Source organism: Ranitomeya variabilis, chromosome 1 (assembly GCF_051348905.1).
Source record: "Ranitomeya variabilis isolate aRanVar5 chromosome 1, aRanVar5.hap1, whole genome shotgun sequence".
NCBI classification, from domain to species: domain Eukaryota; kingdom Metazoa; phylum Chordata; class Amphibia; order Anura; family Dendrobatidae; genus Ranitomeya; species Ranitomeya variabilis.
This window is the reverse complement of record NC_135232.1, coordinates 856,881,243-857,169,600: the sequence shown is the minus strand read 5'-3', so window position 1 is coordinate 857,169,600 and position 288,358 is coordinate 856,881,243. Positions and strand designations below refer to the sequence as shown.

General features: G+C 44.9%; 1 protein-coding gene across 1 annotated transcript; it reads right to left on the bottom strand.

The window, feature by feature from the left end:
* Nucleotides 1-117,052: 117,052 nt before the first annotated feature.
* On the bottom strand, nt 117,053-286,128 carry MMRN1 (multimerin 1). Its single transcript, XM_077277211.1, has 8 exons — nt 285,579-286,128; nt 221,074-221,190; nt 163,219-163,325; nt 143,413-143,514; nt 142,801-142,977; nt 136,594-138,558; nt 134,861-135,007; nt 117,053-118,725 (listed from the first exon to the last, which is right to left on the bottom strand). The coding sequence occupies exons 1-8, from the start codon at nt 286,076-286,078 to the stop codon at nt 118,304-118,306; spliced, it is 3,537 nt and encodes a 1,178-aa protein (XP_077133326.1). The 5' UTR covers nt 286,079-286,128; the 3' UTR covers nt 117,053-118,303.
* Nucleotides 286,129-288,358: the final 2,230 nt, after the last annotated feature.

The window sequence follows — 288,358 nt, the reverse complement described above, 5'->3', positions numbered from 1 at the left end:
TGCACAAAAAGGTAATAAAAAATGTTCAGAGTCCTGACATTACTCCCTCCTTAGAAGCGGCCTCAGGACGATCCTGGACCTGGTTTCTCAGGGAATCTCTGATGAAAACGAGAAATCTTTTGTTGGGCATTGATGTTTTCCACAGGTTCCCAAGAGTCTTCCTCAGGGGGATATCCCTGCCATCTTATCAGATATTGGAGCCGATTCCTGCGAATCCTGGAATCAACAATTTCCTCCACCACAAATTGTTCTTGCCCATCAATCACCACAGGCTGCGGAGGTGGCACAACACGTCCCTGGAAGGTATTAGGAGATACAGGCTTTAGTAAAGAAACATGAAAAACTGGGCGTACCTTCATAGTTCTAGGCAGATTCAGCCAGCAGGCCACAGAGCTCACAATACCGTTGATCTTGAAAGGGCCAATGAATTTCTGTCCAAGTTTTTGTGAAGGAACGTTTAACTTCAGATTCTTAGTTGCTAACCACACGGAATCTCCTACCTTGAACATGGGTGCAGGTTTACGGAATCTATTAGCCGATCTCTTATAAAGTTCTTGAGCTGTGGTCAGGGATTCCTTCAAAACCTCCAGATTTTGCCTCATCGCAGTCAGCCTTTCCTCCACTGCCGGAACCGGAGAATTAATTGGAGACCTAGGTAAGATCTACGGATGATAACCCAGATTGGCAAAGAAAGGTGTAAATTTAGTGGAGGCGCTCTGAGAATTGTTATAGGAAAATTCGGCTAACGGCATCAAGTCCAACCAATCATCCTGGAGATGGCTGACATAGCATCTTAGATATTGTTACAGAGTCTGGTTGGTACGCTCAGTCTGACCATTTGTCTGGGGATGATAAGCGGAAGAGAGAGAGACATTAATATTGAGTGCAGAGCAAAACCCCTTCCAGAATCTTGAAGTGAACTGCACTCCACGGTCAGAGATGATCTCATCCGGAACCCCATGCAACCGAATGACATTCTGTATAACCAAGTTCACTGTATCCTTAGCTGAGGGGAGGCCGGTGCACGGAACAAAATGAGCAACTTTAGTCAGGCGATCAACTACCACCATGATTGTATTCATGCCCCCGATGTAGGCAGCTCCACAATAAAGTCCATTGATATAGACCCCCAAGGGCGGGATGGAACAGGTAATGGTTGTAGAAGACCCGTAGGTGCCACATGAGGAGTCTTGTAAGGGGCACATACCTCACAAGAGAGAACATTGTCCTTGGTATCCTTCAGGCAAGTTGGCCACCAGAAGAATCGGCTCAGGAACTCTTGTGTCTTCTGTACCCCCCTATGACCAGCCAACTTGGAGTCATGTACCAACTTGAGACTTTGCAGACGGGCGACCTCAGGGACATAGATACGTCGATCTCTGAACCACATGCCACCCTTATAGACAAGATTAATATCCACAGGTGGGTTGGCCAGAAATACATCACCGTCATAGGCCTCCCTGCACTCCTTCCACAAGTCCTGATCGTGGATAACTCCAATGAAATTGGCATCAGATAGAATGGTCTTGGACGGGGCTCCAGGTACGGAGTCCGTAGCATGGATTCGGGATAAAGCATCAGCCTTCCCATTACGAGAACCTGGACGGTACGAGATAACAAAGTTAAATTAATTTAAAAATAAGTTCCAATGAGCCTGACGAGGAGAAAGACATCTAGCGGATCTAAAGAACTCTAAATTGTGATGGTCAGTTAGCACTATGATCTGTTGTGCAGCTCCTTGCAGATGATGCCTCCATTCTTTGAAAGCAGCAATAATAGCCAGCAATTCCTTGTCTCCCACGTCGCAATTCTTCTCTGCTGACGTTAGTCTATGGGAAAAGAAAGCACAAGGATGTAGCAGACCCTTCTCTCCAGTTCTTTGGGAGAGAATAGCCCCCAAAGCATTATCAGAAGCATCCACCTACACAATGAAAGAAAGTGTTGGATCTGGGTGTATCAACAGTGGTGCTGATGTGAAACAGATCTTAAGCTGATCAAAAGCTTCTTGAGCCTGTGATGACCACTTAAGGGGCTTTTCCTTCTTTGTCAAGGAAGTAATGGAACGGACAATATCAGAAAAATTTCGAATGAAGCATCTGTAGAAATTTGCAAAACCAATAAAACGTTGGACCTCCTTAACGTTCTTGGGTACCGGCCAGTCAAGGATAGCCTGAATCTTACCAGATTCCATGTTCAGCCCCTAGGGAGTGATGATATCACCTAAGAACTGTATCTCAGAATGATGGAACTCGCATTTCTCTCGCTTAATATACAGATAGTTCTCTTTCAGACGTCTTAAAACAGTTTTGACATGTTCTTCATGTTCCTGTAGAGAGTCAGAAAAGATTAGTATATCGTCCAAATAGATCACTACAAACTGGTCCAACAAATCTCTGAAAATGTCATTAGCAAGGTGTTGAAATGTTGCAGGGGCGTTACAAAGCCCGAAGGGCATCACAAGAGATTCAAAGTGTCCATACCGGCATCTGAATGCTGTCTTCCACTCATCCCCTGGACGAATACGCACCAAATTATAAGCCCCACGAAGATCCAGTTTAGAGAACACCTTAGCATGGTGGATTCTTTCCAGTAATTCGGGAATCAGAGGCAAAGGGTAACGGTTTTGTACGGTTACCTTATTGAGTTCCCGATAGTCAACACAGGGTCTCAGCGTCCCATCCTTCTTCTTTCCAAAAAGATAGGTGCCTCCGCTGGTGAGGAAGAAGGACGTATGAAGCCTTTGGCCAGATTTTCATCAATATACTCCTTTAAGGCTTTGAAGCTCAGGTGCCACCAAAGGGTATACGTTACCAAAAGGAATAGCTGCCCCAGGAAGCAACTCAATGGGACAGTCATAATTAGGGTTGAGCGAAACGGGTCGTTCATTTTCATAAGTCGCCGACTTTTGGTAAAGTCGGCGTCTCATGAAACCCGACCCGATCCCTGTGTGGGGTCGGCCATGCGGTACGCGATCTTGGCGCCAAAGTCGCGTTTCGTATGACGCGTTTAGCGCCATTTTTTCGGCCAATGAAGGAGCGTGGGCAGAGTGATGACATAGGAGTTAGGGCGTGTACGCCCATCATCATTTTATCGCTTGTGCGCAGTAGCGATTTGGAATGTGTAAAACGAAATTTTCAGTGCTGGGACGGAGGGGAGAGAGAGAGAGAGAGAGAGAGAGAGAGAGAGAGAGAGAGAGAGAGAGAGAGAGAGAGAGAGAGAGAGAAAAAAATAAAAATATCCCCACTAAAGTGCATAGGGTTTCGTGTTCTGGCCGATCCTCGACTTTGCGCAGTAATCGGCCGATTTCGCCCGACTCGACTTTTACAACAGTCGGGTTTCGCAAAACATGACTCAACCCTAAAAGAGTCAAGGTCGCTCAACCCTAGTCATAATGCCTGTGTGGAGGAAGCTGATCTGCATTCTTCTTGTCACAGATGTCAGAGAACTCTTTATATGCTGGAGGTAAAGAAAATACCTGTACATGTGGTTCCGTAGCTGTGGACTCAGGGAGAGCTTCTGTTAACGCTGAGTTGCTCCTTGTTGGAAAGATAATCTCCTTGGTCTCCCAGTTGATAATTGTGTTCTGAGAACGCAACCAAGGAATGCCTAAAATCACAGGAAAATGAGGAGAAGAAATTAGCAAGAAAGAAAGTTGCTCCTGATGATTAGGCTCCAACAAAATTTCAAGGGGTACGGTCTCCTGATCCACAGGCCCAGAGATTAAAGGTGACCCATCCACTGTTTCCATGGTAATTGGAGAGGCTCTTTGCTGAATTTCAATACCATGTTCCTTGGCAAATGCGATATCCATGAAATTGCCACCTGCACCAGAGTCAATCATAGCTGCACTGGAAATCCACTGTCCTGAACACAGGATCTTAATAGGGAGAGAACAGTGAGAGTTCTTTTCCTGAAGCTTCTTGGGGTTGAAGTCATAGAAAGTGAATGGAATACAGCGTTTAAAGGCAGGCTACATTCAGAGATGTCAGATTCATCATCACAGTTGTCATACTTCCCTATTGCTGCTAGCACCTTGTTAGGCCATCTTGGACACTTAGGACAATTGATCAAGAAGTGGTCAGACTGGCCGCAGTAGAAACATAGACTTTCACGAAGGTGATGCTCCCGGCACTCATTGATCTCGCGCCTCTGAACGGAATCAATTTGCATGGGCACCTCCTCCACCTCCCGAGATGTTTTAACTGCAGGCTCTTTGGAAGGAAGGGAAAAGTTAGAAATACAGTTATATGCAGCAAAGTTCTCCTGCCTACGCTCAGTAAGGCGAATGTCAATGCGCACACAATGCTGTATAAATGTCTCTAGCTCTTGTGGTGACTCAGAGCGAGCTAGTTCATCTTTTACAATACTAGACAGACCCCATTTAAAAATAGGCAATTGTGCATAACTGTCCCAATTGTTATCTACCGCTTATCTCCTGAGTTCAGTAGCATACTCAATAACAGAACGTTTTGCCTGGCGTAAAGATAATAAAGCAGATTCAGTGGTTGCACGGCGATTAGGATCATCAAACATTAATGCCATAGCGGCCAAGAAATCATCCAAGTTATTTAACCGTGGGTCACGAGACTCAATCTTCGGATTCGCCCAGGCGAGCGCTCCTGCGGTCAGCAGCATTACTACACACAATACTTTGGATCAGAGGCGTAGCTAGGGTTTTGGTCCAGGGGGGGCGAAGCTTCTGAGTGGGCCCCTAACCAGGTAACCTTCATTACAATTCGGTGATGCGCCCTAATAGTGGAGGAGAACCTCAGCAGATGACCGCGCTGTTACTGAAAATAATCTCCATATAAAGACCAACACTGATATTACCGCCATATGGTCAGTGGTAGATACCAGTCCTACAGAACATATAACAGATCACTGCACAGTTACAGATAATGACTTACCTCTGACGTTCTTTCTGATAGAATTGTTCATTTTTCCCGTCTTTTCCATCTGGCCCAGACCGACATGACAACATCTTCCAGCTACAACTCATCTGCAGAGAATACAACAAAGACACATTTCACTTCTCATATTCCAGCCCCATCACATCACCATCTATTCCCAACCTGCACAAACTCCTCATTCTGCTGATACCCCAATACAGAGCCGCTGCTACCGTATGTGTCCCTATTACTGCCCGATACCCCAATACTGAGCCGCTGCTGCCGTATGTGTTCCTATTACTGCCCCTGATACCCCAATACTGAGCCGCTGCTGCCGTATGTGTCCCTACTACTGCACCTGATACCCCAATACTGAGCCGCTGCTGCTGTATGTGTCCCTATTACTGCCCCTGATACCCCAATACTGAGCCGCTGCTGCCGTATGTGTCCCTATTACTGCCCCGATACCCCAATACAGAGCCGCTGCTGCCGTATGTGTCCCTATTACTGCCCCGATACCCCAATACAGAGCCGCTGCTGCCATATATGTCCCTATTACTGCCCGATACCCCAATACTGAGCCGCTGCTGCCGTATGTGTCCCTATTAATGCCCCTGATACCCCAATACTGAGCCGCTGCTGCCATATGTGTCCCTATTACCCCAATACTGAGCCGCTGCTGCCATATGTGTCCCTATTACTGCCCCGATACCCCAATACAGAGCCGCTGCTGCCGTATGTGTCCCTATTACTGCCCCTGATACCCCAATACTGAACCGCTGCTGGCGTATGTGTCCCTACTACTGCACCTGATACCCCAATACTGAGCCGCTGCTGCCGTATGTGTTCCTATTACTGCCCCTGATACCCCAATACAGAGCCGCTGCTGCCGTATGTGTCCCTATTACTGCCCCTGATACCCCAATACTGAGCCGCTGCTGCCATATGTGTCCCTATTACTGCCCCTGATACCCCAATACTGAGCCGCTGCTGCCGTATGTGTCCCTATTACTGCCCCGATACCCCAATACAGAGCCGCTGCTGCCGTATGTGTCCCTATTAATGCCCCTGATACCCCAATACTGAGCCGCTGCTGCCGTATGTGTCCCTATTACTGCACCTGCTGTGTGGTTCTCTGTGCCCTCTAAATTCTAAAGCACCCCTCTATAATATAGTAATGCCAGGTGCAAGTGCCCTAGAAAACAGTGCCCACATTTTGTCCCCTAGAAAGTAATAATGCCCTCTGTGTGTGACCCTTTGATAGTCACAGTAACCTGAGTTCCCCTGTAAGAATAAGTGCCCACTTTACATTTAATAAAGTCCCGAGTCTCCCCCACTGTACAGCTCCCCTATACACAGTATGATGCCCCCTCACTGTATATACTGACCCGTTAATATCCCCCAAACTGGCTCCAACACTGTATGATGGCCCCGTCGCTGTAATCTCCACACTGAATGATGGCCTTTTAGATAGCCTCCATATAGCATAATACACCAGATAGTCCTCAATAAGGTATAATACATTCCCCATAGGCCTCCATATAGTATCATGCACTCCCCATAGGCAGACTCTATAGTATAATGCCCTTCACATAGGAAGACTATATAGTATTATGCAGCTCCCATAGGTAGCCTCTATAAGGAAGGCTGTAAATGTGTCCCCAATCCCCTCCGCAAGGCATAAAAATGACCTCTCATTATACTCACCAATGGCTCTCACCAAGGCATCGCTGGTCTTGACTTAAGATCGCCATCCTCCATTACTGCTTCATCTGTATGACACATTCTACATCATCCACACCGTGTCACCCATCGCGCTCCTGTGCAGGCACACTTCTGTCTGCGCTGCTGAAAGCAGAGCCAAGTACTGTAGTGCGTATGTGCTGGGAAAGGCCAAAGGGCGCTGATAACCTGGAAATAAAGCTGGCGCATGCGCACTACAATACTGTGCTCTGACTTCAGCAGGGCAAAGAGAAGTCCACCTGCATGGGAGTGCGATAGAGGACACTGAATGCATGATGTAGGACGCATCTTCCACACGAAGAGGGACAGCGATCACAGGAAGAGGGTCGGCGCCGGATCAAGACTGTGACGCCCGGACTGCGCCATCCGTGATTATAATAAAAGCTCTTTTTTGTGCCTTGCATAGAGGATTGGGGACATAGAGAGCATTCTAGAACACTATGTGAGGGCGTACAGATGCTGGCCGGACCTTATATGATGACAGGCTCCCACATGTAAAAGCCGTCCTGCAACATTCCAGCCACTCGCAAACTTAAGAAAATAATCATTCTCCTTCTCATAAGCTAATCAGCAGTAAATACATTATGTGCAAGACACTTATCGATCACATGTCTGTGTTCAGTGTCTGTCCAGATTGCAGGATAAACAAGACGTACAAGTTTAAAGGGAACCCGTCACCCCGTTTTTTAAAGATGAGATAAAAATAGCGTTAAATAGGGGCAGAGCTGTGCTTTACATTAGTGTCTTTTTTGTGCCTTTATTCCCCAGCTATGCTGCTGAAATACCTTTGTAAAATCGCCATTTTGGGCTGTCACTCATGCTGGTCTGGACAAATGGGCGTGGTGACATTGCTGTTTCTTCCCCCAGATCTTGCTTATCTGTCCGTTGGTGGCGTAGTGGTGTGCGCATGTCCAGCTGCCGAATCCACTGCGCAGGTGAAGGAAAAGAGCGCGATCTGCACTATTCCCCTGGTGATCGGTGGGGGCGGCCATCTTCCTGAGGCCGCGCGTGCGCAGATGGAGTGCGCGGCTTCCCGGGGCTTCAGGAAAATGGCCGCCGTGATCTCCATCTGCGCACGCGCGGCATCCCGCGGCCATTTTCCTGAAGCCCCGTGCAGCAAAGCACTCCATCTGCGCACGTGCGGCCTCAGGAAGATGGCCGCCCCCACCGATCACCAGGGTAACAGCGCAGATCGCGCTCTTTTCCTTCACCTGCGCAGTGGATTCGGCAGCTGGACATGTGCAAACCACTACACCACCAACGGACAGATAAGCAAGATCTGGGGGAGAAACAGCGCTGTCACCACACCCATTTGACCAGGCCAGCGTGAGTGACAGCCCAAAATGGTGACTTTACAAAGGTATTTCGGCAGCATAGCTGGGGAATAAAGGCACAAAAAAGACACTAATGTAAAGCCCAGCTCTGCCCCTATTTAACGCTATTTTTATCTCATCTTTAAAAAACGGGGTGACAGGTTCCCTTTAAGAACCTTCATTGCTTTATATACTGTGCCTGTATGTATGTATTCAAGGCAACAGATCAGACATATCAAATAGCAAATGACATGTGCCAAGATACTCATCATGCTGTGTGGAGAGTGTCCTCTGGTCCTGGGGGCTGCTCCTCAGGCTCCTCCCAGTCAGATGCTGCAGACATCATGTGTAGGCAGTGAGCTCAGGTCAGTCAGAGGCAGAGAGTCCCCCTGCGTCCCCGGCTGCTGCTGCTGGAGCTGATCACTTCTCTGCAGCACAGGAGCTTTGAGCAGAGCGCGCTCAGCCGGGATTGGGTGAGTGGTGAGTGGCCTCCCTTCCCCCTCTCCTCCACAGACTGCAGAAGAGCGATCACATGACTCACTCCCTGCACTCTGATTGGAGGCCTTCTCTTCTCTCTGCTGACTCCCTGTGAGTGTTTGTACCGTGCATGTTACTTTAGCTACATACACAGTACAAACGCAGGGGAAATGAAAGATAATCATTGACCGGAGGCAGGGGCCCCTAACGCCGGCCCTGACAGTAGCGTAGCTCCGGGTGGGCCCCCTCAGAGCACAGGGCCCGGGGCGACCGCCCCCTCTGCCCCCCTGGTAGCTACGCTACTGCTTTGGATCTATCATTAGGAAAATGGTCAGCATGCACATCAAAATATAGCATACATTGATTCACAAAGCCACAAAATTTGTCGCGATCACCATTAAATCTGAATGGGGGCAACTTAGGTGGGCTAGCTGGTGGCGGTTGCCCAGAGGGAAAAGTCGCTTGTGCAGCTATTTGCGTGCTTATGTCCTGAAAAGCCCGTCCATACTGGGACTCTATGCCAGCAAGTTTGTTTTCCTGGGGCTGCCATGCGGGTGCTTAAGTCCTGCAAAGTCTGTCCAAACACTTGTTGATTGTGTTCAAAGCTTCCAAACTTCTTTTGCAGACCTTCCACATTTTTCTGCAGTGATCTAATTATGGAAAACACCTGCTCTAGTCTGCTTTCTGCAGTCATTGTTCCAGCAGACTCCTTTTTTTAGGCTAGAGTATCCTGTAATAATCATAGGGGATAACTCAGGAGACTCTTTGCATGGAACAAGACAACTACAGGACACAGTTTTATAAGTGGTAAAGTCTATATTATCACACGGTGATTCAAACAGGTGCAGAGAGAAACTCAAGTCCACAACACTTGGTGCAAATATCAAATGCAGCTCAGCAGTCTATAGGAAAATTCAGAGGAAAATGCAATCACGCAGAAAGTCTATGAAGCACAATTATTCTTGAGGATACTTGACACGAATAAGTCCTTGCTTAGTCCAAAACACAGATAGATATGCTTATAAGGCAGTTCAAATAATATCTTAGCTCAACCAGGGAGGTCTGGGTAATAGTCTCAGGTTCTTGCACAGCAGAAACAGCTTACATGTCCAGCAAATGCAGATGGAAGCAAACACGAGCAGAAGATGAAGGAGGATTACTGGAACTGGTGTATGCAGCAGGAACTCAGAGCAGAGTTGCAGGATAACCCCACAGGTTCAAAGGAGCAGGTATATAGCCAGGGAGTCACCAGAGGTCAGGAGCTGGATGCAAGGCAGAATACTCTAGCACAGACTGAAGGCTGGGGTGGAGTTTTATAGCAGGAAGACACAGTGCACATGAGACCAAAGACGCCATCTTGGAAAAGGGCAGTAATGCACAAAAAGGTAATAAAAAATGTTCAGAGTCCTGACAGTGGGACAACTCCGATTAAACCAGGGCCCGCAATCTTTGTTGTGGGTAGTATGTGTTCTGTCCTAGGGTTTAACTTAGTCCCGGCTACCACAATGTTCACACAGTGTGCTGTCAGGGAAATGTAGCATCATTGGCCACAGACACTTGTCCAGATGTCTTTGGGGCGACTGCTGCCATAAGGTTGTGTCCTAACTCTAAACAGCAAAAGCACAAAAAGAGGATTCAAAGATCCTCCAAAAATAGAAAATACAGCAAAACAAGGCAGAGATGCTTACCTGCCTAGGCCACCAAACAAATGCACTCTCAGGATGCAGTGGACCCATGTGGTAGAAGAAACACAAGTGCAGCATAACCGATGAAGCAGCCACTCACAACCTACCAAATTAATGGAGGGGGTGGCTGCTTGGCACATTGCCGCACATAAAAGACTTGTATGCGGCGCTGTTCACACAATGGAGATGCACAGCATCCAGGCAGGCCTAGTAGTGACACCCTTCTATTAGATCAGGCGGGCCTGCCCAGCGCTATCCAAATGCACCCCATGTGAACAGACACCACAGTTTACAAGACAAAATTGGGCCCAACTGCACCCTGGAAAAAAAGTGCAAAAAACACATAAAAAAAAAAATTCTATGTGAGGTATTGGTTAATATTTTGGCCAAAATACGGAAGCTCATGACCCGCGTCAAGGGTCCCCACGCTCATGAGTCCTAACTCTAAACAGCAAAAGCACAAAAAGAGGATTCAAAGATCCTCTAAAAATTGAAAATACAGCAAAACAAGGCAGAGATGCTTACCTGCCTAGGCCACCAAACAAATGCACTCTCAGGATGCAGTGGACCCATGTGGTAGAAGAAACACAAGTGCAGCATAACCGATGAAGCAGCCACTCACAACCTACCAAATTAATGGAGGGGGTGGCTGCTTGGCACATTGCCGCACATAAAAGACTTGTATGCGGCGCTGTTCACACAATGGAGATGCACAGCATCCAGGCAGGCCTAGTAGTGACACCCTTCTATTAGATCAGGCGGGCCTGCCCAAAACTTGTCTTGTAAACTGTGGTGTCTGTTCACATGGGGTGCATTTGGATAGCGCTGGGCAGGCCCGCCTGATCTAATAGAAGGGTGTCACTACTAGGCCTGCCTGGATGCTGTGCATCTCCATTGTGTGAACAGCGCCGCATACAAGTCTTTTATGTGCGGCAATGTGCCAAGCAGCCACCCCCTCCATTAATTTGGTAGGTTGTGAGTGGCTGCTTCATCGGTTATGCTGCACTTGTGTTTCTTCTACCACATGGGTCCACTGCATCCTGAGAGTGCATTTGTTTGGTGGCCTAGGCAGGTAAGCATCTCTGCCTTGTTTTGCTGTATTTTCTATTTTTGGAGGATCTTTGAATCCTCTTTTTGTGCTTTTGCTGTTTAGAGTTAGGACTCATGAGCGTGGGGACCCTTGACGCGGGTCATGAGCTTCCGTATTTTGGCCAAAATATTAACCAATACCTCACATAGAATTTTTTTTTTTATGTGTTTTTTGCACTTTTTTTCCAGGGTGCAGTTGGGCCCATTTTTGTCTTGTAAACTGTGGTGTCTGTTCACATGGGGTGCATTTGGATAGCGCTGGGCAGGCCCGCCTGATCTAATAGAAGGGTGTCACTACTAGGCCTGCCTAGATGCTGTGCATCTCCATTGTGTGAACAGCGCCGCATACAAGTCTTTTATGTGCGGCAATGTGCCAAGCAGCCACCCCCTCCATTAATTTGGTAGGTTGTGAGTGGCTGCTTCATCGGTTATGCTGCACTTGTGTTTCTTCTACCACATGGGTCCACTGCATCCTGAGAGTGCATTTGTTTGGTGGCCTAGGCAGGTAAGCATCTCTGCCTTGTTTTGCTGTATTTTCCATAAGGTTGTGTAAAGCATCCTTCTCTAGAAAACTAAATGACAACGTTTCCTAGGTAAGAAGTTTGGAAATGTGGAAATTTCATATTGTGACCCGTGGGTGGCTGCGTATTTACACTTGCGTTCCAAGGACTTGGGTAGAGACAACTGAATGCTTTGCTGGAACATGGATGTGGATGTGGTTGCTGACAGTGGTTGCAAGTATGCAACTACAGGTACAGGTTGGGAATCATCTTTGCTTACATCATAGACAGGGATAGACACGCATGTAGAACAGGGGAAGAGGCAGAGGTGCTTGAGACACAACTGGAGCCTGATAATTGTCATAGAAATTATCTGCTGAAAAAAATTGCAGTATTACAATTGTAGGAAAATTGGCCTACCTCAGACGGACTTCTTACACTGCAGTATCAATATAGCAATGCTATTTCTAACCAACCAATTTTTTTTTGTTTTGAAGCCAGTAGTGGGCCGCTGCGCGCCGACTCATCCCCCCCACCAGCGCCGCCACTGCATTCAACTATACTGGCATCTATGACGCCGATACAGTTGAATGCAATGATGGAGGAGAGAGCGTCTGCTGACGCTCCCTCTCTCATCATTCCCGCCTCTGCCTCTGACACTGCACGCGCACTTATGGTGTCACAGGCAGTGCAGCGGCAGCTGCCGAGACAGGAGCAGGGAGCATCATGGGCACGAGGAGAAGTGAGGAGTGTGTTTTTTTAACTGGACTGTGGGGCCACTCTCGGGGGGAGAGAGATGCGGGCTGTGCTGTATACCACTATGTGGGTTGTGCTGTGCTATATACTACTGTGTGGGCAGTGCTATATACTACTATGTGGGCTGTGCTGTATACTACTATGTGGGCTGTGCTATATACTACTATGTGGGCTGTGCTGTATACTACTATGTAGGCTGTGCTATATACTACTGTGTGGGCTGTGCTGTATACCACTGTGTGGACTGTGCTGTATACTACTACGTGGGTTATGCTGTATACTACAACGTGGGCTGTGCTGTATACTACTACGTGGGCTGTGCTGTATACTGCTACGTGGACTGTGCTGTATACTTCTACATGGGCTGTGCTGTATACTACTATGTGGGATGTGCTGCATACTACTGTGTGGGCTGTGCTGTATACTACTATGTGGGTTGTGCTGTATACTGCTATGTGGGCTGTGCTGTATGCTTCTACATGGGCTGTGCTGTATACTACTATGTGGGCTGTGCTGTATACTACTGTGTGGGCTGTGCTGTATACTACTGTGTGGGCTTTGCTGTATAATACTATGTGGGCTGTGTTATCTGCTATGTGGTTGTGCTATATACTATGCGGGTTGTGCTATATACTATGCGGATTGTGCTATATACTATTCAGTTTGTGCTACATACTATGCAGGTTGTGCTATATACTATGCGGGCTGTGCAATATACTACTGTGTGGGCTGTGCTGTATACCACTGTGTTGACTGTGCTGTATACTACTACGCGGGTTATGCTGTATACTACAATGTGGGCTGTGCTGTATACTACTACGTGGGCTGTGCTGTATACTGCTACGTGGACTGTGCTGTATACTTCTACATGGGCTGTGCTGTATACTACTATGTGGGATGTGCTGTATGCTACTGCGTGGGTTGTGCTGTATACTACTATGTGGGTTGTGCTGTATACTGCTATGTGGGCTGTGCTGTATGCTTCTACATGGGCTGTGCTGTATACTACTATGTGGGCTGTGCTGTATACTACTGTGTGGGCTGTGCTGTATACTACTGTGTGGGCTGTGCTGTATAATACTATGTGGGCTGTGTTATCTGCTATGTGGTTGTGCTATATACTATGCGGGTTGTGCTATATACTATGCGGGTTGTGCTATATACTATTCAGTTTGTGCTACATACTATGCAGGTTGTGCTATATACTATGCGGGCTGTGCTATATAATATGCAGGCTTTGCTATATACTATGCAGGTTGTGCTATATACTATGTGGGCTTTGCTATATACTATGCGGGTTGTGCTATATACTATGTGGGCTTTGCTATATACTATGGGGGTTTATTATATTCTATGGGGGAGGCCATGTTATATACTATGTGGCTGTGTTATATAGTATTGTGGGGGTATATTATATTCTATGGGGAGGCTGTGTTATATACTATGGAGGGCTGCATTATATTCTATGGGGGCTACATTATATATTATGGGGAGGTGGGTTGTATTATATTCTAAGGGGGGCTGTATTAGATTTTATGAGGGATGATTGCATCATACTCTTTGATGGGGCTGCATTAAACTATGAGGGGGCTGCATTATATTCTATGGGGTGGCTGCATTATACTCTGGGGTGGCTGCATTATATTCTGTAGGGTGGCAGCTGCATTATACTATATGTGGGCTGCATTATACTGTATTGAGGACTATGGGGAATATGTTATACTATATGAAGGACTATGGGGTGCATTATACTATGGGAAGTGAATTGTATTACATGGGTGACTATGGCGGTGCATTATACTATATGGAGCACTATGAGGAGTGTATCATCCTATATGGAGAACTGAGCAGTGTATTTTAATATATGGAGGACTATAGGGAGTGTATTATACTATATGGAGGACTGTGGTGCACATTATAATATATGTAGGATTATGGGGTGTATTTTACTAAACAAGTAAAATGCTGCATATTCAGATTGTTTTTGCTGGAACAAAAATCATTGTTCTCAGCAGCACATCGCCGGTCTACAAAGATGTACAAAGATATTATACAGTCACCATGTGACAAGTGGGCCTGTGTAACTTCAAATGCCAGGGCTGAATTTTAGTCCAAGTCCGGCCCTGCATTTCCTGCATGATCCCTTTAGCACAATCTCTAAGTGCAGTTTAACTATTGGTGGGCTATATACTACTGTGTGGGCTGTGCTGTATACTACTATGTGGGCTGTGCTATATACTACTATGTAGGCTGTGCTATATACTACTGTGTGCCCTGTGCGTATACTACTGTGTGGACTGTGCTGTATACTACTACGTGGGTTATGCTGTATACTACAACGTGGGCTGTGCTGTATACTACTACATGGGCTGTGCTGTATACTGCTACATGGACTGTGCTGTATACTTCTACATGGGCTGTGCTGTATACTACTATGTGGGATGTGCTGTATACTACTGCGTGGGCTGTGCTGTATACTACTATGTGGGTTGTGCTGTATACTGCTATGTGGGCTGTGCTGTATGCTTCTACATGGGATGTGCTGTATACTACTATGTGGGATGTGCTGTATACTACTGTGTGGGCTGTGCTGTATACTACTGTGTGGGCTGTGCTGTATAATACTACGTGGGCTGTGTTATCTGCTATGTGGTTGTGCTATATACTATGCGGGTTGTGCTATATACCATGCGGGTTGTGCTATATACTATTCAGTTTGTGCTATATACTATGCAGGTTGTGCTATATACTATGCGGGCTGTGCTATATACTATGCGGGCTGTGCTATATACTATGCAGGCTTTGCTATATACTATGCAGGTTGTGCTATATACTATGTGGGCTTTGCTATATACTATGCAGGTTGTGCTATATACTATGCGGGCTTTGCTATGTACTATGGGGGTTTATTATATTCTATGGGGGAGGCCATGTTATATACTATGTGGCTGTGTTATATAGTATTGTGGGGGTATATTATATTCTATGGGGGAGGCTGTGTTATATACTATGGGGTATGTTATATTCTATGGGGAGGCTGTGTTATATACTATGGGGGGCTGCATTATATTCTATGGGGGCTACATTATATATTATGGGGAGGTGGGCTGTATTATATTCTAAGGGGGGCTGCATTAGATTTTATGAGGGATGATTGCATCATACTCTTTGATGGGGCTGCATTAAACTATGAGGGGGCTGCATTATATTCTATGGGGTGGCTGCATTATACTCTGGGGTGGCTGCATTATATTCTGTAGGGTGGCAGCTGCATTATACTATATGTGGGCTGCATTATACTGTATTGAGGACTATGGGGAATATGTTATACTATATGAAGGACTATGGGGTGCATTATACTATGGGAAGTGAATTGTATTACATGGGTGACTATGGCGGTGCATTATACTATATGGAGCACTATGAGGAGTGTATCATCCTATATGGAGAACTGAGCAGTGTATTTTAATATATGGAGGACTATAGGGAGTGTATTATACTATATGGAGGACTGTGGTGCACATTATAATATATGTAGGATTATGGGGTGTATTTTACTAAACAAGTAAAATGCTGCATATTCAGATTGTTTTTGCTGGAACAAAAATCATTGTTCTCAGCAGCACATCGCCGGTCTACAAAGATGTACAAAGAAATTATACAGTCACCATGTGACAAGTGGGCCTGTGTAACTTCAAATGCCAGGGCTGAATTTTAGTCCAAGTCCGGCCCTGCCTGTCCTGCATGATCCCTTTAGCACAATCTCTAAGTGCAGTTTAACTATTGGTGGGCTATATACTACTGTGTGGGCTGTGCTGTATACTACTATGTGGGCTGTGCTATATACTACTATGTGGGCTGTGCTGTATACTACTCTGTAGGCTGTGCTATATACTACTGTGTGGGCTGTGCGTATACTACTGTGTGGACTGTGCTGTATACTACTACGTGGGTTATGCTGTATACTACAACGTGGGCTGTGCTGTATACTACTACATGGGCTGTGCTGTATACTGCTACATGGACTGTGCTGTATACTTCTACATGGGCTGTGCTGTATACTACTATGTGGGATGTGCTGTATACTACTGCGTGGGCTGTGCTGTATACTACTATGTGGGTTGTGCTGTATACTGCTATGTGGGCTGTGCTGTATGCTTCTACATGGGATGTGCTGTATACTACTATGTGGGCTGTGCTGTATACTACTGTGTGGGCTGTGCTGTATACTACTGTGTGGGCTGTGCTGTATAATACTACGTGGGCTGTGTTATCTGCTATGTGGTTGTGCTATATACTATGCGGGTTGTGCTATATACCATGCGGGTTGTGCTATATACTATGCAGGTTGTGCTATATACTATGCGGGCTGTGCTATATACTATGCGGGCTGTGCTATATACTATGCAGGCTTTGCTATATACTATGCAGGTTGTGCTATATACTATGTGGGCTTTGCTATATACTATGCAGGTTGTGCTATATACTATGCGGGCTTTGCTATGTACTATGGGGGTTTATTATATTCTATAGGGGAGGCCATGTTATATACTATGTGGCTGTGTTATATAGTATTGTGGGGGTATATTATATTCTATGGGGGAGGCTGTGTTATATACTATGGGGTATGTTATATTCTATGGGGAGGCTGTGTTATATACTATGGGGGGCTGCATTATATTCTATGGGGGCTACATTATATATTATGGGGAGGTGGGCTGTATTATATTCTAAGGGGGGCTGCATTAGATTTTATGAGGGATGATTGCATCATACTCTTTGATGGGGCTGCATTAAACTATGAGGGGGCTGCATTATATTCTATGGGGTGGCTGCATTATACTCTGGGGTGGCTGCATTATATTCTGTAGGGTGGCAGCTGCATTATACTATATGTGGGCTGCATTATACTGTATTGAGGACTATGGGGAATATGTTATACTATATGAAGGACTATGGGGTGCATTATACTATGGGAAGTGAATTGTATTACATGGGTGACTATGGCGGTGCATTATACTATATGGAGCACTATGAGGAGTGTATCATCCTATATGGAGAACTGAGCAGTGTATTTTAATATATGGAGGACTATAGGGAGTGTATTATACTATATGGAGGACTGTGGTGCACATTATAATATATGTAGGATTATGGGGTGTATTTTACTAAACAAGTAAAATGCTGCATATTCAGATTGTTTTTGCTGGAACAAAAATCATTGTTCTCAGCAGCACATCGCCGGTCTACAAAGATGTACAAAGATATTATACAGTCACCATGTGACAAGTGGGCCTGTGTAACTTCAAATTCCTGGGCTGAATTTTAGTCCAAGTCCGGCCCTGCCTGTCCTGCACGATCCCTTTAGCACAATCTCTAAGTGCAGTTTAACTATTGGTTATAATTAGCCCTAAAAAGAACTGCAGTTGAACTTGAAAGATAAGTAAATGTGGTTGTACCCCTGGGTAATACGCAGCCGCAATTCTGTCCCTCTTTAAGCAGCACCTCTGCCTGCTCTTCATGTTTCTAGAGTACAGTGTGACGAGCATAGCATCACGGGTAGGGTTGAGCGAAACGGATCGGACATTTTCAAAAGTCGCCCACTTTCAGCAAAGTCGGGTTTCATGAAACCCGACCCGATCCCACTGTGGGATCGGCCATGCGGTCGACGATCTTCACGCCAAAGTCACATTTCATATGACGCTTTCCCCGCCATTTTTTCAGCCAATGAAGGAGTGTGGGCAGCGTGATGACATAGGTTCCGGCTTGCTTTGTGCGGCATCACAGGGGGTAAAACCGCCATCTTAACGTTTGGGATATAGCGATTTGCACAGTGAAACACAAACTTCGCAGGGATGGAGGAGAGAGAGAGAGAGAGAGAGAGAGAGAAATAAAATAAATAATAATATCACCATTGACCTGCATTGGGTTTTGTGTTTCGGTTGGCCCCCGACTTTTCACAATAATCGGCCGATTTCACACGATCCGACTTTCGAGACAGTCGGGTTTCACGAGACCCGACTCGATCCTAAAAAAACAAAAGTCGCTCAACCCTAATCACGGGTCTTATATAGACCTGATGATGCTATGCGGCCAGCCAATCATAGTACTGCCACAACCAAGATAGTTATGGCATTACAGTGACTGACATACAATACAACGTGTTTATTGGCTGTCTAAAAAGCGCCAAACATGCAGAGTGGGGACTAGAGCTCCTGCTCAAGCATTCCAAAAATACTAGCCAATAAATTAACATCTCGAGCACACTGATGCTTGAGCGAGTAACGAGTAGTGAAGAGTAGGGTTGAGCGAAACGGGTCGGCAATTTTCAGAAGTCGCCGACTTTTGGCAAAGTCGGGTTTCATGAAACCCGACCCGACCCCTGTGTGGGGTCGGCCATGAAGTCGGCGATCTTCTGAATCTGGAATCGGAATTCCGATACCGATTCCCGATATGTTTAAGATATCGGGAATTGGTATCGGAATTCAGATTTAAGTGTAAAATAAAGAATTAAAATAAAAAATATCGCTATACTTACCCTCTGATGCGCCCTGGTACTAAGCGGGAACCTTCCTTCCTTAGAATCAGCCTTCCAGGACCTTGCGGTGACGTCTTGGTGACGTCGCGGCTTGTGACCGCTCGTGCGGCCGCCCATGTGACCGCTCGCGCGACCAATGACAAGCCGCGACGTCACCGTGACGTCACCGAAGGTCCTGGAAGGGCTGATTCTTAGGAAGGAAGGCTGCCGGAAAGAAGCAGGGCACGTCCGAGGGTGAGTATATACCTAATAGGAATATACTCACCCTCGGCTTCTTTCCGGCAGCCTTCCTTCCTAAGAATCAGCCCTTCCAGGACCTTCGGTGATGTCACGGTGACGTCGCGGCTTGTGATTGGTCACGCGAGCGGTCACATGGGCGGCCGCGCGACCAATCACAAGCCGCAACGTCACCGCGATGTCACCGCAAGGTCCTGGAAGGCTGATTCTAAGGAAGGAAGGTTCCCGCTTAGTACTAGGGCGCATCAGAGGGTAAGTATAGCGATATTTTTTATTTTAATTTTTTATTTTACACTTAAATATGGATCTCAGGGCCTGAAGGAGAGTTTCCGCTCCTTCAGACCCTGGGAACCATTGGAAACCCAATGCACTGCATTGGGTTTCGAGTTTCGGCCGACCCCGACCCTGACTTTTTTATAGGTTCAGCCGATTTCACTCGACCCGACTTTTGAAAAAGTCGCGCTTCGTGAAACCCGACCCGATCCTATAAATGTAAAGGTCGCTCAACCCTAGTGAAGAGCACACTCAATCATCATTAGTAGGTACACTTAACTGTGAGAGACAGAAACTTAAACAAAATAAAGAAAATCACATTGTATGATTTTTACATAACTATTTTGCATTTTATTGCATGCAATAAATATTTGATACAATAGAAAAGCAGAACTTAATATTTGTTATAGAATCCTTTGTTTGCAATTACAGAGGTCAGACTTTTCCTGTAGTACTTGGCCAAGTTTGCCCACAGTGCTGCAGGGATTTTGGCCCACTCCTTTATATAGATCTTCTCCAGATCTTCCACGTTTCGGGGCTATTGTTGGTCAACATTAAGTTTCAGCTCTTTTTAAAGATTCCTTTTGGGTTCAAATCTGGAGACTGGCTAGGCCGATCCTAGAAATTGAAATGCTTCTTACGGAGCCACTCTTTAGTTGCCTTGGATGTGTGTTTTGGATCAATGTCATACTGCAAGCCCATCCATGACCCATCTTCAATGCTCTTACTGAGAAAGAACCAAATAAACCACTTAACATGGATTGCAAAAAGATAGTGGGTAATGGAACACCAGTGGTAATATAAAATGTCTTTATTGAAAAAATGAATAGCAAAGTTGGCCCTGTGTGCAAGAGTGCCCGCACAATTAAGTAATAAAATAATAAAAGACAATTAAAAAAGACAGCTATGTACATTACAATATACAATTAATGCAAACGAATAGGGAAGAAAGATTTTATAAGCCAGTAGTAAAATACATGCTAGATTACAGTGCAGAGTAACTCTATTCTCATGGCGGGTAGCCTCATCTATAAAAAACTGATGAACAAGGATGTATAAGCTGAACCCAAAATGTAATACTGAATCTTTCACCTGAGCTATGTAAAAATATTGGAAAATGATCATGGGAAGAGACACATGGGACACATATAATAAAGACTATCAATGAAGAATGACAGACATCTTGTGTTTCTTCCATTTTCTAATAATTGTGCCAACAGTTGTTGCCTTCTCACCAAGCTGCTTGCCTATTATCCTGTAGACCATTCCATCCTTGTGCAGGTCTACAATATTGTCCCTGGTGTCCTATACAGGTAAGTTCAGACAGGTGCAATTAATACAGGTAATGAGTAGGGTTGAGTGACTTTCATTTTTTTAAGATCGAGTCGGGTTTTGCGAAACTCGACTTTGGCCAAAGTCGAGTCGAGTGAAGTCGGCCGATTATCGCGAAAAGTCGGGAATCGACCGAAACATGAAACCCAATGCAAGTCAATGGGGAAGCATAGTCGGCAGTGAGTGGAGGCCAGGAAAACACCTACAGTGCCCATTTTAATGCCAAAAACATCCATTCTTATTTCTGAAGCTTGTCAATCTTAATTAACTTTATAATAATAGTTGGGCATTGGAAATTGGGGGTCATTTGGCAAAAGTTGTGGGGAGTAGGGCTGGTTCAAGGTTTTAGTGGGCCCAGGAGACGTGGTGTACGTCATGGCGGTGGAGCAGTGAGAGGTAAGTATTTCAACTTTGCAAGTGCTGTGATCCTGAGCAAGCAGGGAGGCCCACTCATTCGCATTGGCACTGGCACAGAGCCCCTCAAAGTACGGTGGTGTGATTGCACGGCGGGGGCGCCTCCCACCGGCAGCAACACTTTTGCGTACTCTGAGGGGCCCTGTGCCTGTGACGTCGCCAACAAGTATGCCCCCCTACCTGTTGAAGAAACCTGCACTTTCATCTGCACCTTCCTGTTTGTCCCTGTGTAAGGTGGTATAGTATGCGGGAAGGGGAACCTGACTTTCAGCAGGGTCAGATTGTGGCTGTGTAGCGTGCAAGGGGAATGTAGTGGTCTGGGTCAAAGTACCACAAGACTCATCTAGCACCGGCTGGGCAATGGGCAGGATGAGGCGGAAACACTGATATAGGCCCAAATAATAAAGTGGGTAAAATGCAGGTCAAAATTGGTAACAGGACTAACCAGGTGGCATTGCTTAGTTCAGTGGAGTAGAAAACCCAGGAGCGGCAGACAGACACCATTAGTAGGGCCGAACCACACTAGTAGGCCCTATGCAGTTTAATATTACAAATGAAGACCGAAAGCCTGAAGATTAAAGGTCATGAAAATAACACAGGACAACACCAAGGTGCGGCACACACCGTTACTAGGCCCAACCAAAGTAGTAGGCCAACTGCAGTTTAATTATTTAAAATGTAAGCCGAAAGCCTGAACATTGAAGGTCGGGACAACAAAACAGGAGAAAACCCAGTAGCGTCAGACACCGTTTTAAGGGCCCAACCACACATTTTAAAAACAACTACTTAACGAGAGCTTTAAGATTGAAGCTCAGCTTCATACAGTGGAGGACAACACCATGGAGCGGCACACACCGTTAGTAGGCACCAACCACCAATTTTTAAAAACAACTACTTAATGAGAGCCTGAAGGTTAAAGCTCAGCTTTATACAGTGGAGGACAACACCAGGGAGCGGCACACACCGTTAGTAGGGCCCAACCAAAGTTGAAGGCCAAATGCAGTTTAATATCTGCTACTATAGGCCGAAAGCCAAAAGGTTGAAGCTCAGCTTTATACAGTGGAGGACAACACCAGGGAGCGGCAGACACCATTAGTAGGCCCCAACCACCAATTTTTAAAAACAACTACTTAATGAGAGCCTGAAGGTTGAAGCTCAGATTTATACAGTGGAGGACAACACCAGGGAGCGGCACACACCGTTAGTTGGCCCCAACCACCAATTTTTACCAACAAATACTTAATGAGAGCCAGAAGGTTGAAGCTCAGCTTTATACAGTGGAGGACAACACCAGGGAGCGGCACACATCGTTAGTAGGCTCCAACCACCAATTTTTACCAACAAATACTTAATGAGAGCCAGAAGGTTGAAGCTCAGCTTTATACAGTGGAGGACAACACCAGGGAGCGGCACACGCCGTTAGTAGGGCCCAACCAAAGTTGAAGGCCAAATGCAGTTTAATATCTGCTACTATAGGCCGAAAGCCAAAAGGTTGAAGCTCAGCTTTATACAGTGGAGGACAACACCAGGCAGCGGCAGACACCGTTAGTAGGCCCCAACCACCAATTTTTAAAAACAACTACTTAATGAGAGCCAGAAGGTTGAAGCTCAGCTTTATACAGTGGAGGACAACACCAGGGAGCGGCACACACCGTTAGTAGGGCCCCAACCACCAATTTTTAAAAACAACTACTTAATGAGAGCCTGAAGGTTGAAGCTCAGCTTTATACAGTGGAGGACAACACCAGGGAGCGGCACACACCGTTAGTAGGGCCCAACCAAAGTTGAAGGCTAAATGCAGTTTAATATCTGCTACTATAGGCCGAAAGCCAAAAGGTTGAAGCTCAGCTTTATACAGTGGAGGACAACACCAGGGAGCGGCAGACAGCGTTAGTAGGCCCCAACCACCAATTTTTAAAAACAACTACTTAATGAGAGCCTAAAGGTTGAAGCTCAGACAAGGAAACCTGGAGGAGAATACCAAGGAGGAGGAGAACACCAAGGAGGAGGAGAACACCGTTACTAGGCCCCAACCCAAGTAGTATGGCAACTGTAGTGTTACATTTAAAAATACTTTATGAGAGCCTGAAGGTTGAAGCTCAGACAAGGAAACCTGGAGGAGAACACCAAGGAGGAGGAGAACACCAAGGAGGAGGAGAACACCGTTACTAGGCCCCAACCCAAGTAGTATGGCAACTGTAGTGTTACATTTAAAAATACTTAATGAAAGCCTGAAGGTTGAAGCTCAGACAAGGAAACCTGGAGGAGAACACCAAGGAGGAGGAGAACACCCAGGAGGAGGAGATCACTCAGGAGCGGCAGACATCACTAGTAGGCCCCAACCAAACTAGTAGCCGAAATGCAGTTTCCTATTTTTTAAAAAAAACCAAAAACCTGAATTGAGGACAATTTTAATTAGGGACTGCAGACAGACTTAGTAGGCTGTCCCCTGTGGACCATGTATCCACCACATTAACCCATTGCGCCGTAATGGACACGTAACCTTCCGTGGCCATGCCTACAGGTCCATGCGTCTGTTGTCAGGTGCACCTTTGTACTCACAGATTGCCAGAGTGCATGGACAATGCGGTCTTTTACATGCTGGTGGAGGGTTGGGATGGCTTTTCTCGCAAAAGAAGTGTCGACTGATTAGCTTGTAGCGTGGTACAGCATAGTCCATCATGGCTTTATTAATATTAAATAAAATATATAAATAGGCTCTATGAACTTTTAAATAGGTTCCAGGGGTACACGGGCAGCATTGGTGTGGTCAGCGGAGGACTATTGGAAGGAGGGACCGCAGACAGACTTACTAGGCCTAAAATAATAAAATAGGCTCAATCCGGTTTTAAATAGGTTACATGGGTACACAGGCAGCATTGGTGTGGTCAGTGGAGGACGATTGCAAGGAGGGACCGCAGACAGACTTACTAGGCCTAAAATAATAAAATAGGCTCAATTCAGTTTTAAATAGGTTACATGGGTACACAGGCAGCATTGGTGTGGTCAGTGGAGGACGATTGCAAGGAGGGACCGCAGACAGACTTACTAGGCCTAAAATAATAAAATAGGCTCAATCCAGTTTTAAATAGGTTACATGGGTACACAGGCAGCATTGGTGTGGTCAGTGGAGGACGATTGCAAGGAGGGACCGCAGACAGACTTACTAGGCCTAAAATAATAAAATAGGCTCAATGCAGTTTTAAATAGGTTACATGGGTACACAGGCAGCATTGGTGTGGTCAGCGGAGGACGACTGCAAGGAGTGTCTGACACAGTTAATACTCCCAAAAAATAAATACATGTTAATGTCTCGCAAAACAACAAAACAAAAAAACTAAAGTGTGGCATACTTAGGTACCGGGGTGGGTTCCTCTGCTGAGTTTCAGACATAGTAATTTGGCACTAAGTATTTACTGATTTGGATGCCCAGTAATAAAATGGGAATGACGGTTGAGGGAGAACATCGATAAGGGATGAAAAATAGTTAGTAACCATACTGGACAAATGTTGTCTCCTGTCACTTTGAATACATGCTGCAGTACCTGTCCTGTCTGCGGTCATTGCGAAATCACTCCACAACCTGGTCAGAAAACCCCTCTGTCCAACGCAACTTCTGATTTGTGCACCTCTAACACCTCTGCCCTGTAGCCCCCTGCAGCTCGTGTGAGAACCATCGACGGCGCTGTGTGCTGGGAATGCCTGAATCAAACGGTCTACAAGAGTTGCTTGTTTGGTTGCTAATATTTGTTTGAGGTTCTCATGTGGCATAATATTTTGCAGTTTGCCTTTATAGCGAGGATCAAGGAGGCAGGCCGACCAGTAATCATCATCGGTCATCATTTTTATAATGCGTGGGTCCCTTTTGAGGATACGTAAGGCATAAGCCGCCATGTGGGCCAAAGTTCCAATTGTCAAATCTGTGGTTGTGCTGGTTTGAGGGGCAGTTACAGGCAAATCTACGTCACTTGTCTCCCTCAAAAAACCTGTACCCGGCCTTGCCACGCCACCAATTTCCATTGGCCCCAGAGAAGCTTCCTCATTTAAAAAATACTCATCCCCATCATCCTCCTCGTCCTCCTCCTCTTCGCCCGCTACCTCGTCCTGTAGACTGACCTGAACAGACAATGGCTGACTGTCATCAAGGCTTTCCTCTTCCTCGGCTGCAGACGCCTGCTCCTTTATGTGCCTCAAACTTTGCATCAGCAGGCGCATTAGGGGTATGCTCATGCTTATTACGGCGTTGTCTGCACTAACCAGTCGTGTGCATTCCTCAAAACACTGAAGGACTTGACACAGGTCTTGTACCTTCGACCACTGCACACCTGACAACTCCATGTCTGCCGTCCAACTGCCTGCCCGTGTATGTGTATCCTCCCACAAATACATAACAGCACGCCTCTGTTCGCACAGTCTCTGAAGCATGGGCAGTGTTGAGTTCCACCTTGTTGCAACATCGATGATTAAGCGATGCTGGGGAAGGATCAAAGACCGCTGATAGTTCTGCATACGGCTGGAGTGTACGGGCGAACGGCGGATATGCGAGCAAAGTCTGCGCACTTTGAGGAGCAGGTCGGGTAACCCCGGATAACTTTTCAGGAAGCACTGCACCACCAGGTTTAATGTGTGAGCCAGGCAAGGAATGTGTTTCAGTTGGGAAAGGGCTATGGCAACCATGAAATTCCTTCCGTTATCACTCACTACCTTGCCTGCCTCAAGATGTACAGTGCCCAGCCATGACTGAGTTTCTGTCTGCAAGAACTCGGAAAGAACTTCCGCGGTGTGTCTGTTGTCGCCCAAACACTTCATTGCCAATACAGCCTGTTGACGCTTGCCACTAGCTGTCCAATAATGGGACACCTGGTGTGCAACAGTGGCAGCTGTGGATGGACTGGTTGTGCGACTGCAGTCTGTGGACGAGCTCTCGCTTCTGCAGGAGGATGAGGAGGAGGAGGAGGGGGGGCGAACGCCTACAGCCAACTGTTTCCTAGACCGTGGGCTAGGCAGAACTGTCCCAATATTGCTGTCCCCTGTGGACCCTGCATCCACCACATTCACCCAGTGTGCCGTGATGGACACGTAACGTCCCTGTCCATGCCTACTGGTCCATGCATCTGTTGTCAGGTGCACCTTTGTAGTCACAGATTGCCTGAGTGCATGGACGATGCGCTCTTTAACATGGTGTTGGAGGGCTGGGATGGCTTTTCTGGAAAAGAAGTGTCAACTGGGTAGCTCGTAGCGTGGTACAGCGTAGTCCATCAGGGCTTTGAAAGCTTCACTTTCAACTAACCGGTAGGGCATCATCTCTAACGAGATTAGTCTAGCAATGTGGGCGTTCAAACCCTGTGTACGCGGATGCGAGGATGAGTACTTCCTTTTTCTAACGAGAGTCTCATGTAGGGTGAGCTGGACTGGAGAGCTGGAGATCGTGGAACTAGCGGGGGTGCCGGTGGACATGGCAGACAGAGAGGGTTGGAAACGGTATTCTTGCCGGTGCCCTACATGCAGTGTTTCCTACTACGAACCTGGTGATTCCCTGACTGCTTTGGCCTAGCGACGAAACCTGCACAGATACTGCAGGTGGTGCGGGAAATGATGGGCTTACAGTGTCGGAAGGGATGTAGCGTTGCTGACTAGCTTCATTCGCCGAGGGTGCTACAACCTTAAGGGACGTTTGGTAGTTAGTCCAGGCTTGCAAATGCATGGTGGTTAAATGTCTATGCATGCAACTTGTATTTAGACTTTTTAGATTATGACCTCTGCTTAAGCTAGTTGAACATTTTATACAGATTACTTTGCGCTGATCATTTGGATGTTGTTTAAAAAAATTCCAGACTGCACTCTTTCTACTATGGGATACCTTTTCAGGCATTGCAGACTGAGCTTCTTTAACCGGATGGCCACGCTGTCCTACAACTGGTTTTGCCTTTGCCACACGTTTTTGGCCAGATACGGGCACGGCAGATGGAACCTGTTGCTTTGTTGATGCCTGCTGCGTCTCCTCCTCCTCCGCTTCAGAACTACTGCCACCTGCACCCTGTTCCCCCAATGGCTGCCAATCGGGGTCAACAACTGGGTCATCAATGACCTCCTCTTCTATCTCGTGTGCAACTTCGTCTGTGTCACCGTATAAGCAGGTGGGATAGCGTTCGTGACGGGGCACCATAGTCTCAGCTGGGTTTGATTCTGGCTCAGTACACTGCGAGGGCAATGTTCTGGTCTGAGTCAAAGGAACAGCATAGTAATCTGGCTGTGGCTGTGCATCTGTGCACTCCATGTCCGATGCAACTTCTAATGGGCATGGCCTGTTAACTGTTTCACTTTGTAACCCAGGAACGGTATGTGTAAAGAGCTCCATGGAGTAACACGTTGTGTTGCCAGACGCATCCTTCTCTGTTGTTCTTGCTGAAGAAGACAAGGAAGCGGCTTCTCCCTGACCGTGAACATCCACTAAGGACGCGCTGCTTTTACATTTACCAGTTCCAGAAGAGGAGGCAAAAGAGCTAGAGGCTGAGTCAGCAAGGAAAGCCAAAACTTTTTCTTGCTGCTTCGGCTTTAAAAGCGGTTTTCCTACTCCCAGAAAAGGGAGCGTTCGAGGCCTTGTGTAGCCAGACGATGAACCTGGCTCAACAACTCGAGACTTAGGTGCTGTATTGCTTTTACCACGACCACCTGATGCTCCACCACCACTACCACCATTACCAACTGACAATGACCGCCCATGGCCACGACCTCTTCCACCAGACTTCCTCATTGTTTGCAAAATGTAACCAAAGTAACGGTATTTGTTACTGTAAAACAACTTATAAGGTGAACTCAAACTTCTGTAGGATTTATATATACCTTTAGGTGGCTGAAACTGAAAGGAAAATCAGGCCCAATGTTACACACTCGGTTTTCTGGGCCCCAATAATTTGAGACAGATGGCACACACAGTACCGGCACTCAAGCAGAAATGCCAATCTTAATCTCCCACTATTTTTTTTTTCCAGGGAGAATTTGAAAAAAAAAAATTCCCAGTATGACACACTAGGTTTTCTGTGCCCCAATAATTTGAGACAGATGGCACACACAGTACCGGCACTCAAGCAGAAGTGCCAATCTTAATCTCCCACTACTTTTTTTTTCCAGGGAGAATTTGAAAAAAAAAAAAATTCCCAGTATGACACACTAGGTTTTCTGTGCCCCAATAATTTGAGACAGATGGCACACACAGGACCGGCACTCAAGCTGAAATGCCAATCTTAATCTCCCACTATTTTTTTTTTTTCCAGGGAGAATTTGAAAAAAAAAAAAAAAATTCCCAGTATGACACACTAGGTTTTCTGTGCCCCAATAATTTGAGACAGATGGCACACACAGGACCGGCACTCAAGCTGAAATGCCAATCTTAATCTCCCACTATTTTTTTTTCCAGGGAGAATTTGAAAAAAAAAAAATTCCCAGTATGACACACTAGGTTTTCTGTGCCCCAATAATTTGAGACAGATGGCACACACAGTACCGGCACTCAAGCAGAAATGCCAATCTTAATCTCCCACTATTTTTTTTTTCCAGGGAGAATTTGAAAAAAAAAAAATAATTCCCAGTATGACACACTAGGTTTTCTGTGCCCCAATAATTTGAGACAGATGGCACACACAGGACCGGCACTCAAGCTGAAATGCCAATCTTAATCTCCCACTATTTTTTTTTCCAGGGAGAATTTGAAAAAAAAAAAAAATTCCCAGTATGACACACTAGGTTTTCTGTGCCCCAATAATTTGAGACAGATGGCACACACAGTACCGGCACTCAAGCAGAAATGCCAATCTTAATCTCCCACTATTTTTTTTTTCCAGGGAGAATTTGAAAAAAAAAAAAAAAATTCCCAGTATGACACACTAGGTTTTCTGTGCCCCAATAATTTGAGACAGATGGCACACACAGGACCGGCACTCAAGCTGAAATGCCAATCTTAATCTCCCACTATTTTTTTTTTCCAGGGAGAATTTGAAAAAAAAAAAAATTCCCAGTATGACACACTAGGTTTTCTGTGCCCCAATAATTTGAGACAGATGGCACACACAGGACCGGCACTCAAGCTGAAATGCCAATCTTAATCTCCCACTATTTTTTTTTTTTCCAGGGAGAATTTGAAAAAAAAAAAAAAAATTCCCAGTATGACACACTAGGTTTTCTGTGCCCCAATAATTTGAGACAGATGGCACACACAGGACCGGCACTCAAGCTGAAATGCCAATCTTAATCTCCCACTATTTTTTTTTCCAGGGAGAATTTGAAAAAAAAAAAATTCCCAGTATGACACACTAGGTTTTCTGTGCCCCAATAATTTGAGACAGATGGCACACACAGTACCGGCACTCAAGCAGAAATGCCAATCTTAATCTCCCACTATTTTTTTTTTCCAGGGAGAATTTGAAAAAAAAAAAAAAATTCCCAGTATGACACACTAGGTTTTCTGTGCCCCAATAATTTGAGACAGATGGCACACACAGGACCGGCACTCAAGCTGAAATGCCAATCTTAATCTCCCACTATTTTTTTTTCCAGGGAGAATTTGAAAAAAAAAAAAAATTCCCAGTATGACACACTAGGTTTTCTGTGCCCCAATAATTTGAGACAGATGGCACACACAGTACCGGCACTCAAGCAGAAATGCCAATCTTAATCTCCCACTATTTTTTTTTTCCAGGGAGAATTTGAAAAAAAAAAAAAAAATTCCCAGTATGACACACTAGGTTTTCTGTGCCCCAATAATTTGAGACAGATGACAGATGGCACACACAGTACCGGCACTCAAGCTGAAATGCCAATCTTAATCTCCCACTATTTTTTTTTTCCAGGTAGAATTTGAAAAAAAAATAAAAATCCCAGTATGACACACTAGGTTTTCTGTGGCCCAATAATTTGAGACAGATGGCACACACAGTACCGGCACTCAAGCTGAAATGCCAAACAAAATCTCCCACTATTTTTTTTATTTTTTTTTCAGGGAGAATTAAAAAAAAAAAAAAAAAAAAAAAGGGACTGTCCTACAATTACTATCTCCCTGCAGTAATCTCAGCAAGGTATGGCAGGCAGCAATAACAAGGAGTGGACAGCTGCACAAAAAAAAAAAAAAAGTGTGGACAAACAAACAAGATAGCTGTGCAGAAAGGAAGGAACAACAGGATTTGTGCTTTGAAAAAAGCAGTTGGATTACACAGCGGCGTACACACAGCAATACAGCTATCAGGGAGCCTTCTAGGGCAGCCCAATGAGCTACAGCGCTGAGGAAAAAAAAATGTAGCTTCCACTGTCCCTGCAAACAAAAGGTGGTGTTGGACAGTGGGAATCGCTACAGCACAAGCGGTTTGGGGTTCATTTACCCTGCCTAACGCTCTCCCTGCTTCTGAAGAAGCGGCAGCAACCTCTCCCTATGCTCAGATCAGCAGCAGTAAGATGGCGGTAGGCGGGAACGCCCCTTTATAGCCCCTGTGACGCCGCAGAAAGCAAGCCAATCACTGCAATGCCCTTCTCTAAGATGGTGGGGACCAGGACCTATGTCATCACGCTGCCCACACTCTGCGTGCACTTTCATTGGCTGAAAAATGGCGCTTTTAGCGTCATTGAAACGCGACTTTGGCGCAAAATTCGCGTACCGCATGGCCGACCGCACACAGGGATCGGGTCGGGTTTCATGAGACGCCGACTTTGCTAAAAGTCGGCGATTTATGAAAATGACCGATCCGTTTCGCTCAACCCTAGCAATGAGTGCAGCGTAGAAGGTAGGAGGGCTTCTGAAAGTAAAACTAACAGGTCTGTGAGAGCCAGAATTCTTGCTGGTTGGTAGGTGATCAAATACTTATTTCATGCAACAAAATGCAATTTAATTAGGTAAAAATCATACAGTGTGATTTTCTGGTTTTTAATTATAGATTCTGTCTCTCCCAGTTAAAGTGCACCTACGATAAATATTACAGATGTATTTTGTAGGTGGGAAAACGTGCAAAATCGGCTTGTAAATTTAAGATGAGTTATTAATATAACTAAAAAAAATACCTCTTTCAGTTGGGGTACCTTCCCACAGTAACAGAAGATTGTCTTAGACCAAAACATTGAATTTGGGGTGAAAATGGTTAGTGTCATTATAGGAGTTTAATTCTTCCTATCTAGTCATGATAATATTAGCAAGAGATAGAGAGTTCCCATACTAACTCCCTGTTCCCAGAAAGAAAAAAACCTACGAACGTCTGATTGCTCATGCTAAATACAGCATCACCACAGTATTGCTACAGTATTACTATACATAGCAAAAATCATGGTCTCCTATAAAGATTACCCAGGAGATGGCAGTCACAGGAGTATCGTCATGACAGTCACAGAGGTCTTCAGCAGAATTCCGAAAGCCATGTCAACCCATTAGTGCCCCGCAATCGTGTTATATGGGTGCTGATGGGTGCCTAGAATGATGTGCCCCCAGATTGACAGTGGCATTTAACAGGTTAACAGCCATGAGCAGAGTTCTGCTCAATGCATTGCTGTTAGAAACAGATTATGGTTGAATATCAGAGCCATCATCTGTCAACAAATGCCATCAACAAAGTCATGGAACCGGCATATCATGTAACTCTCTGCATATGTCGGTAAGGGGTTAAAGACCATGTTGGATGTTTTTACTTAAAAAACTAAAACTGTGTTTTAACCCTAAGTGACTTTGCAACCTTTCCTTAAAGAACACCTTACCAGGACAAATCACCAATTTGTGTCTCAAAGGTATTCAGTCACGGACCGAGGACAGAGTTGCTGATATGGCATATCCAGTGGTGGAGGTGTTGAGACAGGGCTAATAATTTCAGGTTGGTGCAGTGGCCAATCGCCCATTATAATTTTACTTTAAAAAATATATTTGGTAAATGTAAAAAATTAAGTGTTTGAACAAAAATATTTATATTTGCAATTCAACCAATACAGCCTTTCAGTCTTTTTGACCTGTAATTCTTACACACAGTAACTAGATATTTAAATTCTCTAATCTTAACGGCTTTCTTAAAGAAATGCTTATACGATGCATGTTCTGTGATGAACTCACTAACCATGGTTAGCTCAAGCTATGGAATGAGAGTTTTTTTAATGAATATGTCGCTAGTTATTCAATGCATTACTATTTGCAAAATTGCACTCAGAATGTTTGCGCATTAAAAGACATTGACTCCAATAATTGCCTAATTAAGTAGAAGGAAACCAACAAAATTCTACGCAGCGGGAGAGTCTGGATCAAATCAGGTAAAAAGAAGAGATTGCATTTTAAGGGCTTTATTGCTGCAGGAACTACTGAGCAGTAATTATATTGTAATTAGATGTACATCATATAACAAATTAAACAGATATACTGTACACAACTAAACACTTAAACAAGAAATTCACGGTTGGATCTTTTCTACTTTATCTTATAGAAGCAAAGGAAGAAATTTTTACATTTAGTGTCTTGCTGTATTATAGCAGTCTCCTTCACAGACATCTCAATACAAACAGCATACATTAATAAATAGATCTCTTAGACTTCATCTTAATGCTATGTTTAATTTGAAAATGTATGTTGGAATAGCTAAAAATTCATTTATAAAAGTTTAATCAAATCTCCTCCCTACCGCCCAGTTGTCAGCTCCTCAATTTTTCCCCTCTCTTCTGCTGCTGAGATCTCACACTGCTTAGTACAAGCTCTCAGTCATGTTAGGAAAGTGGGCAAAGATTGAATGCAATGTGCATAATATTAATATCATTATAACGTAGATCCTCAAAATAAATGCACCAGTTTCATCAGCTCTGGAAGATCTTGTATTATGAAATCTGATGAAAAATCTGCTTTAAAGAGGGGTTTTTTTTTACAATTATTGACTTTATAAATTGTGCATTCCTGCATAAAGTAGCAGGAATGTAGACAAAAACACTTTATTTTTATTTTGCTTAGTGATGAGAGAACCCGAACAGTAAAGTTTGGGGTTCACACCGTACATCTAGTATGTGGTATTGGACTTCTTATTTCCATTACTGAACCCTAAACAATCTTTTTGCTGTACATCAATGTTACTGTTCAGGTATGGCAGCCTAACAAAGTTTGTTGAAAGGCTGCAGCACAGCCAATCAGCAAGCATTAAAGGGAACTTGTCACCCCCAAAATGGAAGTTGAGCTAAGCCCACCTGCATCAGGGGCTTATCAACAGCATTCTGTAATGCTGTAGATAAGCCCCCAATGTATCCTGAAAGATGAGAAAAAGAGGTTAGACTATACTCACACAGGGGCGGTCCCGCTGCGGTCCGGTCCGATGGGTGTCGCGGTCCGGTCCGGGGCCTCCCATCTTCTTACGATGACGTCCTCTTCTTGTCTTCACGCTGCAGCTACGGCGTAGGTGTACTTTGTCTGCTCTGTTGAGCAAAGTACTGCAGTGTGCAGGCACCGGGCCTCTCTGACCTTTCCCGGCACCCACATGTCTACTTTACAACAGCACAATTTTGGAACCAACATTTTTTTTTCCAGGGAGTTATAAGGGTTTAAATTGACCAGCGATTTCTCATTTTTACAACACCATTTTTCTTTAGGGACCATATCACATTTGAAGTCACTTTGAGGGGTCTATATGATAGAAAATATCCAAAAGTGACTCCATTCTAAAAACTGTACCCCTCAAGGTGCTCAAAACCACAAGAAGTTTATTAACCCTTCAGGTGCTTCACAGGAATTTTTAGAATGTTTTAAAAAAATGAACATTTTAACTTATTTTCACAAAAATTTACTTCAGCTCCAATTTGTTTTATTTTACCAAGGGTAACAGGAGAAATTGGACCCCAATAGTTGTTGTACAATTTGTCCTGAGAACGCTGATACCCCATATGTGGGGGTAAACCACTGTTTGTGCGCATTGCAGAGCTCGGAAGGGAAGGAGCACCGTTAGACTTTTCAACGCAGAAGTGGCTGGAATTAAGATCAGATGCCATGTCGCTTTTGGAGAGGCATTGCTGTGCCTAAACAGTAGAAATCCCCCACAAATGACCCCAGTTAGGAAACTAGACCACACAAGGAACTTATCAAGATGTGTGGTGAGAACTTTGAAACCCCAAATGTTTCACTAAAGTTTATAATGCAGAGCCGTGAAAATAAAAAATCTTTTTTTTTTCACAAAAATGATTTTTTTTGCCCCCAATTTTGTATTTTCCCAAGGGTAACATGAGAAATTGGACCACAAAAGTTTTTCTCAAATTTGTCCTGAGTACGCTGATACCCCATATATGGGTGGTAAAGCACTGTTTGGGCGCACGGCTGAGTTCGGAAGGGAGGAGCAACGTTTTACTTTTCAATGCATAATTGGCTGGAATTGAGATAGGATGCCATGTCGCATTTGGAGAGCCCCTGAAGTTCCTAAACAGTTGAAACCCCCCAATTCTAACTCCCACCCTAACCCCAACATGCCCCTAACCCTAACAATAACCCTAACCACACAACTAACCTGAACACACCCCTAACCCTAATCCCAACCTTAACCACACCCCTAACTCCAACACATCCCTAACCCCAACACACCCCTAACCCTAACTACACCCCTAACCCTTACACACCCCTAGCCCTAATCCCAACCCTAACCATAATCCCAACCGTAAGCATAATCCAAACCCTAACCCCAACTCTAGCCCCAATTCTAACCCTAACTTTAGTACAAGCCCTAACGCTAACTTTAGCCCTAACCCAAATGGGAAAATGGAAATAAATTTAAATAAATCATTTTATTACTTTTCTCTGACTAAGGGGATGATAAAGGGGGGGGTTTGTTTACTATTTATAGCGGTTTTTATAGTACGTTTTTTATGTTTGGCAGCTGTCACATACTAAAAGACGCTTTTTATTGCAAAAAATAGTTTTTGCATCACCACATTTTGAGAGCTATAATTTTTCCATATTTTGGTCCACAGAGTCATGTGAGGTCTTGTTTTTTGCGGGACGAGTTGACTTTTTAATTGGTTCCATATTTGGGCACATGACATTTTTTGATCGCTTTTTATTCTGATTTTTTGTGAGGCAGAATGAACAAAAACCAGCAATTCATGAATTTCTCTTGGGGGGGGGGTGTTTATACTGTTCCGTGTGTGGTAAAATTGATAAAGCAGTTTTATTCTTCGGGTCAGTATGATTACAGGGATACCTCATTTATTTGTATTATGTTTTGGTGCCTTTATACAATAAAAACTATTTTATATAAAAAATAATTATTTTTGCATCACTTTATTCTGAGAGCTTTTAAATTTTTCTGGTGATGGATCTATATGGCAGCTTGTTTTTTGTGGGACAAGGTGTTGTTTTCAGCTGTATCATGTTTATTTATATCTGTCGTTTTGATCGCGTGTTATTCCACTTTATGTTCGGTAGTATAATGATAAAGCATTGGTTTTTTGCCTTTTTTATTTTAATGGTGTTGACTAAAGGGGTTAACTAGTGGGACAGTTTTATAGGTTGGGTAGTTACGGACATGGCAATATCAAATATGTGTACTTTTATTATTTAGATTTTTTTAAATTCAAATATTTATTTATTTTTGGAATAAATATTGATTTTTTTTTATTTATTTTTTTACATATTTTTCCAATTATTAAAAAAAAAAATTAAATTCATTCTATCTTTTAGGGTTGAGTGACTTTTGCTTTTTTAGGATCGAGTTGGGTTTTGTGAAACCCGACCTTCTCGAAAGTCGAATCGCGTGAAATCGGCCGATTCTACTGTAAAGTCGGGTTCCGGGCCGGAACACGAAACCCAATGCAAGTCAATGTGGATTATTTTTTATATTTACTCAATCTCTCTCTCTCTCTCTCTCCCCCTCTCTCTCCCCCTCTCCGTGCAAAGCATATGTTGTGTTTGACTGCGGAAATCACTGCAGCCCAAACGGTAATATGGCTCTATGACGCCGCAGAAACCAGGCCGGAATCTATGTCATCACGCTGCCCACACTCCTTAATTGGCTGAAAAAATGGCGGGGAAGGCGTCATACAAAACGCGACTTTGGCGCCAATATCGCCGACCACGTGGCCGATCCCACGCTGGAGTCGGGTCGGGTTCCACGAAACCCGACTTTGCCAAAAGTCGGCGACTTTTGAAAATGAACGATCCGTTTCGCTCAACCCTACTATCTTTTACACTGTGTCCCACTAAGGGACACTCATTTTGTGTAGGCTGATCGCTTATATAGCATTCAGATCTGCATGCTATAGAAGCTGTCAGTGCTGCAGCTTCTGTACACTGACCTTAGAGACTTCCTGACAGGCACTGCACATGACAACATCGGGTTACCATGGAAGCGATCGGAACCCCACGTCATGTCGAGCAGTGTCCGATCCAAAGGCAGAGGGGCTGTTTGATCGCAGTGTTCCGGGGGTTAAAGTGTCGGGAGCAGTCCATGACTGCTCCTGGCACTTAGTGTTGGGTGTCAGCTGTGAGAATCAGCTGACACATGGCCGCGATCAGCCGAGAGAGCGGCTGATTGCTTTGGACGTACTATTCCATCCATGGGAATTAGGTCCCAGGTCATATGGATGGAATAGTACGCCCAGTGCCAGAAAGGGGTTAAAAATAAGGGGGACCCAATGTTTTTTTTTCATTTATTTATTAACAAGTACAGTAAAATATACATGCAAGGCACTGCTCCACTCCTCTATTTGGCCCCCACCTCCTGGCTCAAGATTTTTATTTTTTATTTTAATTATATGTTATTTTAAATCATTTTGCTATCCACATTTGTTTTCAGGGCAGTTGTCATGCTCTTACCCCCATTTTGCTTCTTTTTGCAGCCCCTTAGCCCTTACCACGACCATTTTGCAGCCATTTTACAGCACCAAAGTTCGGGTACCCATTGACTTATATGCGGCTCTGGTCGAGGGTCAAGTTCGGGTCAGGTTCCAGTATCTGAAATTCCATGAGCCTGCTCATCCCTAGTTTTGTTTAGTTTTGCTTTTTTTCAGCTTTTGTTTTCTCTGCTCCTTTGTGAAGATATAGGGTGCCAAAATGATGGGTGCCTAATACGTTACATTTTTTATCCTTCACCTGGGCATTTAATTTTTTCAGCTCTGTGGGCATGTACTTTCAAACAGCTATGATTCTATAGTGGAAAAAATAAATTAAAACAAGTTTCCTTATCTACATTTCTGCTGCTATGTGCAAGAATGTACAGCTTATAAGGTCAAAAAATGTGAAAGGCTCTCTTTAAGTAGCCATTTAGATTTACAAAACACAATCGGGTTTTTAATCCAGTTGTTGCAGATAAAATAAAAAATAGATTCCACATGAGAACATGTGCCATTGTTTCCTGCCCCTAAGGATAGGAAAGAATAACCACAAAACAAACAAAAAATGCTGCAAAGTAAGAATGTCTTAAATAATAGAAGTGATAACAGTCTATTCTAATCAATTGATAAGAAGTAAAGAACAAAAGAGCAATTTTAATCCAATGTCAGATAATACTCCCTCTGACATTAGACCTCATGTGCTGCATAATCCCCAAACCTTTGAAAAAGGTGGCGCTTGTGGGAATAGATTTATATATGAGTTTTCTTTTCTAGATACATTGTGTATATTCAATACTTATACTGTGCTATTGTGCTATGTGGGCTTGCACTTACCTTCCTGAGGGTGGCCATCCATAAGGGATGTGGAAAGACATTAGAGAAACTGAATAAGTCCCCTTGAGGACATGCGAAAACAAAAATTGTCTAGAGTGGCATAATTTATTTCAAGGCATAGCTAAGGAAGTTAAGGGCATGGGACTTATCTTCCACCCTTGAGTATTCTGCAGAGATATTTGTTAGACACACTGTGATCCACAGTGGTAGACTTATTGACAAGCCATATGACATATAGTGGGAATATGGCACATCTTCTAGAAGAATATCCTTTGTGGTCCATATCTCTCTAACTTACAGTTAGCTCAATTTGTGGTTGTGGATAACTGATATTGATAACTGAAAAATGAGTTAAAGTATTAACCCCTTCATGACCCAGCCTATTTTGGCCTTAATGACCTTGCCGTTTTTTGCAATTCTGACCAGTGTCCCTTTATGAGGTAATAACTCAGGAACGCTTCAATGGATCCTGGTGATTCTGAGTTTGTTTTTTCGTGACATATTGGGATTCATGTTAGTGGTAAATTTAGGTCGATAATTTCTGAGTTTATTTGTGAAAAAAATGGAAATTTGGCAAAAATTTTGAAAATTTCGCAATTTTCACATTTTGAATTTTTATTCTGTTAAACCAGAGAGTTATGTGACACAAAATAGTTAATAAATAACGTTTCCCACATGTCTACTTTACAACAGCACAATTTTGGAAACAATTTTTTTTTTTGCTAGGAAGTTATAAGGGTTAAAATTTGACCAGTGATTTCTCATTTTTACAACAAAATTTACAAAACCATTTTTTTTAGGGACCACCTCACATTTGAAGTCATTTTGAGGGTTCTATATGGCTGAAAATACCCAAAAGTGACACCATTCTAAAAACTGCACCCCTCAAGGTGCTCAAAACCACATTCAAGAAGTTTATTAACCCTTCAGGTGTTTCACAGCAGCAGAAGCAACATGGAAGTAAAAAATGAACATTTAACTTTTTAGTCACAAAAATGATCTTTTAGCAACAATTTTTTTATTTTCCCAAGGGTAAAAGGAGAAACTGGACCATGGACGTTGTTGTCCAATTTGTCCTGAGTACGCTGATACCTCATACGTGGGGGTAAACCACTGATTGGGCGCACGGCAGGGCTCAGAAGGGAAGGAGCGCCATTTGACTTTTTGAATGAAAAATTGGCTCCAATCTTTAGCGGACACCATGTCGCGTTTGGAGAGCCCCCGTGTGCCTAAACATTGGAGCTCCCCCACAAGTGACCACATTTTGGAAACTAGACCCCCCAAAGAACTTATCTAGAAGCATAGTGAGCACTTTAAACCCTCAGGTGCTTCACAAATTGATCCGTAAAAATGAAAAAGTACTTTTTTTTCACAAAAAAATTATTTTAGCCTCAATTTTTTCATTTTCACATGGGCAACAGGATAAAATGGATCCTAAATTTTGTTGGGCAATTTCTCCTGAGTACACCAATACCTCACATGTGGGGGTAGACCACTGTTTGGGCACATGGTAAGGCTCGGAAGGGAAGGAGCGCCATTTGACTTTTTGAATGAAAAATTATCTCCATCGTTAGCGGACACCATGTCGCGTTTGGAAAGCCCCTGTGTGCCTAAACATTGGAGCTCCCCTACAAGTGACCCCATTTTGGAAACTAGACCCCCCAAGGAACTTATCTAGATGCATAGTGAGCACTTATAACCCCCAGGTGCTTCACAGAAGTTTATAACGCAGAGCCGTGAAAATAAAAAAATAATTTTTCTTTCCTCAAAAATGATTTTTAGCCCAGAATTTTTTATTTTCCCAAGGGTAATAGGAGAAATTGGACCCCAAAAGTTGTTGTCCAGTTTCTCCTGAGTACGCTGATACCCCATATGTGGGGGTAAACCACTGTTTTGGCACACGTCGGGGTTCGGAAGGGAAGTAGTGACGTTTTGAAATGCAGACTTTGATGGAATGCTCTGCGGGCGTCAGGTTGCGTTTGCAGAGCCCCTGATGTGCCTAAACAGTAGGAACTCCCCACAATTGACTCTATTTTGGAAACTAGACCCCCAAGGGAACTTATCTAGATGTGTAGTGAGCACTTTGAACGACCAAGTGCTTCACAGAAGTTTATAACGCAGAGCCGTGAAAATAAAAAATGTGTTTCCTTTCCTCAAAAATATTTTTTTGGCCCAGAATTTTAGTAACAGGAGAAATTGGACCCCAAAAGTTGTTGTCCAGTTTCTCCTGAGTACGCTGATACCCCATATGTGGGGGTAAACCACTGTGTGGGCACATGCCGGGGCTCGGAAGGGAAGTAGTGACGTTTTGGAATGCAGACTTTGATGGAATGGTCTGCGGGCATCATGTTACGTTTGCAGAGCCCCTGATATGCCTAAACAGTAGAAACCCCCCACAAGTGACCCCATTTTGGAAACTAGACCCCCCACGGAACTTATCTAGATGTGTGGTGAGCACGTTCAACCCCCAAGTGCTTCACAGAAGTTTACAACGCAGAGCCGTGAAAATAAAAAATAATTTTTCTTTCCTCAAAAAAGATGTTTTAGCAAGCAATTTTTTATTTTCACAAGGGTAACAGGAGAATTTGGACCCCAACATTTGTTGCCCAGTTTGTTGTGAGTACGCTGATACCCCATATGTGGGGGTAAACCACTGTTTGGGCACACGTCAGGGCTCGGAAGGGAAGTAGTGACATTTGAAATGCAGACTTTGATGGAATGGTCTGCGGGCGTCACATTGCATTTGCAGAGCCCCTGATGTGCCTAAGCAGTAAAAACACCCCACAAGTGACCCCATTTTGGAAACTAGACCCCCGAAGGAACTTACCTAGATGTGTGGTGAGCACTTTCAACCCCCAAGTGCTTCACAGAAGTTTATAACGCAGAGCCGTGAAAATAAAAAATAATTGTTCTTTCCTCAAAAATTATGTTTTAGCAAGTAATTTTTTATTTTTGCAAGGGTAACAGGAGAAATTGGACCCCAACTCTTGTTGCCCAGTTTGTTCTGAGTACGCTGGTACCCCAAATGTGGGGGTAAACCACTGTTTGGGCGCACGTCGGGGCTTGGAAGGGCGGGAGCACATTTGACTTTTTGAACGCAAGATTGGCTGGAATCAATGGTGGCGCCATGTTGCGTTTGGAGACCCCTGATGTGCCTAAACAGTGGAAACCCCTCAATTCTAACTTCAACACTAACCCCAACACACCCCTAATCCTAATCCCAACTGTAGCCATAACCCTAATCACAACCCTAACCCCAACACACCCCTAACCACAACCCTAACCGCAACACACCCGTAACCCTAATTCCAACCCTAACCCTAATCCTAACCCTAATCCCAACCGTAACCCTAATCCCAACCCTAACCACAACTGTAACCCCAACACACCCCTAACCCTATCCGTAACCCTAACCACAAGCCTAATCTTAACCCTATTTCAAACCCTAGCCCTAATTCCAACCCTAACTCTAATTCCAACCCTAACCCTAAGGCTATGTGCCCACGTTGCGGATTCGTGTGAGATTTTTCCGCATGATTTTTGAAAAATCTGCAGGTAAAAGGCACTGCGTTTTACCTGCGGATTTACAGCAGATTTCCAGTGTTTTTTTGTGCGGATTTCACCTGCGGATTCCTATTGAGGAACAGGTGTAAAACGCTGCGGAATCCGCACAAAGAATTGACATGCTGCAGAAAATACAACGCAGCGTTTCTGCACGGAATTTTCCGCACCGTGGGCACAGCGGATTTGGTTTTCCTTAGGTGTACATGGTACTGTAAACCTGATGGAAAACTGCTTCGAATTCGCAGCGGCCAATCTGCTGCGGATCCGCGGCCGATCCGCTGCGGATCCGCGGCCGATCCGCTGCGGATCCGCGGCCGATCCGCTGCAGATCCGCGGCCGATCCGCTCTGTGTGCACATGCCATAACCCTACCCCTAACCCTAACCCTACCCGTAACCCTAACCCTACCCCTAACCCTAGTTCTAACCCTGGTTCTAACCCTAACCCTAGTGGAAAAAGAAAAAAAAATATTTTCTTTATTTTATTATTGTCCCTACCTATGGGGGTGATAAAGGGGGGGGGTTTATTTATTATTTTTTTATTTTGATCGCTGCGATAGAACCTACCACAGCGATCAAAATGTACTTGTAATGAATCTGCCGGCTGGCAGATTCGGCGGGCGCACTGCGCATGCGCCCGCCATTTTCCAAGATGGCGGTGCCCATGGAGAAGACGGCCGGACACCGGGAGGGACATCGAAGCTAGGTAAGTATGGGGGGGTGGGATCGGAACACGGGGGGGATCGGAGGACCGGGGGAGCGGACAAGAGGACCGGGGGAGCGGACAGGAGGGAGGAGGGGAGCGGACAGGAGATCGGGGCAGAAAGGACGACTGGGGGGGCGATCGGTGGGGTGGGGGGGGCAGATCGGGGTCTCCAGCCATGGCAGATGCTATTGCAGCATCGGCCATGGCTGGATTGTAATATTTCACCATTTTCATAGGTGAAATATAACAAATCGCTCTGATTGGCTGTTTCACTTTCAACAGCCAATCAGAGCGATCATAGCCACGGGGGGGTGAAGCCACCCCCCCTGGGCTGAAGTACCACTCCCCCTGTCTCTGCAGATCGGGTGAAAATGGAGTTAACCCTTTCACCCGATCTGCAGGGATGCGATCTTTCCATGACGCCACATAGGCGTCATGGGTCGGATTGGCACGGGTTTTCATGACGCCTACGTGGCGTCAAAGGTCGGGAAGGGGTTAATTTAGCATTCAGTATTAGAATTTTGGAGTGGTGTCTACTACTTGTGAGGTACCTTTCAGATATTTCTACCCAAAATTACTCAATGTAAGTGGATTATTTTAGATTTATTTTAATTAATTATTTTATTGCTTTTTATATTTTTAAAACCTACTTTTTTGTGACATACCTGTTTTTGAATCTGGAAGTTCACATTCCATTGAGTGTTTCCTGTGAAACATGCTCTGATTCTCCCTAGATAGTTTTTCAATGCTTTAGGTTGTGTGTGTCGGTTTTCTTCCCCTTCCTATTTATAAATTCCTGCTGTTATGTTCGGTCAAAAACGACCATTTTTAAACTTTGATATTTAAAAAAAAATTCATTATGCGGTTCTGAAACTTGTGGTTACTTCTATTTTCATAATTTGAGGGGTTCTTTCTAAGGGTACTTTTTTTTTTTTTGTTTAGTTTTTGCGCCACATTTTTTTTTACACTTGTACTGTTCCCGGTCAAAAATGACCGAATAGCATTTTATGCTAATTTCAGCCATTTTTTGAGTAAAACAAATGAGTTATAATTTCATTTGAGACTGCTTATTGCATCTACTATTGTTTATGAAGTAAGCAGTTGCTTTAGTTGCAGATATACACATGCTTTCAGTACAAACCATACGCATTGGCTTTCAGTACAGTTCTGTGCAATTTTTTTTCTCTGTATGTTATTTAACCTGCCTTTTCCTCTAAAAATATATAAATTCAGTTGTCAAGATTGCATATTGAGAGATTTCATGAAATTTCTCATGTACTACGGTTTGATGATAAAACTGATAGAATTGAAAGAAGAGCTAGGGATAAACTAGCCCCTATCAGAAAGGTTTGGGATACATGGGTAGATATTCTACCAAAATTGTATAATGTTGGTACAAATATAACGGTTGATGAACAACTGGTTGCATTCAGAGGAAGGTGCCCATGAGTATGATGTAATTTCTGTGCAGAATTCAATAAGCTCTTGTAACCTTTATAAACACAAAATAAAAATTTTTTTTTAGTTTTTTACATATTTTTTTTTAATAATGACCAACCATGTTCACATACAATATAATAATGCAACAGGTATTCAAAATTTTTTTTTAAGTAGCTAAAACAGCATTTTAATAGGTCCGGTCAAAAATGACCGGAGCAGTAAAAGTGTATAGTGGAAACGAACAGAACAGCAGGGTTCATGGCTCCATTAGGTATCACTTGCATCTCACAACCACAGGAGCTTTTATGACATTCAAATAAAAAACTATATCCATTAATATGTAGTTGGTTCTTCATTTGCAGCTTCCAATTTTCTGAGAAGGCTTTCTGCAAAATTTTGGTGAAATTTTTGTCCATTTACTCAGAAGAACATTTGTGAGGTTAGATACTGATATTGCATGAGAAGACCTGGCTTGAAAACTCCATTCCAGTTAACCCCTTCCCGACCTGTGACTCAGCGTATGCGTCATGAAAGTCGGTGCCAATCCGGCCTGTGACGCATATGCTGTGTCACAGAATGATCGCGTCCCTGCAGATCGGGTGAAAGGGTTACCTCCAATTTCACCCGATCTGCAGGGACAGGGGGAGTGGTACTTTAGCCCAGGGGAAAGTTCTTTGCCCCCACGTGGCTACTATCGCTCTGATTGGCTGTTGAAAGTGCAACAGCCAATCAGAGCAATTTGTAATATTTCACCTATGAAAAGTGGTGAAATATTACAATCCAGCCATGGCCGATGCTGCAGTCACATCACAGTGATCAAAATAAAAAAAATAGTAAATGAACCACCCCCTTTATCACCCCCATAGGTAGGGACAACAGTAAAATAAAGAAAATATTTTTTTAAAAAAAATTTTTCAACTAGGGTTAGGGTTAGGGTTACGGTTAGGGATAGGGTTAGGGTTAGGGTATGGCTATGCACACGTATTCTGGTCCTCTGCGAATTTTTCCGCAGTGGATTTGATAAATCCGCAGTGCAAAACCACTGCGGACTTATCGCGGATTCAACGTGGTTTTTCTGCGGATTTCATTGCGGTTGTACAATTGCGGTTTTCTATTGGAGCAGTTGTAAAACCGCTGCGGAATCCGCAGAAAGAAGTGACTTGCTGCGGAATGTAAACCGCTGCGTTTCCGCGCAGTTTTTTCCGCAGCATGTGCACAGCGTTTTTTGTTTCCCGTAGGTTTACATTGAACTATAAACTCATAGGAAACTGCTGCGGACCTGCAGCTGCGGAAACGCTGCAGATCCGCAGCGTTTCCCGCAGCGTGTGCACATAGCCTTAGAATTAGGCTATGTGCACACGGTGCGGATTTGGCTGCGGATGATTGGCTGCTGCGGATTCGTAGCAGATTTTCAACAGGTTTACAGTTCCATGTAAACCTATGGAAAACCAAATCTGCTGTGCCCATGGTGCGGAAAATACAGCGTGGAAACACTGTTTTGTATTTTCCGCAGCATGTCAATTCTTTGTGCGGATTCTGCAGCGTTTTACACCTGTTCCTCAATAGGAATCCGCATGTGAAATCCGCACAAAAAACACTGGAAATCCATGGTAAATCCGCAGGTAAAACGCAGTGCCTTTTACCTGCGGATTTTTCAAAAATAGTGCGGAAAAATCTCACACGAATCCACAACGTGGGCACATAGCCTGAGGGTTAGGGTTGGAATTAGAGTTAGGGTTGGAATTAGGGCTAGGGTTGGAAATAGGGTTAAGATTAGGCTTGTGGTTAGGGTTATGGTTAGGGGTGTGTTGGGGTTAGGGTTGTGGTTAGGGTTATGGCTAAAGTTGGGATTAGGGTTAGGGGTGTGTTGGGGTTAGTGTTGGAGTTAGAATTGAGGGGTTTCCACTGTTTAGGCACATCAGGGGTCTCCAAACGCAACATGGCGCCACCATTGATTCCAGCCAATCTTGCGTTCAAAAAGTCAAATGTGCTCTCTCCCTTCCGAGCCCCGTCATGAGCCGAAACAGTGGTTTACCCCCACATATGAGGTACCAGCCTACTCGGCACAAACTGGGCAACAACTATTGTGGTCCAATTTCATCTGTTACCCTTGTGAAAATAAAAAATTGCTTGATAAAACATCATTTTTGAGGAAAGAAAAATGATTTTTTATTTTTACGGCTCTGCGTTGTAAACTTCTGTGAAGCACTTGGGGGCTCAAAGTGCTCACCACATATCTAGATAAGTTCCTTTGGGGGTCTAGTTTCCAAAACAAGGTCACTTGTGGGAGGTTTCCACTGTTTAGGCACATCAGAGGCTCTGCAAATGCAACGTGACGCCCGCAGACCATTCCATCAAAGTCTGCATTTCAAAACATCACTAATTCCCTTCCGAGCCCCAGCGTGTGCTCAAACAGTGGTTTACCCCCACATATGGGGTACCAGCATACTCGGGACAAACTGGGCAACAACTATTGGGGTCCAATTTCTCCTTTTACCCTTGTGAAAATAAAAAATTGCTTGCTAAAACATCATTTTTGAGGAAAGAAAAATGATTTTATGATTTTTTATTTTCACAGCTCTGCGTTGTAAACTTCTGTGAAGCACTTGGGGGTTCAAAGTGCTCACCACATATCTAGATAAGTTCTTTTGTGGATCTAGTTTCCAAAATGGGGTCACTTGTGGGGGTTTCTACTGTTTAGGCACATCAGGGGCTCTGCAAATGCAACGTGACGCCCGCAGACCATTCCATCAAAGTCTGCATTTCAAAACGTCACTACTTTCTTTCCGAGCCCCGACGTGTGCCCAAACAGTGGTTTACCCCCACATATGGGGTACCAGCTTACTCGGGACAAACTGGGCAACAACTATTGGGGTCCAATTTCTCCTTTTACCCTTGTGAAAATAAAAAATTGCTTGCTAAAGCATCATTTTTGAGGAAAGAAAAATGAATTTTTATTCTCACGGCTCTGCGTTATAAACTTCTGTGAAGCACTTGGGGGTTTAAAGTGGTTGCCGCACATCTAGATTAGTTCCATGGGAGGTCTAGTTTCCAAAATGGGGTCACATGTGGGGGAGCACCAATGTTTAGGCACACAGGGGCTCTCCAAACACGACATGGTGTCCGCTAACAATTGGAGCTAATTTTTCATTCAAAAAGTCAAATGGCGCTCCATCCCTTCCAAGCCCTGCCGTGTGCCCAAACAGTGGTTTACCCCCACATGTGAGGTATCAGTGTACTCAGGAGAAATTGCCCAATACATTCTAGGATCCATTTTATCCTGTTGCCCATGTGGAAATGAACAAATTGAGGCTAAAAGAAATTGTTTGTGAAAAAAAAGTACTTTTTAATTTTTACGGATAACTTTGTGAAGCACCTGGGGGTTCAAAGTGCTCACTATGCATCTAGCTAAGTTCCTTTGGGGGTCTAGTTTCCAAAATGGGGTCACATGTGGGGGAGCTCCAATGTTTAGGCACACAGGGGCTCTCCAAATGGCGCTCCTTCCCTTCCGAGCCTTGCCGTGTGCACAAACAGTGGTTTGTGACCACATATGAGGTATCAGTGTACTCAGGAGAAATTACCCAACACATTTTAGGATCCATTTAATCCAGTTGCCCATGTGGAAATGAACAAATTGAGGCTAAAATAAATTTTTTGTGAAAAAAAGTACTTTTTCATTTTTACGGATCAATTTGTGAAGCACTTGGGGGTTCAAAGTGCTCACTATGCATCTAGATAAGTTCCTTGGGGGGTCTAGTTTCCAAAATGTGGTCACTTGTGGGGGAGCTCCAATGTTTAGGCACACAGGGGCTCTCCAAACGCGACATGGTGTCCACTAAAGATTGGAGCCAATTTTTAATTGAAAAAGTCAAATGGCGCACTTTCCCTTCCGAGCCCTGTCGTGCACCAAAACAGTGGTTTCCCCCCATATATGGAGTATCGGCATACTCAGGACAAATTATACAATAACTTTTGGGGTCCAGTTTCTCTTTTTACCCTTGGGAAAATAAAAAAAATGTTGCTAAAAGATCATTTTTGTGACTAAAAAGTAAAATATTCATTTTTTCCTTCCATGTTGCTTCTGCTGCTATGAAGCATCTGAAGGGTTAATGAACTTCTTGAATGTGGTTTTGAGCACCTTGAGGGGTGCAGTTTTTAGAATGGTGTCACTTTTGGGTATTTTCAGCCATATAGACCCCTGAAACTGACTTGAAATGTGAGGTGGTCCCTAAAAAAAATGGTTTTGTAAATTTTGCTGTAAAAATGAAAAATCGCTGGTCAAATTTTAACCCTTATAACTTCCTAGCAAAAAAAAATTTGGTTTCAAAAATTATGCTGATGTAAAGTAGATATGTGGGTAATGTTATTTATTGACTATTTTGTGTCACATAACTCTCTTGTTTAACAGAATAATAATTCAAAATTTGCAATTTTCAAAATTTTAGCCAAATTTCCATTTTTTTCACAAATAAATGCAAAAATTATCGACCTAAGTTTACCACTATCGTGAAGCCCAATATGTCACGAAAAAATAATCTCAGAACCGCTAGGATCCGTTGAAGCGTTCCTGAGTTATTACCTCATAAAGGGACACTGGTCAGAATTGCAAAAAACGGCCAGGTCATTAAGGTCAAAATAGGCTGGGTCATGAAGGAGTTAATCCCAAATCTGTTCAATGGAATTCAAATCTGGTCTCTGTGTGGGCTAGTCAAGTTATCTTACACTACATTATTGGAAACATATATGTAATGTGCTGCTGCAGTGCAGTATAGTGTAACCTCCACCAGGGGGGTGCTGGTGAGGGAAAAGAGGTTGTACACACAGTGCAGCAACACTGAACAACAACACAGATGCCACAGTTAATGAAAGAGAAGTCAGATAAGCCAAGGTCATGCACAGAGAAGTCAGCACAGTACACAGCCGAGGAATAGTCGGGGACAAACAAGATGTCAGAGCCTACCGGGAACATGGTAACCAAAATGTGAGACGTAAGAAGAAGTTGGGATACAGGCCAGAGTCTAAACCAGTCGGGAAGCGTGGTATCAAAGATGGAAAACAAGGGGCAAAGTCTAGAAATCAGATCGAGTCATACATGGGTGCAGGCAGTCAGAGGAACAAGGATCACTAATAGGAATACAGGTCAGGGGCTGCAGCTGGGAAGCTTGAACTATAGTTGACACTGGCCCACAGGCTGCAGTGGACTGAAAAAGCCCAGCCAGCTCCTTAGCGAGGCAGAGGTGATTAACTCCCGCATGACCAGTCCAGAGACAAGACAGCTGAAAACAAACTCAGGACTGGACCATGACAATATAATTGTCTACAATGTCTTCTATGCTGAAGTATTGAGATTTGCCTTTCCTGAAATAAAGAGACCTAGGACAAATTCTGAAACACAACTCTACAACCTTATCTCTCCTCCACCAGACTTTAGAGTTGGCAGGTAATGTTCTCTTGGCATTCATCAAATACAGAGTCTTCCACCAAACTGCCAGATAGAGAAGCAGGATTCATCAGTAGACAGAATAGATTTCTACTGCTCCAGAATTAAGTGGTGGCTTGCTCTAACTGCAACATCTAAGGCTTGGCATTGTGCTTGGTGATAAAGAATTACATGCAGCTGCTTAGCCATGAAAATCCATGAAATGAAGCCCCTAGTGCACCGTTTTTGCACAGATAGTAATGTCACAGGAGGTTTGGAAACTCTACAGTTATTCAGTCAGCAGAACAATGATGAATTTTAAGCATTATGCCTTAAAATTGGAATCAGTGTTCTGTAACTAAATATGGTTTGCATAATTTGTGGCTGGTATGCTGTAGTTCACAAAATCTTCCACTTTTCAAAAATCCAACTCACAGCTGTTCATGAATAAGTAAGGCTATTTTCACACATCAGGTTTTTTCATTCTGGCTGATTACGGCTCTTTTGTGAAAAACTGGAACTTGCGAAAATAAAAACCGGAACCTGTTTTTCCCCATTGACTTGCATTAGCGCCGGATTGCACCGCATGGCCCAGCATTCCTTCCGTTTTTGTTCTGGATCCAGTGAAAATTTTGATTCTGGCATCTGGAAAAAACGTCTACAGTAACGTTTTTTGTCTGCGGCGCTGCTTTCCGCTAAAATGCATGTCTATGGATGCCGAAATGCGCCGGATCCGGAAAAAAGCGGATCTGGCAGCCTGATCCGTTTTTTTAATCTGAGCATGCTCAGAACCTATTGGCCTGCCCCCAGTACACATATATAAAAAAATGCCATTGAGGCCCTCATTCATTTCCAGCCATACTGCAAGAGAGCCAATACCCTGCCACACCCTGCCTTCCAGCAAAAGCCTAGCCTGCCTGCCAGCAAGAGCCTAGCCTGCCTTCCGGAAAGAGCCTGCCTGCAAGAGCCTGTCAGCTAGAGCCTGCCTGCCTGCCAGCAAGAGCCTAGCCTGCCTTCCTGCAAGAGCCTGCCTGTCAGCTAGAGCCTGCCTGCCTGCAAGAGCCTGCCTGCAAGAGCCTGCCTGTCTGCCATTAGCCAAGTTTTCTTCTGGGAGCCCTCCCTCTCGACGGCAGTGCACTGAGGTAAATATATATGTTTTTTATATAATTTTTCTCTCTCTCTCGCTCTCTCTCTCGCTCTTGCTCTCTGTGTCTAGCGCTCTCTCTGTCTAGCTCTCTCTGTCTAGCTCTCTCTCTGGCTGTATATATTAATGTATTTCACCATCTTTCATTTTTGTAGGAAGCTGCTGCTGCAGCAGAAGTGGTGCTTCCAGAAGAAGACCGAAGTCATGGAGAAAGACCTGGAGCGGGATCACAATTGGTATGTTTCTTTCATGCATCCCAGAACCACAAACCACACACTTCACCCAACACATAAAAACAAAAGATCCTAAAAGAAAGAACAATGCACACAACACATAGAAACAGATCATTGGACACATCACAAAACATAAACAGAATGATCATTATAGATATCAAAATGTACACAACACATAAAAAGGCTAACTACAAGCACATCATTTTTATGTTATTTTTCTTCTAGAGTTCGGATTCTGGTGCTCGATGCAGAGGTCCTCCGAGTGGCTCCCAGGGTCGTCGGCATGAGAGTCGTGGCGGCCGTCATCGTGTAGGCAGCATTTTTTTTTTTTTTTTGGAATTTTCTTTATGTTTTGAATCTAATCTTATTTTTTTGTCCTTTTTATAACAGGCTTCAGAGCATGCTCCTGATTCGGACTGAGGAGGTCAGCCTCAATATTGACCTCCTCATCGATCTAATCCAAGACAGGGAGCCACTGTGGAACATGGGTGACTGCCGCCATGCTGATGTCATAGTTACCCGTCGACTCTGGGAGCAAGTATGCCAACAGCTAGTAGAGAACTGGGAGGACCTCGATGTTCGGGCCCAGAATCGAGAACGTAAGTATACACAGTTCAGTTATGTTGATGCATTCTAAGTATTGTATCTTAACCAATTTGTGTTTCTCCTTTTTTACAGGTAAGAGGATTGTGAAGCGCTGGTGGTCTATCAGGGATCACTTTAAGAAGGAGTTCAACAAAGAGATGCGGGCCCCGAGTGGTTCTGGAGGACGCAGGAGCAGATACAAATATGCCCAAGCCCTGTCGTTCCTCAGGACAACGATGGTGACCCAAAGGTAAATATTACCCACCACATTTAATAACCAATGTTTTACATGTCTCACCCTCTTTTGCTGTTTCACCCAGGGCCATGCAATATCAGTATATTAATTATATTTTTTTCTCTTTGTTCCACAGCACTGTCGGGAGCACTCGGGAGCCTGCAGCTGAGTTGAACCCTTCTGGGGTGATCCCTCAGGAGTCCGCTACGAAGGGACACTATGAATGTCCCGGCCTCTCTGCACCTTCCCACTCTGCACCTTCCCAGCCTTCCCACCCATCTGATCCCTTGGTCCAAACCACCAGCGCTGGAGCATCCTGGCCGGTTCCATTGCGTGAATCTGCTGGTGAGGATATAGCTTTTCCTGTACCCCACCCCTCCGCTGCTGCCACCTCTAGTACACCTGTGGCTTCGGGGCACCAGCAGCAGAGGGGTCAGGTACAGAGCTATGCGCCCGAGTTCTTGCACCGGAACGCATCCTTCCAGAACTGTCTCAAAGTTTTGTCCGAGCAAATGGCTGCAGGTTTCAATTTAATAAATAAAAGCATACTCGAGTTGCATACACTTCTGCTAACGATGCGTTCAGAGGCAAGTCAGTCACGGAACCACACTTATTTCCGGTATGTACTCGAGCAAATGGAGAAGCTATCTACTGATCAGCAGATGCAAGTAATGGAGGCCTGCCAGTCTACTCTAGCGCTCATTGCCTCCAAAGCCACCACAATTGCCACTCCTCCTGCACCTGCCCCCCTTCAGCCACTGTCCCTCACTACAGCCACTACCATCCTCCTGACCTGTACCAGCAACCTGCCTGTGCCCTGTCCCAGCAACCTCACCATTACCCACATCGTGCCCGTGCCCCATCCCACCATCCAGACCACTACCAGCATCCTGCCCGTGCCCCGTCCCACCATCCAGACAACTACCAGCGTCCCACCCGTGCCCCTTCCCACCGTCCAGACCAGTATGAACATCCATCCCCATACCAGTTCCCAACATCATCTTCCACACCTCCTCTCCCTGCCCACTACCACCAGCCTCCTTCACCCATCATGTCCCAACCCTCTTCTCCACCCATCACCGCTTCAGCCTCCCAATCCTCCCAAACCATCAGCTACACCCCTCCATCATACCAAATTCCTACCCCAACTACCAGTTTCCTGTCCACCCGTTCACTTGCTTTCTCCACCCCTTGACCACTACCTACTGATCCTTCACCACCATCACCACATTCCTCTCTCCACACTCCCACTGTTGAAGTGTCCCTATCTGACAGCCCATCCAGCTCTATTTCCACCCCGACTTATTCAAACCTCTAAGTTTTTGGCACAGCCAAATAAAGTTTATTTTTGTGTTGCCAAAGAGAAGGTTTTTTTTGTTTTGTTAAAAATTATTTGTAATAAAACTGTGTTTTTAAAGCAAATTTCTATTTCCTTTATAAGGTATAGCTAACACTTGGGTTAAACAAGGTTTATTGGTTGGAGGTAAAATACTATGGGTAGAACCCAAACAGGTACACAAGTTGGGTAAAAGAAGGTAATATACTTTGGGTAGAACCCAAACAGTTACACAACTTGGGTAATTAAAGGTTTAATACTTTGGTGTGAACACAAACAGGTACACCACTTGGGTAAAAGAAGGTAATATACTTTGGGTAGAACCCAAACAGGAACACAACTTGGGTACAATATGGTAAAATACGGTTACAAGATGAAAGACAAATTGTTCAAACTCTCTCATCCTGCCAGTCTATTCTTCCTTCCAGTGAAATAAAGTATTCTGCGAATTGGTCCCTAATTCAGGAAACTGCCACAGAACTTCTATACGTAATGTTGTTATTATCAGCCAAGGTGGTTTCTTCAGAGGGGTCCTCAATGGAAATATGTTCCTTGGATATCACATAATTGTGCAGGGCAACACACGCTTTCACCACCTCATCAACAGTGTCTGTCTTCAAGTTTATAGATGTCAGTAGAACTCTCCATTCCCATCACAAACAAAAGGCATCGGTGGCCAGAGGTTTGAGGCAGTGGCCTTGGGGGGGGAATTGAAAGGTGTTTCCATACAAATGACGCCCCATTGCAGACAGTTTGAAAACTTGGGAATCATTTGAGCAGCCATACGCCCCAATATTCACCGCTACAAATTTGTAATCCGCATCAGCGATGGCTATCAGCACAATGGAAAAGTGCTTTTTATAGTTAAAATATTCTGATCCAGAACCAGCCGGTTTCACGATACGGATATGTTTCCCATCCACCGCGCACAAGCAAGTGGGAAACTGAAACCCTTGCTGGAATTTCTCAGCTACTTCCAACCAACTCTCCATTGTGGGATGTGGTATAAAATCATCATGCAAAGAGTCCCACAGTGCACTGCAAGTGTGCTTTACAATTCCGGAGATGGTGGAAATTCCCAGTCTGAACTGGAAATGTAGTGACGAAAGGGATTCTCCAGTAGCAAGGAATCTGTGAACAAAAGCATGGCAGAAATTACTTCAAAATCAAATTACAATCAATGAAACTGTGCTACAGGAGTACATACAATAAAAATGGCTTACCGAAGAGTGACCATCAGACACTCGGCCGGTGAAATAGAGAACCGGCAATGTGCATCACACCGTCGGATGAGATGTTCAATTCGGTCCACCAATAGATCAAAGTTCTCCGCTTTCATCCACACATATGAGAACAATTTCTCTGGGTCTCCTCATAGCTCCATGTACAGTATAGAAAACACCTCATGTGTCATTCTCTGTGCGGTGATGGGGTGGATCCACAAACGGCGTCAGCACAGATGCATGATGCGTTGTCTCTCTTGCTCCTTCTCCAGAACAAATGCTTTCAAGCGATTCACCTCCTCAATGAAATCCACGTTCTGCAGAATATTCGCAATAACGACATCCATCTTTCTCTCCAAACACTTGCTCCTCTCCAACCTGTCACTGATGGGCTGTAGGAAGACCGTATATATAGTTTTCAGGGGGCCAATCACATTTTGGAGCCTCCCACGGGCGTTCCTAAAAACCGGATCCGTCAAAAACCGGATGGAAAAACTGACTAAATGGATGCCAACCAGATGGGACGGATCCGGTTTACCAGACATCGGATCCGGCAGAAAACCAGATCCGTCCCATCCGGGTTTCACAAATTACGCCAGATCTGGCACTGGCACGAAAAACCTGATGTGTGAAAGTAGCCTTAGAGAGATGAAATTTCACAAACTGACTTGTTACAAGGGTGGTATCTAACTTCATTACAATGGTAAAATTCAATGAGCTCTTTAAAATGACCCACATCTATATATATAATCGTCTAAGGGGCACTTCCATTTGTTTGTCTGTCTGTCTGTTTGCCTGTCTGTCACGGAAATCCCGTCGCTGATTGGTCGTGGCCAGCCGGCCGCAACTAATCAGCGACGGGTACTGTCCAGCCGCAAAATGACCGCTCCCTACTCCCCTGCAGTCAGTGCCCCTCCATAATATATGATATTGGCGAGGTATTTAAACATTGCATCGGTCATTGGTCGTGCCTGGCCGGCCACGACCAATCAGCGATATTGGCGCGGGATTTAAACACCGCTTCAGTGATTGGTAGCTCACGGCCGGCCACGACCAATCAGCGATATTGGCGCAGTATTTAAACACAGCTTCGGTCATTGGTTGTGCCCAGCCGGCCGCAACCAATCAGCGACAGGCGCAGTCCGGCCACGAATTGGTGCCAGATTTGAACCACGCTTCGCTGATCGGCCAGCCGGGCGTGACCAATCAGCAATATTGGCGCGGAATTTAACCCCCACTCACAGCACGACGTACATACATACATACATATTCTAGAATACCTGATGTGTTAGAATCGAGCCACCATCTAGTACTTGTATAAATGTCTGTAGAGAATGACTGAACAATTAGGTTTTGGATTTTATGTACTATTGTCTTAAAATTTCATTAAGAAAATGTGCTTCTACATTTGTTGGTCCATATAATGTAATTAATATCATTAGTCCTTTGACGGTCAAGTTCCAATTCCCAGTTGAGTGCAGGAATAATTCATTAATTTCTCTCTTCTTAAAAAGTTTTAGGGAACACCGGGCCCTCAGGACATCACTGAATTTGACCTGGAGGAAACAAGGAGTATGAGGTGGAGCGAGTTTTGGGTTCTAGACGTGTCAGATGTCAATGTCAATATCTCGTTAAACAGAAGAATTTTGGTCAAGAGGATAATTCCTGGGTTGTTGTGAAACATTTGCATGTGACTAGCCTAATTAGAGACATCTATTAGTGGCGTCAGTGGTTGGAGATCTCAGTGGGTCCAGTGTTCCTTCGTAGAAGGGGGGTACTATCATGCATCTGAGTTTGAACCCTGTGCTTTGTGGTAGGCTTTTCTGTCCACTTAGCCACAGCAGATACACCTTTTTGGTGGGTGTTTATTTTGCTATCCTTGCTTCAGTCTTTTTAGGGTAACAGATGTTTTCATTTACTCATTTATTTGCCCTATCACCTTTCTGCTGCGGCTTTGTATACTTTCCCCCTGCTGGTATTTCCTGCTGGTGATAGTCCCATTTGGATTTCCTGCCATACCCATGAAGTTTAAGCCAGTTAGTGAAAGAACAGCTAGAGTTTATCTCTCTACTGTTTATATTACTTTCCTGCACCTATCTTCTATTTCTTTTTAGGAATTAGGTGGCATGTTCTCTAACAGTACATACTTAATCCTTTATTTTTTATTTTGTGGTTTTTATTCACTTGGGGTTTTCTTTATATTTCAGCACACTTTTCCTTCTGTAGGTAATTTGCACTCTGCTCTGCCCTCTGGTTCTTTAGAAGGAATGTGAAGCAACATCTATCTAAGTTGTAACCTTCTAGTCTGTGGTTAGGGCTATCTCAGTTCACACAGGAACCGCTAAGGGACTACAGTGTCAGGATCTCTAGTCTGTACACAAAATGGTAAGGACAGCTGCATTTTTTAGTGTGTTAACTATTTTCCTGAATAAGTTACTACACTATCATAACAGTGACAATCAGACCAGTTTTGCAATTTTCACGCCGTTATATACTGTATGTAATGCCTTTTTATTTTTTTCTACCAAAATGTTTTTTGAAAATGTCTTAATTGCATGAAACACTTACGTGTGTATGATAGTTTTCTTATACTGTTGGAAGCATGCCCAGAATTTCAGTCACACTTTATTTCTCCTTTATAAATTCAAATTGTTGTCCTATGTGTGTAATGTAGGATGACTTTCATGACAAGTCAAAGACAGAGAAAAAAGCTGTAATCGCTTAGGAGGAAACAGAAGAAACTTTTTGTTAACTATTCAGAATATTCGTTGTCCTTTCAGATATTAAGTAAAAAGATCAGCAGATTTAACATTTCATCTACAAAACCTCTTTTTCCAATAAAATTCTGCTTACACTTAGATTTGGCGGTAAAGTGGTTCATATTGGTATTATTTGTTCGATAATACTGGATAGAGGGACCTTATCAACAGTTTTCTTATGAGAACAAGAAACCAAGAGTGATATGCATAATTAATACACATACTGTAGATCATATATTATTTCCAGGGTCCATGATTAGTAATGGTGGAGAAAAATCTAGGAGAAAGACTAGGCATAAGATCAACAAAAGACAGTAGGATGAGATCAGAAAATTATCATGGTACAAATTATGCTATATAAAGAGTGCTGAAACATTACATAAATATCACCATCCCTTTACTGCAATAGTGAATTTAAAACAAAATTACCTATAATTTTAAATTTTGATCAAACAACACCTTTCAGGCGCCCCAGTGTCCTGGTCATCGAAGTGATGTCATTATCCTTTCAAGGGAGAAGTGATGTCATGTCTGAAGGCAATGAAAGACAACCACATTCACGTATCACACACATGCAACATGTTCACACTCCAGACCAGAAGGGGGAGCTCTAAGCCTGTTTAGGGTGAGCTCCCCTAATTACATCCTGATTTGGAGGGAAAGGGGTTCAGTTCCTGTCAGGCAGAGAGAAGGAGAGGAGCTCTGCTGGCATGACGTGCTTCAACTCTTGGGAAAAGACACTAAAAGGTGGACGTACAGCGGAGAGTGTGCAGGAAAGCAGAGCAAAGGAGAGGAGTATCAGAGGGAGATCAGCCAGGAACAAGCTGCTCCTTCCTGAGGTGCAGAAGCCGGTAGCCAGAAAAACTGAGAGAGTAATAGACTCTACGCTTTACTTCAGAGACCGGCAGGACAGTCAATTCCAAGTTGGCTGTCTGACCTTAATACCTAAGAAGACTCAGTGGCAACTGTGGGGGCCAGAGCATCTCTAGGGTCCCTACAAAAAGCCTCAGGCCATCAGTCATACGGGTTTGTCCTATACACACCATCTGGGGGACAGAGAGAGGAAGACATACCACTTATAACATCTACAAGAGTTGTGAGGACCTTACCGGGAAGCTCAGCAGGGAGGTACTACAACACCCAGGCGCTAGTAGGAAGGCTACTGATTTCCACCTGGATAGGGGGACACTGGAAATGCCTTCAGACCGACTGGACTCTGCCTGCCCTGTCATCTGGCGCTCCGGGCTGAGGATACCATCTGAAGTCTTCAGTAAACAAGGTAAAAGACTGCAAACCTGTCTCCTCGTTCTTTACTGCACCCTGCCCATACATAAACTCTTTTACTGGACGGCCCTGAGGGCCACGAACCGGGTCAGCCACCGTGATACCCCCCGAATCGCAGGACTCGGTACCGAGTACCCCATTGCCCTACACTGGGGGCGATCCATATATATATATATATATATATATATATATATATATATATATATATATATATATATACACTGCTCAAAAAAAATAAAGGGAATACTTAACTAACAGAATATTTCTCCAAGTAAATCAAACTTCTGTGAAGTCAAACTGTCCACTTAGGAAGAAACACTGCTTGACAATCAATTTCACATGCTGTTGTGGAAATGGAATCGACCACAGATGGAAATTATGGGCAATTATTAAGACAAACTCAATAAAGGAGTGTTTCTGCAGGTGGGGACCACAGACGACATCTCAGTACCAATGCTTTCTGGCTGATGTTTTGGTCACTTTTGAATGTTGGTTGTGCTTTCACACTCATTCACACTTCATGGTAGCATGAAACAGACTCTACAACCAACACAAGTGGCTCAAGTAGTGCAGCTCCTCCAGGATGGCACATCAATGTGAGCTGTAGCAAGAATGTTTGCTGTGTCTGTCACCATAGTGTCCAGAGGCCAGAGGCACTACCAGGAGACAGGTCAGTACACCAGGAGATGTGGAGAGACCATAAAAGGGCAACAACTCAGCAGCAGGACCGCTACCTCAGCCTTTGTGCAAGGAGGAACAGGAGGAGCACTGACAGAGTCCTGCAAAATGACCTCCAGCAGGCCACAAATGTGCATGTGTCTGCACAAACGGTTAGAAACCGACTCCATGAGGATGCTCTGAGTGCCCGACATCCACAGATGGGGGTTGTGCTCACAGCTCAACACCGTGCAGGATGCTTGGCATTTGCCACAGAACACCAGGATTGGCAAATTCGCCACTGGCGCCCTGTGCTCTTCACAGATGAAAGCAGGTTCTGTTGTGAATTCTGCTCTTGGGCTCCCTCCCGTGGTTATAAGTGGTAGCGCTGCTGTCTTTGGATCGCAGCATTCATCAGGTGTGTCCACTTATTGCCATTCTGACTGGGCTATTTAGTCTTGCTTGACCCTTTAGTTAGTGCCAGTTGTCCATTGTTTCCAGGAGGATTCACTTCCCTGCCTGGTCTCTCTTGCTTGCTGTTCATTTCAACAAAGATAAGTTCTGGCTTTGTTTTTTGCAGTACACATTCTGTGGGCCTGATCGTTCAAGTTATTTTCCATGTTTTGTTTTGTCCAGCTTGGGCTGTGTAAGGATTTGTTCAGCCAAGCTGGTATCTCTGGAGATGCAGATATACCCTCCATGCCTTTAGTTAGATGTGGAGTTTTTGTATTTTCTGTGGTGGATATTTTCTAGTGTTTTAATACTGACCTCATAGTACTCTGTCCTATCCTTTCTATTTAGCTAGAAGTGGCCTCCTTTGCTAAATACTGATTTCAGTCTGCGTATGTTATTTCCCTCTCCTCTCACAGTCAATATTTGTGGGGGGCTGTCTATCCTTTGGGGATTTTTTCTGAGGCAAGATAGTTTTCCCTTTTCTATCTCTAGGGGTAATTAGTCCTCCGGCTGTGTCGAGATGTCCAGGGAGTGTTAGGTACATTCCACGGCTACTTCTAGTTGCGGTGTTAAGTTCAGGGTCTGCGGTCAGTACAGGTACCACCTTCTCCAGAGTACGTCTCATGCTGCTCCTAGGCCACCAGATCATAACAGTACAACTGGCCAACAATGAGTTAATTGCATCTCAGAAGAAGGAAAGGAAAGTGCTGAGCCATTTTTTTTCTGTAGTCTGTTGTGCCTTTTCTTTCCTCTTTACCTCTGGGTGGTTCAGGAGTTTGGCGCTGGTATGGATGTTCAGGGATTGGCTTCTCGTGTGGACCAGCTTGCTGCTAGAGTACAGGGTATTTCCGATTATATCGTTCAGACTCTGGTTTTAGAGCCTAGAATTCCAACTCCTGATTTGTTTTTTGGGGACAGGTCCAAATATTGGAGCTTTAAAAATAACTGTAAACTGTTTTTAGCTCTGAAACCCCGTTCCTCTGGTGATCCCATCCAGCAGGTTAAAATAGTCATCTCTCTGCTGCGCGGTGACCCTCAGGATTGGGCGTTCTCCCTGGAAGCTGGAAATCCTGCTTTGCTTAATGTAGACACCTTTTTTCAAGCGCTAGGGTTATTGTATGATGAACCTAATTCAGTGGATCATGCTGAAAAGACCTTGTTGGCCCTGTCTCAGGGTCAAGAAGCGGCAGAATTATATTGCCAGAAATTTAGAAAATGGTCTGTGCTGACTAGATGGAATGAGGATGCCTTGGCTGCAATTTTCAGAAAGGGTCTTTCGGAATCTGTTAAAGATGTTATGGTGGGGTTTCCCACGCCTGCTGGTCTGAGTGATTTTATGTCTCTGGCCATTCAGATTGATCGGCGCTTGCGCGAGCGCAGAGTTGTGCGCGCTGTGGCGTTGTCTTCCGAGCGGAGTCCTGAGCCTATGCAGTGTGATAGGATTGTGTCTAGAGCTGAACGACAAGGTTTCAGACGTCAGAATAGGTTGTGTTTTTACTGCGGCGATTCTGCTCATGTTATTTCTGATTGCCCTAAGCGTACTAAGAGAATCGCTAGTTCTGTTACCATCAGTACGGTACAACCTAAATTTCTGTTATCTGTGACCCTGATCTGCTCATTATCGTCATTTTCTGTCATGGCATTTGTGGATTCGGGCGCCGCTTTAAACTTAATGGACTTAGAATTTGCCAGACGTTGTGAGTTCCCTTTGCAGCCTTTGCAGAGTCCTATTCCTTTGAGGGGCATTGATGCTACACCGCTGGCTAAAAATAAACCTCAGTTTTGGACACAGCTGACCATGTGTATGGCGCCAGCTCATCAGGAAGATTGTCGTTTTCTGGTGTTGCATAATTTGCATGATGCTATCGTGCTGGGTTTCCCATGGTTACAGGTGCATAATCCGGTATTAGATTGGAAATCTATGTCTGTGACTAGATGAGGTTGTCAGGGGGTTCATGGTGACGTTCCTTTGATGTCAATTACCTCCTCCCCCTCTTCTGAAATTCCTGAGTTTTTGTCAGATTTCCAGGATGTATTTGATGAGCCCAAGTCCAGTTCCCTTCCACCGCATAGGGACTGTGATTGTGCTATCGACTTGATTCCAGGTTGTAAGTTCCCTAAGGGCCGACTTTTTAACCTGTCTATGCCAGAACATGCTACCATGCGGAGTTATGTTAAGGAATCTTTGGAGAAGGGGCATATTCGGCCATCTTCTTCACCACTGGGAGCAGGTTTTTTTTTTGTTGCCAAGAAGGATGGCTCCTTGAGACCCTGTATTGATTATCGCCTCTTGAATAAGATCATGGTCAAATTCCATTACCCTTTGCCTTTGCTTTCTGATTTGTTTGTTAGGATTAAGGGGGCTAGTTGGTTTACTAAGATTGACCTTTGAGGGGCATATAATCTTGTTCGTATTAAGCAGGGTGACGAATGGAAAACTGCGTTTAATACGCCCGAAGGCCATTTTGAATACCTTGTGATGCCATTCGGGCTCTCTAATGCCCCATCTGTGTTTCAGTCCTTCATGCATGATATATTTCGGAATTATCTTGATAAATTCATGATTGTGTATTTGGATGATATTTTGATTTTTTCAGATGATTGGGAGTCTCATGTGAAACAAGTCAGGATGGTATTTCAGATCCTTCGTGATAATGCTTTGTTCGTGAAGGGGTCTAAGTGCCTCTTTGGAGTACAGAAGGTTTCTTTTTTGGGCTTCATTTTTTCTCCCTCATCTATAGAAATGTATCCGGTTAAGGTTCAGGCCATTCATGATTGGATCCAGCCCACTTCTGTGAAGAGCCTTCAGAAATTTTTGGGCTTTGCTAATTTTTATCGCCATTTCATTGCCAACTTCTCCAGTGTGGTTAAACCCCTGACCGATTTGACGAAGAAGGGCGCTGATGTGGCGAATTGGTCCTCTGCGGCTGTTTCTGCCTTTCAGGAGCTTAAACGCCGATTTACTTCTGCCCCTGTGTTGCTTCAGCCGGATGTCTCCCTTCCATTTCAGGTTGAGGTTGACGCTTCTGAGATTGGGGCAGGGGCTGTTTTGTCTCAGAGGAATTCTGATGGTTCCTTGTTGAAACCGCGTGCCTTCTTTTCTCGAAAGTTTTCGCCTGCGGAACGCAATTATGATGTCGGCAATCGTGAGTTGTTGGCTATGAAGTGGGCATTTGAGGAGTGGCGTCATTGGCTTGAGGGGGCCAAGCACCGTATTGTGGTCTTGACTGATCATATGAATCTGATTTACCTCGAGTCTGCCAAATGGCTGAATCCAAGACAGGCCCGATGGTCCCTGTTTTTCTCGCGTTTTGATTATGTGGTCTCGTACCTTCCGGGTTCTAAGAATGTTAAGGCGGATGCCCTCTCTAGGAGCTTTTTGCCTGATTCTCCTGTAGTCCTTGAGCCAGGCGGCATTCTGAAGGAAGGGGTGATTCATTCTGCCATCTCCCCTGATTTACGACGGGCTCTTCAGGAATTTCAGGCTGATAAACCTGATCGCTGTCCAGTGGGGAAACTGTTCCTGACAGATGGACTAGTAAAGTGATTTATGAGGTTCATTGTTCTGTGTTTGCTGGCCATCCTGGGATTTTTGGTGCCAGAGATTTGGTTGGTAGGTCCTTTTGGTGGCCTTCTTTGTCACGGGATGTGCGTTCTTTTGTGCAGTCCTGTGGGACTTGTGCGCGGGCCAAGCCTTGCTGTTCCCGCGCTAGTGGGTTGATTTTGCCTTTGCCGGTCCCTGAGAGGCCTTGGAAGCATATTTCTATGGATTTTATTTTGGATCTTCCGGTTTCCCAGAGGATGTCGGTTATCTGGGTGGTTTGTGACCGGTTTTCTAAGATGGTTCATTTGGTACCTTTGCCTAAATTGCCTTCCTCTTCTGATTTGGTTCCGTTGTTTTTTCAGCATGTGGTACGTTTGCATGGCATTCTGGAGAATATTGTGTCCGACAGAGGTTCTCAGTTTGTTTCTAGGTTTTGGCGAGCCTTTTGTGCTAGGCTGGGCATTGATTTGTCTTTTTCTTCCGCGTTTCATCCTCAGACAAATGGCCAAACCGAGCAAACTAATCAGACTTTGGAAACTTATTTGAGATGCTTTGTGTCTGCTGATCAGGACGATTGGGTGGTTTTCTTGCCATTGGCCGAGTTTGCCCTTAATAATCGGGCTAGTTCTGCTACCTTGGTTTCACCCTTCTTTTGTAATTCTGGTTTTCATCCTCGTTTTTCTTCAGGGCAGGTTGAGCCTTCTGATGGTCCTGGGGTGGACTCTGTGGTTGACAGGTTGCAGCAGATTTGGGCTCATGTTGTGGACAATTTGGTGTTGTCTCAGGAGGAGGCTCAGTGTTTTGCTAACCGTCGTCGGTGTGTTGGTTCCCAGCTTCGGGTTGGGGATTTGGTCTGGTTGTCTTCCCGTCATGTTCCTATGAAGGTTTCTTCCCCTAAGTTCAAGCCTCGGTTTATTGGTCCTTATAGGATTTCTGAGATTGTCAATCCGGTGTCTTTTCGTTTGGCCCTTCCGGCCTCTTTTTCCATCCATAATGTTTTTCATAGATCTTTGTTGCGGAAATATGTGGTGCCTGTTGTTCCCTCTGTTGATCCTCCTGCCCCGGTGTTGGTTGATGGGGAGTTGGAGTATGTGGTTGAGAAGATTTTGGATTCTCGTTTTTCGAGGCGGAGGCTTCGGTATCTTGTCAAATGGAAGGGTTATGGCCAGGAGGATAATTCTTGGGTTGTTGCGTCCGATGTTCATGCTGACGATTTGGTTCGTGCCTTTCATTTTGCTCGTCCTGATCGGCATGTGTGCTCTGGTGAGGGTTCGGTGACCCCTCCTCAAGGGGGGGGTACTGTTGTGAATTCTGATCTTGGGCTCCCTCCCGTGGTTATAAGTGGTAGCGCTGCTGTCTTTGGATCGCAGCATTCATCAGGTGTGTCCACTTATTGCAATTCTGACTGGGCTATTTAGTCTTGCTTGACCCTTTAGTTAGTGCCAGTTGTCCATTGTTTCCTGGAGGATTCACTTCCCTGCCTGGTCTCTCTTGCTTGCTGTTCATTTCAACAAAGATAAGTTCTGGCTTTGTTTTTTGCAGTCCACATTCTGTGGGCCTGATCGTTCAAGTTATTTTCCATGTTTTGTTTTGTCCAGCTTGGTCTGTATAAGGATTTTTTCAGCCAAGCTGGTATCTCTGGAGATGCAGATATACCCTCCATGCCTTTAGTTAGATGTGGAGTTTTTGTATTTTCTGTGGTGGATATTTTCTAGTGTTTTAATACTGACCTCATAGTACTCTGTCCTATCCTTTCTATTTAGCTAGAAGTGGCCTCCTTTGCTAAATTCTGATTTCAGTCTGCATATGTTATTTCCCTCTCCTCTCACAGTCAATCTTTGTGGGGGGCTGTCTATCCTTTGGGGATTTTCTCTGAGGCAAGATATTTTTCCCTTTTCTATCTCTAGGGGTAATTAGTCCTCCGGCTGTGTCGAGATGTCCAGGGAGTGTTAAGTACATTCCACGGCTACTTCTAGTTGCGGTGTTAAGTTCAGGGTCTGCGGTCAGTACAGGTACCACCTTCTCCAGAGTACGTCTCATGCTGCTCCTAGGCCACCAGATCATAACAAGGTTCACACTGAGCACATGTGATAGATGTGACAGAGTCTGGAGATGCTGTGGAGAACGATCTGCTTGCAACATCCTTCAGCATGAACGGTTTGGCAGTGGGTCCATAATGACGTGGGGTGGCATTTCTTTGGAGGGCCGCACAGCCCGCCAGAGGTAGCCTGACTGCCATTAGATACCGAGACCATATGCTGGTTCGGTTGGCCCTGGGTTCCTCCAAATGCAGGACAATTCCAGACCTCATGTGGCTGGTGTGTCCGCAGTTCCTGCAAGATGAAGGCATTGAAGCTATGAACTGGCCTGACCATTCTCCAGACCTGAATCCCATTGAACACATCTGGGACATCATGTCTCTCACCATCCACCAACGTCACGTTGCACCACAGACTGTCCAGGAGTTTGCGCAAGCTTTAGTCCAGGTCTGGGAGGAGATCCCTCAGAAGACCATCCGCTACCTCATCAGGAGCATGTTCAGGCATTGTAGGGAGATCATACAGGCACGTTGAGGCCACACACGCTACTGAGCATTATTTCCTTGTCTTGAGGCATTGTAACTGTAACTTCATTTTCCACTTTGATTTTGAGCATCATTCCAACTCCAGACCTCCATGGGATATTAGTTGTGATTTATATTGGTCATTTTTAGGTTTTATTGTTCTCAACACATTCCACTATATATACGTAAAGTATTAATGCCCCTTTATATTTTTCACTCTTTGTTTCATTGCAGCCGTTTGATAAATTCAAAAAAGTTCATTTTTCTCTAATGTATACTCTGCATCCCATCTTGACTCAAAAAAACAGAAATGTATTAATTTCTGCAAATTTATTAGAAAAGAAAAACTGAAGTATCACATGGTCACAAGTATTCAGACCCTTTGCTCAGTATTGAGTAGACGCACCCTTTGAGCTAGTACAGCCTTGAGTCTTCTTGGGAATGATGCAACAAGTTTTTCACACCTGGATTTGGGGATCCTCTGCCATTCTTCCTTGCAGTTCCTCTCCAGTTCCGTCAGGTTGGATGGTGAATGTTGCTGGACAGCCATTTTCAGGTCTCTATAGAGATGCTCAATTGGGTTTAGATCAGGGCTCTTGCTGAGCCAGTCAAGAATGGTCACACAGTTGTTCTGAACCCACTCCTTTGTTATTTTAGCTGTGTGCTTAGGGTCATTGTCTTGTTGGAAGGTGAACCTTTGGCCAAGTCTGAGGATCAGTGCACTCTGGAAGAGGTTTTCATCTAGGATATCTCTGTTCTTGGCTGCATTCATTTTTCCTTCAATGACAACCAGTCGTCCTGTCGCTGCAGCTTAAAAACACTCCCATAGCATGATGCTGCCACCACCATGTTTTCACTGCTTGGATTGTATTGGGCAGGTGATGACCAGTGCCTGGTTTTCTGCACACATACTGCTTAGAATTATCACCAAAAAGGTCTATCTTCATCTCATCAGACCAGAGAATCTTATTTCTCATAGTCTTGGAGTCCTTCATGTGTTTTTAGCAAACTCTCTGCGGGCTTTCATATGTTTTGCACAGAGGAGAGGCTTCCATCAGCTGACTCTGCCATAAAGGCCCGAGTGGTGGAGGGCTGCAGTGATAGTTGACTTTGTGGAATTTTCTCCCATCTCCCTACTGCATCTCTGGACCTCAGCCTCAGTGATCTTGGGGTTCTTCTTTACCTCTCTCACCAAGGCTGTTTCTCCCACGATTAGACGGCCTGGTCTAAGAAAACTTGGCCAGATCTGTGCCTTTCCACAATTCTGTCTCTGAGCTCCTTGGCCAGTTCCTTTGACCTAATGATTCTCATTTGGTCTGACATGCACTGTGAGCTGTGAGGTCTTATGTAGACAGGTGTGTGCCTTCCCAAAGCAAGTCCTATCAGTGTAATTAAACACAGTAGGACTCCAATGAAGGAGTAGAACTATCTCAAGGAGGATCACAAGGAAATGGACAGCATGTGATTTGATTATGAGTGTCTGAGCAAGGGTCTGAATTTTTTTGACCATGTGATATTTCAGTTGTTCTTTTTTAATAAATTTGCAAAAAATTCTACATTTCTGTTTTTTTCAGTCAAGATCGGGTGCAGAGTGTACATTAATGTGAAAAAATGAACTTTTTTGAATTTAACAAATGGCTGCAATGAAACATAGAGTGGGAAATTCAAAGGGGTATGAAAACTTTCCATACCCACCTTATATATATATATATATATATATATATATATATATATATATATATATATATATACTGTGCTATATACTACGTGACTGGGCAATATACTACATGGACTGGGCAATATACTACATGGGCTGTGCTATATACTACGTGACTGAGCAATATACTACATGGGCTGTGCTATATACTGCGTGACTGGGCAATATACCACATGGGCTGGGCAATATACTACATGGGCTCTGCTATATACTACATGACTGGGCAATATACTACGTGGCTGGGCAATATACTACGTCGCTGGGCAATATACTACGTGGCTGGGCAATATACTACATCACTGGGCAATATACTACGTTACTGGGCAATATACTACGTGGCTGGGCAATATACTACATGTCTGGGCAATATACTACGTGGACATGCATATTCTAGAATACCCAATGTGTTAGAATCGGGCCACCATTTGGTATATATATATTTATATATATATATATATATATATATATATATATATAAATATATATATATATGTATATATATATATACTCGAGTATAAGCAGAGAATTTCAGCCCATTTATTTAGGCTGAAATTGCCCATCTCGGCTTATACTCGAGTCATTCCCAGGGGTCAGCAGAGGAGGGGGAGCGGTAGCTGTCTAATCATACTCACCTGCTCCTGGCACGGTCCGTGCACATCCCTGGTTCTCCAGACGCTGACAGCTTCTTCCTGTACTGAGTTGTCATATGGTACTGCTCATTACAGTAATGAATATGGACCCCACTCCACTCCCATAGGGGTGGAGCCGCATATTCATGACTGTAATGAGCGGTACAGGTGACCGCTCAATACAGGAAGAAGCTGCCGACGCCGGAGAACCAGGGACATCCAGGGACCGCACCGGGAGCAGGTGAGTATGGCTGGGGCAGTGCACTATTTTCACCTGTTCCTCGTTCCACCGTCAGCGCCGCTGTGTCTTCTCCGTCCTCTGCACTGACGCTCAAGTCAGAGGGCACGATGAGGCAATTAGTGTGCCTGAACGTCAGTCCAGAGGACTCGGAAGACACAGCGATGCCGGTGGTGGAACAGAGGACAGGTGAACATAGCAGGTGCCGGGGGCCTGAGCGACGAGAGGTGCGTATGTGATTTTTTTTTTCAAATCACAGCAACAGCATATGGAGCAAATATCTCTATGGAGCATCTTATGGGGCCATGTGCAGCATTATATGGGGCAAATATCTCTATGGAGCATCTTATGGGGCCATGTGCAGCATTATATGGGGCAAATATCTCTATGGAGCATCTTATGGGGCCATGTGCAGCATTATATGGGGAAAATATCTCTATGGAGCATCTTATAGGGCCATGTGCAGAGTTATATGGGGCAAATATTTCTATGGAGCTTCTTATGGGGCCATAATCAGCATTTGTTCAGCATTATATGGGGCAAATATCTCTATGGAGCATCTTATGGGGCCATGTGCAGTGTTATATGGGGCAAATATTTCTATGGAGCACCTTATGGGGCTATGTGCAGTATTATATGGGGGCAAATATATCTATGGAGCATCTTATGGGGCCATAATCAGCATTTGTGCAGCATTTTATGGGGCAAATGTGTCCATGGAGCATCTTATGGGGCTATAATTAGCATTTGTGTAGCATTATATGGGGCAAATGTCTCTATGGAGCATCTTATGGGGTCATGGTCAACATTTGTGCAGCATTATATGGGGCATATTTTAATATGGAGCATCTTATGGGGCCCATCATAAACTGTATGGAGCATTATATGGGGCGTATTTTGTATGGAACATTATATGGAACCCATCATGAACTGTATGGAGAATTATATGGGGCTCCTGATTCAATATGGATATTCAAAACATTTAACCTACTGATGTCTCAATTAATTTTACTTTTATTGGTATCTATTTTTATTTTTTTTTACATTTACCGGTAGCTGCTGCATTTTCCACCATAGGCTTATACTCGAGTCATTAAGTTTTCCCAGATTTTTTGTGGCAAAATTAGGGGTCTAGGCTTATACTCGATTCAGCTTATACTCGGGTATATACGGTATATATATATATATATATTGTAAGGCAGTGACCGGTGTCATATGTGAGGGTTGCTATGTATCTCCCAGGATGTGCTTAGAAGCATATTAGATCCGCTGGAGTGCCCTGTGCTCCCAGCAGGTTTGCCTGTGAGGCACAGGGAAGAATAAAAGTGAGTGTGAACTGGATCAAGTTATTTGACCCAGAAATTATTCAGGAAAACCCGGTATGGGCTTTTATTTTTGAAACGGACTGCAGGAAGGTAGTGGGGCCGGTCCGTTTCCTCCAGCCCAGATCTTATAGTGGCCCATGGCCATAGAATCTGGAGGAAAGAAAAAAAAAACCCTGCAAGAGAGTTTGGGTGTGTCAGTATTGGTCTGGGAGTCAGACCTAGCAGGAGGCTTATGAGGAGCTCTTTCCATGTGGAGAAACACGAGCCAGGCAGAGCCTAAAAAGCCTGACACCCCAGCGTACACGGTGGTGTATTACGTTCACGGCAATGGATTGTGGACTGTTGTTATTTTTCCGGGCTGCATACTGAAGGACTTGTTTGCTTATTTTTCCGGTTTGTGAGTATGCTGTGAAATAAACAAGACTTTATTTGAACTTTATATGGGTCACTGCCTATTCACTGCACAGCAAGGACATCGCTACATCACATATGGTGGAGAATGCGGGCAGTGTGAATTAAGGCATACCCCAACACCATTTGCATGTCTGTTATTAAGCCTGCTACATTACAATTCAGGTCTACAGACAAAATGGAGGAGATCCTGAGGCAGCTGGTCCTCACACAGCAACAACAGCAACAAACTAATAACCTGTTGCTGCAGCAAATTACAGCCCTGTGTGAGGCACCTCCAGCACCGACCCCGGAACGTCGCGATGCCCGAGACAAGGTCCGCTCCGCTTTGAGGAAGTTGAGTCCGGAAGATGACGTGGAAGCTTTCCTCACGTCTATGAGCGCACAGCAGAGCGGGAGAATCTGCCAGCAGCACAGTGGGCTGAAGTTGTGGCTCCGTTCTTGAGGGGTGATGCACTAAAGGCCTACTTTGACCTCAGTCGGGAGGATGCCCAGGACTATTCCAAGTTAAAAGGTGAGATCCTTGCCCGACTGGGGGTTAGTACTTATGTGAGAGCTCAACGGGTGTTTTCTTGGACTTTTGTGGAAGCCCAGCCTGCCCGGTCTCAGATTTTTTACTTACTGCAGCTTGTGAAATGGTGGCTCCAACCTGAGACTTTAACCACAAGTCAGATAGTGGAGAGGGTGGTGGTTGACCGACTGGTGAGGGCTCTGCCAGCAGCCATACAGCGTTGTGTGGGTCAAGTGGACCCGGGTAACCTAGACCATGTTGTAGGACTGGTAGAGCGATATAAGGCCACCCAGGACTTTATATGGGACACTGCTCCGCTTCGGCTGTCACATAAGGCTCTGCCAGCTCAGGAGTCTGAGAAAAGTCCACGACCCTCCACTGGGACAAAACCGGACCGAGTCCGTGCTGAGGGGTTGTCTCGGAAAGAGAGTGACCACAGACCTGTGTCCCCTAAACTGGCTCCAAGGTTACCTCGTGCCACGGTCATTACATGTTGGCGGTGCCAAGAACCTGGACATGTGGTTGCTAATTGCCCCCTAACAACAGAACCCATGGACTGTGGGAATACCTGCCGGGTGTCTATGCATGCCCAGCCAGTCTGCATTGCCACTACAGACCTTGCCGGTAACGAACCTCAGCTGTGCAGAGTACTCGTTAACGGGTACCAGACGGATGCGCTCTTGGACTCGGGGAGCTTGGTGACCCTTGTACACGGGTCCCTGGTTGCTGGGGACAGTCCTAATGAACGAAAGGTGGGGGTAGTGTGCATACATGGGGACCTCCGAGAGTACCCGACTGCGGAGGTCACGTTCTCCACCCCATGTGGAGAGATAAAGCATGTGGTGGGAGTGGTAAAGACTCTTCCATATGGGACTGTGATGGGTAGAGACTTGCCCTTGTTCTGGTCCCTCTGGGAGACCAGAGTTAACCCTCTCAGGGTAAAAAGCATTCCGGGTGCAGAACCCGAAGATCCCGAGTCAGGGACTCCTGCCATAGGGGTCGCCACGATAGGGACAGTGTGTAATCCCGATAGGTTTCCCCTAGAGGTGTTGGCAGGAGAAGTGGAAGAGAATCCACCAATTCCTGAGCTGGAGGTGTCACCTGGTAAGTTTGGGACTGCCCAGCTCCAGGATCCCACTCTGACCCAGGCAAGGGAAAGAGTAATCGAGGTGAATGGGGTGGCACAACAACCTGGTGCAGAAAAGGAGTTTCCCCGGATGATGATCAACCAGGAGTTACTGTACAGGGTTGATAAAATTCGGGATGAGGTGGTGGAACAACTGGTAGTATCCCAACCCTATCGTCGGGCGGTGCTCGACATGGCTCACACTCACATGTTGGGGGGCACTTTGAGGGCCAAAAAGACATTAGAGAGCATATTACAGAGGTTTTTTTGGCCTGGTGTCTACGCTGAGGTTACAAAATATTGAGACACATGTCCAGAGTTTCAACTAACCTCACCCACCACGAACTACCGGAGTCCATTAGTGCCTCTGCCCATCATAGAAGTACCTTTTGAGTGGATAGCGATGGATCTGGTAGGACCAATAGTAAAATCTGCCCGGGGCCAAGAGTGTTGTGAATTCTGTTGTGGGTTCTGCTCTTGGGCTCCCTCTGGTGGTTATAAGTAGTAGTGCTGCTGTTTGTCCTTCACAGCAGTCATCAGGTGCGTCCACTTTGGACGGGGCTATTTAGTCTGGCTTCACCCTTTAGTGAGTGCCAGTTGTTCATTGTTTCTGGAGGATTCACATCCCTTCCTGGTCGCTCCTGCTTGCAGTTTATTTCTACAAGATAAGTTCTGCTTGTTTTTCTGCCCACATGTTGTGGGCCTCATTGTTCAGTGCTTTGCATGTTTTTTCTTGTCCAGCTTTATCTGTGTAAGGATTTATGCAGCCAAGCTGGAAACTCTGGAGAGGCAGATTTACCCTCCATATCTTTAGTTAGATGTGGAGGTTTTTTTTGTATTATCTGTGGTGGACATTTCATAGTATTTTAATACTGACCGCATAGTTCTCTGTCCTATCTTTTCTATCTAGCTAGATTGGCCTCCTTTGCTAAATTCTGTTTTCAGCCTGAGTATGTTTTTTCCTCTCCTCTCACAGTCAATAATTGTGGGGGGCTGCCTATCCTTTGGGAATTTTCTCTGAGGCAAGATAGGGTTCTATCTATAGGGTTAATTAGTCCTCCGGCTGTGTCGAGGTGTCTAGGATTGGTAGGTACATCCCACGGCTACTTCTAGTTGCGGTGTTAAGTCCAGGGTCTGCGGTCAGTACAGTTACCACATTCTCCAGAGTACGTCTCATGCCGCTACTAGGCCACCAGATCATAACAGTACAACTGGCCAACAATGAGTTAACCGCATCTCAAAAGAAGGGAAAGAAAGTGCTGAGCCATTTTTTTTTCTGTACTCTGTTGTGTTTTTTTTCCCTCTTCACCTCTGGGTGGCTCAGGAGTTAGGCGCTGACATGGATGTTCAGGGACTTGCTTCTCGTGTGGATCAACTTGCTGCTAGAGTACAGGGTATTTCTGATTATATCGTGCAGACTCCTGTTTTAGAGCCTAGAATTCCTACCCCCGATCTGTTTTTTGGGGACAGGTCCAAATTTTTGAGCTTTAAAAATAACTGTAAACTGTTTTTTGCTCTGAAGCCCCGTTCCTCTGGTGATCCCATCCAGCAGGTAAAAATTGTCATATCTCTGTTGCGTGGCGACCCTCAGGATTGGGCATTTTCCCTGGAATCTGGGAATCCGGCCTTGCTTAATGTAGACACCTTTTTTCAGGCGCTTGGGTTATTGTATGATGAACCTAATTCTGTGGATCATGCTGAGAAAACTTTGTTGGGCCTGTGTCAGGGTCAAGAAGCGGCAGAATCATATTGCCAGAAATTTAGAAAATGGTCTGTGCTTACTAAGTGGAATGAGGATGCTTTGGCGGCAATTTTCAGAAAGGGTCTTTCTGAATCTGTTAAAGATGTCATGGTGGGGTTCCCCACGCCTGCAGGTCTGAGTGATTGTATGTCTCTGGCCATTCAAATTGATCGGCGCTTGCGTGAGCGCAGAGTTGTGCACACTATGGAGTTGTCTTCCGAGTGGAGTCCTGAGCCTATGCAGTGTGATAGGATTGTGTCTAGAGCTGAACGCCAAGGATTCAGACGTCAGAATAGGTTGTGCTTTTACTGCGGCGATTCTGCTCATGTTATTTCTGATTGCCCTAAGACTGCCAAGAGAATCGCTAATTCCGTTACCATCAGTACTGTACAACCTAAATTTCTGTTATCTGTGACCCCGATCTGCTCATTATCGTCATTTTCTGTCATGGCATTTGTGGATTCAGGCGCCACTTTGAATTTGGTGGACTTAGAATTTGCCAGACGTTGTGGTTTTCCCTTACAGCCTTTGCGGAGTCCTATCCCTTTGACTGGTACTGATGCTACACCATTGGCTAAAAATAAACCTCAGTTTTGGACACAGTTAACCATGTGCATGGCGCCAGCCCATCAGGAAGATTGTCGTTTCCTGGTGTTGCATAATTTGCATGATGCTATTGTGCTGGGGTTTCCATGGTTACAGGTACATAATCCAGTGTTGGATTGGAAATCTATGTCTGTGACTAGTTGGGGTTGTCAGGGGGTTCATGATGACGTTCCTCTGATGTCAATTTCCTCCTCCCCCTCTTCTGAAATTCCTGAGTTTCTGTCAGATTTCCAGGATGTTTTCGATGAGCCCAAGTCCAGTTGCCTTCCACCGCATAGGGACTGTGATTGTGCTATTGACATGATTCCAGGCTGTAAGTTCCCTAAGGGCCGACTTTTCAACCTGTCTGTGCCTGAACATGCCGCCATGCGGAGTTATGTTAAGGAATCTTTGGAGAAGGGGCAAATTCGGCCATCTTCTTCTCCATTGGGAGCAGGTTTTTTTTTTGTTGCCAAGAAGGATGGCTCCTTGAGACCCTGTATTGATTATCGCCTCTTGAATAAGATCACGGTCAAATTCCAATACCCTTTGCCTTTGCTTTCTGATTTGTTTGCCAGGATTAAGGGGGCTAGTAGGTTTACTAAGATTGACCTTCGAGGGGCATATAATCTTGTTCATATTAAGCAGGGTGACGAATGGAAAACTGCATTTAATACGCCCGAGGGCCATTTTGAATATCTTGTGATGCCATTCGGACTCTCTAATGCCCCATCTGTGTTTCAGTCCTTCATGCATGATATTTTTCGGAATTATCTTGATAAATTCATGATTGTATATTTGGATGATATTTTGATTTTTTCAGATGATTGGGAGTCTCATGTGAAACAAGTCAGGATGGTATTTCAGGTCCTTCGTGATAATGCCTTGTTTGTGAAGGGGTCTAAGTGCCTCTTTGGAGTACAGAAGGTTTCTTTTTTGGGCTTCATTTTTTCTCCCTCATCTATAGAAATGTATCCGGTTAAGGTTCAGGCCATTCATGATTGGATCCAGCCCACATCCGTGAAGAGCCTTCAGAAATTTTTGGGCTTTGCTAATTTTTATCGCCGTTTCATTGCCAACTTCTCCAGTGTGGTTAAACCCCTGACCGATTTGACGAGGAAGGGCGCTGATGTAACGAATTGGTCCTCTGAGGCTGTTTCTGCCTTTCAGGAGCTTATGCGCCGATTTACTTCTGCCCCTGTGTTGCGTCAGCCGGATGTTTCTCTTCCTTTTCAGGTTGAGGTTGACGCTTCTGAGATTGGGGCAGGGGCCATTTTGTCTCAGATGAATTCTGATGGTTCCTTGATGAAACCGTGTGCCTTCTTTTCTCGAAAGTTTTCGCCTGCGGAACGCAATTATGATGTCGGCAATCGTGAGTTGTTGGCTATGAAGTGGGCATTTGAGGAGTGGCGACATTGGCTTGAGGGGGCCAAGCACCGTATTGTGGTCTTGACCGATCATAAGAATCTGATTTACCTCGAGTCTGTCAAACGGCTGAATCCTAGACAGGCCCGATGGTCCCTGTTTTTCTCCCGTTTTGATTTTGTTGTCTCGTATCTTCCGGGTTCTAAGAATGTTAAGGCTGATGCCCTCTCTAGGAGTTTTTTGCCTGATTCCCCTGGGATTCTTGAGCCGGTTGGTATTCTGAAGGAGGGGGTGATTCTTTCTGCCATCTCCCCTGATTTGCGACGGGTTCTTCAGGAGTTTCAGGCTGATAAACCTGATTGCTGTCCAGCGGGGAAACTGTTTGTTCCTGACAGATGGACTAGTAAAGTGATTTCTGAGGTTCACTGTTCTGTGTTGGCTGGTCATTCTGGGATTTTTGGTACCAGAGATTTGGTTAGTAGGTCCTTTTGGTGGCCTTCTTTGTCACGGGATGTTCGTTGTTTTGTGCAGTCCTGTGGGACTTGTGCGCGGGCCAAACCTTGCTGCTCCCGCGCCAGTGGGTTGATTTTGCCTTTGCCGGTCCCTGAGAGGCCTTGGACGCATATTTCTATGGATTTTATTTCGGATCTTCCTGTTTCCCAGAGGATGTCTGTTATCTGAGTGGTCTGTGACCGGTTTTCTAAGATGGTTCATTTGGTACCTTTGCCTAAATTGCCTTCCTCTTCTGAGTTGGTTCCGTTGTTTTTTCAGCATGTGGTTCATTTGCATGGCATTCCGGAGAACATTGTGTCCGATAGAGGTTCCCAGTTTGTTTCTAGGTTTTGGCGGTCCTTTTGTGCTAAGCTGGGCATTGATTTGTCTTTTTCTTCCGCACTTCATCCTTAGACAAACGGCCAAACCGAGCGAACTAACCAGACTTTGGAATCTTATTTGAGATGCTTTATGTCTGCCGATCAGGATGATTGGGTGGCTTTCTTGCCATTGGCCTAGTTTGCCCTTAATAATCGGGCTAGTTCTGCTACCTTGGTTTCACCATTCTTTTGTAATTCTGGGTTTCATCCTCGTTTTTCTTCAGGGCAGGTTGAGTCTTCTGATTGTCCTGGGGTGGACTCTGTGGTTGACAGGTTGCAGCAGATTTGGGCTCATGTTGTGGACAATTTGGTGTTGTCTCAGGAGGAGGCTCAGCGTTTTGCCAACCGTCGTCGGCGTGTGGGTTCCCGGCTTCGGGTTGGGGATTTGGTCTGGTTGTCTTCTCGTCATGTTCCTATGAAGGTTTCTTCCCCGAAGTTCAAGCCTCAGTTTATTGGTCCTTATAGGATTTCTGAGATTATCAATCCAGTGTCTTTTCGTTTGGCCCTTCCAGCCTCTTTTTCCATCCATAATGTTTTTCATAGATCTTTGTTGCGGAAATATGTGGTGCCCGTGGTTCCCTCTGTTGATCCTCCTGCCCCGGTGTTGATTGATGGGGAGTTGGAGTATGTTGTGGAGAAGATCTTGGATTCTCGTTTTTCAAGACGGAGGCTTCAGTATCTTGTCAAGTGGAAGGGTTATGGCCAGGAGGATAATTCTTGGGTTGTTGCCCCTGATTTTCATGCTGAGGATTTGGTTCGTGCCTTCCATTTGGTTCGTCCGGATCGGCCTGGGGGCTCTGGTGAGGGTTCGGTGACCCCTCCTCAAGGGGGGGTACTGTTGTGAATTCTGTTGTGGGTTCTGCTCTTGGGCTCCCTCTGGTGGTTATAAGTGGTAGTGCTGCTGTTTGTCCTTCACAGCAGTCATCAGTTGCGTCCACTTCGGATGGGGCTATTTAGTCTGGCTTCACCCTTTAGTGAGTGCCAGTTGTTCATTATTTCTGGAGGATTCACATCCCTTCCTGGTCGCTCCTGCTTGCAGTTTATTTCTACAAGATAAGTTCTGCTTGTTTTTCTGCCCACATGTTGTGGGCCTCATTGTTCAGTGCTTTGCATGTTTTTTCTTGTCCAGCTTTATCTGTGTAAGGATTTATGCAGCCAAGCTGGAAACTCTGGAGAGGCAGATTTACCCTCCATATCTTTAGTTAGATGTGGAGTTTTTTTTGTATTATCTGTGGTGGACATTTCATAGTATTTTAATACTGACCGCATAGTTCTCTGTCCTATCTTTTCTATCTAGCTAGATTGGCCTCCTTTGCTAAATTCTGTTCTCAGCCTGAGTATGTTTTTTCCTCTCCTCTCACAGTCAATAATTGTGGGGGGCTGCCTATCCTTTGGGAATTTTCTCTGAGGCAAGATAGTTTTCCCTTTTCTATCTATAGGGTTAATTAGTCCTCCGGCTGTGTCGAGGTGTCTAGGATTGGTAGGTACATCCCACGGCTACTTCTAGTTGTGGTGTTAAGTCCAGGGTCTGCGGTCAGTACAGTTACCACATTCTCCAGAGTACGTCTCATGCCGCTCCTAGGCCACCAGATCATAACACACCAGCACATATTAGTAGTTGTAGACTACGCCACCCGGTATCCAGAGGCGATACCGCTCCGACACACTTCGGCTAAACTAATAGCCCGAGAACTGTTTGCCATGTTTTGTCGCCTTGGGCTTCCCAAGGAGATCCTTACCGATCAGGGAACCCCTTTTATGTCTAAAGTGACTAGGGAGCTATGTAAATTGCTCCAAATTAAACAGTTACGTACGTCAGTGTACCATCCACAAACCGATGGGTTGGTCGAGAGGTTTAATAAGACCCTCAAGGCCATGCTCAAAAAGGTTAAATAGAAGAAATAATCACGGCACTCAATGCTCTTTGGAGGTGCACAAGTCAGGTTTCCAACCCGTCAGTCAATAGTAATAAATCACTTGGCACTCAAAGTTTCTTGCAAGGTGAGAATTGAATATTTTGTTTATTTTGTGCATCCAGTTCAAAGATTTTAAACGTTTTCGGTCACAAGATCTTCATCAGAAACAGCTTTGATATACTGAAATACATATATAAAATCAACATAAGAATTTTTAGCAAAAAAATAATAACATGATGCACACTATATCCATACACAAAAGGACATGACATAATTTTATCAAGATCAAAAAATACATCACATGTTGTGTGAAAGACGACAGTTGTGGCGGTCTGAACGGATCCGGACTGGTGCTCCGCGAGTCGTGAACCTCAAAAAATGGACACTATAAGCTGTGAACGTGAATAAGGAAAATATTGAATACACTGCAAGGTATTAATAATAAGTCCTATAGAAGGACTGCTGGCAGAGAGTGCAGCCTGACTACCCCGAAGGATACTGAGTACACGGTAATTTTGCAAGACGTGGAATCACAGTAAAAGCAGAAGTGCAAGGTGAATACCTAAAATAGAAATGGGACAGTATGAATATAGCATAGCTGCTGTTAACCCCACAGTTGATAATAAAGACACGTGTATAGGCATAAAAACCTCTGTGTTTTACTTAAAGGACCACCATATGCTTAACCACCTGGCTGTAGGTTGTTATATAGCAAAGTTGTGCCTTTGAAAATTATGTGCCAATTATGGTACTATATACGGTACCTGGAAGCCAAACAACAGGATAAGCGGGCCCAGTGAGCCAGCGCAAGATAGTACCCGGGATGTAGTACCTGGGAAATATGGAGAGGGGAGCCTGATATGTAGCACCATATGCTGGAAAAACTGAAGCAGTCAGTAGATAAAAATATATAATGTACCCTTATTACCTTAATGGTCCTGGAGGAGAGGGATATAAACACCGTGGCAACAAACAGTCGCAAGGGTAATGGCGCTGGAAAAATAAGGGTGCAGGGGATAAGTATCCATATATAAATATAGAATATAGCTGTAGAAGGATTGCAGGCTACCATGTGGAAATCGCTGTACCTGAAGTCTCCAAGTGTGTAGCGCTGGGCTGCAGGGGCTGCCGTTAATCCCGGGACCGCTGTGGCACAGCGGTACTTCCGGGTATAAGTGCGCGCTGGATACGGGTCACCTGACCCGACGCATCATAGGACTCACGTGGTTTGCGGCCGACGAAGCCGCGCATGCGCAGATCAGGCTGAATAGGAGAAGGGCAAAGAAAAGACCTGCGACATGTAAACGCTGTAGTGCCTGCGCAGTGGCTGTGTTGGGTACAGGGGTCGCGTCTGCGTGGCTAGGGGAGGGCTGAGAGGATCCTGCCTGCAATACGTGCAGTCTGGGAATAGATCAAAAGTCTGTGAGAGCTGTAATGCGAGCTGACTGGACGTCCAGTTTTTAGAATGGTGTCACTTTTGGGTATTTTCAGCCATATAGACCCCTCAAACTGACTTCAAATGTGAGGTGGTCCCTAAAAAAAATGGTTTTGTAAATTTCGTTGTAAAAATGAGAAATCGCTGGTCAAATTTTAACCCTTATAACTTCCTAGCAAAAAAATATTTTGTTTCCAAAATTGTGCTGATATAAAGTAGACATGTGGGAAATGTTATTTATTAACTATTTTGTGTCACATAACTCTCTGGTTTAACAGAATAAAAATAAAAAATGTGAAAATTGCGAAATTTTCAAAATTTTCGCAAAATTTCCATTTTTTTCACAAATAAATGCAGAAATGATCGACCTAAATTTACCACTTACATGAAGCCCTATATGTCACGAAAAAACAATCTCAGAATCGCTAGGATCCGTTGAAGCGTTCCTGAGTTATTACCTCATAAAGGGACACTGGTCAGAATTGCAAAAAATGGCCAGGTCATTAAGGTCAAAATAGGCTGGGTCATGAAGGGGTTATTATGCTGTTCCATTGACTCAGATCACTACATTGCCCTCGCAGTGTATTGAGCCAGAATCTGACCCTGATGAGACTATGGTGCCCCATCCCAAACGCTATAGCACCTTACACGGTGACACAGAGGAAGGTACACATGACATTGAAGAGGAGGTGATAGATGACCCAGTTGTTGACCCAGATTGGCAGCCATTGGGGGAAGGGGGTGCCGCTGCCAGTAGCTCAGAAGCGGAGGAGAATGATCCGCAGCAGCCATCTACATCGCGACAGCTGTCATCTGGCAGGCCTGTATCAGGCCAAAAACGTTTGTCAAAAACAAAAACAGTTTTAGGACAGCGTGGCCATCTGGTGAAAGTAGCACAGCGTGCAATGCCTGAAAAAGGTATTCCATAGTAGGAAGAGTGTAGTGTGGCAATTTTTTTAACCAAGATCCGAATGATCAGTGCAAAGTTATCTGTAAGAAATGCTCAAAGACCTTTAGCAGAGGTAAGAATCTTCAAAATTTAAATACAACGTGCATGCTGAGACATTTAACCAGAATTCACTTGCAAGCCTGGACTAACTACCAAACGTCCCGTACCGTTGGTGCACCTGCTCAGAATGAAGGTAGTCAGCAACGCTACATTGCTTCCCTCACTGTAAGCCCACCATTTAGGACACCACCTGCAGCAAATGTGGAAGTATCGTCGCAAGGTCAAAGCAGTCAGGGAATCACAAGGTTTTTGGTAGGAAACACTGTATGTAGGTCAACATCAAGAATGCCATCACCAACCCTCTCTCCATCTGCCATGTCAACCACCACCACCACCGCAGCTTGTTCCACCATATGCAGCTCTCCAGTCCAGCTCACCCTACAAGAGACTCTCGTTAGGAAAAGGAAGTACTCATCCTCACATCCGCGTACACAGGGTTTGAATGCCCACATTGCTAGACTAATCTCGTTAGAGATGATGCCCTACCGGTTGGTTGAAAGCGAAGCTTTCAAAGCCCTGATGGCCTATGCAGTACCACGCTATGACCTATCCAGTCGACACTTCTTTGCGACAAAAGCCATCCCAGCCCTCCACCAGCATGTGAAAGACCGCATTGTCCATGCACTGAGGCGATCAGTCAGTGGAAAGGTGCACCTCACAACAGATGAATGGACCAGTAGGCATGGCCAGGGACATTACGTGTCCATCACGGCGCACTGGGTTAATGTGGTGGATGCAGGGTCCACAGGGGACAGCCATAGTGGGACAGTTCTGCCTAGCCCATGGTCTAGAAAACAGTTGGCTGTAGGCGTTCGCAACCCCTCCTCCTCCTCCTCCTCCTCCTACAGAAGCGAAAGCTCATCCACAGAGTGCAGTAGCACAACCACTCCATCCGCACCTGAATCTTCCCCAGCACCGCCTAATATTCGATGTTGCAACAAGGTGGAACTCCACAATACACATGGTTCAGAGGCTGTGCGAACAGAGGCGTGCTGTAATTAATTTGTGGGAGGATACACATATACGGGCAGGCACTTGGATGGCAGACATGGAGTTGTCTGGTGTGCAGTGGTCGAAGCTACAAGGCCTCCGTCAAGTCCTTCACTGTTTTGAGGAATGCACACGGCTGGTAAGTGCAGACGCCATCATAAGCATGAGCATCCCACTAATGCATCTGCTGATGCAAAGTTTGACGCACATTAAGGAGCAGGTGTCTGCAGCCAAGGAGGAGGGAAGCCTTGATGACAGTCAGCCATTGTCTGCTCAGGGAACTCTCCTGGATGAGGTGGCGGATAAAGAGGAGGAGGAGGATGATGATGGGGATGAATATTTATGGGAGGAGGATGCTTCTCAGGGGGCAATAGAAACTGGTGGCGTTGCAAGGTCAGGTACAGGGTTTTTGGAGACACAAGTGATGTTGATTTGCAAGAAAGTGCTCCTCAACCCAGCACAAGCAGTGAATTGACACCTGGAACATTGGCCCACATGGCTGAGTATGCCTTGCGTATCCTAAAAAGGGACCCCCGCATTATCAAAATGATAACAGATGACGATTACTGGTTGGCCTGCCTCCTGGATCCATGATATAAAGGAAGAATTACAAAATATCATGCCACATGAGAACCTTGAGCAAATATTGGCTACCAAACAAGCAACTCTTGTAGACCGTTTGGTTCAGGCATTCCCAGCACACGGCAGTGATGGTTCTCACATGAGCCATAGGGGACAACATGGCAGAGGTGTTAGAGGTGCAAAAATCCTAAGTGGCATTGGACAGAGGGGTTTTATGACTAGGTTGTGGAGTGATTTCGCAATGACCGCTGACACGACAGGTACTGCTACATCGATTCAAAGAGACAGGAAACAGCATCTGTCCAGAATGGTTATGAACTACTTTTCCTCCCTTATCGATGTTCTGCCTCACAGGTCCCTCACAGGTCATTCCCCTTTGATTACTGGGCATCTAAAATAGACACCTGGCCTGAATTGGCAGAATATGCATTACAGGAGCTCGCTTGCCCTGCTGCTAGTGTGCTATCAGAAAGAGTCTTCAGTGCTGCTGGTTCAATACTGACCAAAAAAAGGACACGTCTGGCTACTAGTGTTGAGCGATACCGTCCGATACTTGAAAGTATCGGTATCGGAAAGTATCGGCCGATACCGGCAAAGTATCGGATCCAATCCGATACCGATACCCGATACCAATACAAGTCAATGGGACTCAAGTATCGGACGGTATTCCTGATGGTTCTCAGGGTCTGAAGGAGAGGAAACTCTCCTTCAGGCCCTGGGATCCATATTAATGTGTAAAAGAAAGAATTAAAATAAAAAATATTGCTATACTCACCTCTCCGACGCAGCCTGCACCTTACCGAGGGAAGCGGCAGCGTTCTTTGTTTAAAATTCGCGCTTTTCTTTCCTTACGTGAAGTCCCGGCTTGTGATTGGTCGCATGCCGCCCATGTGGCGGCGACGCAACCAATCACAGCAAGCCGTGACGTAATTTCAGGTCATTCAGTATTTTAAAATTACGCTCCGGCTTTGTGATTGGTTGCGTCGCAGTCACATGGGCGACGCAACCAATCACAGCAAGCCGTGACGTAATTTCAGGTCCTTAAGGATTTTAAAATTACGTCCCGGCTTTGTGATTGGTTGCGTCGCAGTCACATGGGCGCCGCAACCAATCACAAGCCGTGACGTCACGGGAGGCTGGACACGCGTGCATTTTAAAATGGGCGCGTGTCCAGCCTCCCGTGACGTCCCGGCTTGTGATTGGTTGCGGCGCGGTCAACCAATCACAAGCCGAGAGGCTGGACACGCGCGCATTTTAAAATGGCTTCCCGGCTTGTGATTGGTTGACCGCGCCGCAACCAATCACAAGCCGGGACGTCACGGGAGGCTGGACACGCGCCCATTTTAAAATGCGCGCGTGTCCAGCCTCCCGGCTTGTGATTGGTTGACCGCGCCGCAACCAATCACAAGCCGGGACGTCACGGGAGGCTGGACACGCGCCCATTTTAAAATGCGCGCGTGTCCAGCCTCCCGTGACGTCACGGCTTGTGATTGGTTGCGGCGCGGTCAACCAATCACAAGCCGGGAAGCCATTTTAAAATGCGCGCGTGTCCAGCCTCCCGGCTTGTGATTGGTTGACCGCGCCGCAACCAATCACAAGCCGGGACGTCACAGGAGGCTGGACACGCGCCCATTTTAAAATGCGCGCGTGTCCAGCCTCCCGGCTTGTGATTGGTTGACCGCGCCGCAACCAATCACAAGCCGGGACGTCACGGGAGGCTGGACACGCGCCCATTTTAAAATGCGCGCGTGTCCAGCCTCCCGTGACGTCACGGCTTGTGATTGGTTGCGGCGCGGTCAACCAATCACAAGCCGGGAAGCCATTTTAAAATGCGCGCGTGTCCAGCCTCCCGGCTTGTGATTGGTTGACCGCGCCGCAACCAATCACAAGCCGGGACGTCACAGGAGGCTGGACACGCGCCCATTTTAAAATGCGCGCGTGTCCAACCTCCCGGCTTGTGATTGGTTGACCGCCCCGCAACCAATCACAAGCCGGGACGTCACGGGAGGCTGGACACGCGCCCATTTTAAAATGCGCGCGTGTCCAGCCTCCCGTGACGTCACGGCTTGTGATTGGTTGCGGCGCCCATGTGACTGCGACGCAACCAATCACAAAGCCGGGACGTAATTTTAAAATCCTTAAGGACCTGAAATTACGTCACGGCTTGCTGTGATTGGTTGCGTCGCCCATGTGACTGCGACGCAACCAATCACAAAGCCGGAGCATAATTTTAAAATACTGAATGACCTGAAATTACGTCACGGCTTGCTGTGATTGGTTGCGTCGCCGCCACATGGGCGGCATGCGACCAATCACAAGCCGGGACTTCACGTAAGGAAAGAAAAGCGCGAATTTTAAACAAAGAACGCTGCCGCTTCCCTCGGTAAGGTGCAGGCTGCGTCGGAGAGGTGAGTATAGCAATATTTTTTATTTTAATTCTCTCTTTTACACATTTTTACATTAATGTTGTTTCGATACCGATACCCGATACCACAAAAGTATCGGATCTCGGTATCGGAATTCCGATACCCGCAAGTATCGGCCGATACCCGATACTTGCGGTATCGGAATGCTCAACACTACTGGCTACCCGAAATGTTGATGATCTCACCTTCATTAAAATGAACCAATCATGGATATCAATTTATTTTGCCCCACCTTCCCCTGCTGACACGTAGCTTGCCTGAAAAATGTCTTGCTTTTGGCCTCCTCTTACTGACTTCTCCAATTCCTCCATTTGCAGCTGCTGAATGTTCACCATAGGCCATTTTTATACCTCCCTAAATGGGCTGACTCCCCCCACAGGGCCGTGGTCACCACCTGGCCCAAGCACCCGTGCAAGTGCCATTTGCCTGGACAGGTGGGTGCTCTCACTCTTGGGCGACGGCACTGGCACAGGGTCCCTCATAGTACAATGATGTGTCTCTGACGGTGGTGGTGCACAACCAACGTCAGACACACCATCGTAATATGAGGGGCCCTGTGCTAGTACCGCCGCCCACGAGAGAGTGTTTCCCCCAGCTCTAACAGTGCTCTACCACTTGCAATACTTACCTCTCCCTGCTCCACCACTGTGTAGTCTGTGTTGTTAAATCCTTCAATGGCACTGCCAATACAAATTTGTTGAAATGATAGATGATAGTTAAAATATACAGGGGCCGTGGCTTCCATTTATACCAGTTAATATTTTGCGCCTACTACCACTGTCTGCTACTCAGCAGAGAAGCCCACCCCTGTACCTAGCTATGCCACCTGTTTATTTATGAACATTTTTTTGGCATTTAGCCCACTTTATTATTTGGGCCTACTAACTTAGTCTGCTACTCATTACAATTTTCCGACACTGAGCAAAGCAATGTCGCCTGTTTATTTATGAACAATTTTTTGACAGACATTTAGCCCACTTTATTATTTGGGCCTACTAACTGTGTCTGCCACTCATTACAGTTTTCCTCCACTGAACAAAGCAATGCCGCCTGTTTAGTCCTGTTACTAATTTTGAACTGCATTTAGCCCACTTCATTATTTGGGTCTACTAACTGTGTCTGCCACTCCTTACAGTTGTCCTCCGCTGAACAAAGCAATGCCGCCTGTTTAGTCCTGTTACCAATTTTGCACTGCATTTAGCCCACTTCATTATTTGGGCCTACTAACTGTGTCTGCCACTCCTTACAGATGTCCTCCACTGAACAAAGCAATGCCGCCTGTTTAGTCCTGTTACCAATTTTGAACTGCATTTAGCCCACTTTATTATTTGGGCCTATATCTGTGTTTCCTCCTCATCCTGCCCATTGCCCAGCCACTGCTAGATGCGTCTGCTGGTACATTGACCCAGACCACTAGATTCCCCTTGCACTCTACACAACCAGAATCTGACCCTGCTGAAAGTCAGGTTCCCCTTCCCGCATTCTATACTACCTTACACGGGGACAAAGAGGAAGGTGCAGATGAAAGTGCAGGTTACTTCATCAGGTGGGGAGGGCATACTCGTTGGCGATGTCACTGACACAGGGCCCCTCATAGTGTGCAAAAGTGTCTCTGCCGGTGGGAGGCGCCACCCGCTGTCAAACACACTGCCGTAATATGAGGGGCCCTGTGCCAGTGCCAATGCCAACGAATGCCCCCCCCGGTTGCTCAGGATCACAGCACTTGCAAAGTTGAAATACTTACCTCTCCCTGCTCCACCGCCGTGACGTATTCCGCGTTTCCTGGGCCCATGAAAATCTTGAGCCAGCCCTACCCCCCCACAACTTTAGCCAAATGACCCCCAGTTTTCAATGCCTAACTATTATTATAAAATAAATTAAGATTGACAACCTTCAGTAATAAGAATTGATGTTTTTGGCATTAAAATGAGCACTGTAGGTGTTTTCTTGTCCTCCACTCACTTCCGACTTTGATTCCCCATTGACTTGCATTGGGTTTTGTGTTTCATTCGGCCCCTGACTTTTCGCAATAATCAGCCGATTTCACCGGACCCGACTTTTGACAAAGTCGGGTTTCGCGAAACCCGACTCGATCCCAAAAAAGTAAAAGTCGCTCAACTCTATGTAGGAGTATCACAACTACACATTCTTAAAATTTGAATCAGTCACTACATTTGGTGCCTTCAATAGTGTATAGATGACCCTGCTTGTAATTTTTGGCATGCTTTGCACTGTGTGCCGACCTTTCTTGAGTGTAGGATTACTATATCTACACTTTGTTCACAATACTTGAATGATGCACTACAGTTGGTTCCTTGAAGGGTGTTTGGATGGCCCTGCTTGTAATCTTTAGCAGTCTTTGCACTGTGTGCAGACCTTTTAAGAATGTGGGAGTACTACATCTACACTTTATTCACAATATTTGAATGAGATTCTACAGTTGGTGCTTCCAAGGGTGTATGGATGACCCTGCTTATAATTTTTAGCAGGTGTTGCAGTGTGTGCAGAGCTTTTATGAATGAGAGAGTAGCAAAACAAACTTTGTTCACAATATGTGAATGAGATACTACATTTGGTGCCTTTAAGGGTGTTTGGAAGACACTGCTTGTAATTTTTGGTAAGCTTTGCACAGTATGCAGAGCTTTTATGAGTGTATGAGTACCACAATTCCAACTTATTCACAAGATTTGAATGAGGTACTACAGTTGATGCTTTGGAGGATGTATGGATGACCCTCCTTGTAGTTTTTGGTAGGCTTTGCACTGTGTGCAGAGCTTGTATGAGTGTAGGAGTACCGCCGCTACACTTTGTTCATATTATTTGAATGAGGCACTACAGTTGGTGCCTTCAAGGGTGTATGGATGACCTTGTAATTTTTTGGCAGCCTTTGCTCTTATTGCATAGCTTTTAGCAGTAAAAGAGTAAGCACTACATGATATTTTCAACAGAATGTATATGAGACCCTCATTTTTGTTTAATACAGGAAGTATCTAAGTCCCTTTTTCATTAAATTAATAGCAGTTCTTGCTTCCTTCATAAATTACACTGAAATTTCCAATTTTTTTAATAAAAATTTCAATTTTAATTTCCATAACCCCTTTCTGACCTCGGACGGGATAGTAACGAGCGATCAAAAGAACGTATCTGCACCAAAATGGTATCATTAAAAACGCCAGCTCGGCATACAAGAAATAAGCCCTCACCCAGCCCCCGATTACAAAAAATGGAGACACTATGGGTATCGGAAAATGGCACAATTTTTTATTTTTTTTTAGCAAAGTTTGGAATTTTTTTTTTCACCACTTAGATAAAAAATAACCTATACATGATTGGTGTTTATGAACTCGTAATGACCTGTAGGTCAGTTTTAGCATTTAGTGAACCTAGCAAAAAAGCAAAACAAAAAACAAATGTGAGATTTCACTTTTTTTGCAATTTCACCGCACTTGGAATTTTTTTCCCTTTTTCTCGTACATGATATGCTAAAACCAATGATGCCATTCAAAGATTACAGCTTGTCCCGCAAAAAATAAGCCCTCACATGGCCATATTGATGGAAAAATAAAAAAGTCTGGGAAGGAGGGGAGCGAAAAACGAAAACAAAAAATGAAAGTACCCTGGGTCATGAAGGGGCTAAATTTTTAATAAAAAAAAAATCCTTTTTAAATGTTGCCTTATATACAAGACATTATACAGGAAAGAATGTTTCTTAACTTTTTTTTAAGTGGAGTAAAAGTGTGACACCATTGTTCTCAGCAGCGATTTGGGAGTTAGGGTATGTGCACACGTTGCGGATTCTCTGCGGATCCGCAGCATTTTTTGCAGTGCAGAAACACTGCAGATCTGCAATTGATTTACAGTACAATGTAAATCAATGAGAAAAAAAAATGCTGTGCACACTTTGCGGAAAATCCGCTGCGGAAACCCTGCAGTTTATAAGAAGTAGCATGTCACTTCTTTTTTGTGAATCTGCAGTGTTTTTGTACCCACTCCATTATAGAAAACCGCAGTGGTAAAAAACGCAGCAAATCCGCAAGAAAACCGCAGCAAAAACGCACAAAAAAACGCTGCGGAACCGCACAAAAAACCGCAGGTGCGTTTTCTGCCAGGAGAGACAGAATCCGCACCAGAAATTCCTAAGCCTAATCCGCAACGTGTGCACATACCCTTAGAGATGCTTCCATGCTGTTTTCCTTCCATTCAGCACTTTTTTTCATACATTTCAACATTTCTACAGCCCCCCTAGACCTCCTTGTAGGGTCTGTCGGAAAAATGCTTGAATTTCCCACTGACTCCCATTATACTCGTAATTCGAAAAGAGCATACGAGTTTTAGGAATTGCTCTGTTCGAGTAACGAGCAATCAAGCATTTTAGTGCTCGCTCATTCTTAATAATGACTCAAATATAGAAATTTCAGGTTCTGTTACATCTGGCGTAAAGAGAACAAATATATTTTACGAGAAAATCATGATACATCCCAATTTTGGATAATTTGAAAGAGTGATACAAACTGGAATTTTTATCCAGTAATTTGTTTGCAGCCAAATGGAAATATTTTTCCTGGTGAAGCGAATTAGGGTTCTCATACCATATTCTACTCCTTTATTGACCCCTAAAGCACCCTATACACACATTATAAATCAGCCACAGTGCTCCGATAGAGTATGGCACCACTAAAGTTCCCCATACACTATAATGCCACCACAGTGCCACCCATCCAGTGCAATGCTTCCCTACACACTTTAAGGCCACAACACTGCCCACTACATACAATATCATGTCCTCACCATACATTCCTCCCACAGACCCCTAAACAGAGCCCTACACACAGTATGATGCCCCCTCACACACACAGCTATGCTACACCAACACACAGCTCTACTACATCAACAAGCACAGATCTCTGATACATCAATACCCACAAACAACTCTGCTACATCAACACACACACAACTCTGCTACATCCACACACACAACTCTGCTACATAAATACACACAACTCTGCTACATAAACACACACCTGCTACATCCACACACACAACTCTGCTATATCAGCACACCCACAGCTCTGCAGCATCTTCAAACATTTATCTCTGCAATAGCAAAACACACTTAACTCTGTTAAGTCAAAACTAGTGTTGAGCATTCCGATACCGCAAGTATCGGGTATCGGCCGATATTTGCGGTATCGGAATTCCTTTACCGAGTTCCGATATTTTTGTGATATCGGAAATCGGAATCGGAAGTTCCCAGTGTATGGTTCCCAGGGTCTGGAGGAGAGGAAACTCTCCTTCAGGCCCTGGGATCCATATTCATGTGTAAAATAAAGAATAAAAATAAAAAATAGGGATATACTCACCCTCTGACGCGCCCTGGTTGTAACCGCTGCAACCGGCAGCCTCCGTTCCTAAGAATGAGCGAGTGAAGGACCTGCAATTACATCGCGGCTTGTGATTGGTCGCGTGAGCGGTCACATGAGCGGTCATGTGACCAATCACAAGCCGCGACGTCATCGAAGGTCCTTAACTCGGCATTCTTAGGAACGGAGGCACCGCTAAGAGCAGGGGCCGCCAGAGGGGTGAGTATATCAATATTTTTTATTTTTATTCTTTATTTTATACATGAATATGGATCCCAGGGCCTGAAGGAGAGTTTCCTCTCCTTCAGACCCTGGGAACCATTCCGATATTTTGTGTCCCATAGATATGCATTGGTATCGGGTATCGGTATCGGTGAGATCTGATATTTTGCCAGTGTTGGCCGATCCAATCCGATACCGATACCTTTGCATATCGGAAGGTATCGCTCAACACTAGTCAAAACACAAACATAAGTATCTGACTAACATACACATTTTGCCTGTGTCCTGCTCCTCTTCTCCACTGTCTTGAGAATGTCGCAAGACCCAAAGGTCCAGGCAGAACCTTCTGTCTTTTCATAGACTGAACTGGGGAGGAAAGATCTGTCTGCTCCCTGCTCCACCATTATATTCAGCTGTATCTTTGTCCTGAGTACATTAATGCAGCTGACGTCGATATACAGCTCTGGCAAAAATTAAGAGACCACTGCAAAATGTTCAGTTTGTCTGACTTTTCTCTTTATAGGTATATTTTTGAGTAAAATGTAAATTTTTCATTTGTTCTATAAACTTCTGACAACATGTCTCTGAATTTCCAAGCAATAAATTTAGTATTTTTGTTGAGGTTTCTCCTCCATCTTTGCTAATGAGACAGACCTTTGTATTGTCAAAGTCGGATGGCAGGATGGTATATGGTTCCGCTTCCCATTGGTCGTCAAGTTTGTGTAGTCTCCTCTTCCGTTTGAGTAGTTGTTCACCTGGCGACAAGGGAATTGCAGGAGCATGCTGGTTGTAGTCCCTTTCTTGTTTTTGTCTGGCTTGGGCTAGACTTCGTTCCACGCATTCCTGTACTTTGCGGTACCTTTGCTGTCTTTCTGTATCCCAATCTGCATCTGGCGAGGTATCTTCTGGGGTTAGGACTCCCATGTCTAGATCAACAGGTAACTTACTGGATCTTCCTCACATCAGGTATGCTGGAGTGCAGTTGGTGGAATTCACTGGGATGTGGTTGTACACGTCTACCAAGTCAGGCAACTTTGCTGGCCATAAGTTCCGTTCCTCCACAGGCAAGGTCTTCAGTAAGTCAATTACCACTTGGATCATCTTTTCACACATCCCGTTGGTTTGTGGGTGATACGGTGTCGTTCTGATCTTCTTACACCCGTATAAATTGCAGAATTGCTGGAACACTTCTGCTTCAAATGCTGGTCCTTGATCAGTCAGTACCTTCTCTGGGTACCCGTGTGGTCTACAGAAGTGCTGCTGGAAGGTTTTGGCTGCTGTCCTGGCCATCAGATCTTTGACAGGCACAACTACCAGAAATCTAGAGTAGTGGTCCATGATGCTTAGAGCGTAGACATAGCCTGACCGGCTGGGTGTTAGCTTTACATGATCTAGCGTGACCAGTTCAAGCGGCCGTTTGGTGATGATAGGCTGCAGGGGAGCCCTTTGGCTCTCACTGTCCTTCCTGCATAGGCTACATGGGCCACACTCTCGACACCACTTTTTGATGGCTTTCTTCATGCCAATCCAGTAGAACCTTCCACGGAGTAGACTCACCAACTTCCTCCATCCGAAGTGTCCTGCTCCATCGTGGTACGCTTCCAGAACCATTGGCGCATCTTGTCTTGGGACTACTATCTGCCATACCAACTCATGAGTGCGTGGGTTGATGCTTCTTCGGCACAGCTTACCATCATAAATAAACAGTTTGCCTCTCCCCTTCCACAGTTGTTGCGTCTCTTGTGGATCATCCGGGCCAGGGTGTGAACCTGCCTGCGTCAGGAGCTCTTTCACCCGACGGACCGCGGGGTCACTGTCCTGGGTCTCTGCCCATCCGTGGTGGGGCAGGAGATTCAGCGTGACATCCTGCTTGTTCTTGCGCCTGTTCCCCACATGATGAGAATACTGAGTGGCCTTGGGGCGAAGGAAAGCTGGCAACTCTATTTCTTCGAGTGCCTCCGAGTCTTCTCCCTTTTCTGGCAAGTTGGGCATCCTGGACAATGCATCGGCATTCGCATTCTTGTGCCCTGCCCGGTACTTGATGGTGAAATCGTAATTGGACAACCGGGCCATCCACCGCTGCTCTAAGGCACCAAGTTTTGCTGTGTCCAAGTGTGTCAGTGGATTGTTGTCCGTGAAGACGGTGAATTTTGCTGAGGCAAGGTAGTGCTTGAACCTCTCCGTCACTGCCCAAACGATGGCAAGGAACTCCAGCTTAAAGGAACTGTAGTTGTCAGGGTTCCTTTCGGTGGGACGAAGTTTCCTGCTGGCGTAAGCAATTACCCTCTCTTTGCCTTTCTGGACCTGGGACAACACGGCTCCCAGTCCCATGTTGCTGGCATCCGTATACAGCACAAACGGTTGGTCATATTCAGGGTAGGCCAGTACCTCTTCTCCCATCAGCGCCAACTTCAAACAAGTGAAGGATCCCTCCAGTCCGTCGTTCCAGTCAAATGGGGTATTCTTACCCTTGGTTTTCTTGGATTGGCCCACCAACAGGTCTTTCAATGGCGCGGCTTTCTGGTGAAGTCTTTGATAAACCTCCTGTAGTAGCCTACCAACCTGAGGAACTGCCGGACTTCATGGAGGTTGCTGGGCTTCGGCCAGTCTCTGGTCACAGTGACCTTGTCAGGGTCTGGGGCCACCCCTTCGGAACTCACTACATGGCCCAGGTACTGCACTTTGGGCTTTAACAGATGGCATTTGGACAGTTTTACCTTCAGGCCAAAGTTGGACAGGGCTTCGAACACCTCGGCCAGGTGCTTCAGATGGTCCTCATAAGTCTTGGAGAAAACAATGACATCGTCCAGATATAGCAATACGGTTTCAAAGTTCTTGTGTCCAAGACAGCACTCCATCATCCTCTGGAATGTTCCTGGGGTGTTGCACAGTCTGAATGGCATGTAGTTGAATTCACAGAGACCCATCAGTGTGGTGAAGGCCGTCTTTTCCTTATCCGCCTCTGCTACGGGAACCTGCCAGTACCCACTGGTGAGATCCAAGGTAGAGAAGTAGTTAGCAGATTTTAAAGCAGCTAAGGACTCTTCTATTCTGGGCAGTGGGTATGCATCCTTATGTGTAATTTATCTGCCTATAATCAACACACATCCTCATTTTGCCATCCTTCTTTCTGACAAGGACTAATGGAGCTGCCCAGGGGCTACAACTGTCTCTAACTACCCCAGCCTCCTTCATCTCTCGCAACATGTCTTTGGCACACTGATAATGAGCTGGGGTACAGGACGGTATCTCTCTTTAATGGGTGGATGATCTCCCGTGGGGATATGATGTTGGATCCCTTTTATCTGCCCGAAATCTAAGGGGTGCTTGCTGAATACCCACTCATACTTATGAACCACCCTGTAAGCCCCTTGTTTTGGTGAGATGGGGTAGAGTCAGTGCCCACGTGTAATTTCTGATACCAATCTTCCATTTGTCCTGCAGAGCCACTGTCCTCCGCCTGGTTGGACGGGACCAAGGGTTCTGTTGCCTGTATCACATTATTATCAACAGCAAACAAGTTGGCAAGTGTGGCATATTTGGTTAGGTGGACCTCTTCCTCTCCACAGTTAAGGACACGAACCGGCACCCTCCCCTTGCGGACTTCAACCACCCCTCTGGCTGTCAGGCGGGTGGGCCTACTATCTGAATACACAGGTTCTACCAGGGCCTGGTAGTCTTTACCTCTGAGGCATATTGCTGCCCAACACCATATTAACATTTCACTCCTGGGGGGTATTGCAATATGAATTGAATTACTCACTGTGACACGGCCAATTTCTCCACCAGTCAGTTCTACCTGCTGTCTCTGCATCAGAGCTCTGATTTCTTTCTGCAGGGCACGTTGTTCACTGTAACCAGCTGTTTCTGCCACCTGCTGTAACAAGACAATAACCTCTGCAAGACAATTTTCTATGACATTAGTACCAATGGTCATCATGGGGCAGGGCCGGACTGGGACTAAAATTCAGCCCTGGCATTTGAAGTCACACAGGCCCACTTGTCACATGGTGACTGTATAATATCTTTGTACACTTGTAGGCTACAAGAAGTGAGGGGAGTGTAACACGACTATATAACATATAATTACAGCTGTATCCAGCATTACAGCTCAGCCCCCATAGAATGTAATACAGCACAGCCCCCATAGAATGTAATACAGCCAGCCCCCATAGACTATAATACAGCACAGCCCCATAGAATGTAATACAGCACAGCCCCCATAGAATGTAATACAGCCAGCCCCCATAGACTATAATACAGCCAGCCCCCATAGAATGTAATGCTGCACAGCCCCCATAGAATGTAATGCAGCACAGCCCCCATAGAATGTAATGCAGCACAGCCCCATAGAATGTAATACAGCACAGCCCCATAGAATGTAATGCAGCACAGCCCCCATAGAATGTAATGCAGCACAGCACCCATAGAATGTAATACAGCCAGCCCCCATAGAATGTAATGCAGCACAGCCCCCATAGAATGTAATGCAGCACAGCCCCCATAGAATGTAATGCAGCACAGCCCCCATAGAATGTAATGCAGCACAGCCCCCATAGAATGTAATGCAGCACAGCCCCCATAGAATGTAATGTAGCACAGCCCAATAGAATGTAATGCAGCACAGCCCCATAGAATGTAATGCAGCACAGCCCCCATACAATATAATGCAGCACAGGCCCATAGAATGGAATGCAGCACAGCCCCATAGAATATAATGCAGCACAGGCCCATAGAATATAATGCAGCACAGGCCCATAGAATATAATGCAGCAGAGGCCCATAGAATGGAATGCAGCCAGCCCCATAGAATATAATGCAGCAGAGGCCCATAGAATGGAATGCAGCCAGCCCCATAGAATATAATGCAGCAGAGGCCCATAGAATGGAATGCAGCACAGCCCCATAGAATATAATGCAGCAGAGGCCCATAGAATGGAATGCAGCCAGCCCCATAGAATATAATGCAGCAGAGGCCCATAGAATGGAATGCAGCCAGCCCCATAGAATATAATGCAGCAGAGGCCCATAGAATGGAATGCAGCCAGCCCCATAGAATATAATGCAGCAGAGGCCCATAGAATGGAATGCAGCCAGCCCCATAGAATATAATGCAGCAGAGGCCCATAGAATGGAATGCAGCACAGCCCCCCCCCTTCATAGCTCCACAATCCAGTCATCACTCATTGATAAAAAAAAACAAAAAAACACTCTACTCACCTTTCCTCCTGCCCCGCGCTGCTCTGGCTCTGGTCTCAGCAGTCGCAGTCTGCCCGCCCGGTCACACAGCAGGTGCGCGATGATATTCCGTCATCGCGCACCCACAGTGTCAGCGGCAGGCAGAGCGGGGAATGATGGGAGAGGAAGCGTCAGCATACGCTCTCTCCTCCATTATTGCATTCAACTGTACCGGCGTCTATGACGCCGGTATAGTTGAATGCGGGGCCGGGAGTGCGCCGACAGCGGGGAGAGTGTGCCGACAGCGGCACACTCGAGCGGCCCACTACTGCCACCGGCCCTTCTGGCATTTGCCAGAACTGCCCGATGGCCAGTCCGGCCCTGTCATGGGGTTACATTCACGTCGGTCAATATGAACAATTACAATTCCTTGGGCCCTCAATTCTACCCGCCCCAATTTAATGGTGACCTCTTTGTACCCCACTTGTGGCAATGGCTGACCATTACTGGCTATTATGGTGAAATCATCATCAGGTCCACGAGTAATGTTGGTGTCCTCCCAATAACATTTATAAAGGATGTAAGGCATAGTTGTCACCTGAGAACCGGTGTCCAACAGAGCGTTCATGGGAATACCATTGATCACAATGGGGAGAACAGGTCGTCCTCCAATGTACTTGGCTCTCCAGTTTTGCGGGCCTGGTCGTCCTCCTCCTGGGGGTTGGCCCTCTGCCCCAGGGGTTGCTCGTTTAAATAACAGTACCTTGCAAGGTGGCCCACCTGGTTGCAGCAGGAGCAGATGGGTCTTCCTTCCTGATGAAAGCGATCGTCGTCTCTGCCTCTGGTCGGCGGGATCCTCCTCTGTCATCGCCAGGGAACATCCTCCGGTCTGGAAGCCAGCTTGATCTTTTCCTTGGGGGCCTCCTGTAGGGACTGCATGGTCCAAGCTAAGGAAGCAACACTCTTGGTCAGCTCCTGCATCTGGAAGCATAGTCCTGCAGGGGAATCGTCTTCCAGGATCTGGGCATCGGCCTCGGCAGAAACTTGAGCATCTGGCGCCACCTCCTGGTGGTACGTGAGGGCTTGATGCCTGGAAAGTACTGCACGGCTGGGCTGTTGCTCCTGTAGCACTTGGATGGCCTTGTCCTTAAATTGCGCAAAGGTCAGGATTCTGCATGGCCAGGAGGTGCAGTTGGGCCCTTTGGTGACTGCACAGGAGCCCCTCGATGAACCGCTCCTTTAAGAGTTTATCCTCATCTTGCATGCTGTTTGGATCATCCTGCTTGATTGCCCGCAGTGCCTCCTGGAGATTAAGGGCATAGTCCTGTAAGCTATCCTGCGGCCTCTTCTTGCACCCATAGAACGTCAATTTAATTTCTGTAGCGGTGCGGGTGTCAAAGGTGGTTTTAAGCTTTGCAAAGACCTGCTGCGCAGTTCTCTTATCCGCAGCGGGCCAGGACTTCACTTCTCTCAGAGCCGCTCCAAACAGTTGGCCCGTTACCATGTGAACTTTCTGAGGCTCTGTCAAGGGATAAAACTCAAGCAGGCTGCAGATCCCTTCCTTAAAGTCAGTTAATGTATGCGATTCTCCAGAGTATCATGGGAGCCAGGCTGCTCCAGGTATGTATGGCATGGAGAAGGGCATTATGGCCGCTGTAGCCGTGGCGGTGTCCGGCTGGCTGATGGAAGCGGCAAGCTCTGCGGAATCCGATGGTGGTACAAGGCCTGTGGCTGCGCCTATTGTGGGGCCTGGAGGCGCTCCCAGGTCTGCGGCTGCGACCACCTCTGTTGTGAATTTGGATTCTGGGCTCCCCCGGTGGCCGCTTGTGGAATTGGACTTGTCATCCTCTTTCCTGTTTCACCTGATTCCATCAGTAGTGGGTGTCGCTATTTAAGCTCATTTCTCTGGTGGTTTCTTGCCGGTCACAATGTTATCTGATGCCTCTCAGTGCTTGTTCCTGCTTCTAGACAACTACTAGATAAGTTGGACTTTTGTCCATGTTTTGTTTTGCCTATTTGTTCCAGTTCACAGCTGAAGTTTTGTTACTGTGTCTGGAAAGCTCTCGGAAGATGGAACTATACTGACCATGAACTAAGCCTGCCGCGCAACTAGAAATAGCCAGGTAGCATTTCCTATTTATCGCTAGATGCCCAGCTCTGGCCTAAGACCTAAATAGCTAGCAGAGGGAAATATAAGACCTGGCTCACCTCTAGAGAAATATTCCAAAGAAGACAGTAGCCCCCCACATATAATGACGGTGAGTTCAGATGAAACAACAAACGCAGCAGGAAAATAGTCTTAGCAAATTTGAGGTCCGCTTACTAGATAGCAGAAGACAGATAGTATACTTTCATGGTCAGCAGAAAAACACTAACAAAACACCATCCAGAGATTACCTTAAACTCTGGCATTAACTCATAACGCCAGAGTAGCAATCCCTGATCAACGAGAGCTTTCCAGAAACAGTAACAAAACTTCAGCTGTGAACTGGAACAAATAGGCAAAACAAAACATGGACAAAAGTCCAACTTATCTAGTAGTTGTCTAGAAGCAGGAACAAGCACTGAGAGGCATCAGATAACATTGTGACCGGCAAGAAACCACCAGAGAAATGAGCTTAAATAGCGACACCCACTACTGATGGAATCAGGTGAAACAGGAAAGAGGATGACAAGTCCAATTCCACAAGCGGCCACCGGGGGAGCCCAGAATCCAAATTCACAACACACCTCTACTTCCCTTCCCGGATCGGACATGGCCGTTCCTCCCCTCTGCTAACCTGGTGGAAGTCGGGGCTCCTCTCTGGAATCAGGACTTTGCAGCGTCTCTTCTGGTGGCTCTGCTGCACGGCATCTCCACTTCTGGCTTTCCCAGGCAGCAGCACGGCACCGGTCTTCTTGCTTCACGCTTTTTTTGGCTGGCTCAGCCCACGAAGCTATGGCTCCTCCCCTCGCGCTCCACACGGCATGGCAATGGCGGATTTTGGCGGCAATTTGCAACACACAGTCTTTAAGCAAATCGCAGTTCACATACAGTTCTGGCACAGTTCTTAGGCGCACATGACCAGATTTTTCCAGGCTTAAGTAGATCCTGTCTGTGACACCAAAATGGATCACCATCAGTGTAGGGCAATGGGGTTCTCGGTTTCCCTTGTCCTGCGGTTCGGGGGATGTCACGGTGGCTGACCCGGTCCGTGGCCCTCAGGGGTGTCCAGTAAAAGAGTTTATATATGGGCAAGGTGCAATAAAGAACGAGGAGACAGGTTTGCAGTCTTTTACCTTGTTTACTGAAGACTTCAGATGGTATCCTTAGCCTGGAGCGCCAGATGACAGGGCAGGCAGAGTCTGGTCGGTCTGAAGGCAATTCCAGAGTCCCCTTGTCCAGGTGGAAATCAGTAGCCTTCCTATTAGTGCCTGTGTGTTGTAGTACCTCCCTGCTGAGCTTCTCGGTAAGGTCCTCACAACTCTTGTAGATGTTCTAGATGTTGTTATTTCTTCCTCTCTGTCCCCCAGATGGTATGGATAGGACAACCCGTATGACTGGGATAGCCTGGGGCTTGTTTGTAGGGACCCTAGAGACGCCCCGACCCCCACAATTTGCCACCGTGTTTTCTTAGGTATTAAGGTCAGGCAGCCAACTTGGAATTGACTGTCCTGCCGGTCTCTGGAGCAAGGCTTAGAGACAGTTGCTCCCTCGGTGTTCCTGGCTACCGGCTTCTGCGCCTCAGAAAGGAGCAGCTTGTTCCTGGCTGATCTCCCTCTGATATTCCTCTCCTGTGCTCTGGTTTCCTGCACACTCTCTGCAGTATGTTCACCTTTTTGTGTCTTTTTCCAGGAGTTGCAGCACTTCAGGCCAGCAGAGCTCCACTTCTTCTGTCTGCCTGACAGGAACTGAACTCCTTTCCCTCCAGATCAGGATGTAAATAGGGGAGCTCACCCTAAACAGGCTTAGAGCTCCCCCTTTTGATCTGGAGTGTGAACATGTTGCATGCGTGTAATACCTGAATGTGGTTGTCTTTCATTGCCTTCAGACATGACATCACTTCTCCCCTGAAAGGATAATGACATCGCTGCGACGACCAGGACACTGGGGCACCGCACACACACACAGCAATGTGCATGTGATGCACACAAGCAAGGGCGTGTGTCATTGGCTGTGTATGTCACATGCCCTTGCCCTATAAGAACCAGCCATTTGCCCCGTCGCCACCATTTCCTCACTGTTGCAGCTTAGTGTTAGACGGCACCGCTGCTGCTGTGGGCGCTATACAGACTAAGAGTTTTTTTGGGAGCGAATTATCAGAGAGATAGGTTTAGGGAGTCGGGAGGAGTTGGGACTAGTTGTAACATCAGCCCTTTTCAGGGTAGGTTACAGCAGTTCATAGCACTGTTTGCCAGGCAGGGCTGATCCAGTGCTGTGCAAGTGTTAGTCACAGCATTTGGTGTAATCTAGCTCAGCCAATCCTTTTGGACTAGTAGCATTGTCTGATAGTCATCTGAGTAGCCCGCCTGTGAAGCTAGCTACACCATCTGTGTATCTCAATTTTTACTGCATCTAACCCAGTAAATCGTTTTGGGGTTTTGGGCTTAGTAGCAATGTCTGCACATCAGCAGAGTAGCCCGCCTGTGAAGCTAGCTACACCGCCTGTGTATCTCAATTTTTACTGCATCTAACCCAGTAAATCGTTTTGGGGTTTTGGGCTTAGTAGCAGTGTCTGCACATCAGCAGAGTAGCCCGCCTGGAAACTAACTACACCACCTGTATATCTCTATTTTCACTGCATCTAATCCAGTTAACAGTTTTGGGCCTAGGAGCAGTGTTTGCACGTCAGCAGAGTAGCCCGCCTATGAAACTAACTACACCGCCTGTGTATCTCTATTTTCACTGCATCTAATCCAGTTAATAGTTTTGGACCTAGGAGCAGTGTCTGCACGTCAGCAGAGTAGCCCGCCTGTGAAACAAACTATACCGCCTGTGTATCTCAATTTTCACTGCATCTAATCCAGTTAATAGTTTTGAGCCTAGGAGCAGTGTCTGCACGTCAGCAGAGTAGCCCGCCTGTGAAAATAACTACACCGCCTGTGTATCTCTATTTTCACTGCATCTAATCCAGTTAATAGGTTTGGGCCTAGGAGCAGTGTGTGCACATCAGCAGAGTAGCCCGCCTGTGAAACAAACTATACCGCCTGTGTATCTTAATTTTCACTGCATCTAATCCAGTTAATAGTTTTTGGCCTAGTACCACAGTTTGGCCACTCAATTCTGCTCGGTTTTCATCCATCGGTTGTTGTGCCAACAACTACAGATACAGAGTTGCCAATTAGTTAAGCACTTAAAAGAGTGGCAAAAGGCCTGCTGCTGGTGGAATGGGGAATAGGCGTGTTGGAAAGGGAAAAAAAGGTTGTGTCCGTGGGTTAGGAGGTAAAGCTGCAGAAAAAAGACCATCTTCCAGCCAAAGTAAGATGTCTACTTCTTTTCGTGGACAATCTGATATGATCCCTTTCCTACGACCATCGCTACAAGCATCGCCAAAAATTCCAGATGAAGCACAAAAACAGCAGGTGCTTGAATGGATATCAAGTGCTCATTCAAGTGGGCTCTCCTCCATGTCAACTTTAACATCACAACTACTCCAGTCCTCAGAGTTGTCACCCCAATCGCACTTGGTTCCTCACAGCTCCCAAGTCTCCAGCTGCCCGTCTGAGCATGGGGTAACACACATGGTTGAGTCTGTAGAGCTGTTTACGCGTACTATAGCCTGGGAATCAAAGGTCTGCTCCAGAGCTTCTGTGAATCCAGACGAGGAAATGATCTGCACTGATGCCTAGAATCTTTGTGAGTCGGATCCAGGCCCAGATGAAGAAGGTTCTGAGCATAATGTAGACCCTCGTTCCCAAACTGTAACTCCTGTTGGTGGAGACAATGAGGAAGATGATGATGAGACTGAGATACCTGATTGGAACGAAAACTTGACTTTTCGTTCCGGGCAGGAAGAGGTTGGCTCTGAGGATGACGGGTGTGAGAACACACAGGATGATGATGACGAGGTTGAAGACCCCACTTACTGTCAACCCCCAGTCCGCCAGTCCATGAGGTCAGCAGAGGAGGTGGAGGAGGGTGCTAGTGACGAGTCTGACGACGAGGTAACGGTGCGCCTTCCTGGACAGAGACGGAGTACTGGAAGCACGTCAACAACTGCATCCTCAACCCCAACTGTGCCTCAGACCAGAAATCGTGGTGGCTCTTCAGGTCGCACGGGCTCTAAGCCTTGCATAGCCTGGGCATTTTTTGACATCGCAAAGGATGACCCAACTCATGTTGTCTGTAAGATTTTTCAACAAAATCTCAGTAGAGGCCAAAAAATCACTAGCTTGAGTACTTCATGCATGAACCGTCACATGGATATGAGGCATAAGTTGCAGTGGGAAGCTCAATGTGCTACAATGCGGCCTAGTGGGCCGGGTCAACCACTGTCTGCCCCACCAAGTGCATCCTCGTCCTCTTCATCCTCTGTGACTGTGGGGACAGCAGTCGCACTTGGTTTTGGATGCAGACCTTCCACCTCTTTACCCGCAACAGCCAGTGTGATTGGCAGGTCGTCAGGACATTTGCAAGTGGAAACACCTGCTGGTGTTGAGCATTCTCTGACATCGACACCACATTTTGATCAAGGCAACATAACATCTCCGCCTGCACCTTTGCCGGGGACACCCTACTCAACTCCATCTAAGCACGGCAGCCAGCCCTCAGTCCCTCAGATATGGACAAGTAAAAGACAATTTCCTCCTAGCCATGACAAAGCTAAGAGGTTGAATTTCTCCATCTGCAAGCTGTTGGCTACAGAAATGCCGCCTTTCCGCCTGGTGGACACAGAGTATTTTCGAGACCTTATGTCCATCGCAGTGCCCCAGTACCAGATGCCCAGTCGCCACTACTTCTCAAAGAAAGCTGTGCCTGCGCTACACCAGCATGTCACACACAACATCACCGCTTCCTTGAGAAACTCTGTGTGTGACAGGGTGCATTTCACCACAGACACTTGGACGAGTAGACATGGACAGGGGCGTTACATGTCAGTGACTGGGCACTGGGTAACTATGGTGACATCAGGAGAAGGGGCTGCTTTCCAAGTCTTGCTGTCCCCACGAGTTGATCGTCGATCCTCTGCATCTAGAAGTTCCTCCACTGCTTCTGCCTCCTCAATCTCCTCTCGGTCCTCCACCTGCACCCAAAGCCTGTCTGGTAATGCCACCCGCATTGTAACTGTGCAGAAGGAATCCTGCACACCTCCTCAGCGCCAAGGTGGCTGGCATTAGAGGCTGGGGGAGAGGGATTACCGAGGGAGCATGGTAGCAGCCAAACTGTTGAGGAAGGTGCAGGAGGCGAGGAAGAAGTGGAGGACGAACTGGCGCTGGGCATGGAAGACTCATCAGATGAGGGAGACCTTGATCAAATTTCTGTTGTGCGAGGTTGGGGGGAGAGGGCAGATGAAGGAAGCATGATTCTCACCTCGCCACCACCAAGACAACAAGGACTTGGTCCTGCTGGATGTGCAAGACACATGAGTGCCTTCTTGCTGCACTACCTGCAACATGACCTTCAGATTGTCAGAATCCGAAGTAATGCCGACTACTGGGTTGCCACACTCTTAGATCCCTGGTACAAAAGCAAATTTGGCTAAATAATTCCTGCCATAGAAAGGGATTCACGCATGCAGGATTATCAGCAGAGACTGTTACAGAATCTAACATCTGCTTTTCCACAAAACACCAGTGGTGCACGTAGTCAATCTCTGAGTTCTAACTTGCCAACCGTGGGACTATCGAGTCATCACTCTAACCGTAACAGTAACATCGTATCTGGTGGTAACAGCAATTTTTTCCAATCGTTTCAAGATTTTTTTAGACCATCCTTTGCAAGGCCACAGGAGACAAGAAGTCTGATGCACAGCCAACGCCTAGAGAGGATGGTACAAGAGTATCTCCAAATTAACATCGATTCCATGACTGTGGAACTGGACCCTTGCTCATTTTGGGCTTCCAATCTTGAAAAATGGCCTGAGCTTGCCACTTATGCCTTGGAGATCTTGTCGTGCCCCACAGCCAGTGTTCTCTCTGAACGTGTGTTCAGCGCTGCTGGTGGTGTGCTGACAGATAAGCGCATGCAGCTGTCCAGTGACAGTGCAGACAGACTAACGTTCATCAAGATGAACAAATCCTGGATCCGCAAGGACTTTTCTACCCCTGTGTCATCTTGGGGAGACTAAAAGCTTGATGATTTTTGAAAATCACCTCACCAACCATTTAAAAAAACTCTGGCGAAATTGATGCCACTTAAGTGGTGTCTGTGGCCGAATTTTTTGAAAAAATGGAGACTCTTTTATTTAGTCCCCTTGCTGAGTTTTACATGACGTTGCCATCGTCAATTCCAGGTGGGTGGGGTCGTCTGCAGAGTTGTTTACTCATACTATGGCCTGGGATTCAGAGGTCTGCTCCAAAGCTTCAGTGTCTGCTAGTCAGCAGAGTAGCCCAGCCACCCACCGCCTGTTTACCTAAGTACTTTTTTTAATGGCATCTGGCCCAGGAAATCCTTTTGGGCCTAGTAGAATTTAGTGCTACTCAGCAGCGTACCCCACCCATGAAGCAAGCTACACCGCCTGTTTACCTAACTACTATTTTGTAATGGCATCTAGTCCGGGAAATCCTTTTGGGCCTTGTAGAATTTAGTGCTATACAGCAGCATACCCCACCCATGAAGCAAGCTACACCGCCTGTTGATCTCATTACTAATTTTTAACTGCATCTAGCCCAGGAAATCGTTTTGTACCTAACAGCATTTTGTGCTAATCAGCACAGTACCCCACCCATGAAGCAAGCTACACCGCCTGTTTACCTATCTACTATATTTTAACGGCATCTGGCCCAGGAAATCCTTTTCGGCCTAGTAGAATTTGGTGCTACTCAGCAGCGTACCCCACCCATGAAGCAAGCTACACCGCCTGTTTACCTAACTACTATTTTGTAACGGCATCTAGCCCAGGAAATCCTTTTGGGCCTTGTAGAATTTAGTGCTACTCAGCAGCGTACCCCACCCATGAAGCAAGCTACACCACCTGTTTACCTAGCTACTATTTTGTAACGGCATCTAGCCCAGGAAATCCTTTTGGGCCTTGTAGAATTTAGTGCTACTCAGCAGCATACCCCACCCATGAAGTAAGCTACACCGCCTGTTGATCTCATTACTAATTTTTAACTGCATCTAGCCCAAGAAATCGTTTTGTACCTAACAGCATTTTGTGCTAATCAGCACAGTACCCCACCTATGAAGCAAGCTACACCGCCTGTTTACCTAACTACTATTTTTTAACGGCATCTGGCCCAGGAAATCCTTTTGGGCCTAGTAGAATTTGGTGCTACTCAGCAGCGTACCCCACCCATGAAGCAAGCTACACCGCCTGTTTACCTAACTACTATTTTGTAACGGCATCTAGCCCAGGAAATCCTTTTGGGCCTAGTAGAATTTAGTGCTGCTCAGCAGCGTACCCCACCCATGAAGCAAGCTACACCGCCTGTTTACCTAACTACTATTTTGTAATGGCATCTAGCCCAGGAAATCCTTTTGGGCCTAGTAGAATTTAGTTCTACTCAGCAGCATACCCCACCCATGAAGCAAGCTACACTGCCTGTTTACCTATCTACTATTTTTTAACAGCATCTAGCCCGGGAAATCCTTTTGGGCCTAGTAGAGATTAGTGCTACTCAGCAGCGTACCCCACCCATGAAGCAAGCTACACTGCCTGTTTACCTAACTACTATTTTGTAACAGCATCTGGCCCCGGAAATCCTTTTGGGCCTAGTAGAATTTGGTGCTACTCAGCAGCGTACCCCACCCATGAATCAAGGTACACCGCCTGTTTACCTATCTACTATTTTGTAATTGCATCTAGTCTGGGAAATCTTTTTGGGCCTAGTAGAATTTAGTGCAATTTAGCAGCGTACCCCACCCATGAAGCAAGCTATACCACCTGTTTGGCTAAGTACTATTTTTTAATGGCATCTGGCCCAGGAAATCCTTTTGGGCCTAGTAGAATTTGGTGCTACTCAGCAGCGTACCCCACCCATGAAGCAAGCTACACTGCCTTTTTACCTAAGTACTATTTTTTAATGGCATCTAGCCCAGGAAATCCTTTTGGGCCTAGTAGAATTTAGTGCTACTCAGCAGCGTACCCCACCCATGAAGCAAGCTACACCGCCTGTTTACCTAACTACTATTTTTTAATGGCATCTAGCCCAGGAAATCCTTTTGGGCCTAGTAGAATTTAGTGCTACTCAGCAGCGTACCCCACCCATGAAGCAAGGTACACCGCCTGTTTACCTATCTACTATTTTGTAACGGCATCCGGCCCAGGAAATCCTTTTGGGCCTAGTAGCAATTTACCGCCTTCTTTCTTTCTCAATCTAACCCCTCGGCTCTGGGGTGTCCACTCTCCCTCCAGCTCTCTCCTTCTCACAGGTGGATTACCGCGTGTTGTTACGCCACTTCCTTATACTTACCTGTCCGGCCGGCGCGCTCCCGATGCTTCCTCCTGCTCTCCGTCTTCCAGCTTCTCCGGCGCTAGTCCATTTGGTGGTCCGCGTATGCGCAGATGCGCTCCTCTCGTCGCTGGGGCTTCTGGGAGGTCGTGATCCGGCGGCTCCGCCTCCAATATGGTGGCGCCCGTCAGGTACTTCTTCCCAGCACCTGCCCTGCTCAGATGCCTTTGCGTCTATTGCGTTCTCTGGCTTTATGCCAGCGTCACCTTAGGTTCCTAGGCTCTCTTCCTTGCATCCTAACCTGTGACTCTGACTGTCTCTGTTTGCAGTCCCTGCCAGTCCTGTGTTCCTGCCATGTCCTGCTAGTCCTGTGTTCCTGCCAGTCCTTTGTTCCTGCCAGCCCTGTGTTCCTGCCGTGTCCTGCTAGTCCTGTGTTCCTGCCAGTCCTTTGTTCCTGCCAGTCCTGTGTTCCTGTCGTGTCCTGCCAGTCCTGGGTTCCTGCCGTCCCAGGCAGTCCTGTGTTTCTGCCGTACCTTGCCAGCCCTGTGTTCCTGCCGTGTCCTGCTAGTCCTGTGTTCCTGCCAGTCCTGTGTTCCTCCCATGTCCTGGCAGTCCTGTGTTCCTGCCGAGCCCTGCCAGTCCTGTGTTCCTGCCGTGTACTGCCAGTCTTGAGTACCAGCCATGCCTTCCAGTCCGGTGTTCCTGCTGTATCCTACCGGTCCTGTGTTCCTGCTGTACCTCAAAGTCCTGCGTGCCTGCCATTCCTGCCAGTCTATAGTCTCCTTGTTTCCATCTTACATGTGCTTCCATTATACCGGTCAGTACTTTGTCTTTGCTGCATCCATCTGTCCAGTACCTCCGCCATTCTAGTCTCTTCAGTAGCTCCGTCTTCCCCCGTCTTCTGTTGTTTCTTTGTTCTATCTTCAGTCGTCCCTTTGGCTCCGGCAGTTGCGGCTTCACCCTCCTTGGGCCTGTCCCTAACTCTCCCTGTATAGGGGGTGGCATCATCTAGTTCACTCGTCCTCGGGGGCTCTGAAGCCGTAACCCAGAGGGACCACTTCCTTAGTCCTGATACGTGTTTTCACACTGTGGCAAATCTTTTGGGCCCAGGCATAAGAAGTCATTGAGGTAATGGATAATATGTGCCGCCTTCCAAACGTCCATGACGACCCATTCGAGGAAGCAACTAAATGCCTCAAATAGTGAGCAGGATATGGAGCACCCCATGGGCAAACAGCAATCTATGTAGTATGCTCCTTCACAGAAGCAGCCCAATGGGAGGACACTATTCGGAGGCACAGGTAGCAACCGGAACGCCCCCTCAATGTCCGTTCTGGCCATTAGGGTGCCCCTTACCAACTTCTTGACCCGCCTGATTGCCTCGTCAAAGGAGGTACAGTACATAGTACGGTACTTGGTTCCACGTCGATGTTGTCGTTTACTGACCTGCCCCTTGGATATGACAAATGGTGGATTAGTATGAATGTATTGGGTTCATTTTTTGGAACAACTCCCAGCGGGGGTACCACTGAGTCTTCTAAGGAAAGTGTTCTGAATTGATATTTCTTTTTTTGTTTTTTTTGTCAAGACGTCTGGGTGTTGGTAGAGTGAGTTTAGATTTTTACTCCAGCCTTTCTTGATTTTAGAAGGGCATGACATGCCTATATCTGTGTCTCCTCCTCCTTTTACTCCTCCACCTCTTTTCTTTTCGCATGACTATATGTAGTTGTGACTTTTCCATGTGTTTGTTGTGTCTTCTGAGCAGTTTGTCAGCTTTTGGACACCTTTTAAGGTGTTTTCTATGTTTTCCATGTGTTTGTATGTGTTTGTGTTTGCCTGTCATTGGTTTCAATGGGGTTCGACGGTGTTCGTTGAACGTTCGACGAACAGTTCGTCAAACACGTCCCTGTTCGACGAACCGAGCTGAACCCGAACACTAGGGAGGTGGCTTATCTCTAGTCAGAAACTAACAAAAATAGAGGAAATTGGGTAAGTGGCAAATACTTTTTCATAACACTGAAGGTGCTGAATGCCACATTTTCCTAAGACTAAGACATAATCAGATTTCTTGGTATCTACTACTTAACAATAATAGGCAAGAAGACACGCATTAAAATTTGCTGGACAACAAAGAGCGTTTCACATGTTTTGTCCTTTGTAATGCCAATTTCAATTCAATCTACTGTATGTATATAAACCACCCAGTCTTTGTTTGAATTGATGATTTTCTAATGTGGTATTCTGATTATTAAAATGGTTTATATCGCCATCTACTGACAGTAAAATGTTTCAACACGCTACATAAAAAGCAATCTATAAAAATATAACAATCATTGGTGGCTACATCATTTATTTTGTATCAAAACTATGCAAATTGTGGGAATTTATACATTTAATTAAAATAAACCCAGGTCATAAAATTTTTTGTTAGTTTATTACTTATTAGGTATGGATCCATATATGAACAATTATAGTACACTAGAAATGGAATATCTAATTAATAATTAAACATTGTGTGACTATTCTGCAGCATACTGTTTATGATCTGTTTTTTTTTCCTTACCAAGCATGTACATAATAAGCAAACAGCTGACTGCGAGAGGAATAAATCAAAACGTCATCTGTATATTATTTATCTTTGCTAATTGGAATCTGGCATTGATTAATTAGATAATGTAGCAAGTCACCTATTTTTCCTAGAAAACAATAGATATGAGTGGATTGATCCGTGGAGGATCGATTTCAAGTTGAATTTCTAAAATTCCTGGTTTCAGCCTAATATGAAAAGTTTGAGATTCGATTCACATTTTGCAAAATATAAAACCACTTGCCTAGCACCCATTTCCTGCACTGCTGAAATATCAAAGAGTTGGAAAATGTAATTTTGCATTGCTTTACTGGCCTCCCCCAAATTTCCTGCAGCTATTCATATCCTGTACAGTGGTGGTCAGTACCTGTTCTATCACAGATTTGCGGTTCCCAGTGAGTCACAGTTTGTACAGCAAAGTCGTTTTCCACTTCCAGGGTCTGGAAGACTGGATAAGTCAGGTATTTTTGTCAGCAAGGCTCTCTCTCTTCTGTAGAGTGTAAGTTCTTATGGTCAGCATGGTCCTCTCTCCATCTGTAGAATATAAGTGGAGCGCCCAAGACGCAGGGCCGTGGGATACTCGGTACCGGGCCTCTCAGTCTCAGTTCTGGGGTTGTCACGGTGGCTAGACCCGGTCCATGACCCTGCTAAGGGGCGTCCAATGAAAGGTGTGATGATGGTGCGTGGTGCAGGTCGCGATGAATAACGAGGACACAGGGTTGCAGTCTCTTTACCTCTATACTGAAGGCTTCAGGATCCTCAATCCAGAGTACTGCTAACAGGGCTGGCTGAGACCGGCCGGTCCGAAGGCACATCCAGAGCTTCCTTTGCAGGTGGAAATCAGTGCCTACCTTCTAGTGCCTGTGTGTTGTAGTACCTCCCTGCTGAGCACCACAGGATAGTCCACACAACTGTTGTGTCTGTTTCTCATGATCTTCTCTCACAACTCGTATCTGTTCTGATGTTCTTCTCCGTCCCCCAGATGATATGGATAGGACGCACCCGTATGACGGGTAGGCCTGGAGTTCTTCCGGGACCCTAGTGTCGCCCCTCTCCCACAATTGCCCCCTATGTCTGCTTAGGTGATTTAGGTGAGACAGCCAACCTAAAATTAACTGTCCTGCCACTGTTTGAAGTATTGCTTGGAGCCTAATACTTCCTCGGCGTTCCGGCCACCGGCTACGTGCCTCAGTAGGATGTTGCCTTGATCTTACGGCACGACTCCTACTGGCTTTATCTCCTTTTTGCTGCAATCTCGTTTCTCACTTCACAGTAAACCTCGCTTCTTTTCCTTTCTTAGGATGCCACCGCATTCGAGTGCAGGCGCGGCTCCGTAATGTTCTGTTCTGTTCGCTAGTCCACTGTCAGGATCCCACCCCTGACAGAGACCCCCCTAAATCTTCCCCTGCAACACCCTCTGCCACAGGATGTTGCCTGGATCCAACCCAGTCAGCTTCTGACTAACTTCCTATCCAGCCCCCAGTTTTACCAGATTGTGAGGAGTGGCCTAATACATAGAAGATAGAACCCTTTGCTCCCCCTGGTGGCCAGAATGTGAAGTTTAAAGTGTGACTGTGATACCTGGTCAGGTGAACTCCTTAAGTGCCATCAGACGTACTATCACTCCCCTTAGCGGCGGAGCGTCAGTACTGCAACGACCAGGACTCTGGGGCGCTGCATAAGCGTAAGCTCTTTTGGTCAGCGTGGCTCTCTGTCTTTCTCTCCTGTAGATTGTAAGTTTTTATTGTCAGTGCAGTTCTCTCACTCTCCTGTAAAGTGTAAGGTTTTTGGTCAGCAGGATTCTCTTTCTCTCCCCGTAAAGTATAAGTTCTTATGGTTTCTCCTGTCCTCTATTTGTATTTTCAGAGCATTTAAAATCTTTCCAGTATTGAGATCCACATGAATTTATTTGTCAAAAATTCTATTTTGGGGGGAAATTCAAATTTCAAGACATCTGCTCATCTCTAGAAAACAATAATTTTTGCAGTGGTATCTATTTTATATGCTGGTATTCTTTCATACTAGTATTCTTAGTTAAAGACAAATTGACACTTGACATTTTTATTATTTATTTTAGATGTCTTTATTTTCTAGTTAACCCCTTCCCGACCTGTGACACAGCGTATGCGTCATGAAAGTCGGTGCCAATCCGACCTGTGACGCATATGCTGTGTCACAGAATGATCGCGTCCCTGCAGATCGGGTGAAGGGGTTAACTCCCATTTTACCTGATCTGCAGAGACAGGGGGAGTGGTACTTCAGCCCAGGGGGGGTGGCTTCACCCCCCCGTGGCTACGATCGCTCTGATTGGCTGTTGAAAGTGAAACTGCCAATCAGAGCGATTTGTAATATTTCACCTATGAAAATGGTGAAATATTACAATCCAGCCATGGCCGATGCTGCAATAGCATCTGCCATGGCTGGAGACCCCGATCTGCCCCCACCCCACCCCACCGATCGCCTCCCCAGTCGTCCTTTTTGCCCCGATCTCCGTTCCGCTCCCCTCCTCCCTCCTGTCGGCTCCCCCGGTCCTCCTGTCCGCTCCCCAGGTCCTCCGATCCCCCCCCCCCGTGTTCCGGTCCCACCCCCCCATACTTACCTAGCTCTGATGTCCCTCCCGGTGTCCGGCCGTCTGCTTCATGGGCGCCGCCATCTTGGAAAATGGCGGGCGCATGCGCAGTGCGCCTGCCGAATCTGCCAGCCGGCAGATTCGTTCCTGCACATTTTGGTCGCTGTGATAAGTTCTATCACAGCGATCAAAATAAAAAAAATAGTAAATAAATCACCCCCTTTATCACCCCCATAGGTAGGGACAATAATAAAATACAGAAAATATAATTATTTTTGTTTTTCCATTAGGGTTAGGGTTAGGGGTAGGGTTAGGGGTACGGTTAGGGGTACGGTTAGGGGTAGGGTTAGGGGTAGGGTTGCACTTAGGGTTGCACTTAGGGTTGCACTTAGGGCTAGGGTTGCACTTAGGGTTGCACTTAGGGTTGCACTTAGGGCTAGGGTTGCACTTAGGGTTGCACTTAGGGTTGCACTTAGGGCTAGGGTTGCACTTAGGGTTGCACTTAGGGTTGCACTTAGGGCTAGGGTTGCACTTAGGGTTGCACTTAGGGTTGCACTTAGGGCCAGGGTTGCACTTAGGGTTGCACTTTGGGTTGCACTTAGGGCTAGGGTTGCACTTAGGGTTGCACTTAGGGTTGCACTTAGGGCTAGGGTTGCACTTAGGGCTAGGGTTGCACTTAGGGCTAGGGTTGCACTTAGGGCTAGGGTTAGAATTAGGGTTAGAATTAGGGTTAGGGTTGGAATTAGGGTTAGAATTAGGCTATGTGCACACGGTGCGGATTTGGCTGCGGATCCGCAGCGGATTGGTCGCTGCGGATTCGTATCAGTTTTCCATCACGTTTACAGTACCACGTAAACCTATGGAAAACCAAATCCGCTGTGCCCATGGTGCGGAAAATACAGTGCGGAAACGCTGCGTTGTATTTTCCGCAGCATGTCAATTCTTTGTGCAATTCCGCAGCATTTTACACCTGCTCCATAATAGGAATCCGCAAGTGAAATCCACACAAAAAACACTGGAAATCCGCGGTAAATCCGCAGGTAAAGCGCAGTGCGTTTTACCTGCAGATTTTTCAAAAACTGCGGAAAAATCCACACAAATCCGCAACGTGAGCACATAGCCTTAGAGTTGGAATTAGGGGTAAGACTAGGGTTAGGGGTGTGTTGGGGTTAGGGTTGTGGTTAGGGTTGGGATTAGAGTTAGGGGTGTGTTGGGGTTAGTGTTGGAGTTAGAATTGAGGGGTTTCCACTTTTTAGGCACATCAGGGGGTCTCCAAACGCGACACGGCGCCACCATTGATTCCAGCCAATCTTGCGTTGAAAAAGTAAAATGGTGCTCTCTCCCTTCCGAGCCCCGACGTGTGCCCAAATAGTGCTTTACCCCCACATATGGGGTACCAGCGTACTCAGGAGAAACTGATCAACAACTTTTGGGGTCCAATTTCTCCTGTAACCCTTGGGAAAATAAAAAATTGCGGGCTAAAAAATTATTTTTGAGGAAAGAAAAATGATTTTTTATTTTCACGGCTCTGCGTTATAAACTTCTGTGAAGCACTTGGGGGTTCAAAGTGCTCACCACACATCTAGATAAGTTCCCGTGGGGGTTTAGTTTCCAAAATGGGGTCACTTGTGGGGAGTTTCTACTGTTTAGGCACATCAGGGGCTCTGCAAACGCAACGTGATGCCCGCAGAGCATTCCATCAAAGTCTGCATTTCAAAACGTCACTACTTCACTTCCGAGCTCCGGCATGTGCCCAAACAGTGGTTTACCCCCACATATGGGGTATCACCGTACTCAGGAGAAACTGGACAACAACTTTTGGGGTCAAATTTCTCCTGATACCCTTGGGAAAATAAAAAAAATCAGGGCTAAAAAAAATTTTTTGAGGAAAGAAAAATTATTTTTTATTTTCATGGCTCTGCGTTATAAACTTCTGTGAAGCACTTGGGGGTTCAAAGTGCTCACCACACATCTAGATTAGTTCCTTGGGAGGTCTAGTTTCCAAAATGGGGTCACTTATGGGGAAGCTCCAATGTTTAGGCACACAGGGGCTCTCCAAACGCGACATGGTGTCCGCTAATGATTGGAGCTAATTTTCCATTCAAAAAGCCAAATGGCATGCCTTCCCTTCCAAGCCCTGCTGTGCACCCAAACAGTGGTTTACCCCCACATATGGGGTATCATCGTACTCAGGACAAACTGGACAACAACATTTGGGGTCCAATTTCTCCTGTTACCCTTGGGAAAATAAAAAATTCTGGGCTAAAAATCATTTTTGAGGAAAGAAAAATTATTTTTTATTTTCACGGCTCTGCGTTATAAACTTCTGTGAAGCACTTGTTGGTTTAAAGTGCTCACTATGCATCTAGATAAGTTCCTTGGGGGGTCTAGTTTCCAAAATGGGGTCACTTGTGGGGGAGCTCCAATGTTTAGGCACACAGGGGCTCTCCAAACGCGACATGGTGTCCGCTAACGATTGGAGCTACTTTTCCATTCAAAAAGTCAAATGGCGCGTCTTCCCTTCCGAGCCTTGCCATGCGCCCAAACAGTGGTTTACCCCCACATATGAGGTATCGGCGTACTCAGGAAAAATTGCCCAAAAAATTTTAGGATCCATTTTATCCTGTCGCCCATGTGAAAATTAAAAAATTGAGGCTAAAATAATTTTTTTGTGAAAAAAAAGTACTTTTTCATTTTTACGGATCAATTTGTGAAGCACCTGAGGGTTTAAAGTGCTCACTATGCATCTAGATAAGTTCCTTGGGGGGTCTCCTTTCCAAAATGGGGTCACTTGTGGGGAAGCTCCAATGTTTAGGCACACAGGGGCTCTCCAAACGCGACATGGTGTCCGCTAACGATGGAGATAATTTTTCATTCAAAAAGTCAAATGGCGCTCCTTCCATTCCGAGACTTACCATGTGCCCAAACAGTGGTTTACCCCCACATGTGAGGTATCAGTGTACTCAGGAGAATTTGCCCAACAAATTTTAGGATCCATTTTATCCTGTTGCCCATGTGCAAATTAAAAAATTGAGGCTAAAATAATTTTTTTGTGAAAAAAAAGTACTTTTTCATTTTTACGGATCAATTTGTGAAGCACCTGGGGGTTTAAAGTGCTCACTATGCATCTAGATAAGTTCCTTGGGGCGTCTAGTTTCCAAAATGGGGTCACTTGTGGGGGACCTCCAATGTTTAGGCACACGGGGGCTCTCCAAACGCGACATGGTGTCCGCTAAAGATTGGAGCCAATTTTTCATTCAAAAAGTCAAATGGCGCTCCTTCCCTTCCGAATTCTGCCGTGCGCCCAAACAGTGGTTTACCCCCACATATGAGGTATCAGCGTACTCAGAACAAATTGGACAACAACTTTCGAGGTCCAGTTTCTCCTTTTACCCTTGGGAAAATTAAAAAATTGTTGCTAAAATATCATTTTTGTGACTAAAAAGTTAAATGTTCATTTTTTCCTTCCATGTTGCTTCTGCTGCTGTGAAACACCTAAAGGGTTAATAAACTTCTTGAATGTGGTTTTGAGCACCTTGAGGGGTGCAGTTTTTAGAATGGTGTCACTTTTGGGTATTTTCAGCCATATAGAACCCTCAAATTGACTTCAAATGTGAGGTGGTCCCTAAAAAAAATGGTTTTGTAAATTTTGTTGTAAAAATGAGAAATCACTGGTCAAATTTTAACCCTTATAATTTCCTAGCAAAAAAAAATGTTGTTTCCAAAATTGTGCTGATGTAAAGTAGACATCTGGGAAATGTTATTTATTAACTATTTTGTGTCACATAACTCTCTGGTTTAACAGAATAAAAATTCAAAATGTGAAAATTGCAAAATTTTCAAAATTTTCGCCAAATTTCAATTTTTTTCACAAATAAACGCAGAAATTATCGACCTAAATTTACCACTAACATGAAGCCCAATATGTCACGAAAAAACAATCTCAGAATCCCTACGATCCGTTGAAGCGTTCCCGAGTTATTACCTCATAAAGGGACACTGGTCAGAATTGCAAAAAACGGCAAGGTCATTAAGGACAAAATAGGCTGGGTCATGAAGGGGTTAAAGGAGTTCTCTAATAAAGAAAATCCATTGTAATAAATAATTTTAGATAATTATGAGTTAATAAAGATAAGTGTAAAGGTCAGAATCCTTATTTTTTGTGTGCAGAGTAGATATAAAGCACTTCTTATTCTGTATGGCTTACTCTGCATTACACACATAAACCCACTAATTTGAATTAGTATTGTGAAACACTTAAACACTTCATCTTTCCCATGGTGGCCATGCAAGACAGTTGAACATGAAGTCCCCTGTGGCATCACACCCTTATAGTGCCCAGTTTTGCCCCAGATCTGCCCATTTTGGCAAAGCTGAGCGAAACTGAAGTGAAAATGCCAAAAGTCACAATATTTTTTGCTCAACTCTGTGATGCACAAAATGCTGTGGCTTTTCAAAGCAATTGTGGAGAAATCACTTTGATGAATCAGGAACTTAATGCCAGGTTTTATCATACATTACGGCTGATCCCTAGGCATCAAATTATCCAAAACTCAAAAAAGGAGAATGGGGACCCTGTTTCTGAGGTTGGTGTCTCATGAATGATTCAATGCAGATGAAAGAATTATCCATCCACTATACTTTGCAGTTGGTGTGATGTAATTAGGCAGGTATTGTGCTTTGTAAGGTAAGCCTTGCATGTAGTTCCCGTGCACAGTTTTCATGCACACATTAATGGCAATGAAGTTTTTGAACTCTGGATTTATTGAGTTAGGAGGGCATTTGGCAACTTTTCACTAGATTTAGGCACAACTCAAAATTAAGTACGGCTGGGATAATGTACACCTCCCAGTGTCTGTGACTCGCTCCTCTGGTTGGCTGCATACCTCTGGAATCCAATGCTGTATATTAAAGAGGTGGGTAATCCAGCTTATAGGGCTCCAATTCCAAGAATAGACATCGTGATTGTAACAAATAAAACATATTCTGGAAACTTAATTTTATACAATTTATTTATTTCAGTCACTCCTTTGGAAAATTTGACATAGTACATGCACAACAATGTTATTGTATTTTTACATACACTTCATGCATAAAGTAAACATATTATTAGTATGTATTGTATGAATTCATAGTGGCATAGATACAGTACAGACCAAAAGTTTGGACACACCTTCTCATCTAAAGATTTTTCTGTATTTTCATGACCATGAAAATTGTGCATTCACACTGAAGGCATCTAAACTATGAATTAACACATGTGGAATTATATACTTAACAAAAAAGTGTGAAACAACTGAAAATATGTCTTATATTCTTGGTTCTTCAAAGTAGCCACCTTTTGCTTTGATGACTGCTTTGCACACTCTTGGCATTCTCTTGATGAGCTTCAAGAGGTAGTCACCGGTAATGGTTTCCACTTCACAGGTGTGCCCTGTCAGGTTTAATAAGAGAGATTTCTTGCCTTATAAATGAAATTGGGACCATCAGTTGTGTTGTGCAGAAGTCTGGTGGATACACAGCTGATAGTCCTACCGAATAGACTGTTAGAATTTGTATTATGGCAAGAAAAAAGCAGCTAAGTAAAGAAAAACGAGTAGCCATCATTAGTTTAAGAAATGAAGGTCAGTCAGTTCAAAAAATTGGGAAAACTTTGAAAGTGTCCCCAAGTGCAGTGGCAAAAACCATCAAGCGCTACAAAGAAACTGGCTCACATGAGGACCGCCCCAGGAAAGGAAGACCATGAGTCACCTCTGCTTCTGAGGATAAGTTTATCCGAGTCACCAGCCTCAGAAATCGCAGGTTAACAGCAGCTCAGATTAGAGACCAGGTCAATGCCACACAGAGTTCTAGCAGCAGACACATCTCTACAACAACTGTGAAGAGGAGACTTTGTGCAGCAGGCCTTCATGGTAAAATAGCTGCTGGGAAACTACTGGTAAGGACAGGCAACAAATAGAAGAAACTTGTTTGGGCTAAAGAACACAAGGAATGGACATCAGACCAGTGGAAATCTGTGCTTTGGTCTGATGAGTCCAAATTTGAGATTTTTGGTTCCAACCACCGTATCTTTGTGCAACGCAGTAAAGGGGAATGGATGGACTCTACATTCCTGGTTCCCATCATGAAGCATGAAGAAGGAGGTGTGATGGTGTGGGGGTGCTTTGCTGTGACACTGTTGGGGATTTATTCAAAATTGAAGTCATACTGAACCAGCATCGCTACCACAGCATCTTGCAGCGGCATGCTATTCCATCCGGTTTGCATTTAGTTGGACCATCATTTATTTTTCAATGGGACAATGACTCCAAACACACCTCCAGGCTGTGTAAGGGCTTTTTGACCAAGAAGGAGAGTGATGGGGTGCTACGCCAGATGACCTGGCCTCCACTGTCACCAGACCTGATCCCAATCGAGATGGTTTGGGGTGAGCTGGACCGCAGAGTGAAGGTAAAAGGGCCAACAAGTGCTAAGCATCTCTGGGAACTCCTTCAAGATTGTTGGAAGACCATTCCCGATGACTACCTCTTGAAGCTCATCAAGAGAATGCCAAGAGTGTGCAAAGCAGTCATCAAAGCAAAAGGTGGCTACTTTGAAGAACCTAGAATATAAGACATATTTTCAGTTGTTTCACACTTTTTTGTTAAGTATATAATTCCACATGTGTTAATTCATAGTTTTGATGCCTTCAGTGTGAATGTACAATGTTCATAGTCATGAAAATACAGAAAAATCTTTAAATGAGTAGGTGTGTCCAAACTTTGGGTCTGTACTGTATGCATACATCTTTGCATTCTAGGTCCAGTCACCACAATTAGAACCACCATTTTATAAATCTATTTATTTTTTCACCAATATTTATTAATAAAAGTTCTGATTAGTTTTGTATAGTACCCTTATCAGTAATTTCATTATAACTCCTAGCTTTTTGCCCAAGTCCCTGACCATTAAATGCAGCCCTTGTTCATTATTGTGTTTTCAGAAAGCAACAATCAATCTAAAAACAACTATAAGCTTTGTTCACACAGTAAAGGATTCATCATCCAGTGGAACCAAACTATCAGTAGCAGTCCTCATTATCTGGTGGGTTGTTTCAGGGTTTGCAGTTTTTTATTGTCAAGAATATAGTTACAGTCTGTGCTGTACTTGCCATCAAAAATACAGAATAACTTCACAAAAATCCTGTTGGGGCCACAACACAATTGTGTCGGTGCACGCATAGTGGGCATGGGATTTCTTGAAAACCCTTCCAATACGCTGTAACATCTGGACGTCGTGGGTTGGATGCTGAGGATATACGCAGCGTCCAACTTGCAGCGCTTACTGACGGTGTGCACCTACCCTTAATATCAAGTTAAAATGATACATTAACCCAATTAATTATTACATTTGTGCCTTTTTTATCTAGTTTTAGTGCTTTTCTGCTGTTTTCATTTGTGCCTTCTTTTAATTTGCATTTTTTTTAAAGCATATTTTATAGATGTTCACCTGTTTTTTTATGTTCTCGATTGTGGGCAAAGTTTAGGTTTTCAAGATGTTTCCACCTTCCTAAAATTATTTTATGTATGTAAGTTATTTTGAGCCAATTTTGTGAAACACTTAGCTTTTTGAGTTGCAAAAAAACATTAAAGACAAAAGTAAAAACAATTTTTTTCTTTGAACAAATTTTATGAACTGCATACACCTTTTGATGAATTTGGTACAAAAACATCAAGGATTGCCATGAGACAAAAGAGAAGTGACTTAAAAAAACTGCAAATGTTTGTTTTAAATTGACCTACTAGAATGATTAGGTTTCTAACATTTCAGTTTACAGACCAGAAAATCCTGCAACTAAGGCACAAGATCAATATTAACTTGCATTCTGATTTTAAGGCTTGTATTAAGAGCCAAAAATACGTAATATATTTACAGATTGGTCACGGGTAAGCCTACTGTAACCAACTTTATGTGCGGTATAACAGGTATCCACTAAATGTTGTAACAGGTGGGTACTGTGCTGGAATGGAGCCCGATGTTAGCCTGAGCCATACTTCCTGACCATAATTCAATTCTAATAAAGCATCCCCTGTCACCATCCTATCACTGTACATGCTACTGTTAATATTTTCAGACTGAAATGCAATCTTGTCAACCCCATCTACCACTAAATAACCAGAAACGCGATGACTGTATGATTCAATAGTAAATTTAAAGACATACACTCCAAGGTATGGCACAAGAAACTTTCCAGTGTTGGGTGCATATGATGAGCCATAATTTACATACAAATTGTTAAATCTAATTGGCCCAGGAGATGTCATTCCATATGTGTGAGAGGCTGAAAATGCCACCATTGGTGCATACCGGTATGAGCCTTTTGAGAAATCTGTAAAACAAATACATATTTAATTATTGAGAAACTCTTCTCGAATAAATCAGATCAGAATTTTAAATCTTTATTTTTCAGCTTCCAGCTTTCATCATCTGGCATGGCGGGTCACCTTTTAACTGACCTTATACATATAAATCTATTTTCTTTTCTGACTGTTCCCATCAATCTGACACTGTCCTTAGGTTCCTGAATGATATGAGACTTGTGCATCCACCACTTTTCATTAGGGCTATCTAGGACAGGAGGGTCAGCCATCATTGAGCGGGGGCGCCATTCTCGTATATACTTTATAGTGTGCCAGCCTCCATAGGTAGGTAAATGTACGGGTCAGGGACTATCTATAGAGTGGACGAAGTGTGCACTATTTGTATGGTGTGTGTCACTTAATGTTGTTTATCCCTTTTTAATAAATTTTTCATTAATGGTTATAACTTTTATAAGTCTTTATTGGGGTTTTTTTCTTGATAGCCATTGTCAATACAACCCTGTGTATACTATTTTTCTAGTATTTCTTTGTTCAGCTTCAGCAAAATTGGAAGCAATAAGGGTATATTTATGAATTACACTGAAATAGATTTTCAGATTTAATTCTTCAGATGACATTTGGAAAATTAATGTAGAAAGTTGATTAGCTGCTGTTGGAATCTGCTCCATGTTTTTCCTCCAGTACTTTTTAAATCTACCTCATCACCTTTTTGGGTTGGAAAAATACTGCTATCAAATCGAATTTATATTGCATTTTAGGAATTTGCTGAAGCTGGCGAATCTAAATAATTTACAGTTCAATTTGCACTAACCACCTTCAATGGCCGTGACCTAAATAAACACTGCAGAAGATTGTATCAACCTTCTCCTTCAAACGTGCCAGTATACATCCATTACTTGAAAAAATCCCTCATCAAGAACTGCACTTCTAACTACAGACCTGTCTCTAAACTGCACTTCACTACTAACATTCTGGAAGGTTTGGTCCACTCCCGTCTAATCTGCTACCTCTCAGATAACTCTCTTCATGACCCTTTACAATCCTATTTCCACTCTTTAGACTCTACTGAAACTGCCCTTACTAAAGACTATAATGATCTACTAAAAGCTAAATCTATCGGTCACTAATCCCTGCTGATTCTCCTGAATCTCTTCGTAGCATTCAACACTGTGGACCATCAGCACCTCCTCACTATGCTCGTATCATTCTGCCTCAAAGATACTGGTCTCGCTTGGCTCTAGTCTTATCTCTCTGACTTCTCCTTCACTGTATCTTTTGATCCTCTTACCCTTAGGGTATGTGCACACGTTGCGGATTTCTTGCAGAAAATTCCTGAAGAAAACCGGAAATTTTCTGCAAGAAATCCGCATTTTTTTTTTTGCGTTTTTTTTCCGTTTTTTTCGCGTTTTTTTAGCATTCTGCAAGCGTAATTAGCTTGCAGAATGCTAAAGTTTTCCAAGCGATCTGTAGCATCGCTTGGAAAACTGACTGACAGGTTGGTCACACTTGTCAAACATAGCGTTTGACAAGTGTGACCAACTTTTTACTATAGATGCAGCTTATGCAGCATCTATAGTAAAAGATAGAATGTTTAAAAATAATAAAAAAAATAAAAAAAATGCTTATACTCACCCAGACATCTCCTCAGCGGCCGTCCGGCTCCTCTTCTAGCTGGTCTGTGCGCACAGGACCTCCCGTGACGTCACGGTCACGTGAGCGGTCACATGACCGCTCACGACCAATCACAGGACAGTGACGTCATTCGGCGAGGTCCTTCAGCGCACACCAGCTACAGGAACCGAACGGCAGCGTGCGAGGAGGCGGGAATACATCGAGGGTGAGTATAGGACTGTTTATTATTTTATTTCTTATTTTTTGACCACTTATATGGTGCCCAGTGCGTGGAGGAGAGTCTCCTCTCCTCCACCCTGGGTACCAACCGCATATAATCTGCTTACTTCCCGCATGGTGTGCACAGCCCCGTGCGGGAAGTAAGCAGATCAATGGACCCCTAGGTGTGCGGAATCCCTGCAATTCCGCATTTTTAATGAACATGTTGCTTTTTTTTCCGCTATGCGATTTTTTCGCGGAAAAAATCGCAACATTTGCACAAAAAATGCGGAATACCCTGTAAATAATAGGAGGCTTATGTAAGCGTTTTTTTTCGCGTTTTTATCACGTTTTTATAGCGAAAAAACGCAAAAAAAACGCTAACAATCCTGAACGTGTGCACATGGCCTTACTGTTGTAGTTCCTCAGGACTCAGTTCTAGGTCCCCTGGACTATTACAATTCTCTACTAATCGGTCTCCTTCTTACTAAACTCTCACCTATCCAGTCCATCCTGAATGCAGCAGCCAGGATCCTTTTTCATTTTCAACCACTACACCACTGTTTCAACTCTATGCCAGTCATTTCACTGGTTGCCCTTCCGCTACAGAGTCCAATATAAACTTATCACTCTCACCCACAAAGGTGTCCACAGTTTGGCACCACCCTACATCTCCTCCCTGATCTCTGTCTACCAACCCACCTGTGCCCTCCAGTCTGATAATGACCTAACACTAGCATCTTCAATAATCCAAACCTCCCACTCCCATCTCCAAGAGATTTCAAGTGCTGTGCCAATTCGCTGGAATGTACTACCAAGGACAATTTGATTAATTCCCAATACCCACAGTTTTTAGAGTTCACTAAAACTGCACTTCTTTAGACTGGCCTATTGTCTCACCTCACTTATATAACTATTCCAGTTTTGCCCTTCCAAAATGTTCTTACAAATCTGTTCCCTTGTAGCATCCCTTTACACACCCTCCATGTACTTAATAGCATTCTATATCTGTACTTGTGCAGATACTGGCTAGTGATTGGGTCATGCAGTGTTATTTTAATTATTATTTATTTTTAGAGCACCATCGATTCCATGGTGCTGTATATAAGAGGGGGTTGCAGGCAGGATACAAATATAAAACACAGTCAACAAACTAACAATGACAAAGGGGAGAGCCCTGCCCTGGCAGAGAAAGTAAACAGTAGGGTAGGGGGTTGCGGAAGGTTTTGGTGGTGGTAAAGTGGTGTCAGGGTTATTGCAGCTTTGTAAGGCTTCCTGAAGAGGTGGGTTTTCAAGTTCCATCTGAAGGTTCTGATTGTGGCGGATTATTGGATGTGTTGAGGCACAGAATTTAATGCCCTATTTATTATATTGATGGCTGGACCATACAATACAATCAATTTTTACCATCCATAAAAATGGGAGTAGTAGGAGATAAACCGCAGTACGTGGAAGTTAGTTATGGAGATATGGTGTCTGCTGTGTATATTGCTTACATTCAGCCACTGTTGTAGCAGATACAGTCATATGAAAAAGTTTGGGCACCCCTATTAATCTTAAGCTTAATGTTTTATAAAAATAGTTTTTTTTGCAACAGCTATTTCAGTTTCATATATCTAATAACTGTTGGACACAGTAATGTTTCTGCCTTGAAATGAGGTTTATTGTGCTAACAGAAAATGTGCAATCTGCATTCAAACAAAATTTGACAGGTGCATAAGTATGGGCACCCTTATCATTTTCTTGTTTTAAATACTCCTACCTACTTTTTACTGACTTACTAAAGCACTTTTTTTGGTTTTGTAACCTCATTGAGCTTTGAACTTCATAGCCAGGTGTATGCAATCATGAGAAAAGCTACTTAAAGTGGCCACTTGCAAGTTGTTCTCCTGTTTGAATCTCCTCTGACGAGTGGCATCATGGGCTCCTCAAAACAACTGTCAAATGATCTGAAAACAAAGATTATTCAACATAGTTGTTCAGGGGAATGATACAAAAAGCTGTCTCAGAGATTTAACCTGTCAATTTCCACTGTGAGGAACATAATAAGGGAATGGAAGAACACAGGTACAGTTCTTGTTAAGGTCAGAAGTGACAGGCCAAGAAAAACATCAGAAAGGCAGAGAAGAAGAATGGTGAGATCAGTCAAGGACAATCCTCAGACCACCTCCAGAGAGCTGCAGCATCAACTTGCTGCAGATGGTGTCACTGTGCATCGGTCAACTATACAACGCACTTTGCACAAGGAGAAGCTGTATGGGAGAGTGATGCGAAAGAAGCCGTTTCTGCAAGCACGCCACAAACAGTCGGCTGAGGTATGCAAAAGCACATTTGGAGAAGCCAATTTCTTTTTGGAAGAAGGTCCTGTGGACTGATGAAACCAAGATTGAGTTGTTTGGTCATACAAAAAGGCGTTATGCATGGCGGCAAAAAAACACAGTGCGTTGTATAGTTGACCGATGCACAGTGACACCATCTGCAGCAAGTTGATGCTGCAGCTCTCTGGAGGTGGTCTGAGGATTGTCCTTGACTGATCTCACCATTCTTCTTCTCTGCCTTTCTGATGTTTTTCTTGGCCTGCTACTTCTGGCCTTAACAAGAACTGTACCTGTGTTCTTCCATTTCCTTACTATGTTCCTCACAGTGGAAATTGATAGGTTAAATCTCTGAGACAGCTTTTTGTATCCTTCCCCTGAACAACTATGTTGAATAATCTTTGTTTTCAGATCATTTGACAGTTGTTTTGAGGAGCCCATGATGCCACTCGTCAGAGGAGATTCAAACAGGAGAACAACTTGCAAGTGGCCACTTTAAGTAGCTTTTCTCATGATTGCATACACCTGGCTATGAAGTTCAAAGCTCAATGAGGATACGAAACCAAAAGAAGTGCTTTAGTAAGTCAGTAAAAAGTAGGTTGAAGTATTTTAAACAAGAAAATGATAAGGGTGCCCATACTTATGCACCTGTCAAATTTTGTTTGAATGCAGATTACACATTTTCTGTTAGTACAATAAACCTCATTTCAAGGCAGAAACATTACTGTGTCCAACAGTTATTAGATATATGAAACTGAAATAGCTGTTGCAAAAAAAACAATTTTTATAAAACATTAAGCTTAAGATTAATAGGGGTGCCCAAACTTTTTCATATGACTGTACCAGCTGATCAATGGCAGTGGTGGTGGTTGTTCGGGGATTCCAGGATTTTATATTTATAGCCTATCCTACTACTACCACAAGACAACTCCTTTAATTAATAACTAGGCTTAATTTAAAGATGCAATAATGTTTTTACTTTATTTGCAAAGAGATTAAAAAAAACATATTAAAAATAAGAAACAGTATTACATGATGATTGTCCTTGTGATGGGTAAAACAAGACTTTCTGGCTCACCTAGAACTTTATTTTAGTAAATCAGTATGTCACCTTGGAATGATAGCTAACCTCTCTGCCTTTCCAGTCACTGAAAATTGGATTACACATTTAAAAATCTCTCTCAAAAGTGCTGAGCATAAGTGTCAGTGCTGAGAAAGAATAGAGCTAGTCATAATTAGATTTATTCCTGCCAGTTTTAGTGATCAAGATGCAGCAGACATAATATAATAATAACTAAAATGAAGGATCATTATCATATTTAAACACTTCTGGAGATCAGCCAATAAAGGGGCTGAAGCATGGGCTTAAATACATCCATTCTGTTATTTGTAACTTGACAAAACTATGATATTTACTGATTTTGACTGGCTTTGCTCAGAATAACTTAAACATTGAATAAAACTACAATAGAACCATCACTAGAACCTAAAAAGATGTAGCAACATTATACCGTTATTGATATGGTATTCTCTACTAACTTCAGAAAGGGATAGTGGTGTCCTAGGCACATAAAAACCTGATGGAAGTCACATAGACTTTTATATAATTGCTATTGGTTTTATTTCTGTTTTTATTTTTAATCAATAAAACCCATTGAAAATAAGATCATATTATTAAAGGGACAATGCCAATTGCATTACAAACCCTTATGTAGATACGGCAAAGAACCGGCTGCAGTCCTGTTATTGCTATAATTTTTTTGATAACTCACAAGCGTTGAATTTAGCATAAAAATGCACCCTGCTATGTCTCTAATAACAATGCTATTCGTGGGACTGCCATTGTTCCTGTATTGTCTTTCTATCCTGAATCACTATAAAAATAAAGTCCAATTGTGCTTTTACAATTGCATTGAAAACTAGAAGGGCCTTTGCAATGCCCACTGGGAAAAGCGGTATCATTCAATGAGTAGAATGCTTACAGGACCTGTATCAGTTGTAATAACAGGAGATAAAATCCCTTAATGATAAATGGGAAGTGGTAAAGGCTGCGCCTACCCCTGCAACCATTTTTCTACTGCTCTGATACATCTACAATAAAAAAAGAAGCAACTATATTTAGTCTTCATTCAAGACTTGTTTTCATAGTGTGTCTACTTAAGCTTCTCCATCATTACAGATAACATAATCTTGTGCAATCTGATTCAAAAGTCTTATTAGAAAGGAGAAAAAAGGCTGAAATTCCAATATATATATATATATATATATATATATATATATATATATATATATATATATATATATATATATATATTAAAGTTGGGGGATTTCATTCTCTGATGCTTTACAGTTTTATTGTTAAGAATATCTTTATGTCCAGTAGGGGGAATTAGTATTTCTAGAGTTTAACCCCTTTCTGACCTCGGACGGGATAGTATGTCCGAGGTCAGATCCCCCGCTTTGATGCAGGGCTCCGGTGGTGAGCCCGCATCAAAGCTGGGACATGTCAGCTGTTTTGAACAGCTGACATGTGCCCAGGGCCGGCCCAAATGTATAGGCGAACTAGGTGGCCGCCTAGGGCACTGACCCTAAGGGGGCACCAGAGAAAAAATAGAAAAAATTATAAAAAATCTTTTCAAAAGGCAAAAGGTGTATGGAGCGGAGCTGAATGTGTATGAGGTGTATGGAGCGGAGCTGTGTGTGTATGAGGTGTACGGAGCAGAGTCGTGTGTGTATGAGGTGTATGGAGTGGAGCTAAATGTGTACGAGGTGTACGGAGCGGAGCCACGTGTGTACAAGGTGTATGGAGCGGAGCGCATGTGTACGGAGCGCAGCCGCGTGTGTAGGAGTAGCTATGTGTGGCTATTATACGGTACGAAGTATCATTTGCGGCCAATATACAGTATGGAGCATCATGTGTGGTCATTATACAGTATGGAGCATCATGTGTGGCCATTATACAGTATGGAGCATCATGTGTGGCCATTATACAGTATGGAGCACTGTTGTGAATTTGGATTCTGGGCTCCCCCGGTGGCTACTGGTGGAATTGAACTGGTGTCTTCATCTTCTCTGTTCACCTGTTCCCATCAAGATGTGGGAGTCGCTATATAATCTTGCTGCTCTGTTAGTTGCTTGCCGGTCAACAATGTTATCAGAAGCCTCTCTGTGCTTGTTCCTGCTCCTAGACAACTACTAGATAAGTTGGACTTTTGTCCATGTTTGTTTTTGCATTTTGGTTCCAGTTCACAGCTGTAGTTTCGTTACTGTGTCTGGAAAGCTCTTGTGAACAGGAATTGCCACTCTGGTGTTATGAGTTAATGCCAGAGTTTTAAAGTAATTTCTGGATGGTGTTTTTGATTAGGGTTTTCAGCTGACCATGAAAGTGTCCTTTCTGTCTTCTGCTATGTAGTAAGTGGACCTCAAATTTGCTCAACCTATTTTCATCCTACGTTTGTTATTTCATCTTAATTCACCGCCAATACATGTGGGGGGCCTCTGTCTCCTTTTGGGGTATTTCTCTAGAGGTGAGCTAGGACTAATATTTTCCTCTGCTAGCATTATTTAGTCCTCCGGCTGGTGCTGGGCATCTAGAATCAACGTAGGCATGCTACCCGGCCACTGCTAGTTGTGTGTTAGGTTTAGTTCATGGTCAGCTCAGTTCCCATCTTCCAAGAGCTAGTTCCTATATATGCTTATGCTATGATCTCTTGCCATTGAGATCATGACAGTTTGACCGGCCCACTAAAGGGTTAAAATCCTTGGCTGAGAAAGGAGAGAAATAAGTAGTCTGCTGAAATTTTTTTTTTTTCTCTCCTTTGAATGGCTCTGTGTCCACCTGTTTGTAATGGATCTTCAGAGTGTAACTGCAGGTTTGAATAATCTCGCCACGAAGGTACAAAATTTGCAAGATTTTGTTTGTCATGCACCTGTATCTGAGCCGAGAATTCCTTTGCCGGAATTTTTCTCGGGGAATAGATCTGGGTTTCAGAATTTTCGAAATAATTGCAAATTATTTTTGTCCCTGAAATCTCGCTCTGCCGGAGACCCTGCACAGCAGGTCAGGATTGTGATTTCCTTGCTCCGGGGCGACCCTCAAGACTGGGCTTTTTCATTGACACCAGGGGATCCTGCGTTGCTCAATGTGGATGCGTTTTTTCTGGCCTTGGGGTTCCCTGTGCCTGCGGGTCTGAATGAGTCCATGACAATGGCTATTCAGATCGATAGGCGTTTGCGGGAGCGCAAACCAGTGCACCATCTGGCGGTGTCCACTGAGAAATCGCCAGAGAGTATGCAGTGTGATAGAATTCTGTCCCGAAGCGAGCGGCAGAATTTTAGACGGAAAAATGGGTTGTGTTTCTATTGTGGTGATTCTACTCATGTTATATCAGCATGCTCTAAGCGCACTAAAAAACTTGGTAAATCTGTTTCCATTTGCACCTTACCGTCTAAGTTTATTCTATCTGTGACCCTGATTTGCTCTTTGTCATCTATTACCACGGACGCCTATGTCGACTCTGGCGCCGCTTTGAGTCTTATGGATTGGTCCTTTGCCAATCGCTGTGGGTATGATTTAGAGCCTTTGGAGACTCCTATTCCTCTGAAGGGGATTGACTCCACCCCATTGGCTAATAATAAACCACAATACTGGACACAAGTAACTATGCGTATTAATCCGGATCACCAGGAGATTATTCGCTTTCTGGTGCTGTATAATCTACATGATGATTTGGTGCTAGGATTGCCTTGGCTGCAATCTCACAACCCAGTCCTCGACTGGAGAGCTATGTCTGTGTTGAGCTGGGGATGTAAGGGGGCTCATGGGGATGTACCTGTGGTTTCCATTTCATCATCTATTCCCTCTGAAATTCCTGAGTTCCTGTCTGACTATCGTGACGTCTTTGAAGAATCCAAGCTTGGTTCGTTACCTCCGCACCGAGAGTGCGATTGTGCCATAGATTTAATCCCGGGTAGTAAATACCCAAAGGGTCGTTTATTTAATCTGTCTGTGCCTGAACATGCTGCTATGCGAGAATATATAAAGGAGTCCTTGGAAAAGGGACATATTCGTCCATCGTCATCTCCCTTAGGAGCCGGTTTTTTCTTTGTGTCAAAAAAAGACGGCTCTTTGAGACCATGTATTGATTATCGGCTTTTGAATAAAATCACTGTTAAATATCAATATCCATTGCCGTTGCTGACTGATTTGTTTGCTCGCATAAAGGGGGCCAAGTGGTTCTCTAAGATTGACCTTCGTGGGGCGTATAATTTGGTGCGAATCAGGCAGGGGGATGAGTGGAAAACCGCATTTAATACGCCCGAGGGCCACTTTGAGTATTTAGTGATGCCTTTTGGTCTTTCTAATGCTCCGTCAGTTTTCCAGTCCTTTATGCATGATATTTTTCGCGATTATTTGGATAAATTTATGATTGTGTATCTGGATGATATTCTGATTTTTTCGGATGACTGGGACTCTCATGTCCAGCAAGTCAGGAGGGTTTTTCAGGTTTTGCGGTCTAATTCTTTGTGTGTGAAGGGTTCTAAGTGTGTTTTTGGGGTACAGAGGATTTCCTTTTTGGGATATATTTTTTCCCCCTCTTCCATTGAAATGGATCCTGTCAAGGTTCAAGCTATTTGTGATTGGACGCAGCCCTCTTCTCTTAAGAGTCTTCAGAAATTTTTGGGCTTTGCTAACTTTTATCGTCGATTTATTGCTGGTTTTTCGGATATTGCTAAGCCATTGACCGATTTGACTAAGAAGGGTGCTGATGTTGCTGATTGGTCCCCTGATGCTGTGGAGGCCTTTCGGGAGCTTAAGCGCCGTTTTTCCTCTGCCCCTGTGTTGCGTCAGCCTGATGTTGCTCTACCTTTTCAGGTTGAGGTCGACGCTTCTGAGATCGGAGCTGGGGCAGTGTTGTCGCAGAAAAGTTCTGACTGCTCCGTGATGAGGCCTTGTGCCTTCTTTTCCCGTAAATTTTCGCCCGCTGAGCGGAATTATGATGTTGGGAATCGGGAGCTTTTGGCCATGAAGTGGGCTTTTGAGGAGTGGCGCCATTGGCTTGAGGGGGCCAGACATCAGGTGGTGGTATTGACTGACCACAAAAATTTGATTTATCTTGAGACCGCCAGGCGCCTGAATCCTAGACAGGCGCGCTGGTCATTATTTTTCTCTCGGTTTAATTTTGTGGTGTCATACCTACCGGGTTCTAAGAATGTTAAGGCGGATGCCCTTTCTAGGAGTTTTGAGCCTGACTCACCTGGTAACTCTGAGCCCACAGGTATCCTTAAGGATGGAGTGGTATTGTCAGCCGTTTCTCCAGACCTGCGGCGGGCCTTGCAGGAGTTTCAGGCGGATAGACCTGATTGTTGCCCACCTGATAAACTGTTTGTTCCTGATGATTGGACCAGTAGAGTCATCTCTGAGGTTCATTCTTCTGCGTTGGCAGGTCATCCTGGCATTTTTGGTACCAGGGATTTGGTGGCAAGGTCCTTCTGGTGGCCTTCCCTGTCACGAGATGTGCGAGGCTTTGTGCAGTCTTGTGACGTTTGTGCTCGGGCCAAGCCTTGTTGTTCTCGGGCTAGTGGATTGTTGTTGCCCTTGCCTATTCCTAAGAGGCCTTGGACGCACATCTCGATGGATTTTATTTCAGATCTGCCTGTTTCTCAGAAGATGTCTGTCATCTGGGTGGTGTGTGACCGTTTCTCTAAGATGGTCCATTTGGTTCCTCTGCCCAAGTTGCCTTCTTCTTCCGAGTTGGTTCCTCTGTTTTTTCAAAATGTTGTTCGTTTGCATGGTATTCCTGAGAATATCGTTTCTGACAGAGGGACCCAATTCGTGTCTAGATTTTGGCGGGCATTCTGTGCTAGGATGGGCATAGATTTATCTTTTTCATCCGCTTTCCATCCTCAGACGAATGGCCAGACCGAGCGGATTAATCAGACCCTGGAGACATATCTGAGGTGTTTTGTGTCTGCTGACCAGGATGATTGGGTTACTTTTTTGCCATTGGCGGAGTTCGCTCTCAATAATCGGGCCAGCTCTGCCACTTTGGTGTCCCCGTTTTTCTGTAATTCGGGGTTTCATCCTCGATTTTCCTCTGGTCAGGTGGAATCTTCGGATTGTCCTGGAGTGGATGCTGTGGTGGAGAGATTGCATCAGATCTGGGGGCAGGTGGTGGACAATTTGAGGTTGTCCCAGGAGAAGACTCAGCTTTTTGCCAACCGCCACCGTCGTGTTGGTCCTCGGCTTTGTGTTGGGGATTTGGTGTGGTTGTCTTCTCGTTTTGTCCCTATGAGGGTCTCTTCTCCTAAGTTTAAGCCTCGGTTCATTGGCCCGTATAAGATATTGGAGATTCTTAACCCTGTTTCCTTCCGTTTGGACCTCCCTGCATCCTTTTCTATTCATAACGTTTTTCATCGGTCATTGTTGCGCAGGTATGAGGTACCGGTTGTGCCTTCCGTTGAGCCTCCTGCTCCGGTGTTGGTTGAGGGTGAGTTGGAGTACGTTGTGGAGAAAATCTTAGACTCTCGTGTTTCCAGACGGAGACTCCAGTATCTGGTCAAGTGGAAGGGATACGGCCAGGAGGATAATTCTTGGGTGAATGCATCTGATGTTCATGCCTCTGATCTGGTTCGTGCCTTTCATAGGGCCCATCCTGATCGCCCTGGTGGTTCTGGTGAGGGTTCGGTGCCCCCTCCTTGAGGGGGGGGTACTGTTGTGAATTTGGATTCTGGGCTCCCCCGGTGGCTACTGGTGGAATTGAACTGGTGTCTTCATCTTCTCTGTTCACCTGTTCCCATCAAGATGTGGGAGTCGCTATATAACCTTGCTGCTCTGTTAGTTGCTTGCCGGTCAACAATGTTATCAGAAGCCTCTCTGTGCTTGTTCCTGCTCCTAGACAACTACTAGATAAGTTGGACTTTTGTCCATGTTTGTTTTTGCATTTTGGTTCCAGTTCACAGCTGTAGTTTCGTTACTGTGTCTGGAAAGCTCTTGTGAACAGGAATTGCCACTCTGGTGTTATGAGTTAATGCCAGAGTTTTAAAGTAATTTCTGGATGGTGTTTTTGATTAGGGTTTTCAGCTGACCATGAAAGTGTCCTTTCTGTCTTCTGCTATGTAGTAAGTGGACCTCAAATTTGCTCAACCTATTTTCATCCTACGTTTGTTATTTCATCTTAATTCACCGCCAATACATGTGGGGGGCCTCTGTCTCCTTTTGGGGTATTTCTCTAGAGGTGAGCTAGGACTAATATTTTCCTCTGCTAGCATTATTTAGTCCTCCGGCTGGTGCTGGGCATCTAGAATCAACGTAGGCATGCTACCCGGCCACTGCTAGTTGTGTGTTAGGTTTAGTTCATGGTCAGCTCAGTTCCCATCTTCCAAGAGCTAGTTCCTATATATGCTTATGCTATGATCTCTTGCCATTGAGATCATGACAGAGCACTGTGTGGTCATTATACAGTATGGAGCATCATGTGTGGCCATTATACAGTATGGAGCATCATGTGTGGCCATTATACAATATGGAGCACTGTGTGGCCATATTTTTTTGTTTATAATTATTCTTTATGAAACAGTGTGATCAGCAGTGCTAATTGGGTGTGGTTGGGATGTGGATATGGGTGTGGCTAGTTACAAATGGGTGTGGTCAGAGGCGTGGCCTAAAATTTGTCGCGGCACGCAAAGCGCGCCGCAAACTTTGTCCCTCTTTCCCATCTTCAAAAGTTGGGAGGTATGTTAAAAGTAGTAGGGGTCCAACAAAATAGTTTCGCCTAGGGTGCCGTAATCTCTCGGGCCGGCCCTGCATGTGCCCGCAATAGCGGCTGGTGAAATCATGATTCACCCGCCGCTATTAACTAGTTAAATGCCGCTGTCAAACACAGATAGCGGCATTTAACTACCGCTTCCGGGGGCGCGCCGACGGAAATGCGCGCATCGCTGACCCCGTCACATGATTGGGGGTCAGCGATGCTTCTGCATAGTAACCATAGAGGTCCTTGAGACGTCTATGGTAAATGATGCCGGCCTGCTGTGAGCGCCACCCTGTGGATGGCGCTCATAGCAAGCCTGCATTTCTGCTGCATAGCAGCGATCTGATGATCGCTGCTATGTAGCAGAGCCGATCCAGTTGTGCCAGCTTCTAGCCTCCCATTTTTTTTCACCACTTAGATAAAAGAGAGCCTAGACATGTTTGGTGTCTATGAACTCGTAATGACCTGGAGAATCATAATATCCGGTCTTAGCATTTAGTGAACCTAGCAAAAAAGCCAAACAAAAAACAGGTGTGGGATTGCACTTTTTTTGCAATTTCACCGCACTTGGAATTTTTTTCCTGTTTTCTAGTACACAACATGGTAAAACCAATGATGTTGTTCAAAAGTTCAACTCGTCATATTGACGGAAAAATAAAAAAGTTATGGCTCTGAGAAGAGGGGAGTGAAAAACAAACACGGAAAAATGGAAAATCCCAAGGTCATGAAGGGGTTAATAGTATGTAAGCAGGGTATATACATGTTTCTGTGCAGGTATGATAATACCCAGCTCTAAGATCTTAATTTGCCAGGCATCTGGTATATCAATGAGAGACAGATGTTTGTCAGTTGCTAACAGGACAAGAAATAATCTGTATAACTATAAGTTACTGGAGATCGAGTTCAGTACAACCTGGTCACTCTTGTGACTTTGCTTCTTGATGTCCTTTAGAGTAAAGTGATGCTGGATACACAACCATGCTACCATCGTTTAATATAGTAGTTGGTACTAATAATGATGGTGTCAAGGTTGTTAACTATAATGGATAGGGATGGGAGTGTCAATGTCAGCCTCGAAGGAGCCTAGTGCTGTTGTGCAAGTGTGTTGTTAAGCTTGACTGCTGCCCAAAATGCTAAGCGTAGGGTCAGAGAAGATATGATAAAGTGTTGGCACCAAGGAGCTTAATGTGGATGATCTGCATGCTCTGCCTGAAAGATCTGCAATTAACCTATATGTTCGTGAAGTATTGGCCTTATTCATTAAACGTGTGTAGGTGAGCTGAAGGTATAATAGTTTGTTCATCAAAACAAAGAGATAGTGGGCTGGATACCAGAGAAAGTGAGAAGGGGCTTGTGAAGATGTTCTAGTTGGTCACTTAGTATACTTTTTAGGATCAAACGCTGCCACTGAGATATTGTCTAGCAAGTGTTGAAAAAGTCACTGGAGAGTGTAAAAGCTTTAAACTGGGTTTGTTGTTAATCTTGGGAGGAGTTAATTGCAGGTAGATTGTCACAACTTTGAGATAGATGTCAGGACAGGATGGAACCAACATGGTTTGATAGTACAAAACAGCATCTCCGAGGAGATTGTCACTGGGCCTAATTGTATCTGTGTAGGATGTAAGCCTGTAGTGAACTAAAAGTAATTGGCAAAAAAAGTCATTTAAGGAAGGGGTCATAAAAATAGGGCCCGGTGTAAAAGAGACCTTTCCTCTATTTATCTCATTGTCATCTAACAGTTCAATCCGGTAACACACATTCTGGACTTTTACTGTTTCCCTGTAAAGTTCTAGTGAGCGGAGTAAATGTAATATGGATAAGAAATCTGAACTAACTTCATCCTGTATTTGTATTAGATTTTGTTTCAGCTATATTCTAAAATATGCAAGAATTCTGCATCAACAGAAGTGAATAGTGACTTTATAGCGTAATAATGCCAACAGTGTACATTGCAACTATGTGATCTGAAACCATTAAAGGTAACCTGTCAGCAGGATTGTGCTCAGTAACCTACACACAGTGTCAGGTTGGCGCCGTTATACTGATTACAATGATCTCAGTGACCTGCCCTCTATGTTACATTCTAATTATTGTATGTATTGATAAAAAAAAAATCACCTTCAGCTGGCAGGTGGCAGTGCCTGCACTGCAGTATGATTGCATGTGTAATGTGCATTAAATTTATTTAGAAATGTACATTGGTTATGACTATGAAATAAAAAAAAAACTTTCTCAAAATGGTGCCGTCGTCAAATGCACAGTAGCATCTATCGGTGAGCAGATAGATGCTACTGCGCATGTCCCGACAGCACCATTTTGCTAGAGGAAAAAGAAAATTGTCTCCATCAAGATGGCGCCAGCAGCGCCTGCACAGTAGCATCTATCGGCGATCTGAAAGATGCTACTGTGCAGGCACCTCCGGCACCATTTTGTTCGAGGAAAAAAAAGTCTCTACCAAGATGATGCCGCTGGCGCCTGTGCATTAGCATCTACCGGATCGCCAATAGATGCTACTGTGCAGGTGCCACCTTGGTGGAGACAATTTATTTTTCCTCTAGCAAAATGGTGCCGCAGGCGCCTGCACAGTAGCATCTTTCAGATCACCGATCGATGCTACTGCGCAGGCGTGACTGGTGCCATTTTGAGAAAGATTTTTTTTCTCATTATCAATGTACACTATATGACTAAATAAAACAATTTAATGTACATTTTACATGCCTGCCTGCTGAAGGTAATTTTTTTTATCAATACATATAATAATCAGTATGTAAAATAGGGGTCAAGTCACTGAGCGATCAGTGACCTGTGATAAGCCATCAGTATGAATACCTAAGCAGAGCATCACATTAAAAATCCCCACCACAGGATGTCCCAGAGCACCAGAATCTCATTAACTCAAAGCTGCAAATAAAGATTAAAGAACAACCACAAGACGGATGTCATCAACCAAGGTAGCATTTTAATCAGTATAACGGTGCCAACCTGACAGTGTGTGTAGATTAATCAGCACAATCCTACTGACAGGTTCCCTTTAAGCATGTTGTACTATTGTCTTTAAAAGGAAAGATATTCAAATCTTTTTTTGCCAACTTTAGTCTGTGATTGTTTATCGAAATGGAAACCAGAGATCGGGATCTTACAAAAATTTACTTCGAATTCATCCATACTTTCTGTTGTCATCTTTTATGTCTTGTGTTATATACAGTAATCCACCCAGTTTATAGAGGAAGTAATAGAGTACTTGCCTAGTGATTGGGTATTGTCATCTGACATCTTTGCACTACAATTTGCTCCTCCAAAAGGATGGCGACAGGCGCATATATAACCTTTCACATCGTTAATGCAAGTTCCTCCATTTAAACAAGGTCCGCTGTTGCAAACAAAATATTCATCTGGAAGAAAAATAGCAGATTATATTGACTTTTGGTATACTTAGTATGTTTAGCATATAGCTTTCTGCTAATTACAGTATAGTATATGAAATAACAAATTCTCAATATTCATTAATAATCAAAATATTTTAACTACTTTAAAAAAAAAATCTAGATAAAGAATCTAATTAATTAAAGTTATTGCAGAATTTGTGCTTTTGCACATTTAAAGGGAAGTAATTTATATGTGCATGTAAGTCTTTGACATACAAGCTCAGCAATTCCTTTACATGGCCAGTCCATTCCTCCATTACTGAGAAATTAGCATTTGAATTTGTATGAAAATAAGGACGTAGATCTCAAGCCTCTGTCATTCCAGCTTTATTCCCAGTCCACTGGAGATTCCTCATGCTTCACTGACAGCCTCTATACTGTGTGACTTCAGGCAAAGGAGCTATCAGTCCAGCAGGAAGAGGTGGGGCTAGGCAGGAAATAGAGGTGGAGTGATAGAAGCTTCAGATTTACCAATACCATTTGCATATCAATTAAGACTCTAATTACTCAGTAACAGAGGAACTTACTGGCCATGTAAAGGTATTACAGGACCTGTCTTGAAAGAGCTGCACGATAGTTATTGCCGCTAGGGTTATGTTTCCACCCCAGGGGCAATAACTAGGTCTATTCTAGGGTACCGCCCTTGTTAGGGCGGTAGCTATGTAGGGGCACGACAAGGAGTGTTAATGACAATATGTACTCCCCTTGCTTGTGTTGTTTTGTTCTTATTCCTTTATCACCTGACCCTTTGGAAAGAGGGATCCTTTAACCCTGTGAGAAGTTATTTAACTGGGATAGAGTAAGTATGACTTTTGGTGAGATCATACCAGTTTTCTATTTTGAGCACTGTTTGTTTGGAGCACTGGCACCTTAAACTATGTGCATATCTTTCTATGCATTGTGGTCTTAGGCCTGGTTTTATTGAAGATTATTAAAGGTTATGTTTTAATATATTTTCCTACCCTGCTGCTATTACTGGATTATATTTTGGCCTTCAATATTTTTCTGAGAGGTTTTTATAGCACTTTCGAGGCACACTTTTTTATTGGCATTTTCCAAAGGTCTACCGGTTGTTCACATTAAAATGCAGGCAAAACACTCCAAAAGACACTCGGCAACTTGTGACCTTTCCTATTGACTTCTATTGTAAAGTGAAGAGTATTTTCAGAGCAGAAAATGCTTGAAGAATGGTCAGCTTACTTCTTTCAAATGATTGGCATCTTTTGGAAAACTGAAGCAGTTCAAAAATGCTTAAAAGCAAGTCATATTTACATGGAAATGCACATGCTCATTCTTTTGAGTGTTTAGCTGTTTTAAGGTGGGTTTCATACCAAATACATTCCAAATCTGCCTTGAAAAGATGTCATGTGAACATACATTAAAAAAAATGCCCAATACCTAGTGGAAACCTACCTAAACATATACAACTTTATGCAAATATTGTCCATGGTTGGATTCAAACCCTAGACTGCAACCCTGAAAGTACAATATTGCTAGCCACTGTGCAACCATGCTGTCCATCAATCTAAATGCATTAATACTACATTACTTACCTTGATCTGCAATATCGGTGTTTCTATGACTACGTCCAGTGGCAGATGAAGTTGGGTTGACCACAATCTTTTTAGGTGGAAGTGTCTTCTTTACAGGGGCTTTCATCTGTTTTTGAAGTTTAATAATGTTATTTCTTACATCAGATAGTGAACTATCAATGTAGGAAGACAGATTTGACAGGACTGTTTCCATTTTTATTTCCATCAATGAACGAATCAACTCCTCAAAGCCATTCTGTAAATGTGTAATATTTAGCTGGGCAGCTTTGATTAACCGGGGCACACTGTCATTTACTTTTTTAACAGTGATGAATATGCTTTGGCACAAGACCTTAGCCTCATTGGCTGTTTTATTTAGTTGTGGGATATTTGATGACATTCGGACAGATTTAAACTCAAGGGTCTTAAGTCTTGAGTTTACATCAGATTGGACATTGCCTTTTGAGATTGCCTCATCCTTTTTATACTTTGGAGAAATTGTAGAGTTAGCAAGGATGACATTCACCTGGGATTCTATACTTTGAATGAGGGATTGGCAACTGTTTGCCTTATTTTCTGAGATTTGCAGTTTCTCTTCCATGTGGGTTATGTTTAGTTGATTTTGCTTTAACATGACTTGCATGGCATTAATCTTTTGATAAAGCTCAACATAAGTCAACAAGTTGATGCTATTTTCATTTGACACCTTCTTATAATATAGAGTATGTTCATTATCCTGTTGACTTGATCCTGATTGGCTAACCAGGTTATTTAAAGTATTGTTCAGTTGAGGAATGGCCAGCATAACCTTTTCCAACTTCTCAATTGTGGAGTTATAGTAGAGCTCAACTACATTTTCGATTTCAGATACAGTTGATTTCATTACAAAATTATCGTGGATAGAATCAACAGCGTTATTTATTATATCTGTAGTGCTGTTGAATCCATCTTCAGCTACTATGAGACACTCACTAAGGCGTCTTTCAAACATTTGTTCCCCAGTTTCCGCTTTACTACGAAGTTCCTTCTGACCTTTAGCAAGTTCTTCCATTCTAGAAACTAGTTCATTCAAAAATCGTGTAATATTCTTTATCTCATTGTTGACTTCAGCCATATTTGTTCTATGTTCATCATCAGATGCCATGCTAAACGGTGCCCCTCTTTCTAATAAAGGTTGTAGTATTTCCATGTCATAGCACAAATCACTTATTTGCTCATTCATTTTATCAATCTTGTCATCCAGAGGAAGCACCACATCAGATACAGTTTTGTTTAACACATGCATGTTCTCTTCAGCTCCCTTTAACTGCTTATGAAAATCGTTCTTGCAAGATGAAAATTTGTCTTCACAGGCTTTCTCAATCGATTGCTTTTGAAGATCTAACATTATTGTAATATTATAGATTTTTACGTCCTGTGAATTAATATCATCATACAGTTGGAGCATCATTACATTCTGCTTTTTTAATCTGTCTTGTAAAATAATAAGATATTCAGTTAGGTTTTCATCCATGGGACTATTTTCTGCTGACACTCTTGGCTCCTTTGTATGTTCCTCAGTTACCATTTGACTATGAATTTCCTTTATTTTGCTCAATGTGTTATTCAATGACTCAAAATACTCCTTGTTTCTTAATTTCTCACTTTCCAATTCCTTCTCTAGGGCCAAATGCTTTTCCTCCATTTCTTTAAAAGATGTTGTGCACACAAAAGCTGTATTTTTTAAATTCTCAACTCGATTCTTGAGTTCTACCACATCATCCATCGTTGCCTTCTTCTCTTCTTCTAGTGCACACTTCTCATGAGTAGAAATTATAGTATGATTCAGTGTTTTCACAAATTCTTTTGTCCGTTCAACTTCAAGAGATAATTCAGACATACTTTTGTACATCTGAGATACCGATTCCTTCATGTCTCCCTGCAGCTCAGTCAACTGATCCTTAACAATTTCTTTGATTAATTCCGTTATACTTTTCGTTTTTAAATCTAAAATAAAGGAAAATATTTAAGTTCATTGTATTTGTTCCTACATCATTTTGCTCTGAGAGCATGCTTTTGTCTATTCAAAATAGCTTATGTAAATTATTTTGTCCATTCTGTTTCATGTTAAAATATTAAAGGGGTTGTCCAAAACTAACATTTAATTTAATACTATATGTCTAACTATTTTATTCAACAACCTAACCACTTTTCTAATGTTCTTCAATGAAAACTTCCCTACCATTCCCTCTCTACTCATCCTGTTTTTGTTTTTTTTCTCACTTCCGATGATGATTCATTTGAGTATCCCAGCATGTGCAGGGTATTCACAAATGGTACCTCATCAGAGATCTGGTTTGCTGTCACTCCCCCTGCTTCCTTTTGTGAACTGAAATGCAGCATCATCAGAGTTGCAGTGACTTACCACAGCTTTTTATTTCGCTGTCCCCTATTTACATCCTGTTTCCGTAGCAGTGATAGAAAAGTGACCGCAGTGGACTCTCCCTTTTTCCTTCACTGTTCCATGATAACATTTCATTCCAGCAAATGAGGCTGTGAGAACAGAAACAGTGTGGACTAAAGATGTGGTTAGGCGGGGGACAGAAGAAGCATGTAGGCATGGAAGCAGCTGCGGTCACTTCTCCATCACAGTCCCCGATGACAATCCAATTGAGAATACCAAAACACAGAAATGAAGATATGGAATGTATGGAATTTGCAATTGAAATACATTACAAACTTTGTAAGATTGTTAATTTATATAGTTAGACATACAGTATAAAATTCACCAGTTAGTTTAGGACAACCCCTTAAATATTTTTTTAAATTTAAGTCATAAAAACAATGTTATATATCTATAATATCCAATGATACCTATTTTGTTCTCATTGTAAATATTGCATTGTAAATATGTTAGAATCTGTACGATATTATAAGCACTTTTTATTGATATATTGTATTGCTTTTTTTAAAAGCATCTAGCATCCTGTTGAAATGACTGTGTATGTAGGTTGGTCCAAGTGGACATAATGATATCAGACAAAATATGAGCTTGTACATCTAATGTAAGCAAAAAAAAAAGAAAATCCCTGGAATATGCCTTAAACCTTATGTGTTAAGTAAAATGTCTGCACCATTTCTGCATCTCTTGACAGGAAAAACATAGCTGCAAAAACACATGTTTTTGACGCGTTTTTCCCCTGCATTTATGCTTGTGTTTTTTACTGATTTCAGTGAAGTTAATTGTGAAAAATGCAGGCAAAAACGCACAAAGAATTGACATGCAGCAGATTATTTTCTGCACTAAATCTGCACGTTAAAAATAGCTCTAAAGAAATACTTTCATTTGGATATTTAAATATTTTTGCCTCTTATTTTAGTGATAAATGGAGCAAAATTTTTGTGTCATTTTTATATTTTTGTTGTTGTTGCAGCTATGGGTGAAAATGTAAAGTAAAATAAGAAATATGCATCTTTATATTACATATTTTATTCTTCATTTTCTTTTTATGACCATAAAGAACTGCTAAAAACATGATAAACTGCATTCTCCTTAGACAGAAAATCTTTTTAGGCATTGGACATATTTTTTTTTATGAAGGCTGAGTTAGAAACAGCGATTCAGACTTGCAGAATCTCATTTTTAAGTTTTGTTTGCTTTAAGTCTTTTTTTCTATTTTAGTTTTGCTTTTTTATTTTTTGTATTTTTTTTCACAAACTGTACCACCCAAAAGGACTGAAATGTGGCTTGGGGGGCATTTTAACATATTAAAACATTCTTTTTATTGCTTTTTTCCCTGTAACTAGACCCAGTTACAGAGGAAAAAAAAATACGTCTTCTGGCTGAATAGCTGAGCTGACTGGGTCTCCTAGGACAGAGCAGCTCTGCTCTCTACTTTTACCTAGCCATCACATAATCATTGGGTTTGAAGGAGGAGACACTGTCAGTGCTTCATACAGGTATTGAGAAGTTAAACAAGATAATACACTATGTTTATTTTCTCTATGGGGAATGTGGCTGTGTCTGACAGCCAGCTCCCCATCCCAACCGCTGTACAATCCCACAAAACTTATTTACTATGCAGTGACATTTTAGAACATCATTACAAAGTAAAGTGTGGACTGCTCCAAGGTTTGTAGTCTATCTTTGGGGCTTTGTTTTATGCAGCAGAAGTTGTAATGCTTTTAGGCACTGTTAGGGAGTACGCGGTAGTAATATGTATACACTGACAAGCAAAAGGTAACAATGCTTTGAACTTTTCAATTTCAGGTTCCATATGTCACATTCACTACTGGTTTTAATGTGAGACTACCATCACTTTATAGATAATCATCTTGGATATCTCATACATAAATTTGACTTGCAACTATTTAGCATTTGATTAGTTATGCAGATTCTTGTCCTGTCACTGCATTATTAGTGTTTTGCTCCTGGTGGTGGAAAAATTTTTTTTTTCCTGTATGCTACAAAATACAACCTGTTCTCAAAGTTTCTAATAGCTTAATATGTTATTAGATAGATTTACAAGCAAAAGGTCACTGGTATCGAGGAGCAGCCATGAAGAAGATTTCCCAAGAAAATAGAAACAGTGTCAACCAGCTAATCGATAGCGGTCTCTCAGGCAAGAAAATTGCCAAACTGCATCATATGAGAGCCATGAGCGTTGAAAGAATACACAATGAAGGCTGTTCATCCATTCAAAACCCAAGAGGTGGATGTTATCCCAAGGTCTATCATTTCTGGTGCAACAAACATGGCAATGATGGTGGCTCGTATTCTTTGTAATTGTAACATGACAGACATCCATGCAAGCACCGTGCAATGCACATTACAAAAGTCTGGAATAGTGGCCTGAAAAAGGGTGTAGAAGCATCAACCTCAATATCGTCAAAAGAAGCAACGGCTCGAGTTTGCAAAAGAGTGTGAAAAATGGACAATAGACAATTGGAAACAGATGTCAATAAACTAGACTCGGATGGGTGCAAATAGGTCTGAAAGAAACAAGGGAATAAGGGGCTAGCAGATTGTTAAATTGAAGAAACTGTCTTCAGTGGAAAAATTCTGATGATGTGTGGTCATTTCACAGAAAAAGGCATTGGATACTGGTTTAGGATCGATGGTGGTCTCAATGCTGGGCTACATTTGAGTATCCTACAAGACGAATCACATCACATACTCAAGTACTATGGGTATGAAAAGGACAAAATAGTGTTCCAGCAGGACAACGACCCAAAGCATACATTGAGATTGGCGAAGAAATTATTAAATGACAATGAAGAAAAGGTGGAGGATTGGCCAATCGAACACTTATGGGTAGAGTACAGGAAAAAACTGTATATGTACTCAAGTGAGTCGACCAGTATGCACTATTTTGGTAACATGTGGTAGAGACCTGGGAGCAGGTTTCAGTTGAGACATACTTGAATCTAATTGAGAGCATGCCCAGAAGAATTCAGTGTTGAAAGGCAAAGGTGGATTTACAAACTACTAGCAAAACAATAAAAATTAAAGTTTAGATTTTTAGGAGCAAAACAGTAACAATCCAGTGACATGACAATAGTCTGAATAACTAATTGTATGCTAAATATCAGAATGGCTGCACCCAGTAAACTAAGCGTTACATTATTTTATGCTGCTCTCAGATGATGTAGCAAAAATCTGGTGACAGATTCCCTTTAAAACCCACCAATACATGTCGTAAATTTACTGTGGTTAGATATTATTGGATTTGTGTAAAGCGATAAAGCTTTGATAATATCAATGGCTGTGTCATATTATTAAATTTTTTGCCAAACATATTTCAACATTTTTCATCATTTATAACGTTTATCAATTAACCGGAACAAAGGCAGCAACATTTTTTTTTTTAAGAGGACTCATGCAATCCTTTATTTTCCCTATGGCGGTTCTGCAGTGGTAATAAACCCTTGCAGAATTCCTTCACAGGTGAGATTACACTCCAACCATACAGGTTCCATTATAGGTTACCATTTTAATAAATTAATTTCAGGAAGGTGTTTCTGATAAAAAGGGATTTTCAAAAGCCAATACTATTTGCATGCATTATAAAGAAACTCATCCTGCCCCTCATCCCACCCCTGTTTCACTGGGGACACAAAAGAAACTTTAAGAAAAATCTAATAGAATGCAAGTTGAGATTGAAATAGTTGCACATTTTTTTTTATTTCAAAACAATTCAATCTGAAGGGACATGCTATTTATCTCAACTGGTTTTGATGCATGTTTACCTTTCAGGAATGATGGCAGAATGTTCTCCTTATCAGTTTCATTGATTTTCTCTTCCAGAGAGTACAGTGTTCTATGAACATTGCTCAGGCTTGATGAAATATTTTCAGCGTTTCTTTGGAGAATAATTAGCTTCATCTCTTGGTTGTAAATCTGATCAGTCAGCTTTTGCTGCAGTGCTTCATATCATGTATAAAATAAAAGAAAAGCTATTAGTTTAATGTGATGGATCTAGAAACTTTCACAGAATTTTTGACAGCAATTCTTTGCCTTTATCTCTTTATTAATTTAGGAGGGATTTCTGCTGAAATGTTTTTATACACTTAAGTGACTGATGGTCGGATCTGACAAAGAAGTAGGATATTTTAAGACACTGACAAAAGAATGACAAAATACCAAAGCAATGGCACAAAGAGGCATCAATCATTAAAACAGTCTGGTAGAAGAAAGTGTTATGGTTTTCAAGGACAAATGTCCCATAACGGTAGACTTTGCAAATGCAAAGGGGAACCTGAAAGGATGAAGCCCGGCAATTTTAATCAATATAATTAGTGATCAAAATATTTTACTTAACTCAATAAAACTAAATGTATTCATATAATTAACAGACTTACCTGGGTCATATGTTGATGCACTCGTATCTGCTTGGTCTGCTACCTTAACAGTCTGACTGTTGTGTGACCGGTTCACATGGATCCGTTTTTGAGTTTGCTGCTCTAAAACCAAAGGAATAAAATAGCTCTTATATTGATTACAGTGTATATACTGTTTGAGAAAAAATATGTGGTCCTACCCCAAAAGAACTTAATTGCTTAGGTCTGAGTTCATCATAAATTTGAGATAGAAGAGTTCTATCCACATCTTATTTTTCGATATCGGAAAGACATGTCCAGGAGTATTCCCCACGGGATTGTATGTGTCTAAAATGTTCATCGTCCCCTATTCATCTATCATATATCAACAGTGTCTATTTGGCACATCCTGGACTAGAATGGAAATATTTTTTTAAGAAAGTAGCAAAGCATACTTTAGAGATAAAGGCAAAATGAAATGTGTAGCATACATATTTTTTACATGGTGAGGAGAGACTTATTGATGGAAGAAACCATGTTTAATTTAGAACATATTTATTAGTGGGGTTTACTTATGTGATAAAGATAACTTTGTGCCTTCATTGGCTCCATGCCGCCTCTTTACTTTCTACAGTCATGGCCAAAAGTGTTGCACCCTTGAATTTTTTCCAAAAAGTTAAGTATTTCTCCTTATGCACATGTTTGTTTTCTTTGCGTGTACTGGAACAACATACAAAATGGATAAAAAAGGCAAATTGGATATCATTGCACACAAAACTCCCAAAATTTGTCATACAAAATTATTGGCACCATTCCAAAATTGTGGGTAAACAACTTTCTTTCAAGAATGTGATGCTCAATCTAACTTACCTGTGGCAAGTAACAGGTGTGAAAATAAAACTTGAAACCAGATAAAAAGGGAAGAAGCTGACTTAATCTTTGCATTGTGTCTCTGTGTGAGCTATTAAACATGGAGAACAGAGAGAGAAGGAGAGAAGAAGAGAACTGTATGAGGACTTGAGAACTAAAATTGTTGAAAATATCAACTATCCCAGTGTTACAAGTCCATCTCCAGATATCTGTCATGGTTTGGACAGGGTTAACGCCCTGCATTCTCAGGGTTAATTGTTGTGGCCTCCTTTTGGATCTGGGAGGGATACTTATACCCATGCTGGACTAGGATTCTCTGTCAGTTATACTTTTGTTTTGTCTTTGTGCCTGACCCCTGGGGTGCGTGTGCATACTGTGTTGTTTGTTTGCTCTCCATGCTTAATCTGGTCTGTTTGATTCTCTCGGCTTTCACCTGACTATCCATCAGCCTCACCCTCCTGTACCTCGCTTATCTCCCGGTTATTGACCTCAGCACATTTAACTACTCTCTGGTGCCTTTTGCCTCCCTTGCTCCTTGGCCCCTGGCACCGTCCTGGCCACTCCCCTTCTGTCACATGGTTCAGGTCCTGCTTGCTAGCCAGTGAGTTCTCCGACATTCTGCTCTGGGCTTCCTTACTGCGGCAAGTAGTCTCCCGGCTGTAGTTACACCTGGGACTCTTGACATTATAACTGACCATATAGTCTCTTCCAGGTGGTGAGGTGCGAGCTTATTATGGATCTGGTATGGGCTCTCATGGAGCAGGTTAATGAGCTCTCCCAATTTATGCAGAATCTGTCCATAGAGCAGCAAGCCCTGGTTCACTCACACCAACAGATGAAGAGAGATGTGGCGGGCACTCTACAGGGTCCTGTTCCATTGGAGACTCGGGATGGGGGCCCCACTGATGTGTACCTAGTGGACCCCAAACCATCGGTAAAGTTACCTGACAATTTTTCCAGGGATAAAAAATTATTTAGGGTTTTTAAAGAGGGATGCAAGTTGTTTTTTGAGTTATGTCCCCGAGCTTCTGGCAATGAAAGGCAGAGGTTGAGATCATTAATTCTTTGTTAAGGGGTCTCCAGAGGCATGGGCTTTCTCTCTCTCCCTCTGCTTCTGAACGTATGTCAGTGAACCTATTCTTTGAGGCTTTGGGGCACATTTATGACGAGCCTGATAGAGTGCATCTGGCAGAGGATAAGGTGATCAGTGTGATGCAGTGTGACGCAGGGGAGGCACTCAGCCAAATGATTCTGCTCAGAGTTTAGAAGCTGGGCCACTGAAGTATCCTGGAATGATGTGCCCTGAGGGAATTTTTTTGCAGGGGTTTGTCTAACTGTTTTCAGGATGCTCTGGCATTACACTCTTTCCCCGATACCCTGGAGAAACGCATGACGCAAGCAGTCCGTATGGACCGGAGGCTCCGTGGTAGAGGAGTGATGCAGCAGGAGACCTCATTATATGCCAGATAAAGGAAAATAACAGCGCACTCACCGGTGTTGAGCCAAAGCGATTTATTCACATGCAATCATGCGGTGCAGGGAGGGTAGTGAACACATTGCAGATGACAGCTGTTTCGTGCTATCAAGCACTTCAACAGATCCAGACTGGATCTGTTGAAGTGCTTGATAGCACGAAACAGCTGTCATCTGCAATGTGTTCACTACCCTCCCTGCACCGCATGATTGCATGTGAATAAATCGCTTTGGCTCAACACTGGTGAGTGCGCTGTTATTTTCCTTTATCTGGACACTTTCTTACAAATTGTTTTTTCGTAAAGCAGCACCCAGGTGGAGCTCATACAGCGATTACTTTTTTCTATTGTGACATAAAGGCATATACGGTGTGTTATTTTATACTCCTGAAGCAGAAAGGGTCTAACTGATAACGGCTGTGCGATTGCAATATTTCTGGACTCATTATATGCCAGCCTGTGTGAAACTGCATCCGTCCTCGATCCCATGGAGGTTAGGGCTGTCTCGATGATGGAAAGAGACAGAAGACACCGCAGAGACAACCAACTAGGCTTTTACTGTGGAGCCTCTGGACATTGGAAAAGGGACTGTCCCTCTTGTCCTCCTTCTGCTAAGCCATTGGGAAATGATCAAAGAGGTTACACAGACTATCAGGTACATTTTTCCTCACTTGCTAAAATTTTACTTTAAGTGGAATTGGAACTTGCTGGTGGTCCTGTCATGACCACTGCCTTTGTTGACTGCGGTTCTACCATTAACCTGATCAATGCCCGGGTGGTGACTCTTAATAAGATAGGGATAGTCAGACTTAAGGATCCTGTTATAATTGTGGCTATTGACTCATCTCCTCTCACTCAAGACAGAATTAGTTTCATGTCTGAAGTTTTCTCTCTGAAAGTGGGTTCTACTCATGTGGAAAAATTAAGTTGTTTTGTTCAAGATAATTTGCCTATTGGACTGGTACTAGGAATGCCTTGGCTTCAACGCCATAATCCTATCATTGATTGGGTGATGGGGAGACCACTCAGTCGGCAGGTAAGGATAATGGTATATGTTGTAATCTGGTACCTCTTGTCACCCCTTTAAAATCTGTATCTGTGTCATCTGTCGGTCTAAAGCGTATTCCAGAATACTTGAAGGACTTTGAAGATGTTTTTTCAGAAAGCAAGGCTGAGGTGCTTCCACCACATAGACCTTTCAGTTGTGCCATTGATTTAGTCAAGGGAGCCAAGATACTCAAGGCTTGCCTGTTTAATTTGTCCGGGTCTGAGCATCAAGCCATCACGGAGTACATAGCAGAGAGTCTCCGCAAGGGGCATATTCGGCCTTCTGTTTCACCCGTGGCAGCGGGGTTCTTTTTCGTAAAAAGAAAAGATGGTGGTTTGCTTTCGTGCCTCGACTTTCGGGAACTGAACAAAATTGTGGTAAAAAACACGTAACCTCTTCCCCGATTTATGTAACTAACTCACAGGGGCCAAATGATTCTCTAAGCATGATTTACTAGGGGCTTATAACCTTATAAGGGTCCAGGAAGGGGATGAATGGAAAACAGCTTTCCTGACGACTGAGGCGCTGTTTGAAAACTTAGTTATGCCCTTTGGTCTCACTAACACTCATGCCATTTTTCAAAATTTCATTAAAGTTTCTCTGACCTAATTGGGCGGTATGTGGTCATCTACCTGGATGACATTGTAGTGTACTCAATGGACAGTCAAACCCACTTGCACCATCTGCGTATGGTTCTTAGGAGTCTGCCTTTTCTGGGTTTAATTCTGTCAGGGGAGGGATTCCACATGGATCCTGAAAAGGTCTGGGCCATTACAGATTGGGTGCAGCCTCATGACTTGAAGGGGTTGCAGCAATTTTTGGGCTTTGCTAACTTCTCTAGGAAGTTCATTAAGTATTTTTCACAGGTGGTAAAGCCTTTGACGGACCTCACCCTCACCTTCAAGGGGGCTGATGTGAAAAATTGGTCCGTTGCTGCAAAAAATTATTTCCTGACACTAAAAAAAGTTTTACTTCAGCTCCTGTGTTGGTACAACCCAATCCATCAAGACCTTTTATTGTGGAGGTTGATGCTTCTGAGGTGGGGATGGGGACAGTTTTGTCTCAGGGTCCTTCCACACTCACTAGTCTGAAGCCATGCGCTTTTTTTTCTAAAAAAAAAAAAAATTATATCCGGCTGAGAGAAACTATGATGTCGGCAATAGGGAATTGTTGGCGGTTAAGTTGGCTTTTGAAGAATGGAGGCATTTCCTGGAGGGGGTCATCCACCCCATTACAGTTATCGCTGATCATAAAAATTTGGCCTATATCAAGTCTGCCAAGAGATTGACCCCCAGACAGGATCGGTGGGCATTTTTTTCTCAATTTCAATTTACCATCACATTACGCCACTCCCCCTCTGTCACATGGTTTAGGTCCTGCTTGCTACCCAGTGAGTTCTCTGCCGTTCTGCTCTGGGCTCCTTTACTGCAGCGAGTTGTCTCTTGGCAGTAGTTACACCCAGGATCCTTAACAAGATCTTGATGTTCTTTTGGTCACAGTGCACACCATAATCATGAAGTTTACAACCCATGGTACTGTAGATAATCTCACTGGATGTGGATGGCAGAGAAAAATTGATCAAAGGCTGCAACGCATGATAGTCCAGGTGGTGTATAAGCAGCTTCAATCAAGTTCCAAAGAAAATCAAACTGTTCAAACTGTTCTGCAGGCTCAGGGTGCATCAGTGTCAGCGTGAATTATCTGTCGACATTTGAATGAAATGAAACACTATGGCAGGAGACCCTGTTGGACCCCACTGCTGACACAGAGACATAAAACCTAGACTGCAGTTTGCCGAAATGTTGTGAGCTGAATTCTTTCTAGGAAAGAGTATTGTATACAGATGAGACCAAAATAAAGCATTTTGATAATTTTGATCACAGTACCTAGAGTCAAATATGGTGGTTGTTCAAAGATTTTTTGGGGTTGTTTTGGTGCCTCTGGCACTGAAAGCCTTGATTGTGCAAGGCATCATGAAATCTTAAGATTGCCAATGGATTTTAGGTCTCAATTTAGTGCCCAGTGTCAGAAATCTGAGCTTGTGTCCTAGATCATTGGTCTTCCAGCAGGAAAGAGACTCCAAATATACTTCAAGTGCTACTCACAAATGGATGGAAACAAAGTACTGGAGAGTTCTGAAGTGGCCTCTTTACATAAGATGATGAAGAGTGATGGAGAAAGGACATTTATTAGTAGATCAATCTGTCCCCATACAGCATCATGCTATCAGCAGCACATCTGCAGTTTACATAATTCTTCAGTTGTAGTTAAAAAACTTGGAAAATGAGGCACAAAGAATCCTAAATTCCTGTGTAGTGAGAGGATCTGTTCAACATCTGATGCATTCTAGGAGTTGTCGTTCAGAAGAGAGACCCTGGGTTCCAGCGATTAATAACCAAGCCAAGAACCTGATTAGAAAATGTCATCTTCTGTTTCCATATGTACCTAACCCTAAGGGTTCAAAGGCCTTCATTTGAAAAAGTTGGATCGTCTGCTTCTGTCACTAAATAGTGCAGTATTCATTCTGCGATCAGCACTCGAGATGGAGGAGATGTCGGGACCAGAAGCTCTGGACGGTGCTGGTTCTATTCTACCACTGATATTAGTGTGACTGGGACATGTAGTGCCCTTCAGTCTGGCAGTATGGGTGTGTGTGCTATTCAGCTGGAGTTATTAGCTTCCTGCTTCTGAGAATTGGACAGCACCACACCCTACTAAAGCTCCTAGCTTATTAATGGTAGGTGCCAGATATAATTTGGCCTTTCTCTGGTTTGCTGTGGCTTTTTATTCGTATCTTGTTCTGATCTTGGCCCATTTACTGACCACTCTTGTGCCTTCTGATTTTATAGCTTTACTGCCCTGCACCAACAGAAAGCTGCTTACTGTGTGGCCCCAGCCCAGGGGCCCCTACTGTATATAAGTCCAGACCATGGTATAGGGGTGAAAAGGTAAAGACCAGGGCAAGCCCTGGGATCTAGTAATATTCTGTGTGTGGGGGCTGAGTGGACATCATAATGTAGATGGGGATGTAATGTGGGGCTTTTGTGAAGCCCCAGGGTCCTGATTGTCACAGTGACATTGCTTTCCTCACGGGTACAGTGATGTTACGTTTGGAAGTGAAAAAGGAAATCTTGTATCAGGTAACCACAATGCATACAACATGTTCACACTCCAGGCCAGAAGAGGGAGCTCTAAACCTGTTTAAGATGAACTCCCCTAGAAAGACATTCTGATCTGGAGGGAAAGAGGGTTCAGTTTCAGTTTCAGTTCAGAAAGTTACAGACACAGAAGAGAGCAGACCGACATAGTGTGTCAGAAGGTCTGAAGGGGCCATGTAGTCTGAAGTACTACAGCTCCTGGGAAGAGATTATATGAAAGCCAAATATATTGCAGTGAGCATGTAGGAGAGCGAAGCACAGTAGAGGAACACCGATGGGAGACCAGCCACGAGCAGGCTGCCTCCTTCTGAGGCGCAGACACCGGTACCCGGAACATCGAGGACTGTAAGAAAATCACCGACTTACATCAGAGACCGGCAGGACAGCTGAACTGCAAGTTACGTGTCCACCACACTCACATGAGACACAGTAACACATAGAGCCCGGGGCATGCTAGAGTCCCTATAAACAGGCTCAAGTTACCTGTCATGCAGGTATTGTCCTATCCTATATGGGGGACAGAGACAAACTGTGAGGTCCTTATCTGAAGCCATAGGCAGTAAGGGACTAAAACACCACCGTGCTAGAGGAAGGCTTTGATCTCCACCTGCATAAGGGGACTCCTAACTTGCCTCCAAGCCGACCGGACCCTGCCTGCCCTGTGATCTGGTACCTTGGACTGTGGCTGCCTGAAGTCTTCAGTAAACCAGGTAAAGAGACTGCAAACCTGTGTCCTTGTTCTTTACTGCGCCATTCACCATCTTCCATCTACACATCGGGAGCCCTGGGGATACACTTCACCTGTGGGAAGTTATACCATCTAGCTGCCATAACATCACCCCAGAGGACCCCTTAAAGCAGTGTCGGTCCCCACTGACCGAATACCACAGGTGGCATCACGAACATAAACTTTATTCCCTTTAAAGACTTTCCCCTTTACATGGCCGCCCAGGGCCACGGTCCGGGTCACCACCGTGACATCCCCCTGTGAACACAGGACCCGGTACCGAGTACCCCATGGCCCTGGTGGGCGACTCACTTTCATACAATGTATGGGAGACTGTACTGCAGGGACATCATACTGTATGTTGGGGAATGTAGTGTTTGGGATACATCATACTGTGTGTGGGCATGTTGGTTGCATCATATTGTGTGTTGGAGGCTGTTTGGGGGAATGTTTTGTGGAGAAATCATACTGTATGTGAGGACATGTACTGAGAGAGGCATTATACTATATGTGGGGAATGTATTGTTTGGATATCATACTATATGTGAGGAAATATATTTTAGTGACATTTTACTGTGTGCAGAGGAATGTACTGTGGGGGGCTTTATACTGTATGTGGGGGCTGTACTGTATGTGAGAGAATGTATTGTGAGTGGAGTTATACTGAATGTGGTAGAATGTACTGTAGGGATATCATATTGTATGTGGTGAAATGTACTGTGCTGACATTATGCTGTGTGTGTAGGGTGTGCTGCTGAGGGCATTGCACTGATTGTGTTAGAATGTACTGTGGGGACCTCATATTGTATGAGGGGGAATGTAGTGTGGGGGAAATATGCTATGTATACTGTGTGCAATGAGCACTGTAGCAGGCCATGAAAGTGGTAACGTATTGCAGAGGAACATTAATGGGTTTCACTAGGACGAATATTATTACTATGTAGCAAAAATAAAGAAATGAGAGGGGTTAAGGAAGAGGATGAGCATTAAATAGAAGTTGTCACAGATTGCTTTGTACGATAGAGTAGGTGACTATTCACTATCTTTCAAAATTGGGAGGAATAATAGTATGTGTATAGTAGTCATTAGTGTTGAGCATTCCGATACTGCAAATATCGTGTATCGGCTGATACTCGCTGTATTGGAATTCCGATACCGAGTTCCGATATTTTTGCGATATCGGATACCAGAACTGGAAGTTCCCACAGTGCAAAAATGCAGTATAATTGAGTGTGGGCAGTGCGTGGGCGGAAACTGCGTGTCTCTGTGCGGACGGGGTCTGTGCGGGACTATGGGTGGTCTGTACAGCCTGCCGGGGGGTCTGTGCGGCCTGCCGGGGGGTCTGTGTGGCCTGCTGGGGGGTCTTTGTGTCTGTGCAGGCATCGTCCGATGGGACTACAAGTCCCATCGGACGATGCCTGCTACAATGACAGTGATTGACACATTAGCCAATGATGGGACAGTAGTAGTCCCATCATCCGGCTAATGTGTTGAATGTAAAAAAAAAACACTACATACATGCTACATACATATATGCTACATACTACATACATGCTACATACATGCTACATACTACATACATGCTACATACATGCTACATACATGCTGCATACTACATACATGTTACATACTACATACATGCTACATACATGCTACATACATGCTACATGCTACATACATGCTACATACATGTTACATACTACATACATGCTACATACATACTACATGCTACATACATGCTACATACATACTTCATACATGCTACATACTACATACATACTACATACATGCTACATACATGCTACATGCATACTACATACATACATACTACATACATTACATACATACTACATACATACTACATACAACATGCATGCTACACACTACATACATACTACCTACATACTATATACATACTGTACTACATACATACATACTACATACATACTACATACAATACATTCAAACATTACATACAATACATACATATAGACATACAGTACATTAAACTTAGATTACATACTCACCATTACCTGTGACTTTGTTCCCCGAAACCTGTGTCATCTGCAAAAAAAGATTAAAATAACAAACAACCAATATACTCCCTGTCCGCAGAAATCCACGAGTGTCACACGATGATCTCCCGTGGAGAACGGCAGCATCAGCTTGTGCGACCGCTCTCCAGGTGCTCCAGGAACACAATGACAGGAGGAAGGTATCCTTCTGCACTGTATTTCTCCGCCACTGTAAAAAAAAAGTCCCTAGTCTCACTTTATGACATTGCTGTGTGAGAAATTTTCCCACGCAGCAATTGCCATAAAGTAAGACTTTGAACTCAGGTAACCTCAGTGATACACTGCAGGAGCCATTGTCTCCTGTCAGTGTGTCACTGAGGGTCCTATAGAGCAGTGACATCACCCGATGTCACTGTTCTATAGGGGAGATTGTCGTGGGATACTCGTTATTAATTGGACTATGGCGGACAGGTAGTATACGGTTTATTATTTTACGTTTTTTGCAGGCGCTGAAGTATTGTAAGTATGGTTAAATGAAGAATATTAAAATACTTTTTTCCTAATGTGTGTGTGTTTTATTAATCCTTTATTACTATTGGATTAATAACAGATAGAAATCTTATTGACGCCTCTCCGTTATTAACCCGGCTTAATGTCACCTTACAATAGCAAGGTGACATTAACCCCTTATTACCCCATATCTCACCGCTACATGGGAGTGAGAAGAGAGGGGCTAAGTGCCAGAATTGGCACATCTTACAGATGCACCATTTCCGGGGCGGCTGCGGATTGGTATTTGTAGCGGGGGGGCAATATCCATGGCCCCTTTCTAGGCTATGAATATTAGCCGGCAGCTGTCTGCATAGCCTTTCTGGCTATAAAATATAGGGGATCCAATGTCATTTTTTGGTGGGGTCCCCCTATTTTAATAGCCAGTAAAGGCTACGCAGACAGCTGCGGGCTGATATTCACAGCAGGCTACAAATATTGGCCCCCGGCCATCGGCTTTCCCCCTCTTGCGCAGAAATTTTTTTTTTAAATTAAACGCTCATTAAGGCCTCTTTCACCCTTGCGTCGGTACAGGTCCATCGATATGCGTCGGGCTGACGTACCGACGCACGTTGTGAAATTTGTGCACATCGTGGGCAGCGAATGCAGTGTTTCAACGCATCCGCTGGCAAAAAACGTATGAAACTGAGATGTGAAAAACGGCATCAAAACCTGCATCAAAAACTGGTGCAGTTTTGATGCAGTTTTTGCCGCTGTTTTTGATGCAGTTTTTGGTGCAGGTTTTTAGCTCGGTTTTTGATGCTGTTTTTGATGCAGTTTTTGTTGCAGGTTTTTGGTGCGGTTTTTGATGCTGTTTTTGATGCTGTTTATGATGCTGTTTTGATGCTGTTTTTGATGCTGTTTTTGGTGCGGTTTTTGATGCTGATTTTGATGCTGTTTTTGATGCAGTTTTTGGTGCTTTTTTGATGCAGGTTTTTGGTGCGGTTTTTGATGCGGTTGTTGATGCAGTTTTTGGTGCAGTTTTGATGCAGTTTTTGGTGCAGTTTTGATGCAGTTTTTGATGCAGTTTTTGATGCGGTTTTTGGAAATAAATAAATAATCGGAAAATGTGCATGATTTGAATGGAAACATGCATGAAAAAACAGATTCGGAGGCCGGATTCATCATGTTACATCTCAGTTTCATATCTTTTTTGCCAGATCCGTTGCTGTGCGTTTTTTTGCAGGACAGAAAAAACGTTCCTCTTTATGTGTTTTCCGTCCGGTGGAAACAGCTTTTTTGATGGATCCAGCAAAAAACGGATGAAACGTGTGGCCATCAGGCACAATCCGGCGCTAATACAACTCTATGAGAAAAAACGGATCCAGCGGAAAAAACAGATCCAGTGGAAAAAAATGGATCCGACGGAAAAATATGGATCCAGCAAAAAAAAAAAGGATCCAGCAGAAAAAAATGGATCATGCAAATGTGCTCGCAGGATGCATTTTTTACCCATAGACTTGTATTAGCGACGGATCGCGATGGATGGCCACACGTCGTGTTTTGTTGGACCGTCGGCACGAAAAAACGTTCAACTGAACATTTTTTGTCCGTCGCGTCCGCCATTTTCTACCACGCATGCGCGGCCGAAACTCTGCCCCATCCTCCCTGGACTTCAGAATAGGCAGTGGATGCGTTGAAACACTGCATCCACTGCCCACGATGAGCACAAATTTCAAAACGTGCGTCGGTACGTCGGCCCGACGCATAGCGATGGACGCGTACCGACGCAAGGGTGAAAGAGGCCTTTGCGTAGCCTTTACTGGCTATTAAAATAGGGGGACTCCCCCAAAAAATGAGGTGGGGTCCCCCTATATTTTATAGCCAGAAAGGCTACGCAGACAGCTGCGGGCTGATATTCATAGCCTAGAGAGGGGCCATGGATTTTGCCCCCCCCCCGGCTACAAATACCAGTTCTCAGCCACCCCGGAAATGGCGCATCCGTAAGATGCGCCAATTCCGGCACTTAGCCCCTCTCTTCCCACTCCCATGTAGCGGTGGGATATGGGGTAATAAGGGGTTAATGTGACCTTGCTATTGTAATGTGACATTAAGCCAGGTTAATAATGGAGAGGCGTCAATAAGACGCCTATCCGTTATTAATCCAATAGTAATAAAGGGTTAATAAAACACACACACATTAGGAAAAAAGTATTTTAACATTCTTCATTTAACCATACTTACAATACTTCAGCGCCTGCAAAAAACGTAAAATAATAAACCGTATACTACCTGTCCGCCATAGTCCAATTAATAGCGAGTGTCCCACGACGATCTCCCCTATAGAACAGTGACATCGGGTGATGTCACTGCTCTATAGGACCCTCAGTGACACACTGACAGGAGACAATGGCTCCTGCAGTGTATCACTGAGGTTACCTGAGTTCAAAGTCTTACTTTATGGCAATTGCTGCGTGGGAAAATTTCTCACACAGCAATGGCATAAAGTGAGACTAGGGACTTTTTTTACAGTGGCGGAGGAATAGAGTGCGGAAGGATTCCTTCCTCCCGACATTGTGTTCCTGGAGCCCCTGGAGAGCGGTCACACCAGCTGATGCTGCCGTTCTCCATGAGAGATCGTCGCGGGACACTCGTGGATTTCTGCGGACAGGGAGTATATTGGTTGTTTGTTATTTTAATCTTTTCTACAGATGACACTGGCTTCGGGGAACAAAGTGACAAGTAATGGTGAGTATGTAATCTATGTTTAATGTACTGTATGTCTATATGTATGTATTATATGTAATGTATGAATGTATTGTATGTAGTTAGTATGTATGTAGTATGTATGTAGTATGTAGTATGTTTGTTGTATGTAGTATGTATGTATGTAGTATGTATGTTGTATGTAGTATGTTGTATGTATGTAGTATGTATGTTTTATGTAGTATGTATGTATGTACAGTATGTAATTGTCAGGACTCTGAACATTTTTTATTACCTTTTTGTGCATTACTGCCCTTTTCCAAGATGGCGTCTTTGGTCTCATGTGCACTGTGTCTTCCTGCTATAAAACTCCACCCCAGCTTTCAGTCTGTGCTAGAGTATTCTGCCTTGCATCCAGCTCCTGACCTCTGGTGACTCCCTGGCTATATACCTGGTCCTGTGAACCTGTGCGGTTATCCTGCTACTCTGCTATGAGTTCCTGCTGCATACACCAGTTCCAGTAATCCTCCTTCATCTGCTGCTTGTGTTTACTTCCATCTGCATTTGCTGGACATGTAAGCTGTTGCTGCTCTGCAAGAACCTGAGACTATTACCCAGACCTCCCTGGTTGAGCGAAGATATTATTTGAACTGCCTTATAAGCATATCTATCTGTGTTTAGGACTAAGCAAGCACTTATTCGTGTCAAGTATCCTCATGAATAATTGTGCTTCATAGACTTTCTGCATGATTGCATTTTCCTCTGAAGTTTCCTACAGACTGCTGAGCTGCATTTGATATTTGCACCAGGTGTTGTGGACTTGAGTTTCTCTCTGCACCTGTTTCAATCACCGTGTGATAATATAGATGTTACCACTTATAAAACTGTGTCCTCTAGTTGTCTTGTTCCACACAAAGAGTCTCCTGAGTTATCCCCTATAATTATTACAGTAATGTAGGTAGCATGTACAGTATGTAGTATGTATGTAGTATGTATGTAGCATGTATGTAGCATGTAGTATGTATGTAGCATGTATGTAGTATGTATGTAGCATGTATGCAGCATGTATGTAGTATGTATGTAGCATGTATGTAGCATGTATGTATGTAGCATGTATGTAGTATGTATGTAGTATGTTGTATGTAGCATGTATGTAGCATGTAGCGTGTATGTAGCATGCATGTAGCATGTATGTAGTAGGTATGTAGTATGTTGTATGTAGCATGTAGTAGGTATGTAGCATGTATGTAGCATGTATGTAGTATATTGTATGTAGCATGTATGTAGCATGTATGTAGGATGTATATAGTATGTTGTATGTAGCATGTATGTAGCATGTATGTAGCATGTATGTAGTATGTATGTAGTATGTTGTATGTAGCATGTATGTAGCATGTAGTAGGTATGTAGCAAGTATGTACCATGTATGTAGCATGTATGTAGTATATTGCTTGCTTTGAGAAACACGTGATGGTGTCTCTGCGGCTTTTCTACATTCATTTGCATATTACCCTTTAGGGATGGGGGCAGTGTTCTGGATCACTGTATTGAGAAACACGTGATGGTGTCTCCGCGGTGTTGGATATTTTGATCTCCCCGAGGTCATTCACCATTATATTTATAGTCTTTTCACTAGGCACTGCTCCTAATAGCCAGTTTCCTACTCCACACTGATGAGGGGCAAATACCCCGAAACAGCAGTCTGTGGATGAATACCATGTTTTGGCATAGGTGGTTTTCCTTTATTGGATGCTGCCCTTCCCGTGGTTGTTCCTTCCCGGTGAAAGACCTGGCTATTCATTGCTTGCGTTAAGAAACACGTGATGGTGTCTCTGAGGCTTTTCTACATGCATTTGCATATTTCCCTTTAGGAATGGGGGCAGTGTTCTGGATCACTGCGTTGAGAAACACGTGATGGTGTCTCTGCGGTGTTGGATGTTTTGATCTCCCCGAGGTCATTCACCATTATATTTATAGTCTTTTCACTAGGCGCTGCTCCTAATAGCCAGTTTCCTACTCCACACTGATGAGGGGCAAATACCCCGAAACAGCAGTCTGTGGATGAATACCATGTTTTGGCATAGGTGGTTTTCCTTTATTGGATGCTGCCCTTCCCGTGGTTGTTCCTTCCCGGTGAAAGACCTGGCTATTCATTGCTTGCGTTAAGAAACACGTGATGGTGTCTCTGAGGCTTTTCTACATGCATTTGCATATTTCCCTTTAGGAATGGGGGCAGTGTTCTGGATCACTGCGTTGAGAAACACGTGATGGTGTCTCTGCGGTGTTGGATGTTTTGATCTCCCCGAGGTCATTCACCCTTATATTTATATACCAGTACATTGCAGTCACCAGTACGTTCTGCCCAGCCTGTGCTTCTGGAGGCATGCACCTGTACGTGGACGCTATATGTGGATTAGGTACACTGTGTGGCTCAGAAGGGAGGAGGCATTTAGATTTGGGAGTGGAGAATTTGCTGAATTTCTTTTTGCTGGTGAGGATCAATTTTACTTTTCCAGGACCTTTGTACTACCGGTAACGTGGAAGCCCCCTATAATTCTGTTAACAGATGACAGACCTGAGTGAGGGCTTGCTTTTTTGTGGATTGAGTTGAATCTTTTATTGGAAACATTTTACATAACGTTTGGGATAAAACTGACCACTTACGCTGACCAATTACTTTGGGGTTTCTATTTAAATCTCTGAGTGACGTGATTCAGATGTAACCCCCGAGGAATCCATTCACTATAATGAGGCAGCAGAGTTACTTTGGACTCCGTCTGGCCTCTGTTCAGCCGTGTCCTTCTTTTGAGAAGTGCACAGAACTGTGGCCGATGGCACTTTTCTGCAATCCTAAAAAGACGGACACCACCGGATCACAGATAAGACAGCGTCCACAATGCCTCCTTCTACCTCATTATAGGAAATCTTTCTCCAGGGGTTCCTTCTGAATCCCATATTTCAGAGATTAACACAGAAACTCCGGTGCAAGCACTCAGCGTAGTGCGTGGGATAAATATGCGCTGAGCCTTACTGCAATCTTTGAGAGGCAAAATGAAAAAATCTACAGCAGGTGAAGAATTGGTTTTATTTATTTTCTACACTGTTTCTCATGCGGTATAAGTGGTTAGGCAACTTTATTTTTCAGGTTGATGTGATTACAGCGATACCAGATTTATATTGGCTTTTTAAGTTTGGCTGCTGCCACACACTAAAATACGCTTTTTGCTGCCAAAAATTGTTTTTGCATCACTATATTTTGAGAGTTATAATTTTTACATATTTTGGTCCACAGAGTCACCTAATGGCTTTTCTTTTGCAGGATGAATTGACGTTTTTATTGGTACCATTTTCGGGCACATGACATTTTTTGATCTCTTTCTATTCCGCTTTTTGAAAGGCAGAATGAACAAAATACAGCAATTCAGGAATTATTTTTTTTTTGTGGGTTTTATGCTGTTCCATGTGTGGTAAAATTGATAAGGCAGTTTTATTCTTCAGGTCAGTGTGATTACAGTGATACTTCATTTATATAGTTTTTTATGTTTTAGCTCTTTTACACAATAAAAGCTATTTTATAGAAAAAAATATTATTTTTGTATCGCTCTATTCTAAGAGCTATAACTTTTATTTTTACACTGATGGAGCTGTATTGTGCCATGTTTTTTGCAGCACAAAATGACAACATTTTCAGCAGAACCATGTTTATTTATATCCATCTTTTTGATCAGTTTTATTCAACTTTTTGTTTGGCGGTATGATGATAAAGCAGTGTTTTTTGCCTTGCTTTTTATTTAGTTTTTATATGGTGTTTACTAAAAGAGTTAACTAGTGAAACAGTTTTATAGGTCGGGTCATTGCGGATGCAGCGATACCAAATATGTGTACTTTTATTGTAAACTTATATTTTTACAATATCTTTTGTTTATTATTTTAGATTTTTTGTACAATTATTTAAAAAAGTTTTAAAAAAATAGGACTATCATTTTTTGCAGGCTGATCGCTTGTATAGCATGGGGATGCAGCAGTATCCCTGTGCTGTACAAACTTTCAGGTCTGCTCTGACTGAGAAAGTTGCTGATCATCCACTGCCCATGATTAAGCAACATTCCTAGCTCTGGTGAACCAGATGTCATCATGACAACATCGGGTCACCATGGCAGCGATCGGGACCTTGCGGCTGGCTTCCGGAATGCTGCGATCACGTGTGCGCAGGCAATTGCGATGACGTAATAATACATCCCTGGTCAAATAGGTCAAAATTATGCTTTTGCCTCATCATCGCAATCCAGATGGATATGGAGATTTGAAACTTCCAATCATCTCAAATGCCAATGAGGAATCAGCTGCCTCTGTCTTCTACATGTGACTCTGTGAGTGCAAAGGTTTCCTTTTGCTTATTGGTGGAGCACATGTCAGCTGACAGGCTTTCCACAAATCAGAGCTTCTGCTCAGTAAAAATGGAAGCTCCACCCTACCAGTGGCTTACCGGTGACTGATTCAACAGGCATGAATGAAATACTGGTCCAGGTCACATGATTCATGGATGGTCAGGGAACTAGCAGGTGACAACATTAATTCAACTATATCTGTGTGCTGAGGGCTCAAATACAGTTGAAATCTGGACATGCCCCTTAGGACATGAGGACGGTTCCCCAAATCTTGCAATGTCCAGCTTGATTTAGCTCATTTGGGAAATATGCAGACAGTGTAGATAGACTGTTATGCAGACATGTAAATTTCCCAGATGAATCCTACAAGATCTCTTGGAGAAATTTTGGTTGCTCATACGCATTTGAATTAAATTAGTTCCCCCACAAAATATGATGCCCTAATGTAAGGAGGAAGACCGAGCTGCAGGTGCCTGCATCATGCTGGGTCTGGAACTCCTGAGGATGCATCCCATGTTGCCAGGGGAGAGAATAGGGGACAGGACAGGCCCCATGCCTCAGGTAAAGGGGGCCTCACTAAGCCAGGCAGTAAGGAGAAAGCGCACAAAGAAACAGTTTCCTGCTGGTAGTGAGTGCAGAGGCAGGCGTGCGGCGCGCTCCGCAGTATGAGACACAGCGCGGGGCAGAACTGTGGCAGAGCTTTCGCGTACGGGCCACTGAGCCAGTGAGAGCGCCGAGCGCCCGGCTAAGCAGAGTTCAGTGCTTGCGCAGAGGAGCGAGGGCCCGGTGCTGAACCCTGAGGTGCGTCCCCCATTGCTGACAGACGCACAGTGGCACCCGTGTGGGATACAGATTACTGCAGCGATCCTCTCTTCGGCTGGCACATAGAGGAGCGCACGCTGAGCAGAGCCGTGCAGAACAGCCATTCAGGTGACTGCAGCTGAGAGAGACGCATGCCACGAGGAACCTTGCTGAGAACTTTACTCTTTTTCTCCGCAGTTAAATGGACTAGGGGCTCAGTGGGTAAAACCGAAGACCGCCTGCTGCCACCAGAAGATGGATCATGACTCATGAGCTGAGGAGCCTCCTCTGAGGACATTTCATAAGCTGAAACTACAACTCTGATCGGATCATCTGCTGCTGAGGAAGCCAAGGACATGATAAGTTTATTAAGTGAACTGTTGCTGCATTGCCATTGTTTCCCTTTCCTTCATTTTTATTTAACTGTTTATCTCCCTGTGAGGAGTACCTTCACTGTTAAATTAAATTGTTAACCCTTGCTCTGCCTTTCTTGCGTCACTGCATCCAGCAACTTGCTTACACTAACACAGTGTGATGCCATTTCTATTGTTCTAGGACAATGTAAACTATGGTCTATAATCTCCAAATAAACAGAAGCGCTGAATGGATGGAAAATGAATTCAGAAACTGCATAGTCATTATTAATAAGCATTAAAGAAACATTCCCATCAAAGAGAGAGTCAACATAGAGAGAGAAAGTAATAAATAACATTGAGAAAAAAATATGAAAAATGCTACACTAAAATTGTGGCAAATTTATCAGCGGTGTAAAATACATACTTATGTGAGTCCACCCTCACTCTAATTCAATAAAATTCCAATAACAATTATCTGTGTTAGGGTTGGATCACAGAACTGTATTTTTGGTCTGACTGCTGTCTGTTAAAAAAAATGAATCACACTCAGACCACTGTTTTCAATAAGGCAGTACTGATGAATTATTTTTTTTTCAGTAACCAAATCTACACGTGAAAAAAATTCACAGCATGCACTAGTTTCTTCCGGAAATCAAATTAGGCCCATCCATTCCAGTCGATAGGTGCATAAAAAATTGTATTCACTACAGAGCCACAGTATAGCATCCGCTTTTTATGGATACTTTGCAATTCTGTAACATAGGAAACTGAAAATGGTCTTGTAAATTATTAATGATTCCTGTTGTAAAATAATAGATTGTATATAGATGACAAGAAAGAAAATAATATTTCCAATTCTCTGGATGAAATTGAACGATTTTTTATATGCTTGTATAAACCTACCCTACCAAGAGAATATCTAGAACTAATCTTAAATTTCTGACAAAGTTCGTCACCTCTAACTACAGTTATTGCTGAAAGCATTGGCACCCATGAAATTGTTCCAGAATATGAAATATTTCTCCTAGGAAATTATTGCAAATAATTTTTTTTATAGATATGTTCGCTGACACTAATTCACCCTAAGCCTGCAAGACAGCTTGAATTTCTTTGGAACTTGATTGGGGCTGCTTATCTACCATCCGGACCATCCTGTTTTGCAACTTTTCATCAATTTTTCTCTGCTGTCCATGTCCAGGGAGATTAGCTACAGTGCCTTGGGTTGTAAAATTCTTGATTATGTTACTCACCAAAGATAAACATCAAGATCTCTATAGATGGGCTTAAAACCTTGAGATTGTTGATACTGTTTAACAATTTTGGTCCTCAAGTCATTAGACAGGTCTCTCCTCCTCTTTCTGTTCTCCGTGCTTAGTGTGACACACACAAACACACAATGCAATGATTGAGTCAACTTCTCCACTTTTCATCTAGTTTCAGGTGTGATTCTCATATTGCCCACTACTGTTACTTGCCACAGGTGAGTTTAAACAAGAATCACATGCTTGAAACAAAGTTGTTTCCCAAAATTTTGGAAAGGTGCCAACAATTTTGTCTAGTCATTTTTGGGGTTGAGTGAAATTATGTCCAATTTGCCTTTTTTTTCTCAGTTTTTTTTTTGTGTTGTTCCAATACACATAATGGAAATAAACATATGTATAGCAAAAATGTGTAACTACAAACATTTCTGGGAGAAATACTTTATTTTCTTGAACAATTTCAATTGTGCCATCACTTTGGGCCATAGACTATAATATGTAGAAGTTGAAAATAAAAATACATATTAGTACAGCAAAAAGTATGAAAAGATAATCAAACCTGTTATTTTGCACTGCTCCCCACTGTACCCTGGGCAGCATTTCCATTCCAATGATGTCACTATATTATGTTTCAGTCTATACGCAGACTGCGAGATCACTCGATTCCTGGATGAGTAGAAAGAGATGCAATGAATGACAAAAGTATTGTTAAATAATAGTAAATTACCTTCTTCCTAATATTTTGGAGAGAATAAACTCAGACCCATTGCATGCCACTTACTCCTATCAATTAAGTTCCATAGTGTTAGGACATAAAGTATGTCAACAAAAATATAATGGGAAATCGGCATACACTGGCATATTTTTTTTTATAAATTTTCAGGAAGCATTGAGATATTGACCTCGGAGATCCCTTTACAGGGCAATACATAAGAAAGGTGGGGAGTGGAGTAGGGGTAGTTTAATTAGCACAGGACTTCTGCTATCTGCACTTTGTTCTTTGTATTTATACGATTAAGTTTGCATTCCAGCATTGATGTTGGCAATTTATTGATGTTTCATCTCCAACAGTTCCATTCTGGGACTGGCTGCCAGTCCCACCATTTGTGGGCAATTTATGTACACACCCATTTTTAGACCGCCACATCCCTAAATTTGCAAGGACTGTTTCCCAAAAAATTGCATGACTGTAAAGTATGCCATTGTGGCATAAAGCTGTGCAATGATTCATTTGAGTGCTGCATTTTTGCAATCCAAACCTCTATATTAACACTGGACTCTAAACCAAAACCCTATATTAACCTCAGAGCAAGATGTTATACATTGTGATATAATGGAGGAGCACTGTATGATAAATTCAGTGCTGTGTTTCTGTAATATATGTGCAGCGTCCCAGAGACCTGGTCGTTGCAGTAACATCGCTCTGCCGCTAAGGGGAGTGATGGTACGTCTGATGGCACTAAAGGGGTTCACCTGACCAGGTATCACAGACACCAATACACTTCATAGTCTGGCCTCCAGGGGGAGCTAAGGGCGCTATGTATTAGGCCACTCCTCACAATCTGGTAAAACTGGGGGTTAGATAGAAAGTTAAGGCCCCGTCTCACATAGCGAGATCGCTAGCGAGATTGCTGCTGAGTCACTAGTTTTGTGACGCAACAGCGACCTCAGTAGCGATCTCACTATGTGTGATACGTACCAGCGATCAGGCCCCTGCTGCGAGATCGCTGGTCGTGTCGGAATGGCCTGGACCTTTTTTTGGTCGTTGAGGTCCCGCTGACATCGCTGAATCGGTGTGTGTGACACCGATCCAGCGATGTCTTCACTGGTAACCAGGGTAAACATCGGGTTACTAAGCGCAGGGCCGCGCTTAGTAACCCGATGTTTACCCTGGTTACCAGCGTAAATGTAAAAAAAAACAAACAGTACATACTCACCATCTGATGTCCGTCAGGTCCCTTGCCGTCCGCTTCCTGCTCTGAGTGCCGCCGTACAGTGAGAGCAGAGCACAGCAGTGACGTCACCGCTGCGCTCTGCTCTCACTGTACGGCGGCTCAGTCAGTACAGGAAGCAGACGGCAAGGGACCTGACGGACACCGAAAGGCGAGTATGTACTGTTTGTTTTTTTTGGTAACCAGGGTAAACATCGGGTTACTAAGCGCGGCCCTGCGTTTAGTAACCCGATGTTTACCCTGGTTACCCGGGTGCTGCAGGGGGACTTCGGCATCGTTGAAGACAGTTTCAACGATGCCAAAGTCGTTCCCCTGATCGTTGGTCGCTGGAGAGAGCTGTCTGTGTGACAGCTCCCCAGCGACCACACAACGACTTACCAATGATCACGGCCAGGTCGTATCGCTGGTCGTGATCGTTGGTAAATCGCTATGTGAGACGGGGCCTTTAGACAGAAAGCTGACTGGGTTGGAACCAGGCAACATCCTGTGGCAGAGGGTGTTGCAGGGGAAGATTCAGGGGGGTCCCTGTCAGGGGTGGGATCCTGACAGAGGCCTAGCGAACAGAAAAGAACGTTAAGGAACCGCGCCTGCACTACATCGCGGCGGTATCTCAAGAAAGGCAAAGAAGCGAGGTTTATTGTGGAGAGTGAGAAATGAGATCAAAGCAACAAGGAGATAACACCAATAGGAGTCATGCTGTAAGATCGAGGCAACATCCTATTGAGGCGCGTAGCCGGTGGCCAGAACGCCGAGGAAGTATTAGGCTCCAAGCAATACTTCAAACAGAGGCAGGACAGTTGATTTTAGGTTGGCTGTCTCACCAAAATCACCTATCACCTAAGAAGACATAGGGGGCAACTGTGGGAGAGGGGCGACGCTAGGGTCCCGGAAGAACTCCAGGCCTTCCCGTCATACGGGTGCATCCTAGCCATATCATCTGGGGGACGGAGAAGAACATCAGAACAGACATAAGTTGTGGGAAATAACATCAGAAACAGACACAACAGTTGTGAGGACTATCCCGTGGTGCTCAGCAGGGAAGTACTACAACACACAGGCGCTAGAAGGTAGGCACAGATTTCCACCTGCAAAGGGAACTCTGGAGGTGCCATCGGACCGGCCGGTCTCTTGCAGCCCTGTTAACCGTACTCTGGATTGAGGACCTTGAAGCCTTCAGTAAAGAGGTAAAGATACTGCAATCCTGTGTCCTCGATATTCACCGCGAACTGCACTACGCACCACCACTTGCACCTTTCATTGGACGCCCCTTAGCAGGGTCACGGACCGGGTCTAGCCACCGTGACGACCGCAGAACCGAGACAGAGAAGCCCGGTACCGAGTACCCCGTGGCCCTGCGTCTGGGAGCGCTCCAAAACTTGGCGTCACGAACAGGATCTACTTAAGCCTGAAGAATCAGGTCATGTGTGCCTTGGAATTGTGATCTATTGTGCTTGAACTGTGACTTATTGCCAAAACTGTGTATTGCCACTTGCCGCCAAAAGTTCCTGCCAAAACCGCCGCCATTGCAGCGCCACAGGGAGCGCAGAGGAAGAAGAAGGGCGTGCCATGGGAGGAGACTACCAAAGCGGTGCCAAAAGCGGCGACCGCCCCCTCCGACTACTGCTGCGAGATGACGACCTGCCTAGAAGCAGAGGAGAACCGCCCCCTGGATTGCAACGGCGGGAACGGGAGGAAGAAGAAGCTACGCCCTCAGAAAATGGAGGGGCAACGTGCATGTGCCACTAAAGATCCCGGAGCAGGGATGGAGCCAAGCGAGTCCCAGAGCAATGGCGAAGTGATCCTGGCCTGTCCTCGACTACCAGAGACGGACCCGAGTCCACTGCAGCTGGAGGATCTGGACCTCTCGGCGCCGCAGGCGGCGGAGCTGAGCCAGCCCATCCCGAACATGGAACCAGCCGATTCGAAGCAATGGGGGTCGGAGCTGCATCAGGAGACCGCCCTGGAGGAACCGCAGTCCGGGCTGCAGCCTATTCCAGTGTCCTTGTCAACGGAACAGATCGACATCGGTGGAATCACATCAGACGCAGGTATGGAAAGCGTCCCTGCTCCCCCGACCGATCCTGCTTCCTTGATCGCTCCCCAGCCCAACAATAACCGAGTTTTCACCGCTGAGCTAGTGATACTGACCCCAGGCACCATGGAGAAGCTGGTGCCTCCGCTACCCTCCACGATGGGGGAACTGCTAGATGTGAGCTCCGAGGGGGTGACCTTCCAATGGGACACTCCACGGGTCGGGTCAGACGGGGCCAGGCAGGAGGGCCTCAGTATCGCTGCGCTCACCTGGTAACAGTATAAACAATGCTTAATTCGACAATGGCAAAACCGAAGGGAGACAGGACCAAATGACCCACCGAGAGTACAGAGGTCAAAGACTGAACACAACAGGAGGAACCCGGTCAGGCAAGGGACTGTACTAGCCTTCCACCCGAAGCTGGGTTGGGGCTCTATACAAGAACCGGGACTACCGACCGATATCTTCTTTACCAGCTACAATGTGAAAACTCCATCCCGCAATCGATATGACAATCAGCTACCATGTAAAGGGGACCAGGTGACCTACACCCGCCACCAGAGCGTGCAGGGGTGGTGCGCTCGAGACGTCCAACGGTGCGAGCCGGTAGTAGTGCCACCCGCTGTCCCACTGACGACCAACCCTGATTTGACCAACACCACTACTGTTGCTAAGGTGTGTATTTTTGCTGCCACTGAACTCGCAACCACAGCCGATATTCGAATCCAGACACCAGGTGATCTGGCCGTGTCTGGGAGACCAACTAATCGTACTGATACTGCATCCGCCGAGGACAAAGGACCACAACCTCCCCGGCCGGTGAGTGTCCGCCACCAATTGATGCAGTGTAATCTTCTATAAGGATAAACATTGGAACCACGAGAATGTATATAGTTAACTGTTCGTCTTTTTGTGTTTCTCTGCTGCTATAACCCGACCAGGGTTATCTCTTAAAGGGATCCCTTAGTTGACCCGGGATCCCTATTTTTGCCTTTTTGATTGGTTCATCACTGTTTTAAAGACTACTGAATCATGGACGGTGAATGGCTCACAAACTGTTTTGTACATAGTTCGCACCTTATTAACCCCTTAATCCCATATGACGTACTATCCCGTCAAGGTGACCTGGGACTTAATTCCCAGTGACCGGATAGTACGTAATAGCGATCGGCCGCGCTCACGGAGGGAGCGCGGCCGATCGCGGCCGGGTGTCAGCTGCCTATCGCAGCTGACATCCGGCACTATGTGCCAGGAGCGGTCACGGACCACCCCCGGCACATTAACCCCCGGCACACCGCGATCAAACATGATCGCGGTGTACCGGCGGTACATGGAAGCATCGCGCAGGGAGCGGGCTCCCTGCGGGCTTCCCTGAGACGATCGGTACAAGGGAATGTACTCACCTTGTACCGAGCGTCTCCTCCCTGCAGGGCCCGGATCCAAAATGGCCGCGGGGCTGCATCCGGGTCCTGCAGGGAGTACTTCCGGGTGCCGTGCAGGCGCTGGTAAGCCTGCGGCGATGTGAGTGAGATCGCCGATCTGATAGAGTGCTATGCAAACTATCAGATCGGCGATCTGTGATGTCCCCCCCTGGGACAAAGTAAAAAAGTTTAAAAAAAAATTTCCACGTGTGTAAAAAAAAAATAAAAAAATTCCTAAATAAAGAAGAAAAAAAAAATATTATTCCCATAAATACATTTCTTTATCTAAAAAAAACAAAAAAACAATAAAAGTACACATATTTAGTATCGCCGCATCCGTAACGACCCAACCTATAAAACTGTCCCACTAGTTAACCCCTTCAGTGAACATCGTAAGAAGAAAAAAAAAAAACGAGCCAAAAAACAACGCTTTATTATCATACCGCCGAACAAAAAGTGAAATAACATGCGATCAAAAAGACGGATATAAATAACCATGGTACTGCTGAAAACATCATCTTGTCCCGCAAAAAACGAGCCACCATATAGCATCATAACCAAAAAAATAAAAAAGTTATAGTCCTCAGAATAAAGCGATGCCAAAATAATTATTTTTTCTATAAAATAGCTTTTATCGTATAAAAGCGCCAAAACATAAAAAATGATATAAATGAGATATCGCTGTAATCGTACTGACCCAATGAATAAAACTGCTTTATCAATTTTACCAAACGTGGAACGGTATAAACTCCTCCCCCAAAAGAAATTCATGAATAGCTGGTTTTTGGTCATTCTGCCTCACAAAAATCGGAATAAAAAGTGATTAAAAACTGTCACATGTCCTAAAATGTTACCAATAAAAACGTCAACTCGTTCCGCAAAAAACAAGACCTCACATGACTGTGGACCAAAATACGGAAAAATTATAGGTCTCAAAATGTGGAGACGCAAAAACTTTTTTGCTATAAAAAGCGTCTTTTAGTGTGTGACAGCTGCCAATCATAAAAATCCGATATAAAAAACGCTATAAAAGTAAATCAAACCCCCCTTCATCACCCCCTTAGTTAGGGAAAAATAATAAAATTAAAAACATTTATTTATTTCCATTTTCCCATTAGGGATAGGGCTAGGGTTAGGGCTTGGGTTAGGGCTAGGGTTAGGGCTAGGGTTAGGGCTAGGGTTAGGGCTAGGGTTAGGGCTAGGGTTGGGGCTAGGGTTGGAGCTAAAGTTAGGGTTGGGGCTAAAGTTAGGGTTGGGGATAGGGTTAGGGTTGGGGCTAAAGTTAGGGTTAGGGTTTGGATTACATTTACGGTTGGGATTAGGGTTGGGATTAGAATTAGGGGTGTGTCAGGGTTAGGGGTGTGGTTAGGGTTACAGTTGGGATTAGGGTTAGGGGTGTGTTTGGATTAGTTTCAGGTAGAATTGGGGAGTTTCCACTGTTCAGTCACATCAGGGGCTCTCCAAACGCGACATGGCATCCGATCTCAATTCCAGACAATTCTGCGTTGAAAAAGTAAAACAGTGCTCCTTCCCTTCCGAGCTCTCCCGTGCGCCCAAACAGGGGTTTACCCCAACATATGGGGCATCAGCGTTCTCGTGACAAATTGGACAACAACTTTTGGGGTCCAAGTTCTCTTGTTATCTCTGGGAAAATAAAAATTTGGGGGGCTAAAAATCATTTTTGTGGGAAAAAAAGGATTTTTTATTTTCACGGCACTGCGTTGTAAACTGTAGTGAAACACTTGGGGGTTCAAAGTTCTCACAACACATCTAGATAAGTTCCTTGGGAGGTCTATTTTCCAATATGGGGCCACTTGTGGGGGGGTTATACTGTTTGGGTACATCAGGGGCTCTGCAAATGCAACATGACGCCTGCAGACCAATCCATCTAAGTCTGCATTCCAAATGGCACTCCTTCCCTTCCGAGCTCTGCCATGCGCCCAAACAGTGGTTCCCCCCCACATATGGGGTATCAGTGTACTCAGGACAAATTGGACAACAACGTTTGGGGTCCAATTTATCCTGTTACCCTTGTGAAAATACAAAACTGGGGACTAAAAAATCATTTTTCTGAAAAAAAAAAAGAATTTTTAGTTTCACGGTTCTGCGTTATAAACTGTAGTGAAACACTTGGGGGTTCAAAGCTCTCAAAACACATCTAGATAAGTTCCTCGGGAGGTCTAGTTTCCAATATGGGGTCAATTGTGGGGGGGTTGTACTGTTTGAGTACATCAGGGGCTCTGCAAATGCAACGTGACGCCTGCAGACCAATCCATCTAATTCTGCATTCCAAATGGTGCTCCTTCCCTTCCGAGCTCTGCCATGTGCCCAAACAGTGGTCCCCCCCCCACATATGAGGTATCAGCGTACTCAGGACAAATTGGACAACAACTTTTGGAGTCCAATTTATCCTGTTACCCTTGTGAATATACAAAATGGTGGCTAAAAAATCATTTTTCTGAAAAAAAGAAGAATTTTTATTTTCACGGCTCTGCGTTATAAACTTTAGTGAAACAATTGGGGGTTCAAAGCTCTCAAACCACATCAAGATAAGTTCCTTAGGGGGTCTACTTTCCAAAATGGTGTCACTTGTGGGGGGTTTTAATGTTTAGGCACATCAGGGGCTCTCCAAACGCGACATGGTGTCCCATCTCAATTCCAGTCAATTTTGCATTGAAAAGTCAAATGGCGCTCCTTCCCTTCCGAGCTCTTTTATGCGCCCAAACAGTGGTTTACCTCAACATATGGGGTATCGTTGTACTCAGGACAAATTGCACAACAACTTCTGTGGTCTAATTTCTTCTCTTACACTTGGGAAAATAAAAAAGTGGGGGCGAAAAGATCATTTTTGTGAAAAAATATGATTTTGTATTTTTATGGCTCTGCATTATAAACTTCTGTGAAGCACTTGTTGGGTAAAAGTGCTCACCACACATCTAGATAAGTTCCTTAAGGGGTCTACTTTCCAAAATGGTGTCACTTGTGGGGGTTTCAATGTTTAGGCACATCAGGGGCTCTCCAAACGCAACATGGCGTCCCATCTCAATTCCAGTCAATTTTGCATTGAAAAGTCAAATGGCGCTCCTTCGCTTCCGAGCTCTGTCATGTGCCCAAAAAGTGGTTTACCCCCACATATGGGGTATCGGCGTACTCACGACAAATTGTACAACATCTTTTGGGGTCCATTTTCTCCTGTTAACCTTGGTAAAATAAAACAAATTGGAGCTGAAGTAAATTTTGTGTGAAAAAAAGTTAAATGTTAATTTTTATTTAAACATTCCAAAAATTCCTGTGAAACACCTGAAGGGTTAATAAACTTCTTGAATGTGGTTTTGAGCACCTTGAGGGGTGCAGTTTTTAGAATGGTGTCACACTTGGGTATTTTCTATCATATAGACCCCTCAAAATGACTTCAAATGAGATGTGGTCCCTAAAAAAAAATGGTGTTGTAAAAATGAGAAATTGCTGGTCAATTTTAACCGTTATAACTGCCTAACAAAAAAAATTTTGGTTCCAAAATTGTGCTGATGTAAAGTAGACATGTGGTAAATGTTACTTATTAAGTATTTTGCGTGACGTATCTCTGTGATTTAAGGGCATAAAAATTCAAAGTTGGAAAATTGTGAAATTTTCAAAATTTTTGCTAAATTTCCGTTTTTTTCACAAATAAACACAAGTTATATCGAATAAATTTTACCAATAACATGAAGTACAATATCTCTCGAGAAAACAGTGTCAGAATCGCCAAGATCCGTTGAAGCGTTCCAGAGTTATAACCTCATAAAGGGACAGTGGTCAGAATTGTAAAAATTGGCCCGGTCATTAACGTGCAAACCACCCTCGGGGCTTAAGGGGTTAAAGGTGCCCCCTACTGGTTTTACAAGAAAAACAACTCTTTGCGAAGAAACTGTTCCTGGAAACAGTACAGGAGTTCCTGCCTTACACGAACTTGCAGCTTGAAAAGTTGCGCTACCTTCAAGAGACTTGGTTCCCTCTTAAAGGGAACGTTCACCAATAGCACTTAAAGTATAATGTTGCCATGTTGCCTTAAGAGAAGTAGCAATAATGTTTATATGTAGAAGTAATATGTAGTTAGTCAGTTATAAGAAAATGTTTGATAATGTTGCTAGAGATTGAGGACAGGGAAGTGAACCCGTACGGGGTTAGATGGTGAGTCCTCCTAGGAGACATAGAGAGATGGTTCAGTGTTCCTTTGCTAAGAAAAGAGGCAGTAGGCCTGGGCAGACAGACAGGCGGTCCTGCATAAGACAAATCAAGAGGAAAGTGTTGCACTTAGAAGAGAGAAGTGATAAAAGTTAATTTATATTTTAGGAGTTTTATAGTAAGCCTTTAGTGGATTCAGCTTATACGTCCTTAGAGGCAAAGTTAAATTATTGTTGAGAATTTGCACTAAGTAGAATACCCGGCTGGGAAAGAAAAGTTATTTATAGGATGTTATTTAAAATATTTAACCATGTTCTGTTTGTAACGTTCAAGTGTTCTCACCTCCCATAAAGGGAAGCTCTGTTCAAATTTACTTGTTTCTGCATTTCAAAAATTGTATGTCTTTTTGCTGACATGTATTGTTGTTTTCTTCCCAGTCCAGGAGTACTGGATTTAACCGGGGGGAGTGCAGCGCCCCAGAGACCTGGTCGTTGCAGTAACATCGCTCCGCCGCTAAGGGGAGTGATGGTACGTCTGATGGCACTAAAGGGGTTCACCTGACCAGGTATCACAGACACCAATACACTTCATAGTCTGGCCTCCAGGGGGAGCTAAGGGCGCTATGTATTAGGCCACTCCTCACAATCTGGTAAAACTGGGGGTTAGATAGAAAGTTAGGCAGAAAGCTGACTGGGTTGGAACCAGGCAACATCCTGTGGCAGAGGGTGTTGCAGGGGAAGATTCAGGGGGGTCCCTGTCAGGGGTGGGATCCTGACAGAGGCCTAGCGAACAGAAAAGAACGTTAAGGAACCGCGCCTGCACTACATCGCGGCGGTATCTCAAGAAAGGCAAAGAAGCGAGGTTTATTGTGGAGAGTGAGAAACGAGATCAAAGCAACAAGGAGATAACACCAATAGGAGTCGTGCTGTAAGATCGAGGCAACATCCTATTGAGGCGCGTAGCCGGTGGCCAGAACGCCGAGGAAGTATTAGGCTCCAAGCAATACTTCAAACAGAGGCAGGACAGTTGATTTTAGGTTGGCTGTCTCACCAAAATCACCTAAGAAGACATAGGGGGCAACTGTGGGAGAGGGGCGACGCTAGGGTCCCGGAAGAACTCCAGGCCTTCCCGTCATACAGGTGCGTCCTAGCCATATCATCTGGGGGACGGAGAAGAACATCAGAACAGACATAAGTTGTGGGAAATAACATCAGAAACAGACACAACAGTTGTGAGGACTATCCCGTGGTGGTCAGCAGGGAAGTACTACAACACACAGGCGCTAGAAGGTAGGCACAGATTTCCACCTGCAAAGGGAACTCTGGAGGTGCCATCGGACCGGCCGGTCTCTTGCAGCCCTGTTAACCGTACTCTGGATTGAGGACCTTGAAGCCTTCAGTAAAGAGGTAAAGAGACTGCAAACCTGTGTCCTCGTTATTCACCGCGAACTGCACTACGCACCACCACTTGCACCTTTCATTGGACGCCCCTTAGCAGGGTCACGGACCGGGTCTAGCCACCGTGATGACCCCAGAACCGAGACAGAGAAGCCCGGTACCGAGTACCCCGCGGCCCTGCGTCTGGGGGCGCTCCATATATCTGACCATATACTTTCTACACATCAGTACTACTAATATAACTAGAGAGTAAATGCAACTCCATGATCCTGAGCTTTAGGCTATGTGCACATGTTGCAGATTTTTCTGCGGATCCACAGGGCATTGGCCACTGCAGATCTGCAGCAGTTTTCCATGCGTTTACAGTACAATGTAAACCTATGGAAAACAAAATCTGCAGTGCACATGCTGGGGAAAAAAACGCGCGGAAACGCTGCGTTGTTTATTCCGCAGCATGTCAATTCTTTGCGCAGATTCCGCAGCGGTTTACACCTGCTCCATAATAGGAATCCGCAGGTGTAAAACCGCAGGTGGAATTCGCACAAAAACCACGAAAAAACCGCGGTAAATCCTGCGGATTTACCAAAATCAGTGCAGAAAAATCCGCACACCTTTCCGCAACGTGTGTACATACCCTTACACACTGACAATATACTGCTCATCACAATCACCACTGTGCACTATGTATAAGGGCAGACTCTGACTTTGAAGGGCCCATGTGCAGGAACATGGAGAGGAGATTAGAATCCAGTTGACACGTGATCGCACATATGCAAATTGCATTCTTGTAGTCATATGACCAGCCATTTGTGCTGAGAATACAGGGGAATCATTACAGTGTGCATATTCAATGATTCTAGAAATCTGTCTAAAGCACATAAAACACCTTTATAAATGTGATTGTTGTAATTGATTTTCAATATTTCTAGTAATTAAAATCTTACTTGTATTTTACAGCTATTATACAGGTATATAGAGTTGCACATTTATATAGACACTAGATGGTGGCCCGATTCTAATGCATCTGGTATTCTAGAATATGTATGTATGTATACAGCAGCCACATAGCATATAGCACAGCCCACGAAACACAGACAGCCACGTAGTATATAGCACAGCCACATAGTATATAGGAGCCACGTAGTATATAGCAGCGACGTAGTATATAACAGCCCATGCAGTATATATCACAGCCACGTAGAATATAGCACAGCCCACATAGTATATAGCACAGCCACGTAGAATATAGCACAGCCACATAGTACATGAACCTACCATTGCCACTCTATATCTCCTCCCGAAAATACATAAGAGTTCCTCGTCACCGTCCGGCAGGCCGATTGTTTCGGGTAGGGGAGGCTTTCTGGAGAATGTGAACAGATGGATCGATTTCCACCTTCAACCCCTGGTCTCCAATCTTCCCTCCTTTCTTAAAGACACTGGGGAGTTATTGCGCAGGGTCGACGGTTTGTGTTTTGGCAGTGAAACTCTACTGGTTTCAGCAGATGTTGAGTCCCTCTATACGAATATTAGACATTGTGATGGCATTACTGCTGTGAAATACTATCTTGAAACCTCCACATTATCTCATGGATTGAGGGACCTTCTGCTGGAGCTACTAGAGTTCACTCTTACTCACAATTTTTTTGTGTTTAAGGGGTCTTTCTACCTGCAGCTCCAGGGAACAGCGATGGGGGCGTCCTTTGCGCCTTCATACGCCTGTCTGTTCCTGGGGCTGTGGGAGAAGGACCTCTTCCTGTCTGACGAACAGGGGTCGGTGGATCGTGTCCCCCTTTGGACACGTTACATCGACGATATCTTCTTCGTCTGGCAGGGCACATCCGTTGATCTTGCGCAATTTATTTCTACACTTAACAGCAACGACCGTAACATCCATTTGACATTTGTATGGAGCTCGGATAGTATAGATTTTTTGGATGTTACCATCTCCAGAGATGCCTCAGATATGGCTCAGAAAGATGTTTTCAGGAAGAGTACTGCTACTAACACACTTCTCCACGCTTCATCCGGGCATCCACCTCACATGATTAGATCTGTCCCTACTGGGCAGTTTTTGAGATTACGTCGCATCTGTTCTACAGATGTAGATTTTGAGAAGAGAGCTTCGGATCTGAGGGAACGTTTTCTAGCAAGGGGATACAGTGGTAGAGTAATCAAAAAAGCATATCATCGTGCTAAGTATACCTCTCGCCAACAATTGCTGTATGGGACTAGATTGGATGCTAGACGTCAGGGTGATCAAGTGAGATTCATTACCACCTTTACCTCACAGTCGAGTAGGGTGAGGTCGTCACTTGAAAAAGCATGGCCCATCCTTAAAGTGGATGCCATAATTAGCAGGTTTCTTCCGGATAAACCACTGATTACCTTTCGCCGTTCTAGAAACCTTAGAGATTTTTTGACACAGAGCCATTATGTGGGACCACGTCCATCTACGTTTTTGGATGTTGGCCCTGTTGGGGGTGGTTGCGTCCCCTGCGGTAGATGCATCGCCTGTACCAACATCGACCGATGTGCTACCTTCACGGACTCCAGTGGCAGAAAAACTTTTGATATCAGACAGCGTATCACGTGTACTACAAGATATGTAGTATATTATGCTTCTTGCCCTTGTGGCTTGATATACGTGGGTCTGACAACTCGCCAGCTGAAGGTCCATGTTCGTGAGCACGTCTTAGGCATTCAGGCGGCATCTACGTAGGTGGACGCTTCCACCCTTAAGACATTGCCCAGGCATTTTAAGTCGTTTCATGCTTGCGATGGCTCGTTATTGCGGGTACGCGGCATTTATGCCCTCTGGATTAATATCCGGGATGGCCAACTGTCTAAACGGCTGGGTATGATGGAGTCACGCTGGATATGGACGTTAAAGACAGTCCACCCACATGGATTAAACGAGAATCTTCCCTTTGCTCCCTTTCTCTAGTCGCCCTGCCCCTGCGCACTTATCATGTTTGTAATGCTGCATTGCATTTTTTCATGTGGTTTTAATACGTGTTTTTAATTGTAGTATCCATATGTTCTATGTGGGTTCATGATTGGAGGTATACTCTTTGCAAGGATGACGTTATCGGATATGTGAAGGACCATCTGAATCCATTGGAGTTGTTTTTTCATCTGGATCGATTACTGCTATGCCTGCTGGAATTGGTTCTCCTTGGACATTTTTCTATACATATAGTGATGCTGTTATATAATAGTTTTATTCATTTCCTTTTTGGATATATGCAGTATTGGTCCGACGACCCATGGATTATTATTTATATTGTTCTCCATATTCTGTGCATATCTGTATGTATATATCTAGTTTTGTTGTCTGCCCCTTTTTTATTTTTATTTCCAATGTTGATTGTTTGTATATGTGTATTTTGTCTTGATTTGGGATTAGTTATATATTTACATAGTTATTTGTGACTAGATGGCAGCCCGATTCTAAAGAATTGGGAGTCTAGAATCCATATATACTTTATTTATTCAAATGTAAGAATAATACAATTAATAAATAATAGTAAGAAAGAACAAAAAATGGCTGCACTCACCAGCTCTTGACAATTCTTGTTATTTAAGGTACAGTTACAAAGGATCCATGAACATGCTTATGAGGAGAGGGATGAAAGACATCAGACGACAACTTTGCGTGTTGTGGCAAATGCCACATCAACGGTTCTTTGCTTAAGAACAATAATGTAAATAATAAATAATATGTATCAATAACTATGTATATTGGTATGTTCTATGACATTTTAAAATATTTCATTATTATGTGGAAGGGCTCTTAGTACCCATACTGGCGCATACTTGTGTGCCCATGAGGTATTTTCACAGTAATTTTACATCTGATGGGTTGGTATGAAACGTTTTTAATCATCTCTTGGGCTTAGCTAAGCCTTCATTTTAAATAATTCTAATAGGTACAACAGAAATAAAAGCCTTTTTGTGTACCCACATTTTTTGTGTTTATTTTTACAGAAGTGTAAAATTTAAGAAATCAACGTTCATAGTACACCGATGGGCTAATATAAACATGCCCATCAACCACGTCACGGTAGCCTTTGAACTGATGGGTCCTAACTAACTGATTCCTATTTCTTAATACTCAGACCTCTTTCACATCTGCATGTTTCTGATATTTGCAGAAGTAATGTTAAAAACAATACAACTTCCACACTTGGCACCAAACAACTGACCTACAACACACTTTCAGCAAGTGCCATGCAATGTAGATGAAGCTTGGAGTTAACTTGCAGTAAATGCGGCAAACGCGGCTTCGGCAATTGCATTAAATGCAGCCACAACAAAAACACTGGTAAGTGGAGATTTTGTGGCGAAAACTGCAGAAACCACATGTGCCGCACCTGCCGCAAGTGAAGTACAAATTCCGTATACATTGCATGCAACTTACAGCAAGAGTGGCGTGGGTCAGCCCTTAGGCAGGAAGTGCAGAAATAGCCTTTTTTCCACCATAAATTCTCCAAATAGCAGAAAAATGTTGATGTGAAAGCAAAATCTCTATTCTTTCCCTATCTATCTAAATATGTACCTATCTATATATCTATTTCTATGTACAGAACACACCTGGAGATAGAGATGTGTGTGAACAGCCATCCCACCCGTCTCTTACCTGTTCACAAAAACCTCACCCTTTTTAAAAACAAAATGTAATCTCTCAACAGCTATACTGCTGGAGCTTCAAATACAGGTTCCTATCACCAAATACAGGCATTTGGATGATACACATCTTACATCTTGTACTTAATATGTGTTCTACTTACCTATAAAAATATGTATTGATATATCATATTTCTAAATTTATGTAGATATGATATAGAGTTATTAACCCTATATGCTAATGAGTACGTATGTTATATACGTATTTCCTACATAAGTACTTAAAATCTATATGTCTATGGCTACACTAATTTTTTTTTGTTTTTGTTTTTTTTCCTTATCTCTATACATATAATTTACCTATTGCTGTCTATGTTATTAGAAAAACTGAATAATGAAAAAAAAGAAAAGTAACTTTAAACTAAAATATTTTTGTACACAATATTACGTGTGAAGACTTTAGTACTATCAGCCAATAATTGTCCTTGAAGTGGTGTATTAACCACTTTAACCCTCACATTGCAACATTGCTTCACCCTGGAAAAAGCAACATACAATTGACCATGGGCAAAAGCAGGTTCTGGTAGATAAATGCCAACTCGATGGAGGGTCTGGCCTTGAGATTTATTTATGGTCATTGCAAATGCGGGCTTGATGGGAAATTGTCTCCGTCTTAATTTAAAAGGTAATCCAGTCTCTGATGGACACAAATCAATTCGTGGAATGAATACCACATTTCCTGCTGCTGACCCACTAATTACTTTAGCCAGTATGATATTGGCATGTAAGGCAGTGACAATGAGCCACGTACCATTGCAGAGACCTTTGTTCGTGTTCAGATTACGTAATAACATGACAATGGTGCCAATTTTAAGTTTCAGCCGATGTGAAGGCATTCCAGTTGGTGTTAGTGAATTCAAAAACTCAAGTGGGTATTGATCGAGGTCATCAGCTTCATCAGGATCGATGGAATCATCACTGATATATTCAGTATAGTCACCTATCAATAAATCCATGACTTGGGAATTGACTTTCTCAACGTCCTCATTTTTTGGACATAAAATTGCATGAGATGCAGCTGTATTTATGCTTTCGGTGTCATTCACATCAATACAAAGATTATCTCCAAAAATTTCAATTATTAAACAGCCAGTGCATACCATGTCTGGAGGAATTTCAATTACATCATCTCCAAGATTATGTTCATTAGATAGTTCACCATTTCCCAGTTGAAGCAACCAACTGCTGTAGTGAGGATCAATGGAGCGCATGTTGTTAATAAGTGGCAGGCGAGTAAAATGTTGCCAGTGTTGTGAATATTTTATACAGCTCTCTACAACATCAGTTCTTGTCCCATGAGGGATGACAGGAAGACATTGTCTAAAGTCGCCTCCAAAAACAATCACTTTACCTCCAAACGGTGTTTTTTCTTTGTGAGCTACATTTGTTGTCATGACATCACGTAAAACTCTATCAATGACATGCAATGCATATTTGGATAGCATTGTGCACTCATCAATAATAAAAAGTTTAGTGCTGTGCAAATCTTTTGCTGCATCGGTATCATTCTTAATCCTGGAAACAGATGTTTCATTCACAGGAATTGGAATCCCATAAAGAGAATGAATGGTTCGTCCACCTTGTAGCAAGTTGGCAGCAATTCCAGTAGTGGCAGCAGGTGACACAATGTCTCCTTGTCCTCTTAGCTGATGTAGGAGTAGATGATATAGGTACGTTTTTCCGCTGCCACCAGGACCATCAAGGAAAAAACACTTTGCTGTAGAATTAGTGTCTTCTAAAGCTTGAGTGATAGCATCAAAAGCAAAAAGTTGGTCCTCATTTAGAGTAGCTTTCATTTCAGCAGCTGCTGATAACTCATAATCTTTATCATACTGTGGGAGGAGGTGTTGTTTCTTGACTGGACGTGGCAAATTAAAATCAGTATAAGTTTTGCCATGAGCTTTAAGAACATGTTGGACATCTGTCATAGCATAGCCTTCACAATTGACACACTCCAGAGTGTCGGAGTGGTATGCATGGCAGTAGTCTTCTACAAAGTGTTCCTTAAATTCATCCCATAAGTCCCGAGGTTTAGCTGGAGGACCAAAAATACAAATGTAGGCAAACATGTCACGTAGCTGTGCTGGCATGTTGAGAATACTGGCATCAAGTAATGTATTTCTCCACAGCCTATCATCAAATAGTAAGCCAAGAGCTAATGCCGCATCTTTAAAGGTTTCATGTGTGACTCCGTGTACAGTTTTTATGCTGTCAAAACTGGTTGCACCTTTCACATGTAACAATAACAATCTTAAATAGTAGCGTTCTTGGTCTTTCACACTGACAGTATACATTCGTCCAATCACAGAACCACCTGCTCGCTTTCTAACTTCCCAAGAACCTTCTTTCCAAACATAGTTTTCGGGAATTTCACGGTATAAATAAATATGAGCATGATGGTCGTTCTGATTAAGCTTGAAGTAGGCCATAAGTGTAGAATTTTGATGGAGCTTTTGTTTAATGTTTCCAATAGAGTCATCCTCATGAAAATAGAGTGGCTGAGAATGCGGTAGATGTACAGCAAGGCGAATGATGCTATAAGATTGTTTATGCATTGGATATGAGAATATTCGCCAAGCTGCCTCTGGTGCACTGACATATCTTGAATCCATGAATTGGTGTGTTTCATCATGTTGGATGTTAGTCTGGCAGATTTCAAGATTGGCTTTATCATGTCCTTTGTAGACGTATTTAAATAAATATTTCACAGCCTGAATGGAACCACAAACTTCGACATTTATATGACACTTGTATTTTAATAGCAGGAACGGATTATATGGAACCACCCACGAATTGTCAATCATGTTAGAATGGTGTTGAAAAGATGGGCCAAAGTGTCTGCGATAAGTAGGATAGGCGTCCTTAGCTATGATGGTTCTTGGTTGCAAATCTTTAGGGAAACCTTTTGTACACTTCCCCAGATCCATACAGGGAGAATTTGGGTTGTGTTCTCCACACGGACCATGAATCATATGTTGGAGAACAATTTTATGGAGGTGAGGGTAGTGGGTAGGATTGGGAATTTCAGCCCACACTGTATTGTCTATGTCCTCCTCAGTCCTTAATTTGGAGTTGCTGTCCATAATAATCAAAATGTGAGCGTGTGGAAGGCCACGTTTTTGAAATTCAATTACATGAACCATAGCGCAAACTTTCCCAAATAATCCGTTGTTAATGTCTTTTAAGAGTGCTTCCAGTTTTATTTTGAAAACACGTGCCACCAAATCAGGTCTATGTTCCACACGCTGCCAAGGTTCCAAATTCTCAGTAATCTCATTCCATTTCGGATTACAGGTCATGGTGATGAATAGATCAGGACGACCATATTTAGTCACAATAGCCATGGCATCCTGGTACCGCTGCTGCATATTCCTGGGACTGCCTTCAAACGAAGATGGTAAAATGACCGTTTTTCCAATGGGGATGCCCTTCTCAATGGATTTTTTCTGGAGATGTTCCTGGAGTACACAATAATCCTCTACTTTCAAATCCTTTTGGTGTTGACGAATATAATTTAGGCGATTTGCCTCGATTTTCACATAAGCATCCACTAAGTACTGCTGAGTGAGTTTGCCACCATTCAGGAGTGGATTAAACTGATTACGGACAGACAGCACATAGCAGTAATATTGCAGTTGTGTAACTCTGCGTGGACTTTGCCCTTGTTGCTTGAGGCCATCATGCCAGCCCTGGCCTCCGTAAGGGAAAAATAAAGGATAGAGTAAAGCATCTAAATTACTGTGTAGAATGCTGACCTGTTGTGTTCTTGGCGCCAAAGGATTTTTGGGGTCCGGTTGTAAATGTATTAAAATATCACGATTAAATGGTGGCTCTCCATTGTCATTTTCAAATACGACAGCAACTTCATTGACAGTTGGATTATTATATCGGCGAGGGTCTTGATTCCGATCTTGTTTAAGGGCCATGATGATATTTGGCATAAGAGTGCCATTAGCTTCAGCTTTAAGATGTTCTTCATGTTCCACATCTCGTAACATTTTGTAGGCAGCAACAAAGGGATTCACATTGTCTAACTGAAGAGCAATTATACTCATCAAAGTGGGATGACATTTTTGATTTTGTTCACAGTTTAAACGTTCATTCGCGGTAGCGGTATCCAAAATATACAGTTGGGCATAAGCTGGAACTTGATCATCACTGGGATGTAGGGTTCCAGTACGATGATATATTTGTCCATGTATACGGAAACAGTAAGGGCCATGTCCAGGTGGAGGGGATATATTGGCACCCATGGAGGCGAAAGCAAATGAGCTGTTAATACTACGAATATTTTCCATGAGATTCTTACTGAACTCACTCTCCCCTGTCAGCAATCGTTTAAAGACCTCGGGATATTGGGGTATAGGTATATGCACTTTACTCTTGTGACAACACAGAGTAAAATTTTTATCTGCTGGTATCTCAGCATTAAAATGTAATGCTTGACAATGTTCACATAAATAGTTCATAGGACCACAGGAGTGTTCTACTATGGTACTGTCATCATTAGTAAAACCTGTAGGATGTTGAGGTACAGGTTGTGGTAACGGAGCATTGGAATGTTTCTGTAAGCCAACATATATAAAACGTGGACCTGGTAGAGGATCTTCACTCTCCACAGATTCAATCACTGAGGAGTTGGAAGGTGTATCGTGGTCAGGGTTTATTAATATGGAGGTGCAAGCGGGTTTTTTGCGCCGTTCACGGCGTGCACCAGCTGCATTTGGTAATGGTTTGTTTGTTGCCTTAGAAGAGTCAGGTGTGAAGCATGTCTTATAAGCAGACTTAACGGTGTGCAGGCGACGGCGTTTATCATTTGGAGTGTAAGTAGGACAGTGTTTACGCTTACGCGCAGATTTACCAACGGTTAAAGGAGCTTCAGGCTGCACACATTCTATGAATGGAGACAAAGAAGCTGTATTGTGGGCAGAATCTATAACTGAGGACGTGGAAATATTATGTTTGCAATGTTGAGAGCGTGCAGCAGCAGCTTTATTACTTAATCGATTAGTTTTGTCCTCAAAAGACTCATTAGTAATGCGTTTATTGCAAGCAGCATTAACAGTGTCCAGGCGCTTGTGTCTGTCCTCTGTAGTCTCGTTAGCACGCTGTTTGCGCTTACGTGCGGCATCGGCGGCTTTTCGCTCTGTGTCATTGGTATACTTATTATCAGACCTGATGTTACGTGCGCCATCAGCAGCTTTGGGCTCTGTGTCATTAGTATACTTAACAGTGTCCAGGCGCTTGCATCTATCCTCTGTACTCTTGTTAGCACGCTGTTTACGCTTACGTGCAGCATCAGCGGCTTTTCACTCTGCGTCATTGGTATACTTATTATCAGACCTGATGTTACGTGCGCCATCAGCAGCTTTGGGCTCTGTGTCATTAGTATACTTAACAGTGTCCAGGCGCTTGAATCTCTCCTCTGTACTCTTGTTAGCACGCTGTTTGCGCTTACGTGCGGCATCGGCGGCTTTTCGCTCTGCATCATTACCATACTTTATATCAGACCTGATCTTACGTGCGCCATCAGCAGCTTTGGACTCTGTGTCATTAGTATACTTAACAGTATCCAGGCGCTTGCATCTATCCTCTGTACTCTTGTTAACACGCTGTTTGCGCTTACGTGCGGCATCGGCGGCTTTTCGCTCTGCATCATTACCATACTTTATATCAGACCTGATCTTACGTGCGCCATCAGCAGCTTTAGACTCTGTGTCATTAGTATACTTAACAGTATCCAGGCACTTGCATCTATCCTCTGTACTCTTGTTAACACGCTGTTTGCGCTTACGTGCGGCATCGGCGGCTTTTCGCTCTGCATCATTACCATACTTTATATCAGACCTGATCTTACGTGCGCCATCAGCAGCTTTGGACTCTGTGTCATTAGTATACTTAACAGTGTCCAGGCGCTTGCATCTATCCTCTGTACTCTTGTTAGCACGCTTTTTGCGCTTACGTGCGGCATCGGCGTCTTTTTGCTCTGCATTATTAGTATACTTTATATCAGACCTAATCTTACGTGCGCCATCAGCAGCTTTGGGCTGTGTGTCATTAGTATCCTTACTATTAGAGCTCATGTTGGATAAGCTAAACAGCTTTAAACGTGGTGGTGGCAAACAACAGGTTAATAAGAGGCAGTGTCAGGTAGTAGGAAAATAGTCAGTTAATGATAGGCAATAGTTCTTTGCAGGAATGCAGATATTAATAAATAGGCAGTTTATATTGCAGAGAAATTGCTGGGCAATAATGGACAATGTCCTTATGTGGCAAATAATAGAACAATATACCCAGTGTGGCAAAGAAGAGGTTAATAAACGGCAGTCTCTCAGTATAACAGTCAGTGAATAATAGGCAGTATATGGAGAAAACACCAAACAAAAGTTCAAAATTGGTGTGAAAATGTCACTGAACCACTTCACAACTAAATATATATAGTTTTGGTAAATGGTATTATAATTTTTTTGACGAAATTCGGCAGGAGCTTGAAGAGCGACGTCACTGGGACCGCCTCCACGCAGTACAAACTTGCTGTGAGGTAAAAATTCAAAAATCACACCAAAATGGCGGGCGGAGTGTGTCACAGTATGGCACGTTTCTGATTGGTCGCTCGCGGCAGGCGGCAACCAATCAGAAAAGTGCCGCGCACCACGAAGGCATATATCTTTGTCCACCCTGAGCAGGTGTAGGACGCTGGTGACGTCACTTATCTCCGGACAAAGCCACGGAAGTTGGCACAAATTGCCGGAAGTAGTATTCTAGGCAATTATATATTAGATTTTAATGTTATCAGTGTTTACCTTTGAACGTTTATATTGTATTGTCCTGTCACCAGCCATGTGTACAATTATCGGCCGAAAGCCTCTCTGGAACCAATAATCACCCCATGTAAAGGTATCTTTATAAGTTAAAGATTCAGAATACTATGACTTTTATCATATCCTGAACAGTCAAGTTTTTTATGAACCGTTAAGGTTTTCTGGTTGAAGTAAAAAAAACTCTGAGTGTTTACAGTTTGAAACCATAAAATGTTGAAAAATTATGTCATTCTTGAGTATATCACTCAATGGTGCTCATAAACGTGTCAAATTTGATCTATAATATACTTTAATATACGTTACTTTAATCTTTAATATACTTAAGAACGGGGCCCCAGACATCACACAGGGGGTCTGAAACACCGCACAGTGGTCCAAAATATCGCTGTGCTCTGCCTGGGGCCCCATATGCTGCCTGGGGCCCCTGTGCTCTGCCTGGGGCCCCATATGCTGCCTGGGGCCCCTGTGCTCTGCCTGGGGCCACTGTGCTCTGCCTGGGGCCCCATATGCTGCCTGGGGCCCCTGTGCTCTGCCTGGGGCCCCTGTGCTCTGCTTGGGGCCCCATGTTCTGCCTGGGGCCACTGTGCTCTGCCTGGGGCCCCATATGCTGCCTGGGGCCCCTGTGCTCTGCCTGGGACCACTGTGCTCTGCCTGGGGCCCCATATGCTGCCTGGGGCCCCTGTGCTCTGCCTGGGGCCACTGTGCTCTGCCTGGGGCCCCATATGCTGCCTGGGGCCCCTGTGCTCTGCCTGGGGCCCTATAAGCTGCCTGGGGCCCCTGTGCTATGCCTGGGGCCCCTGTGCTCTGCCTGGGGCCACTGTGCTCTGCCTGGGGCCCCATATGCTGCCTGGGGCCCCTGTGCTCTGCCTGGGGCCTCATATGCTGCCTGGGGCCCCATATGCTGCCTGGGGCCCCTGTGCTATGCCTGGGGCCCCTGTGCTCTGCCTGGGGCCCCATATGCTGCCTGGGACCCCTGTGCTCTGCCTGGGGCCCCATATGCTGCCTGGGGCCCCTGTGCTCTGCCTGGAGCCCCTGTGCTCTGCCTGGGGCCCCATGTTCTGCCTGGGGCCACTGTGCTCTGCCTGGGGCCCCATATGCCGCCTGGGGCCCCTGTTCTCTGCCTGGGACCACTGTGCTCTGCCTGGGGCCCCATATGCTGCCTGGGGCCCCTGTGCTCTGCCTGGGGCCACTGTGCTCTGCCTGGGGCCCCATATGCAGCCTGGGGCCCCTGTGCTCTGCCTGGGGCCCCATATGCTGCCTGGGGCCCCTGTGCTATGCCTGGGGCCCCTGTGCTCTGCCTGGGGCCACTGTGCTCTGCCTGGGGCCCCATATGCTGCCTGGGGCCCCTGTGCTCTGCCTGGGACCCCTGTGCTCTGCCTGGGGCCCCATGTTCTGCCTGGGGCCACTGTGCTCTGCCTGGGGCCCCATATGCTGCCTTGGGCCCCTGTGCTCTGCCTGGGACCACTGTGCTCTGCCTGGGGCCCCATATGCTGCCTGGGGCCCCTGTGCTCTGCCTGGGGCCACTGTGCTCTGCCTGGGGCCCCATATGCTGCCTGGGGCCCCTGTGCTCTGCCTGGGGCCCCATATGCTGCCTGGGGCCCCTGTGCTATGCCTGGGGCCCCTGTGCTCTGCCTGGGGCCACTGTGCTCTGCCTGGGGCCCCATATGCTGCCTGGGGCCCCTGTGCTCTGCCTGGGGCCCCATATGCTGCCTGGGGCCCCTGTGCTCTGCCTGGGGCCCCATATGCTGCCTGGGGCCCCTGTGCTCTGCCTGGAGCCCCTGTGCTCTGCCTGGGGCCCCATGTTCTGCCTGGGGCCACTGTGCTCTGCCTGGGGCCCCATATTCTGCCTGGGGCCCCTGTTCTCTGCCTGGGACCACTGTGCTCTGCCTGGGGCCCCATATGCTGCCTGGGGCCCCTGTGCTCTGCCTGGGGCCACTGTGCTCTGCCTGGGGCCCCATATGCTGCCTGGGGCCCCTGTGCTCTGCCTGGGGCCCCATATGCTGCCTGGGGCCCCTGTGCTATGCCTGGGGCCCCTGTGCTCTGCCTGGGGCCACTGTGCTCTGCCTGGGGCCCCATATGCTGCCTGGGGCCCCTGTGCTCTGCCTGGGGCCCCATATGCTGCCTGGGGCCCCTGTGCTCTGCCTGGGGCCCCGTGTGCTGCCTGGGGCCTCTGTGCTCTGCCTGGGGCCCCATGTTCTGCCTGGGCCACTGTGCTCTAACTGGGGCCCCATATGCTGCCTGGGGCCCCTGTGCTCTGCCTGGGGCCACTGTGCTCTAACTGGGGCCCCATATGCTGCCTGGAGCCCCTGTGCTCAGCCTGGGGCCCCTGTGCTCTGCCTGGGGCCCCATGTTCTGCCTGGGGCACACGGAGCCCCTGTGCTCTGCCTGGGGCCCCATGTTCTGCCTGGGGCCACTGTGCTCTGCCTGGGGCCCCATATGCTGCCTGGGGCCCCTGTGCTCTGCCTGGGACCACTGTGCTCTGCCTGGGGCCCCATATGCTGCCTGGGGCCCCTGTGCTCTGCCTGGGGCCCTATATGCTGCCTGGGGCCCCTGTGCTCTGCCTGGGGCCCCATATGCTGCCTGGGGCCCCTGTGCTCTGCCTGGGGCCCCTGTGCTCTGCCTGGGGCCCCTGTGCTCTGCATGGGGCCCCATATGCTGCCTGGGGCCCCTGTGCTCTGCCTGGGGCCACTGTGCTCTAACTGGGGCCCCATATGCTGCCTGGGGCCCCTGTGCTATGCCTGGGGCCCCTGTGCTCTGCCTGGGGCCCCATATGCTGCCTGGGGCCCCTGTGCTCTGCCTGGGGCCATTGTGCTCTAACTGGGGCCCCATATGCTGCCTGGGGCCCCTGTGCTCTGCCTGGGGCCACTGTGCTCTAACTGGGGCCCCATATGCTGCCTGGGGCCCCTGTGCTCTGCCTGGGGCCACTGTGCTCTAACTGGGGCCCCATATGCTGCCTGGGGCCCCTGTGCTCTGCCTGGGGCCCCATATGCTGCCTGGGGCCCCTGTGCTCTGCCTGGGGCCCCATATGCTGCCTGGGGCCCCTGTGCTCTGCCTGGAGCCCCTGTGCTCTGCCTGGGGCCCCATGTTCTGCCTGGGGCCACTGTGCTCTGCCTGGGGCCCCATATGCTGCCTGGGGCCCCTGTGCTCTGCCTGGGACCACTGTGCTCTGCCTGGGGCCCCATATGCTGCCTGGGGCCTCTGTGCTCTGCCTGGGGCCACTGTGCTCTGCCTGGGGCCCCATATGCTGCCTGGGGCCCCTGTGCTCTGCCTGGGGCCCCATATGCTGCCTGGGGCCCCTGTGCTATGCCTGGGGCCCCTGTGCTCTGCCTGGGGCCACTGTGCTCTGCCTGGGGCCCCATATGCTGCCTGGGGCCCCTGTGCTCTGCCTGGGGCCCCACATGCTGCCTGGGGCCCCTGTGCTCTGCCTGGGGCCCCGTGTGCTGCCTGGGGCCCCTGTGCTCTGCCTGGGGCCCCATATGCTGCCTGGGGCCCCTGTGCTATGCCTGGGCCACTGTGCTCTGCCTGGGGCCCCATATGCTGCCTGAGGCCCCTGTGCTCTGCCTGGGGCCCCGTGTGCTGCCTGGGGCCCCTGTGCTCTGCCTGGGGCCCCATGTTCTGCCTGGGCCACTGTGCTCTAACTGGGGCCCCATATGCTGCCTGGGGCCCCTGTGCTCTGCCTGGGGCCACTGTGCTCTAACTGGGGCCCCATATGCTGCCTGGGGCCCCTGTGCTCTTCCTGGGGCCACTGTGCTCTGCCTGGGGCCCCATATGCTGCCTGGGGCCCCTGTGCCCTGCCTGGGGCCCCATATGCTGCCTGGGGCCCCTGTGCTCTGCCTGGGGCCCCATATGCTGCCTGGGGCCCCTGTGCTCTGCCTGGAGCCCCTGTGCTCTGCCTGGGGCCCCTTGTTCTGCCTGGGGCCACTGTGCTCTGCCTGGGGTCCCATATGCTGCCTGGGGCCCCTCTGCTCTGCCTGGGACCACTGTGCTCTGCCTGGGGCCCCATATGCTGCCTGGGGCCCCTGTGCTCTGCCTGGGGCCCCATATGCTGCCTGGGGCCCCTGTGCTCTGCCTTGGGCCCCATATGCTGCCTGGGGCCACTGTGCTCTGCCTGAGTGTAGGACACTGGTGACGTCACTTATCTCCGGACATTAGCTCCGGACATTAGCTCCGGACATTAGCTCCGGACATTATCTCCGGACATTAGCTCCGGACAAAGCCACGGAAGTTGGCACAAATTGCAGGAAGTAGTATTCTAGGCAATTAATCTCCGGACATTAGCTCCGGACATTAGCTCCGGACATTAGCTCCGGACATTAGCTCCGGACAAAGCCATGGAAGTTGGCACAAATTGCAGGAAGTAGTATTCTAGGCAATTATATATTAGACTAGATGGCAGCCCGATTCTAAAGAATCGGGAGTCTAGAATCCATATATACTTTATTTATTCAAATGTAAGAATAATTTGGTGGGCGGGGACCCTCGGCCTCCGATTTGGTGGGCGGGGTCCCTCTGCCTCCGCTTTGGTGGGCGGGGCCGCTCGGCCTTCGATTTGGTGGGCGGGGCTCCTCGGCCTCCGATTTGGTTGGTGGGGCCCCTCGGCCTCCAATTTGGTAGGCGGGTCCCCTTATCCTCCGATTTGGTGGGCGGGGACCCTCGGCCTCCGATTTGGTGGGCGGGGCCCCTCGGCCTCCGATTTGGTTGGCGGGGCCCCTCGGCCCCGATTTGGTGGGCAGGGACCCTCGGCCTCCGATTTGGTGGGCGGGGACCCTCGGCCTCCGATTTGGTTGGCGGGGCCCCTCGGCCTCTGATTTGCTGGGCGGGGCCCCTCGGCCTCCGATTTGGATGGTGTGGACCCTCGGCCTCCGATTTGGTGGGCGGGGACCCTCGGCCTCCGATTTGGTGGGCGGGGACCCTCGGCCTCCGATTTGGTGGGCGGGGACCCTCGGCCTCCGATGTGGTGGGCGGGGCCCCTCGGCCTCCGATTCGGAGGGCGGGGACCCCGGCCTCCGATTTGGTAGGCGGGGTTCCTCGGCCTCCGATTTGGTGGGCGGGGACCCTCGGCCTCCGATTTGGTGGGCGGGGACCCTCGGCCTCCGATTTGGTGGGCGGGGACCCTCGGCCTCCGATTTGGTGGGCGGGGACCCTCGGCCTCCGATTTGGTGGGCGGGGACCCTCAGCCTCCGCTGTGGTGGGCGGGGCCCCTCGGCCTCCGCTTTGGTGGGCGGGACCGGGCCCCTCGGCCTCTGCTTTGGTGGGCGGGGCCGCTCGGCTTTCGATTTGGTGGGCAGGGCTCCTCGGCCTCCGATTTGGTTGGCGGGCCCCCTCGGCCTCCGATTTGGTTGGCGGGGCCCCTCGGCCTCCGATTTGGTGTGTGCTCTGCCTGGGGCCCCTGTGCTCTGCCTGGGGCCCCATATGCTGCCTGGGGCCCCTGTGCTCTGCCTGGGGCCGCTGTGCTCTGCCTGGGGCCCCTGTGCTCTGCCTGGGGCCCCATGTTCTGCCTGGGGCCCCTGTGCTCTGCCTGGGGTCGCTGTGCTCTGCCTGGGGCCACTGTGCTCTGCCTGGGGCCCCATAAGCTGCCTGGGGCCCCTGTGCTCTGCCTGGGACCACTGTGCTCTGCCTGGGGCCCCATATGCTGCCTGGGGCCCCTGTGCTCTGCCTGGGGCCACTGTGCTCTGCCTGGTGCCCCATATGCTGCCTGGGGCCACTGTGCTCTGCCTGGGGCCCCATATGCTGCCTGGGGCCCCATATGCTGCCTGGGGCCCCATATGCTGCCTGGGGCCCCTGTGCTCTGCCTGGGGCCACTGTGCTCTGCCTGGGGCCACTGTGCTCTGCCTGGGGCCCCATATGCTGCCTGGGGCCCCTGTGCTCTGCCTGGGGCCCCATATGATGCCTGGGGCCCCTGTGCTCTGCCTGGGGCCCCTGTGCTCTGCCTGGGGCCCCATATGCTGCCTGGGGCCCCTGTGCTCTGCCTGGGGCCCCATGTTCTGCCTGGGGCCACTGTGCTCTGCCTGGGGCCCCATATGCTGCCTGGGGCCCCTGTGCTCTGCCTGGGGCCCCTGTGCTCTGCCTGGGGCCACTGTGCTCTGCCTGGGGCCACTGTGCTCTGCCTGGGGCCCCATAGGCTGCCTGGGGCCCCTGTGCTCTGCCTGCGACCACTGTGCTCTGCCTGGGGCCCCATATGCTGCCTGGGGCCCCTGTGCTCTGCCTGGGTGTAGGACACTGGTGACGTCACTTATCTCCGGACATTAGCTCCGGACATTAGCTCCGGACATTAGCTCCGGACATTAGCTCCGGACAAAGCCACGGAAGTTGGCACAAATTGCAGGAAGTAGTATTCTAGGCAATTATATATTAGATACTACATTACAAGTTGATTATGTTTTTCCATCTTTTCCTTATTTTACATCTGTCTTATGTTTACCTGTTTGCTTCTGTCATGAGGCTTCCGTATGTGTTGGCGCTGGTACTCCGCCCCTTGTTGTCTGTCTGCTGCTTGGTCACATGGGGCACCATGTGTTCCAGCACCAGCTGACTGGGGAATGGTATTCCGGGATTCTGCGGCCGTTTCTATGGCGACACTCTAGGGCTTCTGGTTTATCTATGTCACGGGGTTATTTGATTTCTTCCCTGTTAATGCTATAACAGTGTGTTGGTAATTTTACTGCTACGGTGACGCCTTGCATCTGGTGACGCCCCAGCAACATTTTGCCGACTTTTGCTTTAAGTTTTTTTTTTTATTTATTACGGCGCTACTGTTACTATAGCGACGATTGCAGCGACGCCTCACTACATCCGGTCCTGCGCCATTGGAGCCTGACAGTGAATTATATCGGCAGGCGACTTCCGGTTTTGCTTTGTGGCACTCACACTATATAAGACAGCATTTTTAGTTCCTTGTTATGCCCCCTGAGGAAGGTTTCTTAACCGAAACGCGCGTCGGGGACAGCGTTGGACGGCGTGATAACGGACACTGCACTCTGGTATGTTTCTACTTTAAGCGTGGATATTCTGCTGCCTTATGCACTGCACAAAATTAATACCGGGGCAGCGAAATATGGTGGTATATATGGTTACGCCATGATATATCCTGATCTACCATTGCATTTTATATAATATTACTGCCGTCCATAGTTTGCTTTGGGCATTTGCTGTGCTGTGTTCTTACATGTGCTCCCTTGTTTTCCATTTACCTGTTTGTCAATTTTAATGATAAATAAAGTTATTTTGTTATTTTGGATATATTAACTGCTTGTGGTGCTTTTGTTCTCTTCCTGGAAAAGATGGAGAGTATCTAACGTTTTAATGAGCCATTGAGTTTGATTGGAATTGGGGCGTATAAATTAGCTAGCGTAATTTTTGTGTTAGCTATTAGGCCTTTTACAAAGATATATCTGCCCTCCGAATCTGCCAAACTATCCCCGAATGTAAAGGGAAGACCCTTTCTAAGCACTATGCTTACTCCTTTAGAAGCAGAGGAGGAGCAACTATTGTACCAAGTGGGGAAAGAGGAGAATGACACATTCGGAACACTGACCACACTTTTTGAGCGGATAAGGAGACCGTGTAGGAAGCATAGTAGGAGGCAACATGGGCAGAGAAATGTTTAGAGCAAGGCATTGGTGCACAGTAGCAGCCAACTTAACCCCTTTCAGCCATTGGACGTACTATTCCGTCCATGTGGGGTGGGCCCTAATTCCCAAGGACGGAATAGTACGTCCAGCACGATCGGCCGCGCTCACGGGGGGAGCGCGGCCGATCGCGGCCGGGTGTCAGCTGCCTATCGCAGCTGACATCCGGCACTATGTGCCAAGAGTGGTCACGGACCACCCCCGGCACATTAACCCCCGGCACACCGCGATCAAACATGATCGCGGTGTGCCGGCGGTACAGGGAAGCATCGCGCAGGGAGGGGGCTCCCTGCGGGCTTCCCTGAGACCCCCGGAGCAACGCGATGTGATCGCGTTGCTGTGAGGGTCTCCTACCTCCTATCCCTGCAGGCCCCGGATCCAAAATGGCCGCGGGGCTGCATCCGGGTCCTGAAGGGATTACTTCCGGGTGCCTTGCAGGTGCTTGTAAGCCTGCACGGCTGTAAGTGAGATCGGTGATCTGACAGAGTGCTGTGCACACTGTCAGATCACCGATCTGTAATGTCCCCCCCTGGGACAAAGTAAAAAAGTAAAAAAAAAAATTCCCACATGTGTAAAAAAAAAAAGAAAAAAAAATTCCTAAATAAAGAAAAAATATATATATATTATTCCCATAAATACATTCCTTTATCTAAATAAAAAAAATAATCAAACAATAAAAGTACACATATTTAGTATCGCCGTGTCCGTAACGACCCCACCTATAAAACTATATCACTAGTTAACCCCTTCAGTGAACACCGTAAAAAAAACCAAAACGAGGCTAAAAACAACGCTTTATTCTCATACCGCCAAACAAAAAGTAGAATAACACGCGATCAAAAAGACAGATATAAATAACCATGATACCACTGCAAGCGTCATCTTGTTCCGCAAAAAACGAGCCGCAATAAAGCATCATCAGTGAAAAAAATAAAAAAATAAAAAAGTTATAGTCCTCAGAATAAAGCGAGGCCAAAATAATTATTTTTTCTATAAAATAGTTTTTATCGTATAAAAGCGCCAAAACATTAAAAAAATTATAGAAATGAGGTATCGCTGTAATCGTACTGACCCGAAGAATAAAACTGCTTTATCAATTTTACCAAATGCGGAATGGTATAAACGCCTCCCCCAAAAGAAATTCATGAATAGCTGGTTTTTGTCATTCTGCCTCACAAAAATCGGAATAAAAAGTGATAAAAAAATCTCCCGTGCCCGAGCATGTTACCAATAAAAACGTCAACTCGTTCTGCAAAAACAAGATCTCACATGACTCTGTGGACTAAAATATGGAAAAATTATAGCTCTCAAAATGTGGTAACTAGTGTTGAGCATTCCGATACCGCAAGTATCGGGTATCGGACGATACTTGCGGGTATCGGAATTCCGATACCGAGATCCGATACTTTTGTGGTATCGGGTATCGGTATCGAAACAACATTAATGTGTAAAATAAAGAATTAAAATAAAAAATATTGCTATACTCACCTCTCCGACGCAGTCTGGACCTCACCGAGGGAGCCGGCAGCGTTCTGTGTTTAAAATGCGTGCTTTTACTTCCTTCCGTGACGTCACGGCTTGTGATTGGTCGCGTGCCGCCCATGTGGCCGCGACGCGACCAATCACAGCAAGCCGTGACGTAATTTTCAGGTCCTGGATGCCTAATTCTAGGCATTCAGGATTTTAAAATTGCATTCCGGCTTGTGATTGGTCGCGTCGCGGTCACATGGGCGACGCGACCAATCACAAGCCGTGACGTCACAGGAGGCAGGAAACGTGCGCATTTTAAAATTACATCACGGCTTGTGATTGGTTGCGTGCCGCCCATGTGACCGCGACGCGACCAATCACAGCAAGCCGTGACGTAATTTCAGGTCCTGAATGCCTATTTCTGCAATCACAAGCCGTGACGTCACGGAAGGAAGTAAAAGCGCGCATTTTAAGCACAGAACGCTGCCGGTTCCCTCGGTGAGGTCCAGGCTGCGTCGGAGAGGTGAGTATAGCAATATTTTTTATTTTAATTCTTTATTTTACACATTAATATGGATCCCAGGGCCTGAAGGAGAGTTTCATGTCCTTCAGACCCTGGGAACCATCAGGAATACCGTCCGATACTTGAGTCTAATTGACTTGTATTGGTATCGGGTATCGGTATCGGATTAGATCCGATACTTTGCCGGTATCGGCCGATACTTTCCGATACTGATACTTTCAAGTATCGGACGGTATCGCTCAACACTAGTGGTAACGCAAAAAAAAAATTTTGCAATAAAAAGCTTCTTTCAGTGTGTGACAGCTGCCAATCATAAAAATCCGCTAAAAAACCCGCTATAAAAGTAAATCAAACCCCCGTTCATCACCCCCTTAGTTAGGGAACAATAAAAAATTTTTAAAAATGTATTTATTTCCATTTTACCATTAGGGTTAGGGCTAGGGTTAGGGCTAGAGCTAGGGTTATGGCTAGGGTTAGGGCTAGGGTTAGGGCTAGGGTTAGGGTTAGGGTTAGGGCTAGGGTTGGGGCTAGGGTTAGGGTTGGGGCTAGGGTTGGGGCTAGGGTTAGGTTGGGGCTAGGGTTAGGGTTGGGGCTAGGGCTAGGGTTAGGGTTAAGGCTATAGTTAGGGTTGGGGCTAAAGTTAGGGTTATGGTTGGGGCTAAAGTTAGGGTTAGGGTTTGGATTACATCTACGGTTGGGAATAGGGTTGGGATTAGGGTTAGGGGTGTGTCTGTGTTAGAGGTGTGGTTAGGGTTACCGTTGGGATTAGGGTTAGGGGTGTGTTTGGATTAGGGTTTCAGTTATAATTGGGGGGTTTCCACTGTTTAGGCACATCAGGGGCTCTCCAAACGCGACATGGCGTCCGATCTCAATTTCAGCCAATTCTGCGTTGAAAAAGTAAAACAGTGCTCCTTCCCTTCCGAGCTCTCCCTTGCGCCCAAACAGGGGTTTACCCCAACATATGGGGTATCAGCATACTTGGAACACATTGGAGAACAATATTTGGGGTCCAATTTCTCCTGTTACCCTTGGGAAAATACAAAACTGGGGGCTAAAAAATAATTTTTGTGTAAAAAAAGTTTTTTTTATTTGCATGGCTCTGCGTTATAAACTGTAGTGAAACAATTGGAAGTTCAAAGCTCTCACAACACATCTAGATGAGTTCCTTAGGGGGTCTACTTTCCAAAATGGTGTCACTTGTGGGGGGTTTCTACTGTTTAGGTACATTAGGGCCTCTGCAAACGCAATGTGACGCCTGCAGACCATTCCATCTAAGTCTGCATTCAAAATGGCGCTCCTTCCCTTCCGAGCCCTCCCATGTTCCCAAACGGTGGTTCCCCTCCACATATGGGGTATCAGCGTACTCAAGACAAATTGGACAACAACTTTTGGGGTCCAATTTCTCCTGTTACCCTTGGGAAAATACAAAACTGGGGGCTAAAAAATAATTTTGGGGGGAAATTTTTTATTTTTATTTTCACGGCTATGCGTTATAAACTGTAGTGAAACACTTGAGGGTTCAAAACTCTCACAACACATCTAGATGAGTTGCTTAGGGGGTCTACTTTCCAAAATGGTGTCACTTGTGTTTTTTTTTTACTGTTTAGGTACATTAGGGCTCTGCAAACGCAATGTGACGCCTGCAGACCATTCCATCTAAGTCTGCATTCAAAATGGCGCTCCTTCCCTTCAGAGCCCTCCCATGCGCCCAAACGGTGGTTCCCCTCCACATATGGGGTATCATCGTACTCAAGACAAATTGGAAAACAACTTTTGGGGTCCAATTTCTCCTGTTACCCTTGGGAAAATACAAAACTGGGGGCTAAAAAATAATTTTGGGGGGAAATTTTTTATTTTTATTTTCACGGCTATGCGTTATAAACTGTAGTGAAACACTTGAGGGTTCAAAACTCTCACAACACATCTAGATGAGTTGCTTAGGGGGTCTACTTTCCAAAATGGTGTCACTTGTGTTTTTTTTTTTACTGTTTAGGTACATTAGGGCTCTGCAAACGCAATGTGACGCCTGCAGACCATTCCATCTAAGTCTGCATTCAAAATGGCGCTCCTTCCCTTCAGAGCCCTCCCATGCGCCCAAACGGTGGTTCCCCTCCACATATGGGGTATCATCGTACTCAAGACAAATTGGAAAACAACTTTTGGGGTCCAATTTCTCCTGTTACCCTTGGGAAAATACAAAACTGGGGGCTAAAAAATAATTTTGGGGGGAACATTTTTTTATTTTATTTTCACGGCTATGCGTTATAAACTGTAGTGAAACACTTGAGGGTTCAAAACTCTCACAACACATCTAGATGAGTTGCTTAGGGGGTCTACTTTCCAAAATGGTGTCACTTGTGTTTTTTTTTTACTGTTTAGGTACATTAGGGCTCTGCAAACGCAATGTGACGCCTGCAGACCATTACATCTAAGTCTGCATTCAAAATGGCGCTCCATCCCTTCCGAGCCCTCCCATGCGCCCAAACAGTGGTTCCCCCCCACATATAGGGTATCAGCGTGCTCAGGATAAATTGCACAACAACTTTTGGGGTCCAATTTCTCCTGTTACCCTCGGGAAAATACAAAACTGGGGGCTAAAAAATAATTTTTGTGGGAAAAAAATGTTTGTTTTATTTTTACGGCTCTGCATTATAAACTTCTGTGAAGCACTTGGTGAGTCAAAGTGCTCACCACTCCTCTAGATAAGCTCCTTAGGGGATCTACTTTCCAAAATGGTGTCACTTGTGGGGGAGTTTCAATGTTTAGGCACATCAGTGGCTCTCCAAACGCAACATGGCGTCCCATCTCAATTCCTGTCAATTTTGCAGTGAAAAGTCAAACGGCGCTCCTTTCCTTCCGAGCTCTCCCATGCGCCCAAACAGTGGTTTACCCCCACATATGGGGTATCAGTGTACTCAGGACAAATTGTACAACAACTTTTGCAGTCCAATTTCTTCTCTTACCCTTGGGAAAATAAAAAATTGGGGGCGAAAAGATCATTTTTGTGAAAAAATATGATTTTTTTATTTTTACGGTTCTGCATTATAAACTTCTGTGAAGCACTTGGTGAGTCAAAGTGCTCACCACTCCTCTAGATAAGCTCCTTAGGGGGTCTACTTTCCAAAATGGTGTCTCTTGTGGGGGGTTTCAATGTTTAGGCATATCAGGGGCTCTCCAAACGCAACATGGCGTCCCATCTCAATTCCAGTCAATTTTGCATTGAAAAGTCAAATGGCGCTCCTTCGCTTCCGAGCTCTGTCATGTGCCCAAACAGTGGTTTACCCCCACATATGGGGTATCGGCGTACTTAGGACAAATTGTACAACATCTTTTGGGGTCCATTTTCTCCTGTTACCCTTGGTAAAATAAAACAAATTGGAGCTGAAGTAAATTTTGTGTGAAAAAAAAGTTAAATGCTCATTTTTATTTAAACATTCCAAAAATTCCTGTGAAACACCTTAAGGGTTAATAAACTTCTTGAATGTGGTTTTGAGCACCTTGAGGGGTGCAGTTTTTAGAATGGTGTCACACTTGGGTATTTTCTATCATATAGACCCCTCAAAATGACTTCAAATGAGATGTGGTCCCTAAAAAAAATGGTGTTGTGAAAATGAGAAATTGCTGGTCAAATTTTAACCCTTATAACTCCCTAACAAAAAAAAATGTTGGTTCCACAATTGTGCTGATGTAAAGTAGACATGTGGGAAATGTTACTTATTAAGTATTTTGTGTGACATATCACTGTGATTTAATTGCATAAAAATTCAAAGTTGGAAAGTTGCAACATTTTCAAAATTTTCGTTTTTTTCACAAATAAATGCAGGTAATATCAAAGAAATTTTACCACTATCATGAAGTACAATATGTCACGAGAAAACAGTGTCAGAATCAACGGGATCCGTTGAAGTGTTCCAGAGTTATAACCTCATAAAGGGACAGTGGTCAGAATTGTAAAAATTGGCCCGGTCCATAACGTGCAAACCACCCTTGGGGGTGAAGGGGTTAAAGGCTATGGTCGGGCCTCTGCACTTTTGCCTTCTGCTCCCTACTTTGCTGTGCAGCTGGAGCAGCATGACACCACCTCTTCCTCCGAATGGCCCAAGTCACTTGGATGGTCTTCACTCCATGTGGGGTCTAGGACTTGCTCATCCGCCAGTGCATCATCACACCTCTCCAGTCTATACATAACTGCTGCCCTAATAATCCACTCTGTACTAGCTACTCTTCCGCTTCTCCCCTCTGCAAATCACTTAATTGTCTCCCAATTCTATAATGTATCCACTTCAAATTAGTAATGTTGACCTACAAAGCCATCCATAATTTGTCTCCCCAATATACATGCACAAACTAATCTCCCGATGTCTCCCACCATGTAATCTCTGGTGCTTGCAAGACCTCTTCCTCTCTTCCACAATCAGATGTTCCTCATCCAAACACCTGCAAGAGTTCTCCCGATTACCCCATCCTATAGAATTTTGTGGTCCAACACACCCGAATATCCTCTATATTCAGAACTTTTAAGTGGAACTTGAAAATCCATGTTCTCAGAACAGCTTACAGCTTGCAATGACCCCGCTGCCACCTCACAAACACTAGAGCAGCTGCAACCCCCAAACCTATTGTCTCCTTCATCATTATCCTGTAGCATGTAAGGCCGCAGGGCTAGGGTCCTCTCCTCTCTGTATCTGTCTGTCACTATTTGTTGTAATTTCTATATGGGTTTTGTATGTAACCCCTCCTCATGCACAGCATCATGAAATCAATGGTGCTCCAAAAGTAAATAATAATAATCCCCCGTATGATGTTCCACCCAGTCTTCACCCCTTTTCTCCTTATTGGTGTACACACAATCTCTTACAATGGTTGGCCAGGACCAGGTGAATGGCCCACAGAATCACAGCCAGCAAAGTCATGAAAAAGCAGAAGTGACTGCTGCATGACTTGGGGCTCAGACTGCTTGCCTGATTTGCAAGGGAGTAAGGTGGAAGACAGATGCCCATTGGCCGCAAGTGAGAAATCTGTGCTTTCAGCAGGGTACCGGGTGTGATACAAAGCAAAGAGGATGAAGGCACTTTCACATAACCAATCTAACACTACCACTACTTGTTCTGGCCTCACCATTTGTTCAGTGGTACTTGGGCCTATGAAATTACACAGAACGTTCAGTCACCTGCATGCACCAGAGGAAAGCGTTTCATTTGGGCATGTAGCATGTACAGAGAGACCACGCCCTCTCTCTCCCTGCAGCCACAACCACCAGCAGCCACAACCACCAGCAACACGGCCACATCTCCTATTTGATGCTCTCCTCATTGTTTTCAACCCAAAAAATTGCAAAGTATTACACAGCCTGTATTTAAAGAGAGAGTGGCCAGCCAATTATTACTCTGTCTGTTTTCAGAATACCCCCTATAAAAATCAATAAAAAAACTAAAACACAAAAACAGTGTGGGATACCTCCTCCTCCTACACCTCTTCCACATACACCGCCACCTCCACCTCCTCCTCAACCTCCTTTTTTACTTGGACCGCCGCCTCTTGGTTCAAGAGCATAATTTTTAATTTTCATTTATTCTTTTTTATTTTAAAGCATTTCCCTGTCCGCATTTGTTTACAGGACAATAGTCCTGCTCTTACCCCAATGTAGCTTCCTTTCGCAGCCCCCAAGCTCTTACTATGGCCATTTTAGAGCCATTTTAAAGCATCAAAGTTCATGTCCCCACTGGCTTCTATTCGTATCGGGTTCAGGGTCAAGTTTGGATCTGATTTGAACTTATAACTCTAATTTGGCCTGTATCCCAAACCAAAACATGCACGGACCTATTTATCTCTAATCAAGTTGCTTTTTTATGGTATCAATAATGATTCATCAGTATCCAATATTAGTCAAGCTGCTTTCTTATGGTATCACATTTATAAAAACATCAGCAATGTTTAGACCCCTAGTATGTGTCTGGATCTTTGTCAGCTTGATGCTGCCTCAACACCACTATTGTTATCCTGTTTCCACTAATTTCACTACAGAGCTGTGCATGACTACAAAGTACCTGGAGTAGAGCAGAGATTACTAATATTTTTCAGCTTTCATCTCTACTCTGGCGCTTGTAATTGCTTGACTGTGAGATCATTGGATAGAGTAGACTGTCTGTCATTACTTGTCTCACACAGAAGAAAGCCCCTTCTTTTTTTTCCCTGGTATGTTGCTGTTTGCTTATAATTAGTGTTGAGCATTCCGATACCGCAAGTATCGGGTATCGGCCGATACTTGCGGTATCGGAATTCCGATACCGGGATTCCGATACTTGGCGCGTATCGGATACCGGAATCGGAAGTTCCATGATTCAAAATTCAGAAATTCAGCCAATGAGAAAGATTCCAAGTGTGGGCACATCCTGTTTAGCATGGAGGGCATGAAACTACTGGCAAGGCTGTGATTGGCTGCTTAAATGATGTCATGATGCAGTTTAAAAGTCGCTGGCGCCATTTTGCGATCACTCTGCTGTGAATTCAGTTAGTGACAGGACGCTGTTTGCTGACTGAGGGACAGTTTAGAGATAGCGATTTGCTTCTTTGTGCTTTCCAAAGGCTAATTTAGCAACCGCTGTGTTCACCTACTAATCACCTTCCTTTTGCCTTGTAGCGCTGTTTTCACAGCGATCTGCAAGGTCTCTCTGTGTGTGTGTGAGTGCAGCCCACTCTCTAGTCTGAGTGCAGCCACATAGGCCATCCATAGCTGGTTGTATTCAGTTCAGGGAGGGTGGTTCATTGCCTCATACTGTCCTTTTTTTTTTTTTTTTTGAAGTAGTGCAGGCTGCTGCACATTTTTTCCAAAAATTCCTATTAGTGTCTTTCCACCCGTCTCCAGCTAATTTGTGGAAAAACACTACATAGGATAAAGTAGAGGAGGGTTTTTGGGCCTTGCAGCGCCGTTTACGGCTGTCTGCACGGTCTCCGTGTGACTGCAGCTCGCCCTGTAGTCTGTGAGCAGCCGTAGCTTGGTTGTCTCCAGCTCAGGGTTGTTCACTGCGTCATACCGCCAAATCAATTTTCATTTTGTTTTCAAGTAGTGTAGTCTGCTGCTAATTAATTTAAAAAAATCCTATTAGTGTCTTTCCACCCGTCTCCAGCTAATTTGTGGAAAAACACTACATAGGATAAAGTAGAGGAGGGTTTTTGGGCCTTGCAGCGCCGTTTACGGCTGTCTGCACGGTCTCCGTGTGACTGCAGCTCGCCCTGTAGTCTGTGAGCAGCCGTAGCTTGGTTGTCTCCAGCTCAGGGTTGTTCACTGCGTCATACCGCCAAATCAATTTTCATTTTGTTTTCAAGTAGTGTAGTCTGCTGCTAATTAATTTAAAAAAATCCTATTAGTGTCTTTCCACCCGTCTCCAGCTAATTTGTGGAAAAACACTACATAGGATAAAGTAGAGGAGGGTTTTTGGGCCTTGCAGCACCGTTTACGGCTGTCTGCACGGTCTCCGTGTGACTGCAGCTCGCCCTGTAGCCTGTGAGCAGCCGTAGCTTGGTTGTCTCCAGCTCAGGGTTGTTCACTGCGTCATACCGCCAAATCAATTTTCATTTTGTTTTCAAGTAGTGTAGTCTGCTGCTAATTAATTTAAAAAAATCCTATTAGTGTCTTTCCACCCGTCTCCAGCTAATTTGTGGAAAAACACTACATAGGATAAAGTAGAGGAGGGTTTTTGGGCCTTGCAGCGCCGTTTACGGCTGTCTGCACGGTCTCCGTGTGACTGCAGCTCTATCCGTTGTCAGTTCAGCCCCAAAAAAATAAATAAATAATAAAGTTCACCAAACACACCAGTTACACCACTTTACATTTGTGTAGGCCACATTAGCTCATATTCAAGTCTAGTCCACACTTTAGAAAATTAGTGTGTCTTATACCTGTTAGGAGGAGTTGCTCAGGAATAAGCACACAAAGCCGTTAGTACTTTTCTGCTTATCTTTATCAGTCAACCAAGATGAAGAAGGCAGTGAGTAAGGCACGTGGGCGTGGGCGTGGGCGCGGAGCAGGGAGGGGACGTGGGGATTCTGTGCCTGCTGCGGGCACCGGTGAGTCATCAGCACCCACTTTCACAAGGGAACAGTCGTTCATGCGCAGCTTTGTCGCCGAGCGCCGTACACCGCTGCTGCGTCAAGACCAAATTGAAGCCGTTGTGGGATGGATGGCAGCTAATGCATCAACTTCCATTAGTGCCACATCCTCTCAGACACAGAGCACTGGAGAGCAGCCATCTGTCTCTTCACCACCTGCAAAATTGCCCAGGCAGACAGAGATCCCAGGACAGGAGCAGTCTCTACTTCTGTTCTCTGAATCATCTCTTGGCTTGGAAACAGGGGGCCAGCCAAGCAGCATTGGAGAAATGGAAGAAGAGGCAGGGTGCAGTGATGCCCAACCGCTTTTTCTGTCTTCCTCTGAAGAGGCGGGTGGGCCAGTGGCTCCGGTCACCACCTCGCAGGCCGCATCAGCTGATGATGACACTCAGGTGCCACTTACTGGTGCGTGCTCTGCTGCTGAGACTACCCAGGAGGAGCAGTTGGGGGCAGAGGGTAGTGTAGATGATGAGGTCCTTGACCCATCTTGGCGTCAGGGACAGGAAGGTGGTGGGAGCAGCTCTGAGGAAGAGATTCCCCGTACGGCCCAAAGAGGGAGAGGGAGGGGGAAGACTGCGGATCCTGCAGCCTCCGCTTTGGCACCCGTAAGGAGCATGTCTCTTCCAAAAGTCAAAAGGGGGGCTCCCAAGACTTGCAGTGCCTGGTCCTTTTTTGACACAGTTGCAGATGACATTTGCTATGTCAGATGCAAGGTGTGTCATCAAAAAATCAAAAGAGGTCAAAAAGTCGCCAACCTCAATACCTCCAACATGTGGAAACATGTGCGCAACAGGCACCCGGCGGAGTTAGACAAACACACTGAAGAGCTAGGCCAACCAACAGCGGCAGCTACCACCTCTTCAGCTCGTGTTGCCTCTTCCTCTAGCTCACACGCAGCTGGTTCGGCTTCCTCCCAGGATCGCCGTGGAAGAACCTCTGGCCCTGTTGTCCAGAGACCCGCTGTCATTCCACCCGCAGCACCACTTTCCCAGTCAACCACACACTCCCAGCCCAGTCTACAGCCATCGGTAGTACAGGCATGGGAGAAAAGGCGGCCTTTCTCGTCAAACCACCCACGAGCACAGGCTCTGACTGCAGGCATTGCCAAACTTCTGTCACTGGAAATGCTGTCATTCAGGCTGGTGGAGACTGACAGCTTCCGTGACTTGATGTCATTGGCAGTCCCACAGTACAGTGTGCCCAGCCGCTTTTACTTCAGCAGGCAAGCCGTCCCTGCCCTGCACAAGCATGTTGAGGGACACATAAAACACGCGCTACTGAACGCCGTCAGTAGCAAGGTCCACCTCACCACCGATGCGTGGACCAGTCAACATGGACAGGGGCGATACCTTTCCCTCACTGCCCATTGGGTTAATGTAGTTGAGCCGGGTACAGACCGTGCGAGTGGCGCAGGACGTGTCCTGCCCACTCCAAGGATTGCAGGAATCCATTCTGTACGCATTGACTCCTCCTCTTACACCAGTTCCTCAGAATCATCGCTGCAGGAGCCGTCACAGTCCACCTCCACATGGACCCGTGATGAACGTGTACCTGTTACGACCGACATGAGCACAGCCGTGGCCAAACGTCAACAGGCCGTCTTGAAATTAATTTTTTTGGGGAATCGTAGCCACACAGCGCAGGAGCTCTGGAATGCCATCAAGCAGGAGAGCGATGTGTGGTTTGAGCCAGCGAATCTCCAGCCAGGCATGGTAGTGTGTGATAATGGCCGAAATCTGGTGGCAGCCCTGGGCCTCGGCAACCTCACTCACATCCCATGTCTGGCACATGTGCTCAATTTGGTCGTGCAGAGTTTTTTGAGGGACTATCCGGATCTTGATGCACTGCTGCACAAGGTCCGCCTAGAGTGTGCTCACTTGCGGCGTTCCAGCACGGCAAAAGCGCGCATTGCGGCTCTGCAGCGCCGACACCGCCTGCCGGAACATCGCATCATATGTGACCTACCTACCAGGTGGAATTCCACGTTACATATGTTGGAGCGGTTGTGTGAGCAGCAGCAAGCTGTAATGGAGTACCAGCTGTATCAGGCGCAAAAAAGTCGCAGTCAGCGCCGTACAGACTTCACAACCACAGAGTGGGCCACTATGAAGGATGTCTGCCAGGTTTTGCGTCCCTTTGATTATTCCACGCGGATGGCGAGTGCAGATGATGCACTAGTCAGCATGACTGTCCCCCTTATCTGCCTGCTTGAAAAATCACTGCAAGCGCTAAGGGATGATGTTGTGGAAGAGGTGGAGGATGAGGATTCACCACTTCCATCATCTTCTGGACAGTCAGCGCCACGTGGTTCCTCACAAACGCGTAGGCAGGGGACAGTTTGTGAGGAGGATGAGGAGGAGTCAATGGAGGAGGAAGACATCCGTCCAGAGGAGGGAGTTCCCGAATTGTCCAGTACTCAGTGTGTACAGCGAGGGTGGGGTGATGACGAGCGGGCAGAGATCACGCCTCCAGCTGGGGACAGCGTTTCTTGGGCAGTTGGCAGTCTGCAGCACATGGTGGATTACATGCTGCAGTGCCTGAGAAACGACCGCCGCATCGACCACATTCTCAACATGTCTGATTATTGGGTGTTCACCCTCCTCGATCCTCGCTACCGGGACAACGTAGAAAGCCTCATCACACCGTTGAACCGGGAGCGAAAAATGCGGGAGTACCAAGACACACTGGTCAGTTCCATCATCTTCTCCATTCCAACTGAGAGAAGTGCTGCTACTGCATTCCAAAGCAGCTCAGTGCGTCCAGGCAGTGGTGGAGGCTCTGCACAAAGAGGGAGCAGAAGCAGTGCCTCTGCCCAAGGCAAGACCAGTATGGCCCAACTGTGGCACAGTTTTGTGTGCCCCCCACAAAAGTCTACACCATCACAGACGGCTCCAGTCAGCAGGAGGCAACGGTTCCGTCAGATGGTGACAGACTACATGTCTTGCCCTCTTGCTGTACTCCCAGACGGCTCTTCCCCTTTCAAGTTTTGGGTCTCAAAGCTGGATACATGGCCAGAGCTAAGCCAGTATGCATTGGAGGTGCTGTCTTGCCCTGCGGCCAGTGTATTATCGGAACGTGTCTTTAGTGCTGCAGGTGGTGTACTAACTGACCGTCGCATGCGACTATCCTCCGATAACGTTGACCGGCTTACTTTCCTGAAAATGAACAAGGCCTGGATCTCGCAGGAATTTGCCACTCCTCCTCCTGATTAAATAATTAGGTCACTGTATACGTTATCCAGGTCTCCTGTTGTGTTCATCTTTCTACCACCTGAACTTAAATTCCTGGGCTCCAACACCGCCAGTTGAGGCTCAGACGTGCCGTCTGCACAGTCAAAACATACGACCCAGTGTTATTGGGTTTCAGTAACGTCAGCTGATCCCCAGCTGTGTAGCCGGCAATGTGTCATGCGACCGCCACGCTGACACAACAACTGAAATGTAAGGGAATCTGTCCCCCCCCCCCCAAGGCGTTTGTTACTGAAAGAGCCACCTTGTGCAGCAGTAATGCTGCACAAGGAAAAAGGTAGCTATTTTGGTTTTGCTCCTTGCACACGCAAAACTTAACACTTATAAAATGTGTCCACTGATACCGTAAAACTGTCCCGGAGGTGGGACTTTCCTTCGTAATATGACGCAGCACAGCCGTCATTCCTACCCCCCCGGCGCCGCGCCCCGGCTCCTCAGCGTTGTTTGATTCCGTCCCGGAGCCTGCGCTGTTATGTTATCCCGTGGCCAGGCACACTTAGCGCTGCCCGTCTTCTGGCATCATTTGGTGTCAGGCTGGCTGCGCCTGTGCGGCCACGCTGGCCGAGAGCCCGCCTCGCAGTGTCTTCTGATTTAATCCCACTGGGGGCCTGGGATCTATGGACATGCGCAGTGCATATCTGAACCTCCACCTCTCACTCATCTCCCTATGGCTTCTTCAGACTGTTCCGTGTCAGCTGGTCCCTAATAGCATGCCACGGCCGTGACACCGCACAGTCTGGAAAAGAAGCCGTAGGGAGGGGAGTGAGAGGCGAGGATATGCACTGCGCATGGCCATGGATCCCAGGCCCCCAGTGGGATTACATCAGAAGACACTGCGAGGCGGGCTCTCGGCCAGCGCGGCCGCACAGGCGCAGCCAGCCTGACACCAAATGATGTCAGAAGATGGGCAGCGCTAAGTGTGCCTGGCCACGGGATAACATAACAGCGCAGGCTCCGGGACAGAATCAAACAACGCTGAGGAGCCGGGGCACGGCGGCGGGGGGGTAGTAATGATGGCTGTGCTGCGTCATATTACGAAGGAAAGTCCCACCTCCGGGACGGTTTCACGGCTTCAGGGGACACATTTTATAAGTGTTTAGTTCTGTGTTTGCAAGGAGCATGATGAAAAGAGCCACCTTTTCCTTTTGCATCTTTTGTGCTGCACAAGCTGGCTCTTTCAGCTACAAACGCCTTGGGGGGGGGGTTAAAGGTTCCCTTTCGACTTTCTCAGGCTTCGGCCTACATTGTGTTCCTCTGCTTTTCCACCTGCCCCTGGGCTCCAACACCGCTAGTTGCCGTCCAGAAGTGCTGTATGCACAGTCAACAGTCGCTCCTCTGTTATTGGGGTTCAGTAACGTCAGCTGTTCCCCTGCTGTGTGTGTGGCAATCCCTCCTACCTCCTCCAACCTCCTCCTCCTCCACCTGTCCCTGGGCTCCAACACCGCCAGTTGCCGTCCAGAAGTGCTGTACGCACAGTCAACAGTCCCTCCTCTGTTATTGGGGTTCAGTAACGTCAGCTGTTCCCCTGCTGTGTGTGTGGCAATCCCTCCTATCTCCTCCACCTCCTCCTCCACCTGTCCCTGGGCTCCAACACCGCTAGTTGTTGCCTGGTAGTGCTGTACGCACAGTCCCAACAGTCCCTCCTCTGTTATTGGGGTTCAGTAACGTCAGCTGTTCCCCTGCTGTGTGTGTGGCAATCCCTCCTACCTCCTCCAACCTCCTCCAACCTCCTCCTCCTCCACCTGTCCCTGGGCTCCAACACCGCCAGTTGCCGTCCAGAAGTGCTGTACGCACAGTCAACAGTCCCTCCTCTGTTATTGGGGTTCAGTAACGTCAGCTGTTCCCCTGCTGTGTGTGTGGCAATCCCTCCTACCTCCTCCAACCTCCTCCAACCTCCTCCTCCTCCACCTGTCCCTGGGCTCCAACACCGCCAGTTGCCGTCCAGAAGTGCTGTACGCACAGTCAACAGTCCCTCCTCTGTTATTGGGGTTCAGTAACGTCAGCTGTTCCCCTGCTGTGTGTGTGGCAATCCCTCCTACCTCCTCCAACCTCCTCCAACCTCCTCCTCCTCCACCTGTCCCTGGGCTCCAACACCGCCAGTTGCCGTCCAGAAGTGCTGTACGCACAGTCAACAGTCCCTCCTCTGTTATTGGGGTTCAGTAACGTCAGCTGTTCCCCTGCTGTGTGTGTGGCAATCCCTCCTACCTCCTCCAACCTCCTCCAACCTCCTCCTCCTCCACCTGTCCCTGGGCTCCAACACCGCCAGTTGCCGTCCAGAAGTGCTGTACGCACAGTCAACAGTCCCTCCTCTGTTATTGGGGTTCAGTAACGTCAGCTGTTCCCCTGCTGTGTGTGTGGCAATCCCTCCTACCTCCTCCAACCTCCTCCAACCTCCTCCTCCTCCACCTGTCCCTGGGCTCCAACACCGCCAGTTGCCGTCCAGAAGTGCTGTACGCACAGTCAACAGTCCCTCCTCTGTTATTGGGGTTCAGTAACGTCAGCTGTTCCCCTGCTGTGTGTGTGGCAATCCCTCCTACCTCCTCCAACCTCCTCCTCCTCCACCTGTCCCTGGGCTCCAACACCGCCAGTTGCCGTCCAGAAGTGCTGTACGCACAGTCAACAGTCCCTCCTCTGTTATTGGGGTTCAGTAACGTCAGCTGTTCCCCTGCTGTGTGTGTGGCAATCCCTCCTACCTCCTCCAACCTCCTCCAACCTCCTCCTCCTCCACCTGTCCCTGGGCTCCAACACCGCCAGTTGCCGTCCAGAAGTGCTGTACGCACAGTCAACAGTCCCTCCTCTGTTATTGGGGTTCAGTAACGTCAGCTGTTCCCCTGCTGTGTGTGTGGCAATCCCTCCTACCTCCTCCAACCTCCTCCAACCTCCTCCTCCTCCACCTGTCCCTGGGCTCCAACACCGCCAGTTGCCGTCCAGAAGTGCTGTACGCACAGTCAACAGTCCCTCCTCTGTTATTGGGGTTCAGTAACGTCAGCTGTTCCCCTGCTGTGTGTGTGGCAATCCCTCCTACCTCCTCCAACCTCCTCCAACCTCCTCCTCCTCCACCTGTCCCTGGGCTCCAACACCGCTAGTTGCCGTCCAGAAGTGCTGTACGCACAGAGCCAAACACCTCGCCAATGTGTTAGTGGGGTTCAGCACCGCCAGCTGTTCCCCTGCTGTGTATACGGCAACGTGTACTGCGACCGCCACGCAGACACAACAAGTTAAATGTAAGGGAACCTGACCCCCCCCCCCCCAGGCGTTTGTTACTGAAGGAGCCACCTTGTGCAGCAGTAATGATGCAAAGGGAAAAAGTGCCTCTTTTCGTGATGCTCCTTGCACATGCTGAACCTAACACTTATGAAATGTGTCCCCACACAGCGTTAAACCGTCCGGTAGGTGGAACTTTCCTTTGTCGTGTGACGCAGCACAGCCATCATTTTTACCCCCTTGGCGCCGTGCGCCCCCTCCTCAGCGTTGTTTGAATCTGTCCCGGAGCCTGCGCTGTTAGGTTAGCCCTTGGCCATGCACACATGTTGCGCTGCCCGTCTTCTGACCTCATTTGGTGTCAGGCTGGCTGCGCCTGTGCGGGTGCGCTGGCCGAGATCCCGCCTCGCAGTGTCGTCTAATGTAATCCCACCGCGGGCCTGTGATCCGTGCCCGTGCGCAGTGCATATCCTCTCCTCTCACTCCCCTCCCTACGGCTTCTTCAGACTGTGCGATGTCAGCTGGTCCCTAATAGCATGCCACGGCCGTGACACCGCACAGTCTGAAAAAGCCGTAGGGAGGGGAGTGAGAGGAGAGGATATGCACTGCGCACGGGCACGGATCACAGGCCCGCGGTGGGATTACATTAGACGACACTGCGAGGCGGGATCTCGGCCAGCGCACCCGCACAGGCGCAGCCAGCCTGACACCAAATGAGGTCAGAAGACGGGCAGCGCAACATGTGTGCATGGCCAAGGGCTAACCTAACAGCGCAGGCTCCGGGACAGATTCAAACAACGCTGAGGAGGCGGCGCACGGCGCCAAGGGGGTAAAAATGATGGCTGTGCTGCGTCACACGACAAAGGAAAGTTCCACCTACCGGACGGTTTAACGCTGTGAGGAGACACATTTCATAAATGTTAGGTTCCGCATGTACAAGGACCATAATTAAAAGAGCTAAGTTTACCTTTTCCAGCATTAGTGCTGTACACAATGGCTCTTTCAGCTACAAACGCCTGGGGGGGGGGGGGTTAAAGGTTTCCTTTCAACTTGCTCGAGTGCAGGCTTCGGCCTACACTCCGCTCCCCCTGCTCCTCCTGCTGACCCTGGGCTCTAACACCGCCAGTTTTTGCCCAGATGTGCTAGCTGCACAGAGAAAAACACCAGCCAATGTGTCAGTGGGGTTCAGCACCGCCAGCTGTTCCCCTGCTGTGTAGCCGGCAACGTGTCCTGCGACCGCCACGCAGACACAAGAACTGAAATTGAAGGGAACCTGTCCCCCCTCCCCCAGGCGTTTTTACGTTATCCAGCCACCTTGTACAGCGGTAATGCTGCATGTGTGCAAGGTGGCTCAGAAACGTATTCTCCTCGCACATGTGGAACTGAAAACACGTCTGAAATGTGTCCTCTGTGTGACCATTTAACCGTCCCGGTGGTGTGACTTTCCTTTGTAATGACACGCTGCAACCCCCTTGGTAGCGCTGCCCATCTTCTGGCATCATTGTTTGGCTGCCTGCGCCTCTGCGGCCGCCCTGACCCACACAACGCCCCTCGGTGTCTTATTTATTGGGACTGCGAGGGTGTGATTCATGGGCAGGATCAGTGCATCAGTTCGCCTGTCCCTCCTCTCCTTCCGCCTTCTTCGGACTGTGCGGCTTCATGGCCGTGGCATGCGATAAGGGATCAGATGACGCCGCACAGTCTGAAGCGGGTGTAAGGACCCGAGTGTGAGAGGCCAACATATGTGCTGCGCCAGGCCCTGAATCCCAGCCCCGCAGTGTTTTAACAATGTTAAGACACTGCGGGGCTGGGATTCATGGGCATCGCGAACCGCACCGGCCGACATTACATGATGCCAGAAGATGGGCAGCGCTAACGGCGCTAGGCCACGGGATAACACGACAGCGCAGACTCCTGTACAGCAAATAACAACGCTCGGGAGGCTGCACCCAGCACCAAGGTGGGATTCTTGACATCTGTGCTGCGTCTCATTACAAAGGGAACTCGCGCCTCCAACACAGTTTGACTGTATAAAGGGCTAAATGTTATACGTGTTTCATTCAGCGTGTGCAAGGAGAAAAATTAAAAGAGCAACCTTTGACTTGTGCAGCACTACTGCTGCATAAGCTGTGGCTCTTCTACTTTGTAACCCCTGAGGGGGGGTTAAAGGTGACTTTTGAAATCGGTTCAATTAGGCTTCGGCCTACACTCTGCTCCACCTGCAGAGCCCGGGCTCCAACAACGCTAGTTGCTGTCCGGAAGTGCTGGCTGCACAGAGCCAAACACCTCGCCAATGTGTCAGTGGGGTCCAGCACCGCCAGCTGTTCCCCTGCTGTGTAGCCGGCAACGTGTCCTGCAAAAGCCACGCAGACACAACAGACCCAAAGCTGCCGCCAGTGCAGGCTTCGGCCTACACTCCCCTCCCCCTGCTCCTCCTCCTCCTGCTCCTCCTCCTGCTGTCCCTGGGCTCTAACACACCGCCAGTTGGGGCCCAGATGTGCTAGCTGCACAGAGAAAAACACCAGCCAATGTGTCAGTGGGGTCCAGCACCGCCAGCTGTTCCCCTGCTGTGCAGCCGGCAACGTGTCCTGCAAAAGCCACGCAGACACAAGAACTGAAATTGAAGGGAACCTGTCCCCCCTCCCCCAGGCGTTTTTACGTTATCCAGCCACCTTGTACAGCGGTAATGCTGCATGTGTGCAAGGTGGCTCAGAAACGTATTCTCCTCGCACATGTGGAACTGAAAACACGTCTGAAATGTGTCCTCTGTGTGACCATTTAACCGTCCCGGTGGTGTGACTTTCCTTTGTAATGACACGCTGCAACCCCCTTGGTAGCGCTGCCCGTCTTCTGGCATCATTGTTTGGCTGCCTGCGCCTCTGCGGCCGCCCTGACCCACACAACGCCCCTCGGTGTCTTATTTATTGGGACTGCGAGGGTGTGATTCATGGGCAGGATCAGTGCATCAGTTCGCCTGTCCCTCCTCTCCTTCCGCCTTCTTCGGACTGTGCGGCTTCATGGCCGTGGCATGCGATAAGGGATCAGATGACGCCGCACAGTCTGAAGCGGGTGTAAGGACCCGAGTGTGAGAGGCCAACATATGTGCTGCGCCAGGCCCTGAATCCCAGCCCCGCAGTGTTTTAACAATGTTAAGACACTGCGGGGCTGGGATTCATGGGCATCGCGAACCGCACCGGCCGACATTACATGATGCCAGAAGATGGGCAGCGCTAACGGCGCTAGGCCAGGGGATAACACGACAGCGCAGACTCCTGTACAGCAAATAACAACGCTCGGGAGGCTGCACCCAGCACCAAGGTGGGATTCTTGACATCTGTGCTGCGTCTCATTACAAAGGGAACTCGCGCCTCCAACACAGTTTGACTGTATAAAGGGCTAAATGTTATACGTGTTTCATTCAGCGTGTGCAAGGAGAAAAATTAAAAGAGCAACCTTTGACTTGTGCAGCACTACTGCTGCATAAGCTGTGGCTCTTCTACTTTGTAACCCCTGAGGGGGGGTTAAAGGTGACTTTTGAAATCGGTTCAATTAGGCTTCGGCCTACACTCTGCTCCACCTGCAGAGCCCGGGCTCCAACAACGCTAGTTGCTGTCCGGAAGTGCTGGCTGCACAGAGCCAAACACCTCGCCAATGTGTCAGTGGGGTCCAGCACCGCCAGCTGTTCCCCTGCTGTGTAGCCGGCAACGTGTCCTGCAAAAGCCACGCAGACACAACAGACCCAAAGTTGCCGCCAGTGCAGGCTTCGGCCTACACTCCCCTCCCCCTGCTCCTCCTCCTCCTGCTCCTCCTCCTGCTGTCCCTGGGCTCTAACACACCGCCAGTTGGGGCCCAGATGTGCTAGCTGCACAGAGAAAAACACCAGCCAATGTGTCAGTGGGGTCCAGCACCGCCAGCTGTTCCCCTGCTGTGCAGCCGGCAACGTGTCCTGCAAAAGCCACGCAGACACAAGAACTGAAATTGAAGGGAACCTGTCCCCCCTCCCCCAGGCGTTTTTACGTTATCCAGCCACCTTGTACAGCGGTAATGCTGCATGTGTGCAAGGTGGCTCAGAAACGTATTCTCCTCGCACATGTGGAACTGAAAACACGTCTGAAATGTGTCCTCTGTGTGACCATTTAACCGTCCCGGTGGTGTGACTTTCCTTTGTAATGACACGCTGCAACCCCCTTGGTAGCGCTGCCCGTCTTCTGGCATCATTGTTTGGCTGCCTGCGCCTCTGCGGCCGCCCTGACCCACACAACGCCCCTCGGTGTCTTATTTATTGGGACTGCGAGGGTGTGATTCATGGGCAGGATCAGTGCATCAGTTCGCCTGTCCCTCCTCTCCTTCTGCCTTCTTCGGACTGTGCGGCTTCATGGCCGTGGCATGCGATAAGGGATCAGATGACGCCGCACAGTCTGAAGCGGGTGTAAGGACCCGAGTGTGAGAGGCCAACATATGTGCTGCGCCAGGCCCTGAATCCCAGCCCCGCAGTGTTTTAACAATGTTAAGACACTGCGGGGCTGGGATTCATGGGCATCGCGAACCGCACCGGCCGACATTACATGATGCCAGAAGATGGGCAGCGCTAACGGCGCTAGGCCAGGGGATAACACGACAGCGCAGACTCCTGTACAGCAAATAACAACGCTCGGGAGGCTGCACCCAGCACCAAGGTGGGATTCTTGACATCTGTGCTGCGTCTCATTACAAAGGGAACTCGCGCCTCCAACACAGTTTGACTGTATAAAGGGCTAAATGTTATACGTGTTTCATTCAGCGTGTGCAAGGAGAAAAATTAAAAGAGCAACCTTTGACTTGTGCAGCACTACTGCTGCATAAGCTGTGGCTCTTCTACTTTCTAACCCCTGAGGGGGGGTTAAAGGTGACTTTTGAAATCGGTTCAATTAGGCTTCGGCCTACACTCTGCTCCACCTGCAGAGCCCGGGCTCCAACAACGCTAGTTGCTGTCCGGAAGTGCTGGCTGCACAGAGCCAAACACCTCGCCAATGTGTCAGTGGGGTCCAGCACCGCCAGCTGTTCCCCTGCTGTGTAGCCGGCAACGTGTCCTGCAAAAGCCACGCAGACACAACAGACCCAAAGCTGCCGCCAGTGCAGGCTTCGGCCTACACTCCCCTCCCCCTGCTCCTCCTCCTCCTGCTCCTCCTCCTGCTGTCCCTGGGCTCTAACACACCGCCAGTTGGGGCCCAGATGTGCTAGCTGCACAGAGAAAAACACCAGCCAATGTGTCAGTGGGGTCCAGCACCGCCAGCTGTTCCCCTGCTGTGCAGCCGGCAACGTGTCCTGCAAAAGCCACGCAGACACAAGAACTGAAATTGAAGGGAACCTGTCCCCCCTCCCCCAGGCGTTTTTACGTTATCCAGCCACCTTGTACAGCGGTAATGCTGCATGTGTGCAAGGTGGCTCAGAAACGTATTCTCCTCGCACATGTGGAACTGAAAACACGTCTGAAATGTGTCCTCTGTGTGACCATTTAACCGTCCCGGTGGTGTGACTTTCCTTTGTAATGACACGCTGCAACCCCCTTGGTAGCGCTGCCCGTCTTCTGGCATCATTGTTTGGCTGCCTGCGCCTCTGCGGCCGCCCTGACCCACACAACGCCCCTCGGTGTCTTATTTATTGGGACTGCGAGGGTGTGATTCATGGGCAGGATCAGTGCATCAGTTCGCCTGTCCCTCCTCTCCTTCCGCCTTCTTCGGACTGTGCGGCTTCATGGCCGTGGCATGCGATAAGGGATCAGATGACGCCGCACAGTCTGAAGCGGGTGTAAGGACCCGAGTGTGAGAGGCCAACATATGTGCTGCGCCAGGCCCTGAATCCCAGCCCCGCAGTGTTTTAACAATGTTAAGACACTGCGGGGCTGGGATTCATGGGCATCGCGAACCGCACCGGCCGACATTACATGATGCCAGAAGATGGGCAGCGCTAACGGCGCTAGGCCAGGGGATAACACGACAGCGCAGACTCCTGTACAGCAAATAACAACGCTCGGGAGGCTGCACCCAGCACCAAGGTGGGATTCTTGACATCTGTGCTGCGTCTCATTACAAAGGGAACTCGCGCCTCCAACACAGTTTGACTGTATAAAGGGCTAAATGTTATACGTGTTTCATTCAGCGTGTGCAAGGAGAAAAATTAAAAGAGCAACCTTTGACTTGTGCAGCACTACTGCTGCATAAGCTGTGGCTCTTCTACTTTCTAACCCCTGAGGGGGGGTTAAAGGTGACTTTTGAAATCGGTTCAATTAGGCTTCGGCCTACACTCTGCTCCACCTGCAGAGCCCGGGCTCCAACAACGCTAGTTGCTGTCCGGAAGTGCTGGCTGCACAGAGCCAAACACCTCGCCAATGTGTCAGTGGGGTCCAGCACCGCCAGCTGTTCCCCTGCTGTGTAGCCGGCAACGTGTCCTGCAAAAGCCACGCAGACACAACAGACCCAAAGCTGCCGCCAGTGCAGGCTTCGGCCTACACTCCCCTCCCCCTGCTCCTCCTCCTCCTGCTCCTCCTCCTGCTGTCCCTGGGCTCTAACACACCGCCAGTTGGGGCCCAGATGTGCTAGCTGCACAGAGAAAAACACCAGCCAATGTGTCAGTGGGGTCCAGCACCGCCAGCTGTTCCCCTGCTGTGCAGCCGGCAACGTTTCCTGCAAAAGCCACGCAGACACAAGAACTGAAATTGAAGGGAACCTGTCCCCCCTCCCCCAGGCGTTTTTACGTTATCCAGCCACCTTGTACAGCGGTAATGCTGCATGTGTGCAAGGTGGCTCAGAAACGTATTCTCCTCGCACATGTGGAACTGAAAACACGTCTGAAATGTGTCCTCTGTGTGACCATTTAACCGTCCCGGTGGTGTGACTTTCCTTTGTAATGACACGCTGCAACCCCCTTGGTAGCGCTGCCCGTCTTCTGGCATCATTGTTTGGCTGCCTGCGCCTCTGCGGCCGCCCTGACCCACACAACGCCCCTCGGTGTCTTATTTATTGGGACTGCGAGGGTGTGATTCATGGGCAGGATCAGTGCATCAGTTCGCCTGTCCCTCCTCTCCTTCCGCCTTCTTCGGACTGTGCGGCTTCATGGCCGTGGCATGCGATAAGGGATCAGATGACGCCGCACAGTCTGAAGCGGGTGTAAGGACCCGAGTGTGAGAGGCCAACATATGTGCTGCGCCAGGCCCTGAATCCCAGCCCCGCAGTGTTTTAACAATGTTAAGACACTGCGGGGCTGGGATTCATGGGCATCGCGAACCGCACCGGCCGACATTACATGATGCCAGAAGATGGGCAGCGCTAACGGCGCTAGGCCAGGGGATAACACGACAGCGCAGACTCCTGTACAGCAAATAACAACGCTCGGGAGGCTGCACCCAGCACCAAGGTGGGATTCTTGACATCTGTGCTGCGTCTCATTACAAAGGGAACTCGCGCCTCCAACACAGTTTGACTGTATAAAGGGCTAAATGTTATACGTGTTTCATTCAGCGTGTGCAAGGAGAAAAATTAAAAGAGCAACCTTTGACTTGTGCAGCACTACTGCTGCATAAGCTGTGGCTCTTCTACTTTCTAACCCCTGAGGGGGGGTTAAAGGTGACCTTTGAAATCGGTTCAAGTAGGCTTCGGCCTACACTCTGCTCCCCCTGCAGAGCCCGGGCTCCAACACCGATCGTTGCTGTCCGGAAGTGCTGGCTGCACAGAGCCAAACACCTCGCCAATGTGTCAGTGGGGTCCAGCACCGCCAGCTGTTCCCCTGCTGTGTAGCCGGCAACGTGTCCTGCAAAAGCCACGCAGACACAACAGACCCAAAGCTGCCGCCAGTGCAGGCTTCGGCCTACACTCCCCTCCCCCTGCTCCTCCTCCTCCTGCTCCTCCTCCTGCTGACCCTGGGCTCTAACAAACCACCAGTTGGGGCCCAGATGTGCTAGCTGCACAGAGAAAAACACCTCGCCAATGTGTCAGTGGGGTCCAGCACCGCCAGCTGTTCCCCTGCTGTGCAGCCGGCATCGTGTCCTGCAAAAGCCACGCAGACACTTGCTCTTGTACCTTCTGCTCCCCATCCTGGTTCCAGTACCGTCAGCTGGTTCCGGGCAGAGCCTTTGGCTTAGGTGCCTCCCTTTGGTATCCGAGTTCCACCAACGTCAGGTGGTCCTTGGTAGTGCTTTCAGGCACGGGTACCTCCTGCTTAGTAACCGGGTTCCAGTAACGTCAGCTGGTCCTCGGTAGTTCCATTGGCTCTTGGACCTTCGGCTACCCATCCGGGTTCCAGCACCGTCAGCTGGTTCTCGGCAGTGTCTTTTGCTCTTGTACCTTCTGCTCCCCATCCTGGTTCCAGTACCGTCAGCTGGTTCCGGGCAGAGCCTTTGGCTTAGGTGCCTCCCTCTGGGTATCCGAGTTCCACCAACGTCAGGTGGTCCTTGGTAGTGCTTTCAGCACAGGTACCTCCTGCTTAGTAACCGGGTTCCAGTAACGTCAGCTGGTCCTCGGTAGTTCCATTGGCTCTTGGACCTTCGGGTAGCCATCCGAGTTCCAGTTCCATCAGCTGGTTCTCGGCATTTTCTCAGCCTTCTTGTACCTTCTGCTACATTTCCAAGTTCAAGAGACTAAACACAATGACCCAGAAGACCACCCCTAAGATGACGACGACACCAGAGACGACAACCACCGTGATGACGACGACCCTGGAGACGATGACCCCGAAGACCACCCCGATGACGACGACCCCGGAGACGACGACCCTGAAGACCACCCCGATGACGACGACCCCGGAGACGACGACCCTGGAGACGACGACGACCTGGAAGACCGAGAAGCAGAAGAACAAGAGGCTGCAGAACAAAGAGCAGAAGGACATTAAGCATAACACAAAATATCAGAGCAAAAAATATTATGTAAATTATAAGCAGAAGAAGACTAAGCAGTGTATGGGGGTGAGTCCGTTCCTCCTCGTGGTGCCCCTGGATAAAGCCTGATGCTGCAGGCCAAACTGAACGCGGACAAATGTAACTGTTTTGTGACAGGCAGAACGGAAGGTGTAATCTTCAAACTTTTATAGATAACAACTACGGGAATGCCTGTCACAAATAAGAATATGATGAAGAAGTTGAATATGATGAAGATAATAGTAAAATAAAAAGAATATGAACAATGTAACCCAAAAAATAATAGGTAGAAGATGAAGAAGAAGATGAATAAGGTGAAGAAGTTGATGTCAAAGAAGCTGATGATGAGGATAATTAAGAAGAAAGCGTGGGAGAAGTAAAAAAGAAGGTGAAGGGCGTGGAAGTAGTGAAACATCAATATCTGACATAAAAAAAAAAAAAAAAACATAGTCAAATTCTTTCTAACGCCGAACTTCATAAAAAAAAATAAAAAATCCTGCTATTCTATTACATTGGGCTAAACCTCTGTCCCTTTAATATCTCCGCCACGTCCCCCAATACATCCTACAATATTCTTAGTTGTTTTCCTTCATGTAGAATGAACCTACAAGTGTATAAAGGGTTTATTTTAATTCCGATATTTTCGTCCCATTGACTTGCATTGGGATCGGGTATCGGTATCGGATTGGATTCCGATACTGTGACGGTATCGGCCGATACTTTCCGATACCGATACTTTCCGATATCGGAAAGTATCGCTCAACACTACTTATAATTGATCACTGTCATACAGTGGAAAAAGCACACAACCTCAGAGAAAAATGTCTAGTGACACTCCCTTGGCAATATCAGAAATTATAACCTAAACTTTACAAACTAACATCTCCACAATAGAGAGGAGAAATTAAAAAATAAAAGATACAATTCCCTCAGCTATACAGCCATTATTGTATGGAGTGACCAGTTTAACGTGTTAAGTCGATGAAAGGTTATCTATAAGTTGACGGACCTCAAAAAATATCTATTCTTGGACACATTTATTTCCATTTTTTGATAACTTATTAATTATCTAGAAAGAAACATCTACTACATTCAGAATTGGCAATATAACTGTTATAGCTTTTATGGACAGATAAAAAGTTAAATACTACTTAAAGGGAACCTGTCACCCCGTTTTTTCAAGATGAGATAAAAATAGCGTTAAATAGGGGCAGAGCTGTGCTTTACATTAGTGTATTTTTTGTGCCTTTATTCCCCACCTATGCTGCCGAAATACCTTTGTAAAGTCCCCGTTTTGGGCTGTCACTCACGCTGGTTTGGTCATATGGGCGTGGTGACATCGCTGTTTCTCCCCCAGATCTTGCTCATCTTTCTGTTGGTGGTGTAGTGGTGTACGCATGCCCAACAGGTAAATCCACTGCGCAGCTGAAGGAAAAGAGCGCGATCTGCGCTATTCAGCGGTGTATCGGTGGGCGCGGCCATCTTCCTGAGGCCGCGCGTGCGCAGATGGTAGTGCTCTGCTGCCCGGGGCTTCAGGAAAATGGCCGCCGCGATCTCCATCTGCGCACGTGCGGCATCCCACAGCCATTTTCCTGAAGCCCCAGGAAGCTGAGCACTACCATCTGCGCACGCGCTGCGCCCACCGATAAACTGCTGAATAGCGCAGATCGCGCTCTTTTCCTTCAGCTGCGCAGTGGTTTCGCCTGTTGGGCAGGCGCACACCACTATGCCACCAACAGAAAGATGAGCAAGATCTGGGGGAGAAACAGCGATGTCACCACACCCATGTGACCAGACCAGCGTGAGTGACAGCCCAAAACGGCGACTTTACAAAGGTATTTCGGCAGCATAGGTGGGGAATAAAGGCACAAAAAATACACTAATGTAAAGCACAGCTCTGCCCCTATTTAATGCTATTTTTATCTCATCTTGAAAAAACGGGGTGACAGGTTCCCTTTAAATATTACTTCTGCTCTTAAGGTAATATGAAAAGACCCAGGGTGAATTTTATTATTTTTATAAATTGCTAAAGAAAAAACATTGAGTCATTTGTTCATCACCTTAATATATTCTGCACAATCAGAGGAATAGCTAACAGGGATCTGATTTCTTTATTAGGCCGGGGTCACACTTAACGTATGAAAAATCAGTCTGATTCCCTCACCCGAGAATCGCACAAATGTTTTCCGTATGGTGATCCGTATGACATCCATTTGCAATGCGATGATGCGATTTTCTCGCACCTATGTATTCGTATGATATCCGTATGGCTTTACATTTCTAACTGCTTTTCCTCATTGAATTTAATGGCTCAAAGTGCTGAAATTAGGAAAAAGTGTGCGTATTTCTCACAAGTCACACTGATGGTCCGTATGGTGTGTAATTTTTTTTTTCTCGCACTCATAGATTGCATTTGGCGAGACTCAGACGATATACGCGTAAAATCGCAGCCTGCTGCGATTTCACTCGCACTCTGAATACGCCCGAGAAAAAAACGGTGATCTGAGTTTCCCCATATGTAGATTAATACTGGTCCGAGTGCTATGCGATTTTTTTTTTATCACATAGCACTCATCCGTATTCTACCTTAGTGTGACTTCGGCCATACTCTGAATCTCTGCCGTTATGCTGTAGGAAAGTGTCCCTAAATCCCAGGTCTGTGAATAAATAACCGAGACATTGCATTTCCATGCTCAGTGCCTACTTTACCTGTATGATGTGATTACTCATATAGCAAACAAAGATTTTCTCCTTACAGCATGAATGTGAGCCTCACTGTTAGTTTACTGTAATTGGCTTATGTATGAATTATATTGCAATATCCTAGACTTCAAAGTTAATGTAGCCAGTTATGATAGTGAACACATACCTTACTGAACAGGCTGCCATGTTCCAGGCACAGGGATTTGCTCCAGATACATATGTTTCCAGGTTCTCCATCACAACCGTTGGTGAAAGTCTTGTATGTACATAGGCGCACCAGTTTCTGTGACAAAATGACCATAAATAAATATTTAAATAAGAATTCATGCATTTATACATATTCATTTATTTAATATACAGTCTAACTCTAAGCTCAAAACAGTGTGTTTTCAGGGGATAGTTAAAAAAGTATAAAAGGATTATATACATTTATGTAAATACAGCTCTCACAAAAAGTAAGAGACCACAACATCAAAACCCTGTCATGGGCAGCCCAATCTCCAGACCTGAACCCCATTGAAAACCTCTGGAATGTAATCAACAGGATGCTGGAAAGTCACAAGCCATCAAACAAAGAAGAACTGCTTACATTTTTGCGCCAGAAGCAGTGTGAAAAGTTGGTGGAAAGCATGCCAAGACGCAAGAAAGCTGTGATTAAAAATCATGGTTATTCCACAAAATATAGATTTCCGAACTTTTCCTGAGTTAAAACATTACTATTGTTGTTTCTAAATGATTATGAACTTGTTTTCTTTGCATTATTTGAGGTCTGAAAGCCCTATTTTTTTTTTACATTTTGACCATTTTTGTCAGAAAAAAATAAAAAATGTATTGCTTGGAAATTCAGAGACATGTTGTCAGAAGTTTATAGACTAAAAGAACAATTTACATTTTACTCAAAAATATACCTATGAAGAGAAAAATCAGACAAGCTGAACATTTTGCAGTGGTCTCTTATTTTTTCCAGAGCTGTATATACAGTGGCTTGCGAAAGTATTCGGCTCCCTGGAACATTTCAACCTTTTCCCACATATCATGCTTTAAACATAAAGATACCAAATGTAAATTTTTGGTGAAGAATCAGCAACAAGTGGAACACAATTGTGAAGTTGAATGAAATTTGTTGGTTATTTTAAATATTTGTGGAAATTCAGAAACTGAAAAGTGGGGCGTGCAATATTATTCGGCCCCTTTAACTTAATACTTTGTTGCGCCACCTTTTGCTGCGATTTCAGCTGCAAGTCGCTTGGGGTATGTCTCTATCAGTTTTGCACATCCAAAGACTGAAAGTCCTGCCCATTCTTCCTTGGCAAACAGCTCGAGCTCAGGGAGGTTTGATGGAGATCATTTGTGAACAGCAGTTTTCAGCTCTTTCCACAGATTTTCGATTGGATTGAGGTCTGGACTTTGACTTGGCCATTCTAGCAGCTGAATACATTTATTTGTGGACCATTCCATTGTAGATTTGGTTTTATATTTGGGATCATTGTCTTGTTGGAAGACAAATCTCTGTCCCAGTCTCAGGTCTTTTGCAGACTCAAACAGGTCTTCCTGTTTTTGGCTCCATCCATTTCCCATCAATTTTAACCATCTTCCCTGTCCCTGCTGAAGAAAAGCAGGCCCAAATCATGATGCTGCCACCACCATGTTTGACAGTGGGGATGGTGTGTTCAGGGTGATGAGTGCGTTGCCTTTACGACAAACATGTCGTTTGGCATTGTTGCCAAATAGTTCGATTTTGATTTCATCTGACCAGAGCACCTTCTTCCACATGTTTGGTGTGTCTCCCAGGTGGCTTGTTGCAAACTTTAAACGACACTTTTTATGGATATCTTTGAGAAATGGCTTTCTTCTTGCCTCTCTTCCATAAAGGCCAGATTTGTGCAGTGTATGACTGATTGTTGTCCTATGGACAGACTGTCCCACCTCAGCTGTAGATCTCTGCAGTTTATCCAGAGTGATCATGGGCCTCTTGGCTGCATCTCTGATAAATCTTCTCCTTGTTTGAGATGAAAGTTTAGAGGTATGGCAGGGTCTTGGTAGATTTGCAGTGGTATGATACTCCTTCCATTTCAATATGATCGCTTGCACAGTGCTCCTTGGGATGTTAGTTTTGTAAATCATTTTGCATCCAAATCAGGCTTTAAACTTCTCCACAACAGTATCACGGACCTGCCTGTTGTGTTCCTTGGTCTTCATGATGCTCTCTGTGCTTCAAACAGAACCCTGAAACTATCACAGAGCAAGTGCATTTATACGGAGCCTTGATTACACACAGGTGGATTATATTTATCATCATTAGGCATTTAGGACAACATTGGATCATGCAGAGATCCACAATGAACTTCTGGAGTGAGTTTGCTGCACTGAAAGTAAAGGGGCCGAATAATATTGCATGCCCCACTTTTCAGTTTTGGAATTTCCACAAAAATTTAAAATAACCAATAAATTTAATTCAACTTTACAATTGTGTTCCAGTTGTTGATTCTTCAGCAAACATTTACATTTGGTATCTTTACGTTTAAGCATTATATGTGGGAAGAGGTTGAAAAGTTCCAGAGAGCCGAATACTTTCACATGGCACTGTGTATGTATATATATATATATATATATATATATATATATATATATATATATATATAGCGCTATATTACAAAGATTTAAAGCGTTACGGGTTTCGGTTTCAGAAAATGGCAACACCAGCAAATTTTTTTACTTAATTAAAAAAATCTATGCATGTCCGGTATCTGTGTAATCATGCTGACCTGGAGAATCATATTGCTAGGTCATAGTCAATATGGTAGATTAAATTTTGAAATTGCATTTTGTTTTTGCAATTCCAATACACTTGGAATTTGTTTCCCACATTCCAGTGCATCACATGATAAAATAAATAGTGTCATTCAAAAGTACAACTCGTCCTGCAAAAAACAAGCCTCCATATGGCTATGGTTAATGAAAAATAAAAACAGTTTTAGCTCTTGGAAGATGGGGAGGAAAAAACTAAAACAAAATCACCCGGGTATGAAGGGGTTAAATAAGATGGTTAAACTATTGTACAAAACATTTTTCTCATGGATTGTAAACTGTTTGAGCAAGGTTCCTGCTACAGTCTTTAGACTGTTAATATGTAATGTCTAATATTGTTCGTATATGTACCTTGTGAATTGTACAGTGCTGCGGAGTATGGTGGATCTATATAAATAAAGATTAGTATTATCAGCTATGGAGGGGGGTGCTAAAAAGTCCCCTTGTAAACAGAAAGGTTGTCTTTAATGTACAACTTGACATTTGAATATAAGATTCGCATTTATCTCTTCTATGCCATATTTTTAATAAAATAGTTTCCATGATAATTTGTACTGCAACAACTCTGCATTTATAGATATTATGTATTGTATTTAAATTACAATTAAATGAAGTAGTTTTAAGCCTAGGTACAAAAGATTTTAAGAAGGGTATAAAATAAGTTTAATATAAAATAATAAATGAGTAGGAGGCATAGGTGAAAATGAAAAAGCAAGATAATGTTTTTTATGACATCTAGAAAAATGAAATAGAAAACAATTTAGCCTCAAAGAAATCTAACTTTGAAAGTCATTTTCTTCATGTGAGTGATTTCTAATAGGAAGATACCCCAAGGCTTTGTAAAATTAATTCCATTAAAACTGTTAAATTATTCAGGAGGGCATCATCAAATCTCCCGGTATAATGATTTCACTCTAATTTGGTATACTGTCTTATCTCTTGGTAGACAGTATTATTACATCCATTATTAACAAATCATGTATCTGGCACATTCGGGATCAATGGGAATGCTGGCAGTTCTTTGTGTTCGCCGCACCTGACACTGAAAAGTAATTTCTATTCTCAGTGTTGAAAACTACGCAGATATTCTTTATCTTAAGACAGAAGTGAACAAGCAATATTGTTTTATCTCCTATGCCCCAAGTTGCACGGCTCGGGAGTGTAGTTTATACAAAGTTCAATTAATAAACTTACATTTTTTGTCCATTGATTGACCAACATTATAATCAGTTCTATCCCCTGATATAAGTAAGTGCTATGACAGTGTCATTAAGGTTCGTGCACATAACATTCAGATTGCACTCGGCCATACAAGTCAATGAGTGGAAAACATTGGACTGCATTCGGATGACACCTGAGTGCAGCCTGATTTCCACGCACTGACATGACTGCATCTTCTCATCTGAGAGAATCGGATAACACTGTTATCACCCTCTGCGCAAACTCTGATCAGTGTCATTTGCAAAATTGGCCCTATTATCTCAGATGAGAGAATCTACAGCCATCTGCACCTGCCCTAATTCTCAACATTAGAAGCTAATGGAGCACCTGCCAGGGCTGTGGGGATACTCGGTACTGAGACAGTTCTTAAAGGGATGTGTCACGACAGCAGTGACCCGGTCCATGGTCCTGGGCATCCAATAATAGAGTAATGATGAAAAGGGGAGTAAAGTTTAATGAAAAAGGGGAATTGTTTGTGACACTACCTGTGGTATTCGGCAAATAGGAGATGTTAGCCGACGTTGCTTTAACAGACCACTGGGGCTGATGGTGATGCAGCAGGTTGTTACAGCTCTCCACAGGTAGAGATACACCCCAGGGCAGTGATGGTGTTAAAGGGTGATGATGGTGGTTGTAGTGCAGGGCAGGTGACGCAGTAATAATTCAGAGGACACAGCAGGGTTCAGTTTCCACACGTTTACTCACAGTTCTTAGTTGTAGTCCCGAGCCGGGGTGCTGTGTCCTCTGGGTCTGTGGTCCAGCCAGCTCTCAAGTAAATTGGGTGCACCTTCCAGAACCCCCTTTCTATGCTCCTTTCCTGGCCGTCTCACTGCGCTGGCTCTCACCCTTCTGCCCTGCGCCTTCACACACAGTGTCTCAACCCCTGCAGCCTCAGATCTTGTTGGGCAACACTCTCTGTTGGTCCCCTGGATCCTATGTGGCTGCCTTTTCAGCAAATGTGTTGGATGTGGCTGCAGCACATGCAGATGCTGCAGCCTCTGGCTGGCTAGCTGAGTCTTGTAGTCCTCCACTAGTCTTGAGTGCTGGTTCCCCACTGCTACCTGGTCCCTCCACCTGGCGATGGTCAGCGTGGATGTGGGCCCCACGGGTGGATTGCTCACTACCCGTGCCCCTAGGACCCCTTCCTTCTTCTGAAGCTTCATTCTGTCTCGCTCTCACTTCTCTGCTCTGTCTGTCCGAAGCTGCAGACCCGCACGTCTGCTCAGCTCCACTTCTCTCACAATCTCACTAACTTTCCCTCCTAAATAGCTCCTCTCCTAATTACTCACTCCACCCACACCCTCTACCTAGTTACCCTCTCCAGTCTTGGATGAGGTCTTAGGGTACGTTAGGGTACACCCAGATGCCCTGAGTGGAGTGTTGTGGTGTTGGATGCTGGTGTAGAGTCCCGGTTAGTGTCCCCTCCTTACCCGAGAGCGGAGTCCCACACCTCTAGATGAGGTGCATTACCTCTGTGGCGACCAGACCTCAGGGGCGCCACACTAACACCTTGGTGCTGTACCATAAATAATGGGAGCTAGCTGGGTGCTGTACCATAAACTATGGAGTGTTGGTGTGTATGATAGCAGACACCGTGCAGAATTGTCAACGATCGTTGCTAACACTGATTATAGGTGCTTAACTCCTCTCTTGATGCTGTCAGTAGTGACAGCGACATCGATCGGCATAGCAGAGGGAGGACCTCCCTCTGTGCTACAATTGGTACAATGCATGGGATCATCCAGGCATGGTTGCCTGTAAGTTACTGCTGAGAGCAGTAGCTGACACACCTCCTCCCTGTGTGCAATGCACTAATCTAATATCCTGCAATGCAAAAGTATTGCAGACTATTAAAGTAGCGATTACAGCTGAGAAAGCTGATGTCCCATCCTGGGAGTAGGTAAAAACATTAAAAAAACGTTTTTTTAAATTGTAAAAGTATTTTTTTTTATTTTTTTTAAATGAAGAACAAAAAAATAAAAATATTATACCAATAAATACATATATTTGTGTAAAAGCAAAAATGCACAAAAAAGTACATATATTTGGTATTGCCATTTCCAGATTGACCTGACCTATAAAAATGGTGCAATTGCTTTGTACCAATGGCCTCCATGGTGACTCCAGTCCTAAAGATGACCACAGGATCACACAGGCATGGTGGTCTGTAATTTCCTGCTCAGAGTAGGAGCTGACATGGTACCTGCTTGTGAGCAAGATACTGATCTAATGCTGTGCATTGCAAAAGTAATCATTTTCAGTGTTATTTTTTTCAGATAAGTTTAGGATATAAAATTTGAATTGCAAAAGCATTGCAGATTTGATTATTAGATTAGCTATCAGAGAAAAGAGAGTTTATGTCCCATTCAGGTACGGACCAGATTAAAAAGTAAAAATAAAGTTTTCAAAATTTGTAAAAAAAAAATTAAAAAAAAAATCACAAAAAAAACCCAAAAAATTCTACCAATAAATACATAGATTTAAACAAAAAAGGAAAAACATATTTGATATCACCGCGTCCACAATGACCCGATCTATAAAACTGTCCCACTAGTTAATTCCTTCAGTGAACACTGTAAATAAGAAATATAAAAAATATGCTTTTTAATCATGCTGCCAAACAAACAGAGCAATAAAATGAGACCACAAAATCAAATGTAAAAAATGGTGGCCCTTAAAAAAAGTCATCTTGTCCCACAAGCAACAAATTGCCATTTAGCTACATCAGTAGAGAAATGAAAAACCTATATCTCTTGGAATAAAGCAATGCAAAAACAATTCTTTTTTTCTATAAATTGTTTTTATTGTGTAAAAGCAGCAAAATATAAAAACAAGACATAAATGTGGTTTTGCTTTAATCATACTGACCCAAAGAATGAAGCCGTCTAATCTTTTATACCACAGAAACAGCGCAATAAATAAATAAAACCAATTCTTGCTCTGCTGTTGATTTGTTCATTCTGCCTCTCAAAGATTACAGTAAGGCTTAGCTCACATATATCTTGACTCTGCACTGAGCACTGGCAGCAGGGTTTTTCCGTAAAATCTCTGAAGTGATTCCGACAGAACCCCCAACAGAAGATTCCCTAGAAAGAGGCAGATGGGGACACTGTGGATGCTGTCTAAACTGTGATCCGTGATCTGGTGGTGTTTGTATTTTTAAGGGTGGAGGGAAACACGGTCAGCCACAGTTTTGTGCACCTCTGAAAAGAAGGACTCCTCTGAAGAGAGGAAACATAGAGTCCAGAGTAACTCTGCTGCCTCATTATAGTGATTGGATCCGTTAGGCAAGTCATCTGAATACGTCATTTGGAGATTTAGATGGAAACACTTGTGGTAACTCACTGTGACCTAGGGATGCTGTGAGTGGCAACTCAGCTACCCTATGGAAACTGAAGTGTGTTAGACTGTTGGTTGTATGAGTAACAGTCCAGTCATCCAATCTGATCCTGTGGCTTGTTGGCCTGTCAGCATTTTGATTGACAGCCCTGCTGCTCTATTTGGTTTAGTCTACAGTCATTTCCCCAGGGTGCATCCCATCCTTAATCATTTGCAAGTTTGCAAGTTATTTAGCTGGGTAGCTGTTAGCAATCAGTGTCAGTTGTAGCTCTGCTTAAGCTGGATATGTTTGCTTAGCTCTGTATCTCTTTCTTCTGACTGTTGCTGGACCTAGGATTTGTTATGACTATTCATGTAAATTCTCCGTTCAACGTTTGATGCTTTTCTTTCCTGACCACGCCTTTGACTTAACTCTGTACTATGAGCTCTCTTGGTATCTGACCTTGCATTTCCTGACTACCTTGTCTCATGGCTTGCCCATTAGTAGTGACACAGCATCACATTGGTGTCTGTTATCTATTCCAGCCAATTTTCAACTGGAAAAGTAAAATAGTGCACCTTCCTTTCCAAGCCCTGCTATGTGCCTAAACAGCAGTCTTCCACCACATATGGGTATCAGCGTACTGAGGAGAAATTTCACAGCGAATTTGGGGTTCATTTTCTCCTGTTTTCCTTGTGAAAATGGAAAATATAAGGCTAAAGAAACATTTTTGCAGTAAAAATATATTTTTTTCATTTTCACAGCTCAAAATTATAAAATTCTGTGAAGCACCTGTGGGTTTAAGGTGCTCATCACATCTCTAGATAAATTCCTGAGGTGTGTAGTTTCCAAAACGGGGTAATTTGTGAGGGTTTCCACTGTTTTGTCACATCAGATGCTCTGCAAATGTGACGTGGTGTCCGCTGTTTATTCAAGACAATTTTGCGCTTCAAAGGTCAAATGGGGCTCCTTCCCTTCCGAGCTCTGTCGTGTGCCCAGTCTGCAGTTTTTCACTACATATGACGTATCAGTGTACTCAGAAGAAATGCACAAAAATATTTTGGTGTCCATTTTCTCCTGTTACCAGATTGCTTTTATTACCGTGAAGCACCTGAAGGGTTAAGAAACTTACTGAACGTGGTTTTGAGCACTTTGAGGGTTGCATTTAGTTAAATAAAAAAGTTATAGTCCTCAGAATAAAGCGATGCAAAAATAATTATTTTTTCTATAAAATAGTTTTTATCTTATAAAAGCGCCAAAACATAAAAAAAGATATATAAATGAGGTATCGCTGTAATCGTACTGACCCGAAGAATAAAACTGTTTATCCATTTTACCAAACGCAGAACGGTATAAACGCCCCCCCAAAAGATATTCATGAATAGCTGGTTTTGGTCATTCTGCCTCACAAAAATCGGAATAAAAAGCGATCAAAAAATGCCCGAACATGATACAAATAAAAATGTCAACTCATCCCGCAAAAAACAAGACCTCACATGACTCTGTGGACAAAAATATGGAAAAATTATAGCTCTCAAAATGTGGTAACGCAAAAAATATTTTTTGCAATAAAAAGCGTCTTTTAGTGTGTGACGGCTGCCAATCATAAAAATCCGCTAGAAAACCTGCTATAAATAGTAAATCAAACCCGCCTTCATCACCCCCTTAGTTAGGGAAAAATTAAAAAATTTAATTTTTTTATTTATTTCCATTTTCCCATTAGGGTTAGGGCTAGGGCTAGGGTTAGAGTTAGGGCTTGGGTTAGGGTTAGGGCTAGGGTTAAGGTTAGGGCTAGGGTTAGGGCTATGGTTAGGGCTAGGGCTAGGGTTAGGGCTATGGTTAGGGCTAGGGCTAGGGTTAGGGCTAGGGTTAGGGTTGGGGCTCTCCAAATGCGACATGGCGTCCGATCTCAATTCTAGCCAATTCTGCTTTGAAAAAGTAAAACAGTGCTCCTTCCCTTCCGAGCTCTCCCGCGCACCCAAACAAGGGTTTACCCCAACATATGGGGTATCAGCGTACTCAGGAAATATTGGACAACAATTTTGGGATCCAATTTCTCCTGTTACCCTTGGGAAAATACAAAACTGGGGGCTAAAAAATAGTTTTTGTGGAAAAAAAGGATTTTTTATTTTCACGGCTCGGTGTTATAAACTGTAGTGAAACACTTGGGGGTTCTAAGTTGTTACAACACATCAAGATAAGTTTCTTGGGGGTCTAGTTTTCAATATAGGGTCACTTGTGTGGGGTTTATACTGTTTAGTTACATCAGAGGCTCTGCAAATGCAACATGATGCCTGCAGACCAATCGATCTAAGTCTGCATTCCAAATGGCGCTCCTTCCATTCCGAGCTCTGCCAAGCGCCCAAACGGTGGTTCCCCACCCCACATTTTTGGTATCAGCGTACTCAGGACAAGTTGGACAACAACTTTTGGAGATCAATTTCAACTGTTACCCTTGGAAAAATACAAAACTGGGGGCTAAAAAATAATTTTTGTGGGAAAAAAAGGATTTTTTTTTTCACGGCTCTGCGTTATAAGCTGTAGTGAAACACATGGGGGTTCAAAGTTCTCACAACACATCTAGATAAGTTCCTTGGGGGGTCTAGTTTCCAATATGATGTCACTTGTGGGGGGTTTCTACTGTTTAGGTACATTAGGGGCTCTGCAAACGCAATGTGACACCTGCAGACCATTCCACCTAAGTCTGCATTCCAAATGGCGCTCCTTCCCTTCAGAGTTCTGCCATGCGCCCAAACGGTGATTCCCCCCAACATTTATGGTATCAGCGTACTCAGAACAAATTTGACAACAACTTTTGGGGTCTAATTTCTCCTGTTAACTTTGGGAAAATACAAAACTGGGGGCTAAAAAATACTTTTTGTGGGGGAAAAAATGAATTGTTATTTTCATGGCTCTGCGTTATAAACTGTAGTGAAACACTTGGGGGTTCAAAGCTCTCACAACACATCTAGATGAGTTCCTTAGGGAGTCTACTTTCCAAAATGGTGTCACTTGTGGGGGGTTTCAATGTTTAGGCACATCATGAGCTCTCCAAATGCAACATGGTGTCCCATATCAATTCCTGTCAATTTTGCATTGAAAAGTCAAATGGCGCTCCTTCACTTCCAAGCTCTGCCATGCGCCCAAACAGTAGTTTTCCCCAACATATGGGGTATCAGCGTACTCAGGATAAATTGCTCAACAACTTTTGGGGTCCAATTTCGTCTCTTACCCTTGGGAAAATAAAAAATTGGGGGTGAAAAATCATTTTTGTGAAAAAAAAAGATTTTTTATTTTCACTTCTCTGCGTTATAAACTGTAGTGAAACACTTGGGGGTTCAAAATTCTCACAATACATCTAGATAAGTTCCCTGGGGGGTCTAGATTCCAATATGGGGTCACTTGTGGGGGTTTCTACTGTTTAGTTACATTAGGGGCTCTGCAAATGCAATGTGATGCCTGCAGACCTTTCAATCTAAGTCTGCATTCCAAATAGCTCTCCTTCCCTTTCAAGCTCTCCCATGCACACAAATGGTGGTTCCCCCCACGTATTTGGTATCAGCGTACTCAGGACAAATTGGACAACAACTTTTGGGGTCCAATTTCTCCTGTTACCTTTGGGAAAATACAAAACTGGGGGCTAAAAAATAATTTTTGTGGGGAAAAAAAAGAATTTTTATTTTCACGATTCTGCGTTATAAACTGTAGTGAAACACTTGGGGTTCAAAGCTCTCACAACACATCTAGATGAGTTCCTTAAGGGGTCTACTTTCCAAAATGGTGTCACTTGTTGGGGGTTTCAATGTTTAGGCACATCAGTGGCTCTCCAAATGCAACATGGCGTCCCATCTCAATTCCAGTCAATTTTGCATTGAAAAGTCAAATGGCGCTCCTTCGCTTCCGAGCTCTGCCATGCGCCCAAACAGTGGTTTACCCCCACATATGGGGTATCAGCATACTCAGGACAAATTGTTCAACAACTTTTGGGGTGCAATTTCTCTCTTACCCTTGGGAAAATAAAAAATTGGGGGCGAAAATATCATTTTTGTGAAAAAGTATGATTTTTTATTTTTATGGCTCTGCGTTATAAACTTCTGTGAAGCACTTGGTGGGTCAAAGTGCTCACCACACATCTAGATAAGTTCCTTTGGGGGTCTACTTTCCAAAATGGTGTCAATTGTGGGGGATTTCAATGTTTAGGCACATCAGTGGCTCTCCAAGCGCAACATGGCATCCCATCTCAATTCCTGTAAATTTTGCAATGAAAAGTCAAACGGCGCTCCTTCCCTTCCAAGCTCTCCCTTGCGCCCAAACAGTGGTTTACCCCCACATATGGAGTATCAGCGTACTCAGGACAAATTTTACAACTTTTGTGGTCCAATTTCTTCTCTTACCCTTGGGAAAATAAAACATTGGGGGCGAAAAGATCATTTTTGTTACAAAATATAATTTTTTATTTTTACAGCTCTGCATTATAAACTTCTGTGAATCACTTAATGGGTCAAAGTGCTCACCACACATCTATGGTAGATAAATTTCTTAGGGGGTCTACTTTCCAAAATGGTGTCACTTGTGGGAGGTTTCAATGTTTAGACACATCAGGGGCTTTCCAAACGCAACATGGCATCCTATCTCAATTCCAGTCATTTTTGCATTGAAAAGTCAAATGGCGCTCCTTCCCTTCCGAGCTCTCCCATGCGCCCAATCAGTGGTTTACCCCCACATATGGGGTGTCAGCGTACTCAGGACAAATTGTACAACAACTTTCAGGGTCCATTTTCTCCTGTTACATTTGGTAAAATAAAACAAATTGGAGCTGAAGTAAATTTTTTGTGAAAAAAGTTAAATGTTCATTTTTATTTAAACATTCCAAAAATTCCTGTGAAACACCTGAAGGGTTAATAAACTTCTTGAATGTGGTTTTGAGCACCTTGAGGGGTGCAGTTTTTAGAATGGTGTCACACTTGGTTATTTTATATCATATAGACCCCTCAAAATTACTTCAAATGAGGTGTGGTCCCTAAAAAAAAATGGTGTTGTAAAAATGAGAAATTGCTGGTCAACTTTTAACCCTTATAACTCCCTAGCAGAAAAAAAAAAGTTGGTTCCAAAATTGTGCTGATGTAATGTAGACATGTGGGAAATGTTACTTATTAAGTATTTTGTGTGACATATCTCTGTGATTTAATTGCATAAAAATTCAAAGTTGGAAAATTGCGAAATTTTCTAAATTTTCGCCAAATTTCTGTTTTTTTCACAAATAAACGCAAGTAATATCGAAGAAATTTTTACCACTGTCATGAAGTACAATATGTCACGAGAAAACAGTGTCAGAATCACCAGGATCCGTTGAAGTGTTCCAGAGTTATAACCTCATAAAGGGACAGTGGTCAGAATTGTAAAAATTGGCCCGGTCATTAACGTGCAAACCACCCTCGGGGTAAAGGGGTTAATGAAACATAAGGGTTGTAAGGTAGTGCATGATAAGACAACAAATTGTACACTGTAGTACAGAAGTAATGTATATTCATACAATAAAGAATGTTATTTTATTATGTTACATAAAAAGGAAATTTCCTTTATAGGTCATATACTATATCTTCAGATCAAATAAAATAATTTCTGAAAATCTTTACACAAGGATTATAATAAAATTTTATAGTAGAGAACATTTTTTATTTTTAGATATAGGATCACGAAGGGAATATTAAAAAGGCTATTTATTAGGGAAGACGGGTTTATTTATCCCAATATGTAGAACTCATATGCATGACTATTAATCTGCCCTCTAGTGGTAACTCAAGCACTATTAAAATATCAGATCAAGTGAATATCAGAATAAATTATTTAATAAGAGCACTATAGCAAAGTTTATAAAAAATTTGGTTTACTTTATACTATCATCATGCTGGATAAGAAATATGATGGCACTATATAAGCAAAAAGTATAATAATAAATATTAATAAACAGATGTAAAGTCGTAGCATCACAGCCTGGTGTTCATACACAGTACTGCAACTAATTCCACATGACTACGAATGATAGCTTCATTCTCCGCACCACAACAGAGAGCATGTCATGGATTCTAACTATTAAATGTATGTAAAAAAAAAACCTTAACATCTGAATTGATGGCCTGTAAGGGGATGTTCAAGTGTTAATGTATAATAAAAGCAAAACACAAAGTTACTACTAAATCCTTGCTTCTCCAGCAGCAATGCTAAAATGATCCATTGCCGCTATTACTTTACATGTCATTTTGCTTTTTTTTTTACTAATAATTTGATTTTTTTAGAGCATAAATACTAAATATTAGAGAGCGATTTACAATTCAGACAAGACTTGTATGAATTATATAACGCATTGCACAAGTAATTCATTACTCAACAATTAAAAAAAGAGGAGTGAGGATCCAGCCTAGAGTCTGTGAGGAAAGAGGGGCAACACAAAAGCTTAAAAAGTGCTTGTCATTTTTGGTCCGGTCATCGGTAGAATAAATAGGGGCATTGAAATAAGGCTGCATGGACCCCGATAATCAGCCAGGTTCTGTATAAGTGTTAGTGAGTGCATGTAGGGTGTGGAAGCATGATAGGAGGGAGCAGATGGTGAGAAAATGTTAGGAAGGCAGATCAGGGAATAGTTAGATTAGTGGCGCAAGTCTAAAAAATGTGTTTTTATAGCTTTGCTGTTGCTAGAGGGTGTTAGCTGTATTTTATTGCTGACAACACACACACACAACTGATCCGGGCTCAAGAGCTATGGGCGGTGCAGGAACTACTCAAACTATGATGGCATGGTGCAGGAAAGAGTTAAGAAGAAGAAAATGAATGAAGCGCTTCATTCCGTTAATTATAAAATTTGTACTGTAAAGCAGATTTCATAATATGGCGACATAGTTTGTATTACGTGGAATATGCAGACCTCCTGCTGAGTTCCAGACGTGGGATTGGATGTAGCTACTATACTGCTATATGAACAGGGACTAAAGCCTCTTTCACACATCAGGTTTTTGCTGTCAGTCACAATCCGGCAAATTTAAAAAAAAAACAGATCAGGCAAAAGTTGCCGCCGGATCTGACCAGGTATCACAGACACCAATACACTTCACAGTCTGGCCTCCAGGGGGAGCTAAGGGTACTATTCATTAGGCCACTCCTCACAATCTGGTAAAACTGGGGGTTAGGCAGGAAGTTAGAAGAGAAAGCTGACTGGGTTGGAACCAGGCAACACCTTGTGGCAGAGGGTGTTGTAGGGGAAGATTCAGAGGGGTCCCTGTCAGGGGTGGGATCCTGACAGAGGCCTAGCAACCAGAGAGAACGTTACGGGACCGCGCCTGCACGATATAGCGGCGGTACCCCAAGAAAGGATAAGAAGCGAGGTTTATTGTGCTGAGTGAGAAACGAGATCAACGCAACAAGGAGAATACCAGTAGGAGTCGTGCTGTAAGACGAGGCAACATCCTATTGACGCGCATAACCGGTGGCCGGAACGCCGAGGAAGTATAGAGCTCCAAGCCAAACTTCAAACCTACGGCAGGACAGTCAGTTAGAGGCGGGCTGTCTCACCCAATTGACCTAGGAAGACACAGGGGGGTAACAACAGGAGTGGGGTGACGCTAGAGTCCCGGAAGAGCTCCGAGCCTCCCCGTCATACGGGTGCGTCCTAACCGTAAGATCTGGGGGACGTGGAAGAACATCAGAATCGAGTTGTGAGGGAACACGAGAAACAGACAACAGTTGTGAGGACTATCCCGTGGTGCTTAGCAGGGAAGGACAACACACAAGCGCTAGAAGGTAGGCACAGATTTCCACCTGCAAAGGGAACTCTGGAGGTGCCATCGGACCGGCCGGACTTGCGCAGCCTGGTTAACCATATTCCGGACTGAGGACCCTGAAGCCTTCAGTAAAGAGGTAAAGAGACTGCAACCTGGTGTCCTCGTTATTTGCTGCAACCTGCACCGCACCACCACAACATCATCACCACCACCTCGCACACCTTTATTGTACGCCCCTCAGCAGGGTCACGGACTGGGTCTAGCCACCGTGACAACCCCAGAACAGAGACTCAGAGGCCCGGTACCGGGTACCCCTCGGCCCTGCGGCAGTGGGGGCGCTACACTTGTATTAGCGACGGATTGCGACAGATGGCCACACGTTTCATCCATTTTTTGCCGGATACGTCGAAAATTGTTTTTCCGGCGGCCGGAGAAAATGGACATAGTAACATTTTTTGTGTCTGTCGAAAAAAACGTACAGCGACAAATCCGTCGCCATCCGTCGTTTGCTAGAATGGAAGCCTATGGCGCCGGATCCGTCAAACGACGGAATCTGGCAACGGATTCCATTTTTTTTAACTGAGCATGCTCCGATTTTTTTAGGATCCAATTAGCTGTATCAGCTAGTCGGATCCAGCGAAAAAACAGATCCATCGCATCAGTTTTTCACAATCTGCGACGGATCCGTTTTTTTCAACAATCGACGGATTGTGCCTGACGGCAAAAAACTGATGTGTGAAAGAGCCTCATATAGCAAAAAAAACAGCTAGCTTATCGCAGTAAAATAATTGTATTATATAAGTATATTTCTTTTTTGATGATAACTGAAATTAAAACATTTTTCCCCATAAATAGATAATGAAATGTGACACGTCACTGAAAATGTATAAAACAAATGACTATTTTCTATAATATCTACTAAACATATATTTTAAATAGAAGAAAACATTGATGAAAAAGAAAGGTTTTATTTAGTCAAACATAAAAAAATTATGTTTGTTATATGTTTACAAAATCTGGGCTTCCACAAGATTTAATGTACAGAAGGCTATATTTCCTTATAACTGAAATATTTAGTAACACATGTGCTATAACATTTTTCACTAGATGGCAGTGTTTTATCATAGAACAAGAAATGCAAGCCACTGGATGTCAGTCGCATGGCTCACGAGATCTAAATTCACCCGTAAAAATCCCATTTCAGTTTAATCAACAAATTATTGGGTGATAAGCTTGTGACTGCATTGTACCGGATATAACAATTAGATATACATCATGAAGTCAAGTTCAATTGTAGATCAATTTCATTTACGTTAAGTAAACAGACTCCACTGATTGAACAAATCATGCCAAAGAATTAACTTAAAGGGAATCTATCTATCAACATGATTTCACCTGCCCCAACTATTTATATGTACATGTAACTCTTTCACAGCAATACTTTTATATGGCCATCTGTTACTGCATACTGAGAAATCAGCATTTGATTTGATATCCAAATGAGGCTGAAGTGCTATGGTAGATGATTTGATGCCTCAGTCACTCCAGCTCTGTTCCCTGCCTAGCACCACATCCTGGATTTCAGCAAAGTATGTTTGTCTCTGAAAAATATTTATGTTTGTCTCTGAAAAACTGTGGCGTTTCAGAGAATAACAGTAAAACATTATTCAAATTCCATGAAGGACACCTGCAAGGAGTTTGTATGCTCTCTTCCTCCAGGTTCTTAGTTTTCCTCCCACACTGAAAAAAAAAACCAGATAGAAATTTAGATTATGAACCATAATGAGGATAGTGATGATGATAATGTCTGTAAAGCGCTGCAGAATATGATGGCGCTATATAAGCAAAGAATAACTATGACTCAAAAGCCTGCTGGCGACCAAACCACATGGTAGACTAGTCAGACAGGTGGATCCCCAGCAGCTTCTCCCCAGCTATTGCCAGTGACGAAATATATACATGCATGCAGAGAGAAACTTGTCACTCCAGTGGAGTGGATTGAGAGAAGCCATTGGGAACCACCTGTCCCACTAGTCTCCTGTGGGATATAGTCCCTAGCAGGCTTTGAAGCTATGCTTTTCTCTTAAACACCACAGTGTTTCAGAGTAAAAAATAGATGGCTGAAATCATACAACCAGGGTCTTATAGTTTTAAATTTTACTTGCTTATATTATGCCATTAATACCACAGCACTTTACAGACATCATCAACCCCATTGGGGATCACAATCTAAATTCCCTATCAGTATGTCTTTGGAAAGTAGGATGAAAACGGAGTACCCCAAAGGAAAACTCACACATACACTTGGAGAAAATACAAACTCCTGGCACATACTGTTCTTGGTGGGATTTGAACCCAGGAGCCTAGAGTTGCAAATAGGGTTGAGCGAAACGGATCGGACAAATTCAAAAATTGCCGACTTTCGGCAAAGTTGGGTTTCATGAAACCCGACCCGATCCTAGTGTGGGATCGGCCATGAGGTCGGCGATCTGCGCGCAAAAGTCGCATTTCATATGACGCTTTCAGCGCCATTTCTCAGCCAATGAAGGAGGATGCAGAGTGTGGGCAGTGTGATGACATAGGTCTCGGTCCCCACCATCTTAGAGAAGGGCATGACAGTGATTGGTTTGCTTTCTGCGGCGTCACAGGGGCTATAAAGGGGTGTGCACGCCGACCGCCATCTTACTTCTGCCGATCGTAGCATAAGGAGAGGTTGCTGCAGCTTTATCAGAAGAAGGGATATAGTTAGGGAGGGAAGATTAACCCCCAAACCGCTTGTGCTGTAGCGATTTCCACTGTCCAACACCACCTATTTTTTGCAGGGACAGTGGAGGCTATATTTTTGTGCATCAGCTCTGTAGCTTATTAGGCTGCCTTATAAGGCTCCCTGATAGCTGCATTGCTGTTTGCACCGCTGCTGTGCAAACCAACTGCTTTTTTAAAAGCAAAAATCCTGTTGCTCCTTTCTGCACAGTTATCTTGTTTATTTGTCCACACTTTTTTGTGCAGCAGTCCTTTTTATTGCTGCTATACTTGTCCTGAGATCATTGTAGGGAGATTGAAATTGTACTACAGTCCTTGTATTTTTTCATATATCTTCCAGCCACTTGCTGCCACTTACATTGTGTTGTGTTATACAGTGGGCCTGTGTTTTGGTTCAGTCTCCAAAAAAAAGTGAGATTCAAATTCTCACAAAGTGGATATACTTCAGTCCTGTTAGTTTGTCGTATATCAGCCAGCCACTTACTGCCACGTACATTGTGTTGTTTTATACACTGGGCCTGAGTTTCGGTTCAGTCTCCAAAAAAAAAAAGGGAGATTTAAATTCTCAACAAGTTTATATACACCTTCTACCTTGTTTTACAGTACCATATAACGATTGTTATTTTGGTTAGATTTTCCAAAAAATGAGGAAGTCTGGTGGAAGAGCCCGTGGGCGGCGGTTGCCAGCTGGTACTGATGGTGGTGGTGGTGGTGCATCTGGTGGGAGTGGCAAAAGCACAATAGCACCTAAGGCTGGAGGTGTTGAGCCAGCGTCATTGTCTGGCTACACAAGGCCTCGAAGGCTCCCTTATCTGGGAGTAGGAAAAAAGCTTTTAAAGCCAGAGCAGCAGGAAAAAGTTTTGGCTTTCCTTGCTGACTCAACCTCTAGCTCTTTTGCCTCCTCTTCAGAAAGTTCCAAATATAAAAGCAGCGAGTCGTCAGTGGATGCTCCCGGTCAGGAACAAGACGTTTCCTTGTGTCCTTCACCGAAACCAAAAGTGAAGGATGCGTCAGGCGACACTACAGGTTACTCTGTATACTGACCGAAAAAAGGACACGTCTGGCTACCCAAAATGTTGATGATCTAACCTTCATTAAAATGATCCAATCATGGATTTCAAATTATTTTGCCCCACCTTCCCCTGCTGACACATAGCTTGCCGGAATAATGTCTTGCTTTTGGCCTCCTCTTACTGACTTCTCCAATTCCTCCATTTGCAGCTGCTGAATGTCCACCATAGGCCATTTTTATACCTCCCTAAATGGGCTGACTCCCCCCACAGGGCCGTGGTCACCACCTGGCGCAAGCACCCGTGTGAGTGCCGTTTGCCTGGACAGGTGGGTGGGCCCACTCTTGGGCGACGGCACTGGCACAGGGTCCCTCATAGTACAATGAAGTGTCTCTGATGGTGGTGGTGCACAACCAATGTCAGACACACCGTCCTAATATGAGGGGCCCTGTGCCAGTACCGCCGCCCACGAGAGAGTGTTCCCCCCCAGCTCGAACAGTGCTCTACCACTTGCAATACTTACCTCTCCCTGCTCCACCACTGTGTAGTCTGTGCTGTTAAATCCTTCAATGGCACTGCCAATACAAATTTGTTGAAATGATAGATGATAGTTAAAATATACAGGGGCCCTGGCCTCCATTTAGACCAGTTAATACTTTGTCCCTACTACCACTGTCTGCTACTCAGCAGAGGAGCCCACCCTTGTACCTAGCTATGTCACCTGTTTATTTATGAACAATTTTTTGGCATACTTTTAGCCCACTTTATTATTTGGGCCTACTAACTGTGTCTGCTACTCATTACAGTTTTCCTTCACTGTACAAAGCAATGACGCCTGTTTAGTCCTTTTACCACATTTGAACTGCATTTAGCCCACTTTATTATTTGTGCCTACTAACTGTGTTTCCTCCTCATCCTGCCCATTGCCCAGCCACTGCTAGATGAGTCTGCTGGTACATTGACCCAGACCACTACATTCCCCTTGCACTCTACACAGCCAGAATCTGACCCTGCTGAAAGTCAGGTTCCTCTTCCCGCATACTATACCACCTTACACAGGGACAAAGAGGAAGGTGCAGATGAAAGTGCAGGTTCCTTCATCAGGTGGGGGGGCATACTTGTTGGCGACGTCACTGGCATAGGGCCCCTCATAGTACGCAAAAGTGTCTCTGCCAGTGGGAGGCGCCACCCGCCGTCAAACACACCGCCGTACTATGAGAGGCCCTGTGCCAGTGATGTCGCCAACGTGTATGCCCCCCCACCTGATGAAGGAACCTGCACTTTCATCTGCACCTTCCTACGAACGAGTGGGCCTCCCCTGCTTGCTCAGGATCACAACACTTGCAAAGTTGAAATACTTACCTCTCCCTGCTCCACCGCCGTGATGTATTCCGCGTTTCCTGGGCCCAAGAAAATCTTAAGCCAGCCCTACCCCCCCACAACTTTAGCCAAATGACCCCCAGTTTTCAATGCCTAACTATTATTATAAAGTAAATTCAGATTGACAAGCTTAAGTAATAAGAATTGATGTTTTTGGCATTAAAATGGGCACTGTAAGTGTTTTCCTGTCCTCCACTCACTGCCGACTTTGATTCCCCATTGACTTGCATTGGGTTTCGTGTTTCAGTCGGCCCCCGACTTTTCACAATAATCGGCCGATTTCACCCGACCCGACTTTTGACAAATTCGAGTTTCGCAAAACCCGACTCGATCCGAAAAAGTTAAAGCCGTTCAACTCTAGTTGCAAGGCTACAGTACTAATCATCAGCTGTCAGGTTTCCTTTAACCCCTTTGCCCCCAAGAGTGGTTTGCATGTTAATGACGGGGCAAATTTTTACAATTCTGACCACTGTCCCTTTATGAGGTTATACTGTAAGTCTGGAACGCTTTAACGGATCCTGGTGATTCTGACACTATTTTCTAGTGACATATTGTACTTTATGATAATGGTAAAAGTTCTTTGATATGACTTGCATTTACTTATGAAAAAAATGGAAATTTGGCAAAAATTTTGCAATTTTAAAACTTTGAATTAAATCATACAGATATGTCACACAAAATACTTAATATTTAACATTTCCCACATGTCTACTTTACATCAGCACAATTTTGGAACCAACATTTTTTTTTGTTAGGGGTTATAAGGGTTAAAAGTTGACCAACGATTTCTCATTTTTACACTACCATCTTTTTTTAGGGACCACATCACATTTGAAGTCACTTTGAGGGGTCTATATGATAGAAAATACCCAATAGTGACACCATTCTAAAAACTACACCCCTCAAGGTGCGCATACCCACATTCAAGAAGTTTATTAACCCTTCTGGTGCTTCACAGGAATTTTTGAAATGTTTAAAAAAAATGTACATTTAACTTTTTTTCACAAAAAAAATATTTCAGATTCATTTCTTTTTATTTTTCTAGGGGTGACAGGAGAAATTCGACCCTAAAAGTTGTTTTACAATTTGTTCTGAGTATGCCGATACCCCATATGTTGGGGGTAACCAATGTTTGGGTGCATGGCAAAGCTCCGAAAGGAAGGAGCGCTGTTTGACTTTTCAAAGCAAAATTGGCTGGAATTGAAATCGGATGCCATGTCGCATTTGGAGAGCCACTGATATGCCTAAGCAAAGGAAACCCCCCACAAATGACACCATTTTGGAAACTAGACCCCCCAAGGAACTTATCTAGATGTGTGGTGAGCACTTTGAAGCCCCAAGGGCTTCACAGAAGTCTATAACGTAGAGCCTTAAAATTAAAAACTCATACTTTTTCCACAAAAATGATCTTTTCACCCCAATTTTAATTTTTCCAAGGGTAACAGGACCCAAAAAGTTATTGGACAATTTGTCATGAGTACACTGATACCCCATATATGGGGGTAAACCACTGTTTGGGCACATGGCAGAGCTCGGAAGGTAAGGAGCGACGTTTGATTTTTTCAATGCAAAATTGGCTGGAATTGAGATCGGATGTCATGTTGCCTTTAGAGAGCCCCTGATGTGCCTAAACAGTAGAAACCCCCCTCAAATGACCCCATTATGGAAACTAGACCCCCCAAGGAACTTATGTAGATGTGTGGTGAGAACTTTGAACCCCCGAGTGTTTCACTAAAGTTTATAACACCCAGGCGTAAAAATAAAAAAATCATATTTTTTCCACATTCCACAAACATAATATATTAGTCCCCAATTTTTTTGTTGTCAAATTTGTCCTGAGTATGCTGATACCCCCTATGTGGGAGAAAACTACTGTAAGGGCACACGTTGGGGCTCGGAAGGGAAGTAATGATGTTATGGAATGTAGACTTTGATGGAATGGTCTGAAGGCGTCTTGTCGCATTTAGAGAGTCCCTGATGTGTCTAAACAGTGAAAAAAAACCACAAGTCACCCCATTTTGGAAACTAGACCCCCCAAGGAACTTATTTAGATGTGTGGTGAGAACTTTGAACCCCCAGGTGTTTAACTAAAAGTTATAATGCCCGGTCGTGAAAATAAAAAATACTTATTTTTTCCACAAACATTATCTATTAGTCCCCAATTTTTTATTTTCCCAAGGGTAGCAGGAGAAATTGGACCCAAAAATGCGTTGTCCAATTTGTCCTGAGTATGCTGATATGTGGGAGAAAATTACTGTAAGGGCACATGTTGGGGCTCGGAAGGGAAGTAGTGATGTTTTGGAAGGCGGACTTTGATGGAATGGTCTTTAGGCGTCATGTCGCGTTTGGAGAGTACCTGATGTGCCCAAACAGTGGAAACCCCCCACAAGTGACCACATTTTGAAAACGAGACCTCCCAAGGAACTAATCTAGTTGTATGGGGAGCACTTTGAACCCCCAAGGGCTTCACAGAAGTTTGTAATGTAGAGCCACAAAAATAAAAAATCATAATTTTTCCACAAAAATGATCTTTTCGACCCCAAAAGGGTAACAGAAGAAATTTGACCACAATAGTTATTGTTCAATTTGTCCTGAGTATGTTGATACCCTATATGTGGGGGTAAACCACTATTTCGGCACATGGCAGCGCTCAGAAGGAAAGGAGGGTCAGACATTACCGTTATGGTTTACAGGTGCCATGACCCACTGGGAGAGCCCATGAGGTGACAAAACAGCAGGACCCCCCATAAGTGACCCCATTTTATGAATTACACCTCTCAATGAATTCATCCAGGTGTGCAGTGATTATATTGACACAATGGGTGTGTTACAGAATTTTATACCATTGGGCAGCCATGCGCAGAGACTCGGGAGGAACATGGATCATGTGTCCATGGGCAAAACACGCTGACATGTCCATTTTTTAATGTCAGCATGAGCCACAAAACATCCAGCATGTGCATACGCATAACACACATGGATGTCATCCATGTGACATGCATCGGCATCGGGGAAGAAGCATTATAGAAAGCGCTGTTCCCCTGTGCCGGGTGCTGAACATGACTTTCATTATTCTCCCCTGCTTGTGATGATCACCAGCAGAGCAAGGGAGAATGATGAGAGCCATGTTCATCACCTGGCGCCAGGGAACAGTGCTTACTGTAACGCTTCTTTCTTGGCTCCCGTCCTTGTGGTACTGATGCAGCACACGCATTCCATACGTGTGTCGCAAGTATTACACACACGGACACTGACATCTCCGGGACCGGAAACATCAGGATGTGTGAAAGAGGCGTTATAGCGGGTTTTTCTGTTTGGCTGCTGTCACACACTAAAAGACGCTTTTTATTTAAAAAAATAGTTTTTGCATCACCCTATTTTGAGAGCTATAATTTTTCCATATTTTGGCCCACAGAGTCATGTCTGGTCTGGTCTTTTTGTGGCACGAGTTGACGTTTTTATTGGTACCATTTGGGGCACATGACTTTTTTTATCGCTTTTTATTCCGATTACTGGAAGGCAGAATGAACAAAAACCTGCAAATCATGAATATTTTTTTTGGGGGGCGTTTATACCGTTCAGTGTGCGGTAAAATTTATAAAGTGGTTTTATTTTTTGGGTTAGTACGATTACAGGGATACCTTATTTTTATCTTTTTTTTATATTTTGGCGCTTTTATACACGAAAATCTATTTTATATAAAAAATAATTATTTTGCATCGCTTTATACTGAGAGCTATAACTTTTTTATTTTTCTGCTGATGGAGCTGTATGGGGGCTTGTTTTTTGCGGGACAATATGACGTTTTCAGCGGTACCATGTTTATTTATATCCGTCTTTTTGATCACGTTATTCCACTTTTTGTTCGGGGTCTCTGATCCAAAGGCAGAGGGGCTGTCAGCCCCTGTGCCGGATCCAGATCCAGAACCCTGCGATCAGGTTTGATCGCAGTGTTCCAGGGGTTAAAGAGCCAGGAGCAGTCTGTGACAGCTCCTGGCACTTAGTGTCGGGTGTCAGCTGTGAGAATCAGCTGAAACCCGACCCCGATCGGCCGCACATCACCCGTGTGCGTGGCCGATCGGCTATGAGGTACTATCCCATTCATGGTCAGACAGGCCCAGGGCACATGGATGGGATAGTAGCTCTAATGTCAGAAAGGGGTTAATCTATTGCTTTTGGGCTGCAGCTGTAGCTTGATAAAATCAGTAGTGCCACAAAAATCACAGTATAGCTCTGGCCTTAGATAGGTTCACATGGTAGTATTTCATGCTTTGTATATGAATCTCAATGCTTGTACTGACCACTTATCTCCCGACTAAAACTTTCAAGCTCATGTATGTCTATGGGGCTGTAAGTTTGAATCAGGAAAACCACAGGTAATCTGGTCATTGTGGTCCATATGCTTGTGTCATACTATCTAAGATCTCTTTAATGACCTTAAACACTTGTGAAATAGGTACAGTTGTGCTCAAAAGTAGAGTTGAGCGAATGTGTTTGGATTTGGTCGCCGAATCTGAATTTGCCATTTTCGGGCCATATTAGTCCCCTATTCTAGCCAAATGTATGTTTGTTGATCGGTTCTGCACATAATCAGTAATTTCCATTCCCATTGATTCTAATGATGTTTGGCTGTGTTCGACGAATATTGCAAAAACAATATTTGCTGCCGATCATAATCGGAATCGAATCCGAACAAATTCGCTCAACTCTACTCCAAAGTTTACATACAACGGCAGAATTTTTGCTTTCTTGGCCTTTAATTCAGAGAATATGAATAACACAAAATCTTTTCCTCCACTCATGGTTAGTAGTTTGATGAAGCCATTTATTGTCAAACTAATGCACTTTCTCTTTTTAAGCCATAATGATAACCCAAAACATCTGAATGACCTTGATCAAAAGTTCACAGACCCCATTTCTTAATACCGTGTATTGCCCCCTCTAACATCAATGACAGCTAGTGGTGGATGAGGTTCTTTATTTTCTCAGATGGTAAAGCTGCCCACTCTTCTAGGCAAAAAGACTCCAGTTACTGTAAATTCCTGGGCTGTCTAGCATGAACTGCGTGCTTGAGATCTCCCCAGAGTGGCTCAATGATATTGAGGTCAGGAGACCGAGATGGCCACTCCAGAACCTTCCCTTTGTTCTGCTGTAGCCAATGACAGGTCAATTTGGCCTTGTGTTTTGGATTGTTGTCATGTTGAAATGTCCAAGTACATCTTATGCACAGCTTCCGGGCTGATGACTGCAAATTTGCCTCCAGTATTTGCTGATAGCGTGCTGCATTCATCTTTCCTTCAACTCTGACAAAGTTTCCTGTGCCTTTGTAACTTACACATGCCCAAAACATCAGTGATCCACTGCTTTACAGTAGGAATAGTGTTCCTTTCATCATAGGTCTTCTTGACCTCTCTCCAAATTTAATGTTTATGTAATGTTTTAATTTGGTTGGGTTGAAATTAACCTGCAGAGGCCTGATCCAGAGGCCACAAAAATTCTTCTGTTCCTAGTGTGATACAGTAGGGGACCTGACTTTAAAATAGTTTGTAGCATCTATTGTGTTATAGAGGCCTGATACATAGGCCACAAAAAAATTCTTCTGTTCCTAGTGTCATACAGTATCGGACCTGACTTTAAAATTGTATGTAGCATCTAGTGTGAAATAGAGGCCTAATCCCCACCCCCTGAAGATGGCTGGACCATCATTGTAAATACATAATTGTAAATAAGCTCCTGTACTTTGTATCTCCTCCACCTCATTGTAGATTGTAAGCTCTCACGAGTAGGGTTATCTTATTGTGCTTTAATTATTGTATTGTTAACGTTGTTACTTATGACTTGTGTTTGAAACTGTTAAACTGTAAAGCACTGCGGAATATGTTGGCGCTATATAAATAAAGATCATTATTATTATTATCCACAGGCCACACAATTTGTTCTGTTCCTAGTGTCATACAGTAGGGGACCTGACTTTAAAATAGTTTGTAGCATCTGTTGTGTTATAGAGGTCTGATCCAAAGGCCACAAAAAAATTCTTCTGTTCCTAGTATCATACAGTAGGGAACCCAACTTTAAAATAGTTTGTAGCATCTTGTGTGTTATAGAGGCCTGCTCAATAGACCACAAAAAATGCTTCTGTTTCTAGTATAATACATTCATACATTAGGGGACCTGACTTTAACCCCTTCACCCCAAAGCCTGTTTTCACCTAAGTGACACGGCCAATTTTTACAATTCTGACCACTGTCACTTTATGAGGTCATAACTCTGAAACGCTTCAACGGATCCTGGTGATTCTGAGATTGTTTTCTCGTGACATATTGTACTTTATGATAGTGGTAAAACTTCTTCGATATGACTTGCATTTATTTGTGAAAAAAACAGAAATTTGTCGAAAATTATGAAAATTTAGCAATTTTCAAATTTTTCATTTTTATGCCCTTAAATTAGAGAGTTATATCACATAATATAGTTAATAAACAACATTTCCCACATGTCTGCTTTACATCAGCACAATTTTGGAAACATAATTTTGTTTTGTTAGGGAGTTATAAGGGTTAAAAGTTGACCAGCGATTTCTCATTTTTGCAACAAAATTTGCAAAACCATTTTTTTTATGGACCACCTCACACTTGAAGTGACTTTGAGGGGTCTATATGACAGAAAATGCCCAAAAGTGACACAATTCTAAAAACTGCACCCCTCAAGGTACTCAAAACCACATTCAAAAAGTTTATTAACCCTTCAGGTGCTTCACAGGAATTTTTGGAATGTTTAAAAAAATTGAACATTCAACTTTTTTTTCACAAAATTTTTACTTCAGATCCAATTTGTTTTGCTTTACCAAGGGTAACAGGAGAAATTGGACCAAAAAAAGTTGTTGTACAATTTGTCCTGAGTACGCCGATACCCCACATGTTGGGGTAAACCATTGATTGGGCACATGGCAGAGCTCGGAAGGGAAGGAGCGCCATTTGACTTTTCAATGCAAATTGGCTGGAATTGAGATCGGAACCCATGTCGTGTTTGGAGAGCCCCTGACGTGCCTAAACAGTGGAAACCCCCACAAGTGACACCATTTTGGAAAAAAGACCCCCTAAGGAACTTATCTAGATGTGTGGGGAGCACTTTTAACCCCCAGTTGTTCAACTAAAGTTTAGAATGTAGCACTGTGAAAATTAAAAAAACATTTTTTCTTTCCACAAAATGATGTTTTAGCCCGCAATTTTTTTTCCCCAAGGGTAACAGGAGAAATTGGACCACAAAAGTTATTGTCCAATTTGTTCTGAGTACGCTGATACCCCATACATTGAGGGGAACCACTGTTTGGGCACACGGCAGAGCTCGGAAGGGAAGGAGCGCCGTTTGAAATGCAGACTTAGATGGATTGGTCTGCAGGTGTCATGTTGCATTTGCAGAGCCCCTGATGCACCTAAACAGTAGAAACCCCCCACAAGTGACCCCATATTGGAAACTAGACCCCCCATGGAACTTATCTAGATGTGTTGTGAGAACTTTGAACCAACAAGTGTTTCACTACAGTTTATCACGCAGAGCCGCGAAAATAAAAAATATATTTTTTTCCACGAAAATTATATTTTAGCCCCCATGTTTTTATTTTCCCAAGGGTAAGGCTGGTTTCACACTTGCATTTTTATCTGCATGCGTTTTTAAAAAAAACGCATGTGTGAAAAAACGCATGTAAACGCGGTAAAACGCATGTGTTTTTTAGACGCATGCGTTTTTATAGAAAAACACAAGAAAACAAGAAAAAACAAAAAAAATCTAACCCTAACCCTACCCCTAACCCTACCCCTACCCCTAACCCTAACCTGAAATACGTGGCACTGAAATACGTGGCACTGAAATACATTTATATACGTATATACGTATATAAGTGCCACGATATTTCAGTGGCCACGTATATAAGTGCCACGTATATAAGTGCCACGTATTTCACATAAATGCCACGATATTTCAGTGGCCACGTATTTAAGTGCCACGTATTTAAGTGCCATGTATTTAAGTGCCACGTATTTAAGTGCCACGTATTTCACGTAAATGCCACGATATTTCAGTGCCACGTATTTCAGTGCCACGTATTTAAGTGCCACGATATTTCAAAGACGTGGCACTGAAAGATGTGGCACTGAAATACGTGGCACTGAAATATCGTGGCACTGAAAGACGTGGCACTGAAATATCGTGGCACTGAAATATCGTGGCACTGAAAGACGTGGCACTGAAATATCGTGGCACTGAAATATCGTGGCACTGAAATACGTGGCACTGAAATATCGTGGCACTGAAAGACGTGGCACTGACATATCGTGGCACTGACATATCGTGGCACTGAAAGACGTGGCACTGAAAGACGTGGCACTGAAATATCGTGGCACTGAAATACGTGGCACTATGACTGTCAGAAAATGTTCATTAAACGGTTAGGGGTGAGTTTAGGGGTAGGGTTAGGGTTAGGGTTTGGATCCCTTTATCACCTTGATGGTGGTGGGTGACTTTTCAGTGTGTGTTCTGTTTTTTTTCTATTAAAACGCATGCGTTTTTTACGCAAACAAACGCGTTGAGATCGAATGCCATGTTGCGTTTGGAGAGCCCCTGATGTGCCTAAACAGTGAAAACTCCCCAATTCTAACTGAAACCCTAACCCCAACCCTAACCCTAGCCCTAACCCTAGTCCTAACCCCTAACCCTAGCCCTAACCCTAGTCCTAACCCTAGCGCTACTTTCACACTAGCGTTTTTTTGCATACGTCGCAATGCGTCGTTTTGGCGAAAAAACGCATCCTGCAAAGTCATCTGCAGGATGCGTTTTTTCCCCATAGACTAACATTAGCGACGTATTGACACACGTCGCAAGCGTCGTGCGACGGTTGCGTCGTGTTGTGGCGGAACGGCAGCAGCAAAAAATGTTACATGTAACTTTTTTTGTGCCGACGGTCCACCATTTCCGACCGCGCATGCCCCCACCTCCCCGCACCTCACAATGGGGCAGCGGATGCTTGGAAAAACAGCATCCGCTGCCCCCGTTGTGGAGCGCTTGCACAGTATGCGTCGGTATGTCGGGCCGACGCAGCGCGACGGCCCCGTACCGACGCTAGTGTGAAAGTAGCCTAACGGGAAAATGGAAATAAATATATTTTTTTAAATTTTATTATTTTTCCCTAACTAAGGGGGTGATGAAGGGGGATTTGATTTACTTATATAGCGTTTTTTGGGCGGATTTTTATGGTTGGCAGCCATCACACACTAAAAGACGCTTTTTATTGCAAAAAATAGTTTTTGCATCACCACATTTTGAGAGCTATAATTTTTCCATATTTTGGTCCACAGAGTCATGTGAGATCTTGTTTTTTGCAGGACGAGTTGACGTTTTTATTGATACCATTTTCGGGTACATGACATTTTTTGATCGCTTTTTATTCCGATTTTTGGGAGGCGGAATGAACAAAAACCAGCAATTCCTGAAATTCTTTTAGGGGGGGCGTTTATACCATTCCGCGTTTGGTAAAAAGGATAAAGCAGTTTTATTCTTCGGGTCAGTACGATTACAGCGATAACTCATTTATGTAATTTTTTTGTTTTGGCGCTTTTACACAATAAAAACTATTTTATATAAAAAAATAATTGTTTTTGCATCGCTTTATTCTGAGAGCTATAACTTTTTTATTTTTCTGCTGATGATGCTGTATGGCGGCTTTTTTTTTTGCGGGACAAGATGACGTTTTCAGCGGTACCATGCTTATTTATATCCGTCTTTTTGATCGCGTGTTATTCCACTTTTTGTTTGGCGGTATGAGAATAAAGCGTTGTTTTTTGCCTCGTTTTTTTTTTTTTTTTTTTTTACGGTGTTCACTGAAGGGGTTAACTAGTGATACAGTTTTATAGGTGGGGTCGTTACGGACACGGCGATACAAAATATGTGTACTTTTATTGTGTGATTTTTTTTAAATTTAGATAAAGAAATGTATTTATGGGAATATTTTTTTTTTTTTCTTTATTTAGGAATTTTTTTAAAATTTTTTTTTACACATGTGGAAAATTTTTTTTTTAACTTTTTTACTTTGTCCCAGGAGGGGAAATCACAGATCGGTGATCTGACAGTGTGCACAGCACTCTGTCAGATCATCGATCTGACAGGCACATTGCAGAGGCTTGCCGGCGCCTGCTATGAGGAATTCTCAGCAGACGCCGGCAAGCAGGGTCATCTCATGACCCAGAAGGAGTCCCGCGGCCATCTTGGATCCGGGGACTCCTTCCAGGTCACCGGAGCAGCGCGATCTCATCGCGCTGCTCCGGTGGGAGAGCGCAGGGAGCCCCCATCCCTGCGCGATCCCCCTCTATGCCGCTGTCACTATTGACAGCGGCATCAGAGGGGTTAAATGCCCGCGATCGGCGACAGCGCCGATCGTGGGCATTGCTGCGGGGTGTCAGCTGTCATATACAGTATATATATATACAGTACTAGTACGGCGCATGTCACGAAGGGGTTAAAATAATTTGCAGCATCTAGTTTGTAATAGAGGCCTGATCCAGAGGTCACAAAAATTGTTCTGTTCCTAGTGTCATACAGTAGGGGACCTGACTTTAAAATTGTTTGTAACATCTAGATGGGTGAGCAACTGTCAGATGAAGAGGATAATCCTCCCTTCTCTGTTGTTTGTGGTTGGCGGGAGGAGACAGAGGAAAGGAGCCTCATTGTTATCCAGCCACCAACACAGCACGGGCTTGGATCTCATGGTAGAGCCCAACATATGAGTGCCTTCTTGCCATAGTATCTGCAACATGATCCCGTATAGTTATGATTAGTAATAATGCTGACTACTGAGTTGCCACTCTGTTAGATACATGTTAAAAAAACAAATTTTGTCAGATGATTCCCACCCTATAAAGGGACCTATAAATGCTGGAGTATTGAAACACACTTTTACACAACCTTAAGAGAGGTTTTCCCCAAGACAGCAGTGAAGCACACAGTTCGCATCACATTTCTGGACTTCCAAGCTCTGGCACGTCAATTTGTCAATGCCAAAACATTAGCAGCAGCAGTGGTGGAAGAATCAATTTCTGTGAGTCCTTTGACAGTTTTTTTTTTTTAGATTAACTCGTGCACCAGCACAACAGAGTTCAAGTCTTACATGTGGTGAACAAATGGAGAGAATTTGCAGGAGTATCTAGAACAGAATATAAATACCATCAGGGAGGGTTTGGACTCTTTCACAGTTTGGTCTTCCAAAATTGATGAGTGCCTAGGCCTCAAAACAAATGCACTATCAGAGTGCAATGGACCCAAATATAGATGGCGGCTAAACAGGTACAATAATACCGATGAGACAGCCAGCCTACAATCAGTAATTGGCCGTTTGGTACACCAGTGCTCAAAAGATGCAATCTGTATGCGGCGCTGTTCACACAAAGAATATGCAGAGCATCTGGCTTACAGCCTATTAATGACGCCCATACTGATAGATCAGGCGGGCTGTCCAGTGCTAATTAAAATGCATCCTGTGTGAACAGAGGCCACAGTCTACAGAGCCATCTGGGCCCAACTGCACCCTGAAAAACATAAAGTGCAAAAAACACATATAAATATACGGAGGTATTACTTGATATTATGGCCAAAATATGGAAGCTTGCACCCACATCACGGGTCCTCACACTTGCCAGTCCTACTCTAACAAAAAAAACACAAAAAGAGGACATAAATGATGATATATATGGTACATATATTAAGATACTGTCATGATCCAGACCAGATTTTGAGTCCTGTTTTCCCCTTTTTATGGTCTGGTCATGCCAGGGGATAGGTTTTTCAGCCTCAGTCTGGTCTCAGGTTTGCTATTTATCTTTGCTGTGTCCTGCAGACCATGTCAGTTATAGTTTCCGCCTACGGTGTGTGTAGCTGACCCCATTTGCTCTGATTTGTCTTGCTGCTTGCTTACTGAACCCGTGTCTGTTTATCCCCTCTTCCCTTCCTGACTCAGTGTTTCCCTTTTGGGTATTGACTCTCTTAGTTTGGATCTTGACATGTTGTTTTGTCTCTTGTCTTTGGCAAATCTGCTCCTGATCAGTACTGACCCATTGACTCTGTTGTTTTTGACTCTGTATTTGCTTATTCCATTTGTACTGCGCTATAGTCTTATATCGACTTGGCTAGTTTGACTATTCTGCTGCCACCTGGTGGTGGCCTCACCGCTGCATTGTAGGTCTGGCCTTGCTGTGTGCAGTCCTCCCTCCACTCTATTGCCATCTAGTGGAGCTTGCATTTAATTCCATTGCAGCGGTGTGACATTATGACCAAACACAGTTTTCTGCTACTCTTTCTAGGGGTCTGCTCCGTACCTTGGCGGATCAGATGTCTAGTTTGATGTAGATGATGCAGGATTTGTTTGTGGAACATAGCTTTCTGAGACGGTTAAATCTTTTCAGGAATCTATTTACCAATCTGTAAGCACTCTGACACTGTTGATGTTTCGTTGCACTCTCCTGAACCTATGGTCAGGCTCCCAAATACCTTCTCCAGAGAAAAGGAGAAGTTCCGTACATTCAGGGAGAATTGTAAGTTGCTGTTTTCTCTTAGATCCTGATCCTCTGGAAATAAGAGTCAGCGGGTGGGGACAGTTATTTCCTTACTTCAGGAGGGACCTCAATCGTGGGCTTTCTCTTTACCTGCTACTGCCTCTGAAGTATGTCTGTTGATAGGTTCTTTGAGGCCTTAGGACTTATTTTTGATGAACCTGATCGGGTCAGAGTGGCAGAGGACACTATCATGGGTCTTTTTTAGGGTAAGCTCTCTGCCGAATGCTATGGTTTTGAGTTCCGATGATGGTCCACTGAGGTGTCCTGGAATGACTCTGTGCTAAGGTATCAGTTAAGGAGGGGACTCTTGGATCACCTGAAGGACGCTCTGGCTCTCCATCCACCACCCAGCTCCTTGGAGGAGGCACATAACTCAGGCTATCCATATGGATTGGAGGCTGTGGGAAAGTGGTGTATTGCAGTGAGAGGTTAATTTCTTTCCTGCTATTCCTGCTGTTATGCCACAGAAAGAGAGGAGACGGCGATGCGAAGGAAAATTGTGTTTCTGCTGTGGAGGTCCCGGACATTAGAAAAAAGACTGTCCCTCCTGCCCTCCGACTAGCAAGGTGCCAGGAAACGCCTAAGTCAGGGTGACTACCGAGGTGGTCACCCAAACTCTCAGGTACCTTTTTCCTCATTTCATAAAATATTGTTGGAAGTAAAACTTTGTTGTGGGAATAGCTTAATGCCCACTTCTGCTTTCGTGGACTGCTGGTCGTCCATGAACTTCATAGACTTTAACTTGGTGATCAAGTGCAAGTTAGGGACAGTTAGGCTTGAGACTCCTATTCATATTGTGGCCATTGACAAAACACCATTGGCTAAGAGCATTATTAAATTTGTCTTGGAGGAGTTCCTCCTTAAAGTGGGTTCCTTACACCAGGAACATATTTCATGTTTTGTTCAGGACAATCTTCCTGTGGGACTGGTCTTGTGGTTTCCTTGGTTACAGTTACGCAATCCTGTTATTGACTGGGAATCTCGGGACATTATTAAATGGGGTCCTAATTGTGTTAAAGGTTGTCTTACCTCTGTACTGGTATCATCCGTAAATCTGGAGGGTATTCTGGAGTACCTTAAGGATTTTGAGGAATTTTTTTCCGAAAAGGAGGCTGAGGTCTTATCACCACATCGCCCTTTTGTTTGTGCTATAAATCTGATTCCGGGTGCTAAATTGCCCAAGGCCCATCTGTACAAACTCTCTGGCCTGGAGCATACAGATATGAAAGAGTATATCTCTGAAAGCCTACCGAAGGGTCACATCCATCCCTCTGTCACTCCAGTGGTGGCTGGATTCTTTTTTGTAAAAAAAAGATGGTGGTTTGCGCCCGTGCCTTGAATTTTGGGAATTAAATAAGATCACTGTGAGAAATACTTATCCCCTCCCACTCATCCCTGATTTGTATAACCAATTGCCTGTGGCCAAGTGGTTTTCTAAATTGGATCTCAGTGAAACATATAACCTTATCTGTTTTCGGGAAGGGGATGAGTGGAAAACTGAATTTCTCACCTCTGAGGGTTTGTTTGAGAATTTGGTTAGTTCCTTTGGTCTCACTAATGCGCCAGCTGTCTTTCAAAATTTAATTAACCATGTATTTTCTGATTTCATTGGGCGCTTTATGGTGGTTTACTTAGATGATATCCTGGTATTCTCATCTGACAAACAAGAGCACATGGGTCATCGTCGTGCAGTTCTTCAGAGGTTACGGGAAAACTCTCTTATTGCTAAACCATAAAAATGTTCATTTTTGTCCAAGAGCTGTCCTTTTTGGGGTTCATCCTTTCTGCCAATGTATTATGTATGGACGCTGGGAAGGTACAGCCATTGTGGATTGGGTGCAACCCAGACGCCTGAAGGGTCTTCAGCGTTTTTTGGGGTTGGCCAATTATAACAGGAAATTCATTAAGGGGTTTTCGAAGGTAGTCAAGAACCTCACAGATCTTACTTGCAAGGGGGCTGATCTAAAAACCTGGTCAGCTCCAGCAGTGGTGGCGTTTTCTTCATTAAAGGAATGCTTTCTGTCTGCTCCTGTTTTGATCCAGCCCGATCCTTCTGAAAATTTTTTGTTGAGGTGGACGTATCAGAGGTGGGGGTGGCGGCAGTTTAGTTCCAAGGACCCGTCACTTTGACTAACCTGAGACCCTGTGCCTTTTTCTCTAAGAAATTCTCTCCTGCTGAGAGAAATTATGATGTCGGGAATTGGGAGTTATTTGCCATAAAGTTGGCTTTTGAAAAATGGAGGCACTTTTTGAAGGGGGCTGTTCATCGGATCAAGATGATTAAAGACCACAATAACCTGTCCTATATTGAGTCATCCAAACGTTTAACTCCTAGACGACAGGCGAGGTGGTCACTATTTTTTCATGCTTTCATTTTCTCATCACCTTTTGACCTGGTTCCAAAAATGTCAAGGCCGATGTCTTGTCTCGTAGCTTGGATCCAATATCGCCTCCTGAACCTCCTTCCTTCATTCTTCAGTATGGGGTGGTCATAGCAGCAGTGTCCTCAGAATTGGAGCGGGAGATTCGTGAGGCTCAGACTCTTGCTCCTCCGTCATTGCCTGATAACAAGCTCTTCGTGCCTGTTCAGTACCGGTTGAGGGTGCTCAAGGAGTTCCACAATTCTGCTCTTAGTTGACATCTGGGAATCTCAGCCACTCGTAGAAATATTGCTAGGCTGTTTTGGTGGTCCTCTGTGGCCTCTGATTTTGCCGTGTTTGTGTCTGCTTGTGATACTTGTGCCCGCTCTAATTCTGATAGACCTTGGACTCATTTGTCCATGGACTTTCCACTGATCTCCCTACTTCCAATGGTAAAACTGTAGTCTGGGTGGTGGTGGACAGATTCAGTAAACAGGCGCATTTTGTACCTTTGGCAAACCTGCCTAATGCTGACACTCTATTGAGGTTGTTTGTTGAACACGTGGTGCAGTTGCATGGTGTGCCTTTGAGTGTTGTTTCTGATAGAGGGGTACAATTTGCGTCCAAATTCTGGAGGGCTTTTTGTAAAAGGTTAGGTATTAGTTTGGCCTTCTCCTCGGCCTATCATCCTGAATCCAACAGTTAGACGGAGGGGACCAATCAGTCTCTTGAACAAATTTTGCGGTGTCTTGCCACGTCCCAGCAGGATGATTGGTTCTCTTCGTTGACAGTGGTGGAGTTTGCATTTAATAATTGGATCAATCAGACCACGGGCACCTCTCCATTCTTTTGTAACTACGGTTTTCACCCCCATTTTGGGAATTCTCTAGGCTGGATTCAGTGTGCCCTGGGGCTGATTCAGCTATTCAGCGGTTGCGGGAGTTATGGAGGGAGGTCCAGAGGAACAAAGGGGAGGCTCAGGGCAAACATAAACATTTTGCTGACAAGCAACGGTCTTCAGGGCTGGTATTTTTAGTAGGGGATAAGGTATTGTTGTCTTCCAAGAATATATAGTTGAAGGTTCCTTGTGTTAAGCTGGGTCCCAAGTTTATTGGCCCTTACGAGATCATAGAGGTTGTCAACCTGATTGCCTTTCTCTTGCACCTTCCTCTGTCACTTCAGATCCCCAATGTGTTCCATAAGTCCCTCCTGAAATCATTTGTGTCTCCCTCTGTTGGGTCTCCATCCTTTTCGCCACCTGTCTCTGTGAATGGTCAGACTGAGAATGAAGTGGACGGATTGGTTCGGGCATTTCATTCACGCTATCCTGGGAAACCTGGGGGTCTGGTGGCCCCCCGTTGAGAGCAGGGTACTGTCATGATCCAGACAGGGTTTTGAGTTCTGTTTTGCCATTTTTTCAGTCTGGTCATGCCAGGGGGTTAACTTTCTCAGTCTCAGTCTGGTCTCAGGTTTGCTATTTATCTCTGCTGCATCCTGCAGACCATGTCAGTTATAGTTTCTGCCTACGGCATGTGTAGCTGACCCTGTTTGCTCTGATTTGTCCTGCTGCTTGCTTACTGAACCCGTGTCTTACTGAATTCGTCCCTTCCCAACTCAGTGTTCCCCTTTCCTGTATTGACTCCCTGGTTTTTACTTGGCTTGGACCCTGACATGTTGTTTTGTCTCTTGTCATTGGCATATCTGCTCCTAACCGGTACTTACCCATTTGGCTTGTTTTGACTCTGTGTTTGCTTATTCCTTTTGTACTGTGCTACAGTCTTATATCGACCCAGCTAGTTTGACTATTCTGCTGCCACCTGGTGGTGACCTTGCCGTTGATTGCAGGTCTCATCTTGCTGTGTGCAGTCCTCCCTCCACTCTATTGCCATCTAGCTTGCATTTACCTTCATTGCAGTGTCGTGACAGATACCACCTGAATTCTGAGTATATCTTTTTTGCCTCATTTGTTATAATTTACATCTGGGAATATGTGCAATATACACTCACCGGCCACTTTATTAGGTACACCATGCTAGTAACGGGTTGGACCCCCTTTTGCCTTCAGAACTACCTCAATTCTTCGTGGCATAGATTCAACAAGGTGCTGGAAGCATTCATCAGAGATTTTGGTCCATATTGACATGATGGCATCACACAGTTGCCGCAGATTTGTCGGCTGCACATCCCAAAGATGCTCCATACAAGGCAGGATGGATGATGCTTTCATGTTGTTTATGCCAAATTCTGACCCTGCCATCCGAATGTCGCAGCAGAAATCGAGACTCATCAGACCAAGCAACGTTTTTCCAATCTTCTACTGTCCAATTTCGATGAGCTTGTACAAATTGTAGCCTCAGTTTCCTGTTCTTAGCTGAAAGGAGTGGTACCCGGTGTGGTCTTCTGCTGCTGTAGCCCATCTGCCTCAAAGTTCGACGCACTGTGCGTTCAGAGATGCTCTTAGGCCTACCTTGGTTGTAACGGGTGGCGATTTAAGTCACTGTTGCCTTTCTATCAGCTCGAACCAGTCTGCCCATTCTCCTCTGACCTCTGGCATCAACAAGGCATTTCCGCCCACAGAACTGCCGCTCACTGGATTTTTTTTCTTTTTCGGACCATTCTCTGTAAACCCTAGAGATGGTTGTGCGTGAAAATCCCAGTAGATCAGCAGTTTCTGAAATACTCAGACCAGCCCTTCTGGCACCAACAACCATGCCACGTTCAAAGGCACTCAAATCACTTTTCTTCCCCATACTGATGCTCGGTTTGAACTGCAGGAGATTGTCTTGACCATGTCTACATGCCTAAATGCACTGAGTTGCCGCCATGTGATTGGCTGATTAGAAATTAAGTGTTAACAAGAAGTTGGACAGGTGTACCTAATAAAGTGGCCGGTGAGTGTATATCTGCCCATGCTAAACTCTCTCTGAATTTATTATAATATACATCCCTCTCTGTTATATTGCACATACCATATGGTATATCAGAGGTAGGGTATCAAGCTCACCAGATTACATATGGTACAATATTGTTTTATCTTTGCGTACTCTGTTTTGTAAGGGCTGTTCAGGGAAAGGGAGGGGGAGCCATTGCGCAGGTTTAAGGGTGCCAACCTCCGCTGTTAGGAAGGGATTCCATAGTGATTTAATAGTGTGAATTTCTCCTCCCTTCTATTTAATTCAACTGTTTGTTTTTTGTACAGACCCATATCATATGGGGTAAGGGAAATATTGTGAAAAAATATACATTAGTATTGTAAGATGGTGCTTACTGCATGTGTATGGGGGACACTCGCTTAGCAACGGGACTCAGTCACACAGGCACGTTTTTCTCACAAAAACAGTCCATGCGGTTTATTGCGGCATCATAAACCGGGTCATACACAGTCTATTACACTTCATGGAACACAATAGGCACCAACAGATGACATTAAGTTGAAGCTTCAACTTAGATACTTCTTATACGGCTTTAACTCACAGTTCAGACACTATACCCGCCAGCCCTCCTTGACTAGTTCCCGGGGGTGTCTGTACGCCATATCAATGTCTCTTGTCAAATAGCACACATGACATTGGCTCCCAGTCTCTAAACATGCTGAACCTCACTTCATCCAGTTACCGTGGGAGACCACACAGTTCATTACTGACCCCCTGTCCGTGCACAGTTCCCCATACTCTTGGTTACCTTCCAGGAGCTTCTGCTCCACATGCTGACTCCTGTCAGTCCTCTCTCCCTCAGGGAAGCAGCCAACCTGGGATCACCATCCCTGACAATGCCTTGCTCACTAGGCCACCTGACAGTCCAGATACTCAGACGGGCTGTAGCTACCCCAGTGCAGTGCTGTTGCAGACTCTGCATCCACTCATTCCCATGTGGAAGTCCTACTCCCAGGAATCCCAATACATGTTGTGCTATTCAGGAAGTCCTACTCCCAGGACTTCCAACACAGGCCACTCAGTGGGCTATTCAGGATGTCCGTCCCCACCTGGGACTGTCCAACATACATGTCTCTCAGTGCGCTAAACAGGGATCCGATCCTACTCCCTGGATCTCCCAACACATAGACCTTTCAGTGCGTTATTCAGGGATCCGATCCTACTCCCAGGATCTCCCAACACACCAGTCTTCCAGATCCACTGCCTCTCAGTGTGCTGTTCAGGGATCCAGTCCACACACAGGACCTCCCAACACACAAGCCATCAGGATCTCACACACTTTCCATTACAGAGAACATTCATGTCCATACACAGGGAACATGTGACCCACACCCTGGTCACATTATGTAGTTGTAACCACTCCCATAGATGGGTGGTGTGTGTGGCTAGTTTCACCCATCTGGCTCTAATAACTAGCCCTGTAAGCCTCCCTTCACAATTATACAAACACTTTTGGGACTACAGGTCTCAAAACAACAACATTACTTCAGGCTTACAGCGCAAACTCCCTTTGCGACACATATCAGCCATTTACAACTCTGCCACTCACTGTTTCACCATCATTATAACCACAGATACACCTCCATGCATATCCATATATATATATATGATGTCATGATGCATTATAATGGAGTGTGGGTGGTGCGTGGGTGGAGACTGTGTGTCTGTGTGTGTGGGAGGGGTCTGGGCGTGACTGTGGGGGGTCTGTGCGGGCCTGACGGGGGTATGTATGGGCCTGACGGTGGGTCTGAGCGGGCTGCCGGGGTCTGTGCGGGTCTGCCGGGGGTTGTGTGTGTGCAGGCATCATCTCATGGGACTACAAGTCCCATCAGGCTATGCCCGCTACAATGACAGTGATTGACACATTAGCCAATGATGGGACAGTAGTAGTCCCATCATCCGGCTAATGTGTTGACTGTAAAAAAAACAGAAACATACATACTACATACAACATACTACATGCATACAACATACATACTACATACATACAACATATATACAACATACTACATACATACAACATACATACTACATACATACAACATACATACTACATGCATATAACATACATACATGCAACATACTACATGCATACTACATACATACATACAACATACTACATACATACTACATACATACAACATGCATACTATGTTAGGGCTAGCGGAATGCACTGATTAAATATAGATGTTTTTATTGGTGCGTTCGCAGCCCGGGGTCCACCGTGCAGGAGGAACCTGCTGCTAGCAAATGACGGTACTATATGGTGGTTTAAGCAAACTCTGTTACTTCACAGAGTCGCACGGAGACAAGATGCTGTGCCCTGTTAACCCCACCGTAGTTCACAGCTAACTGCCGAGCTGAAGGCAGTCTGTGGTCACGCAAACATACAATCTCCTCACTGGAGGAGCCGGTATTCTAGGGGCTTATTTCAGCCGGGGCCCTAAATCCACGCACACAATCTCCTCGCCGGAGGTGCTGGCATTCTAGGGGCTTATTTCAGCCGAGTCCCTGAACACACATAAATGTGACCACACTGGTGCATGCACATAACAGATTTGATACTAGCGCATGGCCTTATATAGCTGCAGCAAGTAAAAGACCTTCCTAGAAGGACCAATGAGAGACTGCCATACCTGAGCATGTGACCCTAGATCTCCACTGAGAGATCTTGCCCTGGGCATGCTTAGTGTGTGCAGAGCAGGACTTAGTCCTAGCACCTACAGGACCTTCCTGAAAGGACCAATGGACTTAGCTGCAGTATCTGACCATGTGACCCTCGATCCCATCTAGGAGATCTTACTCAGGGCATGCTCAGAACGAGAAAAGCAGGACTTAGTCCCAGAAGCGTCTGCTCGCCGCTGCCCAGCACTGACTTCAATGGCAGAAGCAGGAAAAGCAGAAGTAACTCTTTGTACAGAGTGGGACTGAGCAAGACGCTGGGACCGACATCTCTGCTGAGCAGGCTCCACTGCGGCAGGAGAAGAATGGGAGACCGCAGCGGAGATGGCCCGAGATTCCCCCTCTGCAGAGGCAGGAACTTGACCCCTAACATACTACATACATAATACATGCATGCAACATACAATACATTCATACAATACATATATATAGACATAGAGTACATACTCACCATCACTTGTCACTTTGATCCCGAAGCCAACGTCATCTTTAAAAAATATTAAATAACAACCAAACTATATACTCCCTGATCCACAGAAATCCACGAGTGTCCCACGACGATCTCCCGTGGAGAACAGCAGCATCAGCTGATGCAACCACTCTCTAGGGGTTCCAGGAATACAATGATGGGAGGAAGGTATCCTTCTGCACTGTATTCCTCCGCCACTGTAAAAAAAATAGTCCCTAGTCTCACTTTTGGCATTGCTGTGTGAGAAATTTCCCACACAGGAAATGCCAGAAAGTGAGACCAGTGAACTAAGGTAACCTCTCAGTGATGCACTGCAGTAGCCATTGTCTCCTGTCAGTGTGTCACTGGAGGTCCTATAGAGCAGTGACATCACCCGATGTCACTGTTCTATAAGGGAGATCATCGTGGGACACTCGTTATTAATTGGACTACGGCAGACAGGTAGTATACGGTTTATTATTTTACATTTTTTTGCAGGCGCTGAAGTATGGTAAGTATGGTGAAATTAAGAATAATAAAATACTTTTACTGGCTGTGCCTTTATTTTGTTTTTAACTCTTTCACTACTCTAGGATTAATAATGGATAGGCATCTTATTGACGCCTCTCCATTATTAACCCGGTTTAATGTCACCTTACAATAGCAAGGTGACATTAACCCCTTATTACCCCATATCCCACAGCTACACAGGAGTGGGAAGAGAGGGGCTAAGTGCCGGAATTGGCGCATCTTACAGATGCGCCATTTCTAGGGCAGCTGCGGACAGGTATTTGTAGCCGGGGGGGCCAATATCCATGGCCCCTCTCTAGGCTATGTATTTCAGCCCACAGCTGTCTGCATAGCCTTTCTGGCTATAAAATATAGGGGGACCCCGCGTCATTTTTTTTGGGGTCCCCCTATTTAAATAGCCAGTAAAGGCTACGCAGACAGCTGCGGGCTGATATTCAGAGCCTGGGAGGGGCCATGGGTATTACCTCCTTCCCAGGCTACAAATATTGGCCCCGGGCCGTCGGCTTTCCCCCTCTGGCGCAGAAAATTGCGCGGGAGCCCAAGTCGTTTTTTTCCGTTTTTTTCTTTATGTTCATTTATCAACATCGGCCTATCTATGGATATATCTATCTATAGATATATCTATAGATACATAGATGTTTCTATCCATATATCTATCTGGCTAATTTTACACATCAGGTTTTTGCCGTCAGGCACAATCCGGCGAGTTTTGAAAAATAAACGATCTGGTTTTTTTCTGCTGGATCCGTTTTTTCTCAGTGTTGTATTAGCGCCGGTTTGCACCTGATGGCCACAAGTTTTTGCCGGATCCGTCAAAAAAGCGGTTTCAACCTGACGGAAAACACATACAGAGGAACGGTTTTTCTGTCCGGCAAAAAAACGCACAGCGACGGATCCGGCAAAAAACGTATGAAACTGAGATGTGAAATGATGAATCTGGCCTCCGAATCCATTTTTTCATGCATGTTTCTATTCAAATCATGCACATTTTCTGTTTATTAATTTATTTAATTCCAAAAACTGCATCAACACCACGCAAAAACCGCACCAAAAACTGCATCAAAACTGCACCAAAAACTGCATCAAAACTGCATCAAAAACTGCACCAAAAATGCATCAAAACTGCACCAAAAACCGCATCAAAAACCGAACCAAAACTGCATAAAAACTGCTTCAAAACTGCTTCAAAAACTGCATCATAACTGCACCAAAAACTGCATCAAAACTGCATCAAAAACCGCAATTATGGCATTTGCTGCATGGGAAATTTCTCACACAGCAATGCTAAAAGTGAGACTAGGGACTATTTTTTTTTACAGTGGCGGAGGAATACAGTGCAGAAGGATACCTTCCTCCCTTCATTGTATTCCTGGAACCCCTAGAGAGTGGTCGCATCAGCAGATGCTGCTGTTCTCCACGGGAGATTGTCGTGGTACACTCATGGATTTCTGCAGATCAGGGAGTATATTGTTTGTTTATTATTTTAATATTTTTTTCTGATGACACTGGCTTTGGGGATCAAAGTGACAAGTAATGGTGAGTATGTACTCTATGTTATATGTACTGTATGTCTATATGTATGTATTGTATGTAATGTATGAATGTATTATATGTAGTATGTATGTAGTATGTATGTAGTATGTTGTATGTATGTTGTATTTATGTAGTATGTATGTTGTATATATGTAGTATGTATGATGTATGTAGTATGTTGTATGTATGTTGTATGTACAGTATGTAGTATGTATGTAGTATGTATGTATCTATGTAGTATGTATGTAGTATGTATGTTGTATGTATGTTGTATGTATGTATGTAGTATGTATGTAGTATATAGTATGTTGTATGTATGTATGTTGTATGTATGTAGTATGTAGTATGTATGTTTGTGTTTTTTTTACATTCAACACATTAGTCAGATGATGGGACTACTACTGTCCCATCATTGGCTAATGTGTCAATCACTGTCATTGTAGCAGGCATAGCCCAATGGGACATGTAGTCCCATCGGATGCCTGCACACAGACACAAAGACCCCCGAGAGGCCCACACAGACCCCCGGCATGCCTGCACAGACCCCCGTCAGGCCGTACAGACCCCTGGCAGGCCCACAAAGACCCCCAGCAGGCCCACACAGGCCCGCACAGACCCCCTAGAGGCCCGTACAGACTCCCAAGAGGCCCGTACAGACCCCCGGCAGGCCCGCACAGATCCCGAGAGGCCCATACAGACCCCCCACGGTCCCACACAGACCCCGCCAGCACAAACAGACACGCAGTCTCCGCCCACGCACCGCCCACGCTCTTCTCCCCTCCCGAACTGGATGTGCAAAGGAAAGAAAGGGTTTTTTTTCATTCCGATATTTGTGTCCCATTGACTTGCATTGGTTTCCGGTATCAGAATCGGTGATATCCGATATTTTTTGGGTATCGATCCAATCCGATCCGATATTTCCCGATATCCGAAGGTATCGCTCAACACTATTGGCGAATATTGCAAATTCAGCAATCGTAATCCGAGCCAAGCCTTGAAATATTCTCTCATCTCTAGTGGCATTTGTGCAGTAATGGCTTTCTTCTGGCGACTTGACCATGCAGCCCATTTTTCTTCAAGTGCCTCCTTATTGTTTAATCTTGAAACAGCCACACCACTAGTTTTCTGAGAGTCCTGTAATTCAGTTGATGTTATTTGTGGGCTTTTCTTTTCATCCCAAACAATTTTCCTGGCAGTTGTGGACAACATTTTTATTGGTCTACCTGACCATGGTTTTGTTTTTATAGAGCCCCTGATTTTCTATTTGTTAATCACAGTTTCGAAGCTGCTGACTGGAATTATCATTTCCTTGGATATCTTTTTGTATCCCTTTGCTGTTTTATACAGCTTATACCTTCTCCCGTAGATCAGTTGACAATTCTTTTGCTTTCCCCATGATTTACAATCCAGAAAGGTCCGTGGCTGGATGAAAGATGCAAGAGTCTCTCTGGATTCCAGAAACTTACTCAGCTTTTATGTACACACACTGATGACAAGCAAACAGGTCACAGATGAACATGTTAACCTTAGTAGCCATTCAAACCCATTTGTGTCAACTTCTGTGCATGTTATCAGGCCAAAATCACCAGGGTATGTGAACTATTGATCAGGGTCATTTGGATGTTTTGGGATGTCATTATGATTTATAAAGAGAAAACACAGTAATTTGACAAAAAATGGCTTCACCCAGCCACCAGCCATGAGTGGAGAAAAAGTTTTGATGCTATCATTCATATTCTCTGAGAAAAAGGCAAAGAAAGCAAAAATTCTGCCAGGGTATGTAAACATTTGAGCACAACTGGTTATTTCTAGGGTTGAGCGAAACGGGTCGGCAATTTTCAGAAGTCGCCGACTTTTGGCAAAGTCGGGTTTCATGAAACCCGACCCGACCCTGTGTGGGGTCGGCCATGAAGTCGGCGATCTTCTGAATCTGGAATCGGAATTCCGATACCGATTCCCGATATGTTTAAGATATCGGGAATTGGTATCGGAATTCAGATTTAAGTGTAAAATAAAGAATTAAAATAAAAAATATCGCTATACTTACCCTCTGACGGGCCCTGGTACTAACCGGGAACCTTCCTTCCTTAGAATCAGCCTTCCAGGACCTTGCGGTGACGTCGCGGTGACGTCGCAGCTTGTGATTGGTCGCGCGGCCGCCCATGTGACCGCTGCGCGACCAATCACAAGCCGCGACGCCACCGTGACATCACCGTAGGTCCTGGAAGGGCTGATTCTTAGGAAGGAAGGCTGCCGGAACGAAGCCGAGGGTGAGTATATTCCTATTAGGTATATACTCACCCTCGGACACGCCCTGCTTCTTTCCGGCAGCCTTCCTTCCTAAGAATCAGCCCTTCCAGGACCTTCGGTGACGTCACGGTGACGTCGCGGCTTGTGATTGGTCGCGCAGCGGTCACATGGGCGGCCGCGCGACCAATCACAAGCCGCGACATCACCGCGACGTCACCGCAAGGTCCTGGAAGGCTGATTCTAAGGAAGGAAGGTTCCCGGTTAGTACCAGGGCCTGTCAGAGGGTAAGTATAGCGATATTTTTTATTTTAATTCTTTATTTTACACTTAAATATGGATCCCAGGGCCTGAAGGAGAGTTTCCGCTCCTTCAGACCCTGGGAACCATTGGAAACCCAATGCACTGCATTGGGTTTCGAGTTTCGGCCGACCCCGACTTTTTTATAGGATCGGCCGATTTCACTCGACCCGACTTTTGAAAAAGTCGGGTTTCGTGAAACCCGACCCGATCTTATAAAAGTAAAGGTCGCTCAACCCTAGTCATTTCTGTTACTTGGGCTGCATTTGGTTGCATCTGACACTACTGCTGTACAATTATTAGGATGCGTTAACTGATCTGACAACCTAGAACTAGTCACCTATCTGATAGAAACAAAGCTAATTTGCTAGTTTGCTTTGGGCCCATGATAAAGCTGTCTTTACCAGAGGGAATATTCTGCACTCACAGGTCATGGAGGCCATTGACTTTGATATTTTGGAGGGCATGATATTTTCCCTCTCTGTATGCTTTTTACAAATTCATGCTGTTATTTCAGTACAAATGGTTTGTGGCAGTATAAACATTAAATTGAGGGCATGTGTAGTGAGCCACCATCCCTGCAGAAGAAAAACAATATGAGCATTAATTTACAGAAAGGTGGTAGAACAGAGCAGGCTGCATTCCCAGTAGGGCACATTTATAACTTAAATGACTGCCAGTGGCGAACCTCCGTTATGAGCCTCCTTCCAGCTTTGTTACCATGGAAACAGAGTTAACTCTCATTGTAGTGTAACAATAACGATCCACATGGCAGCACTACGCTCCAGTGCCCGCTCAGAACACACGGCAAATAATAATCAGTGTCAGCATTATTGCTCTTAATCTTAATATACAGTAAATGCTCTCAGTATAATTGATATAAATGTTTTCTAAAGGATTGTTCAGCCCTGTTGCAATCAGTGCCGGCATGTCATTCAATTTACTTGTTTCACTCTTACATTTAGCTCCATATAAATCGATATGTTAGAATTACTATGTGCTTCCCAGAAGAATGTCCCTCATAGAGTGAAATTAGAAAAGATAGAAGATAGACACAACTATATTTGTGTCATCTATTGATCAATGATGCATCTCTTTCTGAGGCCTCATTCAGACATCAGTGATTTTTAATGTGTACAAAAAAAAGATCCAAATTTCATCAGCGCTTTGGATCCAATTGTTGTAAGTGTTTGGTCAGTGTGGACGTTTTTACCATTTTCCATTATTCTGACTAAGTTACTAGACTTTCTATAAAAGCTTTAGGATGATTGTGCTAAATAACCCCATATACCTTTTCTGTAAAGTTTCATATTGTTTGACGCCTTTTTGCTTTGCTTCCCATGCCCTGGCACCGGCTCTGCTGTCATCGCGATCAATTCCTCTTCCAATTCCTTTGCTCCCTTTACAGTAGATTTTCCATCACTCCTTGTACAGTGGGGAAATTAAGTATTTGATCCCTTGCTGATATTGTAAGTTTGCCCACTGACAAAGACATGAACAGTCTATAATTTTAGGAGTAGGTTAATTTTAACATTGAGAGATAAAATATCAAAAATAAAATCCAGAAAATCACATAGACTGTTCATGACTTTGTCAATGAACAAACTTACAAAATCAGCAAGGGATCAAATACTGATTTCCTACAATGTAAGTTCCTGCACAGACCTGTAACTCCACCATAATCCCTCCTTTTTCTCCCCCAGAATCACACACAGGTTCAGAATCATCCATATAGGCAGTGATACAGGAAACAGAAGTAATGTATAAAGCACCAACCTTGCCAATAAAGATTATCAACTACTGACATAGATGAATGGATAGGAAGGTTACAACAGTAAATGGATGGACTGGACGAGATCTGAATGTATTCATACTTTAAAAGGAATAAAGCAGGGTATATACACATTACACAGAGTATACAGCATTGTGCAGGCCCAGATTGGTTATCTGCCCAGGCAGGCATATATCGGGTGGGCTGGTGGCTCTGAATTGCAAAGTGGCGGCCAGCCCTTTAAAACTTTTGAATAAGCCCCTGTTTGCATGGGCTGTCTTGCGTACATGCGCTGACAAGTCCGCGTAGTGGCCGCGGTGACCCTTGTGATTTCATGCGCATATGGTGTCCCTTATGATGATGTGCGTACGGCAGCTGCGGCGGCTTTTGTAGTGATGTGTGCACGGCGGCCGTGACGTCCCTCAGTGTGGGCAAGCAAGATAGCACGCACACACGGGTTTTCTTCAAAAGTTTTTTCCTGCTCACCATCAGCTGTAAAATTTGGGATCCGCTCCTCTGCATGTCCGATGCTGCACATGCTTCAGCTCCTTATCAATGTCCCCCTCATATATACTACGTGGGCTGTGTTATATACTGCGTGGGCTGTGTTATATACTGCGTGGGCTGTGTTATATCCTAAGTGGGCTGTTTTATATATTACGTGGGCTGTGTTATATACTGCATGGCTGCTATATACCACGTGGGCAGTGTTATATACTGCGCAGGCTGTGTTATATACTATGTGGCCTGTGTTATATACTGCGTGGGCTGTGCTATATATTACGTGGGCTGTGCTATATAATACGTCGGCTGTGTTATATACTACGTGGCTGCTATATACTACGTGGCTGTGCTATACACTACGTGGCTATGCTATATACTATGTGGCTGTGCTATATACTACGTGGCTGTGCTATATACTACATGGCTGTCTGTGTTATATACTACGTGGCTGTGTTATATACTACATGGCTGTGCTAAGCGCGATGTACATACATACATACTGTACATATTATAGAATGCCCGATGAGTTAGAATCGGGCTACCATCTAGTATAAAAATAAACTAAGTTCTCCAAAATCTTTGTAATGAAAACAAAGGAAGTTCAATCCTTGTTCTGATTTTCAGGTTTAGAAAGAAGAAATGTCTCCAAAATACTAGCTTCCATTATATGTTTTATGCTGGAAAATCCAGTAAGCAGCAACCATTACATTGAGTAATTTTTTGTTTCCATGTGTATTTTTTCCTTGATGCACACAAAAAAGTTTATTAATAACCATGGCCATAAGTTATTACAGGGATGAAAGCCTCATTGGAGCTCATCATGAATACATTCTGCCTGTACTTCTGGTGTTCACTGCTAACATCTGAGATGCCATCTGGTGAAGCATGGTGAATAGAGGCAAGTGATGCAGTAGAATGTTGTCAGAGGGAGTAAACATGTGGCCTTCATAGAGAAAAGTATGTGTTTTATACAGCATGCATTAATATTATTCATTGCTCTACTTCGCTAAAAAAATTAAATAGCGCAATACCATGTTTCCACAACTCACACCAGAATAACCAATGAAAAATAAAGTAACAGACATTCAAATGTTTTTAAGTATATATGCATATATTAAGGGACCCTTAGCAATTCTGTTTAGCACTGTGGAGGAACCTTTTTTCTACTAGGGGGTATTTGGATAGTTATACCATCATTTGCAGACCATACAAAATTATCAATTTAAAAATGATCCTGCTCTATTTGGTCAATTAACTGCTTATCTTTGGTAAAGCATTTGATATTAGGGAGATTGATGATATTGTTACTCGTAACTGTTTTGTCAGGTTTGCGTTGGTCAGTCTGGTGTGCAGTCGAGTCTTTGCGATGATAGGTTTTGAAAAAAAGTCTTGCAGCAATATGTTGTTCAGAGCACAGGTGAATATTTCAATGTATGGCTCCTCAAAGTGGAAAATTCAACACTGCTCACAATGTTTATATAACTCAGGAAATGATAAGAAACACTGAGGTTCATATTTATAAATTACGGTTATAGGATGTTTTGCCCCCAGCAGTTCGCCCCCAGCAGTTCGACCCCAGCAGTTCGCCCCCAGCAGTTCACCCCTGGGTACATTTCGCACCCGCACATTTCTTTCCCAGCATTTGGCCCCCAGGATGTTTCATCCCTGCACATTTCACCGCCGCACATTTTGCCCCTGGCAGTTCGCCTCCAGCAGTTCACCACTGGGTACATTTTACCCCCGCACATTTCATCCCCAGCATTTGGCCCCCAGGACGTTTCGCCCCCGCATATTTCATCCCCGCACATTTCGCCTCCAGCAGATCGCCCCCAGCAGTTCGCCCCTGGGTACATTTCGCCCCGCACATTTTGTCCCCAGCATTTGGCCCCCACGATGTTTTACTCCTGCACATTTCACCCCGCACGTTTCGCCCCCAGCAGTTCGCCCCCAGCAGTTTGCACCCAGATGTTTGTACCCTTGTGGTTCATGAATTCAAGTCCGTCATCAATGTTTTGCCCCCAGCAGTTCGCCCATTTCACCTCTGGATGTTTCGCACCCGGCAGTTCGCCCCCGGATGTTTGTACCCTTGTGGTTCATGAATTCCCATCCGTCATCAATGTTTTGCCCCCAGCATGTCGCCCCCAGCAGTTTGCACCCAGCAGTCCGCCCCCGGCAGTTTATACATCTTAGACCTGTTCAGTTCAGTTCGGGCAGTTCCGTCCCAAACACACAAGAAAATCCGGGTTCGGATTCAGCACCCCCAAACTATCATCTCCATTAAACTCTGTCCACCACATCCTCATCACTGACCAGATAGTAAAATGAAAATGTATATATTGCTACTTACCCCTTTGCTCAGGTACCGGCAGACGCGGAGGGTCCTTTTCAGTCCTTTCGATGCACTTCCACATTGTGTGAATATGTCATAGTACCCGAGGGAATCCCTTTCAGGATTCCTAGCTAGGGATTCCCTTGGTCAAGAAGACTCTCCAGCTGCAGCCGCTAACCAAGATGCACTTCACAAAAGACGCACAAAAACTAAGGATTTGCTTCATTTAGGCATTCTTATCTACATACCAAGCGATGGTATGATTAAGACTCGGGAGAGTCAAAACGTCATATTCTGTTACTAGATTTGATCGCTTTTCCTTATGTTTGTAGAAGTTGCTCCCATGTGTTACTTATATTGAGTTATGTTGAATAAACTCACACTATTTTGCATAAATAACCACTAGAGTGTGCGGTGTCTCTCAAATAATAAAATAAGACTCTCCACACAGGTCGGGACCTCAGCAAAGGGGAGAGAAGTGATTTTTATTTTCTGATGAGCAAACTCTGAACATTGCCTGTTTGGGGTCGGTGTGGTTGAGCCCGATCAGGCAATGTTCGATACGAACCCTGAGCTTTCCAGATTGGGCTTGCTCATCACTAGATACAGTATGATATGTAATGGATGACAAAAAGAAGCCATTAAGTGTAACACCACTAGTACATGACAGTAAAATGATGGTCACTTGTCTTAGATCAGGGGTGTCAAACTCATATTCACCAAGGGCCACACCAATTTAATGGTTGTCCCCAAAGGGTCATTTGTTACTGAAAGACCTGATGCACACAACCGAGTCCCGTCCAGAACATGCATTTCTCTGCACAGAGCAGTACATGCCCCTGTATAAGGCATGTCACGGTGGATCAGCTCTTTACCAGGTGCTGTCATATCTTCCCTGGATCTCACTGAAATCATGGAGAGCTATGGCTGCAGATTCCAGTCACTTGTCATTGTCATTGGTGCTGAAAGTTGCTGATAAACAGCTGGTTCAATGCAGAATACAACTGGACCCTATTCTTGGCCTAATCTGAGGAATGGGCATCAATAGAAAAAGGGATCTTGAAGTGAGAATACCACTGTTATCTGCTGCTCCATTCTTTGGTATACTGGCAGTGTGTTCTGTGAGGGCTAATCCCAAAACCACCCTTCTGAAGACCTGCTAAAGAGGTTCTGTAGAAGCTGGTTAACTGCCACTTTAGTTCAGCAAAGCCAATATCTCAGTTCTGCAGAGATGGTTGGTGGGATTAACCCTGTAGTCAGTCAACAATCCCCCTGCTTCCATACATAGCCTGCATTAAAGGGGTATTCTCATGCCAAACAGCAAAATAAGGCAGCATGCTTTCAGCAATCATTTTGCGGTAAGCATGCTGTCGATCTTCCCCTCCTAGTACTTACCTAGAGGTCTTCTGCTCATCTTTGCCGGATCTTCTCCTGGCTGTGTAGGCTGGCGATCGCCATGCTGGATTCGCAGGCCACCACAAGTCCTCTCCTTCTTCCCAGCATCCTCTTCTTCTGCCTGATATCATCATGGCACTGCGCATGCACAGCAGTGCCTTGATGATAAGAGAGGCATCCTGCCCTCTGGATTAACTGATGAATGGGGCAGGAGTGACGTCATGTCAGTGAGCGGCCTGGAGACATTTGGCCTCACTGCCACGGCATTCATCATGCTTCATGGATCAGTGATCCAGGCAAGATAAAAAGACAGCCAGAAGCAGGAGAAGACATCACGGGGAACTGCTAGACTGCAGTCCGTGACCCAAGGAGCTGCAGCTGCGACAGGTTAGGCTACTTTCACACTAGCGTCGTGCACTGCACGTCGCAATGCGACGTGCCGACGCAACTACGCTAGCGTTGAAAGCGCCGCACAATGGGGGCAGCGGATGCAGTTTTTCAACGCATCTGCTGCCCCATTGTAAGGTCCGGGGAGGAGGGGGCAGAGTTCTGGCCGCGCATGCGCGGTCGGAAATGGCGGACACGACGCACAAAAAAAGTTACATGTAGCGTTTTTTTGTGCCGACGGTCCGCCAAAACATGACGCATCCATCGCACGACAGATGCGACGTTTGGCAATCCGTCGCAAGCCGTCGCTAATGCAAGTCAATGGAGAAAAAACGCATCCTGCAAGCACTTTTGCAGGATGCATTTTTTCTCCAAAACGACGCATTGCGACGGAGGCCAAACGACGCTAGTGTGAAAGTAGCCTAAGTATGTCAGGTTTTTTTTTGTTCTAGGGTGATAATACTCCTTTAAGGCCAGCTAGAAGAGACACTGAGTGAGCTGCTGAAATGGCAGCCACAGGAATCCCCAGCAATTGGGGTCCTGTATATTTTACCCCCAGGTATGTTCAGCCCTAGATGTTTTGTTCCCTGCATGTTGACCCCAAAAGTTGAGGGTAAAAATATCTGGGGTCAAAATGTTAGGGGCAAAACATCAGATGGAGACACATCCAGGGACCAAATGCTGTAGGAGAAACATTTGGCGGTGAACTGCTGGGGGCAAACTGCTGGGGGCGAAACATTGATGATGGACGGGAATTCATGAACCACAAGGTACAAACATCCGGGGGCGAACTGTCAGGGGCGAACTGCTGGGGGCGAAATGTGCGGGGGTGAAATGTGTGGGGAACTGCCAGGGGCGCACTGCTGGGGGTGAAACATTGATGACGGACTGGAATTTATGAACCACAAGGGTACAAACATCCGGGGGTTAACTGCCGGGGGTGAAATGGGTGAACTGCTGGGGGTGAAATGTGCGGAGGCATAATGTACCCAGGGGAGAACTGCTGGGGGTGAAATGTGCGGGGGTGAAATGTACCCAGGGGTGAACTGCTGGGGGCAAACTGCTGGGGGTGAAATGTGCGGGGGCAAAATGTACCCAGGGGCGAACTGCTGGGGGCGAACTGCTGGGGGCGAAATGTGCGGAGGCTAAATGTACCCAGGGGCGACCTGCTGGGGGCGAAATGTGCGGAGGCGAAATGTACCCAGGGGCGAACTGCTGGGGGCGAACTGCTGGGGGCGAACTGCTGGGGGCGAAACATCCAAATCCCATAAATTACATAGGGGATGCTGAGGCTGATGTACATACATCATATGGAGTTCACTGAGGCTAGTGTACATACATAGGATACACTGCATGAGTTGCATACATCCCACTGGAGACTGCAGCACAAGGTAAAACAAGTGAGATGGAAGAGCAAAGTGTGGTTGCTAGCCAGCGCCAGGACATAAGTGTGTTGCGTGCGCTGTGATGTCCAGTAGTGAATGCTGCCTGCACAAACTCTAGGGAAGAATTAAAGGACCGGTGGCCTAAGCACTGCATCTCCAAGGATTCGCAAGAGGTTCCTCATTACAGGTGAATGGGGTGGAAGATTTGGGGAAGCCTGTAGTCCAGCCCTGCAGTGTTAAAGGGAATCCTTTCATGTCCTTTGTAACATGTAAATTGCCCCCAGTGCGTTGTTAATGATGCAATGTGCATCACTAACACACTTTTTTCCATTAAAATTGCCGCCATAATCCCTATAAAAATGCACCTTATATAGTTATATCTCACCTGCACATTTAAGTCATAGGGGTGTGCTTAATTGCGTTCAGTCAGGGTTGTCCATGCCCACACAATTTGAATTATGTTCTCGAGGTTGTACCAACTTCACTGTAAATCCCACGCTTACACAGTGTTGATTGTTATGTAGTGCTTGCACAGTGTGTATTGTGAGAGCCGTGCTTGCGCAAAATGTAAATGTTGAGCCGCACTTGCGCATTGTCCATCGGCGATCTGCACATGTGCCGTTACAAGTGGCTCTAGCTCATGCGCACATAATCAGTGAAGCTGGGAGCTACAATCAGCTTCAGTGCACACGCGTGGGGAGCTGCACATCATGGCGCATGCGGGGATCGCCAATGGACAATGCGAAAGCGTGACTCAACAGTTACATATTGTGGAAGCGCGGCTCTCCCAATACAGACTGCACGAGCGCTGCAAACCAATAAACATTGGGCAAGCACAGGATTTACAGTGATGTCAGCGCAACCCCGGGAACATAATTCAGATTGGGTGGATGGGGACAACCCTGTCTGAACATAATGAAGCACAACCCTATGACTAAACGAGCAGGTAAGATATAACTATATAAAGTGTATTTTTATAAGGATTACAGCTGCAATTTAACTGGAAAAAATCACTAACAACACACTGGGGACACTTTACGTGCTACAAAGGACATACGGTAATTGAAATTGTTTGGGATTATTCTCTGGTGCAAGCAGACAACCAGACACACCTTCAATCGGAACAAAAGCTGCCAAAACACATCAGATTCACCCACAGTACAAATTATAGCATGACACAGCAGCAATCAGCCATCCATGAGGTATCAGGGTCTGGGCCAGCATTTACAGCTTTGAATTAAACTTGAAATTAAGACAAGGTGGGTGAGGGATCGGTATAGGCCTGCTGTACTGGGAGCCCTGATACCACATGCAACAGCTAATCCTGCTTCCATGCTCAGCCACACTCAGGTGACACAAATATCAGTTTCATAGACTAATATTGTCATAAAAATCTAAGGATAGCAACATGGGTAGTTGACTCAAAGTAAGTGGAGGCCTGATGGTTTTGGAGTCCTATTGCTACAGGCAATATGCATGAAGGAGACGCAACCAGAAGTCTACACATTTAGTGGCAGACATCAACAAAGTGGCATCATTTTCACCACAGAAGAAATAATATAATGGGGACCGACAGGACTTCCACTACACCTAACCCAGCAGATGTACACTTGAAAACCCAACCAGGAGTGTTCACATTTCTAAAAATTAGTGGCAGACATCACCAAAGTGGCATCAATTTCACTACAGTAAACATAGTATAATAGGGATCAACATCTCTTCCACTACAGCCAACCCATCACACAGACACCCAACCAGGAGTGTTGACATTTCCAAAATAAGGGCCTGACACCACTGAAGAGGCATCAATTTCACTAGAGTATAAATAGTATAATGGCGAACGATATCTCTTTCACTACAGCCAAACCAGCAGATGGAGAGACCCAATCAGGACTCTCCACGTTACCAAAAATTTTTGGCAGACACCACCAAAGTTGGCATCAATTTTACAAGAGTAGAAATAGTATAATAGGGACCGACATTCATTCCACTACAGCCAACCCATCACATGAACACCCAACCAGGAATGTTCACATTTCAAAAAATTAGGGCCTGACACCACTGCAGTGGCATCAATTTCACCAGAGTAAAAATAGTATAATAGGGACCGACACATCTTCCACTACAGCCAATCCAACAGATGGACACCCAACCAAGAGTTTTCAAATTTCCAAAAATGAGGGTCTGACACCACCGAAGTGGCATAAATTTCACAAGAGTAGAATTAGTATAATACGGACCGACACATCTGCCACTACAGCCAACAAGATGGAGACCAACCAAGATTGTTCACATTTCCACAAGTTTGTGTTAACATTTGCAGGAGTAGTAGCAGAAACATCAGGCACAGAAGCCACCCTAGAGATATCACAGAATGCAATTATGCTAGATTAATGCAGCACACTAAAAAATGCAACATCGCCTAGTCTATACAGTCTGCAATTGGGGTGCAAAAGTCCTTGGAGATCCATGACTTGTTCATCTTGATGAAAGTTGGTGCTCTACACTTTCAGGGGACAACCGGATGCGCTTATCCATCAGGATACCACCAGCAGCGCTGAAGACATGTTCTGTGAGAACGCTGGCAGCCGGGCATGATAAAACCTCCAAGGCGTGAGAGGCGAGCTCAGGCCACTCATCCATGTTTGAAGACCAAAACTATAGAGTCCAAACCCTCCTTGATGGTATTGATATTCAGTTATAGATACTCCTGCACCATCCTCTTCATTCAGTCACCATGTGTCAGATTTGGACTCTAAGGTGCTGGTGCACAAGCTTGTCTAAAAAAAAGTGTCAAAGGACTCACAGAAATTGCTTCTTCCACTTACACAACTGCTGCTGCTAATGTTTTGGCATTTACGAATTGACATGTCGGATGTTGGAAGTGTAGAGCTGCGGTGTACACTGTGTGCCTTACTGCTGTCTTGGGGAAAACCTTTCTTAAGGTTGTGTAAAAGCATGTTTCGATACTCCAGCATTTGTGGGTCCCCTTCAAGTGAGGGAAACATCTGGCAAAATTTGGTCTTATAACATGGATCTAGCAAAGTGGCCACAAAGTAGTCAGCACTATTTCAAATCATAACTATACGGGGATCATGTTGCAGCAAGAAGGCACTCATATGTTGGGCTCTTCCTTGGGATCCAAGACCATGCTGTGTTGGTGGCTTAGTAACACTGATGCTTGTTTTCTCTGTCCCAACCCACCAACCAAGAACAACAGAGAGGCAATGATTATCCTCTTCATCTCCTGACAGTTACTCGCACATCACCTCTTCCTCCTTCATTTGTTCCTGGGATCTTGCAACTTCACTTACAGTTTGTCTGTTATTAAAAGCCCCGATCAATCACAGAAATCCACCCTCCCTTGGCAACCGCCTGTCACGGGGTTACCGCGACAGTGTGGAGTCAGAAGACTGCAGCATCTGATTGCTCCTACGCCTGCGCTGAGAAGAAGCACTTCTCCTTCATTTTGAATGTGTTTAATTCTTCTGGCAGAACAGGGGTTAATTGGATATGTTGGAAATCCCAGTGCTCACAGCTAAACTTGGCTAGCCACTCTTTTCCCTTTTAAAATATGGGCTCTGTTACAAATCCTTGTCAGAGCAAGCATTTGCTGCATAGCTAATGGAGAGAGAGAGGAGTTCATATGAGAAGCTGAGTTGGAGGAGTTATCTGTGACATTTGCCTGTTTTTTATGCGTAGTAATTCCCTATCCTTCTCTATTTTGGTTTATTCCCCTACCTCCATGCCCCAGTGCTTTCTTCTGTTATATGTGAGGGAATATTTTGTATGCATGGAGTTTCCTGTGTGTGTTGCCTTGTTTGTTGGTTTGGTGTACTATGGTGCACAGTAGCACCCCTCTTCCCTGGGTGGGGGAAGAGAACAAAAGGTGGAATAACTCAGGAGAAAAGGTAAGGTTGGAGGCCCCGGCATTTTCACCTTCGGAAGAATCCCAGGGAGTAGGACAAGCTAGGGCACCCCATGTTGTTAGGGACAGGGAAGAAGCTGTGTCGTGACACTGCCTGTGTGATGACAGTATGGAACTTTGAGACAATGTTATTCCTTCCGCATCCACCTTTGCTTCCTCCTTTTCTTCTGGGACCACCACTTCCTCCCAAAGGCTATTCAAAGTTTGCTAAAGCATATAGATGACCAGAATGATGATGCTGATGATGGCATCATTAGCACTAACCATCTTAGTAGCCATTTCGAAACTGTGCAGCAAGGCACAACGCTCCTTAAACATAATATACGCCACGTCCATACTGCGCTGGCCCAGGCTATATGACTTGACATATGTGTGAGGGCTTGTTGCTGCTGCCACAGTCACTGCAACATGTGCAGAGTGGAATTCCATTATGTTGGCACATTGCATATCAACCTGTTAACTGGCATGGACAAAGACTTCTGTATCGATGCTAGTTGATGACCTGAGGGGTGCGAATGGCAGAATTTAGCACACAGCTACTGTGCATCTGCAGCAGCTGTGCCACCAGGTGGAGGACGTGAGCCATGCATGGCATGTGTGTGAGCATGCCTCTGTGTAGGGCTGCCACCTGTTTTGCAGCATTATTGGACATGGCATTCCCTGGATGCAGGTTCAGGGGAGACAGCAATTGCTCTAACTTGGCCTGGAGAGCTGTCCACAACTCTTCAGCTGTATGACTGCGATCTTCAAGGCATATCAATTTTAACACTGCCTGATTGTGGTGAGCTCTGGTTGCGCCAAACAGAGGTGGTGGGGATTCACTCTGCACTGCTTCAACATGTAACTCATTGAGGCAGAGGTTGAGGGCACAGGTGGAGGCCCTAGAGGAGGGGGAGGAGGCATAAGCAGTGGAACAACTGTGAAATATAGAGGATTGTCCTGCAAGCCTTGGGGATTCCAAGACTTGTTGAGCAGTGCTTGGCCCCACAGCCACCAGTCACTTAGTGCCCAGTCAGCGAGATGTAACACCCTTGGCCATGCTTACTCATCCAAGTGTGTGTGGTGAAATGCATGCAGGCAGACATAGATTAAGTTAAGGAACGGGTGATGTTGTCTGAGACATGCTGGTGTAGTGCAGTCACAGCTTACTTGAAAAGTAATGGAGACTGGGAAACTGGTACTGGGGGACTATGATGACCATCAGCTTTCGGAAACTGTCTGCATCTACCAGGCAGAAAGGCATTATTTCCATGTCCAACTGATTGAAGATGGTAGAGTTCAACCTCTTAGCTTTGTCATGTGTAGGAGGAAACAATCTTTTTTGTGACCACAACTGCGAGACTGTGGGCTTGCTGCAGTGCTAAGAGAGGGCAGAGTATGGGGAACATGACAAACTGCTAGACCATTTGGTTGGTGCTGGCGGAGATGTCACGGTGGATTGAGGAAGTTGTGGTGTGCTCATTCTCTGAGATCAGTCAAAAACAGCAGGCATGTCCACTTCCGTTACAGCTGATGTCGTGCTCTCAGACAGCATGACTGGAGCGGGTAAAGAACCCAAGGTGCTGAGGTCAGAGACCTGCATCACAATAATTGGCATGGTAACAGAGGAGAAGGAAGAAGCAGCAGATGCAATTAATGGGGCTGCTGATGGTTGTTGAGGTTCACTGGTCCACATTTTAGCGCATAGAATATACTCAAAGCGCCAAACAAGCAGTCAAAAAGTCCCAATTTATACAAACATGCAAAAACTTTATTCAAAAATATAAATTTAAAACAGGTATACAGCATGGCAGGCGAAAAAATCCCCTCCGTAAAAACCCTACATATATCAAAAAGGACAAGATAGGGTGCACGTGAGTAATCCTAGACAGTGATCTAGGAGTCCGTATTAGGTAAAAAACTACATCGAGCATATTTAACAAAATGTAGGACACCTGTCAAGGATACATGTGACCATGGTTATACATATAGAATTAATACATACCACAATGGAGGGTCACAGTACACGTTCACGCCGTTCCCGTCCACCCCAACGCGCGTTTTGGCGACTACCTTCCTCAGGGGGTGTTTCGGCGACTACCTTCCTCACCCCCTGAGGAAGGTAGTCGCCGAAACGCGCGTCGGGGTGGACGGGAACGGCGTGCACGTGTACTGAGACCCTCCATTGTGGTATGTATTAATTCTATATGTGTAACCATGGTCACATGTATCCTTGACAGGTGTCCTACATTTTGTTAAATATGCTCGATGTAGTTTTTTGCCAAATACGGACTCCTAGATCACTGTCTAGGATTACTCACGTGCACCCTATCTAGTCCTTTTTGATATATGTAGGGTTTTACGAAGGGGATTTTTTCACCTGCCATGCTGTATACCTGTTTTATATTTATATTTTTGAATAAAGTTTTTGCATGTTTGTATAAATTGGGACTTTTTGACTGCTTGTTTGGCGCTTTGAGTATATTAATACTATGTACTATTGCAGTTGTCCAAACATGGTCCTAGTCTGTCTTAGTAATTATTATGGCTATATAAAAGTGATAGAATAATGAGACAGATTATGTATTCCACATTTTAGCGCAGTGAGATTCCCAGAGTAATGCATGTTGATTGCGCATGTGAAGGTTCATACATGTAGTAGTCAAATTATTGCACTTTTTCCCTCTACTCAGTTTTTTTTGCAAAGTTGGCAGATTACTTGAGTTTGCTCATCATTTGCAGTGTCAAAAAAGACTCAGGCTAGGCAACCCTTACCACTCCTTCAAGCTGCAGACCCGTGAATGCTGCTGTTCACAGCCAGAGTTATGGCTGAGGATGCATTGCTCATCGTGGCTGCATCACTACGTGTCTGCAACGTATGGCACAACTTAAACTCCTCGTCTTCCTCCTCCTCAGATGAACTACTCATCTGTATACCTCTTATGTTCACACCAGGTGGGATCTACCACGTCATCATCATCTTCTCTGTTATCATATTCCTCACCCTTAGAGTGTCACGGGTGTGTTAGATGCAACTGTCAGTCACACTACATCTGGCTGCAGAAGGTATCTGCGTTTGGCATTGCAGACACCTTCTTAATCCTTCTGACTGTTGAACCTTGCGTCAACCTCCCTCTGTCTCTAATTGACACGCCTGGATCTTGGTATTTATAAACTCCCAGTCTGCTTCAGGTAGTCGCCGAAGATATTCACTTTTCCCCTTGTGAAGGTTTGGAGTTGTAGCAGTCAGCTAACTTCCTCTCTGCTGCTCTTGGATGATGTTTGGTATGATCTCCCTTGAGTTTGCTCAAGCTAAGTTCCTTTCTCCTTGTTTGTCTTCCTTGTTGTCTTTAGTTATCAGTGGGGACTGACCAGTGCCATTCCTCTCTCCCTATTCAGGGCCTAGCTCTAGGGATATACAGTGCTTAGGTTTCCTGCTTGGCGATTGATGTGGAACCAATTTAGGGAAGATAGGGTAGGCAGGATGTTATAAGACCTGCCTAGGGGTCTCCACCCTCCCATTCCCTATTGTTTGGGCTTCCTTCCCCTCATCCCCTCGTGTTGCAATTAGTCCTTCCACACTATGTGTGACATAGAGTCACACTCCTTCTCTTTCTGCCCTGACAGCACAGTACAGTCCATGTGAGCCTCAGATATGTAAGCCTCATCATGATCACCTCCCACCGTCCAGTAACAGAAGTTGTCAGTTGTCTTTGAATAGGATGTGACAATGGTTCACTTGTGCTTTCATAAACAATAACACCTACCTCACACACACCTTGAACACCAAGCCTAGTCCCCCTTCCACCGCTACCTCACTTTTTGCCAGTCATGTTGCTCAGATAGTGTGGTAGGAGAACCCTATTAGCAACAAAAAAAATAGATTTTTAAATCTGCACCAGCTCTGTAAACAGCTGAATTTCAGCGGCAGTAAGCAACAACGTGAAATATGGCATGCTGAATCGCTTTAGTCACAGAAGAAAGAATTGTTGGAGTGTGGATGAGGCCTGTATGACAAAGAATATATGCTCCAAGCAATTTTAAAATTAGATCTCGTCTACTGCATGACGTTAGTAACCAACAACATTTTTTCTGGCCTGTGGATGAGGCCTGTATAACAGAGACTAGATATTACAAAAAATTTCCAAGTGAAATCTCCCCTACTGTAGAACGTTAGAGACAGCAGAAATTTTCTGTTGTTGTTGGGTGAAAACTGTATAAAATAGACTAGATGCAACAAACAACTTCAAAGTGAGATCTCCCCTTTTGATTGGTAATACAGGCATTTTTGTTATTCAATTCAGGCACTTAGCCTAGCTTAATTTCACAACCAGAAAATTACAACTGTGATGTGGAGGGCTTTATCATGGTTAGTAACAGAATTTTTTTATTTTTATATGTGTGATGTATACAGACAGCATAATTTCACCGCCAGAAAATTCCAACGGGGGACATGGAGGGCTGTATCACGCTTAGCAATAGAATATTTTTTGTCCTTTATGTGCATGAGCTCTGCAGACAGCTTCATTTCAGCACTACAAAATTACATTGTGGGATATGGTGGGCTCTATCACATTTAGCAACATATTTCTGCTTTTTTAATGTGCATGAGCTATGCAGACTGTGGAATATCACTGCCACTAAATAGCAAGGTGAAATATAGCATGGTGAATCATGGTAGCAAGTGCCAAAAAATATTTTTTTTTCATGAACAACAGCTCAAATCACAGAACAATGTCACCACACCACTAAATAAGAAGGTGGGATATAGCATTCTGTTTCACATTTAGCAACTAAAAAAAATAAGATGTAGAATGATTTTCTCATGCATGAAGCACAATAGAAGCAGTGCACAACACCCTTGTATAACATATGCCGGCTTTGTCTGTGAAACTCAGTAATGGCACAAAAAAAATCTGCTGGAAGGTCTATTTTACAGCCACACAGGACACTAGCTAGCTATAATATCTGACTAATAAACAACCGCCTAGCTAGCTACCTAAAATCTACCTGCAAATATTGTCAGCATCAGGAGCAGCCTTCCTGCACTGTTACAGTGTCAAAATGGCACTAAAACAAGATGTCCGCTCTTTTTATGGAGAGGGACATGTGATTTTAGCAGCCAGACCCCCTCCTCTTGTCAAACATGTGCCCCACGCTCATCATACCACACCATTGTCGTAGCCAAAATGCTGAAAATACCTTAGTGGCAACCTAAATATTTTCCCGCACTTTTTACCGAATGGTTCCTATTTTTTTCCGTTTTTACAAAATTGTGCCCTTGTTTCCAATCATGAATCTGAATTTCCCATATTCATGAAGAATTTATGTTTGGCGATCGAATTTCGAACAAATTTGCCCATCACTACTAGCCACACAGTATTCCCTTTCTTTTCACAACGTTTGCCAATTTGCAGGTTCTCCTCTTCTTTATCTTTTAGATAGAGGGTATAGTGACACCATTTTGATGCAGCCTAGTGATGTAATTATATAACCTTACTGTCATTGCCTTTTTATTATAAGCTTGGAAACAGCAGGATTTAAGCAGGGCATCTATTGTGCCACCATGTATTAGGCACTCAACATATTTGCACTAGTGGAATGAACACTATAATTATATTTATCCTTGAGCTCCTTCGGTTCAGGTGGTACCCCATTTCTCATTGGCATCTGCTTCTTAGGCTAGGTTCAGATTGCGTTAGTGCAATCCGTTTAGCGCGAGCGCTAGCGGATTGCACTAACGCAATGTCTTTTTCAGGGCCGCGTTCAGGGGTCGCGTTAACGTCCCCGCTCTCGCAGATCCCCGATCATGACACGCGCTAGCAATGCGCTCTAACATTGCCGGCAATGGGAGCGCTAACGGACGCGGTGCACGGCGTTCATTTCACTGTGCAACGCTGTCCGTTAGCGCTATCCCATTAACGCAATGGGAACCTAGCCTTAGTCCCATTTATAACACAAAAGAAATGGATGAAAATGCTCACTGCTTACCACTAAAGTCATTGATTGGCTTAGTGGACATTTGAGTCCATTTCCAGTGTGTCTAGGACTAGTCCAGGTAGAAGAGACCACTAGAAAATGGATGAGTCCTAGAATGGGACCTGTGAATAATTGGTGCAAGTGAGTATCATTTCTTAGATTATTTTTACAGCTCTTAGGCCTTGTAAAAAGTATTAAAGTATTTTAATCACCTAGAAAACTGCCTAAATTTACATTTGGGGTTTTCATTGGTTTTGAATCATTCTTTAAAAATAATTTACTTAATGAATTCTTACACTGCATTATTATCAAGAATCAAAAAGGGGAAGGATTTGTTAAGCAAAATACAATAGTATTTGGGAAACTGATGTGTCAAAAAAGTGAAGTAGATAATGCAAGGTTGACGTCAACTTAATTTTATTTTGAAGTTGAACACTTTTTATGCCTAACCAGACAGTTTTGGTAAGAAATGTGCATCAACATTTTTAGCAACGTGAAACATTTTAATATAATGTTTGGAGCCATGTGTGTTTATTATTCTGCAATCTACTCTTTAACAACACAGACACTGCGATATTTACAGAGAAAACTGGTCTTACAGAACAGCCACAGTCTCATAACAGTAGCAAAATACAAATACTGTCAAATGAACAATCTTCTTTTTAATCTTCGATAGCTGCGTAACAGTAGACGACAGACAAAGAAATTCCATTTACCGATCGAAAGGCAAAAAGCAAAAAAAAGTTAAAAATGTATTATTATTAATAATCCCAATAATAATGCTACATATTTTACATTATAAAGCACTTACTGTTATACAATTTATATGTAAATATATTTTTCTTAAAACTATTATTTTCTATAGAGTCCAAGGATTTAAACTAAAAAATATATACAGCAAACTTTAACTTGACACTTAGCATGTTACATGCAATAATGCTGTAAACTTTTACTTGATATTTACAATGGCATAGAAGAAAGTTTGTGACATCTACATATTTTGCAAACATAGTCTTCTGTGGAATATTATATAATTCAATAAAAAATCACCTATTTCTGGCTTTTTGAGAAATCATTACATGTCAAAACTAAAGAAAAGGTATCTTACTTTCCTCTTGTTGTTTCAAAGCTTGGCTTCTGGTTGTTCTTATTGATGTAATTCAGTCTGGAGGAACGGTCTGGTTGTTGTTGGACCTCCTTAACTTGTATAGTTTCTTTTCCGGTGGTCCCATCCTTTTCACCACTGGATTTTGTAGGTTCAATTTTTGCTGTTCCAAGAGTTTTTGTTGGCATCTGCATAACCTTTTTAAATAAGTTGTACTCTATTTTTGCACTGGGTAACAATTGTGAAGTTGTAGTTGCATGTGGTTTAGTAGTGGATTCACCTTCAAACAAAGTAGATTGATCAGTATCAATATTTTGGGTGGTATCTGTGGGAGCTTTACTACCAATATCAGAGAGAAGCTTCTTCACATTGGAATCCACAGGTTCTGTCCATGGGTGCTCAGTAACATCCAATGAATCCCCTCTGGTACTTCCACCATTGATGTGCAGAGTGAGACAGATGGTCAATAGCAAAACTGGCATAATATTCAAGATGAAATTCATATCTCAGGTTGGTTCGCCTCTCTTATGTCTCTGTACTCTATCACATCTGTTTTTGCTCTGACTGAACTCTAGGTTTGCATGACAATTATCATTTTGCATACAAAGGAAACAGGTTGTAACTTGTCAGTCATATGCGGAGGAAACTCTGCTTCCTGTTACTGTGAAACACTTTGTACACCCATCTGTATGGAAGTGCCAGAGAAAGGTTTAGAATGGGAAATATTACAATGTCAGAAGAGAAAGTGGAACATTATTGCATCATTAATTGAGTAAGAGAATGTAAACAGAATTATTTGAAAATTTCTGAACTTGAATTTCCACCCTTCAATATAGCTTCTTCTTTTTCTTCTCAATTATTTTTTTTTAATATAATCTGTAAAGTGGAGATTTGTTTTTGTAAAACTAACTTTTAAATCCACTATATAGAAATTTATTAAATAAGCAACTTTCTGACTGGTACTGGTGTCTGAAATATAAAGACTGTATAGAGCTGTTATGGGGTTTTTAAATCCTGGACAACCTCCTTAACCCACCACCGCTACAGCCAGTTTTCACCTTCCTGACAGCACCTTATTTTCTTAAATCTGACGTGTTGCTTTACGTTATCATTGGAATGTTTAGATTTATCACAATGATACTGTTTTTGCTTTTTTGTGATGCAGTACATTTTATTTTATTAGTACATTTAGGTTATTATATTTTGTGTTTATATTTGAAAATATTTGAAATTTCCCCCCAAAATGCATACAAAATACCATCTTTCAACATTTTAATTTGTATGTGTTGTAGCTGTTTTTGCTCTGATCCAAAGTCACATACAGCGATTCAGCAGTGAGGCTGTATTAAGAGATAAGGCCTCAAATAACAAGTGATTGGAGAAAAGAATGCACAGTGTCATGCTGCTGCAATGCAGGTAGATGCAAGCTCCAGATGGCAATAGAGTTGAAGAAGGGTTGCACCTAGACAAGCAGGCCTGTCATACAGCAGCGAGGTTGCCACTAGGTGGCAGCAGGAAAGTCAAACAGGCCGGGTCAATATAGTCAGTAGTGCAGTACCAAAGGAATAGACAAAACACAGAGTCAGAGACAAGCCAAAAGGTCAGTAACAGCCAGGAGCAGATAAGTCAAAGACAGAAGCAGGTCAGGATACAAGCCAAGTCAAAACCAGGAAGTAAACACATAAAGGGGAAAACACTGAGTCAAGGTGGGGATAGGGGAAAACAGAGACACGAGTTCAGGAAGCTAATGCAGCAGGACAAATCAGGATATACCAGAGTCAGCTACACACACCGTAGGCTGAACTATAACTGACATGGTCTGCAGGACACAGCAGAGATAAATAGCAGAATATGAAGCCAGACTGAGGCTGAGAAAAGTTAACCCCTGACATGATCAGACCGGGAAAAGGGAAGACAGGACTCAAAACACAGTCTGGATGATGACAGTGAGCAAGTAAATTTTTGATAACTTCCACAAGAATACTGTCTCCAATATCTCCATGCTATCTACAACAATGTAACTCAATGTAACTCATGTAGTCCCCCCATTACTCTGTTACTCAGGTCATGATGACTTTCTTTTCCATGTACCCATAACATGTTTTACGTAATCTTAAAAACATTGCATATGAGATAACAAATATAAAATCCTTGAGACTATGAAGTTGGGTAATATAAAACAAAGTTTAGAACAGAGAGGAAAAAATATTAAACTTCTGTATCAAATTCCCTCCTTTGTAAATGGTGTAACCTTATGCCACAGGGTTAGTTGGTGTCCACAAAGGAGCTACTGTCTCATCAGTCTAGTACCCATAAGTGAGCTCCCTGTCCGCTTCGCCCATCCACCCTTAGTGTGGACACCCACTTATCCCATCAGCAGTGGCTATCTGGGTCTATGATACTCTACGAACGGTTCAGCATTAGATTCTTTTTTTACACATAAATTATTCAATAGCTTAGATAATACTTATATCAGTGCTTTTATGGCTAAATAGATCAATAAACAAAACAATAAAATCTACATGCAATTCTGCACAATGCCACAAATCCAACCTGCTAGGCCACTAAACCAGTTGCATGGATTTAAAGGGAGAATGTATCCCTCCACCAGGAGTCTCTGTTTGCACTTTGTTGCTTTGACAGTATTTGTCTCTAAGTTCACCTCTTTTTTCGCTGTCAGGTAGTCTAATACTATAGAATGATGGTTAGTAACTATGATTAATTTTTTTGTATTGTATTAGTCTAATTAAGAACCTCAAGAACCTGAAAAATTTGATCATGCA

Excerpts from the sequence above, each read along its gene's own strand:
- MMRN1 (XM_077277211.1), bottom strand. The coding sequence starts at position 286,078 with ATGAATTTCATCTTGAATATTATGCCAGTTTTGCTATTGACCATCTGT. Across the intron at positions 163,326-221,073 it reads ATGGCAGCCTGTTCAGTAAG|GAATCGAGTGATCTCGCAGT; the intron begins GTATGTGTTCAC and ends CTACTCATCCAG. Across the intron at positions 143,515-163,218 it reads GGAGCAGTGCAAAATAACAG|AGCAGCAAACTCAAAAACGG; the intron begins GTTTGATTATCT and ends CTTTGGTTTTAG.